The sequence below is a fragment of the Falco cherrug genome, chromosome 13 (genome assembly GCF_023634085.1).
Source record: "Falco cherrug isolate bFalChe1 chromosome 13, bFalChe1.pri, whole genome shotgun sequence".
In the NCBI taxonomy this organism is placed as follows: Eukaryota; Metazoa; Chordata; class Aves; order Falconiformes; family Falconidae; genus Falco; species Falco cherrug.
In genome coordinates this window covers 21,784,514-22,072,871 of record NC_073709.1, presented here as the reverse complement: position 1 = coordinate 22,072,871, position 288,358 = coordinate 21,784,514, and the positions used below count along the sequence as shown (strand labels likewise).

At 39.6% G+C, this 288,358-nt stretch overlaps 3 protein-coding genes across 8 annotated transcripts; 1 reads left to right on the top strand and 2 right to left on the bottom strand.

Moving 5' to 3' along the window:
• Positions 1 to 89,556: 89,556 nt before the first annotated feature.
• LOC102047792 (cytochrome c oxidase subunit 7A-related protein, mitochondrial) lies at positions 89,557 to 98,653 on the bottom strand. Of its 2 annotated transcripts, XM_055725914.1 has the most exons (3): positions 98,366 to 98,653; positions 91,318 to 91,449; positions 89,557 to 90,441 (listed from the first exon to the last, which is right to left on the bottom strand). In XM_055725914.1, exons 1-3 carry the CDS (start codon positions 98,435 to 98,437, stop codon positions 90,298 to 90,300), a joined length of 348 nt encoding a protein of 115 aa, XP_055581889.1. In that variant the 5' UTR covers positions 98,438 to 98,653; the 3' UTR covers positions 89,557 to 90,297. The 2 variants fall into 2 exon arrangements, with proteins under 2 accessions (XP_055581889.1, XP_055581890.1); XM_055725915.1 differs by lacking the exon at positions 91,318 to 91,449 and having other exon boundaries at positions 98,366 to 98,589.
• Positions 98,654 to 113,914: 15,261 nt separating this feature from the next.
• Positions 113,915 to 127,086, bottom strand: KCNG3 (potassium voltage-gated channel modifier subfamily G member 3). 2 transcript variants are annotated; one of them, XM_055726172.1, is made up of 2 exons: positions 126,134 to 127,086; positions 113,915 to 117,516 (listed from the first exon to the last, which is right to left on the bottom strand). In XM_055726172.1, the coding sequence occupies exons 1-2, from the start codon at positions 126,787 to 126,789 to the stop codon at positions 116,871 to 116,873; spliced, it is 1,302 nt and encodes a 433-aa protein (XP_055582147.1). In that variant the 5' UTR covers positions 126,790 to 127,086; the 3' UTR covers positions 113,915 to 116,870. The 2 variants fall into 2 exon arrangements, with proteins under 2 accessions (XP_055582147.1, XP_055582148.1); XM_055726173.1 differs by having other exon boundaries at positions 126,167 to 127,086.
• Positions 127,087 to 145,777: 18,691 nt separating this feature from the next.
• On the top strand, positions 145,778 to 281,680 carry MTA3 (metastasis associated 1 family member 3). 4 transcript variants are annotated; one of them, XM_055725905.1, is made up of 20 exons: positions 145,778 to 145,902; positions 148,135 to 148,202; positions 150,107 to 150,200; positions 169,506 to 169,632; positions 183,095 to 183,158; positions 184,326 to 184,443; positions 198,002 to 198,104; positions 207,647 to 207,746; positions 212,182 to 212,370; positions 217,620 to 217,694; positions 222,297 to 222,355; positions 224,956 to 225,080; positions 226,239 to 226,390; positions 226,884 to 227,106; positions 235,534 to 235,620; positions 240,740 to 240,886; positions 252,432 to 252,463; positions 259,808 to 259,962; positions 264,861 to 264,888; positions 277,322 to 281,680. In XM_055725905.1, the coding sequence occupies exons 1-20, from the start codon at positions 145,875 to 145,877 to the stop codon at positions 277,331 to 277,333; spliced, it is 1,986 nt and encodes a 661-aa protein (XP_055581880.1). In that variant the 5' UTR covers positions 145,778 to 145,874; the 3' UTR covers positions 277,334 to 281,680. The 4 variants fall into 4 exon arrangements, with proteins under 4 accessions (XP_055581880.1, XP_055581883.1, XP_055581882.1 ...); XM_055725906.1 differs by lacking the exon at positions 145,778 to 145,902 and adding an exon at positions 146,314 to 146,965; XM_055725908.1 differs by lacking the exon at positions 264,861 to 264,888.
• The last annotated feature ends 6,678 nt before the right edge of the window (positions 281,681 to 288,358 follow it).

Genomic DNA, 288,358 nt, shown 5'->3' with positions numbered 1-288,358 from the left:
ATCAATATAAGGAAAAAAAAGAATTATTTCCTGAAATTTGGCAATACCTTTTGACGCCGTTTGCCAGTAGTCAAGCAACGCTTTCTTTTATACAGCAAATTAAAAAATGCTACAGACCTTTATCTCTCAAAATCCTCAGATAACAAATTAACACAGAACTGGTTTGCATGGCAAACACCTCATACTAGTGTCATCATGCAGCACAGAATCACAGACTGGTCAGGGCTGGAAGGGACCTCTGGAGATCACCGAGTCCAAGCCCCTGCTAAAGCAGGTTCTCCTAAAGCAGGTTGCACAGAATCACATCCAGGCAGGTTTTGAATGTCTCCAGAGAAGGAGAGTCGCCAGCCGCTCTGGGCAGCCTGTCCCAGTGCTCCGTCACCCTCAAGGTAAAGAAGTTTTCCCTGATATCTAGGTGGAACTTTCTGTGCTTCAGTTTGTGCCTGTTGCTCCTTGTCCTATTGCTGGCGCTACTGAAAAGAGCCTGGCCCCGTCCTCTTGACACTCGCCCTTAAGGTGTTTGTAGCCATTGATGAGATCCCCTCTCTCAGCCTTCGCTTCTGCAGGCTAAACAGGCCCAGCGCTCTCAGCCTTTACTCACCAGGGAGATGCTCCGGTCCCCTCATCAACTTTGTAGCTCTGCACTGGCTCCTCTCCAGTAGCTCCCTGTCTCTCTTGAACTGGGGAGCCCGGCACTGCACACAGCACTCCACATGCTGCCTCATCAGAGCAGAGCAGAGGGCAGGATCACCTCCCTCGACCTGCTGCCCACGCTCCTCCCAAAGCACCCCAGGATCCCATTGGCCTTCTTGGCCACAGGGCACACTGCCGGCCCGCGGGCAACTTGCTGCCCACCAGAACCCCCAGGTCCTTCTCTGCAGAGCTGCCTTCCAGCAGGTCAAGCCCTCGCCTGTACCGGTGCAGGGGCTGTTCCTCGCCAGGTGCAGGACCTTACAGTGCCTTTATTGAACTCCATCAGGTTCCTCTCTGCCCACCTCTCCAGCCTGCCCAGGTCCCTCTGAATGGCAGCGCAGCCTCTGGTGTATCAGCCGCTCCTCCCAGCTCCGTATCGCCAGCAAACCCGCTGAGGGTACGCTCTGTCCCTCCATCCAGGGCACTGATGAGCGAGTTGAACAGGACCGGACCCAGCACTGACCCCTGGGGAACAGCACGAGCTACAGGCCCCCAGGCAGCCTCTGTGCCGCTGGTCACAGTCCTCTGAGCTCTGCCATTCAGCCACTTCTCAATCCACCTCACCGTCCACTCACCTGACCCACACTGCCTGAGCGCACCCATGAGGCTATTACAGGAGACAGTGGCAAAAGCCCTGCTGAGGTCAGGGTAGACAACATTCACTGCTCTCCCCTGGTCTACCCAGCCAGCTGTTCCATCATAGAAGGCTGTCAGATTGGTCAGGCATGATTTCCCCTTGGTGAATCCATGTTGACTACTCCTGATAACCTTCTTTTCCTCCATGTGCTTCGAGATGACCTCCAAGATGAGCTGTTCCACCACCTTTCCAGGGATGGAGATGAGGCTGAATGGCCTGTAGCTTTCTGAGTCCTCCTCACCCTTTTTGAAGGCAGGAGTGACATTGGCTTTCCTCCAGTCCTCAGGCATCACTCCTGTTCTCCATGACCATTCAAAGACGATGGAGAGTGGCTTGGCAATAACATCTGCCAGCTCCCTCATCACTCACGGGTGCATCCCATCGGGGCCCGTGGATTTGTGGGTGTTAAGTCTGCTAAAGTGATCTCTAACACGATCTTCCTCCACCAGGGGAAAGCCTTCCTTTCTCCAGACTTCCTCTCTTGCCTCCAGGGTTTGGGAAACCAGAGGGCTGGCCTTGGCAGTGAGGACTGAAGCAAAGAAGACATTCAGTAACTCTGCCTTCTCAATCTAAGAATCTAAGACAAAAGGACTTGGAAAAGATTATGATAATCTACTGGAGAATAAGAACAAGGGCAGAAAAATCTAAAGATGTTTTTTCCATCTAATTCAGGTGAGGCTAGTAATTTGTACTGATCACCTAGTATTAGCAACCATCCTAACAGCACACTACAGGAGTTCTTTCATTGTAAACCACTTGCTGCCTTGTGGAATTCAGAAATCAGGGTCAAGACAGAACAAGATATACCTTATCCCCAACATTTGCCAAAAAACCATAAAGACCAACTGGAGAAGCCTTATCTTTCAGGAGAAGCTGCTGTGACTGATCGCTGGTGTCAAAGAAGACTGGCACTCTCACTCACAAATATCAATACTTCAGCTGTCATTAACTCTTGCTAGTATTGTTAAATGGAGTTCTGCAAACAGATGAAAAGGGAGGACAGCTGCATCAAAGATGATATAATGTTCAGGAAATTCTGAACTAGACAATTAACAAGAGAAAAGAAAGCTATGTAATCCTAGATCAAAAGTAACAACTTGAGACCTCTAGATATAATTAGCTAAGTTGTGTTGGGATTTCTTTAACTGCTATGGCATCTTATATCATCAGAAAATTGCCTCCTTTTGACTCCTTTTAATATGCTTTCTCTTCTCTAGACTTGCTAATTAACAGCAAAAATGCAAGAAGTGGAGGATGAAGGCTGTTTTGCATTCAGTAACAGAAAAGTAAAATTGTCATGTACTCATTCAGCAACATAGATACACTTCTGTTTTAAATACCAGTTTAACTTCTGGACAAGGTCTTGCTGTTTCTTTCTTGGATGTGACATTATATTTGCTTATAATATATTATCACAGGTTTTACACATGGTTTTCTTTGCTCATCATCCAGAAGTCTACATAGATTTCAAAGAGATCATGGGCGTTGTATAACTCTGCTCTTTCATGCTCTTCCTTATAGAAAACATGTCTTTAATGCTAGCAGTTTTAGATGAAACCTTGGAGACACAGTTTAAGCATATGCAGCCTTGTCACATGCCACTGCAGGCAGACTTCAGATGGGCAGCAGTACCCACAGCTGAGATCACCTTGTATGGACCTTGGAGAGGTTACTTGGGATTTTTTAGGTGAGTATGAAAGCTTCATTTATATAGTAGAAGTCAGCGAATAGAGGAGACTTGCCAGGTTTCTTGGCTGTGAACAACCCTGAGCACCACCACCACAACCACCCTAACTTTCCATGTTCCCAGGTAGAAGAGAGATAGACTTTGCCTGCTTTAGACTTTTCCTAGCTGAAGTCTTGCCTCAGGGAAAGCTGTAAAGGGGGCTACCTGCTACCTAATTGCCACCCATTCCTGGCAGTGGCGAGGCACCCAGCCCTGCCTCTTTGAATGGAGATTCCCTTTCATGATTCCTAAGTACAGCTGGAGCTCAGCCTCTCTACGTGCTTTCCTACAGCAGGGTCTTTCAATCAGTACCTCTCCTTCCATTGCCTAGGAATAAGAAAGTCGTGGTGTGAAATATTCAGAGTTTACTTCCGCTATCTGTGGACACAATATGACTTAGTTTGGCATGATAAAACAGGATCTGCCCTACGCTTTGAGTGTTCACATGGGTGTTCGTAGGAAGGCGTTACTAAGCGTACCAGTCGCTTACCAGCTGAACCAGAAGGCTAGGGAGTTATCTTGGGTGCTTTACTCATGTTAACAGTGCTTCCAAGGAGATTCCAGATAGCATTTCCTACAATGAGGATTATATTGATGATATTGATGAAACAAATTACTGGGTTTCCAGGGGTCTCCAACTGTACTCAAAATGTCCCTAATTAGTGCAGCCTACAATCATCTTCTGAAATCACAAACGTATCATCCCATAATAAGTATCTTTCATCATTCTGCATGAACAATTTTAAATAGAAAATGTAATTCCACCTCCACCTTCAACTACCCCTTCTCAGCATAAGCTCTATGGAGCCAAGAATTTAGGCTACTATACTCTGTTATAGTACTATGGCTTGTTTTATGTACCTTATTCTCTGAATATATTTTTCTGCAACAAATTAGAAATACTGAAGCCTCAAGACTCTGAGCTAGAGCTGTTTTTTAAATTCATAAAAAATTAGAAAGACCCATTAATAAATCCCTTTAGTTTTGTGGCAATCGCAGCATGGACAGTTTCCATGGAAACATTTGCAGGAGCAGGAAGTGTTCATTTTACAATTACATTATAAGAGGTAGTTAAATTTTTGATCAAACACATATTAGAGCATAGAGAATGCCTAGCCAAGTGCCTCACACTGTTAAAAATAGAAGTACTGCAGTATCCATGCAGTGCTGTCTGGAATAACGTGTGGAGAGAGGGGGAATCTGCAGAAAGTGAAAGAGCATCTGCAATTTCCACCAGTGAAAGGCCCCAGTACTTGGTTCCTATATGGCAAGGATGGAGCAATGGCCTGGATTTGGCTCATGCTTGCAGTCTGACCTCAGATGTGCTATTTGGCTCTTTAGCCATCAGGACAAACGTAGGATGTGATGACTGCAGCATTTCACAATTATCAGGTAGATAATGCTATAAATCATCCCGATCCAGATGATCTGCCACTTTAATACAGGTCACGTGGATTTGGCAGTATTGTTTGCGATTCGCTAGCCCTGATATATGTTGTAGTCCAGCCACAAGGAACATCACATAGGATAATTAGGTGCCTGAAAGTTAGTTAATTTAGGCAATTATCCTACAAAGTCTACTCTATAATGCTGCAAGTAGACTGCTGATGGTACCACAGTTATATATTTTCAGTTGAAACCAGGTCCATATGTCCTAAAAGCGCATATACAAGTCCTAGTGAATTTCTGGGGGAGAAAGTGTCAAGCAGCAAGAGAAGCTGTAAGAAGCTGGGCTGAAGGGAAGAGGCTCAGCAATGGGAAAAGACCACTCCAATAAGTGGAAGGACACTATGGATATGCTGCTAAAGAGAAGCACATGTAAAGGCTCTTGGCCCAAGGTGGGAAAGGTCCAGATAGCCAAAAGGACCAAGCATAAGGTTCCTTGAGTTGGGGAAGAAGTAAGCAGAGGATGATCACCCAAGTGTAGAGAGTTTGGCCCAAGTGGTGGGAAGGACTAGTGGAGGTGGTGGCATCCTGCTGACAATATAAGAGCTAAAGGCAAGGTCCTCTTGGAGTAGAAGGTACAAAATCTGGTGACAGATTTACAGAGTTATTGCCAGAAGCATGTGTGTGTACCCACAACAGGTGTCAAGGATGCTTCTGATATTTACCTTTCAAGAAGGAGCCTGCATTCTGATTAGTGTTCGGGCCAATGTGTCCTTGTGACTGTATTTCCTGAGCTAGTTATTCATGAGAAAACAAATCACTGCCTAAACCAATGCTAGGAAGTTGGCATATTTCTGCTTTTTTTTCAAAGTAACATATGAAATATGAAATTACTGTTATTAGCTCTGGAATATCTAATTCTTATCTGGAGGTTTTAATGGTCTTCAGATTGCAAGGGATGACTTGCTGATTTTCAGAAATAATGACTCTGACTTGCCACCTTCCAAATCATAAGATTAAAAAAAAATAATGAAGCAATACAGTTTTTCTTAAAAAGCTGTTTTCTCAGGCTTTATGATCATGTTTTCCTGAAAATATGAACACTAGAATTCCTATTTCTTAAATAAAATTTGAGAATTTGGATATATTGGAGCTTTAAAGAGTGCACTAACTATCGGAAGACTCATGATAATCATGGAAGTTTAAGGCACAAATGTTAAAGTCTGCAGCTTAAAAGGATTAGAACCTAAAATCTTTTTCTTGCAGTGCTTTAGGCAACTTAAAGTCAACTTGATCCTCCAGTGGTGCAGATTCTTTGTATATATTTATGTCTCCACAACATGCTGGTCGGAAAGGACATTGGATTGAGTATGGTTTATGCACGTTGCTATATATTAGTGAGTCCATGAGCTGGGAAGTGCTGAGGAGAAATCCGTTTAGTTTGGGGGTTAAAGTGAGACTGTGATTATGCTGAGTCCAGGTACTCGGAATACCAGAAATAAGCAGTAATTGTGACTCCAAAGACTCTACCACAGCTTTAATTTCTGTTGTCTTTTTCCACTGTAGCTCTACAATTTTTGGTATCAAATGCAACAGTTTGCCCCAGCAGTAGGGCTCGGCATCACTAACTACTTTGTAAAATGATCCCCCAGCCAGCCTGTGTAAGTGAGACAAAAATCCTGTGAAAAATGTGAGTGGTCATTAGGATTGCATCTCAGAAAGCCATTTTTGTAATGGGACCTGATGAGCGTAAGCTTTGTGGTTTCCTACTGGTTCACTGGACATCAAGTGCAGAGGCTTTAAATCCACATTTATTTGCAAGGAGAAAATTGAATTAACTTACAAAATCACTGCTAATTTTTAGACAAAGTACCCCCTGTCATTGAAACAACTCTAGAAACCAGAGCCTTCTGAAGGTAGAGCTGCAAGCTTCAGGCACAGACCTTTTGCATACATGATGCCATCAGCACGGAAAGATTTCTATGCTCAGTGCAGAGCTGGCTGTAAGGATAGGACCATATTCCATGGTCCTATCTGCTCTGTCAGGCTCCTCAAGCAGCCACGCTCTCCAGGGAGTGGGAAAGCCCCTGCAGGCTAGTCATCCTTCTCCTGTTCCAGGTGCTGCTTCAGAGGAACTTTTTTTACTGGGTTAAGCTCTGATTGCTCCAGGGTGGCTCTTCAGAGACATCACTTTCCATGTGGCTGCTTTTTTTTTTTTCTTTTCCTCTTGATTTTGGAATGGTGGGTGGAAGGGAAATTGAATGGATTGTGACCTTTCCTTAGTCTTTTGCAGCTGTATAGATAACATGCTGAGAGGAAATTGTTTTGTAAATAACTATTCCAGAAAAAGAGCATTTGCCTTAACAGCTAGACATTGTGATCCCCTGAGTATATGTATGTTATTACTGCTAGTAGCTGTCTGGGGACACTGAGCAAACATTTACTACAGCCTGAAATGAATAAGACAGGGCTTATGGTAAATGAATGCCCAATTTTTCTCATTAAGAGAAAGAAATACTTCAGGAATCAAGAGTCCAGCTTAAGCAGTGTGTCATATTGCCACTATGCTGGAAAGGCATGTCAGGGAGGACAGGAAAAGTGCTGGGAAAAACAGGACGAAGTCAAAAGATCAGTTTTTCCATTTTTCCTTGCTCTTTCTGCAGATTGAATGGTGCAGAAAAAGAATTTTCCAGGTATGTAAGAGAAAAGCAGCATATGGATTTACTGACTGCAGGAGGGGAGAAACATTGGGTTTAATTTGAAAGGGGTAGCAGTGCTGAACCTCCCAGACAGAGGTTGGGGATGAGGAGCCTCTGTGCTGCAGGGTTTCACACCATGCTGCAGTCCCCAGAGCAGGGACTTGCAGGGGTCATGTAGAAGGACTTCAAATAAACATATAGGCTGCCAGGCAGGAGTCTTTCTACTTGCCTGACAGGTTTTTGGGGTGCATTGATGGGTATGTAAGGTAACTAAGTAAGACTGAACTTCCCCAGGTGCATTTCCACTTTCCAAGAGATGTTTGATATTTGTCGCAGCTTGCACATTTGATTGACAAATTAGAAGCATCAGATCACTGTCAGATACTCATAAATCATTTGATTAGGTGCTGTGCAATGCATGACAGCCACAGTGTTTCAGCAACATTTTGCTGCACAGGAAGGTTGGTGATTGAAACCAAAACAGATGACTATCCAGTGCACGTACCTAGGTGAATAGTAAAATGTAAATAATTCCAATGAGAACCTGAAGCTGAAACAGGCCCATTCCTGGAGAGTATGGAATTACATTATATTTAATATTTAATTACCCATTAACACCTCCGGCAGGGTTTGAATATTCAACTGATTTCCATAGCTCGCTTTGAAACCCCTATTGCTAATCATTTTTCATTCTATTCAACATAAGTTATGAGCATAAAATGATGAAATGGGTAGAGTTTTTAAATTATTATTATTGTTATTATTGTTTGCCTAGAATGAAACCACAAATCTTTCCTAAAGCCTGTTTACATTGTAAAAATACATTAACTGGCAAAAATTTATAGATATTTTTTAAAAAATTATGTTATCTGCAGCAATTGTCTCCTTCCTTGATAGTAAATCTGAACAGTGGCAATTTTGTAAAACAGAAAAGTTTATTCTTTAATCTATAGTGTTAAGGACTTTATTTAGCTAAGAAGAGGAAAAATGTATTTGGTGCATGAATAGGATCTTCTGCCTTTGATGAGATGTTTCTTCTTTATCTAAGATCCCTCTGATAGATTTCAAAACTTCTTCAATAAAGGTCCACACTAGCTACTGATGGGCAGGAACATACTGAATGAGCTCCTCCAATCATGTAAAACTTGAAGCATTAAACAAGCAGAGGGAAAAACTAAATTTCATGCTACGACCTAATAGAATAACTTTCTGTGAAACCTGTTTAGCACAGTTGCTTTGAATTCAGTGATGAGCACTAGGTCATCAGCCTATTTTCTGTTTCGGAGTTACCTAAGTCGTAAGAATCAGTTCAACAAAACAGCAAATTGTGTATTTTAGCATCCACAGCTGCCTTTAATATTCTGATAGTGGCTGAAAATGGAGTTTCTGCACATAATTCCCTGGAGTTTGATACCATGAACAGTAACTGAGTAACAGAACAGGCAGTGTAGGCAGCAGAAAGGCATGTAAAGGGTTACGGGAGGGTTTAAAGATGTCTCTAGTCACATTGCCTGGACAATTTAGTCTGGAAATTTCATATTTCCTGAAACTCTCTTATGTGGAATTTCTCTTCTGCAGACTGTATTTCACCCATGGTGAAGAGTTTTTAAGATTGGCTGATTTTAATTAGTAACTTACTGTTAAGCAAAACCGTGGTTCTGGCTACCTGGGGCTATGGGAACCTGTGTTTGTGAAGACCTGCTGCTTAAGCCCATAAACAATTATAATTAATTTCTAGTGGTTTCTTATTAGTGGAAGAGAGAAAACGCCTCTAAAATATAACCTGCAGAGACATTTCTACATAAGAGCAGATATTTGTGTAATGGAGTCTACCTGAAAGGTCTTCTTAGGAGAAAGATCTGGTTCTCAGGAGCACAGGTTGATGTCAAGTGCTTCTCACAAGCGTCTATGGAAGGGCTGCTCCCCTCCGTGGTTATCTTGTGGAAAAGCACAGGACAACCTAAAAGTTCTAATGGCATAGGCCAAGTTTGGTTAAATGAGAGGAGACATTGGAGGTTGCAAGATAACAATTTTGAAGAAATTGTTGGCCTCCTACAATTGTCTGTGATGGATATCTTTAAAAGCCCTCTTTTCATAGAAAGCAAACAAATGACTTATCTGGTGCCAATTTACTGTTTAGTGGGAAGAGCAAGGCTCACAATGAGCATTTAATTGAAGATCAAAAAAGTACAGAGTAGCCCAATAATTCATAGTTGTTAAAACATCTGCCCAGATGAAGTTTTATTTTCCTTCTGTTTGCATTAGTGCCATCTCTCTATATCTATAGCAGATGTCACTGTGCAGTTGCTGAAAACCTCTACCTCCATAAAGGGACTGTAGAGGCTGTTTAAGTTCCCCTAGTTTTGAAGGGAACATATATAATGTTCCTGTAGTCTAACTTACACCTTTCTCCTGGTTGCTGGAAACCCAGCAGCGAATAATTGGATTCAATCTTGCTGAGCTGCAAGACAATGTTATCACACAGAGCAAAATTATCAAATTATAAAATCAGAGAGGGAAAGGTCATGTGGTTGTGTGCATGAGGTTACCCACCAACCTGGCAGGTCCCTCCACCAGGAAAAGGGAATGGAATGTTAGGAAGAGAACAATCCTCTTGCCATGGCTGTTTGGTCATTATTTCTTGAAAAGGGTGCTGGCTGACCAACTGAACTGAGAGAAGCTGGCAAAAAGGGAACTTAAGAAAGGATGATCCAGGGTCTTCTAGTTGACGTGGTACTAGAAATTGTATACTCATCCGCCAAGCTGATGAGTTCCTCTGCTGTGGTTCTTATGCGTCTGTGGTCCTTTCACAAGCGTCCAAGTCTGCAGGGCAATCTCCAGGAACAGCCTTTCTGAAACAGAAACATTTCCTATGTCTGGCACTGACTGCACAGAAGTTAAATGTGTCTCCTGGACAATGAACTAAACGATAACATGCCAAAATTCTTTCCCATTAGGAAATGTTTAAAGATAACCAAGCCCAGAAGATGATGGAGGAAAGAGAGGAGAAAAGCAAAAATTGCAAAGGCAAGTAGAGTTTGAAGAGGAGGGCTGAGATCCAGAAGGTCCTCAGAAGACAGCCAGTTCTGCTGTGCCTTGAGCAGTAAAATTCAGGTGGAAAAATTAGAACAAATTTAGGGAAGGGAGGAGAGGATATGCATGGAAAATGAAAAGAAGGGGCTAGATGGCAATTTTAAAATCTGTAAAGAATAAACTAGCAAGGAAAACAGGATGGAAATAAGGAAGAGGATAGACCATGTGGGAGCTGAGTGGGCAGAGAGCTGGGAAGGGACAGGTGGCAGGTGGGTAGCTCTGCCGAGACAACACGTGTGCGTTTACACTAGCCTGCCTCCTCTTAAGGGAATTGAAGGAATTAATCAGATTTCTCTGAGATTTGCAGATCTTGGGTTTTGCTGAAGCTCGCAGATGCCTCCCAGAGATATTATTGAGATACCAGGTTTTCTGAAGCTCTACTTCCCTGGAATCTAGTGCAAAAAAAAGCCATTTGACTTTTTTGTTTTGCTGTCACCTTAGGGTCCTCGTGTCTGGGCTTCATATAACAAATCTGTAATATTAACGATCTGATGACAGCTCAATATACATTATTATACAGAGATTTTATTGTTGTGGCTTAGAAATATTCACATTATTCATAGGTAGCAAGGGCATAGCTGTATTGGGCAAAGAATTTTAAATAAGTGTTGATAAAGTGACATATCCTCATGAATTTTTCTACATCATATTTCAAAGACATTTGTACAACCTCAGGGAGTTATAGTCCTACCAGTAATGTGACATATAATTTTTCTTCTCTATGCAAACAATGTATTCTTGCATTATTTAATCCTGGGATTTCTTTACTAAGGGAATTTAAAATGTGTTTGGAGAATCTTTTATGTACTTGAGGTCAAATATTTAAACCATCATGTACCTCTGTACATCCCTGGACACTCATATTCTAAAGACATCAGACAGATGTTTTTGACCCAGGAAAAAGCAGGATGACTTCATACTGAGGCTATAACTGTGCTTTTATTAGCTTGTCTTCTTTAAAAAAAAAAACTTTTTTTTTTTTAAAAAAAGTATCTTGGCAAAAGGAATTAATCTGTAAGTGTGAATACTTTCTACTATTAAAAAAAATCCCAAACCAGCCAACAAAAAAACCCCCTGTCAACATAAAACTAATTGTTCTGCATGCACAGTATTTTTTCCTACAAAATCTTTGTAAAGCATGTTTAGCACATTAATGTTGGCTCTGATTTAGATCTCAGCATGGAAATTGTTCAGTGCTCCACTCATTCAAGGAGGAGCATCTTTCTAAGTAATTATGTTATTTCTTTAGGACACTTTTCATACCTCATATGCATCCAATCTATTGTAGAAATTACTTCATTGTCCCTTGGTTTTCAGTGGTGAATGATTAGAAAATCAGCTCTTATTTAAATCATGGGTAGTAGAAACAGGTCTTTAGCATGGGAAAGACTGATTCGTTCAGCCAGCACAGGGTTAACTTCAACATCACTATTTGACAGTTTAACTGGCTAGTATCCAGCCCCAGGTAATAGCTCACATTTTGTAGGACTGGCATATTTATCTTGTATTATTCACTTATTAATGAAGGCAGGAAACTGGAGTTCTTAAATGTGGTGTTTTAAGCTGAAATGCTTTAAAGTACACAACTGAATATAGCTTTTTTTTAAGGTTAGTCAACTACAGTGAATTCCACTACCAACCTTGTAACCTAACTACTTGTTAGGTTACAAGTCTCAGCTAAGCAATGATATACAATAGTCTGAAATGTGAATAAAATAACGTAGATACAGTTTTAGATTCATAACACAAAATATGACCTAAGTCTCTAAAATATGAGAATGTGGGATTAACAAAATATTCATGATTAAAAAAGCTGTAGGAATATTTTGTGATTTTTTCCCTTAGGTCTAAAAAACTTTAGTATTTACTCCAGGCTCTGGGTTCAAATGCAGGAAGAACAGAACCACAGAAAAGGGATGTTAGACCAAATTTTTGTATGCTTTTACAGTTGAGCACTATTAACCAAAACCTGTTCAATGTGTTTAATGTTGTAGTGAAAACATTGTGAATGATTCATTATGTGAAGCTTTATAAAGGGTTAAAAAACACCTTGGCTTAAACTGTGTGTTGTGCTTCAGAGGCTTAGTCAGTCATCCTTTTTCTCCAAGATAAGAGCTGTGATCAGCAAATAACTACTTCCACTGTACTTATTATAGTACCCACACATTTCAGATCGCGTCATTCTTTTTATCAAAGTGGATGTGTTCCTGAAGAGGTAAGAACGAGATAACAGATGTCTGCATCCTGCAGTGTGGAAAATCACTTCAGGCTTCATCGTCATTTCTGCAAAGGCAAATGGTGCAACATCTTCATCTCTGGGAAAGAGAAAATACTACTCTTGCATGCTGAGAAGCTTAGAGAACAAAGGTATCACTCAAGTGTCACGGTGTTTACTAGGATTCATGTCCTCACAAAACACAATAATATGATGGAATATTTTGCAAGTCCTTAAATGTGTTCCCAAAGATTTGAAGCTGCTTTCTGCTTCCCATTATTCTTGATGTTGATTGCAGTAAATATTTTATTGATGACTATCTATGCTAAGCACGAGAACCTGTCTCTGACAGAGGAGCACCACCACTAGCACAGCTTCCAGCAGCACTATTGGCTTTCCCCACGCAGGTTGATGCGGTGAGTTTTGGTGGGAACTGCTGTGCCACAAGATGGGAGTGTTTGGCCAGGCACGGGGATCTGGGTGGCGGTGATGAAGTGGCTGCCCTGGCAGGCAGCTGCTCCTCACCCTGCGCAGGCTGGCAGAGAGATGTGAGGAGGGCTGCCTGGTTTTTGTCTGAGCTATGCAGGTTATTAGCTTCTTGCTTTTACAAAGACCCAATTACAGCAGAAACTGCTTTCAAATAATTAGCACCAAATTTCCTCCTTGTAAGAAAGTAAAGAAGTTTAATCTAAGCAAGAGCCAGCAGCTTGATTTCCTCCCTCCCTGGAAGTCACTGCTGGGCTCAGACAAGATGTTCTTCTCCTCAAACGCTTACTGACACCAGAACCTTTCTTGCTGTGCTCCATAAGCAATGCTCAACGTTGCCTCCTTCACAGCGGCTTTTGTCTCACCAAATTCAAGTTGAAGATTGCGGGTTTTCTCTTTTTTTTTTTTTTTTCAGCACAAAGATAAAGCTCTTCAAAGTAACCACTGAGGGTGTGATTCTTCCTTTCAACCCACTCACTTGAAGGCCACTGTGGATGCATTTCTAAGAAATACTATGAGTGAGCACTTGCTTCTGCTCAGCCTTCAGATCTTGTGGGGTTGCAGCTGAAGCACACAGGCTTTTAGGTACAGAGGCAGAATGTGACTCTCATTCAAAGGGTGTTCTGACCGGACCAGCTTGCAACTCTTTGCACCAGTAACTTTTCCTCTATTTGCTGTACATTGCACTGCAGGTTTTCAGGTTTTCACCTATGAAAAGCGAGTCACCAGATCTGAGAGGAGCAGAGACAGAAAAGTGGAGGATAAAAGTCCCTTACCAACGCTGCAGGCAGGGATGCCTGCTGGTATCTGCAGAGGGTGCAGAGCGCTGAGAGGCTCTGCCGCGAGCTAACACCTGGATGGGTTAGGAGCCAGACTGCCCAAATGCCCTCTGCCAGCGGAGGGGAGAGTGAAGCTGCCCCTCTGGTTCCTGGGGGACCTGCTGGGGTCAGCTCCTCAGCCTGCCCTTGGCGTCTGCGTGGCGCTGGCTCTGAAGCCCCGCAGGAGGACAGGCAGGCTGAACGTACCTGGGGGGTGGCTCTGAAGCCTAGCAGTGCTCACCTAAGTAACAGCCACGTGCATATTCCATCTGTTGTTTCTTTACTCTCACAATAAGGGTTTTTCCTGAATACATCTGCATGAAGTTTGGAAATAACCTTTAGAAACTAGGAGACCTCTTTCCCTGTGTATTGGCAAAGGGAGGAAGGAGAAGGTGGCTCTCCTTGGCCTGCACTCTTCTATTCCTCATCTTTTTTTTCCCCGTTATCATTATGATGTGTGTTCAGACTATCTCAAGATTAAAATTAGTCCACCTCAGCTTTTCCAGCTAGCTTTAATTATGGATTTAATCAGTGTTTGCAACATATGCAGCCATCAAAGTCTTATTTATATGCATAGAAGCCATTCTGATTCATTACCAAGGCAGACTTGAGGTTATCATCTGTTATAGTCAGACTTAAACTTTTGACACAGGCTATTATTTTACTAAACATTTAAATTATTAAATGAAAGAATAATATGACAACATGACACATAAAGTCCCTAGAAAATTACTTTTTTCCACTTGATACAATTTTAAATAAGCAAATAACTTTTAATCAAATCTTTCATCCCAAAATTTAAGTTCAGCACTTCATCAACAGAGACATTCATACCACCTGCAGTATTTATACCACCATTTATACCACACCTAATACATGCTTTTTCTTGTTCAGGTAGGTAAGGTTTAAGACTATCAGGCTATGAATACCACGATGGTTAATCTGATGTGAAGATAAATCATGCCTGAATGTACTTTATTAGCACTATTGCTGAGTACAAGGCTCAGAAATAGGATCAATAATTGGCTAAACAGGGATTCTTAGGAGTATGAATCAGTATGCATCCTGCTGAAACTACTTCTTTCTGACAGCAAGCTTTTAGAAGATGTTTTTACTGTGAAAATGAAAAGCTAAGAGGGGCTGTGTTTAAACAGTTGTGGAAGGAAGCAGGCTTAAGGGAATTGTGAGTTATTTTTTAAAAGAAACTGGTATTATCAAGCTTTTTTTGTTTGTTTTGGTTAGTTTTGTTTTGAGTAGAGATACAATTAGACAGATGGATGTTTCCATGGTTTATGGCAGTCTACTAAATTACTTTTAATATCTTGCAGATAAACAGCAATAGCATACGCTTAAAAGTGCCTCAAGGTTAACAAATGCTTAAGAGCTTGTGCCAGTTCAGATGGTTTTATATTGGCCTTCAGAGCAAGGAATGAATTTAAGAGCGTGTCAGCTACCAAGAAATGCAAAATAGACAATTATTTGGTCTGCCAGTATTCTTTGACAGAAACCCTGCAGCTTACAGTGCAAATAATTCCATGAAAAGAAACTGCACAGTAAAAAGATCTTCTAAAAGCTTGCTGTCAGAAAGAAGTAGTTTCAGCAGGCTGCATACTGATTCCTTCACAAGGAAGAGTATTTAGTGTTCAGTTCAAACAAAGGCTTCTGCTACTTGTCTAGGTCTGTAATGGAGCTGACACTGTTATCATAATATATGTAAAGCAGCAATGTAGCATATTCAGTGTTTTCTCAATCCTCCAGGCTCCGCTAGACTTTAAAATGGTGGAGTGTCGTGATTGATAATCTGATACAGATGTTCTGGGTTTCGCTTCTCCTGTGATAAGTAGAGTAGTAGAGTTACACTGCTGAAAAAATGTTTAAACAGGCAAACAAAAAAGTGTCAAACTCCTATATCCTTCCATGAAGACAGAGGAGATACAAAGAACTGCTAATATGCTATTGGTACACTACAAATTGAGTGTCATGTTGCAATGTACTGAGCTAAAGAAGTCTATTTGAACCATTTCAATAAAGCTTTCTTATCAGAGTAATCCCTTCTTGCCACTACTCATTAAATTCAAGGTCAATTGAAGTCCTGTGGGGGAGTCTTTCACGTATTTTATGTGCTTTGGGAGAAAACCATAACACATAAACAACATCATAGCTTTCTCACAGAGCTAAGAGGTGGCTGAGAGGCCTTAAAATACAGTCAATAACAGATAGAAATACATAAATAAGAAAATAAGAATTGTACGATGGCTTGGAAATACGTATCATAGTTGATTACTGCCAGCACTATGTGCTACTGCATTGTACAGAGCACTCTGCCAGGAACGTAACAATCTGTTACCTGAACTATAAAATCAGTTTATAGTTTCAGTTAAATTAATTTAAAGCTGTAATCAATCCTGTTAATTGGTCAGCATGGAACATAACGAACAGCAACACCCCTGCACTTGAGAGTTACAATATTATAGAGGATTTAATTTTAGTGTGGCAGTAAGTACAAAATTATTCACTGACCCTGAAGATAAACTTACAACAATATCGGGTTCCTTATTCAAATAGATCTCTGAAGTGTGTTACTAATTTATCATTTTGATTGTACAGACAATGAAGCATGCAGCACACTCATGTAAATACAGCATAAACTTAGATTTGTCATTGTTCAAGTAACTTTTTTTTTCATGCCTAATATTACAATTATTTGCTTAAGCATGTAATTTTGTACCCTGATGGTACTTCCATTAGTTTATGTAGAAGCAATGTATTTAAACTACAGAGATTGAATTACTGTAATTTAGTGTAACACAAATTCTGCTGAGATTTTTGTCGAAATTATCTGAGGTACACAAATTATTTAGGAGCCTTAATTTATTTTAAGATCTACTTTGCATATCATGATATAAGCAGCATTAGATGCCCAGGTCCAGAATGGGAATAGTGACTCTTTCCACTTATTTGCCTGTTACTGGCAATAACCTTAAAATCCCCAGGTGGCTACGAGAGTGGCCCAGTTGCACCCAGCCACAACAGGGCTAAGGAAGTGCTGGCATCCCAACACACGCCTTTCCTGGAGGATGTGCGGAGGAGATCCTCTGGTCCTCTGACACCTTTCTGACAAGCCTCTCTGGGAAGCATATGACTGTCAGAGAAGTCTGGGAAGCTGCCACCCGGGCATTTGGCAGGTATGAGATGCACAGAGGGCACAGGTTTAGTTGTACAGCTTTATTGCCATAGATACACATACAAAAAAGCTGGACCATAGAGCGCTATTTTAATAAAGGAAGTTTCACGTTATTTCAAGGTTACGTACCTGTTGCTAACGGGAAACATAAAGCTCATACACTTTGTCTTGTAAACGGAAAAGTAAGTTTTAGTCATACTACAGTAAGAAAAAACACCCACACATAAAACCTTCCATGAACTCCGGAGGTTTGGCCTTGTGTCTGGATGATGCTGACAGCTCCAGTTCTGCACCCTGAGCACTTACGTCAGTTTTGAATTGACAAGAAAAGGATTAGATTAAGAAAGCAGAGAATTAAAACCAAGCTGCATTAACAGTTGATTGCCTTCACCATGTAAATCAGCTTGGGTTTATTCAGTAACATTTTTGACTGCCTTTTACCATCACTGGTACATTAATTTTGGACGTCATTACTTCCTAGAAAGTAATTATCCTGTCTACCCATTTTCTTGATTCAGTGAACAGATAAAAATCAAAACTGCTAAGAATAAATTTAGGCATCTGATGGAACAAAATGATCAAATATTGTTTTTGTATAAGAGTTTCTAAATGTTGTAGTATTAATTTATAAGCAAACAATCTGTAATAGTTTGACAGGTCTTGTGAAAAGATGTTTGTTTAAGCCATAAGCCATAATTTTGAGTAGACTGTAATTATCCCAAAGGCTGCTGTCTCTGTCATGCTTGCACAGCTACAGGTGTGTACAGCTGTAGAGATATTCAGAATAAAAATATTAATAAAGATCTATAAGTATAAAGCAAGCCCTTTTGCTATAGAGGAGCATGGACAGGTGAAATGACATGAACATAAATTTTGGCCTCAGATCAGGATATCAAAGGAATATTTCAATGTCTCTACCTATACATATTTCCCAGCATTGTTGTAGTTTGTGTTCTAAGACATACACACAGAAGGATACAACTTGCCTTTTCAGGTGTCCTGTAAATGGGAAGTGTTTGCATGTAAGATAAACACTGTACCTTCCCCACTGGAGTAAAAAAAGTGGATGGAGGTGACTTCTTGAGGTGCTGTGGCACAGCCAAACATTGAACTCATCTCAGTGCTGGCAGAAAAATGTATTCTTTAACTATTTCATGCAATTAATGCTAGGGTATGATGAGCACATGTTCCTGTTATGAGAGATCCTTGTGGGTGAGTGTGTAACCAGAACGGTACCTTACCTTCTGGGAGGAGGGAAGTGTGCAAGGAGGTGTTTTTACCAGTCAGTGTTGCAGTGTAAAAGAAAAATTATTACAGTAGGATGCAGAAGGGCAACTGGTTGAGACATAGGGAAAAGGCAAAAAAATCGGGGAATGAGAAAGAGTTTGACCGTTGATTGCATAGTCCTTAATCACAAAGAGGAGCAGCATTTCTGTTATAGCCTAGGGATGTCTTTATGATGATGGGCTGGGGTTTCTGCCAGTTCCCTTTATTCCTTATCCCTTACAGGGGTCCAAAGTTGGACCGCAGGGAGAAATATAACAGACTGCGCTCAGGTAGCTTATAAGAAAAAAATATGCCAAAATTTATAAGAGCATCCCTACATTGTCTCTCACAACCATCTTTAGAGTCTTTGCAAAAAAATCTCTAAAATAAGCATGCAATAGCTTGTGAAACCAGCACTATCCGTCACACAAATCTGAATAGAATTCCCCTTTTCTCTTCTGTTTTCTCTCTTTTTCAGAGAAAGACTCAGAAAAACCACAAATGCAGCAGATGGTGGGCATCATCTTCACCACCAGCATCTCACCTGTTTTGCTCCTCCCTAGAAGAAAACCCCAAATTACAAACAGGAGTGACCTGGCTGGCAAGGTGGGAGTACACTTGTCTTAGAAGTGGGTGGTGTGTCTTGTCTTTGGTGTCCTGCCTCCCGCTGACCAGACCTTGTTGAAATCAGCTACTGGATGTTGGCAAGAAGTGAGTAATTCTGTACAGCATAAATACAGGGGAAGTAAGGGCTCCAAGGGTTGTTCTTCAACAGTGATTGCTTGCTGGATGAGGGCGAAAAAGGGGGTTTGTTACTTTAGTCTATGTTTTGCTATCTGGAAATGGCCATTTTCAAAGTAGATTGCAATGAGAAAATTAGGCAAAAGGCAGTCTTTCACTACTGTTCACAATTAATAATGTGCTGTTTATAAATAATGCAGTATAGGGTATAGAAACACTATCAGAATTATGAATAATGTTGTGGAAATTACTGAGCAAAAGAGAGGTTTAAGCCTAGTTTCAAAAAAACCTGACAGACTGTGACGTGGCACTTCTGGGCTTTGGTCTGCCAAACTGAAAGAGTTTTTTGTCTTTTCTAATGCATTTTTCCAGGAAGTTCATGAACTGGTAAGACACCCTTGTTCTTTCTATGTACGCTGTGGGAGGAGATGTTTACTTACTTTGGCTTACTCCCTGACATACTGCCTCTTTACATAAATTGTTTTACAAAGAATGGTGATGTGGGCTTGTTCTGCCCATATTGGCATGCTCTGCTACGTCATGGAGTGCGTTTGTCTCACATGGTGGCAAGTATATTCTCACCTCTGCTTAACTGAGAAGAAACGTCTGCTTAAAAAAAAAAAAAAATATCCATCTTGAAAAGGAGCAGGACAGATAATTTATAAAAGTGCGCATACGTTGCCATTCCTGTGAGGTGTTTTAAGAAGTTTATTGCAAATATTGGCAATAGTATGACTTTGCTAATGTTGCACTCTAATACAAATTAGAGATGTTAGATACAATTCTAGAGCAAACAGAAATAAAACTGAAGCAGAAGTTTTAGAAATTAGAGTACTAAAGGTAGTATCAATATACTCTGTTACTGTGAGATAAACATTCTCAGTCTCACAATTCACACAGGGATTAGTTCTACAAGCAAATATGTTTTAAAAATTTCCTAGGATCCTCTTTCAGCATTCTGGAGAGATACTTAAACCTTGAAGGACAGTTGTTCCTGATACCTGGGGCTAGACCTCTAGTAGCGGTCCACATTTAATATCTCTGGAATGTGTCTGTCCCCTTTCTAAATGTTGTGGTTTAAAAACAGCCAAAGCCTTAAATATGTCTAAAATTACTACAGGATTACACTTACTACTGGATACCCGCACTTTATGCAGCCATTTAGGCTGAGGCTAAGGTGTAGCAGTGAGTACTCTGGAATTTTGCTTTCAAGACTGTTGTTCATTTCTCTGTTAAGAGTATGAAAATTAACAGCGGTTTGGGGCATAACCGCTGTTTTCAAAACAGAGCGTGTTTTCCTCCTAGGCTTGCATGCTGGGGGTTGCAGAATGGGTTCTGCTCAAAGGCTGGCTGTGAAATGTCTGTGCTCCTGTTTCTCTGTGATGCTGGCTATGATAAGGGGAAAGCTGTGCCTTCCTACCATCTGCAGACCGTGTCCGCACCCTGTTTGAAGTGGGGTGGGAGTGGAGGAAGGACACTGAGCCTGGCTGGCAGCAAACAGGGCAGCCACCTCCTGAGGTCTGAATTCCCACACTAATTTCTTTGAAAGTGTTTTTGGGTGCATTGGCAGGTTGATGTTTTATTTACATTTAGATTAGATTAGAGGATCATGAGTAGAGTAATACACTTCAGTGATTCAATGTCGGGCCTCTCCTTTCAGCTATGAGGATGATTTTCACGGCAAATATGTTGTAGGAGTTTGTACTTTGTATAAGAAGTACAAACTGTTTTGGTTTCCACTAGGTATAGGCAGAGCACAACTCTCCACATCAGTTTAATGGGTTTTCAAACCGGACTTCTACTGAGAGTGGAGTAAAAAAATATTTCAAACTAGCATTAAAATTGTTTGAAATTTAAAAATAAAAGAATAATTTTAAAGTGTCTTTAAAAACACTCTTTGGTCATAGCAGCGTTTGGACCACTTCAGATCATAATCAGTAAAAATATATTAATTCATACCAGTGTTAAACTTGACACTTTGAAAAATCTTATTTTCAAAGAGCTTTCTCAGCTACATGGATTCAACCTCTTTTCAAGTTAATAAATGCTAAGCATGCAGCACCTCAACTATAACAAATTACTAAGTGTAACTTCAAAGAAAATCAAATATTTCAGGACCCTGTTCTGATGAAGGTGTTAAAAAAATTTTGAAGTGTGAGCTCCATTCAAAAATTTGAATAGACTTTTGAATAAAGAAATATAGTGTATTACCAGGCCTACAGACTGATCGGTATGTTCATAAGCAATTATTTTCCAACACCATTTGATTCTTACTCTACAAATAACCAGAAAAGTATCTCAGTCACTACCTATTAAAGTTATAAGCGAAGATATATAAATAGATATATAAATAGATATGTGTTTTAAATAGTTAGTTCTCTGGAATAATTTATAATGGAAATCATCAGGCAATCCAGTGACTAATTATCACATAATTTACTATTTCTAGATTCTATGATACAGCTGTAATTTAGAAGTGATGTCTCAGGATAATTGACTTTTGATTACATGGTACAGTAATTCTCATAGACATCTTGTTATGTCACATCAAAATATCATGTGGGTATTTGGCACCTTGAAGGGGAGAGCCTGGTGACCACAATGCCCTTCCCAGCTCCTGAGCAGTGTTCTGTGGATCTGAATGTATCTGTCCTTTAAAGTCTTCTAAATTTTTGTCAATCTTGAGAATACTACTTTCACTTCTTTAATCTTCATCGGGTCTTTTACCAGAAGTCTGTATAGTGTACCCCATTTTGATTTTTTTCTCTATTTTTCTAATTAGCTATTTAAAACACTAACTACCTCTCAACAGACTCTGATCTAGTGATCGCAATTACACGTTTGTATTGGGTGGCCAGATACTTAATAATTTTAAACCTCCTTACAACTTCTGTGGTAACATAACAGCTGTTAAAGTATCTTGCTGTATTTAGGGTTTTTTTTCCTAACTATACAACTGGATATTTAAAAAACTTTCAATAGAGATACTTATTCTGTTTCTGCATTGCTCACTACTGGTAATTTTTATAGTCTTGGAATGTAGTTACATGTTTGAATATTGTTAAAATACTGTGATAATGAAGGATTTTTATGCCCTATCCAAGTGATACTGCTTTCATTTTACTATGTGTGCTTTCCATAGTGATCTAAAATTTTACATAAGAACCGCCAGTTCTAAGGCCACTGTTCATTTCTATCGTATGTGTTACATTGTCCTGTGTTGCATGTCAATATTTGGTTTACTTTAATGGTTTGGTTTAGTTTAGTTAATGTCAGTGACCAAATATTGGACCTAGAGCACTCTTCCTTATAAAACTTTTAGTTCTCTTCACCAGAAGAATGACTTCATTTGTACATGGGCAAAGGAGAAATCAAGGTTTTCTTTTATTTCCTACTCTGTTTATCAGACTGGTAACAACTCGGAGATTGTCTAATGTAATGTAAAGCAAATAGTCTTAGCCTCAGGAATACAAGGACACAAACGGATTATTCTGCAGATTGCTCCTCTATCTCATGTGCAAAGGCTGTGCTTCTTACCGCCCAGCAGAAGTAAAGCTTTAAGTGATTGTGAAACAATCCATGAACGTCAGGTATTTTTCTTTAAGCCAGCTGATACCTGTAAATTTTAGTCCTTGTGAGGTATCATCCATCGTCATATATATTCCTGTGCCTGCTAGCCTCTGGCAGATGTGTTTCTGTCCTTACTGGGAGCACTCGGCATCCAGGGGGGAGATGCTGAATGCAAGCTGTTGTGGTGGTTGCTGCAGTGGGCATAAGGACATGCTGTTAGAAGTTCCTGCTTATATGTGCATACAGTATAAATCGTAGTCTCCTGCTTAAGTTATAATTCTTCTCAATTGCTCTATGAAGTACAACTGTGATAATATCACCATATTCAAGTGATAGGGTTATGCATGATGAGGACTTGTGAAGCAGTTTGCTCTGGTTGTGTGGTGGTGGTGGTTTGGTTTTTTTCTTTGTGCTTCCAAGATAAATATCGGCCATTGAATTTGCAATGTCTTCTTTCTGTGGTATGCAGAATATTTTTTCTGACAGAGCATACATACAGCATCATAAATCAGGGAGAGATGTTAGAGATCTAATCATCATACAGACTTGGCTGTCTCAGGTTCTAAGTGTTAGAATCTCATTGGACAGAGGAAAACTTAGTACCCCTGAGTTACAGAAGGGAAGGTCAAGGTATGCTCATTTAAAACCCCTTCTCATAAAGAAGCCAGACCCACAGATCCCAGATATTTAACAGTATTTTTGTGTTCCTAGTGAAACTCTACCCTTTACATGACTTTGGCATCCTTTAACATCTGCTGTTGAACTCTACAAATGCCTGAATTCCCTGAACGCAGCACTCCTGCATTGCCTGAAGCAGGAGCTCAAAGTCACCTTCAAGTCCCTGCAGCACCAAAGTGGACTCAAAATAGAGATTGCCCCACTTTCCTTGTAGGTAGGGGTCACGTCATTTAGCTATACTGTGAGTGCATCTGCCTCTACTGTTCCTGTGTACATCTCTCTCTCTCTTTAGGAACTGCTGTCAGGCAGTCCTATTAGGACTGTTTCACTTTAACCCAGTTACTGTTTTATTAGTACAGCTGGAAACTCCGTGGCCAGTGAATGTGACAGCCGCCTGTGGCAGCCGAGCCGAGTAGCCTGGAGATGGTGCTTCTTATGGGCCATGGCTGTCGCATCCTGTCCTGAACTGCTAGTAGCGTCCGAACCCCATCAACTGCGTGTGCCACGGTACTGGGTGCCCTGGATAACATGCAGTCTCATTTTTTTCATAGGTGGGTTTGGGTCTCTAACTCCAAAAGATGAATTCCAGGGTAGGATCCCAAACTGAGGGAGATGTCTGCCTGAATGGAGAGAAAAGTCTCCCGTTGAATGATTACCCTGAAACATTCAATTTCCTTTTCTGCCCACTACAGCCTTATTCATGTCTATGAAAATGATTGTTATACCACTGAAATGTCACCTAATAAGGGTAATGAATGTTACTGAAATTAGATGTGTGTGCCTTCCATGTGCTGTGTCAAACTTGTGCCACCTGACTGTTCAAATTGCTTTTTATGAATGTGGCAGCCAGGCTAGAAAAAGTTTAGGTGGGTGGGTGGGTGGTGTGTGGATTTATTCACAAAATGCGAGTACATTCATATTCAGTAAATGTGAGTTTACTCAAAAGGAGAGAATTCAAAGTGAAAGGTGAAAATGCTTTTATATATTCTTAGGGTCAGTGTTTGGGACTCATTTTCCTGTACCATGACAGTCTTTCTTCCACTAAATAAGGACATGTGGGTTTTTTTAAATAGTAAGTGGCTAGCAGAGCCACTGACTATGTAACCAACAAGTAATTAGAGCTAGGACCTTGAGATAGGGAGTGACTTCTAGAGCTACTCGTGGAATAGCTGAGGGTGAAGTGGACTTAAGGAGATCATCTAGCCCCACCTACTCCTCAAAGCAAGACCAACATGAAAGCTGGATCATAGACTTAAATATACCAATAAGTCATTATTTTCAATGTTTACTATATGTGCTTGTGACGGATATTATATGGCATACACATATACAGCTTAATTTTATATGGCATATTAATAACACAAAATTATGTGAGTATGACTATGAAAGCATCCCATGCTTCAGTCCATTCAAAATCCATTTTTACTCTTCTTCTGCTGGCCTTTCTTCTCCCTCTTTCAGAGGAGAGAGCCCAACCTCTGCACCGCAGCCAGAGGGGGATGAAACTTTCCTGCTGACATTGCCGCAGCCTGAGCAGTCACCCAGAGACAAGCAGGCAAATCCACTCCCCATCTCGGCCAGAGCCCGCGTGGTTTTGGCATCTCTCTAAATTGTTTACAGCACAGTGTCACAGCTTCAAGATTTGTTGCTCCTCAGAGCATGAAGGAACATAAACTTGTAGTCTCACACAAACTGTGGTTGTACTTACAAGACACACACACCCCTCCCCCCCCGACTGCTCAAAGGTCTGCCACATTTTGGTTTTTTCTAAAGAGTTATGGGATAAAAATATTAAGAACTGTACTGACAGATGCACTAAGGGAGCAGGATACAGACCAATGGTTTCTGATGCATGCCTCTTTTTGGGTCATCGAGTCCAGGTGTCCCCTGTAGACAGACCATCACCATTCTGTCACAAGGCTGGCTGTGTGCCTCCCCTGAGCCCGTCCGTCCGGCAGAGGCAGGGTAGCTCACAGATGACTGGAGAGCAGAGCAGGCTGCTAATGGATGTGCAGCCGTGCTGTCCTTTGCTTGCTCCTGGTCTGTAGGAGATGCCCCAGAAAGAACCCCCTTGGTTTTAGAAAGGAAATATCCTTCTGCTCAGGGAAGGTTTTCTAACTTCTAGCGCCTGTTTTTTAAAGGTGGATATTGCTGTGTTTTGTGACTGCTTCATAGGTGGTTGCTGTTCTCTGTGAACACTGGCTGTACTGAACACTGTTTAACCCTTCATGGCTCAGAACAAGAAAGCCAGATTGAGAGACGGCTCTTTTGAAACCTCTTTTGATTATTTTTTTTTTCCATTAACTGCAAATTCTAGACTAGTACTCTCTGGTTATCATGACAATATAACTATGCACAGCTTGTGGGTGATGACAGGGAGGACTGGAAACGAGCAGAACCGATTTGGAGAGCTTCACTGTGGAAAGAAGGGCAGCACTGAAAGTTTTAGCAGCTGCAAGGCCATTGGCACTGCTCCTCCAAACACATTACACAGCTAAGTAGCCTCCCGAGTACTCAGTTCTGCAAAATGATCTGGGTGCTGACCAAAAGAGGGTCTCGGGAAGGTAGAAAACATCTGAATGCCAGCTGAGGTAGTGATTCTTGTGATGCTTAACCACAGTTGTGTAGCCTCACTTCAGAGTACCACCAGTAGCAGAGGGGTGCTCTAGGTTCTGTTCCATTCTTTTTTTTTTTTTTTTTTTCTCATGGAGGAAAAGGAAAGAATGATTTATGTCTGACAGTAAAGTCAGTTGTGTAAGGAAAATGCTTCCCTTTGGTTCTTTCATGAAAGACACTCCTATTTTTTGAAGGATGAGAGCGTTCCCTTCACAGCTGCATCTCAGTTTCACAACATGGACTTACAACACATGAATTAAGCAGGTAACACTCCATCAATCCTATCCTTATTTGTAGCACACAACCATTGCAAAGCTTGTAAAGAGGAACCGAAACAATGAAATGTTGGTTTGGTTTTATTCTGGATGCGGTACACACCAAACGGGATGGGGAATTACCACTTAATTTTTTTGATGAAGAAAGACTCATTCTGGTAAATACTCACTGCGAATGGTAATGTATTTGCAGAGTGATAAGAGTGCATTAGTGTCTGCTACATCAGCTTGACCGGTCATTTTGGCTGGTTACTCAGCTGGCACAAATAACTTGCCTGGCTCCAATGCAGTAATGTCAGCTGTGGTGATGGTGTAGCTCAGTATATGTAAATATATCCACAAATACTTAATTTGAAAGGATTGGGGGAAAGGGGTATAAATTACTCTTCTTCTCATGATACTAGCAAGATATGAGCAATATTGTGCTCCCGTGTTTCTAATTCAGGGTATGAATCTGCTTGTAGTAGTGTAAACCAGGTATAAATTGCTGTTTAAACATAATGGTCCCATTTAGTCTTTATCTTGAGCATATGAAGTGGCTGCGCAGGCGCCAGGCCATAAAGGAACATCTGACACTTTTTCATGTTTGTCTGTGGAGTGCCTAATGTGCCGTTAGAGCTACACAAATAATAAGGAAAAATAAAGACCAGAAGGTAAGTGAATCTGAGGTCAAACTGCAAGCACTGCAGATACCTCATCTCAAAGGCAGTGACATTTGGCCATAGAGGAGTAAATAGGGCTTCGAGATGCAATTCAAATACGATTTTTCTGAAAGTCACAGGAAAAGAACTTCTAGAGGATTTTATGATCACTATAAATCAAAAAAAATCATAATCTCTTTATAGTGACAACAGGCTGGAAAAATAGCTTTTAGTACAGGCATGCATCTTTTGGGTTATTTGCTGGTAAACAGAAGTAGTAGTGAGATTGCAAATGTTATAAAACACAGAAGTGATGAATGCTTCAAAAAAAAAAACCCAACCCAAACAAACAAACAAACAAACCCAACCCACTCAAAACTGTGCTGCCCGCTATGAAACTAGAGAACAGAGCTCATTTTGAGCAAGCTCAGTTTCACCTGCCTTTCCAGGGAACTGGTTGTTTAATGTGATGCTCTTACTACATGCCTTCTGTTAGGAGAGGAGAACATACCCCAGTATAAATTTGAAGGAACGTTTTTCACATCTCAGCATAACTGTTCCTTGCAGAAGGATAGCTTATGGAAACTGGGAGGATTGCAGATGTAGTGGTGTCTGAAGGGAACATCAGGATCAGGTCAGAGCAAAGTTTCACCTAGACAAATGTCCCCTCTTTGGACCTCTCCCTCCTGCTCCTTTAGCCTGCCACAGCTCTGCAGCCTCTCAAACATGCCCTGCTGTGTCCTGGGGAAGGTGTGACCTCTTCCAGCACAGCCCACTGGGACATGCTGCACTGATTAAATTCCTTCTAGCATAATAAAGACTAGAAAACATGCACAGTAAGAGGATATACTGCAGAACAGAAAATAATAGAAGAGTGTCTGGAAAGTTGTAATTCTTGTGGGACCCCACAGACGGCCTTTCTCCAGCAGTAAAGCTAACTGATAATTAGTACCTCAGGTTGCCTAACTTTTAATCAGTTATTTAGTCAAGTGGTGACCTTCTGCTTCTTCCAGCTTCATTTTTTTGAGCTTTTGATGAGGAACCAATGCCTTTTGAAAAATAAAATGAGATTGCATCAACTTCATTTCCTCTTTCTACATACCTGCTGACATCTGCAGAAAGAGATGTGTCATGACTTTTTATCCAAAAAGCTGTGTTGGCTGCTCTTCAATATACCATTTTTCATATGTCCACAAACTCTGTTCTTATAGTTCAGACCACTTAATACAAATGACCACACTGTGGGGTGGTTTGTTGTTGTTCATTGTTTTTTTGTTTTTTAATTCCATCCTATTTACCATCTGGTTTTGTACCTGGGCATTTTTAAGTAAGAAATCATACACTGCACTTACTATTTAAGCTATTTCATGCGTCAGTTCCTTCTGAGCTCTTGGATAAATATCCTCTGGCCCTGATGAACCTGTTTTATAGCCTTTTCTGAACATCAATTGAATGCAGAATCATTGAGGTATCATCCATTAAAACAAAAAAGAGTGTGTTTGTGTGTGGCAAGGGGGGGAAGCACTTTTCTGATGGGAGAATTTTCTAAACCCTTCTGCACTCGCTGTGTATACAAATTCATTTATTTTATCTGCTGTGGCCTTACCTTCTATAAATTATTCTTTTGTGCCCCTGACCATTTATTGTTGTACAGTCTTTCTAACAGACTTTTGGCTTTTGATGGTTTTGTAAAAGGATTTATTATTACGTTTTTATGCCTTTTGTAATCTGTTCCTTAAACTCTTTGGCCTGCCTGGTTGTGTTTTTATATTTAACCTGCCAGAGTTCATTCTCCTCTATTTTCCTTGTTTGAACATGACGTCTACTTTTTAAAGGTCACCTTCTCCCTTCTGAAACCTCATCCAAAACACATGTTACTGATCAAAGCAACGATGCACTAAGTTAAAGGTGAAGCCACTGCCCATCAAAGAAAGTTATGATATTAATGAGACATCCTGACAGGATGGGAGAGCTGTGAGGTGGTCAGTAATGGAGCCTCAACAGGACTTAGAAAGCACTCCAAAACCTCTTTTTTGCCTTTCTGTGTCAGCTTCTGCCTGGAAATGTGAACAAGCTGCTGTTGCTTGTTATTTCCCTGCACAAAATAAGGTAAAAAAATGAAGTTTTAAATGACCAGAATTGCATTGAAAAGTTCCCTTTTCTTCAGTTTTTCCTTCTAATGGACTGAAGACCCTCAAAACTGAGTTATTCATTTGGGTTAAAAAGGAAAATATTAAAACTCTTGAGTGATGTTAGCATCGCATTCAGAGAGATGCCATATGTTGCAACTGTAACACAACAGAGTGATGGAATGCTGATTTTGCAATACAATAATATTGTATCAAGGAGCAAATGAAAATAAAACGGTGTATGTTATATTATTGTTAATTATGTTATTATCGTTGCTCAGCCTGCTGAAAAGTTTTAAAGCAGAGCATGTGCATTAAAAAAAGTAGCACAAATAGGTTCAGTTCTGATGACTATACAGAACAATTCCTTTCTTTTTATTCCAAAATCCAGCAAGAATATTTAAAAGTAAAGTAGGGTTTATTTTATGGAACAAATTTTGGCTCATCTGCACAAAACAAATGGTTTTCTCTCTGCACAAAGTACTTGATATGAAATGACACCTGCACCTACAGTATCTACTCACACTTGACTCCACTTTAGGAATATGTGGAATAACATCAAGACTTTAATTTCAAGTACTTTGAAAACTTGGAAATACATACTCACATGCTTAGTGCAGATGGGACACTGCTTCACTTTAAAAAAAATAAATAAAATCAGAGTAACTGGCAATACCTCTCTACAAGCAGGGTTTAAGTGCTTGGTCTGTTAAAGCCAAGTATTTAAACAAATTATTTCTCTGTGAACACCAATTGGCATAAAAATATTCCATAGCTGTGCTGCATACAGGGGCTTTATTTCCCACTTCTAATTCCCTTCTCTATCATAGCTTCAGGCAGGCCTGTAAAATTCACTTCAGTGTATTGTTAGGTGTGATGGGATTTACATAATTTGAAAATCCCCTTACAATAGCACTTGGGAGATAATTAAGTTAGATGACTTTTTACCAATTGCCTTCATCTATTGTTTGAGAACTAGCACAGGCTTTTTATGGATCACAACTGAAAGTAGATAAAACTGGAATTGCAGCACTGGCGTAAGATGGTAGCTCTGCTGTCCTATAAAATGCTGTACAGTTGCATTAATTGTGCTCTTTTCCACCACTATGAAGCCATTCCTTTATGGCACTGCTCCTCACAGTCCCTTGTAGTAACATAGGCATGATAGTCTCTCAGTTTTGTTGGTTTTAATACTTTAAAAAGAATTCACGATTTATTGGTTTGGTGGTGAGAGGAACAAAACAATGAAAAATGCCACTGGGCAGCTGGTGGTGCAAAATCATGCTTTTGCTCTTGTTACAGACATTGTCAGGACCTAGTTCTCCACTAAATATGTGGTGCCAACTCCCCCATCCACGGGGGAGAAGGTGTATCAGTCATCAAGGAGCTGCAGATGCTTGCAGTGTGGGGTGGTGGTACCTCTGCTCTGCAAACCTCATGGTGCATAGTGGTGTTGGGGTTAATACTACAGGGAATTAGCCCAAGAAAATTCAGTGTGAGATGCTATGGAAGGAGAATGTGATAGTTACTTTACACAAAACTGATCTCACTCCCTGACACTCATAGATTTCACGCGCTGTCAAGGCATAGATCATGTGGTATATGCCAGGACAAGGGATGCTGGCTATGGCATCCTTACCTCTCTTGTTTCTTCTATGATTGGCAGCAATCAACTGAATTTGAATGTGTGCTTTATGTCCCCAGGGTGGTGAGGGTAGTGTCTGGATTTCCTTCATTATTTTTCTTCAGCCCTTGTGTTGGGCAAACCTTCTGCATTTCATGGTTTTATGCCTTACCTGTTCTCCAGCATCTTGTCCCCTAATCATTAGGCTGGCTTATCCTTCCTATCTGGTCATTCAAATTAGTGCTCTGTAGCAATTAATGCATATCACTGTCTCCACACTCACATTTCCATTCATGCTCTTTTTTCATACCAGTCTTGATGTTTCTATGAGAAATCCCTGCCATCTAATGCTAGGCATCACCTGTTTCTCAGAGAATAGGCAGAACTGGAGAAATGCGGGATGACTCAAGTCTTTCCAAAGAAGGGGTACAGAGGTACTAGAGATTAAAAAAAATAATTTAAGTCAGTTAAGTATTTCTACACACTCAAGCAGGAATTATTTGAAGAGCTGCTACTCTGAACCTATCTTCTCTATGTTAGTACCAATGGTTTAGCTTTTCTATCAGAAACATGTTAATATTTCTACATGCCTTCTTTCTCTTTTTATAGACATTCAGATCAGGGCTGGGATCGTTCTTCTGAGACACAGATAGTTTGCTTCTGCATTTTCTCCCCTGTGACTTCATCATCTTTCCAGCCTGTTGTAAAAATGCTGTCTCTTCCCAAATGCTGCTGTTAAATTTACATTCCTTTGAACTCCTGACTTCCTGTCTCTTACGTCATCTCTGACGAGATTGTCTCCCCTGCTTAGACCCTCGTCTCTCCTAACACAATTTGTAAAGTAACACTTTGTAGAAGCATAAGGAAATAATGTGTTGGGGTTTTTTGAAAAAAATAAATTAAATGGCACTTTAAAACGTATTTTAAACTACATAGAGCCCAAACCTGCTAGAACTAAACTTTAGAGCTTACTGGCTCCAGCTCAGTTTGCTTTATTTCATAGATCTTACCCAGATGATTTCAGAAGCCGTCAGCTTGAAGCTCCAGTTTGACCTCTCTACTGTTGGCTGGGTTCCCCTAAGATGTAAGTGATGGGTAAAGAATTAATCCAATCTTTACAGAGAAAAAAAATAATCAAGGAATCCAGAACAAAAATCAATAAAACTCTGTACAAAAAGTTCTGTGTGTAGTTCCTGAGGAATTTAGAAGCATTCAGACCCCATAATGACATATTTAATCATCAAGTAAGGTTTAAGTGTTTAAAAAAAATCAAATACTTCTATCATGCATTCTTCCTTAGCTAAACAATTCTTGTTTTGAGCAAGTCATTGCAAAACACTAAAGTCTGTTACACATTCCCAAGGCAAAGAACTAAAATCATAGCAGTTATACAGGGCAATTTCTCCTAGGATCCTATTTAATTGTTTGATTCTTTAAAGGATAAAGACACAAGACCAGCATGTGTGTGACCATGTGCATTGTTTTGGTGTGTTCTGACCAGAAAACAACCCTGCAAACAACATCTTGGGCCCGAGAATCTTAACCTGGACCTTCCTGTCACTTAATCTGAGCTTTTAAAAATATTTTTGTTTCTCTCCCAACCTTTGACAAGAGAACACACTTGGAATAGAAGGTAGCTGCTATTTTGTTTACTTTATTATACATCAGGCTTATGTGAAAGAATGATTTATACTTCTATCACCCTTCTTTAAACCTGAAATACAGTTGAGTACATCTTTATATTGCATGCAATTCTTTAATTAGGTTTTTACACTCTATTGCCAAACAGTCATGGAAGATATGAATTATCTTGATTAATGCAATTGCGATAATGGTACACAGATCCTGTCAGTTTTAGTTACACAGCTCAGCTGGGGCATTGACATATGTAGCTTTAGATCCTCAAACAGCCACAGCTTCACTATAGCCTTGCAAGGTAGGAAAACTCATGATTGTATAGTTACTACAGCTTAACAAAGGTACTCCTACACACTACCTCCTGCACTGGTCATTGGCCATGTGCCCAGTCATGATATTTCTCAGCACAGTAACCAAATATATTGATTTAACCACAGGAAAAGCTTCAGCCCTTGGCTGTGTAAGGCTCAGGCATGGCTGCATAGGAGGCTTCATAAAAGCCACATGGGGCCAACGCTCTAGGCTTCACTAAGCAAAGTATCCTAAACATTTCTACTGCTAAGATGTCAAAACTTTCTGAAAATCACCCGTGGAGCCAGCAGGGGAGTGCAGAAAACTGTCAAATTCCTGTACTCCAGAAGCTGCTAGGTTATGTTGTTCTGGGTTTACAGAATTGCATAAATCTGACAGAAGTTCATACAGCAGCCAGTGGGGTGGCTGTGCTCCCACCCCTCTCTCTAGATCACCAGAAGACAGTTTCCCACTGACTTTCTCATGCAGCAGAAATTCTGTTACAGTCAGATGGCTCTTTTCCCAAACCCAACTAAAAACTAAGGTGACAAAAAGCAGGTTCATCTACCTAAGCCAGCTTAGTAGATGGTATATAAAAGCCACCCTAGCATGAAGAGGAGCAGGGACAAGTACTTGGGGGGTTAAGCAGGCTGGGGTGTGGGGAGTCAGCTCTTTCACTAGGAAAAAAGCTGATTTTGGAGACAAGGAGCACAGCCTTAGAAAACGGTGGTGTTTGTTAATGCTTCAGTGTGGCAGTGCTGTTGAAGTATTCTTTGCTCTTCTATATATCCTTTCTGAAAAACCTGAAAACCAAACATTCATGTGTGTAATTGTTGATGAGCATTCAGATGGCATGAATGTCACAATAATGTTCCAGCCCGTTTCACCAGCCACCGGTAAGCTAGTACTTAGGACTGCAGCTTAAAAAAACACAGGCAGAAGTCTGCAATTTCTCAGCTGGCAGGATTTCATTTGGTGCCCTTCAGGTCTTTACACCTTGAGTCCCTGAAGGTGAAGCAAGGATGTCAGTAGTGCCTCCTTGCAGGCACGGTTCGGAAAGTTTCAGCTGCAAGTCAGGGGAACTTGTCTATCACAAAGCTCCAGCTCTGCCCATCCAACAAAATGCAAAAACCCATGAAACAAAATGCAAACAATTACTCAGTGTCGACAATCAGTTCATTGACGCTCTGAGCAGTAAGGAAGGTGAAGTTTGCCAAGATACTACAGACTAGTAGACTAGCGACTAGGAATCCAAATACACGGTGGAGAGTCTCAGAAAACACTACCTGAGAAAAAAACATTTAAGCATGCTGAAATTTCAAGTAGGCAAGAGAGGTGATTGCAATTAGGACAGCAGTAGTCTTGTTGCTCTTATTCTATGCTGTTCCCCCGTGCATGACATTTCTCCACATTTGGTCCTTGATTGTCTTCCCACACAAGGCAGTAAACAAAATAACAACAGGTAAACAAACTCTCTCTGACTTGCAACAACACAGCCTGTCAAGTAATAACACATCCTCTGCAACAGAGCAATGATGGCAGCACAAAACAGCAAGAATGGTACAAAATTTCATAGCAGACCTGTATCTAAATTGTTTAATGTATTTGTATAGCCAACAGAAGCAAAGGAGATTATACAGCAACATAAACTTATGCCTTATTTCACTAGCAGAATTGCTGAATCTTAACTCTTCTTGGAACCTGGGAACCTTGGGGTTAAATCTGATTTAAAGCCACTTCTCTGAAGGAGTTCAGCAAGAAGATTTTTGCTTCCAAAATACCCAGCATTCTCAGGATAATTTGGGATACGAAGATCATATTTCTCCCTCAACTATAAAGAAACATCCAAACTGCTCTCTGTAAATTGTTTTTTTTAAAAAAGAATCTAAATTCCTTTAGAATCTGGAAACCTAAGATGCTTAGTTTGTCCTCAGTGCTAACAGACCTTAGTGTCACTGAATATTTTTGGGTTACTCCATAAGATGAGAAACAGTAGTTGGAAAGAGTTCTGACGCCTGCCTTTGCTTTCCATTTGCTATCCAGTAGGCTCCAAATGGAAGAGGTTGAGCCACGAGCCCCATGATTGCTATTTCTCTCAGCCTTTTCCCCAGCATTCAGTTCTCCAGGGAAACTATTAGTTAATCATCCTGAGATCTCCTTTTTTGCGAGCCAAGAATCCTCTGAGTGGAAACCTGCACCTGGCTATTCACTTGAATGCTGGGGGAGGGAGAAGCCATTCGCCCACTTAGTTCTGTATCCTGGACACATCTTCTTTTTGTATATTCCCTGCGACAGATGTGACCATCAAAAGGCTGATTTGACTAAGCTGGCTTGCGTCTTCATCCCAGAGTTCTCAATCCACAGCTAAAGCTCCAGCTCTGCCCATCCAAGTCTGTAATACTGAACACTTTTATCTATTTCCCTAGCAATTTGACTAGCCTTCGTTAAAGAATATTCCTTCTTTTATCCTGGCTGATGTTACTGTCTGTAACTTTGAAAAATCTGTTCTCCTAGCAAAACTACCATGTTAACTCCTACTGCACATGAATAAGGGATCCAAATAGTATATAGCAAATAAAGGTATTTAAAAAAATACCATGATGGAGTATACTTGCAAAATATTAGTCCAGATAGTCTATAACTCAGTGACTGAACGCTGCAGTGATATTTGTCCTTGCATCTCAAAAGTTCTCACAAATACCTATCTAATGTTATTCCATCAAATTAACTTGGATATCACAGAGCAGCGGCTGCGTGGCTTCCTTCCCCCGGGATGCTCTTGGAAGCACCCGCCAGATGAGATAGCGAGGCTTGGCTCTGACCTGCTCTGGCGGTTTGCTGAAAAAATGGCCTTTACAATGCTGGATTGTCTCATTTATTACTTCTAGTGCAAATTCAGGGGTGTTTTGCTCTGTGTTCTGCTCTTTCTAAAATGCTAGTGTTCAAAATAAAAGTTGAGGCAGCACAGATGACGGTGGGAGGCTGTAGCGTGGAACGCTGCCCCCCAGCACTGAGATAGGAGCTGTGTCCATGCTTGGAGAGCCACGGGGCACAAACGCCTCTGGTGGAAAATGTTGCCACATTCAATCTCAACCAAGAAGCACTTCTGTAGATATTACTTTGCAGTTCTTGTTGCTTTCTCTCTTCACTCCCTGCAAAAAAATAAGCTGTCTTGTTCTAGATGATTTCTCTAGTTTGAGGGGAAGGGAAGAGATTTCTTTGATTTATTTGAAGCAAACCACCCAGCGTGCCCATGTGTTTAGGTTTCCATCTCACCATGGAGGTGAATTACCAGTCGTCAATCCAGGTGACTGACAGAAGAGAGTTTTCTGCTTTCGCTTGCATGCACTGCGCGCTCTCCCCATCCCAGAGCAGCTTAACTGCCCAGCAGAGACGTGGTTGATTTAGGGGCACTCCTCCAAAAGTAGGAGAGAATTAGGTTTCCACAGAACAGGGCTCTCAACTGTGATGTTATATTGCTGAAAGCGTCCTCCTTAACAAATGCCAGTGAAATAGCTGGAGCTCCTCTGTGTAGGGGAGGAAAATAACTTATAGCCAATAACGAACAATTGTGATTCCTTTGCTTCTCGGCGCTTCCATTATCCAAATTTACTTGCCAAATAACTGCTATGAATAATGCTTGGTCTGTAGATTTTCCAACAATTTCCAGTAATAAAAACACTCAAATTTTGAGCATTTATTAAATACAGAGGTTGCATGGCATGCACGTTCTCGGGTTACACATAACTTTTAGAAACAGGCTGCCAGTTCAAGGGTTTCTGATTACAAAATTTATCTTGCCCAGCTCTTCTGCTTTAAAGTAAATGTGTAACATTTGCTCCCTCTCTAGTTTGTCGACAGGAACATTCCCGATTTGTCACTGCCTTTGTGGGCTCTCTAAGGAGTATCGACATTGCTGAGCAAAAAACTTTAAACGTTCTGAATGATTATTCTTAAAAAGTGTTTAACTACATTTGATCATCACACTTAAAATGAAAGATGCTGTCAGCAGATGTAAGCTGGTAGATAATTGATCAAGAGGAAAAGAATGCTGAAGTGATAATTAGGTGTTTCACTTGGAGTAGAAAATCAAAATTAACATACGCTAAGCAAAATTAGAGATTCTCGATTCATGACGGTCCATCCCATTGATGCAAATACCCTTGCTTCAGCCCTTTGCTCTCAGGTATTTCCAAGTTCTCCTACAAAGCTGCAGCAGCTGCTGAAGCGGGAGCTAAAGGCAACACTGCCCTGCCATGCAGCTGGAGCTGAGCGGCTGCTGCTGTGCCGGTGGCAGGGGCTGCAGCCCCCATCCCACCAGGCACACAGGGCTGCCAGAGCAGCTCCCAGGTGGCTCTTCTCCCAGCACCTGCCTTTGCTTAAAGTCTTTGAGCAAAAGGTCTTCTCCTTATGTAAAGCTGCATAATATTGAAGTAATTTAAATTACTTTAGGCCACTTGAGGCTTAAAACCCCTAAATGGTAAAGAATTATTGCAAGCACACAATTGTAAGTCAACCTGAAATCTCAAATGCACACCAAACAGAGAACACGTTTTGTCTATAGCCTGTAGTTCTAAAAGAAAATTAAATGGGGTCTGTTCCTACATGGCTGAAGTTCTATGTGATGAGACAGGCTTTTCTTCAGTGTACAGCAAACCCTCCAGTCCGTGTATACTAGTGACTGAAATATCTACCGTATGATAAAATGTGATCTCATATCCTATTTGACTGGCCAAGTTAAATTAGAGACAATTAGGACTAAATTGGCTTCTTCCTGAGATCATAAATGTGCAGATGAAAGCTCTGATTAGAAAGTAGGGAGTGTAGCTTTATTTGATTTTTGGCTTTGAATTGCTAATGTGTTCTTACCTTTGAAGATCAGAATTACTAAACTGACAGCAAAATAATAAAAACATCAAAGTTAAAACGATTTTAAAGATTAAATGGATGAATTAAAGTGAGGAGGTACAGATTTTTTTAAGCAATTGGCAAGAACTATCGGTATTTCAAAATATCTCAATATCAAACCTTTTGTAATTATTCTCTGTGGCATAAAATTCATGAAACAGAAGGAGGTTCCTAAATTTTCAGGTCTTACTCTTGTAACCTGAGGAAGCAAAATAACTTTCCATCTCTAACAGGGATATCTGTAAATCAATGGGAAATTCCTCCTAATCCCACATCCCTGAGATGAATTATATTTTGTCTCAAGGAACACTTTCAGTCTATTTTTTCATCTCTAGACTTCGTGGCTCTAGACTTTCAAGAATTTGTTTAGCAAACAAAAGAGAGACATAACCTTCAGTCTCATTTGGAATACAATTTTGCGCTCAGGGATGGCCTATTAAAATTGTTGCTTTTCTTCTAAGGCAAATTATTCACACGTTGCTAAATATAAAATATGTGTGCATGTGTACATATATATGAGACTGTGCCTGGATTCTGTAGCCAGAACACAATGAGAGCTACTACATGTCATCTAACCAGAGACCAGAAAAAGAATGTAATATTTATAAATAAGTCTGGCTCTTCACTGTGGAAAAAGCCTGTCATAGACAAAAAACACTTTAAAAGAGTGTCATAGTGGAGCATTTGAGTTAAATGGCAGCCTTCTGCCTATTGAGCAAGAACATTGTGTAAGGTGAATACATATCTATATATTCTTTTTTTTTTTTTTTTTAAGCGAATTTACTAAAATAGCCCAGCCCCTAGGCCTCCAGGCACTTGGATGAACTGCTGATCTTTCTCAGATTGGTCTGACTTGTCTTGCAAATTTTAAATCTGTCACCTCTGCCCAAGTGAACTGATGAAGAGAGAATAAAAAAACTGGGACGGTAGTCTGGCTTCAAATGCCATTGGCATCTAGCTATAGAATGTGCCCTTGTCTGGAGAAGCTAAGAGGTAAATATAATTTATTTTCAAAAAGAAAAACGGTTTAATAGCCCAAGCACTGATTTAACAGGCGAGTAATTAGGAGGCTGTATCAGTGCAGTACTTGGAGAGGTGCCACATCTTTAGAAGGCACCAGTTTGGTCCGTGTATTCCTTTATTATGGAGACAGGGCTGAAGGTGGTCAGACTGGTGCCAGCTCTTCTAGAGAGGTTCTTTTTTGTTGCCCAGAGATCTCAGCCTAAGTAGGCTCAAACCACTTACTGAACTTTCTATTTGCATATTATCATCTCACTTGGGTTGAGAACAGTCTCCATTTTTGCCATTGAAATCAGGTCATTGTGAAGAAAAGAATGCAAGGCTGGGACTGAAAGCTAGGTTCCTAAACTAGTTATTCTACTTCTAGGTAAATCCTAAAATCCAATATTGTTAAACACAATTGTCCTAGGTCCCCCCTTTAGAAAGTGATCTAGTGTCCTTAATCCCAGTCCTCCTAGCTTTGGGAAAAGTCTTATCTTCTGATAACACAGGTTATGTCTTCATATGGTTTTATCATCTCAGTTTGGTCAAGCTTTCGCGATGCTTTATCTGGGCTGGTTCAGACTGTTTCTGCACGTGGAACCTCTAGATCTGTTATCTCAAGGGGGAGTTTGTTCTGTTTAAGAGTAAGATTTGTGTTAGCCGTATGACAGACACACATAATCGATGAGTTGTGCTTCTAGGTTGTTATTGACTGCTACTAGATTGTACCTTGATCAAGAGTTTCCCAAAGTATTCAGCCTTCAATCACAACATTTTCTGCTGTGACGGACTGGCTGGCTGGCGAGGAACACCAAAACTTTTATTACTGACCCATATTTTGGCAAGTTGCTTTTCTCAGTCGCAACACATTTATGTTATGTGAGAAATAATTCATGTGTGGCAATAGACAAATGTAATAACCAACTGAAAATATTTGTTCTCCACCCTGATCTTTCTCAAGATCCAGTATCCCCCACCTACTGGGCCTGCAGCATTTGTTCAAGTTTAGAAAGGAGTAATGAGGAATGAAAGGAAAAATCCACAGAATAGCTATGGAGGAGGTCAGTGCGATATGTGCGTACAGACAGAGCAGTAACGAGGTGCCTTTGAGAGGCTTCAGGATTTTTTCTTTTGAGGTGCAATTTAATGTGTCATGTTACCTGCATAGTAATGGGGGACTCCTAAGGGTTAAACACACGGTCAAGAAAACATTTAAGGAAGACTCAAGTTCTCTTGACATCAGTACAAGACTTAGATTGCTTTATCCTTGAATCAGATAGAAAGTAGAAATATGGGAACGTTAGAGGTCAGTTGATTCCCCTTTTTTGACCTCAAACTTACCCATTTGACACCAAAAGCACATGAGGCTGGAGTAATTTTTTTTCTTAAAAATGGACCCCGGATGGTCTTGACTGTCTTGTCTTTGCAGTGCCTTTGAGAAGCACCTACAGAAACAAGGGGTTACTTAAGATGGTTGTTGGCTTTGTTTAGCTCCAGAGAGAGCTCTACTGCAAAAACAATGTGAACACTCCTCTCCCACTGGTCTGTCGCCTGTTGTCTTCTGGGGATGTAAGAAGCTCTGTCCGTGTGTGTATGTGTACATACAGCAGATGTGTAGCCTGCTAGTGTTGAATTGTGTGTATGAATTGCAAATGTGTCTTCTGAGAGTGAGGAAACATGGAAAGAATGAGGTCATTGTGCATAATAAATCCCCCATATGCTTCTCCTCTGCCCTACAACCCACAAGAGAAGCATTTCGGAAAGAGTTACTTTATAATTTACATTCCTCTTGTCAAAACTGGGAAATGAAGCACAGATATGGTATGAGGAATGGCTTGCTCATTTTAAGTGGAAGAAAACAAAAACTGAGATATAACTACCTGGAAAACAAATCTGAGGTTCATGAAATCAACCATATTTAAAGGGGGTGAGACCAGAGGTAAGAAGAAAACTTACATATGGTGTATTTTTTTGCTGCACATCTGTGCGATATCACAGGTGCTAAATTAGCCACAGGAGGGCTCTCCTGTTCTTCACTCGAAGAAAATATATTAGTAGGAACTGGGAAAACTGCAGGGGAAAAAATAATTTTATATTCTCATAACAAGAGTGTTGGGCATACCCATACCTGCGAACCATTGCGCTGGCTCCCAGGACTGACTCTGCTTGCAGGAAAACATAATTTAAACTGTGGTGTTAGCACAGTAACTGCACGCTTCGCTTCTTCATACAAAAATAGTCATTAAAATAACATCACAAGATCAATTAGTTCTTGATCAAGCAGGAAGTGGGGAGGACTCCAAGCCAGAAAAAAAATCTCGTCTAGCTGGGGAGTGAGCACGGGCTGGTGTTTAGTCAGGAGAGAATGGTAATTACAGACGGACATTTGTACCTCTGGCCCCTTGCCCACGCAAGGATTAACCGCACGCTGACATCTGGAGTTATACAGCCTCCCAGGGCTGCGCTGTGGCTGAGCAACCGCCTGTTATAGGAAGTCTGAGGAAAAAGTCTGTGTGTTGGCAGCTCCTGCAGGATTTCTACTTACAAGAGGCAGAAGGTCCCCAGGGGTGCTGATAGCAACTTACCAAAGTATCTGATTGCCTCGCAGTCCTGCAGTTACTCTTGCAACAGCCTTAGGAAGCGGGTGAGGAATAACAGCCTCATTTAACCAGCGGAGAGCTGAGCAGCCAGATCGAAAGAGGGATTAACGCACTCAAGTCCAGAGTTCTGATCCCAATCTTTTGCCTGTTCCCTCCCGGCAGCAGCCTGGTCCTGACGCCACCTAAATTCACTGGAGGCCTCCACATTCTGCCTGCAATTCCAGACGTGCTGTAGGCTGTGCAAATATCCCTAGTGGCCTCCACCTGAAAGACTCCGTAAGCCAAACGGAGTGGCACCCCTGACTTCCCAAAGGGATTTTCAGGTCCAAGATCACCCATCCTGCTTTACTGTTAGCATTTTCCCTGTCTCAGTTTTGGCCTCCAGTAGTCTACTGCTTCTCAAACACACAGAAAAGGCATGGGGGATAGCATGTGTCAGAAACTTTTCTAACAAGCAGCTCAGAGGCTCCTAGCTTTGCACTGGGGAGAGTTCAGTGGATACAAACCAAGTTGTGAACTTGACCTTAGGGCAAGAAAAAGGTTTCAGAACTCCTCTGTTTAGCCATATAGGAATAAATATGTGGATTTCACAAAGAGTAGTTGCACATTTTCTGCTCAAGGTTTGAGTTGGAACTGTTGCGGACTACAGTTTTAATCTTTTGTGGCAGCCCAGTGACTACTAAGAACACTTGCCTGTGCATGTGGGAGAATTTAGTTCACTTCCTTCAGTCTCTCAGCTTTCTTTTCCTACAGAAATACCCTAATGCCAGGGTAAGTTTTGCTCTTGCTGATATTCATTCTTGACATAGCATTTATTCTTGAAACTGTCACTGTGTGGGCAAGACCATAAAATTAATGATTTAAAGATAAGCAAGATGGAATTTGTCTCCCTAGGCAGAGGTTAAAGCAGTCCCTTAGGGTCTGGCTTAAAGTCTCATTTGGCACAGCTTTGTTAAAGGCTTAAAAAAAAAAAAATGAGCAGTTTCTGTCTCAGCTGAATTTGAACAGGAATGATGATCACTTTCCCTAAAGAGTACTCCTAGGCTTTTCCTTGTTAGAAGTCTTGCTGGAAGCTCTTGCTCCCTGCTAGGGAAAGTAGCGCTTGGTTAGATATGACACCTCTGGAGAGGGGAAAAGCTCATACGCGGTGCCGTGTTTTGCTGTGTTGGCTGTTGGCTAGCTTCAGGGAGTTTCCAGCTCAGTGGCTTTCTTGTATCCCTATCTTTCAGAGAGTTCTGCCTTCTCTTGTCTCACACAGGAATGCTAGGTGCCCAGCGAAGGATTTAAGTTTCACTTTGAGGCACTACTCAATACAGGTAAACCTGGAAGCTTTTAGGTCATTTACTCGTTCAAGTCATTAACATATGGGTATAGCATTAACACAGTACAGATAGTGCATCTGGTTTCTAGCCATTTACCTAATCCCTGGTTTGTCCTTCCCACCCTTGGTATTCTCCTTCTTCCATGTCTTTACTCTGCTAACCAGAATGAGAATTACCTTTCCTGTAAGTCCTTTATGTTGCAGTACACTTCAACAATTTAATTCCCCAAAGATCAGAATCTCTAGCACTGTTGTCTTTTTTTAAAATGCCTTTTCCCAGAAAAGGAACTCATTTATTCTTAAGAAGCTAGTTTGTTAAATGCAGAACACCCCATTGGTTTCCAAATATTGGTGAAGAACTTTTTCTTCTGGTAGTCTTGCCATCAGAAAATGTCTGGATCAAAAAGATGCAAACTCTATATCTTTCCATTCACCCTCCTTGTCAGGTAGCATAATTTTCACTTGCCACTCAGAGGTGGATTAGTGACTCTCCTTCCTTCCTTGTCAGCGCTTGTATGTTTGAAGCATCAGCACTCCAAAGTGCTTGCTTTCCATAAATGTTTCCCTTGCACTAGACAAAGCTTTAAACCACTTTTCTTCTCTAACTTTTCAGTTTCTGGTTTGCTTTAATGAGACTTTCTATTTTATTTATTATTGAACCAATATGCAACTCCAGTTCTGTACCTTTACCAACACATTAATTTTTAGCTTGTCTTTCATGATGTTATTTTCCTACCTCCTAGTTGTTCAGCTGAGGTTCATCTGCTCCAGCAGTACCAAAGTAACCAGGCTTGGGCAATGTGAGAATAATAATGGAGACTATGAAAACAGGAAGGGGAAGGAGAAAACAGAAATGTTCCCTGTCTTATTTGAAAGGATATATATTATGTTCCCTTTGCTGCTGCTGTTCTAACTTCATGACCTAAGCAATACCATTTGCTCCTAAGTTTTCCTCTGGTGCAGTTTTAGGCGGCTGAATCACAGTAGTCATTGCCACTGCCATACTCCTCTCTGTCAATTCATGCATTTAGTGTTTCTGGCCACAGGCTTCTCTAAAATGACCTAATTACAAGTTTTAATTATGTGAGGAGGTTTGTGGATCTAAGTTATGAAGAATGGTTATTTTCTAATGTTTCATTCACTGGAGTCTGATTTTGACATTTAAGCTGGTTTTAAGAGTACTGCAATAAAAGCACCTGAATATCTTGCTTAGTTTCACATAGTCTGCTGCTTCTGTTCTTAGTGCTGTGTGATGTTCTAGCTGTCTGGATAGACCTGAGGTCCAAGAAACTGGAAGCCATTTGGTACTTAGCTCACCTGCTGTTTGTGGTGTGCTGCACAAGCATTTATTTCCTTCTACATCAGCCGTTTACGCACAAAACTGTAGAAAAATAAAGCTGAAAAAAATCTTGGCAAGTTATAAAGTCTATTTCTCTCCCACAACATTCCTGGCTGTTTCTTAAAGACTGCCGATCATGGAGATCCTGATCCTGTCAAAGCCATTTATTCCAGTTCTTTAGTATTCTTAGCATTAAAAGGTCTTGTGGAAGTTCAGTTAGCTCTTGTTTCACCTCAGGTCAATAACTTCTTGTCCCCACTGCTATAACTATGGAGACAGGGATGCCCCATTCCTTTTTGAAGACTGTTAGCATAGTCCTCCTCAGTCTTTTCTTTAGGAGAAATGATCCCACTTCTTTCTTAGGTCATGTTTTCTCATCGTCCTTGGGATATTTACCCCATACACATACTGAACCCTTGGCTGCAAGGGGCGTTACTGTTCCTGAAACAGGACACAGCAGTGGGAATACTCTCTTGGGTTAATACTCCCAGGTCTTTTCCTTGAAAACCTGATCACGTTGACCTGAATGTGGACTCGTGTTCAGCTTGTGATCCAGTGTCATCCACAGCAGACCTAAGCCTAGCTAGTTGTTTTGCGACTGACCAACTGCTTAGATCCATTTGGGGGTGAAAGGTTGCATTCATCCCAGATTTTCATTGTTATTTTGAATTATGATTTTGTCTTACAGCATCCTCTTAGTCCTTCCTGGCTTTTTCATCTACAGGTTTGTTACCCAGTTTGTATCTATTTCTTACTATTGGCCATACAGGGAAACCAGCTCAGCCATAGCTGTCCAAATTGGAGATTCCTAAAGTCAGATAAGGTAACCCTCACCTGAAAGATGGATTTAATTTTTTTAACCCACATAGGAGTAACTGAGAGCATAGTTATCACTGACCAAGTCAATGTAACAAATATATGCATAACCATCCCCTCCAAAAAACAATCAGGTAAAAAAGCAACCCGTCAAAGCCAGATGATCTCCTACTTTCTGTCAAGTGGAGGCAAACGCTTGGGTAGATCTGAGAAGATGCACTTTGTTTCTTTAGGTAAGAGCCAGCAGTCTTGCAAAGGGCTAGGAGGAGGGGGGTGGAGTGAGTAGATGTTACAAACCATTATGCAGACCACAAAGACTGCCAAGGGGGGACTTTCAGGTCCCTCAGCAATGGCAGTGCAACAGCCGCTACTCCCAGGTTCTCGTAGGTGCGCTGGTAGTACTGCATCAGATACTTCAGCCTGCACTGGTTCAGTGAAGAAGTAACCTCTTCTCCCTCTGTTTCATTTTTCCAAACATAACATGAAGTCTCAGATTTCTGGCATAAATATTATATGGACCTCATAAATTATTTATAACTAGTGCATTTGAATTCAGAACCAGCTGTAGAAATAAATGTCTAGTGCTTCAGAGGCAGTTTTACTTGTAGCAAATGTAGATTAAATATGCATTTTGCCAGTTTATCACCTCTCGAAAAACATCAGGAAAAAAGTGATAAATGAAATTGTTAAGATACACGCATGATATCAAAGCGCCTGAGGTCTGATTACTTGTAACGGTGTATAAGTAATGAAAAGGATGGGTACCAAAATGAAGATTCTCACTATGCCTCTGTTTATAAATGGTGATTTTGAATCTTATATTCATATGGGCATTTGTAAAGGTGATACCTTGAGTAATTTGGAAGGAAAGAAATAACCTACAAACTTCCTGTCTTCAAGCTGAGCCTGACATTCTTTTGACTCTATCAGTCCCTTAAAAGGGGAGGAGTAAGGAATAAGCTCAAGAAAAATAGTAAAAATATATTTGTCTGTCTATTTAAATTCACTACTGTTCTGCCAAGATCAGCAAGTAGCGTGCCAGACCAGGAACAAGCGAGCCATGGTGCTGCAGAAACTTTACATTGTCCTAAAATCACCAAGGGCATCAAAACAGGCCCTGGGGAAACTCCTTGCATAAAAGAACGTTTATTTTTCTTTCTTTCTTTCTTTCTTTTTTATTTCAGACTGTGGCAAAGTGGGTATGTTAGTGAGGAGAGCACAGGGGAGAAGGGAACAATAGGGACTGTGAGGTATTGTTTCAGGCGTTGAGGCTGTATAGAGCTATGAGAAGCGAAGTGTGATGCAGACTGCTGAAATAGTTCTAGATGGTGCCTGGAAAATACTGTATATGTTCTGTTTATCATTATTGAAATGTAGCTTTATGGGTTTTCTGAGTCTTCAGAGAAAAAGATTCAGGAACAAAACTGACAGTTTTGGCTCTTTGTTTCACATAAACAACTGCAAGGCACTGTTTGCACCATATTTTCTTGAAGAGGACTTATTGCAGGACATTTTTTAATTCTACTGGGATATGGTTGTTTACAAAAATTAAAAATAAAAAATACTGCTGTCAAAGCACTACCCATTATTTAAAGCTGCATACCCATTTCTGTTCTGTTCCAGTCAGATTCCCAGTTCATCCATCTTTGGGCACAACGTTAACGGTTGGTGCCAACCTTGAAGGTTTCCAGGGAAAAATGGTGTATTTGAAACAACCCTGGAAAAGAGCAAAAATACTCCAAGAGAGAGAAATGATCTGACAGTTAGAAGGAGAAGCACAAAAAGGTGAATTTCAGGGCAGCTCTAGTCTTTACATTTAAAGTCTTGCATGGATGAGGAAGTATACAGTGCACTCTGAGCAGCTCCAAACTGCTTACAGAATATATGTTTCAAAATACCATGCTGTGATGCTGTCCTGTGCTGTGTGATGTCTTTTAAGCAGGCATCTCAAATGAAGGTTCAGCACTTACGTAGATAGGGAGAATCTCTGTTCTGCCACCTGATGATATCTCTGGCCTCAGTCTAGAGAAATGTTCTTATCATGTCAAACCAGAGGCTCGGTGCCCTTCAGGGGAGAGGGGAGAAACCCAGAAACAGTCCAGAGGGGAGAAGTAACAATAGCTACGTCAGTGGAAAACACAGCTCCTGAAGGGAGGCTGAAGACATTGCTATTATTTAATCAGATAACAGTCTTCTGTAAAGAAAGAGAGAATTAGAGTCACAGAGTAATTCAGGTTGGGAGGTCTCTAGCACAACCTCTCCCTCAAAGCAGGGAATCCACTGCTGAATTCAGACCAGGTTGCTCACAATTTTGAACAGTCGGGTCTTAAAAACTTCGAAGGAGGGAGATGCTGCTACCTCTTCCAGTCCATAATGATCCTCATAGTGAAAACTTTGTCCTGATGTCCAGCCAGAACCTTCCTGCTTCCAATTTATGACCACTGTCTCTCTGTAATTTATGAGCACTGCCTCCTGCCATGCACCTCAGCAAAGAGCCAGCCCCACCTCCTCCATAACTTTCTCATAGGCATTCAAAGGCTGCTATTAAGCCCCTTTTAAGCCTCAGCTTGCTATTCTCCCCATCCAGGATACATAAGACAAAAAAACCCCCAAAACAATGGGTTGCCAGTGGAAGGCTTAGGTTCAACAGAAGAAGCCCCAGTAGTGAGCAGAGAGAGGCCCAAGAATGGGGATGCTGGCAACCTCCTGTGTCACTGGAGGTTGTTAACAATAAATTAGAAAAACACATGGTTATCCATCTGTGGGGCGGAAAAGCCAGGGGATGCTTGAAGATCCCGTAAGGTGCCTTCCAGCACTCTTTTCTGCTGCTTTGATTCTGTGCTAGCAAAGCATGTGAATACAAGCTCTAGTGCCGGCTTAGGGGCACAGAGCTATGTACATCACAAGACTGCACCCTAGGTGCATAATAAATTTCAGCACTTATTAATATTTCAGGAAGTTATGAATGCCTGCAAATCACCAGGGAAAGATAGTTATAATGGAAATAATGTTGTAGCCTGAATTATTGCAGTGTTAGCAGATGTCCTTTCTGCTTACGTCTAGTCACCTGAGATAAACTGAGTATGGTGCACTTTTTTTTTAAAGGTCAAGGAGCAGGTCTACAAATAACAGACCTTTAAGAAATATCTGTCACCTCTACTACCAGTTGACTTTAATTCTTTGTATTTAGTGATTTCAATTTAGTGTTATTTGCCATGCCTACATATCTAAGAGGAAGAGATCACTGATTATATTACTATAGGTACTATAGGTACTATAGGTGTGGAAACCAGGACTTAGAAATGTTAAGCATCATGTTATTAAAACAAGAAAGAGAAGTTAGATTTGTTTGGTGTCATGCTCTTCCAAAGTAGAAATTCAGGAACGCAAAGTCTCCCCTGGAAACCAATGAACCAAATTCTCAGATGTCTCTTTTCCACATAGGTTTTCTAGGCGTGTGCACAAAAGCACTTGAAGGGCTCTTACTTAGCGGCCACTCTTGGAATTTTTACCTCTCAGTTACTCTGTAGGAGTACACTTGACAAAGACAGACAAGGATTAAGGGGTAAACCAGCCCTGAGCGGTCTGACATGTCACCCATCCCGCTCCGCACTGAGTAGCCTGTGCATTTGTCTGAAGCCGTGTGAAAGCAGCGTGCAGCAAAATATGAGCCAGGCATAGCTTTGTGTGTCTTCAGACAGCAGGGACCCCTTTCCGACCTATTGGGTGTGAAACGTTGTTCTCGCGCTCTATTTTTGAAATCCTTCATTGTTCTTTTCACCATCTCCGTTGTACTCTTACAAAGAAACGCGTTTCCTTCAGCAAGGTTTTGATGCCCAGCGAAGGAACACCCACATATCCTCTGTGTTCATTTCTGCTCTACTGCCCACAACCTGCTGATTGCAGAGGGAGTATTTCACTTCCATTATAGTTTAAATAAAATGATAGGCTGGCTCCACAGGGAATCCATTAGCCTTAAGCAGCCTAGTCACCGTTAATTATAGTTTTTAGACTTCGGAAAGCTGGGTCAAAATTCTCCATTTTTCAATGGAAAGCTCTGTCATTTAAATGCTATCTTCTGTGCACCATTCATTCACAGTTCTGCTGCTCAGAACTCAGCAGCGGCTTTTCTGTGGTAAGTGAGCATCTTCTTTTTCAGTCTGTGCCCAGAACAGAACCTAAAGCAAAAAGCTCATTAAGCAGAGTTCACTCTGGAGGTGACTCATTTGTTTAACAGTTTGCTGGTGTGAAGTGGAAAACACCTTGTAAAGCTGAAGCTATAGAAGAGATGGAGCTGTGAAGGAGAAAAAGAGGTGGCAGAGGCAGTTTGGAAATAATGTTTATTTCGGTGTTTGAGGGTTTCTCCAGAGCAAAGCTTGAGTTTGGGAGGGGAGCCTGGAAGGGATGTTTATTGCAAATGTAAGCCTTTCAAATGGAAATGGAAATTGTATGTAACATTGTTTAGTCAACTGTCATTTTGTGTTAAGCTTAAAATAAAAAAATCACAGACAGCGTTTTTCTTTTTTAAAAATCATTTTTACCACACCGTAAAACTGTAAAACCCTCAATGCTGCAGGTTTGCCTTTTTATGGTTTGTTTTGAGTGCACCAGCTAAGGTACTCCTGTTTGCACGCAGGGGGTCCTGATCCCCAGAAGGGGGAGGGAATCGCAGAGTGCACGGCCTCTCCCACCCACCCTTCTTCCAGAATTGCTTTGAAGGGGGGCTGTGTTTGTGGAAAGGACGTATCCTCTCAGCTGGGTGTGTTTGGGCAGGGAAAGTCCTCCCAGCCGCTGTCCTGGTGGTGCGGGCAGCTTGGGAAGCATGGGCAGGAGGCTCTGCCGCCCCCGGGACAGGGGGCACCGGCTGCTGCTCTCACCCCGGTCCCTCCTGAGCTGTGGGGTGATCGCAAGGGCAGGAGGAGGTAATGAAGCACAGGGCAAATATAACCATATTTTCTCCTTAGGAAACCTAAAGAGAGAATTGCTAGGACAGTCTGGAAGGTTTTTTTTTCCCATTTTGCTAGTAATTCCCATGCAACCGTATCCTAAACCACAAATGATTCAATGTGCCGAGATAGGAGAAGCTGTCCTTTCCTGGCAATGTGCTAAACTGTTTTAACTGAGAGGAGCAGGAAGATTTGCTGAAGGGTATGAAGGGGTCAAATGAAACCCAGAGTACTGAAGCCGTGAGAATTTGGGTGGGCTGACTGCGTGAAACAGGCTGCGGAGCTCTGGCAGAGAAGAACCTGCTTCTGACTTGTTTAGTTTTTTCCCTTTAGAATTAAACATTAATTCTGTTATATAATAAAATGAGAATACCTGCACTCAGGAGACAGTTAAATGACAATGTTAAAGCATTTGGGTCAGACACCTGTAATGTTGTCTAAACACAAGTTGGTTCAAGATAGTGAGTTTATCTCCGTATTATACTTGTATTCCCATTAAATTCCTCTTAGACTATTATTTAATCATGAAAAATCAAAATAGTGATAGAGGAGAGTTTCAGCAAAGTCGGAGCTCGAATCTCAATCAACTTGAGTAGGGAGCCATTGCACAAGGGTTTAATATCTCAAATCTTATAAGCTGCTAAGTCTGTTGGAGGATTTTAATGATCAGTCTTCAAAGCCATTGCAGTACTACTTCTGTTGATGCATTTCTAAAATGTGCTAAAAATGGTAGGCTCTCTATCGGAGTTTAGTAAGAAAAAATAAAATGAGAATGTAATGTAGTCATACTGTATCTGTATATGACCTAGTCCTCTCATACTTAAGTTCCTAAACTTTGTGGGAAATAAAGAATTCAGGTGCTTGCACAGGGAGTATCTAGCCGAGAGCATACACTATTCAAATCTGTCAAATCTATGAAATAACTGATATGCTTAAATGTTTCCATAGATCAGTATTTCTACCTTTACTAGTTTTTCTTTAAATAGTGCCATATAAATAGCAGAACGAGAAAGGATGGGTTTACATGTGTCAATGCAGAGATAAATATAACGTTATTCAGTTATATTCAGTTAACATAAACGACTTCTCTTTATGACTCATCTTCAGAGTGACAATTGTTTGAAAGTAATTTAACATGGTTTCATGAAAGGTTAAGGGTATTTCTACTTTAAGGGAGTTGAATGCAACACAGATTTTTCTAGAAATACAAATCTAACGTTCATTTTCTTTAATTGTTCTTCTAGAGCAATTTCCTGTGAATCTATTAAGCCATAAGCAAGTTTTTATTGAACAGAGAAGTCTGCGTTAAGGTAAGCCTAACACGATTCAGTTTAAAGGGTTATTTATTACCTAATTGTCAATGTCCTTGAAAAAAGTAGTTGTTCGTTTGTTCGTTTCATTGTTACTATTAAAGTTCAAAACGAGTGTTACCTCACAATTTAGAAACACCGATTATTTCCCTTGAGCTGTACGGTCACGCATCAAATCCTGGTTACGGAGGTGCTGCCCTCTAGTGGACAAAAAGATATTTCGATTGCAGTATTTTTCAGTCCCCTTCCAAATTTGATCAGGATTTAGGGAAGAGCATGCCTTTAAAAAGGCAGGGAGCAGCAGTGGGGGTGAGCAGTCACGCCTGGTGGGGAGAACAGGATGAGGAGGTAGATGTCTGAGGGATGGCTGAGGACCGGTTCTGCTGGGCTGTGAAAGCAGGCGATCGCAGGGTGCCAGAGCTTGCGATTGCTATGGGAATTATCTCCTGATGTTGTGAAACTGTCCGAGTGACAAAACCATAGGCAGGTTTCAATACTGATAAATGCAAAGTAGTGTACCTGAGTTAAAATAAGCAGGCGCAGCAACAGGCTTTGTATTAGCACTTACCTGTCAGGGAAATATCCTGGAGTCGCTGTGATCTTGGTGTTCAGCCTCCAAAAATAGCATCAGTGCTAGAAAAGGTAAAATAAATCTTAGAAAAAATTAGAAAAAGAATTGAACTAAAAAGATACATAGTGCCTATGTATGTACACTTCTGAGATTATAGTCCCTCTGTTTTAAGGATTGAGACAAATTATAGAAATATGGAGCAGCTTCCACGTGAGAAAAGCCTAAATCAGAGAGTCAAAACCAGAAATGAAAATACAAGAGGACACGCCAGCCTGAAAAACAAGGCAGCTAGAAGAAGCTATACTGGAAGTATGTCGTATCATGAAAGGTAGGAAGAAGGCGAATAGGGATTATTATCCCTATTTCTCATATTGGAAGGAGTAAGAGGTGTTCTAATACCCTCATGATCATAAAAGGTTGAAAGTATAAATAGCCTCCAAAAAGAAATAAACAGAATTGAAAGAATACAGTTCTGCTGACATCCACTAAATACAACAGTCTCTTTGAAGCCTCTGAGAAAGCCCCTGAGATGCTGTCAGATGCTAGCTGGGTTGGCCATGGGCAAAAACACTGTCTGCCTGTTCTGGTTCTGTACACTCTTTTCATAAATATCCAACACTGTCTGGGATGGGAGACGGGCAGGCAAACAAAACACAGACAACCTCAGTCATCCTTACTATACTGCATATACCTATAGGGTTTTTTAATATCCTGTTCAAACATTCATATATCATTTGTATTCTGAGTAGATGCATTTGCCATATTACCAGTTCTTGAGATTTTTATCACGAACCTTCCTCACATTAGTTGGATGTTTTTTTTCTCTGACTGTTCTAACCACAGGAGATCTTGCAATTGAAAATATCTAAAAAAAGAAAAAAAAAAAGAAAAAAGAGCAGAGGTTAAAAAAAATTCTAACTGCAGTTTATGTAGAAAAGTTTCATAATATGTATCCATATCTTTGAAAAAGAGGGAGTAAACTTTTAAGAAAAAACAGCATCAGCTGATTCTATTTTTAAAGAAGTCAATTTTATGAGCCTTTCCTATTAATGTGTTCACTTACCTGCATACCTTTTCATAAAAGAAATTGTAGTGAAATGTTTTAGCCATATGCTATGTAAATCAACATTAAAGTCTCAGGTCCTTGTATATCTTGCAGGAATATGGTCTAAACTGGGTCTGGAAAAACAATGTAATTGGTTTCTAGGCAGCTTCTCTTAAGTATAATGTGCATGTTTAAAACTCAGTGGCATTATATAGTTCTCGATATACCATGAGAATTTATAATACTGGTAATAAATCAAACACCAGCATTTACCTTTCTCACTTGCTGGCTTAATCACCAAAGCCCAAGCTGCTTAGTATCCCCCCGATGAATTCACATTAAAAACAAGGAGTCAGTGAACATAAGAGCAGTCTGCATATGTGTGTGTTGCACATCACCCAGACACCTCGTACACAAGAAAATGCTACAACTCATTACAGGAAAAAGGAAGTGTGGCTGGAGAGCAGGAATGTTTGTGACTGCCAAAGCATGGCATTAAAAAGACCGAGGACAGATGGATGTAAGACAGTGTCCATGCAAAAATGGAATTGGAAATAGAAGTGAAAAAAAAAGAACAAACTGCAGAACCATTCACAGCTCACTTATTTCTATCTTACTGGGGTTTTAATAAATTTTATGTTTGAATACTTTAGACAGAAATTTTCAGGTTCCATTGTAAATAGTAATGATTACTCAAACACGTTCTTTTCCAATATTTTCTCTGCTCAAAATGCCAAGCAGGACATTTAACTAACAAGCTATTTCAAGGTTCACCCAGTGTTTTTTAGAGCTGTACTTGTCAGCTCGCCCTCTTCTGTAATGAAAACAGAAGGAAATTCATTATCAGATCTTTTCCCCTCTGTCTGTTCTTTCCTCTGACGCACCATTCACATCCTGGAGAAAAAGCTGGAAATGTTTGTGCTGCTCAATCTGCAGATACAGTGGTAAATAAAAAAAAAAATGGTTAAACATCCTGTCCTGGTTTCAGCTGGGATAGAGTTAATTTTGTTCTTAGTAGCTGGTGCAGTGCTGTGTTGTGGACTCGGTGTGAGAATAATGCTGATAACGCACTGATGGTTCAGTTGTGGCTGGGTGATGTTTATCCTCAGTCAAGGACTCTTCTCAGGCCCTGCCAGGGAGAGGGCTGGAGGGGCACAAGAAACTGGGAGGGGACACAGCCAGGATAACTGACCCGAATCAGCTAAAGGGACATTCCATACCATCAAACATCATGCTGAGTATATAAGATGAGGGGCAGTTGTCTGGGGCCAGCTGATGGCTGCTTGGGGACTGGCTGGGCATCTGTCAGTGCGTGGTGGGCAGTTGTACCGTGCATCACTTGGGGTGGTTTTCCCTTCCTTTTGGATTTTGTTCTTTTCCCCTTCTCTCTCCTTTTCATTACAATTGTTATTATTATTATTTTATTTTGTTTCAGTTTTTAAATTGTTCTTATCTCAGCCCTTGAATTTTGCCTTTCTCCCAGTTCTCTTCCCCGTCCCTCTGTGGCAGGACAGAGTGAGTGAGCAGCTTCACGGTACTTAGTTGCTGGCTGGGGTTAAACCAAAACAATTCCGTATGCAAGGAGTAGGTACCCCTATGTTGCTCAGGTTAGGCCTGAGTAACCTTCAATATTTGTGCTTTTATCTTTTGCTGCACCAGAGATTTTAACTTGTAGAAAAAGCCCCCTTAAACTTTCTGGCAAAAGTAGCTCAGGGCACTGATCATCACAGCCAACACAGCCATGTTATGGATGCTCTCGAAGCCTTCCTAAAATCATGACAAATTCCATGGGACTTTCAGTGAAATACTGACATTTTTTACAACCTGCCATGGCAGCAAGCAGATTCACTTTTTTCAAAACTAGGGAAAGTTATAAAGAGTGTCTGAGAACTCTAATTATCCCCAAACCTGACCTTTCCACCGTGTCGTACCTTCTTATAGCTTGTACGCATTCCCAAATAAGGATGTAAAAACTTATTATCTTTTCCATGGAAAAATCTAAAACATGTAATATTTTCTTAAATTAATCCTCTGCTGTCATCAGGTGATGGCCCATAAAAGTCAACTCCCCAATAAAAACGGTGTTGCAGGACCCTTAGAGCTTTTATATATTCCCCACTTTGCTGCATGCCAGAGAGCTTTCCTGGCTGATGCTGTTCACTGGAAGGCAGTTTGCCCCTTAGACTTGGTTCTCAGCTCAGCTGCAAGCGTTTTATTTTGTGGTGCAATGTACAGGATGACCTAGAGCCCCGATCAGAGTTCTCTATGCCCAGGCATACTGAACACCATGGCTAACCAGCTGCTTCAGAATCACGCTTCATTCAAACCAAACTAAGATATAAGGAAAGAAAAATACTTATTTCTAAAGCAGCAAACACAGATACAGAAACTTATGAAGACACAAGAAGCAGAAATTACAGATCTGCGTTCAATCTGCTTGCACGGAGATCAAATCTGAGCTGGCTCACTGTGCCGCTGGCGGGCTGTCCCTCACCCAGGTTGTTGGTGAGGACTCGGGTCCCTTGCACAGTCTGCACACTCAGTAAATGTTCTGTCAAAACACATGGTCTTTTAGCTGAAACCCCTTACTTGGAGTTCCATTCAGCTTCAGCTCTTCTTTTTTTTTTTTTTTCTCCAGAGATTATTCATCTTTAATTTCTCTGGAAGCAATTTTGCCTCTCTGCCTTCCATCATCTGCAGATGCTCATACTGTGCAAATATGCCTTCGGCAGAACAGTCCTGATCTCTTGTACATGATTCAGTTATTAGGAAATTGTTAACTTATGATTGAGAAAATGTGAAAATCTCATTGAGAATTTTTTTCCATATGAAGCTTATATTTTATATTCATATGTAAACCACAAACTGCTCTGATATAAAAATGTAAATACGGTTGATGGATGTAGCTCATTACTGTCTCGGGCTGTCATTCAAAAGCAGAAACCTGGGTGACACTATTTTGAGGTGAGAATGAGCTTGGGGCAACTGAAATCAAACAATTTGCTTTATTCCTTAACAAAAATAGTTACCTCTGTGCCTGATGGGTAGTCTTCACACCATCTTGGAATCAGCAAACATACCAGAAATTAAAAGAGTGTTGCATAATGTACCATTAACATAAGGAACAGTGTGCTTGTCAGATGTAAAAATCACAATTAAAAAGATTTCAAGAAATAACACAATTATGCTTTGGAAATGTCAGCACAGCCATTAGAGCTAGGAGCAATAAAAGCACAGTAGGATGGTTTCTGCTTTGTCTGGATTAGTTGACTAACGAAGGAAGATCTAAGTCTTTGCTCTTTTGCATCAGTAAAGGGGAGGCGGACTTTAATATTCCAGCATAATAGCCCTTACAAGGAAGACAGGCCAGGGTGCTTTTTCCATTGTTGTACTCAAATCCAAGCAATGAAATCTGCTAAATCACAAAATGTCCTTCACTTGGAACATCATCATCTTCTATGACAAGTCTAAGACAAGTTGGAAGAGAGAAGTTGAAGATGAGGTGTCAGTATGTTACTAATACTGTTCAGATCTATGAATCATTACCAACAGATGTAAAGTAAGTGAAAAGTTGTCTGTAAATTACAACAGTGAAATGCAAGAGGCACTCTAGTGGTTTTACTTTGGATTTCTATCCATGTATATGATAGAGATGTATGGTGCAAAGATGTTAAGCTTCTGAAGAAGCAATGTTTCCAAAAGAAAAACAAATAAATGAAAAACCATAGTGAAGTAAACTTAACTAAAGCTAACTCAGTCTTTTGCTTAGAGAAAACATAAGTATATCTTTGATGGGGATTTACCGGTTAATCTTTGTTCAAGACATTTGCAAGGCTCGAAACATATCAGTACTTGGGACCTAAACCCGTTCAAAGCAACAAAAATCAGCACCATTGTGCCAAGCAGAGTCTGCCTTAACAGAAACTAATGATGCACAGGAGGCAAAGAAAACTTCATTTTGAGTAGGGCACAAAGGGAAAGCGTGTGAATCACCTGCTTATCTTAATCTCTTATACTGAAAATGCTCGGGATGCATTTGAAACAAGAATTCAAAATTCAGGGTTTTCTTGAACATTGTAGTCTTTCTCCACATATTTGATTACATATATCTTACTTTTTTATGACTGGGTAATGGTGTGTACTTCCCAGAATATACCTGAAATGCACTTGCATGAATAGGCCTTAGGCTGGAGATAACATCTCTTGAGAACTGAATTGGGCATGACTGGTGGCATCGTTGTCTGGCTTGCACAAAACGCACTCTCCACCTTCTCAGACAAACACACAGCAATGCCCTTTCAGGAATATATTGAAAACAAACAGGCTATTTGAAGAGGTCTGTTAAAAAAAAAAAAAAAAAAAAAAAGCGCACACATTTTTATAACCACGCTATTTCATCTGTTTAATGAGGATGTACTCTACAAAGTATAGAAGAGGTCATTTCCCCATGGGTGTCAGAACTGATTCTTTTTAAATTTTTATCTGCCACTTATTTCTGGATCATGGGAACTTTCTAGTTTTTTTGAAGAGACAGGGCAAATTGTCTACCTTCCAGTAAATGGAAACCTTTGATAATTCAATCATTAACTGCTTTGAGTGCTCTATTCTTCCTCCAAGCTCTGCTGTGTAATACCACCTTTGCCATAAAGTCTCTCCTGTTAAAATTTCTGCTTGAGATGAAGGAAAAAAACAAAGTCAAGGAAAAGCAGACAGAGAGTTCCTGGACAAGTCCTGTCAAGTTACCTGGCAGTTTAAGGCAACATTGCCATTATAAGAACGAAGCTGTGAGAAGTATAGCACACATATATATCTAAGCTAGATATTCCTAGCTGGGGTATAGGTGGCACTCTAGTTCCAGCAGCCGAGCTGGATCTGTTGCCATGGCTTCAGGTAGCTTTCTAGTTCTGTAAACTGTATCCTGAGCTATTTAAAATATCGTGTCTTCTGTGTGCATGCTTACACGTGGCTTTTCTGCTAATGCTGCATTTCCAGGTGCAAAGAAGTAGTCAAATTCGGCAAAAGACAAGGAACAAATCCTGGATGGTCACTAAAGCCAGCAGCATCCCTGGCTCTGGAGCTGCCTAGCCTAGGCTGCAGAGTTCGGTACTGTGAATGAGAATGTGCAAAGTGTCAGGGTACTAGGACAGGTGGCAGTGCCTCCTGCCAGGCTTCAGGTGGCTGCTTTTCCTCAGCTGGAGCTAAGAACCATGGGGTCTGGCCTGACCGGTGGCTCTTATGCTTTCAGCCCTCAGAAAGTGCCAAAGAAGGGCTGAGAATACCGAGGATTCTCAACCTGGGAAATACTAAGCAGAAAAGACAAAGTATAGTCATTGCTCAACTGAACAAACGGTTCTGAGTTACTCCTGTGTATGGATTTTTAACTGAGCTTACAATGTCAGTGCACTTCCAGGCCCCAAAAATCCTTTCCTTTGATCTTTCTTCTCTTCTAGAAGTACCTTCTTGCCTGTTTTGAGTTTATAGCAATTTTATAGACTTCCTTAGAAGATAGTATTTCATCTACATGCTGTGCACATTTTCAGATATATAAGGTTTCAGATTTTGCTTTTCTAGCCTTGAATCTTTAATTTTGACATGTTTTTATGTAATTTCTTTTTGAACTTTTACAGTTAATTAAAGTGAGATGTTAAGTTCTACCACTGTATTTGAAAACAGCAATAATACTTACCATGCTTCTAAAGTAATAGTTTGGATAAATTTAGGAAAAGGGAGGGAAATTCCTTAATGATCTTCTTTAAAAAATACAAAAGTAGCAAAGGGATTTAAAACTACAAATCCTTTGACTTGAAGTAGATTTTCTACAGCTTTCTCCCTCTGGTGTGTGGCTTGGTGGTTTGTTGCCTTTTCTTTTCTTTTTTTTTTTTTTAATCTTCTGCTATGTGTTTGTTTAATACTTATTTTAAAAAATGCTTGGGAAACAGCATTAGCCACTTGATGAGGGCTTTAACAATTTACATGTCTGTGATGCTGAAAAGGTACTAGATACTTATTGGGATACCTTTGTTAATTCATTCTGCGTTAAAATGCTGAAACTGATTTGGAGTCTTACTTGGCAGTTTGGTGGGGTTCCTGTTTTACAGGTTCCATTCATTTCAAGTTTTAATATGTTTTTCAATTTAGATTTAATAAGAACAAAACCAAGGGTTAAAGGGAGACAGCATTCTGGGTAGAATATTCAAAGACCTTAACCATAGGTCTACATGCAGTCACTCAAATAACTACAGTATACGACGCAGGTATCTAGGCTGCCTATATAACGATTCATGCACAATGTTGCTTCGGTAATGCAGAAACAAAATTTAATTTTTTTTTTTAAAGATGTTGCAGTGGATAGGGACCTATCCCGGATATGACAGAATCTGTTAAAACTTGTCCCAGTTTGTCCTGAGCTGGTAGTACATTAAGAACAAACGTGCCCTAGCTGTCAAATGTTTTAATTCCACAAAAAAGGGGGTTGCAGCCACTCAATCTAGCCAAAAGTTAATATACTTGGGCAAATAGCACTGATTTCCTTGGGCTTTGAATTGGATTCCTATTCTAATTGTTTCTCCAGGAAGGAAGGAAGGCACTAAAGTTAAATGTTAACACTCGGACTAAAACACCAGGTTTGCTGGAGTTTTTCCCCTAATACGCAGGAATTGTAATTCCTTTGTATATATGCAGATGTATTCTTCATATATTTCATCAATTCCATACAAATAAGTTTCAGAACCACTGCCAGACCCCAAACCATCCTATTAGCTATGGAACATGCTCAAATACCATGATGATAGACATAGAATAGGAAACCTTGTTAGGTTTTCTCTCATATTTCCCACATACTCTCCTCAAACTACTACAGCACTGTTTTGCACAAAACTAATATATTTATCTTTGTGCAAGTGTTTTAGCATCCTACAGCAAGGGAAAGGCATATTGCTTTTATACAATAAGTTTATTGAATATTCCACACTTTCCTTGTGCAACAATCAAACATCCAGTCCATGAGAAAGAAATGTGCACAAGGTCAGAGAAATGAATTCTGTTTGTGAGATATTGCCCTCAGCCCGATGTGCAACTAGCAATTACTGTCTGTGTACATGGCACACAGAAATCTGAATTGCTTTCTCCCTGCATTTTACATTCTGCTTGATTTCCCCCCTCCCTCGTCCACTGGAAACTGCTGCCTTTCCCTTTGATTTCTGTGTTCTGCAGCATTCTTTTAGCTAGAATAAACTTCTTCTGTGATGATTATCACCTTGTTAACTTCAGAAGGTACTGGAGACCAAAAAGGTGGTTTCTCTGGCTACCTGAGAGCCAGATCCTAAAAAATTATTTGCTCTCCATGATCCACAGTAAGAAAGGACAGTGCAACATACAAAGGAGCATCAACATGCAGAGATGTCCTCCTAGGCTCAACCTCATGTTGGTACAATCTCGTGACACAGGGCAGCACTGTGTGCTGAAGCCGAGGTCATGCTGGAAGCAGTAAGACTGGATGAGCATGGTGTTACACTCCCCCTACCCCTGCCAAAGATACCTTTACCCATGTTATTTAGTGTTCTCAGTGATGAAACAACTCTGGCTTGTGTTTTGTCCCTGCCCTATTCCCCATTGTACACTGTAGATTGCCACCAAAATAATGTTTTCAAGAGTACAGTGCCAATTCTTCCGAAGATGGCTATGTCGATATTAACAAGTAGAACAGTGCAATAGCAGCAGATCTACAGAACAAGACAGTTGATGCTGTGGATGCAGCACCCACACTACATGTATTTGTGGAGGCAGGGGAGCAAGGAGGGTAGCTCAGACCAGGTCTTGCCTGGGCTGGTGGGCTGGCTGCCTCTAAGAGGTTCAATCACAGCAGAGGTGCTCCCTGGGTATGCCTTTTGGCTTTTTGTGGAATTAAAACATTTGACAGCTAGGGCACGTTTGTTCTTAATGTACTACCAGCTCAGGACAAACTGGGACAAGTTTTAACAGATTCTGTCATATCCGGGATAGGTCCCTATCCACTGCAACATCTTTAAAAAAAAAAAAATTAAATTTTGTTTCTGCATTACCGAAGCAACATTGTGCATGAATCGTTATATAGGCAGCCTAGATACCTGCGTCGTATACTGTAGTTATTTGAGTGACTGCATGTAGACCTATGGTTAAGGTCTTTGAATATTCTACCCAGAATGCTGTCTCCCTTTAACCCTTGGTTTTGTTCTTATTAAATCTAAATTGAAAAACACATTAAAACTTGAAATGAATGGAACCTGTAAAACAGGAACCCCACCAAACTGCCAAGTAAGACTCCAAATCAGTTTCAGCATTTTAACGCAGAATGAATTAACAAAGGTATCCCAATAAGTATCTAGTACCTTTTCAGCATCACAGACATGTAAATTGTTAAAGCCCTCATCAAGTAGCTAATGCTGTTTTCCAAGCATTTTTTTAAAATATGTATTAAACAAACACATAGCAGAAGATTTAAAAAAAAAAAGGCAACAAAAAAAAAAAGGAGCCAGGTTTGCGTGCTCTGAGACAGCTTCACAAGGTGAGCCACAGCACAAGAAATGGGTGCGGACTGGAGATTTACTGCCAAAGCACTCTCCCGGCATGAACCAAATATTAATATATATGCATCTGCTGTCAGCTCCCACTTCAGCACCAATACAGAGGGTATAATTTTAAAAAAAACTCAGCACATGATGTTAAAATCATCTGACGGTACGATGAGCTAGTACCAGCAGACGAGTGCTGTTAGAAATCTGGGTCTCACCTCGTAGATTAGATGGTCAGGAAATCTTAACCCTGATTGCAGGGCTATTGGCCATCCAAATATGCAGTCTGGAAATCTTAAGAATCTGGTCTGCAAAAGTTCTGTTTCAGCTGCTTATTTGTGAAATGGGGTGATGTGATTTACGGATGTTAGCTATTAGACTTTTATTGCAAATCTTGTGGTTTCAGCATCCTGTAAACTCCAGATCCAGGAGTCAGGAGACAAGCAGAACATCTCCTTCCTCATTTATGAAGCAAGTTTCAAAGCATACAATTTTAAGGATGCTTGTAAGTTAATCCCTTGAATTGAAATATGCGAACTGTAATTTTGAACATTTTATCAATGGTATTGAATATTCTCCTACCTATCATTTGTTGGTTTTTCTCTTTTGTGCATTGACTGACTCTCAGTCTGATGAAGAGCTTACTAAAGAGGGCTAAAACAGGAATACCGTTAGGAAAGGGTTGAATAATGTTGCACTTCCCCACCATTAAACAGAAAGGATGAAGCAAACGTTGTTTTTTTTCTTTTCAGGGAGCAAACCTGATGAAAGCTGAGGTTTCTTTGATAAAATCATATTTCTTTGAAAAGAATATACAGGGGTTTGTTTCCCATCGGTAGAACTGTTACTCTGACCACAACTGGCAGCCTGTTTGGTTGTGCACTCGGTCCACCCGCTCTCTGTAAGCTCGCCTTGAATCTTTCAGGGTGCTCATCTGCTTTGCTTCTGTGGTTTTCTGTCTTCAATCTGAAATTTCCAAAAGTAAGTAGAGAATGCCAACATTTATCCACTTGTTTACGTACCTACACACGTAGCACATAATGCCATGCAAACTCCTGACTGGCCTGGCATGTGCATTTATATTTAATTGTTATGTGCTACTGAGATTTGATGTAAAAAGTTGAGTTGTTTCATAAAGGAGCTTACCTCTTTCTCTTCTTTTAAACAGAAAAAAACCCCAGTTGTGCTCATTTGCTTTGATATGTTTTTCCCAGTTCACAGCCAACAAAGTGAATCTCAAAATGTGAAGGCGTCTCTTTAGGTGACTGAAAGGTAACCACCTTGTTTTGAAGGAGGTTTGTAATATGAAACAAATTTAAACAATAAGTACCAAGGCTGTGAAAATCTCAAAATGGAGTAGTTTTGGCAGAAAGTGAAAGTTGAACAGCTTTCATATAGCACAAGAAGTCCCTAACCAATACTTTTAAATGGTTTGCTAGATAGCACGTCTGCTTCACTCAGCAAAGACAGATTTTTCTTGAATAACACAGCCCCTTGAATGTTGGTGGGGTTTTATACATTCTTAAGCTTTCTTCATGCTGTGTTTCAACAAAATTGCGGTGTCCAAGGGCTTTTATTTTTTTTTATCTGTAATTTGGAAAAATGACATAGCAGATCATTTTACAAGGGAAACATCAGATGGTGCTTGAATTCTGTAAACTTCCACCCATCAAAAGCCCAGACTATTATATTGTGATACCCACACCTTGCAAGTGGATGACATTTTCTGTGCCATAGGAGCATTTTAATTATTTTATTTACTAAGATGCGGCTATTTTACTTATCAAATTAGCACCCTAACTCCAGGGTTGTCCTAAAAAATGATTAATCTTTTTACATACATGCTAATGTCTTTCATAATACATCAGTTTGGTTGTCTTCTGCACAGCCATCTTCCCCCTTGTCAAATTTGTGCCAAAACACAAAACTAATTGTAAAAACAGAAACTTTCATTTTAAAATGCTGTGTTAGAAATCTCCTGAGAATTCATGTGTCAGGGAAAAAGAGAATTTAAAACAGGGAGCTAAATTGTGGCAGGCTGAGGACTTGCCCTTTAAAGTAACGTTTGCAATTTGTAATTAACAATGGTTCAGTATAAACCAAGCAGCTCTTGCACTGTGGCACAGGTTACACAGCAGAAGGGCACGCCATTGCATTTTTTTTCTGGATGGCAACAAAAAAGGCACAAATTCCGTTTGCGTATGTTGTATATTGCTTTTAGTAGAATGAAAGGACTGCCTCTAAAAACCCACAAGAGCAAGCCGAGACTGTAGCACCGAAAGTCTTGTTATCCACAGCTAAAAAACCACAAGTGACACTCATCCAGTACCTGGATGCTACCTTCAGCAGCATGTCTGTGGATGAGGAGTGACTTCTGTCTTTAAGAGCTTTAAGCAGTACATATTGCTAATACCACTGTATGTATGGTTACGCTTTCTCTGTTACTTTTCAATCCTCTTCGTAGGTTGTGACCCTCAACATTTTTGATCTGACAGAGAGAAAAGTAATCTCGGTGGTATTTAAATTAAGTGGCAAATGTTCAAAATTAAGCCATATGAATCTTGAAAGATAAACTCTTATATAACAGTTTCCAGTAAGGAAACTCAGTACAAAAACTGAGTAAAGCTACTTCTGAACGCCCGTGGCTGATGGTATGGATCCCCCCTGGCCTCCACTGCAGTGCGGGCGAGCGCCACGGCGCAGAAACACATAGGCCACAGTGAGGCTGCCTGGCCAGGATTATTGATGCAAGATTATTGGTGATAGTTAAAAGATGGGTCTTTTTTGTTTTCAAAACATAACAGAAAGGATGAAATCCTATCCTGGCTGTGGGGAATTCCAGAGCAAATTCCTGCAGACTCCAAGCAATGCTGTTTTCACCCCAAACTGATTTTTCCTCTGTGCTTCCCTCAGTGAATTTTCTCGTATGCCACTTTTCTGAAGGGCAGTGGTTACGGGCTAAAGATTTTGTTTACTAGTGGGGTTGTGCATCTTTTATGCCTAGCATTACACATCTTAAGGGGGTTCACAGCTCTGGGTTCCACCCTGACTCTCCCCGGCACGCAGACCAGCTGTGACTGAAGCTAGCCATCGTGCCCTGCTAGGGCAAGCCCCCTGTGCCTCCTGCTGCCTGCAGAGATGCTCGGGCACTGAAGCCGGATCCCTAGGGAAGCACGGGGCCGGGGGACCAGCAGCAACAAGGGGTCCCCAGGGCAGCAGGGCAGAGCTGGGCAGCCAGGGTCTCTCCTGTGTCCCACCACCCCAGCCAGGAGCTGGGCAGCCAAGGGCACTGGGTGGCCCTGGGCATTGACCACCTCCCTAGGGATGGGGACGGGCTGAGGCTGGGCTGGGTCACAGGCAGGCACTGCCACTGGGGTCTTGGGCCATGGGCCGGCGAGGGAAGAATTGTCACAGGAGGTGACAAAGCCAAAATAAGGGCAGGATGGGAGGTACTTGAAAGCCTCCGATGACTGTGCTGCTGCAGCAACGGCTGGGCCAGGGGCGGGAGGGGACTGATGGGGAGGCAGGTACTGCCAGCGGCTGCGGGGGCTGTGAAGAGTGGGGACACCGGGGCGTAGGGGCAGCAAGGCTCGCCTCATCTCACACTGCTGGATGTGTCTCCCCTACAAACCTGTGATCAAGCTCACAAGGCAGGCAACTGTTCTTACAGAGGGAGATTTCAAGTCAAAACCCATTGCCAAGAGGAATGCTTTCAAAGCACCATGGGATTTAACTTCCGTAATCACACAGGCACTTCTGAAAATGTAACACTAAAGATTATTTTATATATAATGGAGGCCAATCAGAATTTGAGTATGCATTTTTCCATTGGCTTCAAAGGGCTATGAATCACACAGAATTATTCACATTATAATGTTTCCATCAATAAATCAAGATCCTTAAGATGTTCATATGTTCTTAGTTATTCTTTCAGAGGTGATTTTCCCCCTTCTGCAGATAATTTTTCTGTGACTGTGTTAGGTTTGCAATGACTTAGGAAATGGATAATGATCAAAACCAACAGAAAGTGAAGTTTTATTCTATGTTATAATTGCTCATTGAAAAACTCTTAAAGATAAAAAGTTACTGAGTTGGGTATTCTTTCCATTAAATGTTTCATGGCAACAGCAACGGCTGGAGATATGGTAAACGAACATTTGATCTTTTGAAGAGAGTTTTTAGACAAATCCAGCTAAAATTACAGTGAGTTCTTTCTTTTTCTTCAGCCCAGGTGGCTTGATCAAAGCAACCCACTGAGCACTTTATTCTGGACAAAGTCATGTTCAGAACACAGCTATTTTTGGACTGTACTTGCCTGAAACAGCAACATGACAATCTAAACACTGAGTTGAAAGAATGAGGTAGTATGACGTTGGTTTTGCTTTTACTAGAGAGGTTACCAGGGCCCAGTTGCAAAGATAAAGAAAATTAATTCTGGTAGCAGGCAAGAGACACCCTCAGGCAAATTTAAATTTAGTGAGTAGTATGTGCTATGCAGAGACCAAAGATGTCATTCAAGTTTCTTTGCTTCTTGGGCTGTAGACCAGCCCCAGTACTGGCAGGGGTTAATGTAAGGTCCTATCTAGTGTGCATAATGGAGAGTGCAGAGATTCCCAAGCTATTTCCAGATGGCTGCATCAGTGCCATGCAGTGTACCACTGGACAGAGAGACAGTTCAAGTTCAGGGTTTAAAGTGGCTTTGCTGCGTCTGTCTGTGCTTGAGTTCATACACCTCCCCCGATTCTTTGCTAGCTCGGATGCTCTGCCCCACACTCCAGTGCACAAGCCTAGCTATGCCTTTTGCAAAATACAGACAGGAGTGGGAGAACTGCAGGTTTCTCTGCTTTTGTTCTGATTTGACTTGGTACAGCACAACCTCTTTTCCTTAAACGGTGTTCAGCAGTGTTCTCCTGTTAGGAGCTGTGCTACCTCCCGAGTAGGTATGAAAGCAATGAGATCCTTGTTGCTACAGCTCATGCAGCACTATGGACTCTCATCCACTCCAGCAGCATCTTTATGTGGCCTCTAATTCTTGTCCTATGCTTGCCCCAATGTCTCTATCAGTGTTCTGTAGGGTGATGCATACTGTGTATAATGTGGTATAGGCTTCTTGCATAAATGATATTCACTAGAATGAGGTATACACCTGTTCTCTATGGCTCTTGGCCATGTTAGTGCGTGCAAACTGTCATATGCCTGCAATCATGTGAATATATAAGCCATGTATATTATTAACATGGATCTAAAAATGTAATGCAAACACAGTTCAGCACCTCAATGTTTTCACCTTGACAGGAATCGCCCTTTTCTTCTGAAAGCTTCAGAGACAGCTCCTATGCATGACTTTCACCGAGACAAACATGCAGCATATATTTAAACTTTGATAGATGCTTTGCTCAAAAGGTGGAGAAAAAAAAAGCAAGAGATCAAAGCAGCACACCAAATCTTATAAGTTTTAATTAAGCATAAGCAGCTGCATCCTGTCTTCTCAGAGAAGTCCTATTATTTGTGCTATGTAACATTAATGTTCACTGAATTGTAAAGCTCAAGGGAACTCCAGGCACAATTTGGAAGAGACAAACATTTGTTTTTCAGAAACAGATTCATTATTGTTTCAAGTACTGGTTTAATCTAACCAGAGATCTTATGGGAATATCTCTGAAGAGATCTGTCTCTGGAAATCAATTTAATTTGTAAGAAAAGGAAATAAAATGACCTAAAAGGACCACATTAGTATTGCAAAGAGAACATCAATGATATTTCTTCAAGGAGACAATGACATTTTACCCTTTAGAAAATAGTTAGGAAGAAAAATACACCCTAAAAAGAATTGTTAAAAATTGATTATTTTCTATGTCACAAAGTGCTGAAAAACATGGCCATGGAGAAGATTTGGGCCACAGTCTCCCAAAGGGGGATTTGAACTTTTGTCTTTTCAACAAAACAATCTCAAAGTGGCTTAGAGCAGTGCTAATAACAGTAAGATATTTCTCTAGAGGTTCTGGCAACAGCAGCAGCACAGCCTCAGTGTAGCTCTAGTAATTCAAGCATGGCTTTGGAGTACATGCTCACACCCAGGCTATGCTTGCGCTTGCAAGAGCTTTTTGATGGAATCTGTAGTGTGAAGAGGTTTTCCTTACATAAAACTATTCATATAAGATTAAATGAACCAAATGTTTATCAGACTGCTTGGGACTGATTTGATTTCTGAATCACACTTCATACCAGAAACAAAACTGATTAAGAAGATGTCTTTACACAAAAAAATTGTGCCATTGAAAAGCCTCACCAGGGCTGAAACTTTCTAGAAATACAAAGCGAAGCCAGCTCACTGTATTCAGTCAGTGAGCACTAGCAAAAAAACCCTATAATCAAGGGTAGATTTATTGCCAAATATAGCTGTTCCTGTAGTACGTAAATTTTTCATTTTTATTGTATTCATTTAATCATTTTCAGTTTATTCAAAGGAAATTGCAAGATATTCATGTTTGTTAGCACCTACCTACACAGCATCAACACCTCAGGAGAGCCATGTGGCCAGGCAGCAGCGGAGGATAACAAACAGATCTTGCTAGCTGAGCCAACCAGTCATTACTTGCATTTGAAATGTTGTATGAAGTTATTATTGATTTTTAATTCATGTTAGTATTTGTGGCTGAGAAAAGGAAGATGGGGAGTAGAGCGCCTTAAAGAGGACACAGCCTGAGCAATCTAGAGCTGCTCAGTGTGTTACTCAGAGGTCGATACTAAATACCTGCTGACTGGTTAACACACCCGACAGTGGTTATTGGGGAATACCAAACAAATTCAGACCCCGTGACCACCAATTAAACTGTCTATGCTATTCCCCAAAGCTGTCACCTTGTGCCTGAAGATACTTCACCACAGCACAATAGCTCTGAAGGTCTTTTCTTTCTTCCTAATGATCCCTGTAAACAAGACATTTCTTTTAACCTAATGAAATATTGGTGTGACTGGTGAACAAACCTTTGACCTGATGTTATCCCCTTATCAATGTTAATTTAACTGACAAAGCTGTGAGCATGCCCACAGCTAACTGACCAACTAATTGCTGTCACTAGGCAGAATTGGCTGAAGGCAAAAATCCACCTACCTGTATAGGCACAGAAGGGCAGAAAAGCAGCTGGGTGTCAGACTCCGAGGAGATAGTCTTTGTGAATTGCCTTTGAATGAGGACTTCAAAATGTGGTGCGTTTCCATAAGCACGATTTTGAAATGGCAAAAAAAATACAAAAGATGTGGGGATAAGAAAATCCTTGAAGACAAAGGCGGCCTATGAATATGGGGATTTTTAATGTTATAAAAAGAGAGCTGCTTCAGAAAGAGTTTGGGGTGTTTTTTTAAATGATTAATTTCTTTCTCTAAGAGAATTATAAGGTTATCTAAGGAGGTCAAACGTTTTTTGCAGAAATTTTCACCTGGACTAATAGTTTTTTAACTAGAAAGAAAGATGGAAAATGGTCAACTCTAATAGTTTATTTTCTTTATGGATCTCTAAGCAGAAAGAAAATCTGTGGAAAAGGAAAAAAAAAAAAAGTGTTTGAAATAAACCTAAAATTCAAACTGTGGATTGTGGGGTGGTCAGTTGCAGACCTGGCTGTTCATTTCTTTTTAATTTTATATAAAACTTAATGTTGGGTTTCTTTGGGTTTTGTTTGTTTTCTTACTTGGAAAGGTAAAGCTCTATTAATCAGACATGACAGCATGCCCTTTAACATGTGTTCTTTCCTTTTTCATAACAAAACTTTTTAATAGTTTTCTTTTACAAGGGAAGATCATTGAGTGAGCACATATGGTTGCCTCAGCCCTCAAAAGGAAAACTGGCCTTCCTTAACTTGTCCTTGCAAACACAGGTGTGCTGCGTCCCATCTTCCAGGCTGCTTTCAACAACATTGGCAATCCTCATGCCAAAACTGAGCTGAGAAGTCTAGATTTTCACAGCTTGTCTGCAGGTGAAGATCAGTCTCTGAAACAGCTTATACCTTAAGCCAACTGTTTTTGTTTCCTAATATTCAGACTTCCATCTAACCATTATTTTTACATAATTTCCTGAACATTCAGCTGTTATTATTTTAATGATGGCATTAAAGACCAGACAGGAACAAAGCCCATATATGCTAAAAATTTTGCAAAATCATAGCAGCTAGAAATGCTTACTCTTCCAAAGAGTGAAGACTTGAAAAGGGAAGGATATAAAATCATACCTAAGGTGTAGGTAAGGCAAACTGGGGCTGCAGCAGCAGTAAGCTTGTTCTTCTGATGATCACTAATCTTTTTCTCTTCCCTCAAAAAAAGGAGGATTTCACTGGTCTTTCAGAGTTTGGGGTTTTTTTTCCTAGTTCTTAGGGTAAGACTTTGAGGATTTTCTACCAGAGAGGAAGAAGAGTGGAAGGGTAGGTAAAGTAATACTGGGGTGAGGGTATTACACCAGAAGGAGCCAGACAGCAAGGCAATAAATGCCCAGCCAGAAGATGGTTGACAGTATCAGCTGGGTGTCGACCTCGCTAATTGCTTGGGGGGTTGTTTCTGCTGCTGTTGCTCCTCTCCTTGCTCCTGCAGATTTTCCCTTGTTTTGTTCCACGCTGCAAGTCCTTCCTCAGCCCAGGAACGCTAGTGTTGGAGGAGCTCAGTGGTTTTTGGAGGTAAGTGAAGGCTGCCTGGGTTGAGTTTGGTTGTTTCCATGGGGTGCTGGCGGTGACTAGCTACACCTCAGAGTCTGAAAGCAGAAAAGGAGGCCCTCATGTGGGCATGGCTGCAGTACGGGATCCCAGGACCTGGACCTGCCAGTGCTCACTCACAAAAGAGGGTTTAAAACTAGTTGTAATCCTGCTAAGGTATGGCACGGTAAGTCTGTAAAACCAAATCCAAACACTTCTGAAAGTATCACAGTGGAAGATCTCCTGTTTGCTGGTTGCCTGAAACTAGACTGGGAGAACTGAAAAGCTGAATTTTGTCTGGAGACTAAGCATAGAGAGGGAATTTCAGATGAGACAAAGTGAATTTTATATCTCTATGAGTAAAGTTATTAAAATTGTATTAGCTTTAAGATACACTGTGATGTAGTGCTGCTGGAACAAAGTTAATTGCTGACAGTTGTTCGGAGTGCATGCATTAATTAAAATCACAGTAAATTGGGGTTCTTCTTGAATTTAGTTTTTATTTTCATTAGAAGCAAAAGGTTGTTGATTTTCATTCTGAAAGAAAGTATCATGGTGTATTTTGATATTGCTTCTGTAAGATGAAAAAGCTCATGAAAACACTGGATGCTTAATTTTGATACGACAGGAGTCTGGTAATCACATGCTCTTGAAGTGTATGGTATTTTCTTTACTGAAATACATGGTGACAATAGGGGTCCTTGTACTGCAATTGTAAGTCACTGCAATTAAGGGTAGTGTAATTGTCTCCAAGCAATCTTTCTACCTCCAGACAGAGAGACCGCTGTGGTACAGCGGGTTTCTCCCCAGCAGAAGATAATTCAGTTTCTTTAACATCTTTTTATATCTTATGGAAACGAAGGTGGGGGGAGGGAGAAATGAAATTACTTTTCTTCTGAAATCTCAAGGTAATCATATCCTTCATATCTCCTTGATGTCACGCAAGGTTCTCCCCTTCATAGTTCCTGGATTTAAATTTTCTGTAACAGGCTCTGCATATTTGTTATTTTGTTGCACTATTTTAATAGTTTGTTGCAATATTTTAATAGGTGAGAATAAAACTCAATATTCTGCTAAAAGTACTTTGGGGTACCTCTAAAAATATGAGCTGGATTTCCTGGCTTAGAGGAGAAAGTGTGAACTAAATAGTTCTTAGATCCACTTTGTGAAGCAATGGTTCCTGCAGTGTGACGTTGGGGGGGAGTTCGTTTCTTTGCTGGCTTGTTCTTTATTGTTTTGTTGTGATGGTTACAGATTTTCTTATTTATTTGTATTATTATGATTATTCTGTTGGTTAGCTAGAACATGAAGGCTTTTCCTTCAGTGCTGCCAACTTACAGAAACATCCCTGTCAAGACTTTTCTTTCCAAGCTGTAATTAATCTGGTCTAGGTGCCTCGCTGAATAATTACTCATCTCTTCTGGCATTTCATGAAGCTATTTAATCTCTTATTCATTCAAACAGCAAAAGTTCCATAGTTGGCAGGTATCATTTTTAGCTTCTTTCATAGTGCAGAGATAACATTCACTTTGGGGCATGGTAATGCCACCCTGCTCACTCATGAGCTTCCCACTTATGTTCTCGCACACTCCTTCAAAGTCTTCATCTGGTTGTTTGTACTGAAGAAATTCATCTATCAAAAAAAAAGTGTTTAATACTAATTTCAGATATTTCTATGAAGCTTTCAGGCCATGGCTGTGTTTTGCACATGACCTCAGTGCTAGCTATTTATCTGGCAGTAATGTCCTAAGGCTGTAACAGAAACTGTTGTCCTGCACCCTTATACCTGCACATTGGGTGAGGCAGCCCTTCTGCTGAGCGGGATCTGCAGAGGTGGAGGGAGGTGAGTCTCGCCTCCTTATAAGCTCCTCTTGGACAGGTGAAAGTTTTTAATTACATAATGCAGCAGAAGCCATAAGCTTGCAGGACCTACTTCGTTGCCCTACACATGCTGTTCGTACCTGGCCTGATAAGCAGGACAGAAACACCTAAGTGTGACATTCTGTCTCTCCTTAGAAGTGGCCCTGAGGAAGCATTTAGATGCAAGCAATTGCTAGGCCTACATGGCATTTTCTCATAGATGTAAACATGGTGGCCTCTCTGCATTAGTCACAGCTTTTTCTGTTTGACTGGACACAGAAGTTATTATTTATAACTAGTTTCTAAGTGACAAATAATCCAAGTGTTCTTTTCTGTGCCAGTAACGAAGTTTAAAAGTAGTTACCAGTGTTGTTTCACTGGCTTGGAACCACGCTGAAGAAATGATCAGTGTGTGTGCTCTGCTGGGGCTGTGAAAACGAGTTTTGGCTTCATCTGAACAACTGGGAGGAAGACAAGGAAGGGAGGGAGCAGTTCTTGACTTCTTTTTCCCCCTTAAACAGACACTGTAGAGTGTGCGTGCACCCAATAATTGCAGTAACTCACCATTAAAAGCAAAGGAAAGCAATCTCTTCCCTCCAATTTATTATATATCACAGTGGAATAGCCAAGTGTGCACCTAGAAAGGTATGGAGAGCAAACCAGAGGGTGAGAACATGTTGCACAATCCAGCAGCGAGAGCACTCCCTGGAAGAAGGCAGGTCTCGGTCTTGGTTCCTGCTGTGTGCTCTGTGCAAAGTGGAAGTGCATCAAGAAATCAGAAGCAAGCCCCCGAGTCGCCTGTGGCAGATGCATAAAGCATTTTTCTGCTACATGAGAGAGCAGCATGAGTTTGTAGGCAGGGGATATTTGAACGTGAGTTACTGTCTTGTGAGTGTGGCCCTTCATCAATGTGTGGGCACACGCTCTTTTCAAGAAGGAGTTGATATTGCCTGTGGTGAAAGAAAGACTCGGTGGCAAGGCAGGAGAAGGATCTAAGAAAAAAGTTAGATGGAACTAAGAAAGGGGAAGATTGGAATTAAAGTAATAGAAAATGGTATGTTGGGAGGGACCTCTGGAGATCCTGTAGTCTAGCTTTGTTCTCCAAGCAGGGCTCGCTTCAGTGTTAGATAAGGTTGCTTCATATAAGTGTCCCATCTGGTATAATTGGCAAAAAAAATCTTAGGAAGTGTTGGAAAATAAATCTTCTGCATTCACATTACAGTGGTCTAGTGCAATAAAGCATCATATGCCAGTTGTAAGTGTGGCACTGAGGGAAGTTGTGGCAAGCTATGCCAAGGAGTAATAAAGAACTGCGAAACTAATCTAGGAATTGAAGGAACAAATGATGCATAATGAAGCAACAGAGGAAGGTTAACAGAGGGAGCACAACTAAAAGAAAACATCAAATAAAGCAGAAAAGCTCAGCTGTTTAATAATTTTGCAAAGTGACTTAGCAACTGCTAACATGGAACAGGAGGCACAGAACAGCTTTGCAAATCTTTCTTTCTGTGTTTGTTTCTTTTTATTTTTGATGAAAGATCAGGAGATTATGGTGTTAGAAAGGGAAAGATTAGGATATCCACAGATTGTGCCTGAAATGGTTATGTGAAGATAAAAGCTATAATAGATTATATGATTCAGAGTTTAAGAGCTGGAAAATTTTAGTATCAAAATTGGAAGTAGCATTTTAAGGCAGTTAAAATAATGGTATTTCAACTGGAAGCATACACAAGCATTCAATTTGAAGTCTATGAAGATTGAAGGAAACAGTATTTAAAATTGAGGTTTCTTCAGGCTGAAAGTGTTACAGTGTTCTCAGTGCTATTTAGCTTTCAGAAAGAAAATGTATACCCTCATAAAACGGGTTTTGGTGCCTTTCAGAGTGGTACATGGATGCATAGTGTTTTCCTGCTCACTTTCATCATCTTCTGCGAAGGGAAGATTAAATTAGCACAGCCTGAAAGGGCTCAGTTTTATTTGCTTTTGCAGGTGGCCAGGTGCCCTAGTCCAGGGGGAGCTGGGCAGGGAAGACAGCAGGGACCCGTCCTTTGTTTCATGGAGTGACTTTTTGAGAAAACTGCAGATGACAGGGTTTTGCTGAACACCAGATCTGGATACAAAATTCGGATCTTAAACTGGGTAGGATGGTGAGAAAAATGCTTGGCGAGGTAAGGTGAAGCCACAATCTGGTGTTAACTGGAAGAATCACTGGGGTAGCTGTGCGGTTCGTGCTGCATTTCATCACTGCATTTGGATTTTTGTATACCCTTGCTGTTCATATAGCGAGGGTAATATAGAGATGTTGCAAGGGAAAGTAGTGTCCAAAAACAAAGTAGTTGCTGGGTGTGAAAGGTCTGGCTAAGTCCATGTGCCTCTGCTCGCCCAGGGCTCTGGTGCAGGAACACGAGAAGTGGAGGGCACAGGGGAGAGTCGCAAACTGTTCACAAAGGGGCTGTGCAAGGTGTGTCAAAGCAGAAAGAAAAGTGGACCGAGTAAGAGAAAGCCAGGCTGACTGAAGGTCTGGATTCTGTTGATCTTGGATATGAATGTGTTTTGTACGTTTTGGGGAAGAGTTTCTTTAAATTTCACAAATTACAACTCATTTTCGTCACATAGTGAAGAGGTTTACCGCACTGAGTGTCTGTCTCTTCAGATTTCAAACCATACATGATATTTCATACTGGAATATTTTTGGACTTCGGGGTTCATTTGTGGTTTTGGTATTCTCCTGTTAGGAGAAGATGTATTTTCTTCCTTTGTCTTTACTTCTTGTCTTAACCATCTATCTAGTGCTCATGTTTCTTAAATGCAGCCTCAGACAGAAATTTGTCATGTTCCAGCTAGAAAAATAAGGATGAAAAAGTAATTAAAAAGTGAAATTAGGCTAGAAATGTTTATACAACCCTCTCCGCTGATGTTCTTACATAGTGGTACACAATACTTTTATGAATAAGACTCAGTTTTCCAAAGGTATGTGAACACCAACGTGCCTGTCTTACTGATAGGACAGACCAGGCACAGAGGGCTGAGCTGTTCAGCTGAAGTCGTTTGTGTCAACAGCCGGCAAGATCCCAGTGTTGTGAAACCCGAATAACAACACCGAGGGAGAAAATTAATGAGCAGTAATGCAGTCAGATGAGGAAGGGTTTAGAACATGCTAGTACCTGGCCTGATTGCAGATGGAAAGAGGGCTGTTCAATTTGTAGATAAATTTAGAATAATGAGTCTTAGAGTGTAGACTACAGTGAAAGAATAGCTGCTAATTGGAAAGTTGCTGCTGCATGCCGAATAGGAAGACAACTGGTGAGCTAAATTAGAAACGTCCCCAGAAGATTTCTGCTGAAGGCTCAATGACAGAAAGGAAGGGGCAGGGGGATGAGACTGGCATTGCAGGTGAGCCAGAACCTTCTTCCTCAGATGCTTTGCAAACGCAGGATTAGCCTGAATTGCACTGAGCCAGGTCAAGGTCATGGAACCAGGACCTCCCCTGGTCCCAGTGGACAGCCGTCCTCCATTTGCGGGGGAATTTATAACCCTGTAGCTTGTGCTGAGGGATTGACAGTGAACCACACAGTCTGTGGGCTCCGTGAATTCAAGCCTTTGTAAGAAAAGCTGCAAAACCAAAACCATCTCTGCTCAGTGAATACTTTTGCTACCTCAAGAAGACAAAATGCAAGTGTTAAATGTCAGAGGAAGGTTTTGTAGTGAGAAACGCTATGGTTCAGGCTGGTGAGATTCAGAACATCTCTATATACAAACAAATACCACCGGTACCATCGGTGGGATTGGATGTGCAGGGAGGGATCTGGCAGTACTGTGACATGGTATTTCAGCTACTTGATCTGTGCCAACCAGTGGGAGTTTGTGTGAATTTACCAGCCTGGCCATAAACCAGTTTGCCAGTGATTGTCCCACCTTGTCACTAGAACAGGACCATGCCCAGGTGGTGGGATGGTGGGACAGAGACTCATCATGCCCTTGCTGATCTCTAAAGGCACAACGGTTCCAAAATGGTGTGAGTTGAGGTTACCGCCTCTGCCTGTCTAACCTGAGACTTGGAGGCACCTTTATTTGCCTCATGGTGCTTGTTCAGAGTTTCGGGAGGAAGCCACAGTGCTTCCTTTTGGAGGCTGATGGACAAGAAGGGGAGTGACACAAGGCCTTCGCAGTATCAGTTCCCATTCCTTCCACATTCACTGGGAAAGAAGTATTCCACAGGACTCACAATCCTGCCATTTGATGGAATGAACTGGGAATTGTCTATTGTGTATGACTGGAATTAGGAGAAGGTCAGATTGCAGGCTCGCCTTCCCCTTCATGGTGGGCATCCCGTTGAAAGCAGTCCAGGCTCTATTTAGTAGGTGTCTTGCATATTATAGTGCACATTAAACTGCACAGCTTCTGAACATCGGCATCCTGGCTGTTAGGAAACCTCCCTTGTCCTGACTTGCTTCATTGCTTCTTATTTATAATGTGATTCAGTGCTCCCTGTTGAGATGTGAGTTAGCAGCCTTGTGGTGGGGGAACGAACATCTAACCAGCACCATGACTGAGGGCAGTGCTGCACCAGCAGAGCTGTGGCACTCGGCAGCTGGAAAGAACTTTTGGACGTTCTGTGTGTCTGAATCTGCAACCTGAATGAAGGAGGCTGCCTTGCCTCATCCCACGCTGTGTGCAGTAGCCATATCCACGAAGAGCAGTGCTCTGAGAGCAAGTCCTAAAAAGCAGGAAAGGCAATTTCTCAGCAAAACTAGTTCCTCCCAAACCTGAGCCCCTGTAAATTGACTCAGAAGTACTTTGCATAAGAGCAGAAACAGACTAATGAGGGTGAAGAGCAAAAAAAGATGCAGCAGAAGTTTCATCTAGGAGGAGAGGGACCTGGCTTGTAGCTGACCAGGAAAACACAGAGCACAAAGTGCTGGAGGTCTTCCCTTACCCTAAGTTAGTTGTGGGGTGGATGGGTGCAGTCCTCAACTGTGTGTCAAGGGATTGGAGGATTTTATTCTACAGCAACGCTTTACTTTTTTTTTACTTTTTTTACTTTTTTTTTTATTTTCATTAACTTCTTAAAAACTTCCTAGAGAATGTGTGGGTCCCATGTAGCAAATACCAGCCCAGCCACCAGCATTTCTGAGAAGAAGGCTGAGGCATCACTGTGCTGGGGAAAATGGGGAAAAATGCTTTGCTGTGCTGGGAGCTCAAAGCCTGGAGGTTAAAGGTAAAACATAAGCAGCGTGCCTGCCTTCCACCGAACCAGGCACACAGCCCACTGCAATTGCTTAGACCTTCGTTTTGCAGGCTTTGTTTCTACTTTAGGGGAAAACTTAGTGTGTACAGTTATTCCTTTTTAACTTTTCCTCAGACAAGGCTTGAACATAAACCTGAAACCACTCTGAGACTAGAAGAAGCTGACTTTGGGGGGTGGGGAGTGACAGGCCAATGTGCAACAGACTTTGCAGATCCTAAGCATATACAGAATTAATGTAATGATTTTTAATGAGACAACGTATTATGATTAAAACACCAGCTGGTGAATGAGAGCAATAAAAATATTAGAGCACTTTATCTTCTGAGTATTATGAGTTCATAGCTCACTAATAACCTTGGGACTTAAGTTGCTAATAATAATGCTTCATGTTGCTAGGGAATGGTGCTGCATGACACATGGTGAATGCTGTGTGGAGAGGATATGCCAAAGGCATGATGGCAACTTGCTAAATCTTTTTATTATTTTATTGAACACAAATATTGTTTGATGACCCACAAAGCTGGATGGGGTTTACAGTGTTTGTTAATGTAGCTTATCCCAATTAAGTGATTAGTTAATCAGCATTTTACTGCAGCATGGGTATTTCCAATATTGGTTGCTGATGATGGTACTCTAGATGTAGTAGCATGCATAAGCAGGGTTCTCCAGTGCGCTGGCTGTTGCCTGCCACTAAATTGCTATATGCCTCAGGGAACTGTACTTCCTTGTACCTTTATCTACAAAGATGAGGCTCACCAGCAAGTATTTTCGGGCAAAGCCCACTTCCTGCTCCCTGTTTATACTGCTCGGTATCTGGGACTCCCATATTCACCTGAGGCAAACGCTGATTTTCAGGTTTGTGGGTTTTCTTCCAGATATTTAATTGGTATCGTTATCAGAAATGCACATTTACACTGCAGTATAAAATTGCAGGTTGACTACAATGCCTCATTTTAAAAAAAACAACACCACAACCATAAAAGTAGACTTTGCAGTACTACTGTGCCAGAAGATACAGCTGAATTACAGTACTCTGGCATGTGAGGATAGTGATGCAGTACCTCTGACATAATGCAGTCAGAGCACCCCAAAGCAGACAGTCATGCTCACAAACCAACTTGGCCACGTTGTTCGGACCCTACAGGCTCTCACAAGTTACACTAGCTAGCACTCTCACTCCTACAGAGTATTAGTGTCTTGATGCACTGCCATCCCTCCTCTTTGCTTTGGCCTGAGGGCTCATTTGCAGCTCTATCCTACTCTAACAAGGAATAAAGTTTATTGCAACACAGTGAGTCAGTTATGCAATATGTGACTTAATCTACTGTCCTTCTGTCAGTCCCCTGCTGATAATGATTCAAACCTGTTTGTTGATCTCCTTCAAATTACAGAAAATTAATTTCCTGGAAACTGCTTAAAACTGATGCCTTGACAGATTAGAAAGCTGAGAGATTTGTGCTCCCAGTGTCAGGAAAAGCAGCAGAATTCAACTGCTGCTTGTGATTTGTTGGGGCTAATTTGCCAGCTGTTATCTTGCTAGAGTGTCAGTAGCTCCAGATTATCTCTATGTTGTCCATTACCTGACTGAAATATTAAGGGGATCTAGGAGAAGTGTTACCTTGAAGGGAAAGGAGCAAGTGTGAGAGACAAAGCATGACTGCCATGGAAGAGCAGGCACTGGCAGTTCTGCTGCACACAGAGCAGCTGGTCTCCAGTCTTACCTGCATCCTTCCACACTGCCCTATGAAGGTGGCATGCCCTTTCAGTTTGGGCTGGAAATATCCCCTCCTAAGTGGTTAGTTAATATATTTACTCAAGCATGTCTCACAGATTTGGTTTTGACACAAGAAGAACCCTGGGAAAACAAAACACCGGGCACGGTGAGATGGTAAGGCAGATAGGCACCGTCCCTACAACTGCGTGTTGAAACAAATCAGTTCTTATGGTTTGAAGATCAAAACCTTGCTGTTCACAAGTCTCTGTCTCCCACAGATGGCCCAAACTTTTGTGTTCTGCCTGTTCACAACAGGTACTCGGCTTATTTCCTCTTCCCGCCCACACCATGTTTTACAAACGAGATAAATTCCCAAGGTTGGTCTGGGGCAAAGCCATTGTTTTGGCCACCATGCTGCCACCATGCTGCCACCCTGGCCAGTGTTGAACACTTACCGCATCCTCTGCGAAGCCAAACTTCCCGTGTTCAGCAGTTTAATAGGGGCCATAGTCCTTCAATGGGATAAACAACTAAGAATCAGCTAAAGGCATTGATAGGGCACATAGTATAACAAAATATTGCAGGCTTTCCACAAAGCCTCTATTTCAACAATGAAAATGTTTGAATGGAAGAAAGCCGAGGAAACGATCTTGCCAGCCATTCATCTTTCCCTTTCATACAGCCCTATATAAAACAGACTTTCATTTCTGTTCATTCTTAATGCCTCACGTCCCCTTTGGGTGCTCAGGAATATTTTCCTGAAGCCATGTGTTCCTTTCAAAGTGGTGGTCAGTCTTGGCATAACCTTATGTTGCATTAATATCGGGTATTTATCAAATTCAAATGAAAATATTTCAAAGAGATGATTATCTTCAGTTTTCCATATTTTTGGAATGGAAAATGACAGGTCATTAACAAGGAAAAGAAACATATTTACATGAAACACTGCAACGTCAAAATTCAATAGCTGGGGTAAACCAAATTGTTTTGTTAAAAAAAGGTAAAAAGAAATTATTTTCAAATCATGTTAGTTAGAAGAAGCAGTATAGGCGCTTTAATTAATAACTGATTCTTAAGCACCAGACAGAAAACACTGCTTTATGTTGTAGTATTAAACCCTTGAGTGTTCTGCATCATCAAAGTTCCGCTAAATAGCAGAAATCACATAATTTTCAAGTGTTCTTCCACAGACCTCTTCAAGATGAAGTCTATGGTCTCAGTATATGTTTGTCTGAGAAGCACTTGTAAACAAATAACCCTCATCACCGAGATGTCTGAATACCCTTGCTGCCTTCTGAGAGAAACAAGCTTCTGCTCATGCCAAGCTCTCAATGGTCTGTAATGGAAGGTCTGCCTCCTGGCACCTGCTCCCAGACCACTGTCTCCATTGAAAATGTAATTATCTGCGTTAGCCCTAACAGAGCAGTAAGAAGTAAACCTACTTGGATGATGACTTTGCATAATAGTTTGCAAGTTTAGGGAAACGTGAGGAAATTCAGTATCATAATCTGTATAGCTTCTGTTCTTTGGATGCCACTTTCAGTTTTGCCTTTATGAAGCAGAATCTGGGTTTCAGCTCATGTACACTAGCCTAGTATTATTAAAATCCATAATAGTTCACTGTAAAACCTCACTCATTTTTTTTCCTCCATACTTCCTTCCAATCTTTGTTATGCTCAATTAGCCCCAACATTGGTCTCTGTCCTTATTCCCTATTTTTATCTGCTTTGTATGGCCTATTCTAGTGTGTGTGCTCTGGTGGTGCAGCCCTGTGAAGGGTAAAGCACTTGTTAGAACACCATCAAGCCATTTACACTGAAGCCAGATTAATTTTATTCTGTTTTCTTAAAAACCTTCTATTGAGGGACTTAGCTTCTGTGGAAGCTAAATGATAGTCAAGCTTGGGTTAAATTCAGTTAATAGTTTCATCTGCACAAGGAGGAAAAAACACTAGGAAACAGTGAATGTGTTTCTGTGTGATGGCTCCGTTCCAGAAATTCTAGTGTTCTGTGAGTTCTTTTTTTTTTTTTTTTTTTTTTTTTTTTTGTCACTTAAAGCTTCAGAAATAGTATATACTTTATTTTAAAATAAAGTTAACTTCTGAAGGTTAGATTACCAGAGATCAGTATGCTTTTGTTTCAGATTGAATGGACTGCTTTAAGATCAACTTGAAATAGAAATGCCCCAGATTTTTTCTTACCCCCAGCTGTCCATTGAATTAAAATGTCATTAGCCTAAGTTTACTTTGAACTGATATAACAATTGCAGCAGATAAAGTGAGAACCAGGCATTTCCCACCCCCACCCCAATTCCTATTGTGCAAGCCATGAAATAAATTTCAAGCCTTTTATTACCGTATTGAAATGAATATCCTGCACATTCTAGTTCATTCCGAACAAAATGCTGTTAATGAAGGATTGAGTAAATCCTATTTGATTTGCAACCAGAACGATACAAATAGCTAGAAATAGAGGTCTGCTTTGCATTTGTATATTATAAAAATGGAACTGTTGCAATTAATACTACAGCTTGTCCCAAATTCTACAAAATAATAATAAAAAATTATAGTGAAAAGATGATGCTCCATGGCCATTCAGGCTGCTGGATCTGATGGTCTCTTCTGGCTCACAGAACCCAACTGCTCACCACAAACACAACTGTGAAATTGCTTATAATTGTTAGTATCATTGCTATTTAGAAATGCTGATGTATCTTATTACAGACAACTGATTTTTAGGAGATAAAGGTGATTTCAGAGTAAACTTAGGAAAGTTAGTACATTTCAGATTAATTCCAGTGTGTCCGATAATATATTGTTCTTTGTTGCAAAAATTATAGCAAACATGCTGTTGCTTTTATATCAGATTCTGCAATACTTATTCATATCTCACTTAGGTGAAAGTCCAGCCAAATTTCACATGGACTGTAACGTTTGCCTTCAGTGACACAGCTGAGTGTCTTGTAATGAGTGCTATCAGTAAATCAAAAGGACTTTGATCAAAATAAAAAAATCATAAATTGTATTATATACAAAATATAATGCAAAGCTTCAAGGAGATTTGTATCTATAGAAATATGTTATGAAGCAACTCTAAGGAAATTTCAGCCTTAATTGTACCAGACTAGTCCTTGCTCCTCCTGCATGCTTAAACAATGATAGATTTTTCATACTGCTCTTGCACTCTTTATTTTTCCTCCAACACAGATAATCAAATCTGAAAAATAAAAGAAATTATAACAGCCAGGATTAGCCATAGCATGTTTGTCATTGCAGGGGGAGACATATCAGCATCCATTATAAATTATTTAGTACTCAGTGAAAAGTCTTGTAACTTTATATATTCTTAAATATTTTTTTTTTAAAAAAGATATCTTTGGTGGCTGCTGTAACAGTGTTTGGTAAATGGTGGACTGTGAGTTTGCCGTATGCAAACAGCACTTTTATTAAATGCTCTGGTCTCAACACAAAAGCCAAGGGGGAGATCTAAAACCCAGCCATGTCACACATCTTGCAGCCTCCAGGTTATATTGTCTCTGCAGACGGGGCAATCGGAACTGTGTGTGATTTACCAGGCAGGTATGACAGCACAGGTTTATGTGGGATATCTTGGGTGACAAAAGGACTATTCAGTGTAATTGCTTTATAGTTTGATCTATACTCTGTATCCCATTAACCTTCCAGTGCCAAAGAGCATCAAACTGGGTCACATACACTGTCACAAATTCAATTAGCACTGCCATTAACATCAGCATGAGTCCTGTGTGTGGATCTGCAGAGATGTGGCCTGTTAGAAACTGTTCCATAAGAAAGAAATTGCTCTGTGCTACTGGATCTTTCTGATCAGGAGAGATGAAATGTGAAAGGAATCTTGAGAGGGGAAAAATCTTTAGGGATTTCCTGTTGTAATCTGTAAAAATGGACAGAAACTTTGCCAGGGCATTTGGGTTTGGGGTTTTTGCTTTGGGTTGGATTGTTTGGGTTTTTTTGGTTTTGCTTTGCTTTGTTTTTTCCTAATGATCTTCACCCTAACCTTCAACGTTTGTGCAACAGATCATTGTCACAGAAACGTAAAGGACTTTCTTCTTTCCCATGTACCATTTTCACTTTGGCCTGATTTTGCCAATAGGAATTGAACATAGGGAGGTGACCTGTGCAAACCTGAACCAGCCTAAGTTCTGCTGATAAGATGGTGAAGAGCATGGAAACACAACCCCAAAATGAGCTTTGCCACAAACAAGACTTGTTCTGATTCAGCCCCAGGAGAGAGTATCCATCTGATATATGTCAACTTGGCCGGGCTCTTCTAGTTCTAGCCTAACACTCTGCATACTAGCAAAGCTGACTCTAAGAATGATAGCATATAGGATCCTTGCAAATTTTCACAGAAAAATGCATGAATAGAAAAACAGTTGTTAGAAATCTTTCATAAGCTGTGGAGTTGGAGACCATCGTGTCTCCAGCATTCACAGCTCTAGGACAGCAGTCATGCACCTCCTCAAAGTGTAAAGCAATTATTTAATGAGAAAAAGGGATAGTAGTGCATTTTTGTCTAATGTATATTAAAATTCAAAGGCAGATAGTGCAGTAATAGTTAAACTCTTAAGTTGTCTACAGTGGATTTCAACAGGTTAGATAAAAACAGATTCTCTCCTTAAACTTTGCCTTGCAAAGACAGGTTTTGCTAGGTCTTGCATAGTTTAATTTCTTTCAGACAGTGGTGCAAACCAGGCAAAATGTTTGTTACAGGTTCTAAATTCTGTCTGCTTGTTTATTGCTGCTCCTGGAAATATATTTTTCCTGAAGTGCAACTGAAAAACAGCATTAAACCTGCAAGCCTCATGCATGCATATCTGCATGTTAGTCCTGAGAAATAAATTACATAATTGCTCTTTCATGCACTGAGTTCAGCAGATTTCAGGCTCAGTTATTAGGAGCACAACTGTTCATACAAGATATACTATATAGCTCTGTCCAGCAAATATTTACTAGAAATATCTACTAAAAGCAATGGAAATTAAAAGACCAGTTTGGGCTTGATCTAGCATTTGAAGGTTCTTATGCAGCCAGTTAAAATTTGATCAGTGATCCTGATGCAATGTGTGTATCACATGGTCACTTGAGTTTACAATGTATAAAATCTAAAGGGCATATACACAGAACAAGCTGTCACCTAGCTGCTGCAAGCTGCTGTATTCTGAAAACATAGAACCCAAAACTTATAGCTGAATTAGTGTACATGTGTCTGTATCTCTCTGGGATAACCATCTGACACGTGGTCACAAGCAGTGTTCCTAGCCAACCTGCTGGCGTTCAGTGCTGCTCTTTAGAGGTGATCTCTTCCTCAGTCTTGGTGGCTTTGTTTCTAGAGACAGCAAGTATCCCTCGCCCTTTTCCCTGCTGCTTGTCCCTAAGTGGCAGCCGTGGCAGCTGCGCCTGCCATTGACCATGAAGATCTCATGAAGATCTTCCCTTCCTTAGGCCAGCCAGGCACTACAGTTTCAGAGAGAGCTGCAGAGTCTAGCTGTTTGGTTGCATGTTGCATCCACAAAGGAATGGGTGTCATGGAAACAAGTTGGTTACCCTATGGCCACCCAATCTTCCTTGTTCCAGAAGCAAGACAAATTGTCGCATGAATAGATGCGTGACTGCTTGTTGCTTCCCGCTCCCAGAAAAAGCATCAGGAAAAGCACAGGCGCTGACATCTGCTCCTGGGAAGGAGGGGCAGCAAACCAGGGAGAAGAGATGACTCTAGTTAATACTGATATTGACAGATTTTTCTATTTTTACTCGGTTCAGTTTATCCCATACAATTTAATAAAGAGCATGGGATTTGAGCCTGTAATCCAGAAAATCCATATTACATAGGTTTTTCTTGCAACCCGTTGAGCAGTGAAAGTAAAAAATATGCCACACAGATGAGAAATTTCTTGAAGGGCATGTTACCTCTCTGAGTTATTCAAACATTTTAATATCGTGACACTTGGATATTACGGTTACATTTTCTACATGTTGCAGTACACAGGGATCAAACACTGCTGCTCTGCAGGCAGAGCCGATGGGCATATTCCGTCAGGCCTTGCACAGCTGGGAGCACACCTAAACAAAAGTTCAGACCTTTTATCTAGCAAGCCGTTCTTCAGTGGCCATGGAAAGCTGTTACAGAGCTTTAGAAAGGCCTCCACGTGATCTTCTGGGAAACCAGCAAGTCTCTGAGAATGCCAGAGATCATTCTTCCAGCCTGTTTTTAAAGTATGCTTTTCTGAAAAACAGTGTAAGAAGGGCACAGTGCTACCAGCTCTTTGGTTTCTCCACATCTCGGTGAGCCTATGTGGACTCTAGCCTGCTTTATTGCAGTGTAAGGTTTTGCTGCTGCTGAAGTCTTGACTCCTGTTAATTCTGCAGGGTCATGCTGTGGAGTGTGTGTTTTGTTTTGCATATGAGCAGAGCTGCTTAGCCAGTTCCAATTAGAAGACTAATATATTTTCCTTAGGCTTATACAAGAATAAACTTTAACAAGTAGTACTCCTTGTTTATGCCAGAAAAGCTGAATTTCATTAGTTTTGCTCTCTTGGCTATGAGTCCAGATCAAGCTGGTGGAATTGACACTTCCAACCTCTCCGCTTTTCCAGACGTGTTCTCCTTGCCTTCTTCCAAAGTGCTGTTACAGTTTTAGTTTAAGGGAAGATGCAATTTGCATTTAGGCAGTGTTGTGGATTAGACAACGCTGTCTCCTCTTGAGAGTAGGTAAGTGACTAAAGATTACACAGATGATCTTCCTTACATGTAACAAGAACTATGGAAAATGTTAGGGATGGCTCCGTGTGGTTGGCAGAACATCCATTCATGGTGGCAGGCTGTACTGAACTCTGCCAACGGATGCTGTTAGCTGTCTCAGCTCTACACCTCAAGTGAAAATTGTGGAACTGACACATATTACAATTAACGCCTAAATTTCTAATTTTGGGTGCTCAGAATTAGGGCTCAGTGACAAAACCAGAAAGGGGATCCAAGATGTTCGAGGCAGCACCACACCATAAACAGATAAAGCAATTAATAGCAAGATTAACACGCGTGACTGAATTGCAAGATAGAAAAACGAGTACTATGTACATTAAAGCTAACATGGCTCGAAGCGTAAGCATGGTGCAGGGAAAAAGTATTTCCTGTAATTCTTTGAAATACAGTCAGGTGCTTGGAAGCAGCAAGCTGTGTGATGCCCGTATGTTTGCACACCTGCAGAACAGCTTCTTCAAAGACTTGCCAGTGCAGTAAGAGGTTCACCTGTGCTCCTGGAGCGGCCGAGCTGCTGGGTTTCCAACTTGTAGAGAAAAAAATATGCATGACAAAGGCGTTCCTTTGTCTGATACTGATAGGAGTATTTCAGAAGTTCTCTTGAAGCACTTATAAACAATTTCATTCCTTTTGTGGCACAGCAGATTTAAAAAAAAAACTACTGTGGAAAAAAAGGAAGTAAACTAGAAAACTTCTCATGGTCTTTAAGGATAAAAATGTGGGAGTGAGGAAGGGAGAAAAGTGATGGTGGTATGCAGCTGACATGAAGTGAGGCAAAGTACTTCCCCCTCCCGCCCACCCCCCTAGTTTTGCAGCACTGGATCACTGGGCAAAGTCATTTAGAAAAATGTTTCAGCAGGGAGTGTCATCTCTCTTTGGAGCCAGAGGATGATGAATGCCTTCTTGTAGGGCAGATACAGGCTGCCTGCAACAGACTGGGGGTGGGGGGAGACCCTTGAATTTAAATTTCTTGTATTTTGAAATAATTAATGTACAAATAAAATGGTTCCTTCTGTCTAGCGCTATACCCCAAAACAGTCTCAGATCTGTAAGCACCAGGAGATAAGATCTGGTACTAGCGAGATGCCATACCGACACCTATGGTGTATACCCTATTTCCGGACCCGCAGGCATGCTTGCGCTCCCTCTTGCAGCAAATACACTTCTGCTTCTTAGCAAGCTGTGCATCACTTGCACTACAGCTGACATTGATCCAAATTAACAACCTTTAGTAAACTAAGATGCAATTAGTACTGAATATGAAAAATACTTTAAAGGTTGTTTTTCATGCCTGTGTGCTAAAATAAATATTGAGATTATAGGCAAGTTCCCTTTCCCCACCATCCATTTTAAAGCAGAGATCAAACTTTGGCTTCCTGTGAAATTTTTCAGAGGTTAAGGGCTGGAGAGGGAAAAAAGCATACTGTATCATAAAATGCAGGTACTTCACAAATTTTTTTTAGAACAGTTTAGCATGATTTTACATGTAACTTACCCAAGACATGCACCTTTTTCTCTGTGTAAAAGCATTTGGATTTTTTAAAATTTAAGATCTGCAGGGGTAATGGTTTGTGACTGTAGTGGAAAAAACCGATCTGTGACTTTTCCGAAGCCTCTTGGAACACTTGAATTTGGAGGGAGGAGGGTAAAGACAGAATTCAGGGGTCCTCAAACTATGGCCCGCGGGCCGCATACAGCCCCCCAGGGTCCTCAATCCGGCCCCCGGTATTTACAGAACCCCTCTGCCAGGGGTTGCGGGGGGAAACCAAGCAGCCGCAGATGACTGCCTGCCGCTTCATCCGCGCACCGGCCCCCTGGTTAAAAAGGTTGAGGACCCCTGGAATAAGTACTATGTACATATGTGCACGGAAACAGCTCTTAAAACACTTTTCAGCTTTTTGATGTCTGTAAGATTAGATTCCCGTTTTCCTGGTTTCTCTGGCTTTTATTTCTTACAGCGGCTTTTAATTTGACAAGCTTTACTTTAAGGAAAGATCAATCAATTAATGTCTCAGTATTGAAGCAGTCTACTGACAATTAAAAATATTAAGGCAAAAGCCTGTTGAGATGTTATGGTCATATTCAAATACTGTGGAGGAATCCTTTCCTTAACATACTTTTATTTTTAAAGCAGCTGAAAGACATACGTGCATACTATCAATGTCTTCCCAAGTGTGTTTATTCTACTACTCCCACATGAAAAGTAGTGAGGAGATCTTATTTAAGAACCATTACAAAGATCTAACTATTGAACTCGGGTTGCCAGAGAGATCACTTAAAAAGGAAAACCACTGTCTCTCACAATAAGATAATACCATGGGGAATGGATGATTATCCTTGAGATAATTTTGCTCCCGAGTATTGTAAATCTCAGCTGCTTTCCTTTCCAAACCCAGTAGCTTGGGGTATGAGAGCTTATTATAATTTATTCTCTACTGTGCATTCAAGGCAAAACATTAGAGTATAAGCAAGCTATCACTGAAAAATGCATCGTTTTCTCAGTTCTCGGTGTTGGTAGGTTGCATAATTTCAAAGACAAAACTGAGAGGGTTTTGGAAAAAAAAAAAAAAAGAACATAACACATATAATGAAGTTGTAGTACCCAAGTCAGATTTTTACTTCTGGGGATGACAACGCAAAATACTCAAGTAGCCTTCTTGATGCTGCAATTCACTCCCGGTTCTCCTTACTTAAGATCTTATTTAACATCGGGACAGGAACAGGGACTCCTTTTAAATGTAAGGGTGTTCTTGAAGGCTTAAGAATAAGATTAGGTGTCTCTATCGTAAACAATCATTCAAAACACTTAAACCCTCCTGAATCCTCGTGGAAGTCTGGTATCAGAAATATTTCTACATAGAAATTTAACAGAACATTTTTTTTCTAGGATGACAGGATTTACAATGTTGTAATTTCTTTCTCAATTATTTTTGAGATAATTATAAAAGGGGCAAGATTTTGCTGCCACAGCCTAACCTCCTGGTTACAGCTTGCAAGCTTTCCTGTTCTTCAGGGCACTTTGCCGTGGAAATACAGAAATGCAGTCTCCTCTTTCTCACAACTGGAGCCCTGCCCAACGGCTGCAGACAAGCAATGCCTCTTTTGGGTTTTAACCTCCAACTGAACCAGGAATGTGAATCTCAAAAGCTGAAGCAGCACTCTCATCCTGCTTCAGCTGGGTCAGCTTTTTTGAGAAGGGCAAAGTGAAAATAGTATTTCAAAACCCAAACACTGAAGGGAAAAAAACCACAAACCAACAATGAATTACCTACTATCTGGTTATTTGCAAAATTTGATGGTGTTTTCTCTTCTCTTTAGCACATGTGCTTTTAGCTGCTGACAAAGACCTGGAAAAAGCTAGACTCAGGACAACAGAAAGGCAATTCTGATATCCATAGCTCCAGCCATGACCTCTATAGCAGTACATGAACCCGATCTCCTAGATGAGTTCTCTTTAAGAAGGCTACACCTGAGTGACAAGTCTCTGTTGTTATTCTTTCCAAAAGTATGTGGAAGAGTATTCCACTGGTTAATGAGCTATAGGGTAACAGTTTAGTTACTTTACCCACACCTGCCTTAGCAACAAGCAGGAAATTGTTACCCTTTATGTGAATTCTAAAGATAGTTTTCTAAAAAAAAACCCAAAACCCCAACAAACCCCAAACCACACCACAAAACTAGAAAAACAAAACAAAAAACTCACACAAGAGCATAAAAATTCTGAGTAGAACTCATCCTCATGAAAATCTACCTGTCAAGTTTGTGTGCAAAGTAACCTTTACTAGAACACTCATGTAGGCATTGCTTAATATATGTTATGCAGGGAAGGCAGACAACAATCTACCATCCTTCTCTTTTTTAAAATAGGATTTAACAGCCTACAGCACAAGATTCTTAGTGTCATAGAAGCATGGGATACTGAGGATATATTTTATCAGTAGAGGCAACACAGCTGTCAGTTCCTACAGAACTCAATTATTGTTCTTTATTTACACGGAAGGTGGTCTCTGTAGTTCTGGGAGAAACAGGTCTTTACAGCGGCCAATGAATCCATGCTTATCCAGAGCCTAGGTGACCAAGAGCGAATACTCAATGCTCATAGACAGAGGATCATCTATCAAATTAAAGGATGCTTTTTGTGAAAACTTGTGTGAAACTTGCTGTTCAAGGCTATGGTATCACAAGGGAAGGAGAATAAAGGGGTTTATTGGCTTCTCTCTCTTTCACTCACACAGCAAAGGAAATGTGTGTGTTTACATAAATAGGTGAGTGCATACACTGAAAATAGTATGCAGCTGAATTATGACAGTGATCTGTTTCACCAAAAATTATATTTAAACACCCAATGAGTTCTGAGAGAGGCTTTTAAGAGGATTACCATCTCAAAAAGATTACAGTAAGCTGAATCAGTCGCCTAGTTTAAGATCTGCAAGTTTAACTTAAACAGAAGTGTACCAATATGTTTATTTCACTACCAGGCCAGCTAAAGTGATCTGAAACTTTCAAGACTTGCCTGTTTTATCACTCATGTAGTTATCTTTATTGCACAGTAAGATACTTTGACAATTAAAAGTCCAAACACTGGTAAAACTGACACCCCGATACTGGTGCACTCTGCTGCACACAGTGATGTTAACGCTATGGAATAAATCCACCTTAAATGCTCCAAGGAGAAAAGCCCTTTGCCCTACCATCAGAGGTACAAATATCTGAGAATATTACCAGCATTTAGAAAAGTTCCACTGCCACATGCTTATGTAAAATGAGCTGTGTATGACAGAAACAGGCTTCCAGTATGTTATAATGATTAAACTATTTGCTTTTATTGTTTGGAAAACCAGCAGCATCCTCCCACTAAGGAATGTGGAGCATAGCCCACAAAGTGCTGTCCTCTCTCTAACATTGTGTAAGCTGGGGAAGGGAAGGAAGGAAAAGCTCTAACTTTCTCCAACTGTTCATACGCTCCTGCAAGACAACAGAGGCAAAGCTACAACCATATGTTAAAATGATGTCTTTAAGTCTGTTTATATTGATTTCTAGAATGCATAAGGCAACCAATTTAAAAACATTTTCTCCAAGAAATTCGATCTGAATAATGAACCCTGTATAATCACAGAATTAAAGCAAGTGCAGAGAGATATATGCAGGAGGTCCTCCAGAGAAGTCACGAGTCCCATGAGTTGTGGTTCATTCATTTTTGGTTTCTTGGTTGTGAGGCCATGTACAGCGCTACTAGACAGTAGATAGTCCCGCCTATTGTTAGAGCCATAGTGGTCCGATAAAGCAGCTTATCTGGAACTCCTCGTTTCAGGTGTACTGGCAGTCCATCTGCTTTCTGTGGGAAAAGTTTAAAAAGAAAACAAACAAAAAAAAGAAATGAACAGGCATACCAAGGTCATAAGGAACAAGCTACCTCAGGTAAATTAAGGGACTTCCATGACAAACAGGCTATCTACAATCGAGTGTATTACGTTTTTCATTTAGCAAGACAAATGCAAAAGCAAGTTAATTTTATTAGCCAAAGCTGTTAAGTGCAGACAGAAAGAATGTATCTTAAAATATTTCTAAAGAGGACCTGGATGGGAAGTGTCACTAACAAAAGAACGTGAAAAGATATGTATAAAAAATTATTCACCAAGTCAGACTGACACATTCCAAATGCAAGTGGCATGTAAGAGAGAAAAGGGAACATTATATAAAGTACATTCTTGATCATTTTTTTTAACAATGCTTAACTAATTTGCTTTACAAAAAGTCCTAGTATGCTTAGAAATCATATAGCTAACAAACTGGCTTTGAAAACTTTACTGTGCTCTTATGCTGCATAATAAGCAGCTTTAGCAATATTCAGTTATTATACACAAACCAGTAATGATCTGCTTTGCTCCTCCAGATCTGCTTCAAGGCATACACTTAGATTCCCAGACAGAAAGTGTTCCAATAGCCAAATAATACAATAAGCATCTTCTGAAGCCAGTAAACAGACAATGTTACTAGACTTTCCACTTTCTGTATTCATCTCCTATACAAGGCACATATACCTTCTAGTATAGTACAAGTATACAGGTTATACTGTACTTGATGCTTTCTTAACTAGACTTTGTGAAATTTTGGTATTGCAGAATGACAAAGGTAGTCAGCCACATTAAAATAAGGAAAGATATGTCCCGCTGTGCAGTTTTCTTTAAGTTACTCTCAAAGTTGTCATTACCTGAAAAAGTTTCTGTAGGTCTGGCACCTTGTTTTTACCCAAGAAAGAATCAGTTGCTGGTAAATCTGAAGCAAGTTTAGTTGTCCCAAAAATCAGAGCTGGGGATTCAGTGGAAACTATTGGTTTGAGTCCCTGCACAAATAAAGATTAAAATATCAAGGTATATAACACTTGCAAATGTACCAATTGTCGTGTTAGGCAGGCACACTGCCAGTCATTACAAGGATACATTACAAAGAGTATTTATCTGGTATGAAGACCTGTGACAATGAGCTAAAGACACATTGCTGGACCACTCATTTCTCAGTTATAACTTCGGGTCAGGGCTTAGGGAGGAAAAGAGAAGCTTCCTTTCTGATTTCTTCATGACATAAATTCATAGCTATTATAAGTTTCCTATGCTGGTACTTGGTCCAAATTGCTGTTTGTTTTTTCACACACAGTCAGACTACCCAGGACTCTATTTGAGCAGTAGGATTAGAAGTAGGGAATCACTGATGCTTGGGTCAGTGAGGAGACTTCAATGAACTCTTCCTTCTGAATGTTGCAAGCTGTAGCCATAAATAACTGGGCCTTATGTAATTTGGGTGTACAGTTTGAGGAGGAAAAAACCGTAAAAGGTTAAGACCAGTTGTTTCATACAAAAATAGTAACTGGTACTCAAGAACACTCCAGAACCCCTGATGTGGTGGATATTTTATGCAGGTGTAACTACACCCTATAATTCACATGCTGCTGCAACTTTCCACACCTCAATGTACCTACTCCCCATGAGCAGCCTAACAACTTCCTTTCAATTCAGACAGCTGTACTCTACATTTGCCATGACGAAAACCTACATAATCCAGTTCTATGGATAAGATTAAGTGCACAAAGTCACAGCCATCATGAAGAGGCCTCCTCGACTTTATTATTATAGTTAGATTTACCAGTTATTCCCAGACACATGGCAGTAATGTCTTACATTATGGCTCCTGAAACAGCTGTATTTATTTTCCTAAGAGAAAATAAAAAGCATTGTACAAGTAGGTTAATGCAACAGGTTTTCATTACAAACAGAAGCAGGAATTGCTCTCCGTGGGTCAAGTTAAGGCTGCACTGAAATTCTAGTTTCCGTTCAAAGGACTAGTTGATGCATTTTGTACTTAAGAGAACTGCCTGAACTGGAAGCAGACTGGTGCTGTTAGTCTCTTATGCCTGCCACAGACCAGACATGTTTTTTTCCATATGTAAATTCTCTAAATTTTCTGCTACAATAGGCACCTTCAACAGAAAGACCAGATTTCTCAACATCCCCAAACAGCCTATGGAATGGACATCAGAGCTCCATCCTGAAGACGTGGGTCCAACTTCCCACTTTTCTGGTGCCTAAATGAATGTTAGAATCCTTTTGTAACCTTACTGGTTATATTTTAAAAGACAACAGCCAAAACTGGATTCTCTGACACATTCAGCAACTAGTGCCTTCCTCTGAACAGGCTTGCACAGAAGGTAGGTACCACATTATTTAAGATTACGCAGTTCTGGTCACACCAGTAAGAAGGAAGCATCTAGGAAACCATTATTAGTCAGAGGAAGTTACTGGCTATATATTCGAGGCAAAGTACCAACTACGTCAAAATACTTGAAGAAAGCAATTTTGGACTAGTACTCTTGTCTATAAGAACTTTATTAGATTTGTCTTTAAAAGGTTGGTGATTTGTTAGAAAGAACTACAGAACAGATGTTTATACCAAATGTGCAGGTGACTTTTTCTCCAAAATGTTTCTTGCCTTCTTGATTGTTAGTATCACAACAATGTGCATCTTTCATCTTCCTTTAAGACTGCACTTCTGAATCTCACTTTTGCCTTCCTGAGGGCTCAATTTTTTGAGGAGCACTCTTTGAGATCACTTCAACATTTACTAGATAACTGCAATTCCTGCTTGTTGTGATCATGTCGACTTTATTTCATGAGCTATCTGTAGTGTATAAAAACTTCAAATACTGAGAACTGGAGTAAGCTGCAACCTACTTCAAACCGTTCTGTGACAAAGGGTACTTCTGTCATCATTCCTAAAATCACAAATAGGGGGCTCAAAAAGTGGTCAGCAACCCCTACCATTTGTTATTAATATATATTATATATAATATATTTGTTACTGGATGCAAGACACACCTGTGGATTACTACTAGAATAGTGAAATCCATCTAAGTTTTTCAGGCTTTAGAAAACATTCTTGTTCAGGTAGTTGTAAGATCCCCTTCTGTTGGAGCACTAGGAGATTCAGACCTGTCTCAAGTGACTAACTTCATCATGAAATCAAATGGAACAATTCCAGAAAACTCATATAATCATCAGTGTGCTGCTGTAAATTACTTCCAAAGCAGTGCGGTGCCAATTAATATCACATAGCAATTTAAATAAAAATCATTGATATGGTTCATTGGCTTCAGGAAAGAGTACAGAAAAACACATGCTGCAGAAGAGAGAAAGTTCAGTTTGACCAACACAGACACTGCATTAAACAGGGTTCCCCACACCAACACAAAATTCCACTTGAATTCCACCTATGAATTGTGAATCCTGTGGTCAGCTAGGTAAACTAGGGAAAAGTTCATATAGTTGTCTTCATGTGACAGCATTTGAAACTGGTACCACTGTTTGTACTTTAAAGATAAGCCAACTCTCCGAATTAAATAGCTTTTATTGTATTTGTGATGGTTACTGCAGTCATTATCCTCTTAAATAATGAGTAGTAGTCTTTAATCTATTTGACTGCTTACCTGCACTAGCTGAGAAAGCTCCCATTTATTCAAACAGGCTAAATTGTTCATTCTACTTTACATAACTTTGTTAAATGCAAAATTAAGTCTTCTAAGAATGCTAAGACTGAGATGGAAAGAACAATACAGGTTTCAAACAAAGAGGTGTTTTTTGTTAGTATAAACTGTTAGTTGTGTTACTGTCAGCAAAAGAATTTCTGAAATACATTCTGACTGGTATTTTGCAAGCCCACAGTAAGCTTAAACCTGCATCAGAACAATACTCCATTGGGAAGCATCAGAATGTAACAGTACAGAATAGAGTGAACTATATAATATACCGTATATTTGACCAAGCACAGTTTGCATTGCGGTATGTCTTCATTTTTCCAGAAACATCAAAATGATTAGAAGCATAAAAAGCAAACCATTGTACATGCAGAGCTATGGTTTTCTTAAATACAGCAATTAAATCAGTAAGAAAACATTTACTTAATTTTGGACTTAACATCTACTTACCACGTGATTTCCTTCATATTTTAATCTCTATTTATTGCAAACAATTTTAGCAGTCTGATGTGTCTGAATGTGTCACCTGGGACTAGAGTCAAACTAAAACAATTCTACCAAAAAGCCGGCCTAAGATTGTAAAAAGGGATGAAAGGGAACTTTTTAAAATGCAGCTATTCTGTTGCATAGCAGATTTGTGTGCCACAGTTGAGGACTGAGCCATGTGAATGGTGAGCCAGAAATGAAAGATAGAGTTTCTTTCATCAGTAGAAAAAATATCACATTTATAAAGTGAGACAGTATTCTTCAGGCTTTATGTGAAATGCTCCTGCTTGGATACAACCTCACCTTCTCAATTATATTCTCTCAAACATTGGGATTTAATGTTTCAGTGATGACATTGAAATAAAATACAATGCCCAATGATGACCTAAGAAGAAATCACTACAATATTCTAGAAGAAAACTATTTCTATTCTTCGACATTCTTTACTGCTTTGCAGAGCACAGAAGTGAGATCTATCTAGACTTTTTTTTATCTGCAATGATACCTATATGTGAAGCTAGTTTTGCACAGACCCTTTATGAACCAATTTAGATAAGTACAGCATTTTAATCTAGATGTCAATAATTCAGAATTTATCGTGTCTTTCTGATCTAGTGCAATATTCATAAATACCTAACGTTAACAGAACGGAATGTGGGCTAACAGAGAATTCTGCCACTTTAATCCCTAAAAAATAAAGATGTACTTAAAATGGGATGGCTGGTATAATGTAATGGAGCTTACCGAACCAAAAGGTAAGCAATATTCCACAACTTGACCTCTGGAGCCCAAGAGTGTTGTCTTTAGGACCTTACTCCAGGTGGTTATCAGAGCTTTCTGTATTTCTGTGTTAGGGCTTTTCTCTTCGGATCCTAAAAAGGGTGCATTATTTGCAGCAAAATAGTCATAATGACTTAGAGACTAATACAGTGTTCTAAGCCATACTCTTCCAGAAAGGAGGTACTTTACTGCTTGAGCTTGAAGTACCCCCACCCCCAATGGTAACCCTAGCCTTTGCTTTCCTCTACACAACTGAAGCATCAATTAATCTTTATTCTTTGAATACAACTTTGTGCAGAAGAGGTAAGAAGTGTCCCAAACACTGCAATAGCGGCAAGAGTATTTTCTAGCACAAATGCCTGTTGGACGTACTTTTAATGAACAGACATGCTTTTAGACTGGAATATATTATTTATTTCTCTCTCTTCCATGTATCCCTACCCCTCCTGTAACTATCCAGGAAGCCTTCCAAAACATGATGGGGAAAGGCGAAGATAAAAATCTTCTTGGGACAGAAATTGCTATAACAGAAAGTGTCACTGGTACCTCAATGTTTACTTAAGTTCATAGGGTAATTCAGGATCGAAGGGCCCTCTAAGTGCTTTTTAGTCCAGACTGAGGTGAGACCAGGTTGTTATGGGGTTTGTGTGGTCTAGCTTTGAAAGCCTCCAAGGATCGAGGCTGCACAATCTCTCTGGGTACCCGTTCCACTGCCTGACCTCACCATGAAAATGTCTTTCCTTACATCCAGTTTGAACCTTGCTTGTTGCAGCTTTTGCCTGGTATCTTCTGCCCTCCCACCATGCCCCATTGTGCAGAGAGCCTCGCTACATCATCTTGATAACCTCCCTGTAGGTGCTGGCTGGCTGGTCTTTGGTCTGCACCTGCCCCCCTCTCCCTCTCTTCTCCAGGTAGAACAAGCCCCATTTCCTAATGCTCTCCTCACAGGGCAAGTGCTCCAGCCCCCCTAAACATCTTGGTGACCTCAGCTGCACTTACTCCAGTTTTGATCAAGAACATTCCCATACTGGGGGGGCTTCACAATTGGATGCAGTACCTAGATGTGATCTAATGAGTGCTGAGTAGAGGGAGAGAGTCACTTTCTTTAATCTACTGGCTATGCATATAGTAATACAGCCCAGGATGCTGTTTGGCCACCTTTATGGGAAGGTCATGCTACTGGCTTACATCCAGCTTGCTGTCCGCCAGTACCTCCAGGGTCTCTACCACAGAGCTTTTCAGCTTGTATCCCTGCCAGGGGCTCTTCCTTCCCACGTGCACAACTGCCTTTTTGTCCTCATGGACATTTGTAGTGTTCCTGTCGGCCCATTCCTCAACTCTAGACAGGTCCTTGTGAATGGCAACTCTACTTCAATCATTTTTGGAGCCACTGCCTGATGTCTTCTGTGAACTTTACAAGAGTGCACTCTGTTGCCTGCTCCAGGTAATTGGCAACGTCCTGCAGTATTCCATTTCCTATGAGCATCCTGGCAGAATATGGCCCATTAACCACTATGCCATGCCTGATCATCCAGTTCTCTCAACTCTTCTGTCTATCCATCTAAACTATAACATCTTAACTTTAAAAAAAAATAGTATTTTTTTTTGGCTTTGTAGTTGTTCTGGACCCCTTGAAACAATTTGAGATTTTACAGAAGCTCAGTACAGTGTTCTTGCTTGCGGAAGACAACTGAATTTTCCAAGTAAAACTTGCATAGTCAAGGATATCCAGGAAAGCAGAACTGTAAAGTATGCTGCTAACAAATCAGGCTAAGAAAGAGTGAAATAGAATTGTTTGTGTACCACAACAATACACGTTAGTCTACAAGAATGTGGTTTCTTTCAGTTACCTTTTATTGAATTAGTCATAAAAAAACAAACCATAATCTGGATTTCACTTCTGTGTGTACACATGTATTTTCTTAAAGTGTCAAGTTACATCAGATATGTTTGCTCTTTGGAAGGCTGACTTTTAAAAACCAGTTCCTTCAATTGTTAACCTCCAGATTGTTTTGGGGTGTTTTTATTACTAAACTGTAAGAACTTCAGTTTTACAAAGTTTACCCAAAAACCTGAACACAGTATAGCAACCATGCTGCATTTGTGCCACGACAAAATTGCATTACAAGTCTTCCTAGTATTACTTAGGAATCTATGTTGAAATACATAGAAGCAAACAAGTTTTGTGTTTTCACCAATATGCAGCTCTTCAGTGTCTTGAAATGGCTGATGTAATCAGGATCCATTCCCCTCTCCTTCACCTCCCCTCTATTGCTACAGAATTAACTATGTACTTTTAACTACAGCATGGTAAGTATAAGCCTATTTAATGCAAGCGTTAATCGTGCATACACTTAGTATGTCAGCATTGCACTGAGGAAAGACTGTTCTGCATTTACACTTCCATAGATGCGCGTCCTCTCTAATATGGGGTTTAATGCTTTCAACAATTACGTTTTTTGCATGTACAGAGAAGAAAGGGGGACTAGCTGCAGAGCTGTCCGCATTTGCCAGCTACGGTTTTAAACCCCCACCAGCCACCGTTTCTAGCTCCAGGGCAGTCCCGCACGATGGAAGCGTCCTAGCTCCCTGCCACAACACCCCGTCCCTCCCCAGGCTGCCTCAAGAGGCACAACGAGGAGTCCCGTCCTGCCCAAGGTCACACGACCGGCCGGGACGCACCGTGGCTGCGCGGGGGGGGCGGGGCGCGGCAGACCCCTCCCCGGCGAAACAAACGCCGCCAGCCGCCGGAGCCCCCCCGGCGGAGGCCTGTGCCGGGGCGAGCCGGCCCCAGCGGCCTCCGCCCGGCAGCCCGCGCTCGCCCGGCCCGCCAAGCCCAGCTGCCCGCGGCCGGGGCTCCCCGAGGGGCGGCGGGCCCGGCTCACGCGGCGGCTCCGGGGGCTGAGTGGCGCAGCGCGGGGAAGGGGACGGCGAAGGTCACGGCCGCGCCGGGCGGCGGCCCCGTTACCTGGGGGTTGTAGGCGGCGGACGCTGCTGCCCCGACCAGCCGCTGCGTGAAGCCGTTGAACTTGTAATACATGGTGGGGGGCCACCGGCGCGCGCGCTCCCCACGGCCCACCGGCTGCGACGGCTGGCGCGGAAGGACCCCAACCGCCCCGCTGCGACGCCTTGACGTGCGAGGGCCCGCCGGCTCGGGCAGCCCAGGCGCGAACGCCTGCGAGCGGGGAGCGGGGTAAAACAAATATCCGCCGACACGGAGGAGTCGTTACTAGAGCAGCGGGAGCGCCCCTCTCCCTCCAGCGCCCGCCGCCCTCACGGCCAGGCTGGCGGCTGTTTTCAGTCAGGCGACGCGTTGGGCGCCCAACGGGCCGGGCCGCAGTGCGCGTGCGCGCCCTTGCCCGCCGAAGGGCAACGGTAGCGGCACGCGGGCTGGCGGCAGGGGGCGGGGCGGGGTTGCCCTCAGCCAATCAGCGCTCCGAGGCGCAGGGCGGGGCGGTATGGGGCGGCGGGGGCCGCCGGGCGCGGTGGAGGGCGGTGACGCGCGGGGCAGAAGGGGGCGGGCGGGGCGGCGCGGCCCGGCTCTCCGCTCCGGAGGGCGGGTGGCCCCGGCCCCTCTCCGGCCCGCCTTGCCGCTCCTTGCCGCCGCGGAGGTGGTCGCGGGCGGGCGGGCGGCCTGTGCGCCTTCCGCGGCTTGGCCCGGGCTAGCTAGAGCGCGAGGCAGCGCTGGCGGCTTGTTCCAGGCGTTTGTTTTCTAATAGACGCTAAAAAGGGGCAGCAGTGTTTTATGTTTTCTGAAGCTTAATCTCTGTGTCCCCAGCCTGTCAAGCGATTCCCTTCTCTCCGACTGTCTTTCGGGAAACGTATGAAATCTGTGATTTGTTTCACACGGGCATTCGCCAGACGAAGTCGGCGCCTTGAGCGGGGGGGATGCGCTATTTGCTGTGAACTGGCTCTCCCTGAGAAGCCCAGCGGCCCCGAGGCTGGATGCCCAACACTGTTACAGCTCAGGGTCCTGTAGCACCGGTGTGGCCCGGTGTGCCCTGGGGCGTGGTGGTGGGGCACAATGTGCCTTGGGGTGCAGGCAACCGCCAGCTGAGTTTGCCTTGTTAATAATCCAGAGCATCCCGCTATCACCCGCCCGACAGTGCAGTTTCATAGTTTTGAGTTCCCTGTGAATTGCCTGCTGTTGGACTGAGCCCTTGTTAGAAAAGGATTGTTTGTTGGTAATACTTAATAATTAGTGACCGCAGCACTTAAGAGCATTGCCAATCAGGAGTCTCACATATGGTTTTGCAGATATGCTTGCTATAAAAATACCTGTGGCCATGCACCAAGTGAAAACTATTAAAAAATATTTTGCTTATAAATTGAGGGAAGATCTATTCATAAGAGATGTTTTAGTAAAATACCCATATAAAAATACATATGATGATGTCTGTATCTACCTGTGTAATGCCTTCTACTTAGTTTTTAGAATTTGAGTTTTGTGGCAGCAAAATGGAGCCTTGAGTCTTCTTGGATTTACTCCCTTCTGAACAGACATGTCCTATACAGAATGACTGCTCAGTAACGAGGGAAGCCCCTGTGAGCCCTGCATGTCCATTTACTTGTGAGAGCAGGGCTATGAACCAGAAGCGTAGGTCCTTGCTACCCCAGTTCTTACCTGTGCTTGTTGCCCTGGAGGCATGTTTTCTTCTTGGTGAGACTTCAATTCCACAAACTTTGTCTCTGCTCTCCTCTCATGGAGAGAACCAGCTGGATGCTCCATACACAATACCCTGAGTTGATGTTCTGACTCTGTTAGGAACATTAACTGGGGAAGGTCTGTTATTTGCTCAGTAAGTAGGAAATTTATGGAAATATTTTGTAAATGTTACAGGAAGAATTCTGAAATCCCTGTAGCTTTCGAGATGAGGCAGCATTAATGAACTGGAACATGAGCTGCGTAATTGATGGTAGAAAAGAATTTGCTGATCAGGATTCTACATATTTCTGAGAAAACTAAACAAGAAGTTATGTTTGATTACAAATCTGCCTGTAATGGAGCAGAAGACCTTGAAGTTGGGGTCTTCTTTTAGAGTGGCATGGTGTGAATCATGGCTAGGTTTGTGTAGTAACAGTCCTGACCTACTGAAATCCATGGGATCTGGTTTGTATTATAACTGCTCAGGAACCTTCCCTGGGCATATCTGCCTGCAGATGTGCTATAGCTCCCGTCCAGCTATTTCAACATTTGCCAGAAGAAATAGGTTTGCCTGGCAACCTCACTTACTAAGGTTGTTTTCTGTCTTGCTCTTCTACCTTTTTTTTTTTCCCCAGTATTAATACAGGTTACAATCCCAGAGGAGCACAGGGTTTGTGGTAGGTTATGCATGGAGATAGCACCACCGTATAACTAGTTCTTGCTCCATTGATGCTCTTGAATTAAGTTTTTGAAAAGTCATTCAATATTGACTGAAAGCTGCAGAAAGGAAGAGTTCATGCCCTGGAGCTCCGAGGAGGCTGTGAAAAATGTACAAATTTATCCCCTTTTTCATTTAATCAATTTAAGTCATGATGCTTAGAAGTAAGCTGTGAAACTTTGGTGATGCAAGCTGTTGAAATAAAACCTAAGTGTTGTCTCTCTCTTGTTTTAGCTCACAAAATTGAAGATGGGGAATTGTTTACCTTGCAAGAGAGATGCATGGGAGGATGACATGAATAAAATTACAGTTACATATGAAGCTTCTGCTGTTGTTCTTGTAACACAAGAGCATGGGGACATTCCGCAAAAAGGAAAGTAAAGGATAGCATGAAGTCTTTCCTTTAAAGGAAGAAACTTGTTTTTGCTTTAGGCTTTTGGTCCGTCTTTTGCTTTAGTCTCTAGACTTTTGCCAAGACTGCTTTGCTTATCAGACTTTCTGACATAATGGGTAGTTAGACGGTAAAACTCACTGCCATGGGAAGTAATTTGAGCAAAATGAGGCCACTTACACTAATAGGGTTCAAAGACTGGGCATCCTTGTGGACCATGAAGCTATGTACAGTTAATTTAAACAAAGTGTCCTTGAAGGAAAAGACTTCCTGCATTGGACTTTAAGCTGAGCTCTGACTCTTAGACACTGAGACAAGTAATTTATGGGGTCTGGCAGTTCTACATCTGGCCTGTTAGGGATTTTATTATCTTCCTCAGTATTGTGGTATGGGCAGCAGCAAAAGACAATGATATCCTATAGGCTACACTGTAGTTTATTGCATTTTTTTTCTTGATTTTTAAGGTAACTAATTTCATACATGCAAGTTTGTTTATCATGGTTCGTTCCTGGAATAGCACTGAGATTATGCTTCCAAGATGAGTAGATTTCTCAAAGTGAATGAATGAAGCAGAGTATCATGAGCTTATTCTGCTTTGTTGTTGTTGTGATTTTTGTGTATTTATTTTCTTTTTGAGGATAAAATAATAAAAACCCAAGACCTTATTCTGTTGCTTAATGAACAAAACCTTAATATGCTGATCATTATTTCAGCACAGATGTCTGTAACTGAAATTCTGTCAATCTGCCCATGCAGCTCTGTTCTTGAATTGCTGAGAACAACCGTGTGGGTGGATTTAGAACATGAAATTGCTGTGTGCACTTATGTTTTGTTTATGCAGTACTCGTTTTTAAGAGTACTGGATTGGATTTGCTTAATATTTGCTTTATGTGTCTCTGTGTGTGTGTATACATAACATATACAAACCCCCAAACTAGAAGATGACCACCAAGCGTAAGCTCTATTAATGCAAGAAACTCTGACATTGTAAACATGTTCCATTTGAATCATGTTATCAGATGAAATAAAGAAATTAAGTCTGCACAGAATAAGGCAGTAGTTGCTTCTAAAAGCTGTACCTGATTTTATTGGTGCTTTATTGCCCATATGTACTGAATACAGCACAGATGACTCTTGGAAATAGGCTACTATTTTCAACTAAGAGATTTCTCTTTGATAGACAACAATACTGAAAATTAATGAAAATAGGTTTTAATTTTTAAATTGTTCATACAGTTACAATATTAATATAAATTTAACCAAAATTCTTACTGTGTCTTTTTCATAGCAAAATTCTTGGTTTTTTTTCTGAGGGAGATGGAATTAAAGAGGCAGCCATTTATGTCTTCTTTGTGAATTTAGGAATAATTCCGTATTTCACTTCTGTTTCCTGCGCACTTCTTTGTTTTGTCATAAGGCTTCTACATGTGAAATACTTGATAGTAATAGTTACTTAATAGCAATTTTGGCAATAAGGGTGTTGTGTTGACTTTAGTATGATGGGAATCAGGAATCTGTTCAAAGGTGCTGAATTTTATTTGGGGGTATCTACCTTTTGTTACATATGTACAGTATTCTTTCCTGGTTCCCAGGCAGAACTTGTCTGAGAAAGTGAATTAAGGGATTGAAAACTTAATGATATAATTATCGTAAAGCCTAGTGACTTTATAATGCTTCTGGGGCAATAAGCTTTTTGTAGACTGGTTCTCTGCAGTTACATGTTTCCTATATAAAAGCAGAATGGAAATTGTGAAAGTGATGGTTTATTTCAGGTTAGCAATGAAGTATTCTTTTATCCTCCAGTCTCCAGATGTGAAAAGCATTATAGGAACCTACAGTAAATATTGCTTTCACTACTTTTCAGCTTTGTTGTCTTTGCTTTTTTCCCCTTTCATTTTTAGAACTGCAGAAGCACAGGTGAATTTTTCATCTGATTTGAGACATCAGTGTTGGCTGTCAATAAAATAATAATAGGCTAAAAGCCCTATTTACTCCACTTTAGAGAAAGCAATCTTGAAATCTCCTGGCCCTATCTCTATGACTTATGACACTTCCCACTTTTGAAATGCTGTACTGGAAGGTTGGATACTTTGCCTCTTGCTGTTGGCTTTGATAGGGACAACCATAGCTTGAAGTTTCTGTCAGCGTGCTTTCTGCTGTGACCTACTTTTTCCTTCACAACCAGAAGGGAAATCTCATAATGGCAGTACCTTATTCTTCCTGAGTTTTTCCTTTAAACACTATACAGGTAGTCAAATAGGTTCCCAAATAAAATGAGTAGTATCTCTGGACATCAAGAGGTAACATATCTGCAAGGTTTTCTGTTTTCACACTGCTGCCAAAGTCTTCCTTCACCTCTTTATTCTCCCTCCCTAGGCTATAGATGTTTCTCTCTCAGTCAACAGTCCGCAGCAAATTTTTCTTTTTCTTAGATACGTTGTAGATACTGGGAGGATGTTGCATTATCCTTGGTTTTCTTTTCTTGTTGTCATCCTTTTCATATGCAAATCTACAGACTGGAGTCCAGAGACGTCCACATCCTTAATGCAGTATTGTAACAAACTTCCCTCAATAAGGTAAGATGTATAGACACACACAAAAAAAACCCCTCCACTGTACATGTGTTAAAAAGAAATGTTCTGTACAAATGTATACTATGAAGCACATGGATAGTAGGGTACTGTGATAGGCTGATGATGCATCCCATGGACGGTTTCTTATTATTAACAACTAAAATATAATTGTCATGGAGATTCATGGGGCAGTTTACGCCAGGTGACTTGACTTGAATACCTAAGTTGTTTGCTTTCTTGGTCCAGCACCCACTTGTTAGTCACTCATACTTAATTTTAGTTAGTATAAGTCATGTTTCAGAACATTCTATACAGCTTTGTTTGGGCTTAATTTACCCTTTCCCAACAGTGACAGTGCCTTGTATCTTAACAGTTCCTTGAAGAAGGCAGTAAGCAATGAACATCCAAGATTGCCACCACCAGCTGTTCAAAAATCATGAGCTTGGGTTTAAAAATTTGTCAGTTTGTTCCTGTTTTAGCACGTGATGATGTTCTACCACTTCTTTCACAAGTCTCAGAATGTAAGGAACATGAACAGGGGAAAGCCTTGTTTCATATGATGAGTTTTTGTAATGACTGTCATAGGTAGTAGGTTTCAAAAGTTGGCAACTTTTGGGTTGCAGTTTCCTGAACAAGATAGAAACTGTTCGTTAGAGCTCCACCCTCAACGTGATGCACATAGGTACGTGTTGAGGCAATCCTGTTTGATAGACTGCTTTGAATATATGCTGTTCAGGACAAAGAAGCAAGAACAACAGCGATTCTTCCACCAGAGGATCATTTTGCTAATAATTCTTAAGGTGCTATGCCATCAAGGAGCAGAATTTTACATCTAAGCATCCTTGTGATAGCACTAGAGGTGTCTTGCAAAATCTTTTGGTTGTGTTTTTAGCTAAGGATATGTCTAGGATGCAAAGAGTCATGTCCCCCTGGATATGGTTTTCCATGGGAAGGAAACTGCTGTAGCCTTTGGCGGAGTCTAGACTTAGTGAATAGGAAGCAGGACCACGCAGTGCACTGTGGCCACTCAGCCAAGATGTAGTGTAAGAAAAGCCTGGACCTGCAACTCCAGGGAAATGTCTTCAGTTCTATGAATCCAAAAAGGTTGAAAACAACCGATCTCCAATGTGTTACAGAGGAGAATCTGAAATATAATGAGCAAAAAGAGAAATTTCCTCCAGATGTACTCAACTGGAAGCTTTTAATCAGAAATACGCTTTTGAAGTGAGCCTCCAAGTTGTACCTGTGCTTTGGTTTGTATCGCAGAGCAGGCTTGGAGCTCACAGATGAGATATCTTTTTGGATGAAGCTGGACTTCCTGGCTAAGATGCACGTAAGGAACACACCTGGTGTGCTGCAGTTGCTAATGAGTGTACAGAAACTAGCCTGAAGTAACCTCCTCCATGTGTGTGGTGTGGGTGTCAGGTCCTCATCGTCAGCTGTTTCACTCTGCACATCACTCCTCTTGTCTCCGCGGCTTCCATAGTAGGCACAACCTGGTAAGTTGTGGAAGATGGGATGTGAGGATGCATTTTCTAGAACCTAATGCCTGCCTAGAATCCCATTCGCAGCTACTACCTCTAAGCCCTTCTTTCAAATACTGCCATGGGATAAAGCCATTCGGAGCTGGCTGAACTATCACCATACTTGGGCAGATGGTCCAGCTTTGCCCAGATTATTTGTCAGCAGGCTGCACTCTAAGGGGTTTCTAGTTGCTTAAAAAAAAAAAAAAAAAAAGCATTCTTAAATTTAGTAACACTAATGTCAATTGTCTGGTTACCAGAGAAGTATTTCTTGTAGAAAATATTTTTGTTTTATGAATCATTTAGCACATCAGAGGTAATATAATAACGAGATTTCTGCCATGATATCAGTGTCTGCTGCATTAAAAATACTGCGGTTTTGACTACATTTATTTTTGAGGATTGTATTGTACCAGCAGCAGGAACCATTACCCAGTGATACCTTTACTAACAGTTTCCTAATAATCTTTCCTGCAGCATCCTATAGTCTAACTGACATTCTATAAGCATGTAACTATTATGGTTTAGTCTCTTCTTGTGGTAGTGTAACTCAGATCTGTTTCAGGAAGTCTTGCAGGTTTTTTGATGCATTTCCCCTTTGCCTTGCCACATTATAAATGGCAGGGTTTTTTTCGTTTAAGGTAGTCTGTCAGCTGTTGTATACCTGTCTGCTTCTTTCATACTACCATCAGAACAGGGATGCTATAAAACTGGGAGTACAAGGAGATGAAAGCACTATCTACCTCCTTCTCACAGCATTTCCCTGCAAGGGAGGAAGAAGTTCAGAAGATTAGGTAACAGCAGTGTGGGAGAACAGTCATGAAGTCCGGAGTGAGGGGAAGGGGGGAGCTCAGTAGCAGCTCTGTAGAAGAGGACTGAAGCATGCTGGAGTGAGTAGAGTAACAGCAGGGAAAGCTGAAAGGAACTGTTCCTGAGCCAAGTCCTTGCACACATTAAAGGGTTGGATAGTTGCAGACATAGGGAGCCCTCCAAGTAAATGCTGCCTGCAACATCTGCCTCTGCATTGTGCAGGAACTTTTCTTTGGCAGAGCATACACAGCCTTACAGCGCCTATAGTTAGATTAGGGTTCTTCGTACTGTGCTTTGCATCTCTATTTATAGTTTTCTCCCAAGCAAGAGAATAACCTGTGTGAATGTAGGTATGTGTACGTCGATGGAAGCAGTATGGCTCAGCTGCTGACCACACCAGCACCCTCCCTCCTAAAGATTTTTCACGGGAAATTTTGCTGAACCTTATCTGGCTCCCTTGTCTTGCATAGGCTCTGTGATGCCAATTGCTAACAGAGCATTTCATTTGGCTCAATGTAGAGGAGCCTGGGCTTTTTTAATGGGAAAATCTGAGTTCTGTTTTCCCAGAGTATCAGAGCTTGCAGTACCATTGGTGGTGCAGGCATGTTCATTTAAAAGTGCGATATCCTATTCTGCATCCTGAAGGAACTAAAAAGGGGTGATGAGGGGGTGTGGAAAGGGAGATTTGGCACCATGATTTTACTTGCTTCTTACTTTGCATACTCTTGATTGTTTCCCCTTCCCCAATTTAGTTCTGGTTTTAGATTTTGCAGTCTGGAGCTGATGTGATTATGGCTCACTGAAGGATTCCCCATCTCCTTTAGACTGCAGTATTTGTTGCTCACTGTTCAAAGGCAGAGTGGGAAATTGCTTCTATGCTTCCTTAAAATTGCTGAGGTGCCGCTTTGACCCCATTAAATTGCTTGTCCCGGATCCAGTTGCCACCAAACAGACGGTGTCAGATTAATATAATTTGAACCTAAAAACTCAAGCTTCTTAGCACTGCCTAAACACTAGCCTGGTAGTGTAGAGATTACACTAAAATAAGGAACAAAATTACTGCAAGTTCCTTCTCTGCTTTCACTAGGTTATTGAACTATAGCATCATGTTTGTAGTGCTTCAGGGAGAGATGAATTAGGAGTGAGATCTACACCCTTGCCTTACGGTGAAGTTTTATAAGTAGAGACAAGGGAAAAATTCTCCAAATGCTATTAAAAAGATTTTACTTAAGGTCCCATATATTTTCAGTGTAATCTAAGAGCTGACTTTGGTTCACACATAAGCCAATTTGAACTTTGGAACAAATATTATGTGTGTTCCCTTTGCAGCCTTAAAGCTTAAAAAACTTTCTTAAAGTTGGTTACAAAAAAAAAAAAAATAATCTATGATTTGTGCATTTGATAGATGAGGAGGAAATAAAAGACCTAGTAAAGAGTTTATGGATTATTTATGACTACTGCTAAATAACTGCAGGTTTCTACAATGGACTTACCCAATTTTCCCTCTGAACTGTAACACTCCAGCAGAACATCTTTTGATTCAGGAGATCTGTATCTCTCCTTTGAGTGGTAAAAATGCCTAATCGAGTACTGTAGTGCTTATCTTCTTACCTAGTCTCCAAGACAATTTATGGTGCTTTAGCTGAGCTTTTGTTTCATACTTTTTTAAAAGGAAAGTAGTAAGTATTGTTTGTAGTATAGCCTGCTTTAAAATACTAGGAGAAGATGGATAAAGATGTCACATGGGTAGCCCAAGTTACTGGGCTGATTGCAGCAGCATGTCCTTCATATGTTATCATTAGCCTTAGAGTGTGAGGAGTTGGTTGACATGGTGCTGACCACAACTTCTGCCAGTGTAAGCAGCAAAAGGTTGTGTGTAGTGTACCAGCTATCATCGTTAAAGGCTAAGAGAGAGACCCTTCATGCCGAGATGGCACACTTCCATGGAAGTTTCCAGCCGTAATCTCTGAAAGGAAAGGATAGGATGTGACTTCTGGGGAGGTTTCAAGTCAAAACCCTCTGTTTGCTTTTGTGTGTATTTTGAGTTGTAGCCTGCAGAATCCAGTCCCTGGATCCCCTTAGTGTAATGCCTTACGCTTTTTGGTAGTCATTAGCGCTCAACAGAAAGGCAAGTGACTGCTGAGTGGCATGAGACAGTGCCAGATTCTCTTTTATTCTCCTCGTCTGAGAGACTGTGTCTGCAAGCAGACACATTCAGAAAGCATTTAGAGGGAAGTACTAAATCACAAATGTTGGCAATACAAGTTATTGTTGCAGTTTGTAGCCCAAAGAAATGGCTGAAAGCTTTTCTTTTTAGCAAAGTAGGCAGGTTCCAGTTGGGTTACACTTAACAGGGATGAGCGGACTTATTAGCACAGCTCCTTGAGGGGCAGGACGCCCAATTTACATAAGCATGTACCTATAGAAATGACAGTAGGTCAGAAAAGAATGGACAACATGGAATGGCAGACAGTGGGCTGGCACTGTGGTTTCAGAAATATTTGGTGTGCCAGTGCATAAGTCTGCCAGTGTGGCTAGTGGCAGAAAATGGGGCAGCTAGGATAAGGGTAAAAACCAAAGAGGAGATTAGTTGCATGGGAAAACCCTGGCAAAGGAGGAAAGCAGAGATGTATTTTCAAGGAGGGTGTGGCAGGACAGCAGCAGTGATGGGGAAGAGGGCTGAAAAGCACAGCAAAGTCCTATTGCGTTTAGTGTCCAAGAGTTACCTGCATTGAATGTTTCTAGTTTTTGGTGAGTCACTTAGAAAGGACTTCCTTACTGTCTCAGAGCCTTTTACATTGTTGGATTTAGTATTTTTAACCTCTCCCTATCCCTCTACCCCAATTCCTTTTTTCATTAATTAGCCTTCCACCTGCTTTTCTGCAATGCACTTTCAGTTTGCATGACAATCCTGGACTCTAAGTAGGGATACATCCACAAAGCAGGGAATATAAAAGTAATTCCTCTCATGGATCTTAAACTGGGATCTTTAATACTCGAGTGAAAGCCTGCCAGTTTCTGAGGCTGTAAATTGCTTCTAGCGTGAGTCTATTATATGCTGGTGGAAGTGGACCAGGTAGTGGAAATGTACTGTCCAAGCTTGGCCAGTTTGCCTTACAGCTTCTTAGTAGAAACAGCAATTTAGAGTACTTGACCAAAAAGTAAAGAAGTACAAATTTGTACCTCCAGCATCCCATTGGCAATTCAGCTGTCTGGTCCACTCACTTGGCAGGAGTTGATGGCCAAAGGTGGACAGGCGATCTTTACTGCAGAGTTGTGAGTGGATTTGAATAGGCTGTGGGATGTGAGGCACCAGGATGAAGGGTGGGATATGGATGATTTAGGCTATTTTGTATTGCTTTGTAAAACTTTTGCTTTGCCTGACTGTTTCTTCCCATTATATATGACATTTATTGTGGGGGAGGAGAGAGCTTCTTATCCTACACTGAGACAGAGAAGTGTATGGGTATTTATTCTCAGCTATCTAATCTGGAGTCGAACTGCATTTCTAATGTGAATAGGTTGGTTTGTATGAAGAGAAGGCAAAGGTATCAGCAGTGTCAGTCCCTTCATGTTAATGTTTATCCTTAATCTCCTTGAGTGAGGATCAAGTGAAATAAGAAAGAGAAATGTCTAAGAAAACAAGATAGAGATGCTAAGGTTGGAGTCTGCCATAAAGAGGAAAGCAGATGAGCTTCATGGTCCCAGGTCTTGTGCTGAGGGTTACCTGGCATTTACATCCAAGACTTTGTCTTCCATAACCCAGATGACAAATAGATTTTCTAAAACAAAGCAAAGTTTGTCTTAGCTAGCTTTTATTCACTGCTGGTTGCCTGACCCCCTTGAAGATTTTTCTATTCAGACATACGTGGGGTTTAAGCCTCTTGCATCAATGCAGACCAAAAAGCTCCTGTGACCTATAGGCTTAGTTTGCATCAAAGCACCCAACAGGTACAGCGTAAAGACACTGCATCCAAAGGCAGGGATACTCAAGGAGTCCATATAAATAAATAAGCAAGTAAGAATCTCTGGCAGGAATCTACACTTTTAGATTTGTATTTATTTATTTTGTATTGAAGTAATTCTGTTAGCGATGCTTTTCCTTTCAGTAGGCCTCTGAATGACTGTATTTAATGAATACACCGTTGGGATTGTTTTTCCTCTTTTATGTGGCATCTATATAGTAGCATCCTTATATAGCATCAAGGATTCAAGATGCTATTTTAATAAATGGCCCCAGTTTTACTCATTCATAGCATCCCATCAAATGACATCAAGTTCAAATATTAAACCCTAACAAAAGTCATGGTTAGAGGTTGTGCTGTCTTGGCAAGGCCTTTAGCAACGTAGAGAAGATTGTCTTCTAAATGCTGCATTCTCTGGAAGTCTCTCTAAATTGAGGGGAAAAAAAGTATTTGAACACTTAGTACTTAAAAGTATATCAGGCTCAACAGGTAAGCTACACTCGTGCTACAAAGAAATACCGTGTTGTTTGCTTGCACTGTTGTCTGCATAGAGCTTTTGATCTGTGTTTCAGGCTTGGATTATATGGGTTTTGGGAGCAGCACTGTAATTTTGAGCCATGGCTGTAGAGCACTTAGTACAACAGAAGCCTGGCCCTCACTGTAGTTCCTAGTTGCTACTTCAATATCGGTAAAAGAGCACTGAAAAGAAATACAAGAACTGAAGTGGAGGATTTCAAGGGTACAAGGGAAAGAATTCAAATTTTGATTTCCCAGAATTTGATGAACTTATTTACTGTTTTCTTTTCAAAGTTCTTATAGCAAACAAATGTATAAAATGTTCCCCAAGGCAGTAAGAATTGATCTTTCTGGGGGCATTTTATGTATTTACAGTTGCATCTTAGATTGCTAGGAGATGCAAGTGCTGAGCATATCTGTAAAACAAAAACAGTGTTATAATATTAAAAAACCCTTCTGCTTCCAAAATATTTCAGAAGATCTTTTAGAAAAACACTTCTAAAATACATGACTATGTGGACACCTGCTTCATTTCTTCACTGACTGATTTTATGTAAAACTTTTAAAACTAATAAATAAAATATGAGAAGTAAAAAACGCTCATGATTTCTAAATGAAAAGTCTGTTCATTTTCATAATAATGCAGTGGGCTGGTGCCAGAATAGTTCATAATTCAGTGATCTCTTAAAATATTCAAACTTTTTTAAAAAAGAACATTAGTTACGATTATTTTTGGAAGTACTTTTGAAATGGCTGCATTTAAAGAACCACCAGGGTCTCAGATCCATTCACGAGAACGCAAGCATTGTACTGGTGAAACTTCTGGTTGTTTTGAAATTCCAGAATGAACACCATGTTGATCCATTTTTCTAGATTTGTTCTTACAAATAATTCCTGGGGCATAATGTATGTGTTACACGGCTGCTTTTTCATTTTGTTTTGACAGTTCTGTTGTCCATAATTATAATAGATATCCAGCTGCTGAAGCATAACCCTGTGAAGATTTAACTTTATTTTTTGGCTCAGACTAACTTCTGGATCAAATATTCAAATTTTCTATTGAGCAACCCCTAGCTTCGAAATGGCAGACTTGTCAGCAGCCAAAAATTGTTAAAGGAAAAAGGTTTTTGCCCCGGTACAATACCAATATGAACAGCTATAGAATTAATTTGTTAAAAAGAAAACATTTTACAAACATTTGTGTTTTGACCAGTAGTTAATGAAATATAGCAACAAGACCAGCAAATTTTATTATGTGATTTTATGCATCTAATTCTGTATTCACATCAAAACCCACATTTATTACCTTTTCAAATTATAGTATACATTTTTCTTTACAGATAAGCACACAATATATAAAATTAATGTTCTATAAAATTATAAACCTTTGCGTTTGTAAAGAATATAGGAGTCTAAAATGTGTAGTTGCAAACATTCATATTTTATTAATTTGACCAAAGATTTATATTATTCTTCTGTGGCTCTTCAAATTTCTTGTCAAGCAGATTGTCAGTCTTTGTTGCTCACTGTGCAGCTTTCTTGATGCTTAACCTATCCTGTCATCTGCAAAAGATACTCCCAGCTTTGTGCTGCCCTTCACAGGCCATACATCATATTAGGTTTTCACTATGAAACCAGCATTTTGTTGCTTCTTCCATGTGGGCTGGGGCAGCTCTTCAGCTAGTGTAAACTGTTACAGCTCTAGCAAAGCTGGAAGACCTCTCTCACCAAGTCTACTTATTTTTAAACGGGGTTCTGTTTTATGTAGCAAGTTGAACCTGCATGTTTGGTTTTACAAACAAGTAACAGAATACGAGAGTCAATTTTCTTCTTTAAAATCTTACGTGATTTTTTTTAGAAAGCAATATAATCTTTTTTGCTGTGCACAGCTCATTTAATTTTCCAGCAAGTGTCTCCTTAGAAGCTCGTTTCAAAGGATAAATCTGAAATTTTCAAGGTACTTCAAATGATTCAAACTTTAATCAGTGGTTTTATCCTGAACCTCAGGTGGGAGAAAATTCAGGGCACATCAGACCTTGTTCCTTGTGCTGGTTCCCAGGAAACTGGCTGGTTTGGCTGCTGAATTTAGCTGGATGGCGTGTGCGTATGACCACTTGCTGCTGGCAGACATTCAGATCTGGTAAGATTTTTGTAGTTGTTACCCACAGGGAAAAAGACAAGTGTTTTGAACCCATAAGGACTTCAGTTTCATTTTGGAAACGTGAGGATGAATGCTACAAAAGCCGAAGACTGATTCCTTTATAGGCACAAATTGCATACACGATACAAAAACCCAGTTCCTTTTCCTTTAAATTCATGGGTATCAAGATAGGAACCTTACATTAACAGGATTTTTATCTTCCTCAAACTTGCTGCTATGTACACCAGGATAAGCCATTGTACGGTAAAAATGAGTATCACGTATTTAAATGGCTGACCCCTATGCTGATACTGTTTAAAATAATCAATCAATCAAAACTGGGGGTGGGGGATGTATTCATTAAGACAATATTGTTTCAAGCCTTGCATCAAGGGAGATGATAATCCTCCATTTTTTGTGATTTTGGGGATTGTGCTTCATGTAGAACTGTAGGAGGAAAATGTACCCTAGACAGCTTTCCATTCCAGTGATTTCATTAATGATCAAATGCTGTTAATTGGCACGCAGTACCTTGAAGGATTGCAGCCGATATATACTTCCCAACAGGTCAGTCCTAAGGATTGAACCTAGTATATAATGTATGATTAACCTTCACTGTCATCAAAACATACGATGGCAGTTCAAAACTCATCGGTTTTATTTTTAGATGAACAGAAAAGCTGGATCGCAATTATGTAAGTTGTCTTAATTTGTCTCCAGTTTTATTATATTTTTATTTCATCTCATTTGTTCCAACTGTGAATGTTTCAGATACTGAAAGAGGTACTGCTCATAAAGTATCACATTGTACAGGGTTCACACTGGCAGTGATCAGAAGTGAGCCAGCTTGTCTTCGCTTGGCTTTGAAATGCTGTGTTTTGAAATGGAGTGCTGCAAGCCATGCCTGCATAAACCATGGTCTCAAGTAAACGTCTAGTAGAGCAGTTTCATCTCTTTAAAAGTATGCTTAATTTTGACTACACATATAATTCAATTTTTTTTAGTTTCACCAAAGAAACACTGGTCCATTGAAAATAAGGTGACATACATTACTGGAAGTCAGGAACCCTATTTAATTACTATAAAATTCTGGTTTAAGGCTACTGTTGAGATCACATTACTTCAACTTGGTTTCTAAGGAAACTAAAGTCTACACACTGATAACCATACAACAATAAAAAAACCAAAAATACCAAAATCCCAACCACCTCAGTCTCTCTCCTTAGTGGGCCTATATAGAGCAGTTTCAAAATATTTTATTAGAACACAAATTAAAAAATACATTAGGTCATTCTGTTCACACTTTGCCATATAAAAAGTGAACATAAGCTGTTAAAAAAAAAGTACAACTTAAGATCATCTCCACAGACTTACTCCTTTACATGATTATTTTCATTAGATGATTTTTTTACACTGGGAAAGGATTCTTTAGCTGGAAAACACTTTAGAAAGGATCAAACATTTGTTTGTATACCATGTAAGAGCTTGGATCTTTGAGAACTTCCTGTCCTTAGTTGCTTATACAAAATGATTCAGGGGGCAAACTGGTATTCACAAATTACTATATGCATTAATTTATATTTTTTCCTTTTTACGAGCATCTAAAGATTAGATTTATCAATAGTGCTGAAATGCATTTTATTGTGTCTCAAAATCAAGATTGCAGCATACTTTATATTCACATTCCATATGGATTTCAAACTATTGTCATCGTGATGATGGTTTGGGTGTTTTGTGGGAGGAGGGTTTTATCTCAAGAGTACTGATTTGGTTAAATACAATACATGGACAAAAGACAAAGTAACTTTTATGGAGTTTTATGAAAAACAGTATTTTTCCCGAGCTTTAAAAACAGCATACAAAAATCTGTAGGGCTAAGTTCTTAGGTGGGTTTTTTAACCTATTGTTAATGGAAAAAAATAATCGGAGCAGAATAAAAAAAATACTAGTGATTTTCTCCTTGAAAATGCTTTTGATACTGTCAAAATAACCTTTTCATTAGAAGATGAAAATGTCATTTTCTTCAACAGCTGTGTTTGGATTAAAGTCTGAAATTTCAGTTTTGTCAAGGAGGAAATTTTTTGTGAGGAGAAAAAAAAAACCTCAAAAAACATTTCAACTGAGTATAATATATAATATATGCAGGATATATATAGGTACGCATGCAGGAATACAGAGCCAGCATCTCCGCTGGTGTAAAACTTCTAAGTGTCTCTGAAGTCACAACTTGCCTGACATCAGCTGTGAATTTCATCTAAGAAATTTTTGCTTATCTCCTATTCACATCTCTGTGGAGCCAGCCTCCGAGCGACATGATTCTGATATAAAAGGCATGAAGACAGTGGTACAGGGAACTACAGAGCAAACCTTCTGAACACCAGACAGCGTCAGTGGCAAGGAACAGAGGTATGGCTGTAACGTTACTTAATAATGTAGGAATTGAAGGAATAGTCAAGCTTGCCAGTAAGAAGATGACTAAAAATCTTTCCAGGTCTTCAGAAAAAAAATTATTTGCAATGTAATTCTTTATGACTACTTAAGACTAAGACCTCTTAAAATTATAATGAACTTTTCAGGTCTCAGGGTAGAGCCTTCAATATACTGGTTACTGACCAATGTGGTACTTTTGAGTATGCAATTTCAGAGATGCGTTTTCTAGGTGGTACTCATTTTACTTCTAAAGCTTTTAACAAATACATATATAAAAGATGCTTCTACAGCGCAGTAATAGTAAATGCGGTATTTTCAGGCAAGCACACCAAGTTCAGCGATGCTGATGACTCTGAACTTCCATGTTAATAAGAAAGCTCCCTGTTGATGTTTATTTGTACCCAAATCGGTAAAGCTGTAACTTAGTTTTATAAACTATACTAGTTTTAGCATCTAACTGCACATTTCTACAGAGCAGCCTTTCAGAATTATACTGAACAATGCTATTAAGCAGTACTACACAAGAAATGTAGTGAACAGTATTTCAGAACCTATCTTGATTCATTTTGATTTTCTAGTTACATTGGAGAATATACCATTTTGCCAAGTGCAACTCACACTTCCATATTTTACTTTCTTTGGTACGCTCTGGGCTTTTTACAGTTGTTTTTAAAACTTCCATTAGAGTGTGTCCTTCAGTAAGGACTGCAGAATTTAAAGATGATGAAGAGTCTCATCTGACAGGGAGCAGCTAATTCTTGTTTTCCACTGCTTTCTCCAGACTGTTTCAAGTGATGGAATGTTATAATTTGTCTTACAGAACTTTCATTATGATATATATGTTTAATTAAATGGGGGGCGGAGGGGAGAATCTATGCTTATGAGTATGTAACTTCAGGTGGATGGAGCTGAATTGAGCGTATGTAAAATTTGGATAGCTCCCCCACTAAGTGACCAGAAAATATATTTATCAATGACTGACTTTTTTATGCTGATCTTTGTAAAGTACAACACTTGCTTCTACTAACAATTTGGTTCCAGAGAAGAAATCAATTGTGCCTAAGAAGTCCTTGCTACAACATTCAGAGGTGAACTTCTTGCACTTCTTCGAATTATCAAATTCAGAGCAATGCCACTGACTTCACTAGTTTTAGAGACTTGTGTGCTTCATCAAAGATCAGAATCAGGCCTCAAGATTTTTTGCCCCGCAGACCTATATTCTTCATCTTTCCTGAGTTACAGAACCAGCTCTGTGCTGTCGTGAAGCTCAAAAGTAGCAGAGATTCTCCTTTAGTATCTAATTTGATTATCTGAGTTAAAAGTGGAGATATTTCAGGCAAGAAGTTATTGATGCCTCTACGGAGTATTTAGATATTGAAATCTTGGAAAAACTTCTGCTACACGTGGCTTAAAATGGTATAGGATGTAATTAGGGGAATGACGGATCTCAGTGTTAAGCCCATGTTTTTGTTCTGCTTTTTTGTGGAAAGGCAAACTGAAGACCAAACTGGTCTGGTTGAGGACTTCTGAATCCTCTTTTGTTAATTTTGTTCTCTCAAATTTGAAGCATCACTCCCTCTCCCTGCAAGGTGCCCAAGGCAGATGGCCATCCTTCCTGTCTGAATGGTGACGGGCTTTCTCCAGGCTGGTGAGAATGTTGTTCCATAGGACCATCCAGTCAAGGAGGACACACGAAGGGACCTTCCACCATTCTCTGCTAAGACAAAGCTTAGCAAGTAACTACAACAGAATGCAAGTTTGGTCAATTTAAGAATTCAGCAGAGAGGCTTCTACTGTACCTAGCGGATCGGAACTTGAGCTCATGGTAACATTGCACAAAGCTGTGATAAATGAACGTGATCGGCAAGGCTAATAAAACGATGCCACTAACCACACAAATTCCTCCAAGAATCCTTCCTGGTACAGTGATGGGACACATGTCACCATAACCAACCGTGGTCATCGAGATGATCACCCACCAACAAGCAGCAGGAATGCTGGCATAATCCTTATTCTTTGCTCCCAAGTCCAGCCCATTTTCAAGAAGCTGGGAAAGTGCACTGAAAATTGCCATAGCAACACAGATAAAGACAAGTAGCATCACCATCTCTCTGTAACAACGCTTCAGAGTCAGACCAAGTGTTTGAAGGCCAATGAAATGACGAGCCAGTTTAATCACCCAAAAGATCCTCATCATTCTTAAGACCCTCAAGGTGACTCCAGCCCTCTGAAGCTGCGAATTTTCCCCTGTGAAAACTGTCATAAGAACAGAGATGTAGTAAGGAGTAATTGCCAGTAAATCAATGATGTTGAGAGGTCTTCTGACAAACTCACACTTGTTTTTGGAGACGATGAACCTCACAATGCACTCTGCAGTGAACCAGCCTATGCAGATAGCTTCAATTATCCTGTCAAAAGAAACAAAGTACAGTATTTATGTTCTGTGCAAAAGCTCTAGTGGATGTTTGGTTTGTTCACAGGTATTACCAAATTGACATTCAGACCTTCACAAACGACAAACAGAAAGCCACGTTATTCCTATCCTACGCATGTAGCACCAGATTTCAGCAAGTAACTTGAGGATCTAGTGAGGAGTTAAACCTGATTATTGCTAAGTATTCACTCAGTGACTATTTTCTTTGAATTATAGATTGCTGCTGGTCCTAATACTGGGCATATATGCTCAGTATTAAAACCAGGACTCTACAGGAAATGGTATGCCCCTGATGCCAATGTGTAACATTATGCAGAACACTGGTTTTTGGTGTTTTTTTTAATAGGTTGGGTTTTGGGGGATTTTATTTTTTGTATGTGTTAAATCTCTGAGGCCTGATCCACTTAGGAATGCCAAGGACTGTGGATCAATGAACTGGCTGGTTATGAACGGCAATTTATAGAACCAGACTGCTAAACTGAAATGGAAGTGAAGACAGAACAGGCAGAAATCAGCTTTTGCATTTGATAATAATTCATGCAAATGGGCCTTCAGGAACCAACCTAAACCAGTCTGCCTGATTTGCATCGCAAACAGGGCCTTATGTAGAACTATATTCAGAACTTCGTAGGTATGGCCAGTAAATACAGATGGTATTTTATTTTTCATCATTGGGTACACAAAGTAATAAGCTTGTGTCCTCTCATCTACCACTATGCTCTGCATTACTGAATTTTCTCTTTTGTTTTAAATGCAACTCCACCTAAACTGCATTGCAGCAAGAACGTCAGGGTAGCCAAAGCAACAGGCAAGATCATCTTGCCAAATACAAATAATGGCCCTAAGAGAATAAATCCTGGAAGGTGATTTCAGTATGTTCTTAAATATTTTCAAGTCCCAGTACAGTGAATGAGACTTGAGAACACCTCAACAGGAAACTGGTGGAAGGTAGAAACAGGAGATAAATGTTGCTTTAGGATTATTTAATCACTGTTGTGCATGTAGTCTCAAATCTCCCATCTGAAAAAAAAAAAAAGAATTCAGACTGTGGTCACTTGTTTAATACAGAGGGAATGGCAGCTAATCTTTCCCTCTTTCCTTATCTTTTTTCACCAACAGTTTCAGCAAAGAAAAAGCTGATCGCCAACGCCTTCATACCAACAAGTCTGAAACCAAACTGATGTGAGATTGGGTATTTCAAAAAACTACATACAGCCAGAGCTCTTTTGCTACTCCAGGGATCCTAACAAGGTAGTGTCTGTTGAAAGTTTCATACACTAAAGTTTTAATTAGTTTTCATTAATTTCATTTTACTCATTCATTCACTTTAGTTTTATGCTAAAAAATGGAGGAAACTAACAGTTGGTTGATGTGAAGTCATAAGGTACACCAATTCCAGCCACAGAAAATTTAAATGAATGTAAATTAATTACTTAAAGAAATAGTTATTCATGTGAAAGCTGACCTTGTTTTTCTGGTTTCATGAATAACAATAAAAGTTCTATAGGCAAGTGGCCTTTCTTCGTAAAGGGCTTATAAAACACTTGTTCATGTTGCCACCAGTTGATGGAAAGACCTGTGAATTTCAAAAACGCTTGCTTTTAAGAATTATGTGTGCTCTTAAAAATTAAGCTTTTGAAAATACTCGTGTTTCTTTCAACAATGACAGTGAGTTGTAAGTACCTCAGACAGATTTAATTTCTTTTAAAAAATGCTCAGATCATAATGTCTTCTAAACAAAAGTCATATGCAGAATATATGAAATTTATTGTATCAGTGTGGATTACTGTTCCTTTATGCTGAAAAAAATCAAGAAAAAATGTTAATGGGCAAGTTGTCTTAAATCCTTTTTACACATAATGAGGAAATACCTAGACTTCCCCTAGTAACACCAGTCAAACAACAAGATCATGGTAATGGACACACTGATAAAGTCTGAACGTGTTTATACGTTGGCTAGTTTAGATATTACAAAATGATTAAAGAAAAATTGTATCTGGATAGAAAATTGCAGCCAGGAATATTCAACCATTCCAACAGACTGTATTTCATTACATTCTATGAGATTTCTCTGGTAGTGCTGCCTGTACCCTATGACATGGAGCACTTGAATGAAAAAGCAATTTGTAGGTATACAATTTAGAGCTTTTTCACTCAGTATTTCCTCCTGATGCCCTGATAATGTTGGAAATGTGATTCCTCCATTTTGTCTCAAATTAGGCAGGTTATCTCAGAGTTGAGCTTTAAGGAAGTTAGGTCCTGATTGCTGTGATTCAGTAGAAGTCATCTTTATGAATCAACACTGACTCAGTGGTCCGGTATAACTTTGGGGAGTAGTTGTACAAGTAAAAATCTGTGAAATGTGATCAATCCGTTGTTTGACAGTGGCAGTTCCTAGCACAATAGATACTGTAAATCAGTTATACTTCAGTAGGAAGGACTGAAGAAGCCTTTTAACGTAGAACAAACTTGAAGAGAGCTAAGGAACATCACTGATGCAAAGATGACAAAGCAAGATCAAGACAGTGGGAGATGCATTATTGCCACTGTCTTCTAAATTGCACATTTTGCATCTGTCCTTCTTTCTCATCAATTATATACATCCTGGCTAGGGAGCACATAATGGAGAATGGTGTCTCTTACTTTTTTCTTTCCTCTCCTTACTTCTTAGCCACCAGTAAAACATTTTTCATTTTTCCTCTCTTGCCAGTCCCTTTTGCCTGTGTAGATGCATTTCAGCAGTCCTGATGAATCATGTAAAAGTATGTGCTTTGGTGAGAACTAGGAACCTCTGGCCTGTTGGGAAATCTAGAGCGCTACATACTGCGTTTCCACTTCCAGATCAAGTCTGCCTCTCCTTGTAGTGACTTATCTTTATAGCTCACCCTGTTAATGGATAAATAACATCTAATAAGGACAGCAAATTTAACAGTCCTCGAGAGAACTTAACTGAGTATGATGTTAAAGCCAAATAAAATGCATGCACCTGGAAGACTAAAGTTACTGTGTCTTCTCTAATCCATTCTTAAAATATGTACTGCATATTCACAAGACTGACTGCCTCTTACTGACTATTTCTGGAATAATGCTGTATTAAAATCTATAACTGTACATTTAGATCATGAGCTTTATTTGGTAAAATGTAGTACTTATAAACTTCCATCACAGTTTTGGTTGGTGTTTTTCCCCCATCACTTCAGTTTTAAAATAGCTGGTATTCAAAAAGGAGAGAGGAAATTAAAAACAAACTCATAAAGTGTTTCCTTGAAAATTCCCCATGGAATTTGTAAACAACCAGAGGAAATACTAAAAATACTTAATTTTTATTCAGTCACAGGTTATTTCTGCTAAAACCTGCTGTTCATTGTCCCAGACCTAAGCACCTGAAATAGGGGTTTTCTCCTAAAATTTTAAGCCCCTTGGTACTTAACAGTTTTTCAAGATTGCTTTAATGAGCCTTTTGTCCATAAACAGAAAATCAAGCCTTTGTGAGCCTCATTTCTACCACAATCCCGTCACTGTTCAATTTCATGTCTGATAACTTCCTTTCAGAATAAGCTATTTTATGTACAATGAGTTAAACCACTTAAGAAATTATTTTTTCAATCACTAACAAGACTAGTTTGTTGTTACCAAAAGAGTCATACTGTGAACGTCTTAGAATATTTCAGCTTAGCGTTATTCTTTGCCCCAGTGTGCCAATTTGTACACTTTGAATATCCCCCGATAAGCTGGTTGAAATCTAGCCAAAATATTCGTTAGTGGCACTACTGCCTATTAAGCTTGTAAATAAAACATACACATTGACGGGACACATGAGGAAAACAGATGATATGATTAAAGACAGTATAGGACAGGATTAAAGATCAAAGTCTGTCAGCACTGATTTGTTAAACTGCTTCTAAAGCCTATTTCCACGTAAAGTATATAAACATGAAAAATGTCCAAGCAGTAGCCAGGATGATCAAATTCCTGCTGAGGAAGACTTCTAGTCATTTCAGCAAATGTCTTTTTCTTTATTCTTTTGAAATCAGCAGGGTTTCTGTCTCACTACAAACTGTAGTGCTGTCCCTGCTTTGGTAGCAGTAATATGTCTTGATTCATTAAATTTCAGTGACTTATGTGGGAGGTTGTAATGACCCAGCACTCTCCAGGAAAGGGGCAAATGCCTTTCACAGCTCTCAGGGGACATCTCGAGCCCTGGGATCCTCAAAGTATATGGATCTTTTCCATATACTTTGAGCATGAGTGGCACCTAGCCCTGGTGAGTTCATTAAGGTTCTCCTGTGGCCAGGCAGTGATACATGCCTGTTCTTTGTGCTACCTCTGTTTTCCAAAAAGCTTGTAAGTTCATTAGAAAAATCCACATCCATGTTTTTAACTTAGGTCTGTAGCTCCACTCTTTGCCTTCAGCCTACTGTTTTAACTTAGCAAAGGTGTGGTGTCCAGGTTAGATCTTACCCAGGAAAGAAGTTGTTTGGGTTTTTTTAACAGATGTTGGACCTGAGCATTCAGATGTTCTGAAATTCCACCACCATAAAGGAATAATGATTTTTGTGTACCTAAAATTCAAATGCAACTTTTTAAGCTGATGTTTTGCAGAGATGAGAAAAGGCCCTCTAGCACCTGTTGAGAGGTGCTGCTTGGAGAAGTTACCGTGTTTGCTTTTGCTTAAGAACACAACAATCATACAGGCTTGATGACCGGGTGATTTTCAATACAAACTTAACCAAGACTAGTAAACGGAAATGAGGCAACAGTCTCTCCCTTGTGCTAACAAGCTATTTACATTTAGCATTAGAAAAACAGTTTACAGGCAGGTAGATAGAACTGTGCTGGCAGTAAGTCAGGCAGCTCCAAATGACTTCCTATTACAGGCTTGAGCAGCTCTCCCCAAAAGATGATGCTGACAATAAGTGTATGGACGGGTCCCTAATTAGAGACTCACAGTATGCATCTGTTGGCACAGTTCAGAGGAGAGCAAAGATGATTTGAAATTGCCAGAAGCAACAGAAGTGGAGACAAGCATCCCTGCTGTCTGGTCCTAAACTGTGCAAATCTGATGGAAATCTTTAGCTTTGATAAGTGAAATGTGCCAAGGCAAGGAAGAGAGCAAAAATCTCAAAATACAAGAAAATTAATAACTCATCCCTCATCCTGAGAACAGACCTGGGGAAGGCAATCCCTCTGCAAATCAGGGAATTACACTGTCAGTGTCTGTAAGATCTGTGACATGCAGAGGTCAGATTCCCCATCCCTCTCCCCTTAAAAGAGGCTTACTGGTGGAGGTCTCTGTTGCTCTCCAAAGGGTGTTACTGCAAGGGATCAGAAACAGCCTAGGCTGGTTTACCTTTCCAGAGTGTGGTGGCCTTGAAGAGTTGTAACAATGTAATGGTTTCTGAGAAAAGTTTGGTGGCCTCAATTCCTCTTCTGGTGAAGAGGTGTTAATACAGTAAAAACAAAAACCGCTGGTATTAGCTGGCAGCTGCAGTAACCCTCACTGCAAACCTCATTAAAGAGGCTGATTTTGTAAATTACAGAGTTAGTGACTTCTGGAGTCCGCATCCAGGTAAGCTGGAGATACACTGCTGGAGCTGTTTTCACTACAGCTGCCCAAAGTGGTTCTGGGGATGCTTACCACAGTTCAGCCACAGAAATTATCCATGTGGCACCCTTCCAGGCTGTCAAATAACATCAAGGGATGTATTCGTAAGCACGTGAGAGACTTAATATCAAAGTTGCTGAATTTCATGAGGTGGTTCTCACCTCTTCTAAGCAGTGGCTTATGCTAAGGTAAATAGTCAGTTACATCCAAATTCGACAGTCTAAGGACTTCTAGATAAGCCCATTCAATTTTAATTTCTAAAACTTTTCAAAATACTTTTTTAGAAAAATGTAAAGTCTTCATACTAGTAATTACAGTGCCATGTGATTTAAAACTCACTGGCATACAGTGTCACAATTTCTCCCTTGAAAAAAAATTAATAATATTGTATTATCATGTTAAATAGAATTTCTTTATTTCTATGAGGAACTTTGGTTAATAAACAAAACACAGAATTTGGCTTCAAACTTTTAAATGCATCAGAAACTAGTAGCCAAAATTTTAAAAGCCTTCTCAGCTAAGATGGGCAGTATTAGCAGAACACACAATCCTAGACACTCCTGCGTGATTTCCATGGTCATACTTTCAAACAAACCACTTAGCTACTTACATTTTGAAAACCTAACTCACTTTAAATGAAATAACCACAAAAGAACAGAAAACGGAAACAAATAAAGGGAAAAAGAGTCAGATGACAGCTGGGCACGTTAGGTCAAATCCTAGGACGTGTAAGTAGTCATGACTAAACCGGATCACTCAAAAGCAACTGCAGCTCACACCATTTTTTCCAGATACAACAGGCTTTTTAGTCATGATGCACTGTATGCAATAAAGAAAGAAGTGGCTCCTCTAAGTGAACAAGGCCACCTCAGCAGGTGACCAGCTGTGGACAGAAGGGAACACATCTGTATCTGTTTTCCTCGTGTTTGCCAAGAAATTGCTATCGCTTCCTGTGCAGTGAGAGCACACAGGTTAAGTCACACGTGAAATGAACCTGTATCAGTGTTTATATGTGACAGACTTCTGCAAGAAGATGGTCAGAAACTGTTCAGCCACAACTTTGGCAGTTATCTCTCTGTTTTTGTTGCAATTCCACAGAGTACTACAACCGGTACTGAAGGAAGTCACCCTACAACTGACAGTGGCCCTTCTGGTTTTAAAAGCAGCCTTCTCTGCCCTGTGAAGTGCTTGGCTACAATGTACATTGCAAGTATTTAGGACCTTATACTTCAAACACTTTGTATACAAGATGCAATTGTTCAGAAGAGTAAGATTATATGTGTATGTAATACAGATGTTCTTGAAGACAAAGGCACTATGAAAGAAGAATTACACATTGTATGCCTTGTTCCTCTGCGAGTTGAATCTTTTAAGTAAGAGAAAAACTGTTGTTTACTCGCACACCATGAAGACGTGAACAAAAATATGACCGATGTTGTTAATGCTATGTGTTGCATCATCTTCCCCTTTCTATTGGGGGTATCTAAGGAATTTGCTGCCTTACAAAAAGATCACCCGGAGCATCCACCCTTTGAAATAACCTTGCAAAGCTTAAGTAAGGCTTTTTAACTGGAAGAACCTGCAAGAGCAACGTATCTGATATTGACATATCTGAATCTAAGCAGGAATCAACAGCTGATCAGGCTGTATCTGCTTTCTTTTTGTTCATACAATTAATTCTTTGGCTCTGCTACAATGAGAAATACAGGTGCAGTTTTCCATTAAGCTAATGGAAACCATGAAAATACTTTCCAAGGAATTAATCTGGCTACTAAGATATAATATATCACATTCCAATTAACTCTATAGTAAAAGATGATGATTTCATAGTGACAAGGCTGCAATTTTGCTGTAGGGCCCCCTTCAGCAGAGCAGAAGCTGAAAACTTTTTGTTGAATATCCTGTCTGTTCTAAAAGAAGGGAGAAGCTAGCAAATACAAGCAACGTTTACTTCTTTCTTTGTATCTCGGTCTTATTTGTGGGAGAAATCCTACCAGAGCAGTCTTGATTCTGTTCTCCAGGGAACAGAAGAGAGAAAGAGCAATGATACTCAAGTCAGCAGCGTTGCCTCGATGTAACCCTACTCTAAGGTCACAAAGGAGATGAGAAAGGGTTTGTTCTTACTAGGAAGGCTCGGGATTGTGCCTTATACCCCCCGCCCTGGTTTCTGCACCTGGTTTGCAGTGTTTAGTGTGCTTACACACATTTCATCTAAAGGCAGTGTAAACATCTGTTACATTCATACATCGGAGCACTTACATGATGCATTTGCAAGAGCTTAATGTGCAGTCTGATCATCTCCTCTGTTCCCCACACAGATCCGAGATGGAACGAGCAGCAGGGGTAAGGCTGTTCCCACATACAAGATATTTACAAGAGCAGAACTGTAACAGGCACTAGACCTGCTCCAGCAGAAGGACCTGTATGCTTATACGCAGAGTACATACAAGGTTGTACCTTTCCCAACAGAAAAGAGAAGGGAATTGCATTTTCTTCTTTTATTTTTTTTTATTTCCCTTTTTTCCACAATCCTTAAGGCCCAATAGGATTTTCCGAGTGCCTGAACTTCTCTGTGGGCAAGGAGTCCCGTGGCTTCTAGAAGGGGGGAAGCAAGAGCTCCGAGCCAGACGCTGCACGGAGGGAGCCCCCTCCCAGCGCAGGGCAGCCCAGTTCCGCCGGCGGCCGCTCCGCCGCCCCAGCCCGCCCGGCGGCCCCGCACCGCCGGGGGCACGGCCGCCCCCTGCCCGCCGCGGGGCTCCCGCCCGCCCCCTGCCCTCGGAGCCCGGTGGGAGCCGGAGCTGCAGATCGGCCCCGAGGGACCCCCACACCCCCTCCCCCGGCTCCCCAGCCCGGGCCCGGGGTTTTAAGGCACGGAGGCGATCTCCGCCGGCGGCGGCTACAGCTACGGACCGGCAGGACGAGGGGCAGGACACACTGGACGGGACACACGGGGACCGGACAGCGGGAAAATAAAGGATCCTCCTACCCTGAGGGCTCCCTCACTGACTCTGCTGTGTACCTGCTCTGCTCCTCCACGCTGCGGTTCTCCGGCGCCCGCCACTCGGGCAGGGTGCTGGCGCACAGCACCACCATGGACACGATGACGAAGAGGATGGAGACGGTGGCCAGGACCTGGGCGGCCACGGAAGACGTGGGCTCCTCGAAAGTCCTCCTCATCCTCTCCAGCCACTTGCCGCCCTCGGCTCCCGGCGGCCGCCGGCCCTTGCCCTCGGGGCCGCCGCCCGGCTCCCCCGGCGGCTCCTCCGCCGCGTAGTAGGTGCACGTCTCGGACATGCGGTCGTCGAGGCGGCGCTGGCAGCAGTAGTCGAGGTGGGAGCCCTCCAGCCCCCAGTAGATCATCTCGTTGTAGAAGGAGAGCTCGCACATGTGCGGCACGAAGCGCAGGTGGCCGTGCCGCACGTACAGCATGATGAAGCCGAAGGCCTCCGAGTGCCGGTCGAAGAAGTACTCGTTCCGCTCCCGGTCGTAGTCGTCGCACACCTCCAGCACGTCCTGCTCCGAGAGGCAGCCGTGCAGGCGGCTCACCCGCCGCAGCGGGAAATCCTTCAGCACCTCCCGGGAGAAGGAGTACCGGGTGCCCCCGACGTTCAACACCACCGGGGGGCCGCGGCCAAAGTTCATGGCTTGGGCGGGACGGAGGAGGGAAGGGCGGGCAGGGCAGGGCAGGGCAGGGCGGTGGCGGCTGCCCCGGCTCCGGCTCCGCTCGCACCGCTGGCAGCTCCCGCCTGGCGACGGGGCGGGCGGGGAGGCAGCGGCGGCGGGCGAGGCGGCCGCGCAGGGGGGCGGGAGCGGCGGAGGCTGCGCGACCCCCGGCGCCGCAGCTGGCAGGTGCGGCCGCGGCCTCAGCGCCGGCGGGCGGGCGCCGCCGCGGGGCCCCGCCGGGGCGGGGGCGCGGGCATGGCGGGGCCGGGGAGCTCCGCGCCCGCCGCTCCGCTCCGCTCCGCCGGTGCCGGCTCGCAGGCGGGCGGGAGGCGGCGCGGCGGGTGGGGACACGCCTCCTCCCCCGCCCGCGCACATGGCGGAGCGCAGCGCAGCGCGGGGGGCGCCCCGATCCCCCGCCCCGGGCCCGGCGCTGCGGGCAGGGGGCTTCGGCTGCAAGCGGGGCAGAGCCGGCCCCGCCGCCCGCCCCGCCGAGCGGCACTTGTGCGAAGTTGGCCACCAAACCCCAGAGACACTTTGGGGGTGTCTGTCCGCACCCCACCCCACCCCCCAAAAAAAAAAAAAAAAAAAGAAAAAGGCCGGGGGTGCGGCGCTCGGGCACGACGGCACTGGCTGCGTGTGCGGGGCCGCCGGCCGGCAGCGCCCGTCGCTCCCGTCTCGCCGGCCGGGCGGCGCCGGGGCGGCGGGGACAGCGGCCGGGCCTGGCTGCCACCGCGGGCGCCGCCCGTGTCCCCCCGGCGCGTGTGGGTGACGGGGCACTTCTCTGCTTTCCTCCTCACACGGTGTTTGGACACCGGGAAGAGTCAGGTGCCCTCGGCAGAGCCCTCTTCCCCGCGTCCGCCCACCCCAGCCTCATGCCGGCGCTCCCGCAGCCTCCTACGTTCTTGTGTCTTACACCTATGTCACAACGTTAAAACAGCCACCAGACCCTGTCTGCTCTCCAAAGCTTTGATTTCATTTGGTTGCATTATGCACGAGGAGGTTTTTAATTTCTACCGCTGATTTTTTTAATTCTTTCTTCCCCCACCCCCCCCACCCCACCCCCCGACCCCGAATATGACAGTTCTCCAGGCTGAGGTATTTTCTGGGCTTATTAACATCCAGAGCATCACGGGGTACAATCAGGCGAGATACAGCTCTCCCTTTCCGGGAGGTGCTTCCAGTTGGGAATGTGGCTCCAGCTGTCAGGAGAAAGGGCAGCTGAGTAAACCCTTTCCAAACCAGTGCCAAAGGTGTGTCGTTCAAGCGCCACGTCTGCAAAGGCCGCCCAGGTGAAGCCGCCGTTTCCCCTCCGCCGGTCGCACAGCGGTGCTTGTCCCCAGGGTTGGGGTTGGGGTTTGTTCTCGTCGCTGCCGTGTTCCCTTCTCAGCCGAGATTTGTAAGGCACGTTTAGGTGTACCAAAATACATGGATAGCCGTGTAAGTGTGGAGTAAAAATTGTTGTCTTGGAGGAGAATGCGGTTAAGCGCTGTTCTTTTTAACCCTACTTGCTAGCTCCTAAAAAGCACCTCGAGGGCGCCCCGCAAGCGCCGGCGCTGCCCGGTTGGGCTGCGGCTGTTCGGCGGCGCCTCCGCTAGAGGTCACGGTTCGGCGTTTTTCTCCGTTCGCTGACCGAGATGATCAGAAACCGACCCAAACTTGGTGGTAAAGTGTAGTGAAGTATGCACGCCAGCCTGATGTTCCGCGGTAAGGTCATTCTTGGTCTCTGTTTAGTCACGCCGGTGTCTGTTTGCACATAGCTGGAAAGGTTTTCCCTTCCAGCAGCTGCCTTAAACGTACCTTGGCTGGCTGTTAATTTTATAAGCGACAAAACACTGTTTTAAACCTCTTCACCTTTCTTTGACGTGTGTGTTTCTGTATTTCATTCTTTCAGGAACAATCACTAGAATATTCGTTAAAAAAAAAAAAAATAATAGCAAAACCTGGCTAGAACTCTGACCGTGCTAATGAGTTAGCCAGGTGCTTCAGGCTTTGCAATTTGTCCTGCTTCCCACTTCAACCCCCTTCATTCCTCACGGGCAGCTTGCGGAGGAAGAGAGGGGAGGACAAATGACACGGCCTGAAGATATGCATTCACTAAGTGTATAGAAACGTGGGGTCTGGAATATGTATGTTTTGGAAATCATTCCAGGATGAACAACACGCAGTGCTGTGAAGCCGTATGGCAGAACAGGTAGAGTGCAGGGCTGGCAGGACTTCAACGTGTGTCACCTGATGAGGCACTGTAGGTTGATCTGATGCCTGTTCCTGTTGCTGGTTTTCAGTTTCTTTTGAACACAGAATACAACAATTTCCTCCTTCAGAGTAACATTGTCAGGCATTCAGTGCAAGCATAGCTAAACCTAACAGCAATGTTTTCTTTTGCTCTGCAGCCTGACATGCTCAAGTTGAGTTATTTTAGTTATAATTACTGACTTTCAGTAGAGGAGACTTGTTCTAGCAAGCTGGTGTCAACAGCTGTAAAGAACACTTTCTCACACTGGGAGCTGCAATTTACCAGGAACAAACCCTTGGATTTTAGACTGGATTTGTAATTTTCCAGTATATATTCTGATTTTTGGTGTTTTAAGATTGGTCGCCACATTACCATCATAAAATAGCTAGATTATATTAAAATTCACATTATTTCATGGGAATTACTTAGAATTTACAAGTCTCAGTTCCATGGCTGCTGTGGTATATCTGTTTTCTTTTCTGGGGAACTTCAGTGAGTGTAAACTTTTTTGGTTGGGATTGAATTTTGTCACTGCAAGTCTTAAGAAGTTTGAAAAAATAGGATGGACAGCCTGAAAGAGACAAAACGCTTAAGATTTTGTGAGACCATAAGCAAAACAGTAATATAATAAGAAAAAGACTTTTTTAAAGGCTATTGTGGAAAAAAAAGTTCCAGCTGTCCTGATTTGAAAGGTGGTACCTAATTAGTAAAACCCAAGTGAGCCAATAAATCCATTTAAATAGGTCAATATCGGAATTAGTAAAGACTATTCAACCTATATGTTAAATGACAGACTATGGAGTGTAAAGTGAATCTTTAGAAGGACTGAGCTGGCTAATATTCTAAAATATAATAAAGACCTCTTTCAAGTAGTTGAGTTCACGTGGTCAGGGGTTTCGTTTGGGGTTTTTATGATCTGGGCATACACGCTAGGATGTTGAATCAAAGCAATTACTCTTTTCCTGGTGTTATTTTTCTTATCGTTTGCTGCCCAAGAGGAACTTCACAATTAATAGTCATTATGTAGAAATAGCTTTCTTTGTGTCAACATTTATTTTCATGGCTTGTACTGTGCTATTTTGCATCCTAGGGGTATTTAATGAACTTGAAATATTTTCTACAGTTTCCAAATCTTTCTGGCCTCATGCTGACACCATTGCTCTGTGTTTTGAGTGTAGTTCTGTGTTTGCTTTCAGAAAAGAGATTCTACACTTGCATTTTGTATGTGAAGAAAGTGGTGTATTTTGATGACAGGCATTTTTCGTAATTCAGGATGAGATTCTGTTCCTACCGAGATAGCTGCTAAGTGCTGTTGACTTCAGTGCAAGCGAAATTGGTTTTTGGTGGGGTGTCTTCTGTCAGGAATCTTGGTTATTTTTACGACCACAGCACGTAGGAACTCTAGCTGTGGAGCAGGTTGCCATGATGATAGACTTGTACCCACAGAACAAAAAGGTCTTCCTGGCCAGGGAGTATAACATATGTAAGACGTAGAAGTGTGTGTGTGTGTGTGTGAAATTCCAATGCTTTTTTGTATTAAACATACTGCATTTGGTCATATCTATCTTAATTACTTGAAGAGGCAATACATAAAGACTAGAACAAATGCTTCAAAAGGTTCTGCATGCACAGATGGACTATGGTTTGCATTTATCTTTAGTTTAGATCTTGGGGGAAAAAATGTTTGATTAGAGAAAAAAAAAAACATCTATTTGAAACCTTCTCAGCACCAAAGCTCCTCTACTTCAATGTGATTTGTAGGCTACATAGAAAACATTTCAGAAGATGAGCCTATTACCACATCTGATTACCAAACAGTCTAATGACAGATGCAGTTTGGATTGTCAGTGGCACCTGACATAAGAGTACAAGTTCCCTTGTCACTGAGGCACTTATAAAAATCTGAGTGATTTTGAATATGAATGTTTCTAAAAGTGGGTGAATGACATTTAGTAGGGAGCTGGGTAATCACATATATATACATGTGCACAGAATACAATCTGTATTTGGCATTTATAATTAGACTAACTTATTTCATGAAACATGCTAACAATTTGGGAAATCTGCCTGTGAACAATTAAGATCTGATACTGGAGACTCAATGTATTTGTCGGTCAGACTGCAAGCTTTTTTTTAATGTGAGAGAGAACTGCCTTTTCTGTCGTCCTTCGCCTCCAATATCGAGAAAATCTCAGCAAAGCTTCTTGTACCCGGTCCTGGGCTAATTATTGAAGGCTATTAAATTCCAATGTTCACTGAATCAAATGAAGCCCTCTTGGCCAGGGACGGTTACTAGTGGGAGTAAACCAGTTTGTTACAACTGAACTCCAGGCAGGCAGATGCAAAGCACAGAGACAAGGACGTTGCTTGCCTGAGGAAGGTGATTAGAAGGAGACTTGCTAATGGAGAATTCAAAGGCATGAACGTATTCTCATGGGAGAGTACAACACAGGAATGTGTTTTCACACCAGTGAGATCCTTCTTCTAAATGCCAACCACGGGGAAGGGAAACTGTCTGCAGAGAAGATGGAGAGAAATACTGGAATTTGGAGAAGCCATGTGTGTGGGTGAATTCAAAGTCTGCTCTCAGAAGAGGAAGAAAACCGGGCCAGATTAATGCATATAAACTTTATTTTGTCATGATCCTACTTTTTTTTTTTTTTTATTACCTAACATAAAGAGTTACTGTTCTGCTTTTTTGTAGGTTTATTTTTTTTCCCCTTGTATCCTCAGCAAAGGCTATGGGCTCAGTTTACTTGCCTAAACACACATGAGTTAGTGTCACTTGAGATGCCCCTCTTTTCCCTGTTCTGCACTGGCTGCTCCCACAGTGGATGAACCTTCTGTGTCCCAGCCCCAGAGGATGTTCTAAGCGCCATGCAGGGGGATGCATCATGCCTGTGTTTCGGTAATGGAATCGAGCTGTAGGCATCTGTTGTGCCTTGTTGAAGAACAGGACGAGAAACTTGGCAGTTGTATTGGTTGGGACTTGGGTCAGATGCCCTGGTGAGTCATTCGTGGCCTTTGGGAAGGGAATTCAGACAGCTGGAATGCCGAAATCCCGTACTGGGGACTTGTGCAGAGGCACTGGAGGCAGTACAGGTAGCTCTGCCTGCTCATTTAGAAGAGGTGATAAGCCTGGAGGTCTAATTAGATGAGACTTAATTGCAGTGAATTTAGTGTCCCACAAGTTGGGTTTTACCGGATTTGTAGAAAAAATATTGTAAAGAGAAGTTCTGGAAATATTGGTTAATGTCATTCTTTAGTGAGAAATTGTGTACTTTTCCATTTTAGGTATCTAAGCTCTCAGGGGAAGGAGAGGAGAGTTAGAAACTCTGTCTTGCTATTAAGCACTGCTCTAAGCTCCACACTTCAGAGGAAATAGTTAAATAAGGCATTTTTGAAAAAAACTTTCACTTGTTTCCTGATGAATAGGGGAAATACTTCCTGCTCAAATGCTGTGTTGTTAACTACTGGCTATTTCATTATACTAAACTACAATAAATCATGCAGAATCAAGTCTTACGTAACACTTGAGCATACAAAATTTGACAGTCACTTTGACCCTTGTATGCAGAATTTTATTTCTAAAAAGAATTATTGATCTTTGTAGTCTAATTCTACATGTCCTTCCAGATGTCCCAGAAACTCTTCTTGTTGACTATGCTGGCATATAAAAATGATTGAGCTTGCTACCTTAGATAAACTTTTGCATGACTATTCTTAAAAATTAGGTGATGCTCAGGTTCTTCAAATACTAAATCTGAAGTCAAATACTCGCCCAGTTAAAATTAATAAACTAGTAGTGTTTTGTGTTCTGTTTACAAAGAAATCCTCTGATTCTCGGTGAAAATGAGACTGGGCCACTCTGTAAAGAGGCTCTTTGCCTGAGCGTCTCGCAGCAGTGAGAGCCTGGTGTGCTCGCATCCTTCCTCAGGACATAGGCACAACTGGTTCCGCAGTGCAGCGAGGTGTTAAAACCTCTGCATTATCGGAGCTTTAGGAACAACTGGAGCATAGCTCCATTACAGTTACAGGGAAGCCAATAAAGCCGCTCCAGCCTGAGTTTACTGTGTAGGATGTTAAATGGCAGCTTGCCTTTTGTGGCTGTGCAGAAATAAGCTAAAGATCCCTCAGGTCTTTCTGTAAATTATCTGCAATATATTGGAAAGGGCTCTGGCTTCTAGCAAATCGGCTATATTAAACTGGGTTGCAGGTAAGCAATTGTATACAGGTCTCCCCAGGTGCCTGCATAATCACTGTCAACATCACAGCAAATTACATGGATGTTCACTGTGTACCACTGGTGCAAGTTGGTATCTGCTCCCAGGAGTGGTAACTTCTCGCCCTTTACATCAAATGATTCCTTCCTTAATCACACAAGAGGCTGGATTACGTCACAGAATTGGAAGTTAAAGTGATGTCACTATTATCTCCATTACACAGCTAGAAATGTTTCATAGCCAGTGTGAGTCTGTCTTTCTTTGCCTTCGTTTTATATAGCTATAATATTCCTCACGATGGTACAAATACTTGCACCAAAATCCACCAGAACAATCTGGTAGATTGATCACCTCTTAGACAGAAGAGAGTTAGCAAAATATCTGAGAATCTGGTTGTTGAGATTAAAACAACTGCATGAGAACATATTTCTTTCACACTTTAAAAAACATACATTTGTGTACAGTTTCTACGCTGCGTTGTTCTCTGCTATAAGTTACTACAGCTTCATTTTGTGCAAGTACTGATTTAATGATATTTCTTTTTAACACATATTTTTGCCTATTTCAACACACTCTTGTTTCTATGCTGGCAACTGCAGATCCTACCTACATGCAGACCTGCCCCCACATTTTAAGTCAAGTGTCACTAAAGTCACAGTTCCTGAGTCACTTCTTGGAAAGCTGCAATATGTTCACTAATCGTTCTTTTCCTGCTAATTACAGGAGGGGAAGATGAACTCTCCATAACAACCCTTGGGGAGGGAGGAGTGGGCTTCAGACGAAGAGTGGTTCGCCAGTAGTATCCCTCTGTAAATGTGTGCCAAATCCATCACACAACTGCAGTCACAAAAAGATGCAGTCCTTTGCCATCGTGGAATGTGTTTTAAAAGTGCTGCTGGTGCACTTTGCAGTGCTCAAAACCAGTTGTGTCGTGCTGAAATCAAACAGCGAGTGGGCCACCTGCATTGCTGTAATGGCCACTGCCTCTCTGACTCAGCTACTGATGTACCCACAGGATGTAAAGCTAATCAAACGACATTAGCAATTCAGACATCCTGAATATTTTCCCTGCTTCCCAACGTGATAAACTGTGGAAGCGATCTGCTGAGGCTGGAGTGACTTTGGCACAACTTTGCTGTCAAGTTAGGACTGACTCTAGCCTGGGTATTAGCAGAAAACAAAAATGTCATAATACTGATGGCAAACCAGATCTTTCCTGGAAATGATGGCTAAGAAACAAATTATTAATGCTGTCTGCAGAGCAATGCAAATTTATTCTGATAAAGACCTTTGGTAAATTTTCAATATGACTGGGGTTTTGCATGTGAAGATGCCTAGGCAGGCTTATAGATCTGCCTTTCAACTGCAAGAGCCAGAGTAAAATAGATAGCTCATTTCAGATTCTAAATAATGTTTTCCTTTGATCCATGGGAGTTTTTCTTGTTTTTTCTTTTTTTGTTGTGTTTTTTTTTTTTAACTACTGAACAAACAAGGCAGGAGACATCAGTAATCTTGAAATCATAGTAATAAGAAATTTGTACACATCTCTTTAGAAAAGCTTAACATCATTTAATAAGACACACTGTGAGCAGTGCACTTCAATTAATATGATACTGCCCTGGTTCTCAAAGGTGGAAAATAATAGTAACAACCACAGAAGCTTGTTTCAGAAGGCTCCTACTCTTAGCAGAAAGTCACTGCCTGTAGACTGCAGCATTCAGCTGGAGGAGCTTCTTTCTGTTTGGGGGTTTGGGCTTTTTATTTATTTAGTTAGTTATTGTGGTGGTCTTATTTTGAAGACTGCAAAACATGACCTTAAGATCATGTCGCTTCCTTAATTTTCTGAAGAGTATTGTTATCAGACCATCAACACATTTTTCCCTCGGCACGTTTAAATGTGACTCTCTTTCTTCTCTCTTTTTTAGAAATTTCATCTGCTTAAACATTTGTGCTGCCAAACAAACTTCAAACTGGGAACAGACATCTCATGTTTGCAGTGCCTTGTTTGTTTGATTTATTTCCTCCTATAGTTATATCTTTAATTCTGAGATCTGTCTTTAATTCACCGATTTATATCACTGGTTTTCTGTGTCTTCTACCTAACACTTTTTTTTATAATTCATATATTACAAATTATTTTTCTTCAAACGAGAGGAAGAATGGGGAAAGTAAGCTTTAAACAAAACCCCACAAAACAAAACCAAAAGAGCCTAAAAAAATGAACTAAGTAAACACCCCAAGCCCCAAATACCGGTTAAAACATGGGGTTAAAATCCTGTGCTTGTCTTTCCCAGGAGCCATACTGGGATCCCTTCTTCTGAGTGTCCTACTTGATAAATCATATGTTCATCCTCTCTCCTTCTCTCTTAGCTCCAAGTATCTTGTGCCTCTTTCTGAAGAGAGGATGGTGAGGAGTTCCCTGCTCAGCCTGGGCTGTGGTCACCCATTCAAAGATGCGTATGGTTCCCGTGGCCTGGGTCCCAGCAGAAATTCGGTATGTACCACAGCCTGGTGCTCTCTTACTATTTGCAGAGATTATTTGGAAAATATTCCTCACAATTTCCTCGCCTCTCAAGTTCAACATTTCAGTGACTTCACAGAATGTAAAAAATACTCAGCCATTGCCAAATGTGTAGTTGGATCGTCTACTCATACAGCTGATTATTATTATTTTTTAACAGTTTCTTACACTTCAGTTATCCCCCAAAGAGCCGTCCTTGAAAGCAGAGAGGAAGACAAGCTTGTGGTGCTGTGATTTCTAAACCATACTTCTTGGCAGCTTTGTGGGAGCGAGCCTGTTGAGGTGTACCTGTTGTCCTCCTCCCAGCCCCCCGGGAGGTCTGGCAGACCAGTTACCGACCTGCAGCTCGTGGTTTCCCATCCTGTACTGGGGGCGGAGCAGATAGATGCACAGCCTTCCTTTCATGGCGTTGGGCCTTAAAGATGAAATCTGTTGCTGAATTTTGTAATCACGTAACCAAGTTCTCTTGCCTTCCCCAAGACTGCGATTCCCATGGATTAACTCAACAGTATCAATAGTTATTCTGAATTTATGGTGGTGTGACTGAGAGTTAATTATGGCTCAGTATTTCTGAGTCACTGTAGGCAAATAATATATTTCCATTGATAATAATGATAGTCCATCTAGTATTCACTGTATTTAAGGAATTTTAGATAACAAGTTCCATTGAAGGGAATCTGCGTTGTAGAAATTGTGAACATTTTAGGTCAACTGGCTCAAGAGACAGATATTTTGAGTAATAGGAGAATTATTTCTCATAGATTAATTGCTTGGTACAACTATTTGCAGGCATTAGATTCTTTACCTATTTTGTTGACATAAAAGCAATCCTCTGTCTTCTACAACCAGAGAAGTAATTCCACAGTAAAAAAGAAAATAGCTTTTAGGTTCCTTAAACCTCACAGGACAAATTTCAGCCTAGCGTGAACTTTTACTGCTAAGTTATAAATGTTGGAACAGAGGTTGGTAATGGAAATAGCGATGGAGAAAACTTTAGAGTTATGGTGATGTGATGGATTCTCTGTGCCTCAAAGTTTTGCACTTGGAGGGGACTGCAAGACTGAAATAGCAGCATTACCCGCTGCTGTTCAGAACAGCAGACTCCAACAGAAAGTGAATACCTTGACTTAATACACAATTCCAGAAAGACTGTGAAGAACTTTGGTAGTTACTTTTGTCTTCTTCGGTGGGGAAATAATTTTGGTGTAAGTGTATTGGGATTTCCTAGTATTTTTAGGGAACAGCTCAAGCCTGAACAATGAAGTGCTTGAACTGTGCACGGCATTCAGAAATATATTTGAATTTGTTGAGGACTAATACAGCAGCAAATATTGTTTCCAGTGCTTGTGATACTTCCATCATAGAAATCCGTAGGTGAGTAAGAAAGCTGTTCAGGAGCACAATTTCTCCATAAAAAAACACAGCTTTAAAATACAAGTTGATACTTTAAGTTTTACATTTTCATGTACAAAGGAAAACTCTAAAAGGCCTTTAAAAATGACAAGTCATCTTTAAGTCATGATTGCAATTAAGCAGCATACCTCTTCAAGATTTAAAGATAGAATTAATATGCTTTATAGATTGTATTAAGTTTGCTGAAGAGTTAAAGTAAAATGTCAGATTAAGCAGTGTAAACTCTGGGGAGTCTAGATGCCATCTTATAGAAGGCAACACTACACCCTGCCCAAACACCTTTTCCTGCTTCTCCCATCACAACTGATCACTGTGCTATGTTCAATCATTTATTTTCCTTTCTAAACAGAAAATGTTGATAGCCATCACACAATGATTCATGTTCAGAAGAAAATATTCATCAAGGAATCATAAATAACCTTCCTCATCCCAAAATGCTGGGCAACTACCAAAGAGAAACCCAATCAAAACATGCAGTCTTCTTAAAATATTCATTAAAAATGTCGTATTCTGAAAGCCCTGACAGTCAACTATGGCTAAGATACTTTTATTGCTGTTTTCTCCTCCCTGCCATGGTATACTGTTTTCAACTGTTTTCATGGGGGATTCTGTCGGGAACTGATGTTATGAATAATTATTACAAGAACTTACACAATACTCTCTGGCACTGCAAGGCTGGAGGGCCTTCTACCTGCACTGTACGTTACCTGCCTCCCGGGTGGGTTCATGAAAGCAGATGGCACTCAGCACTTGATAGAACTGAGCCCTGCATGCGAGGCTTGGGCGTTGACTGCTGTTTATTTGCAGACCCAGCCAGCCCTCAAAGAGGTGGGAGTCTTCATTTGGGAAGAAGACCAGAACTTCTGGAAGCAGATCTGAGAAACATGCATGAGCAGGCCTCTTCTCTCTCAGAGAATACGTGATTTAGCAGCGTGAGCTGTGTTTATTTTCTTTCTGATGTTGTCTGGGCATTTCACATACACAAATGTTTGTACTTTGACCTGGCTGCTGGTTGCTATTCTGGTGAAATTCAGGAACTGGCTTCAGTGAAAATAGTCCTGGATAACTTCATGCCTAATTTGTTTGTTGGTTGGGTTTTTTGGTGTTTTTTTTCTTTTTTGTGTGGTGGTTTTCTTGGTTTGTTTGTTTTGTGGGGTTTTTTGTTTGGTTGGTTTTTTTAAATTGCTGTTGATGCATCTTAGTTTAAAAACATTTACAGACCCCCAAAGGTAAAGTAGCTGTAACAGTTTATAAAGGGGGGGTATCGCAGTATAGCTTATTCTTGTGTTTAGAAGAATAGGAAAACAAGCATGTTGTATGCATATGAGTCCAAGATTCCTTCCTTCTACCACGTGCTTCTTTTTCTAGGAATTTTTGAGCTCTGTCACAAAGCAGAACTTGCAGGATACACCCTGAAATCTTTTCAGAGCGGTATGGCAGAACCATTGGATCAAGGAATCTAGGTTATTTCAAAGAGCATACTGTAAAAGACACTTCTTTGGTCATATTATTCCCAAAGAGCAAGAATTTGTGTTTTCCCCTAGCAGTTCTCCTCATTGCCAATTCCCTGGTTCAGAGTAATTGGATAGCTTTGAGGAAGACGGGAATGGAAACATTCAGTTTAGGCTCTGTGTGTGTGTCAGTCTTGGCTATATGCTGTACTCTTGCCTCCCAGTGGAGCTTCGTAAGGAGCGGGCTGATGCACCCTGCTTTTTTCTTTATATTGAAAAATAAATTATAAGAGCAAGTTGCTTGTAAGCACAGAAAATATTCCTTGGTACCCTAGACAATACTGTAGAATATTAAAACTTGGATACTTGCAGACTGTTAATTTTGGGTATCCAGATTTTACAGGTTTCCATCCCTAGCTGTAACCAAGACCCAAGCTGCAAAAGGGTCTAGTTGCAGGGGTTGAAGAACAGTGAGAGGCTCATCTGATAAATGGGCCTGAAGACTGCAGAGGTGAAAATCTTCAGTCTGACAGGGAGAACAGTAAAACTTGACAGACTGAGCATGGATGTGACAGACCTATCAGATAGTAGACTTGGCATCTGCCTTCCCTACAGAGACTTCACTGCAATAGTGGGGAGCTTTTTACGGAATATGGGTGTTTCAGAGGCAGGTAATATGTTCATGTTTCTTGTTTGTGCATATTTGGTACAAATGGCCAAATCTGGCACAAATTTGCCTATTGTTGTGTCCATTTTGGTACAAACAGCCATTCTTAAAGAACTTGCAGGGTGTATCAGTTCATATGACATCCAAAGTTAGGCTTCTTGCTGTAGTCTTGTTTATGAAATACGTAAAATCTCCTGTTCCCATCCATACAGGGGGAATGCTCAAGGTATTCCAAGCACAGAAGTGTTCTCCACCAGTCTGCTATGTGCTAAGGGAAGTGAGTTTTCAAGCTGTTTATTTCTTCTTGCCACGCATAAGAAAAAAAATATCCAATCAGCAGCTATAAAACATGCCAGCTTTGCAGCTAGGGAGCTTCTCATTCTTACAATGTTTCTTGTGTCATCACCTATTGCCTGGTGTGGTAACTCTGCCTGCCTGCAGTAATCTGGCTACTTAAAGGTGTATTACTTGTTCTTTACGCTCAGCCTGAGAAAATACTTCATTCACTTCACTGACTTCAGCCAGACATGTGGGTGTCTCTAGGTAAAAGACTCGCTGAAAAGTGACCACCAGTACTTTCTAAAACAACAGTATTACTACCGCTCCGTGGAGTGCTGTTGGTTTTCCTCACTGGCACCCAGACTGATTTTTGGAAGCAAGTCAGAAGCCTGTTAATCAGGCAGGCAAACGCACCTCCTCTGTGGTACCACCTGTTTTAGAAATAAAGGTCGCTTGAATGCAAAGTTAAATTCACTGTGTATAAGCACAGCGATTTCCCTGACTTAAGAGGAAGGTGTGTGTATTACACCACTGATAAATGTGTCCCTGAAATTCATCCAGCCATTTCAGAAGTGAAATTCCTCCTACCAACGAATAATGAGTGATCGTCTCACTGCACTGACCTGGAGACCTGCTACCTGTGTAAACTGTTCTTGGTTTCAAAACGAAAGGTAAAAACAGCACCTGAGAATTTCAGGTCAGATGTGTCTGTAATGGAAACACAAGGCAGTGTTTAGAGACATGGTAAGGCACTGAGGGTACGTTTGGTCAGTAAGTTGTGCTTTGGTGTTGCTTGCCCATAATCATTCAATCCCCAGAAAAAGTGAACTGAACAGATGCTGAGTCCTTGACTTAAATTAATTCTGCTCAGGTGAATGTACTGTACTCTACTTAAATATGTGTCATTAAGCACCTTTGACAGCTTTTTAGCAGATGTTTAGCATGAAAAATAGATCAGTTGAGAGAAAGGGAGAGATAAAGAGTAAATCCAGAGTGGCATGTTTAATGTCTATCTAGTATTACTGTGCTCAAGCCCAAAATGGCTTCACTTAGGAGCACTACAGATGTGTGCAACGCTCCAGCGTGCTTCCAACTGCTCTGATTCACAACCTTGCTTACGTCAAAGATGATACAGGCACTTAATAGTCTCACCTTAACCCTACTGGAGTCAACCACAAAACTCAAATCGACTTTAACAGAAACAAGATGTGAACCTGTCTTCTCTAAAACTCGCAAACAGGATGGGGTACAAAACTGAATCCTAGAGCAGCGGGCTTTTTCTCCATTCGAATGTGAACTGCAAAATAAATCGGTAGCTAAAACAAAAGCTCTAGACTGGCAATTTTTTTTTTTTGTTTAACACTTGATTAGAAAATAAGATCTTTACTCTGTTACTGAGATCAGTATAAAAAACAAAGTTATGCATGTGGAGCGGAAGAAATGCATTTTTGCATATCTAGTCTTTAGTAGTAGATTAATAATCCCTCCTTCCCTCTCTCCAAAAGCCTATAGTATTATTGCAATAGAATGGGTTTTATTACAGCAAATTCAGTCAGAACAGGAAGAGAGGTACATACAGGTTCAAATCTGACTTATTTTGCTCAAAAAAAAGTCCTTAATTCAATTGTACGATTTATAGGAAATGAAATTATGTATGGTGTCAAAGCAGTGCCATATGGTAGGCTATAGCATCTATCTATGTAACAGCATGACACTTATTGAAAAAGCATTACCAAATATCTCTTTTCCACTGCCCACTCAAATAATAACTTCTTTCCAGCCATAAGCACCACTTTTCTCTGCACATTAATTCAGTAGTATTCTTACAACTTTAAAATTTGGATTGAACACCTAAATCTGCAAACTACTGACAATTCAGCAATTAACTTTAAGATATTGTCTAAATCATATTTAATGAAAATAGTGACATATTTAGCTAAGAGTCTCTTGAGAGATCTGACTCACAGAGTCAATAAAAAAGCCAACGTTATTTCTGATGCCAAGAGAAGATGATTGTCTCTTGTGAGAGGGTTGGGATTTTTTTTCTGGTTTATAAAGAAGTTGATATGGAAGCATCTACTACAGATTACACCTAGCTTCTGTTTCAGTAGAGGCAGCTAAAATTTTCTGTTGCTTACGATAACAAACAGTGACTTTCATATTCCTGTAAATTAAATTTAAAAATCTTACATAATGCCTGTTACAAAATGGAAGTTATCTAAGGTTTTTATAAATAATAATGAGTATTGATATGGAAAAATGTTTTTCTTCGGTGATTAAGTGACAGCAATATGAAATCTGTTTCTGTTACAAATTTATTAATGAGGTCTTGCAAGCCATGGTGTCTCTTTGCATTACTAAGAAAAAAAGTGCAGGTACTTTTAGCTGTCTGTAAGCCAGTCCAATCGGTGCACAGCTGTATTAGCTGGCATGTTTGTTCACACTAGATGAAAGTGAGTTTGTACAGACTACGTACCTTTTTTTGAGCTGCAGGACAAGTCCGCGAACTACCGATGTCCTCTATGGCAGTGAATTACTCTCAGTATAAGCAGGAGTTTAGGCTAATAAGAAATGATTATTTGTGAAGTCCTTTGTATTTTTTTAACTCTTTGTACGCGTTATGTGCATGCAGCCTGTTTATTCGTTTTAGCAGTTCTGCTAGCAAGGGAGCCGCTTTCCCTTGGTTGTGAACTCATAGAATCATTTAGGTTGGAAAAGACCATAAACCTGCACTGCTGTTTCCTATGTTTCCAGATTACCCATGCCGAAAAGAAACTCTAGGCTCAGCCAATTCGAGTTAGACAGGTCCCATAAGTACAGCCCAAGGATGGGGCCGTCTAAACGCATTTTCCTTTCAATTGCATCAGCATGAGGGTGAGCCTCTACGAAAGCTCTACAAGAGGCTGAGCACCTTTTATTAAGGTTCAAGCAGCTCTCTTCTCCAGTGCTTTTGTTGATTTCAATAAGATGTTTGTACCTGTAAGATCCTGAAGTATTCCATTCTTAAACACACCTCTACAAATAGATTTTACTATACACCCCTGAACTGTCAGTTTAATCCTTAAGCAAGTAATTGAGGAAGATTTGTCTTCAGTACTGGTGTCTTTTGTGAGCATGTTTGTGGGGTTTAGGGGAGGGTGTGCGTGTTAAGATTCAGGCTTTTACTACCTAGAGAAGATGCTGGGTTGGAACCTTTGAAAACTCAGGACACAAACCAGGATGCTGCACAACAGCTGCAAGGGTAACTCCCTTATTCTGCCACTTTCTGGGGTGATAAGGTTGTCAGAGCTTTTTGAAACTTTCCCACTATTGCAGACCCAGTAAGAAGAGAACATCAGTAGTGAGTTTTTCTGTCTGATGCAAGAATCCTATGAAGAAAAAATTAAACTTTTTTGTATTATCCTTAATCAAAAAAATGTATTTCAATATTGCATTTTTTTAAATACAGTAAGAAAATTGTATAGCTCCAGTCAGCTTAATGGGTATTTAATATATGTGATTTAAGTGCATGTGATGATGCTAAAGTGAAAGAGCCAATAAAGAGGGTGTGGCCTGGAGAAGTTGATAGACACTATTGGAAATACCATGAAAGATCTGCAGGCAGCCATCCTTCCAGCGCCTCATCTCCATCTCCTTCAGTACTGCTAAGCTAGCTCACCACAGGGGGCCATTAGTGAGCCTGGACTGGGGAACTGGTCTACCTTTTAATAGTATCCTTTACACTCCTCTTCTTGGCTACTTTTTGGAGGAATATGAGGAAGAATGATGGGCTGCTCTGGATGGTACAACAACAAAAGCTGTGAAATTAAGTTCCTGGGTAATCTGTATCTCTAACAGAAATAATCTATATTGCAACTTCAATTTAAGTAGCTACAGAAATGTGGTTTCTTTTGAACAACACAAGTAATCTGAGTCTGTAGCTGAATATAGTTCATTTACCAGGTTAAGACGAAGCTTGTATCTGAATTTTTTCTCAACAATGTTGTGGCTGAAACAAGAGTTTTCCATTATATTTAACCTTGAAAAATGAAGATGTTTACATAACTTCAATTTTTTACATTCCATGCACTGAGATAGCACAGAAAATAAACTGTATCCAGGCTTTTGTATACATTACACCAAAGTAAAATGTACTGCCAGTCCTCCAACTTGGTACGCAACCACAGCTAGCTGTACCTACTACCTCCCTCAGCTTGCAGCAGTGACTTGAAACTGCACAAATACAGCAGCATGACACCATACGGTATCACGTGATGTTATCTGTGGCTATGCAAACTGTGTTAGTGTGAATAATAAGGCCCAGTGATTTGGTACCAAGGTGTATAAAAGTCATTATTTATCTGGTCTGTGACGTGTGCCTCAGGCAGCTGTAAATAAAGGGGTTTTTTCTTGCTGTTTTCAGGCTGTCAACCTGAAAGGGCAGTCTGGGACCACGGGTTTTCCTGGGCTGCTCTCTCATGAATTTGAGAGGTGAATTCTGTGTCTTCAGGAGCAGCTTTCATTTTCCATAGGGCATGCCTTCAGATGGTGGAAGCGAGAGTCTGTTTCTATCAAAATCTACTCCTTTCTGGATGAGGGTACATTGTAAGCTTCAAAATGTGGAAAATTCCTCTAATGTCGAAGTGCAAACTTAAGCTGAGGGAAAGAGCTCGAAGGCATTTTGTTTAATTGATAATGTCTGCAACAAGCCAAATATTTGAATTAACTGTTCCCTTGTCTTGAAAGTTTAACCTGTTTCATTTACCAAGCAGTAAACCACAAGAGTAAAAATAACCCCCCGTTTAACTTCTAGCTATTTGTATTTCGTTCTCTGCTGAGGTAGCGTTATTGTGCCTCTAGAAATAACCAGCCGGACAGAGTTGTGACTTCCCAAGGAGGTCTGCAGACTTTCTTTTCAGCTGCCACAGATGTTCTTGTCAGGAGGCAAAACAGAGGAAGATTTCCAGTTTTTCCTTTCAATGCATGAACGTGTTGCTGTGTATTAGAGACGACTAAATCACTGTATCGTACACCTGCTTCATGTATTTAAGGAATTTGGTACTCAAGTTGCCTCTGACCAAAGTAGTCACTCAGGAATTTAAAAGTGCCCTGCAAGCAGAAGAAATCTTAACCTAATAGTAGTTACAGGTTCACTTAAGGGTGGAAAGGGAAGAGAGCATGCAATCATTAGAAACTCCAGGGAAGCTCATCCTCCTCCTAATCCGCAAGTTTCCCAGCAGCTCAGGATGAAGTGAGGTGTTAGTGTGGTAATGCTCCAGCTGCACGCACAAACATCCAGGACACGAAACAAATAATAAATCATCACCTTCCTTGCAAGAAAATGACAGAAAGCATTCCTCTCGCAAGGAAGCACTCCACAGCTGGATCAATGTGTTTGTAAAGCGCACGCCTCGGCAGTGGTGGCGTGAACTTTGTATATAAACTCGGGGAAATAGCTTCGTGTTACATCAATATCGACGGGTTTTGAAGCACCCCTCTCATCGGATGATATGTAAGCATCTCCTTCAACGCTTCCTGACGACGAGGCGAGCTGCTGCCTTTATCTTTGCCCCCTGGTAGCCGCTTTCTGCCGCCCGCAGCGGGCAGGGCCGCCCGGCTCGGCGCGCCTGGCCCCGGCTGCCGCCCGCTCCCCGGCCCCGGCCCGCGCCCAGGGCGGACAAAGGGGCCGCCGGACCGAGCGCCAACAGGTGCTGCGCTACAAACTTTCCCTGGGTTATTCCTCAGAGCTTCCTCAGGGGAGAGTTCCCTGGGCGGCAGAGGACAAAGCGGCGCCGGGGCAGCGGCGACCACCACAAAAAGACCAGAGGGGGCTGGAGAGGAAGGGCACAGCCGCCCGCTTCCCCCGGGCGCGGCGGCGCTCCCGAGGTGCGGCACAAAGCGGCGGGAGCCCCCCCGGCCCGGTAAGGCACCCCGCTCCGCGCCGCCGGCAGCCGCGCCCCCGCCCCCCCGCGCCCCGCTCGGGCCGTCCCACTTGCGGCCAGGCCGCCGCCCCGCGCCGCTGGCCCCTGCCTCGGACCCGCCTCGGGGCCGGTGCGCGGCGGGGAGGGAGGGGAGCGGTGGGGGGCGGTTGTTTAACCCCTTCCTCGCCGGGCGGCTCGGGAAACGGCCGAGGCGGCGGCACCGCCAGGCGCGGCGTCGCGTCCTGTGCCCGGGCGGGGAGGGGTGGCGCAGGGTGGGGGGGAGTGCGCGGCGGGGGGGCCGCGGGAGCCGCTCCCTGCTCGCCCGGCCCGGCAGAGGCGGCGGGAGGAGGAGGACGAGGGCGGCGCAGAGCGCAGACATGGCGGCCAACATGTACCGAGTGGGAGGTATGTCGGGACGCGGCAGCGCCCGCCCGGCGCCGGGGGGTCCTGCGCCCGGCGGCGGGGACGGCGCCTGGCCGGGGGTCCCCCCCGAGCCGCGGGCTGTGCGCGCCGCGCCGGGGCGACGACAGGGGCGCCGGCCCCTTCGCCCGCCGCGGCCGGTGCGACGGCCCCGAGCGGGGCGGCCAGGCCCGGGCGGGCGGCGGGAGGCGGCAGCCGGTCCCGGCAGAGGGGCCGCCGGGCCTGCCGCGGGCGGAGGGGGAGGACGCAGGTTCCTCCTCCGCCAGCCCTGTGCGCCGGGTGGGAGGCCGGCCCCCGCCGCCGAGGAGGAGAAGGGCAGCGCCGCCCTCCGCGGAGAAGGGGGGAGCGGCGCCGCCGGCTTCCTGCCCTTTCGCCGCCGCGCGGGCCGGGCACGGCTGCCCTCCGCGCCTCGCCGCCTTCCCCGGGAGCGGCGCAGGGCCGCCCGGCGGGCCTCTGCCCGGCCACCGGCCGAGCCGGCGTACGGAGGCAGGCTGGCCCGCCTGCGGGGCGAGCGGGGGGCGGCCTGCGGGGGCCGCGCGCCCCCGGCCCGGGGACCTGCCTCGACCCTGCCCCGCTGCGGCCTGGCGGGCCTGGGCGGCGTGGCGTGGGCAGCCGGCGCCCGGCCCGGGGGGCGCCCGGTAGCGCTTCCCGCCGTGCCGTGCCCCTGCCCCCGCGTCCTCCCTCCCCTTAACGGCCGAGTTACTTCGCGCCTGCCTTCATCTGCCGGGGATAAATAATAAATCCCGCAGTGTAACTGGGGGATTTCTGTCAGCTTTCCTGCTTACCGACGACGTGACCCCTGAGCAGCGCGCAGATACGCGACTGCCTGGCGCTGGGCGAAGGGGGGGCACTTCGGCGGTAACGAACACGGCGGACGCCTCTCTTCCCACCCGGTGAAAGAGACGCTGAGGACTTGGGCTGCCCTGCCTTGAGCGGGCATGGCTGGCTGCCTGGCGCCCTGCCTCAGGTGCACCGCTCCGCCTGGCTCCTCGGTGCCTGGTGCTCTAAAATGGCTTGTCTCCTTCTGCTCTCACCCCAGCAGCCTGAGGTGAGAGGGAAGACGCGAGTACATGAGAGACGACAGTAGCTGGCTTGGCTCTTTCTGCCTCTGTTTTGAGATACACATCCACAAGTCCTCCATCTGCGTACTCCTTCATTAGGGCATTTAGATTGTAATCCCATCAGCCCTTACTCATGAGAGTAATCCTCTGAGCAGCGCTGTTGAGATCTGGGTAGAGTTTGCTTCTCGGGTCATCAGTGCTCAGTTTTTTTCGTTGTAATCTTAATAGGTGATTGTGAACAACATCCTGAGATCACATTCTTTCTTTAGAGCTCAATGGGCTACCCGAGGTTCTGTTCCACTCTACTGTCGTGTCAAAGTGTTGTAGAAGAGTTTGATACACCGTTATCGTCCCCCCCCCCCCCCCCCCCAATTTTTTAAAATAAAATTTGCAAGATGCACGGTGCAGAGATCAAATATTAAATATAAAGTGTGGTTAGTATTTGATGAGAGTTTTTCATTTGACAAAAACAAGTGTTGAGAAATCTGTTGAAGGAAATGTGCTGCATGTCAATTCTGTGTATGTTACATGGGAGCAGCTTTGAGGATATGAGTAAACTTCCACATACTCCATGAAAATACTTCTTAAGTGAATTACGCTATAAGAGATTTTGTCCTGGGAGAGCCTCACTAACCTCATGACTATTACTGCTTAATATAGTTTGCATGTTGTTGAACAGAGAAGGCAAGAAAAGGAAGTATTGTAAAATGTGCGTGACTTGTTTGGATAACCATATTACTACAGCAGCTGATAATAAATGTCAGGTAGCCTATCTTACAAAATACTTATCTCCCATAATATTGAAACTCACTAAAGCACTGGCTTCTTAAATCTTCCCTAATCAATTGTGAGAAGCTGCCGCCTTTATATCAAGATTAATGGTGCGTGCAGATTACTGAATTACGCTGTAAGCTCCAACACGAGGCATATAACTTTATTTCAGCATGATTGCTAAAGCACCTGTAGTGCAGTTATGACCACAATTTAGGAATAAACTATGTTAAATCTCAGTGCAGAAATACTTTGCTGTCTGAACATTTCCTAATAAATCTCAGCTTTTTAAAGCTGCTAGGTTTAGAAAAAAAAAATTCCGCTAATGATAAGCTTTTACATATTATTTTTTGGTATTTTGATATCTTCCCTTTTTTCATTGCAGATTATGTTTATTTTGAAAACTCTTCCAGCAATCCATATCTCATTCGGAGAATTGAAGAACTTAACAAGGTATGCAGGTGTCTTAAGATTCTTGCTTAACGTTTGACAACAATCAGTGCACTTTTCAAAAAAAACAGTGAATGATTTCCATCCCATAAGGGTTCCATTGTGGTAGCCTTTTCTGTTTGGGTTTCTTTTGTTTGTTTTTTCTTTGGGTTTGTTTTTGTTTTCACTTTCTTGAAATTTGCTGTCTATGTTGTGTATATTTCAGTTACTGAAACCTTACTATGTGACATCCTGTAATTTTGCCCTGATATCTAAGGAAACACCCAGTTGATCACTCCTGGTGAACAGGGGTACTCTGCTATAAAAATTTCAAATCAAACCCCACAAATGCCTGAGGAAATGAATCAATTTAATTCTTTCTGTGGTGATGGCACTGTGAATCCATCTGGAATGATGGTGATCATGTAATGTGTCTGCTTTTGGGTGTAAGTGTAAAGAGCTAGTAGGCATCAGTGAGACTTTGCAGTGATCAGATAACAGAATATGTGACTTCTGTGGCTGTTTATTGCTCTTCTTATTGGCAGCTGTGAATGAAGGATGGGCTTTTGAATAGGAATAGAGACTGTATTCGCTCTCTTTATCCTGAGTGTATTTTTAGAAAGAATGGAGGCTTTTCACAGTGTCATTTTGGGGAGAGCATGATTATTTTCATTCACTCTTGTACTACTAAGAATGGTGTGGGATTTTTATTGATGTATTTTTTTAGCATGGCATATTTTTACTATTCTATCAAACAGTATTAAAACTTACCAATACATTATGCCAAAAGTTAATGATCAAAATGCCAATCGTGATGTAAATAATGATAAAGGGTTTTTTTTTTCCCTGCGGTTAGAAAGTAAATCAAAAAAACGGTGACTTGCAAATGGTTTTCTTCTTTTTAATGGGACATAGTATTACTCCGTAGCAGACATCAACCACATTACCTGTTAGTGCTGTCCAACACAACATCCACTGAACTTGTGCATGGCAAATCATTTTGGACTTTTATTGGAGAACAGTATTTTTTTATTTACAGTAATTGAAATGATTCCAATCATGTTCTGAATGTAATGTTTATTATCTTTAAACTGCATTGCTGTAATTTAATCTTGCTTGTGGATGGCAGAGTCGTGTATTGATTTTTTTTTTTTTTTTTTTTTAAAGAGAGTTTCAAGGATACAGTCCAGATACCTTAATTGTGATTTATGTGCTTTCATGCGTTAAAGGCATTGAGCAAACATGGAGATGTTACACAAATACGTAATGAAATGCTTTTGTTATCATTTTAGCAGAGATAAGATGTTTTGGGGTTTTATGGTAAGAAACTTAATTAAAACATGATACTTTTCAGTGCCACATCTTGAGTTTTAAATAAGTGACTCCAGGTAACTAACAAATTTTGTACTTCTTATACAGTTCCTCAAATATTAGTAGATTCTTTGCATTATCAAGCTAAAGAGCATGATCCCTATAATGAGTTGTGAAAACAACTGTGAACTAAATAGCTCTTTCGTCTTATGAGCTGCAGTGAATTCTCAATTAAACCATGTTATATTAAATATGATTAAAAAAAATGCTAGAGTACTTTGTAATATACTTTTCTGTCTAAATCTGCATGGCAAAGAAATGTTCACAAGCTTCTGATATGTCTTAAGGATTCTTATATTAACATGATACTGACTTTACGTCTCTAAACAAGTGAATAATGTATAAATTCTTAGGACTAAATAATTATAATCAATATTGTTGTCTGATCTGAAATTGATATTGACCAGTGTCAGGAAGCATTTACTTACTTGGGTAATTCTGTTCATTGCAGCCTGACTGATCATGTGAGAACTAGTAATAATGAGGGAGGGGCATTGAATTTGTGTTACTCAGTTGAGGAAGGATACATTCTGACTTGATTTATCTTTCTTTTGTAGACTGCCAATGGGAACGTGGAAGCAAAAGTGGTGTGTTTTTATAGGCGAAGAGATATTTCCAACAGCCTTATAATGCTTGCAGATAAGCATGCTAGTAAGTAGATTGTATAGGGCATTTTTTTCTTTCTATCATAGCCTATTCAGTTTCTGCAGCTGCTTAAAATTGCATTTCTTTGGCATGTGGACTATATATCAGACATTAATTAGTACCAGGTTAGGTGCTGATGCTGGCCCTGCTTGTAGTAGTTGATTACTGTATTAAAGTGATTGTAAGTCTCCATTTGGAAAAAAAGCCCAACCAAAAAAATGTTTTTTTATCTGGAAGATGCAGCTATGTTTCTTATGTCAGATCTTGCTTCTGAGTCGATTTAAGCTTAAGAGCATTCGTGAGGATTTCATTTGACTTTTTTGAGTTAGACATAAGTGCGTATTGCTTACTGTAAAGAATGAAATGTATCATTGAAGACTGAGAATCACTGGAGATAGTAAAATAGCTGTTTTGTGCATTCAGTACAGTAGTAGCCAGCATCATCTCATTGGTTTTTCAGAAAATTTGCAAGGGGTAATTGGGGAAAAACCTCTCATTTTCATCATGAACTTAGCTTTTTTTTTGGTAGCTGCCATTTGGTCTGCAACTGAAATACAGTATCTTTCGGTAACTTTATGATTATAATTCTGAAGACAAAAAGGGACTTAAAAAACTGAGATGTTTGAGAAAATACTTATTTGCAAAATATTGCACTCATGTTTGTAAGTAACTGAAGTATTAAATGTGTCAACATCTGGTAATTTTCTTGCCATATACTGTTAAATAATATTTTGATTATAAATAATACTATTATGGTATTTGAGTTCTTCCATACAAAATATATAGAAACTTAGAACTTCTAGTGAGCTTCACTAAGCTTTCCGGCACATCTTTTGTTTGTTTTTCTTTTCTAATGGAGGGGGCAGGGCAGGATGAAAAGGATAACAGTTGTACTGGAAATATTATATTTTTTTCATTTGATTTTTAAAACATGAATCTTGGAAATTTTCTTGGTTGCCTTATTTTTTAGAAAAGGATGTGTTAGTTCTGTGGGCATCATGGAAAAATGAGGAAGATTTTTCTATTTCCTTTGTGAGCTTTAGATTGCCATTTTGTCAGCACTTTGATATAAAGGACTTGTTGACGGTCTGTTGCTCTTCCACTATAGCATAGTAGGGGTTTGTTGGTGTCGGTAGAAGTACCATGGAATGTTCCATCATGTTTTCTCTGTTGAGATTCTCTTGCTGTTTTCTAGTGAGAAAATAAAAATTTAATTTCTAGCTGATTCAACAAGCATCTTTAGAATGCCTGTGTCTCTCGGGTCGTAAGTCTTCTAACCCAGCATTCTTATGGGTTAGGTTTCTCTGTGGATGTTTTCTCTGTACATAATGTTTTCTTTCTGTCCAGTCTGTGGAATCTGTATAGCTAAGTTATCTTCTGAGATATGTGTTACAGTTACAGGGTTCAGCACATAGTGAACAATTGCTCGTCTGGATCTTCGTACAGCTCATGCAGCAGATGTAGTTAAGTGTCAAATAAATTTAAATGTTTTGGTTCTGGAATACCACAGTGTTCTGTTTAAAAATATGATGCAAAAAAAATATTTGTATATTTATGAACTGAATGTTTGGGAATGTTTTATACTAATATGTTGATGCTTCAACACTTCTACCTGGTTTGTTATAAAATAAATGCTAAAAGATACGAGTTTCTTATGGAGTGGAAATTCTATTTCAGTCGCTGATGTCTCCAGTTCGTGTATCTAGAGAAGCCTTTTAATCTGCTTGATCTTTTCTAAAGACATTTTATATTGCTAGCAACTTTTTTTTTCTTTATGATGGAGAAAACTGTCCTAAGTAATGAAACTTTGAAGATTTTAGCAGGTGGGGATTAGGGGTTTTTTTAGGTGACACTTCAATTTCTAAAGGTTACGTTTTGTGATGTAGGTGCGGTTGCATTTAATAAGAGAAGAAAATTGTTTGGTAAGAAAATATTTCGGAACTTCTAAGAAAAAATTTTCAGTAACTTGAAAAAGTTTCAAAACAATTTTAAAGAATGTTTTGGAGAAATGGGATGAAGTAGATCATTGACACTATCGCTTATAAAGAGTCACTGTAGTTTTTTATGGGTTCTTTTTTGTTTGTTAATTTGTCTCCAGAAAACTTTCAGGATATAAAGAAATTGAGGAGAGAGGAATCAGGTTTTCCTTAGGCCATTCTAAAATGCTCGGGTACAGAGGAGTTCCCTTGATTTCAAAGCATCTGACACTAATGTGAGGAAATTGCATTTCCTCCATTTTTTTTTTGGTGTTAATGGTGGAAGTTAATGAGCATTTGTATTTGTCTGCCAGCAACATGTACGATGTCAGTTTAGATCTGGGAGTAGTTCTGTAAGCTGACTGTAGCCACTGAAAGCCAGGGGTTTGGTATGTTTTATGGGCCCTTGATGACATTACCTTTTTCCTCCTTTGATTTCTGTTCCTATGAAATAGAGTTTATGATAAGGCCAACTGGAAAGCCAAAACAAAATACTGACCAAGATCAGCTTCTTGATCCCATGCAGCTTCCTGAACAAAGTAGGGGAGTTCTGTCGGAGCATTAACACCCACCAGCTCTGAGGTTGTAGCTGTTACCGTGGGGTCACTGCGAGGGGGTCACTCCTTTTTTCACACAACAGAATAAGCCTTATTTTATGGGGAAAAGAAGGAAAATAGATGAATAGAAGACAGCAGGCAGCAATACAAGAGCTGTAGCAACAGATGACTGAAGTACGTAAGCAAATGAACTTGAGAGACGGGGGAAAAAACACTCAGCTCATTAAAATGGGTGAAGCAGACATAAAGGGGTAGCATAGAGATGTTTTCTAACCAAATGGTGTGATTGAATCAAAAGTTGCCAACTCTAGCTGAATCTACAAAATTTAGATGATCCTTTATCTAAAGTGGAGTTGATATAAATATCTTAGGGCAAGGTTTTAATAGCTGGGGCAGGGGGGACTATACTAGCTCTGTACCAGCACCGGGTTTAGGTTACAGTGAAGGGCTCAACTTCTTTAGTTCCTTCTTTTGTAATAGATTTATGCACTATTACTTTCTTGAAGCTGAGTAGGGTGGCTTGAGTGCATGATGCCATTTTTTTGTGTTCTATTAATTTAAAATTCTTTATATGGTCATGTGCCTGAGGTCATTCTTTTATAGGTACTGTAATAGCTTTTGCCTTGTCAATCACCTGGGGAGGGTATAAAGCAAATAAAATCCTGTTTAGAGGGGCCTTTGTCCTCTGATTTATTGACAGAGCTTGCTTTGACTTAGGTGTGCTGAGCTCCTGATTAAATGCTTAGATTATTTTTTTTGGCCTATGGTAAAGCCCATGTACTACATATTTTTTTTCTCAGTAACAAAATTGATGCTCTTGTAAATGAGACAGGAGTCAGTTAAAAAAAAAAAACAAAACACCTGTGGCATACTGGTTTCAGTGACTGAGAAATCAAAGGTAAAACTGGGATTTTTCTAGATTACAGAAGCTGTAGTCAAAAATCTCCATTTTTCAGTCTCAGTTGCTTTTTGTAGAGATTACTTACTGGCTTCTCATAGTTGCACTTTTTTTAGGGCTTTTCTTAGCCTTTGGCTCTTGAACAGTCATGTGTCATGTCACATTGTTTTGCAAAATGGTGTTTCTGTGACAAAAATTTTGCACACAATAGATTTTTATGAAGAAAGGAAGAGTCCTGCTAGTGATCTGGTGATTCCTCTTGAACAGCTGAGTCTGTACTCACTTCTGACTTTGGTATGACACTGATGTATTGTGATCAAAACCAAATAAAGTATTCTCTCTGTACTTCAGTTTCTTTAATCTATAAAGTAGTGCTGCTAGTAGTAAGTTCTGATAAGGTTGGTGAAAAATATTTAATACACCAATACATTTTTATAGCTCCCATTAAAAGATCTCAAAACACCTTATAAACAAAACCTAAGTGTTTATTTTGTATATTATCAAGAATGTTTCTGCAGTCTGGAAATAGTTTGATCTTACACAGCAGTTTTTGCTGCTGTTGAGCTCTCTTTTATGTAAAGATGCTTTGTATTTGTGGAAAAAAAACCCAAACAAAAAACCAAACCATAATTATTTTGCATATTGTCAGTCTATGTTAGCATCTATCCAGTGGAACAAAGTTGTTAATATTCCATCTGATTTTTGGGAAGCATTTTATTTCAGTAGAGCAGCAGGCTAGCAGGTAGTGTAGAAGATGGCAAGAAAATGAGCTTAACTTGAGAAATACTTTTAAATATATTTAATAGTAATTCAGATTACTCATTAATATTCCCCAAGATATACAAAAATTAAATGTGAATTCCTTTCAAATGTCATCAGTTTTTTTAATACGTTTGCTGTTGCTTAGTGGTATTTTTAATACTCAATTCCAGGAAAATCACAACAGTTGAAGAAATACAACTTAGTTTCATTTTTTGGTATTTTTCTCAAGTGTATATAGAACTAAAACAGGAATAGAGTAATTCAGATACTCAGTCTGTAAGAAAAAATTATGTGTGTGTGGAGACACTGGGGGCTTGGTGAAGAACTTGGAGTAAAATACCTAAAATGCCTTGTGTTCAATGTTCTTAGTCACATAATTTGGCTTGGTATAATTAAAAACATAGATAAATTGGTATTACTGTGTTATTTTTGTCCAGTCATTTGATACACCAGTTTTTTCACTATGGTTTTTTGTTTGTTGTTTTTTTTTTTTTTTTTGTTACGGTGCTTTTACATCCTAGTAGTTCTTGTACATCAAACTAAAATGCTGTTACTCAAAAAGGATGCAATGTTTCTTTAATCACAATCCCTTGGCTGAAAAATTAAAGATGAAAGACTTCCTGTTACTTCATTGATGTCATACTTTTTATGCTAAGATATCTTTTGACTGGAGATTTTATTTGAAACCTTAAACTGGCTTTTTTTGATTCCATTAATTCCCTTGAATACCTGTTGTCTCTACAGCCTATGTTTAGTTAGAAGCACTTTTGATCAAATGTGAGGCAAATATTAATTATTCCATTGCATATGGCATACAGTGCATTTTCTTTACCTTCATCATTTTGAATGTTGAAATAATGCATGCTACTTTTTTTTTTTTTTTTTAAAAAAAACAACCAACACATGGTGAAAGGTTATATTGTTGTATCCTACAAGCAGGGAATGAATTAAGACAGTTTATTTGCTTTACTGGTAGTGTTAGTAGAGATTGACATCCGTGCTAGAGGAAAGGATGCTCAGAGGCATAGAGAGCTCTTAGTTACTCTTTCAAGGGAATCGAAGTTTAAAGAGCTGCCTGCTTAGCAGCTGGTCCTTTGAATGAAAAGATAGTTGTATTGCATTGGTCTCAATACAAATAAAACAGAAACAAAACCTTTTGGGTCTTATGGTCACATGGTTGCAAACAAGAAAAAGTCTTCAGAGCTCGAGAGTTCAGTTGATTTGCATCTCTTACAGTAATATGCAAGTGGGTCTTCCGTGGAACTTAGTGGTTTTTGGAAGTTTTTTTGTTAGGTTGCAGTTTGTTTTTTAATTGCAGTTGGTGAAGAGAAGGCCTCTTTCCTGCTTGCTGCTAAGAAAACAGGTCTGTTGATATTACCCTGTGGTGAAGGATGCCGTTTTGCTGTATGTTAGATAGGAGGGAAAGGAGCCAAGGAGTGGAAAGGAAGAGTTGGGAATCAAAGATAGAACCTCTTGGAGCATTTACAAGGGAGGAAAAGAAGGCTTGGCTGCTAGATACGCCTGCCCAAGGAGTGGGTGAGCAGACCTGTGTAACTGGTTCAGTGAGATAGTACCTTCTTAATCCGAAGGTTTCTGTAAATATAAACCAGTGTTTGTTTGCGGCTTAGTGTCCCTGGCTCTGTCATCTGTGATCATCCATGCCCCCCCTGCCCTGGTGGATACCCAAGAATTGGGAGGAAATTATTTTTGACCTCACATGTGTATCTGTGAGCAAGCCATCAGAAGACGCTTGGGTTTGCTTTGAAGATGGGGTGATGAACAGAGACAAAACCAAGTACAGTAAGACAGGAAAGTTTAGGAGAATGAGAGTTCCAATGGCTCTTTTGCTTGAGACTGGAATTTTACATGTTATACTTATTTACAGTCAACTAATAGAGACATGTAAACTAAGCATTAGCAAATTCAAGTATGTTATGTTGCTTCTAGGGATCCTGAAATCTGTGATGTGGGTGAGACACACCCTAAGAGGACTATTTAAGGATGATACAGATTACATTCTTTAATCAGTGGCAGAGTAAGGTATTTTTATATTTACTGTAGCTATCACTTTCATTGAAAATGAGCTTGAGGAATATGTTTGGTTGTCTTTTTTTTGTGATAAAAACATGACCTTTTTGATCTCCTGGGACAAGGGAACATGAAGTTTTCCTTCATTTACACAGGAGAATGCCTTCAGTTGTAATTTATTTGGAGAGGGGGAAAAAATTCAGAACTTGCTGAAATAGAGCAAGCCTTGTCCAAAATTACATCCTTGTTGCCAAGGAGAAACTTGTCTCAAGGTGCCCAATTATCCTTTTCAAGGGCGTTTTGGGTAGTCCCATAAATTATGTGTATTGTTCATTTGATTTTTCCACAAGAACTGCATACTTGTGAAGGTTTTTTTTCCTTCCACAGTAAAAGCAATAAAGAATCAGTAATGAGGATCTTTTTGCTTCTGACAATATCAGAGTCTTCTTTTTGTGAATGACATTCTAAAATTAGTAGTTAACTGTAGTGTGTATTGTCTCATTAACAAGTTTACTGTCACGTCTAAGTGTCTTGTGGAATTATTAACTGTTTGGGCTGTTCACACTCTTCCTTGCAGAATGCCATCTTAGTTCTGAATGTTAATAATTTTCTCTTAATAGAGTGAATGGATTTCTAAGTTCATAATTCTAGTTCTTAGCTTTGATGGAGAACTTGCTTAAATGCATTTTTTTTCACCTGTATGTGGTCTGCATTTGGGTATGTAGGATTTTGCACATGTAAAAATACTGTCAACTCCATGCAGTTAGCTTATATAACTGCGTCTGAATTTTTGCACGAACTAGCAAAGTAGCTAGCAGCTGCTGGTTTCATCTTTTGACCTTTTTAAAAATAGATTTATACTTTCAGGCAGACATACCTAATTTATTTGTTTTTTAAATTAGAACATCTTATTTTCTGAACATATAATTTAAAAGGCTTGAACAAACTGCTGCCAATCTCTGTGAATGTGAAAACTAAAGGAAAAATTGGATTAGCTCCTTGAGTTTGTTGTGGAGAGTGGAAAGCTGCAAAATACTATTTCGTGTTTATGTTTAAAACTGTTCAATAGGTATCTGAAATTCAGCTTTTTGTTTGTTTGTTTGTTACTTAATTACTGGAATTATTTATTTGGTGTGTTTCCTCATTAGGGAGGGATGCAGTGGGGTACAAAAGCTGGCAAATTTTTGAGCTCTACTTACAAAATAAATTCTTCACATTTGAGCTTTTGGAAGGAGACAGCATTCACAGTAAACTGTCAAAGTATTGTGTGTTCTCTGTTTCCCTGTGTTTCGTAGGATTCATTTTGTCATGGTCAAGTTTAAGTGTCTGCGTCAGTATTACCATAGTTCTTGTTCTGGGTTTCTTTTGATTTGTGGGAAACATGTAATTGTCATCTCTCAGCTGCTGACTTTCTTGCCTCCTTAGTGTTTATTGTGCAGGTCAGTGATTCTACACTGTGTTCTTGATGACCTCCAAAATACTAGTAACATTTAAATTTATATTACTGCTCATAATTTTTTGTCTCACAAAGATAAATAGAGTGTTTTATGCTTCCTAGATTTCCATAATCTCAGATAGTTCTTTTTTTTTTTTTTTTTTTTTTTTTCTTGGCTCATAATTTTAAGTCACTCTTTCCACTCTCTCCCCAGTGCACCCACAGTGTACCAGAGCACCTGAAGCATAAATTTTAGACTACAAAAACATTTCTAGGTTATCTCTGTCTGTAAAGCTCCAGTTAGAGATGCGTTTTACATCTTCAAAGAGTATTCTGATAGTCTAATTGAATCGGTAGTTTATATCATTTACAAATTTAATGATGTAAACTCACATTTAATATGGAAAGACTTTACCCATCATGCAGCGGCAGTTGTCTGTATGAATAGGGGATCAAGCCTGATTTAAAGGCTTACAACCAGTACTTCTTGAATCTGTATGTCATGCTGTGGAATGAAGTCTGCAGTAGTTGTGGTTGGTAATAGTCATGCATGCCTGTAACTTCATGCATGATGATAGAGGTGTTGCTTATTAGCTTGGGCAAAGCACTGTGTTAGAATGAATGCCGTGTTTCCCACCCAGGCTGTTTCATGCAATGCTGAGTATATATGTGGTGTGAGGTATTATGGAAAAGGTAGAAGTAGCAGATAAGATTAATCTGTAAAGTACTTCTGTGGTTTGTCTGTAAACACTCTTTCTGTTAAATGTAGCCTGTGCAAATAACAGGGTATGGGCTCAAAAGTTACTGGGTATGTTGACTTTGATGTGCCCCGAGACCACATGGAGTATCAGAGTGGGTGGCTGGAATGGCTCTACTATTTGGCGATGTGATTTGCCCATTTGATTGATATTTTGTTTTTCACCTCAGCTACTATTTGTAACCCTATCTGAGCAAGGGAGGATTTGTAGTGTGAACCTGCATTGACTCTGTTTTTGATGTACTCCACAAATGCTCTTGCAAGCATCCTTGCAGAGAGGTGGTTTGTACTAATGTAGAATAATACATCACTCGCATAAGCACAAGCTTGTGAGTGGTAAAAAGTGCAATTTTTTTCATGAAAAGTCTGCTCTACGTTATCAAATTTCTAAAAGATGTTGGGGAGCCAAGTAGTTCATTTTGACTGTCACCCACTGTCTGAATCCAAAACTTGTTTGCAGATCTCTCACAGTATATAAGATGTCTTCTCTGTGCAGATTGCATAGTTGCTGGGCTATGTATAGAGCACTATGTATGCATACACCCAGAAGTTGTGTAAGTACATGTGTGTTTTCTACTTGTACAACAGGTTAAGCATCTATCAAAAACCAGCTCAACTAAATTAGCAGTCTTCCCATTTTTGATATGTTAAATGATAGACTTAAATTTTCATTTGTCTGTTCTTTGTGTGGAGAAATGTGACAGTGATACACAACACTGAAGAGTCGTGTTTCAGTTTCCTGTATTAAAATTGCAGTCTTGTTTTGGCTTAAACCAGTGCAGAAATTGTTGGTGTTGGCAGGGTCAGTGACCTGTAACCTAGTTCTACAGGGTACTGTGGCCCTTTGCCTTGTGACAGTCCCTTTAGGCCAGATCCTTTGACTGATGCTGCTGTCAGGAGTGAAATCGTGATGCTATTATTCTCAGTAGGGCCTCAAGGGGCCAAGGACTCAGTTGCCAAGTATACAAGAAAAAGGGCTTTATTATATGGACAGCTTTTATATTTATGTTTGCCTTCAAAGGGTATCTAGCTTCATACACTTTCATAGTGCTTTTCCTTTTTTTCCCCCTCTTTTTGCTTAATAAGAGGGAAAAAAACCAGGATTGGAATACTGAACATTCAACATGTATGAAGTGAATACATGATGGTTTTTGGTATTTTACTTGCTACTATAACAAACATGGTCTTTGAATGTGGTCTCTACAAAACAGATTACTGAGAGTAGAAGAAAAACTTCATTGGCTACTTGACCTTTATTTCCATTTATTTTTTTAAAAAAGGTGAAAACGGCATGTATATTAAACATTTGACTAGTTAATACAATGTGGTGTTTATTCTTATGCTGTTTTGGGTTCGTTCCCCACCCCCAGCATTAGAATTAATAAATTAAAAAGTTTTAATAATTTAAAGTGATACTTATATTTCTATTTCTTTATACTTTTCTTGGTTTGTGTATATAGTTCCTGTTAATTAGAATCCTAAGATCTCTGTGTATGCATTTAGGAAATAACATACCCCCGACAGATAAATCTAGCCTAGCTGAAGATGGAAAACAAAAAAAGATCTTTTAAGTCTTACGCAGACCATGTCAGTGAATGAACTCCTCTTCCTGCTTGTCTCATCAGATCTATAAACAGAAAAGCTTTCTTACAGTGCTGGCATTGAGCAGACATTATCTTGGATAACATTCTTCTCATTTTAAAACCTGCACATAGAGCTTTAATGTGTCTTGGTTAAGTTGACTCAAGAACAGGATATACAAATCCTTTTCTGTCTTTTGTTCCTACTTCTTTCCTTCCTACAAAAAAATCAAAATAAAATCCAGCCCTTCTGGAAGGAGATATTGTAGAAGATAAGCAAGTTGGTTTTTGTAAGCAGAATCATATGCTATTCTGAGCAGGGGTAGGAAAGTGCTTGAACAGTCTGTGCCTTTTCTTCTCTGCCAACAAATTCTGAAAAGCTGTTTACCTGCTATTGAGGATGTGAATTGTATGTTAGAAAAAGCAGTTTAAATCTATGAAGCTCTGTGGTTATCATTGCCACACAGTGAAAAGAAATGCCAGTGTAGATCTCAAGTGTGGACTCCGGGTTCTTACAGAAAACTCAAGAAATTTTTGGTGTTCTTAGTTCTCTACATGAGACATTTGTTTGCGCTGCATTTTGTTAAGGAGAGGCAACTATACAATTTCTTAACTAACCAGATGAGGCACACTTGTTATAAAGGAAAGACTGTGGAGTTCTAGCACAATGTTATGAGCAGGAGGTCTGCATGGAAATGGTGAAAATCCAAGTGATGGGGAAAGTTAATAGCATCAGTCTCGTGAAAAGATCATGAAAAGAAGATACAGGTCTCCCATTTCTCAAAATCAGGTCTGTTGGAAGAAGGGTTCGCTGGAGTCAAGAAGACGCTCAATATGAGTTATGCATCTTGCTCAACTTTATTAGTTTCTAACACTACTTATATAGAACCGATACACATACATATTCGTAAAGCAGAAATATAATTGGTTAGTAGTCTCTAAACACGTGCGGTTCTCACACCCCTAATTATCATGACTAAAATAAGCATTCTATCCATGTAGCTAATTGTGTTGCTGTGCTTCAGCCTTGTAGTTTGTTACTCCCTATTTTCCCATACCGGTCCCTATCTTTCTTGGCCCTGCACCTGCTTTCCCAGCAGCTGTAGCTTGTTACAGCCACGGCCTGTTGGCACAACATAATTACTTGGTCTCAGGATTCAAGAATAGCTCAAGGCTACCTTTCTTGTTAACTTCAGCACAGCAACTTCAGTACAATTCTGATTACAGGCCTGTTCTAATACCAGGGTTGGATTGTGCAGATCTTCAGAGATTCTGAGGCCATGCTTCTGCAGCCATTCTTCTACACAGGTCTAGTAATTATTCATGGAGGTTGCATGGCATTGTTGCAGATAGCCTTTGTATTTCTTGAGCCAGATGATAGATTTAAAAAATTATTTCCTGGGTAGTGTCAGATTTTCTGTGTGTGCTTCTGCTCTGTGGGTCATTTGCCAGCCTGCATTTGAGGGTAGAACTAAAACTTCCCACTTTCTTTCCCACCACAGCACTAAACATATCTACACTTAGGAAAAAAATACTAATTGGCTTCTGATTCAGCTGATGAGCTGGGTACCAGTAGTTGGACATTGAAAATATTCACCATACTGCAAATAGCTGTGTTCACGGCACAATTCTGCATCTGCTCCTTGCTGCTACTAATGAGATGCTTGAAGAAACACTGTGCCATTGCTTCACACATCCTGCAACAGGTTGCTACAGTTCATAGAGGTGTGTGTGTGTATATATACACACACCCACCCCCCCCCCCCCACCCACCCCCAAACACATTTTGAGCCCTGAATTGGGATGATTACTTTTTGGGAGAGTTTGCATTTGAATAGATGAGACTGAAACCAGGTAGGGGGGAGAGAGGGGAAATCCTACTAGATCTGTGAATTGCCAGCTCTTTCACGATTGCCTGCGCGTCATTGTTTTCATGCTTCCACGGAACCCTTGTGTTCTGTAGTGTTGTCATAAAGTGGTTGGCAGTGCTGAATAATAGGGTTAAAAACCTATTGTGCTTACCCTTGCATTTATTCATGGTGCATTTAAGTTATTAGATATATTTATTGATGTAGCATGTCATGATTCATGCTATTTACGAAGGTAATCCTTCCCTGTCTTTTACCCACAAACTTCTTGCTCTCAAAAATCTCCAAAACCAGTTATCCAAAAAACCCATCCATCAATTTTTGGAAGGTGGAGTTTTCTGGTAATTAAAACTGTGATAATTCTTGTTACATAATTTTGCTACAGGCCTGTGATAAACATGAGGTTGTTACCCAGTTGCTTACAACTGACTGTTGTCCTGGGAATTGCTATTATTGTAACATGCTACTTGAAAGCGCTCAGAACTTTTGCATGATTTTAGAAAGATCTTTTATTATTGGAGAGTAAGTGTGGCATATTAGTTCTTAGGGGTTGTACAGTGTAATGATTTCTTTGTTTTATGACCTCCTTTAGAAAAATGATGAGGTAGTGTGGGAGGAACTCGATGTACAGTTGGACTTGATCTTAAAGGTTTTTCCAACCCAAAATGATCCTGTGGTCACCTGGATAATTGTGTAAGAAAACTGGATATCCCATTAAAGGCCACATACATCTATGCTATCCAACAGGAATTAAAATTACACTCATTCCTGGTAAACACAACTGATCATTTTTTTTTTTTCTATCTGCAGAATTGCTCAGATTCACACTTCAGAAAGTAATATACTATCTAAATGACTCATAATCCATGAAAATTGTGCTTTAGATTTCTAATCCTTTCTGGCAGTAACAGCAAATACCAAATTGATGTCATATATTCTAACAACCATCTGAACATTGTACTAACAGACGCAGTGTAAGTAAAGCTAATTAATTCAGCTTTGGTAAACACTTTCTCAGTCAACTTGACAGTATAACCATGCATAGTTGAGCTCATGAAGTTGATTAAACTTTTCTACTACAGCACTAGGGGGTTAAATATCACAACTATGTATAACACAACACGTGGCAAAAAGCCTCACAAAGACGAGCAAATGGGCCAGCTTCCCACCTAAGAGAGCTTTTCATTCACAGTCTGAGTAGAGTTGTTCAGATGGTTAGACTTAGTGTTTATCTTTTGTACTCAATTTGGCAATAAACAGATTTACTCTCTCTGCTCCAGAATCTGTAATTCTGACTGCTATAGCATCTAACTGCCAAATGCACGCTTGATGTTTTTGCTACAACCAACTAAGTTTAAGAGAGACTTAATGCACAGCTGTCTTTCCTTTGATGTGTGTGGTAAACTTGCTGCTGTAGAGCATTCTTGGCTTTTTATCTGTAGGTTTTAAAATATATTGGTGATACTTACATACAGTTTTGGGTCTGAGTATAGAACAAAAAGGTATACAGGAAAGGAAAAAAAAGTTTAGAAACTGTTTTGAAAGTAAGGCTTGGTGGCATTCTTTGAACTGAAATTTACACTGATCCGATATAATTGTAAAGGTATTTTAACAAACTTAGTGAAACTACTGTAACTCTGCAAATTGTGGTAGTGATTTAAATCTCTCCGTCTAAGGTTGCATAAGCCGGATGTAGCTAAGCTAAGCTACGGTTTCAAAATTGGAAGCAATTAAGTTTAAGAGGTAGGATGTTAATGCACCTCAGTTTTTGGTTACACTGCTGATTCAATTCGGCATCATTCTGTGCTGCTGTTAAAAGGGCAGTATTGGTTTTTCCCATGGTGTCTTCCCAGTTTGTCTCTTATTCCTGCTGCTTTGCTTTTTTTTTTTTTTTTGGTGCCAACACTAGCATTTTTGATAGGCACACTAGGCCAAAGGATTGAAACTGATTGGGATTAAGGGACAACTAGGTGAATAAAAAACCTAATTGCATGGTTCTGAGTCAGAGGGTGGTGGTGAAGGTTCCATACCATCTATACAGGGACCTATACTGGGACCTGTCTTTTATCAGTGACTGGAGCAGGCAGTGTGGTGCACTGTCATGCTTGCAGTTGACACCACGCTGCGGGGGGTGGGTGACCTGGTGATATGCTTGAGGGAAGGGCTGGTAGGTAGGGCTTCCTAGAAAGCAGGAGGAATGGTCTGTGGAGAACCTGAAGATACTCATCTGGGACAAATGCCAGGTTTTGCACCTGGGAAGGGAGAGCCCCTGGCAGGGATACAGGCTGAGGACAGAGGGGCTTGGGGGAGCAGCTCTGCAGAAAAGGCCCTCGGGGTGCTGGCAGACAGCAACTCCCTGGCAACAAAGTTGGCCACCAGCATCCTGGACTGTATCACCAGGCAGGTAGCCAGTAGATGGAGACAAGTGATTATCCTCCCTGATTATTCAGTACTTGTTGCATCATATCTAGGTACTGCATCCAGTTCTAGGCCTCTGATACAGGCAAGGTGCTGATACATTGGAGCAAATACAGCAGAGGCCACCGTGATGGGCACTTGCCCTGCTAGGAAGTGGCTATGGGGATTGAGCCTGTTCAGCTTGGGGAAGAGGTGGACTCCCAGTACTTATGGGGAGGTTGTAGAGAAGGTGGGGTTGGACTCTTTGCGGTGAATAAATTGAAACAGGATTGATTCAGATTAGATGTAAGGAACAGCTTTTTCGCTATGTTTGGGTTGCCGGAGAGATTGTGGTCTCTGTCCTTTGAGATTTTCAATACCCAACTGAATAAGATGCTGAGTAACCTGGCTTGATCTCGCAGCTGAGCCTACTTTGAGGAGGGATTTGTACTAGAGACCTCCCGAGGCCCTTTCCAGCCTGGCTTACTGTGCGTTTCCATGTTTCTGTGATCCAGCCAACGTCTAGCTGAAAGTTATGCTGTCAGCAGTTTGGTAGCGGCAGCAGGAGAGCTTTCTTCTTCCCTTTGAAACTGAAGATTTACTCCTCCCTGAAGACAGCCTTCAGTGTTTAAACTAATCTCTCTTACTTTCTGTTGCAGTAGACAAGGGGAGCGCATAGTTGACCAAGTCAACTATTTTGACTTAATTAAGGAAGAGTAATATATTAGAGGAATTTAACTTGTTTGCTAGCTGATGGTTAACTATAGAGTAGTTTGAGTCACATTTAAACCTTTAAGTGTCTTTCAGGATTTTTTTTTACAGTTATTTAAAAACCATTTTATATTAAATGGGAGTATTGTGTTTCTAGAGACTTGCCCGCAGTTTATTTTTATCTTAGTTGTAAAAACAAACAGTTCTTCCTAGTGGAAAGCTTGAGTTGTTATGTTATATACTTTTGTTTTTGTTTATATTTAAGTAAAGTTTATATATATAAACAAAGTTTGGGTGGCAGGGATAGCTGCCTCTTCTCATACGAACATCACCATTTTCTAACAGTGAATCCCACAAATTAAATGGAAGAGTGAAAAAAACCAAAAAGAGTTCACCATGTTTTTAAAAGTGGTGATGCATATGTAAAATGAGTGAGGATTATATTTTCTTCCTGGTATCCATGGCTTGATTGAGTCAGTTAAACGTTACTTACATCAGAGGGGAAAAAAGGGAAAGGGTAGATCTGCAGCACTGCCGGTGAAAGTATCACCAGATCACCATGGTTTTCAGGATCAAAGTATTTACAATTGCTGATTAGAAAGCCCATGTATAATAAATAGACCTAAAGCTTTAAAAGCTCACTGGAGATGCCTGCTTCTGCTCTCCAGGATTTTTCCTGTAAATAATTAAATATTTCTTGTAAACCAGAAAAAGTACTACAAAGCAGTGTTATCGTAAACTTTGCCCAAGGTCTAAAGGGGATTGTGGCATTTTCAAAAACTGATTGTATTCATATTTGTAGTCATACCTAAGGCTTTCAAAATACTCTTAAGCTAAACAATTTAAAATTGAATTTTGTTTCCTCTAATCTTGGAACAATGAGGCCTGTGTATGATATCACCATATTGCTCCATTAAAATACTTGCTCACTCTGAGCCGTTGCTTTATTTCTCTTCATGAGTGCTGAAAAAGTGCTTTGCTTAGTGCTACTTCATGATTTCCTGTAGATACCTTCCATTTAACTTCATTTGACAGGAATAATCTCTCCTTGGATGGCAAATCAGATTTCACATGTGATGCAAATCTGAGTCAAAACGGTGAAGAGATCTCTAAAAGTACTGGAAGGTCATCACCACTTTTCTTCTAATAGGTGTTAGGGTCTTATCTGTGCAAAGACCTGATTTGAAAGCAGCTATCTAGAAGTTTGTTCAGGGGCAGAATTCTTTATATTGCCATCAATGAAATTGGTTTTGTATTTTTATTTGCCATCAAGCAAATTTAGTTTTCTCACTTCTTTATGCTCTCCAGTGTTTCCTTCCCTGGTACAGGTTTGTGTTACTGCTGGGGCAAGCTGTTACTTGTTTTACTAAATGCTAATCATGCTCTTAGCCCTGTTTTTATATTATAACGCTGAAGAAGGAAATTGTAAAATTATCTTGGTGATGAATTATATTGTGTTAAGAGTGGAACTGTTCTGTGTCTGGCCATGGTTTGGTCTACTTGTTAGACCATCATGAGTAAAACATGCATGTCTCGGGAAATGTTACTTTATTTCATGTTTAGTTTTGTAGTGGTTTAAGAGAGCTGTGTAAGAGACATTTGATTTCAGTTTCAGGCTCTTAGATCAACACTTTCTTGGCTTATGTAGGATTAGTACAATAAATATATGATTGAAATTTTGAGGGTTTAAAAAATTACTTCTTAATTTAAATTCTTACTCTGAGCTATTAAGGTACTTGAACATCTCTGGAATACAGTCTCAGCTCCCTGCAGCCTCTGTAAAATGGCATATATTCTCCTGTGTTTAGTGCCACATCTGCAGTCAGATGTTTTGCATGTGTCAAACTAAAATGGTCCCAGACACCTGTGTTTGGATACCTAAACTGCTTTGTTATAATACTTTCAGGAAGGAGAGAGGAAATGAATAGCCAGATGAGAACTTCGGACCTGTAGAATACCTCAAGCAATATACTTGTTTTAAAATAAATCCTCAAATCAATAAAGCAACTACTGGCATGTCTTAGTATTTTAAGAAGAAATATTAATGTTTGAACTTTGAAACACAAACGTAGCTTGTAATAGTCACTTACTGTAATAAAAAGTGATCAATCGCTTGAAACATAAACCTTTTAACAATTAATTTATATTTTTTCTTTAATTACTTAATTTAAAAAATGCTTTGTGCTTGCACATTTTTTTTAAGCTTTATTTATTGTTAGTGTTATAGATGGCAGAATAATTCTGAACTGAGTTGTGGTCTGACTTGAACTTGTACATGTGTCAGGTGAGGCTGTGGGGTGTCCGATGAGACTGGGGAGAGTCTTGTTTTCATTTTTGTTTTTCTTGTTCTGCTTCCCACAAAACATGCTGAAACAAAGAAGGTGACTGATGGGAATCCACATTGAGATAGGCTTAAAGTTTATATCAGAGCGTAATTTTTAATCACTTTTGTGGAAAGAACTATTAGAAGCTGGCAACTAAGTACCGTGCAGCCACTCATTCCCTCCCTCAGTGCTCAACGGGATGGGGAGGAGAACTGGAAAAAGGTAAAACTTGTGGGTTGAGATAAGAACAATTTAATAGTTGAAATAAAGTAAAATATAATAACAACAATTGTAATGAAAATGAGAGAGAGAGAGAGGAATAAAACCCAAGGGGGAAAAAAACCCCAAGTGATGTACAATACATTCGCTCCCCACCTGCTAACCAGTGCCCAGCCAGTCCCTGAGCAGCAACCGGTGGCCCCATGCCAACTCCCCCCAGTTCTGCATGATGTTCTGCAGTATGGAATATCACTTTGGCTAGTTTGGGTCAGCCATCCTGGCTCTGCGCTCTCGCAGCTTACTGTGCACCTGCTCACTGGCAGAGCATGGGAAACTGAAAAGTCCTTGACTGAGAGTAAGCACTAATTAGCAACAACTAAAACATCAGTGCGTTATCAACATCATTCTAGTACTGAATCCAAAACACAGCATTGTATCGGCTACTAAGAAGAAAATTAACTCTGTCCCAGCTGAAACCAGGACAGAAACAGACATGGGTTAAAAAAAAAAAAAAAAAAAAAAGTTGAATTTGGAGAGAACTGTGGTTGCCATGAGGATGCAGGCAGGCTTCATTTTGAAATAGTGTCTGTAGGTTGTTTGTAAAAATATTTATTGTTGGAAGACTGGATGGTGTGATCTGTTGTAGGTAGTTACATGAAATAAGTACCTAATGCTGAGTTTTCAGTGTTTAATTTGTGACATATTTTATAAAGCACGCTTGGTTTTGTAGCTGATGGGTAATTTAGCTGGTAGAAAATTGTGAAATCTTACAGAAGTTATTAAATTCTCTGTATTTTTGCATGCGGTATTCACAAAGATTTTTTGTCCTTTCTGGGATGCTAGAGGATGTGTAGATTCAAGTTCCACACGTCCCAGGAATCCACTAGGAAGGCAGATTTCAGCCATGAAGATCCCAGGGTAGCCATTTTGGAGAGCCTGTCATCGTATGACATGTTAGCAACCACTATGAGCATTGCTGTTTAACTCTGTGATGGTCTCTAGTATCTGCTTTTATTTGTTCCTTTATGTGCCTAGTTTACAGCTAGTTGAAATCTTTAGATTTCCTTGGTTTTTTATATACGAGGTAATACTAGAGAATTTCAGATCAGATTGGCTGTAAAACATAGCTTTCAACTGAAAATATCCTTCAAAAAGAACTACATAATTTGCGTTTTGCTGTTACAGATGCTATCTTATAAATAGTGCTGTCTTGCTTAAAATAGAAGTAACTTAAAATCTTACTTAAATATGAAAATGAACTGTATTTGTTGTCAGTTTCTAATAAGCTTACCCTTATGGAAGGCAGTAGGCTTTTCCAGTTTTCTTAGACTGCCATTTGTCAGGCTTAGACTGCAATTGTGCTTAGTAAATTTCTGATCACGGAAAGTACTCTTTTTCCCCAGGACTTGTGTAAAAGTTTTAGTAGTACCAATGTCAACAGCAGAAAACCTAAACCAGAACTGGTCAGCAAGCAGGAGGCACCGCTGGGGAAAAAACAGGAGGAGGAAGATGAAAAAAGATCGACTGATGTTGTCAGGATTGTTCGTGCGGCTGTGTGAAAGACAACATGTAGTACAGTAGGAGAGGAGTATAATTATTTTTAAAGAGTTTAAATGGAAGATACAGAATTTGAAATACTTAATATTCTGTCAAGTTACATCAACTGTAGTGGTGTTGAACTCGTGCTTTCTTTGAAATCCGAAGTGAGGTTGCTAAGGGGTGGGGGGATGTCAAGTGAAATGGCTGCAGTGGTGTTATGCAACAGAGTTAATTTCGACCTACGCTCTGCTTCTCTGCAGAAGAAGTTGAAGAAGAGTCTGAAACTACAATTGAGGTTGATTTGACTGATAAACAGAAACATCAGTTGAAGCACAGAGAGCTCTTCCTTTCTCGCCAGTATGAGTCCCTTCCGGCAACGCATATCAGGTAAGAAACAGTAAATATCATTTATCTCTGTGTCTGTTGAAGTGGTTTGCCTGCCAGTAAGCCCACCTGCTTGAACACTTCAACTTTCGTCTTGGAAGAGGGTGTGATTTATCACAGCTGAGTTGTGCCAGGTTGTCTCATGAACTGCTTTGGAACCACCTTTGGTTTTTCCCTCTGTTACTTCATCTTTGAGCCTTGGAAAGGACAAGAGTCTCAGAGCTCTGACTTGCCAATTAGAGCATCAGCTGATAATGTGGTATAAAGTCAGTCTGTTCCTACTTTGGAAGAATTGTTTTTTTAATTACTCTGCTGCTGGCCAGAGGAACTTTGACTGTTTTGTCTGCCAAGGGAAACCACAGATGGATTTGGAAAGGAGGAGGTGATGGTCAGATCTGCAATTTAAGGCTGTGTGTATTGAAAAATAAAATTACCCAAACTTATTTCAGTAAATGTGAAGAAGGCACGATTGAGTTTGGCTAGATGTTGCAAAAGCATTTCAAGTATTGTTTTAAATTGCCCTAATGCTAATGTAGGAAGAGGCTTGCTAAAGCTCAAAAAGGGTTTGTTGATTTCTTTCTGTAAATTAGGTAAGTGCTCATGTCATCTCCTATTCAGCAGTCAAGCAAAATATTTTTGTGTTGGGGCAGGGAGGATTATGTACCTAGAAATGGAAAATAGCGAGCACAGTAAGTGTGAAACAAGGGCTCTTATATTGCATTCTGAAGGAATTTTCTTTTTCTCATTACATCCAGTGCCTCTCAGCTGTTTTGGACCATAAATGACTAGAAGCTACCAAAAAAAATAAATGAAGCGTATATGCTCCAATATGAAAAACACTTTGTATGTACATATGTATTTTCTCTCTCATTGGCAAACATGTGGCTTACCTTTCTCACTGCCAACACAAAAACTGGAAGTTGGAAATTTTTGTATTCATTTATTGGGCTTGATTCAGCTACTTTCTCTGACTTTGAGAAAGTCATTTAACTGTCAAATCTCTGCTTCTCCAGCTATAGCATAGAGATAATAATCCTGCAGTTTCTTTTACTTACTTTGACATTTAGATACCGAAATAAGGTGTTCTCTTCACAGAGAGAAGATTACATAGAAGTATTGCAAATGTCTTCTTGCCTCACAACTCAGGGAGCAAATACAATAGAGGTTCTCCAGTACATACTTCAGAAAGAAGCCAGAAAAACATGTTAATTCATAGTACATGCAGCGCGGCACAGCAGGCAAATGCAGAGTGATGACTTGCACCTACTTTTCAGAACAGATGAATGCTGTGGGGCTGTGCTGTCACGTGTTACTAAGACCTTTACCAGATGAAATCTGGAACAAACTTTACATAGTCTAATATCTTAACTTTTAATTTAAACAAAATACTCCTTAGTTAGCTTTTTAACTTACTAATGTTCAATTCTGTGATTCTTAGTAGTTTTCATAACTTCTATGAATTAGCTTGTCCTGTAAAAGAGGATAGAATGTTGTGAAGGTGGTACGTCTCCCATCAGTACTCCAGAATATTCAAGGATGGAGATTTCACAGCTGCTCACGATGTCTCTTTCAGTGTTTGACCACTATTGTGAAAATATTTTTTTCCATCATCTAATGGGGATTTCCATTGTTGAAACTTAGTGACCACTGCCTCTTGTCCTGTCCACCGTGCCTCTCTGAAAGAAGCCCAGTTATGTATCTTTTCGTTAAGTAATTTCTCCCTTTAGTTGTCATACCTTGAGAGTGAATCTTAAGTTTAGCATCATCTGCAGACTTGCTGAGTGTATTCAGTTAACTTGTTCACATTGTTAGATGTTAAACTGTTGGCCCCAGTATCAGCACCTGGGGGATGCCACCAGCAACCAGCTTCCAGCTGGACTTTGTACCAGTCATTACAATCTTTTTAGCCTGGTGGTCCAGCTGATTTTTTCCCAACCGTACCGTTTACTTTCCTAGGCCATATGTTACCGATCTAGTTAAAGGACACTATGGAACACACTGCAGGCTTTGCTGAGGTCAGGGTAGATGATGTTCACTGCTGTCATCTCTGTAGAGAAAGCTAGCAGGTACTCATGCAATAAAAGCCTTGAGTAGCTCCATTCTGTGGGCCTTTGGTCTTACCACCTGCAATTTTAGCCCCTGGATAGGAACAATTTGATTTACAGGAGAAAATAAGTGGTGCAATGGAATAGAGCAGAGAATGGAGATCAGATCTCTCAGGGGTAAGAATACAAAAGCTCAGTCCCTTTGGAAGGAAGAGGAGAAAGCTAAAAATGATTTTAAGAGAATGTAGGAGGCTGAACCATCTATGGTTACTTTTGGCAGCTATAGATCTTGAACTTTTACTGACATCTGCAGCCAAGAAAAGAAACTGAGTTTGGTTGCCTTTCTGCTTGTAATTTAAGGGAATAAAATAATTTTATCTGGTGTGGTATATTTTTATTCAATTTTTCCTAATATACTTTCACTGCTTCTGTTTTGTCTTTTGTCTTTACTTCAATCTTTTTATGTTTTTAAACTAAATGTCAGAGAAGATTACATCATCCCCCCCCAACCCCTATGACTCAGATTACTGTATTTGTAATTGTGAATTAGAATAAAAGTAATGTCTCTATATCTGGTGCCATTACTTTACAGTTGAGATGCCTTGCAGTTATTTTAGCAGGTTAGATCTCTTTCATGTGCACATCTAATTCTGAAGCTCTTTGGTCTGTAATGTTGAGTTTTGCATAATTCTGGTGTAATTTGTTTGCTTTTGAATTGCAGAAATACAGTTCAATTACTTTTATACTTTTTATTTTGCTATATACATTATATGTAATTCTCTTGAGATGTAATTTGTTTTCTTATCAATACTAGTAATTTTTTAGACTTTAGGTGTCACTATGCCATTTTGGTAGCTTTAGAAATTGGTATAAGTTTTGGCACCAAAAAAAGCCAGATTTAGAAAAGAATTAGAAGCAGGTAGTGTAGTACTAATTAAACATGGCAACGCTGCCTTGTGGACACTGTGTTCCTGCAGTGGAATATATTTAAGAAGGTGAATTGCCTAGCTCAATGCAGCACCATTCTGGAGTGATGGCACGTGGTACAGTACAAACTGATGTTCTAGTTTGGATCTCAAAGAGAAGGCTTGTTGTCTCAGTGCCTACTTGTCAAGTCGCAAGTGAAATGGTTCTTTCCCTTACCTGCTCAAATGTGTAAGGTTAGTAGCACCCCTCCAGTGAATTAGCTCCTTCCTTCCTAACCCTGCATGTCACAGGTGCAGTTTTGCCAGGCACTGTAATCCCCAGATGTCCTCGTAACAGTTACACTGCCAGCCAGACTCACTGAACGCTCTCCTTCGATAGTGTCACACAATGAAGGCACCCAGAATTCATGCAGATGGCTCCTGTAGGTGATGCCAGTCCCAGAGAGGAGCTGAGTTCAGCTGAAGTGTTGTGTACTTCAGCTTGGGTTTCCAGAGATGTGAGCGTTACCAAATGCAGCATTTTAGAAGGGCATGAGAAGGCACAGGGGAAAAAAAAGGAAGTTGTTATAAAGGTGAAATTGTTTGCCAGTGTTATAAAATTCACTGTGAAATTTAGCACGTGGTTATCTTGTAGGAGAGGTGCACTGGGTTATCTGACCTGGACGTTAAATTTATTTTTCATTCTTAAGGTGTCAAGAGTTAATAGGTGATAAACGTGTTTAGATTGCTGTAAAAGATTGCATTAACTTCTAAGATCATTTGTAATGGCTTTCAAGTTTAATAACTTCATATGAGTTGTGTAGAAGAATTTATCCATCAGGGTGCATCTTGCCATTTCATTATCTTAGTTCTTGCATCTTAGTCTTGGGGTTGTGCTTTTTGTGTTTATTATTAATGATTATTTTATTTTAAGGGTTTGGAGAACATACATAAGCCAAGCATCGTCAGCTGTCATAATAAAATAAGGTGTGAATCTTTTGGGCTGCTCTATACTGCAGTAACACCCCTGCTTTAAAAAACAGACAAAACTCATTTATGCAAAGTAAAAAGAAGCTTGTATGCAAACTATTTGACTAAAGTCAAAATAGCTTAAGCATGGAGAAGAGTTTCAAAGAGTGGCGTCCGTTTGTGAAGGGGAAGGAGGGTTTCAAATGCATGATTCTCTTTGGTTGATACCATGTTGGTGAATTAATTGGTTGATAGAGTTCTATGGGGTTTTGTTAGGGTTAAAGAATAAACTACTACTTTGTCAAAATTCTTTCTTAGGTACAGCAGGGTGACAGATATTTTAGGTAAATAAAAATGAAATTTGGTACGTTACTTCTGCTCAACAATCCTTCTCTGGACCCAAAGAAGAATGGTATGGGATAGTCCTGACTTTAGTTGCTCTTTTACCTGATTCACGCCACATGAATTTATGCAGTGACTTTTGACATGATCCCAACTGTTTGTGCTTGAATTAAATTGTATGTTTCAGTGAGACATCCATGCTTGGTTGAAAAATTTTTGAAGTGATGGATAACTTAATATATTCTTGAGAGTTTTATCAGTTCCTAATTACATGTGTTTGTACTACTCTGCTTTTTTGTAAGTGCAGGGGTTCTGGTACCATAGTATTTTTGTACTTTTTTATTTTTTTCTTCCTGGATGCTGTGTTTTCAGTGAGTACTTTTTGCTTTTCTTGGACACAATTTCAAGATGCTGAAATTCTTGCTGAGCTTTATTTTTGGACTCAACATAGCTGTGTAAATTACGTACATGTTTGTCATTATGGAGATTATTCAAATAACTAATCTATGCCCTAATCTTTAATGGGAAGTACTTATTTAACCTGTCATTGGATGAACCAAGTGTTTCTTACATTTGTTAGAGGATTAAATTTGTGGCTTGGCATAAGCAACAAATTCAAGCTTTCTGTTTACCTGTGACCTTAATTCAGAAAAGTTTTATGAACTCTGATTCTGAAATCTTCAGGTCTTTCCAACTAATGAATCCTTCTCATACATACCCTTTATTTAAAAAAACAAAACCAAGAAAACAGACAAACTATAAAAACAAACTGCAGACTATCTTATGATGCTCTTGGCCTAGTTTATTACTCCTGTTCCCACACACAAAGAACTTCATGAGCCTTTTAAAGGCAATGATTACATAAGATCATTTTATTAAAAGCTGATTAATATGATAGGGGAGAGGGTGAATATTTTTGCAGAACGCCTGTGCATGTGTGACATTAAAGGGCTTCCAAATAGTCTGATCATGAGAAGAGTTCTTTAACTTTTAACAAGAAATTTGGAGCCTCTGCCTAATTTTACATGTAAGCATACAAAAATTTGTATTTAAACTTCTAAAGTGTTAAGCTCTAAGAATCTTGGTTTACCTTGGTTGTGAAATTGTTACCTGTATGAGTTTAATACATATTTACTCCTTTTTTTTTCCCTTTATCTTTTGACGTCATTCTGATCAGCAATGCAGTCCAGAATGCCATGTCTTTCTGTTTTGTTTTGTGTCTTCTGGTTTTATTTGTTTGGTGTTTGGGTTTTATTTTGTTTTTAGGGTTCTTTTGGACAAGTTTGGGTTTGGGGGGCTATTTTTTTAGTTTGCTTGGTTTTTGTATTTGGGGTTTTTTAAATTATCCCCTCGCTCCTGGGTAGACTCAAGTAACTTTGGTTGGTACCAGTTTGTAGACATATCAGAGCAATCAGCAGAAATAGGGAAATACGTGCAGTTAATGAAAACATGCTGTGCTTACAAATTGCCTGTAGGAATTTATTGCTTATTACATGCCTAATGACTCAGTTTTATTGTACAGCTTGCTTTATGCAGTGATTTCTTCTTCACGATCTCATCAGGACTCACTAGTGTTGCTATTTCAAACAACTAAGGTATAGAGAAATGTTTCTTTCTGATTGTGGGATTCCTTCATTTAAAACACACCAAATGGTCTGAAGCTCAGGACAGATAGGGAGGGTCAATTTTATAGAAGAAATGTGACTTTCTAAGGCATGGCACCTTAGGATTTAGAGGTATTACCTCAGGATTTCTAGTTCTGGCATTCTTGGTAAACCAAAAGTTTCTGGCATACAGGGTGTGTGTGTATGCATTTACGTACCTCATATATATATACACACACACATATACATAAATGATACAAATTTTAGCTACTTTTAAAAGGCTTATGTTGAGCCTTATAAGCCTGATTTATTTTCTGGCATAAATCAGACTGGATAAGGAGTGAATCTACTTTGCATAGGCATGTGCTTACCTGATGATTTGGATTGTTCAGAAAGTTATATTTTCCTTTCTGGCCTGAGTTCATTTAGAGCAAAGGGACTTTTGAATCATGCTGCTGCTTTTTTATTTTTTTTATTTTTTTTACTTTTCCAGTAGAATTTGGAGAATTCTTACACAAATTCAGATGAAAATTTAATTCACAGACCACAGTCCTGTTTTCAGATGTGATCAATAACCAATACTAGTAACAGTATAAGAGAAAGTATATTTGTTAGTAGAAGTTTGTCACTTAAGTACCTGAAAATTGGTACTAATTTCCCTGTAATGACGTCCTTACTAAGTAGGAGTCTTTCATATGGTGCAAGTAAGTTCAATTGGAGTAATGTGCATTGCTTCTGAGCTGGGCAACCCTGTAATGGACTCGATCTTAAAAGTCTTTTCCAACCTAAATGATTTATGAAAAATCATTCCTAACCAGCCTCCTGTGTTTCTGTTCAATACATATGCGTTGCTGCTGTGCTAAAAGGTAACTTTTTTTTTTTGTAACTTGCCAGCATTAGTCCCTAGAGGAAAAATATCAATGACTTGTTTTTCTTACAGTAGTTCATAGAAGGTGTATCTATACGGTTATGCTTATTTTGAGATACTAAAACATGCAGTTTTACTGTGCCTAGACCAAGAAAACATTTACCTCTCTCCGTGCCATTCAGTGCACTGTTCTTTCTGTGCAGTGTTTTCTTGCAGACCCTTTTCAGCGACCAAACACTAGATTCAGTCAGTAATGTTGATTGGAACAACACCAGTGTAAATCCAGATTTAAGTGATAATGTGTTAAAGCCTGTTTAAAATATGTGTAAGTTCATAGGTCCTCACGTTTACCTCTTAATATTTTCTACAACTGTTAAGGTAGTATCTGGTAGTTGAATGCTTTGGCTCTTCAGCTAACAATGTAGTAGTTCAAACATATAAACTGTGTAAATTGTTACTGAATGCAAAGTCTCCTTTAATTTTGTCTTTTTAAAATTTGTTTCACATTGGGAATGCTTTGTCCTCTTTAGATTGTGACTAGACAGCAGTGAGAATTATATAAAAGGTGGAAACAAGAATATGCAAAAAAAATTTGAATATTATCTACTAATTACTTTTAAAGCCGTGACAGTTGTGCATGGTGGCTTCAAGAGACTGTCTTTAAATCTTACCAATTTGGAGTGCTCAGAATCAGCACTCCAGCTCTAATTAAGATAAAAACTCTGAATTTTTTTACTAAAAGCCACATGCAGCATAAAAAGCCTGGGCCATCCATATGATCTATGCATATGTTTAGATGGCAGGCATTTACTGGTTCATTTAGATGTACATAAATGAATTTGCTGTGCATTCTGTCTTTTATTTTGTTTGGGCAAGAGTGTGTTATATAGTACCAAGTTTATTGATCTGTCTTTTGGCCACAGATACAGTCTTGTACTGTTTGGAAGATTTGAGACACAGATCCCGGTATTCTTTTGTTTGGGACTGCTGTGTAAATGAGCACAGCCAAACTCGAGCCAGTTAATAATGAATCAGTACAATGCAGATCTTTCTTCTGTCAATTCTAAGTATTGAGTGAATATTGGAGAAGTCAGGCTCTAGTTAGGGGTCTTTTGCAGACTGAAATCACTAGGATGATGCTTTTATTTTCTTGTTTTTAGTGTTGTACGATAGCTTGCTCTCCCGTTGTAAATATCTTTGCAGTCTGGAGAACTTGAAATTTGCTATGAAGACATTGCTATGTTTCTGTCAGCATCATCCTGTGCCCCTTAAACTGCCCTTAAAATTAAAATACACTAGTAGTCTTAGTATTGGCTTCCCATAGCCAGGGAATCAATTTCATATAATTAGCAGCAGCTTTTTGGACTCCATGGTTCCTACTCTGTGGTTTGGTGATCGTTTCAATGATCAAGACTTGCCTCAGAGTGGTTGTTTGATTGGGGATCTTCAAAACACTTCTACATTTAAGGCAGTTCAGGAAAGCTTTTTTATTTAAGGTAGCTCTGTCCTCCTCTGTTCAGTATCTGCTCAGTATTTTTTCCCCCTTCTTTCCCTTTATGCCGAATACAGGAAAGGTTACTCCTGAGTTCTACTCCTGCACAAAACCTCTCCATTATGCACCTACTTTTCAGTTTAATCTGTGGTTGTCATTGAAGTAACAGCATATGTTAAAATCAAATCAGATTTTCCTCACAAGCATATTTCCTAAAACTGTCTCCTGTTATTTTATTCTCAGACCGTCTAGCTAATGATTCACGCTTCTGTGTTCCTAATCTCTACTGAGAGATGAACATTTCTTGAAGGTCAGCAAGAGACAATTGGTGTATCTATACAGGATTACCCAGCGTCATTCTGCCATATACAGGGGAGCAATTGGTAATTGTTGATAGCAGAATTTCCAAGTCTGTGGATTCATGCCTGCATATATTATTTTCTTTCTTCAACTTGTATCTGAATGACCAATGCGTATGATGTTGCATTGACTTGATGGGAACCGCTATCAGTGAGTTCTGAGAGTTCTTGCACTGCATCAGTCTCACCCAGGCTGCATCCGTATTCCAATAGAAAACTTAACATGGCATGATACAATACCCGTGAGGTTGCCTTTTCCACTCCTGTGGTTTGTCCTGGTTTACAGGCGCTAAGTGTTTTGTTTCTTTTGTAATTTCTTTCTGTAATTTTTGTTTCCCTACCTCCTGTCCCAGGAAATCGTTACTTTAATAAAGATTTGTATCTTGTGGGCTGTCTTACTCATCTGGTAAAAACATGAAGGAATAGCAGAACAGGAATTGTAGAACTTTCCACTGGTTCAAAGGTAGGGAGTATGCTGAAACAAAGAAGGACTTTAAAAAATCAGCAGTTGCTGTTGATTTTGATTCATTGTGGTAGTTTTAAAAGATCAGTGTTGGCATCTGTTTTTTAAATTTTGTAAAGTTTTGAAACTATATTGTAGATTTCTTAAAGAAAAAACATTATTAAAGAACACTTACTCAGACAGAAGACAGAAGTCTGATTTCCCTCCCCCTCAATATGCATTAAGTGCATCTTCTGGAGAATTTGGTGTTTTGCTCTGGGTTGTTTAACCAGGCTATATTGAAATCTTTTCATAATGTTGTCTTATATAATAGCCGTGGTACAACTTTTTTCATACAGCTTCGCTTCTTGAGCCGGTTATCATTGTGTGTCTTCACTGGAAGTAAGGGCAGTCTTACTGTACTTCTCTGTTCCTAAATACTGATCGTCGTCGTGGTCTTGTCTGAATTATGTTCCCACATGTTTTTCATTCCTCCATTGGATCAAACTCAAAAAAAGGCTTTTTTGCCTTTAGTTTTTAAGGCCAAATAGATCCAACCTCTGCTTACTCTTTGAAATCTCACGTTCAGGACTTGCATACTACCTGAGCTCTCATATAGAGTATTAATTTTCATGAGCTCCTTATTAAGTTGTCCAAGACAGTCTTATCTGTGATTGTCTTACAAAGCTGCCATTTGTTTTCTGGTCCTTTTTGTTCTCCTTTTCTTTGTTCCACAGTGAAAAACCTAACTAACAAACAAAGAACCCTTGTTAAACATCCCTTAGCTTAAGGCAATCAGGAATTGTCAACCTGCTGATGGAGTCACCTGAAACATAGAAAAATTTACAAGCAGACAAGAGCTTCTAACAAATGGGGGTGAAGGAAGGTGTAAGATGTGAAAACTGCTTTCACATGGTTAATACTTCAAAGAACAAAGAAAGTTATTAGCTGTAGCCCTGGTTCCTAGGACAGGGGAATCAGTTGAATCCTGGGTGGTTTATGTGGTAAGAGGCTGGTAATACTGCAGGCATGTATGTCGGCAGGCTTTGTTTGCGAGACCTCTAAATTACTTTTTATTACTGACTGATAATAGGTTTTGTTAGTATTCTTGTCAGCTCAATTGAAGAACTTTCTATTTGTGACCAGTTTAAATACAAAGTACATGTAAGGGCAGAAAGGATTCTGAAGGGACAGTTTAGTCTCATTAGAATTAAATTATGAAGACATAAAAGATAACTTTTATTTTGTTTGCTGTTATATCTTAAACTTTTGCTTTCTTTTAACATTCATACAAGATAAATTTTGCCTCATTCTGTAGGAATTAAAATAATTTTTGTAAAATATTTTTTATTTGAGAAAAAGGTCGAAACCAGGTATGTAATCTTAACACCGTCGAGGCTTTCTGAGTATATTTACTACTAATTCTCACTGTTGATACCAGTTAAGTCAGGAATGCTGTGTGGTGGAGGAACAGAGCTTAAATCAGAGTCAGATAGAGGAAGAACATTTCATATCTGAATACATACTAGACAACTCTCCATTTTTTTAAATTATGGGTTTTTTTTCATTTCACAAAAGCTATGTAGTTCTTTGTAATTGTTATCTTAGTTTGCTTAGGTTCTGTGGCACCTTACAGGCAGGAGACTACCAATAGAACAATGAAACTACGGCATTATGCTCTACTAGTCTAAATAATACTCAAAACTTTTAGAAATCCTAGTGTCCTGCAAAGAGAGTATAATTTTATTTCGGTGTGTAACTGATTTTACAATCTGGTAAATATAATGTATATTCTCTTTCACTTGACTTGTCTCTGTAGGTAGCTAGCTCCCCCCCTTTTTTTTTTTTTCCTCTGTCCAGGTTAAAATAGTCAGAATTCTATCCTGTTACCTTTATTTGATACAGCATCTGTCCTAATTATCTGAAGTTTTAAAAAAAGACATTAATGAATGAAACTGCAGAACACTGTGAGGAGGAGAATATTGTATTTAAATCCAGAGAAACTGGGGTTTTGGATACATGCCTCTGAGAAAGAGCTTGCAAGTCTTGCCATAATGTTGTTTAAACCACATTAACTTTCTCTCCAAGGCATTTTAACCATTAGTATTGGAAGAAAGGGTAAAAAGTGGTAGCTGGAGAATCTGTGTTCACTTATTTTCTAGGCATCCATGATTGAGAGATGCCGGAGATGATATAATGGAGCTAGGTGCCTGGTTCAGCCCAGTAGACCATTTGCCATAGGCTGAGAGGATTTTCCTCTGGTGGAAAAAAGAAAAAGAGGAAATATATAAACAGTAGGCTTTTATGTGTTTGGTAAAGATTATAAATAATTTATAATAAGTATTGCAGGTTTCTAGACTACAGATACTGATAACTGTAAGACAGATAATGTTTTCAAATTTTAACTATGTAATTTACCTGTTTTAAATGTTTTGTGGTGGTTTGTTTCTTTTGGGGCTTTTTTGGTGTTCTTTTTTTGGTTTTGTTTTGTTTTCATTTTAGTCTGGTATCTACTACTGTATGTCTAGTATTGTCTTTTTTTGAGACTCAAGTCCATGCATGTGAAGATATTATATATGCATATAAAATGCTACCTGTCAGCCATTAGATGGTTAAAATGCTGTACAAAGAAATGTTACATCCAGTAGAAATTCACTTGCTTAGACATGGTGGGGGAAATAATCTTGTCACTTAATGAAATAAAATGAAACTTCTTAAGTTACCAGCAATAAGGTATAAATTCAGGTAGTAAAATACTCTTGCAGTTGCAATGACAGTGAAGAAGTGCTTCTGCAAAAAATAAAGTTGAATAAAGGTAGGCTGTAGTGGAGAGAGAGCAGACTAGAGGTATATGGAATAGAAGTAAACTGGAAAGGCAAACCCCTGTTTGGCCTTTAACATCAAAAAAAGTAATAATCCGTTAAAATAAAGTTGACAAACTGACTTCATGGTACAACATATAATTAATTTTTAGAAGGGAATGTTCTGGAATTATCAAGGCCAAAAGCTTGAAAAAAACTTACAAAGATATGGTTGGGTATAGAGAATGTTTCCTACTTCTCTGCTGCTGGAGTCTTTTCCTCTATGGGTGTGTATTGTACTCAGGTTTTTCTCACTCACCTTCCCACCATTTCTCTTTGGTGGTGTGGTTCTCCTGACAGATACTGAGAGGAAGAGAAATTCAGGACGTTTCTACGCTGCAGAGTTAATGCGCAGTGGTTATGTTTCCTTAAGGATCAGTCATTAACAGTTGGCATCTAATGCTTATGGTTGAGCTTAACAGTCTCAGTATTCACTGAAGAATGACACTTTTTACGATAACTTCTTCGGGGTTATCTTTAAGTCAAGGACATCACTACAAACAGTTATCTTTTCTGTATTTGTGTGCTGTCTGTTCCATGGGAAAAGAAGGGAGAAGGCTGTTGTGGGCAGAGGTCCTATAGCCGTGTGTGTAAGGGCACTGGAACCTCCTGGTAAACACCAACTAAACGGATAGAACTGAATGAAACTCAGGCGTATGAAATACAAGGTAATGCGTGTAAGGGGTAATAAATATATATTACTATGAAATGGTAGTTCACTTGAGAACGTTAGCATAAAAGTGACAGTTCCTAGCAAGATGATCCAGCACACTTAACATGTTTCATCCACATCTATGTATGTTTCTTTAAAATACCATTTCTTGAAAATAATTCTGCAGATTATTTGCAGAAAACTTGGAGGCAGAGGATTTTCAGGCCAAAGGAATGTTGGGGGAGAAGGTCTTGAGGAAGAGGGGAGAGAAGGGGGTTGGAGCAGTGGGGTCAAACTCCCGTTGCATTACCTGCGTGTTACACATGGGCAGGTCTGTACCACTGCTGAGTAACGGGAAGCTTTCTACCGGCTACCTGCACAAAAATATGATAAATAGCATTTTAATATAGCCATAGGAGAGATGAATAAAATTCTGTGATTAATTATTAGGAATCATTCCATTCAAAAAAGTAAAGTATTTTTACAGGGCATTGGTAAAACCTTACATTGTTTCTAGTTTGGGTTACATGCTTTCAAATTAGGCACTGAACTTACTGGTCACTCAGAGGTGACATTTCATTTATCCAGGCCTTTTTATTAGTTCTGTGTGTATTTATTGTTTACCATAGAACCTCTTGTTCCTTCATTGCTTCTCTGTTTATGAAACTATTTCCCAAGTCATCAGAATTCCTATATACTGGAGTGCTTGGGTTAGTGCAGCTATTAATTTTGTTGCTTTGGTGGTAATTTTGTATCCTAAAAGTATGGCAACATGCAGTTTCTATTATTTTTATATTTTATAATATTTTTACATTTCTAATGTAAAGTTTTGAAGTATGTCTGGATCATTTTCTTGCAAATAACTTTTTGACTTAATAAAATCTGTACTTTTTACAAACCAACAGTTCTTCCTTATGTTTGTGTAGGGGAAAATGCAGTGTTGCACTTCTGAATGAGACAGAATCTGTGCTGTCCTATCTGGAGAAAGAGGTAATACGTGATTTCTATTTTAGTAGATATTGGGATGGGTTTATGTTTTTGCACGGATGTATTTTTAATAAATGGTTAAGCAATACTTGAAAAATCTTTTTTGAATGATAAGTTAGAAAAAATAATGTTGAAAACACTGATATTAAAAATGTTATTGGATAAAAACTTAATTGACACTCTTAAATAATGTTTTTATTGTGAATGTGGTTGTATTTAGAAAGTAATTAATTTGAAGTAATTCATACGGTGTCTTACAAAAGAAAAATACATGAACTTTTTCCTGTAGTGGATACTTAAGGGGGAAATTCACACGGCTCCCCTTTCCCCCCTTAGATCCTTCTTTTTTTATTTTTTTTCCATAGAGCTGTTCTAGAAAGAAGGATCTTCTGTAGCCAGTGGACAGGGAGAGATAGAGAGGATTCTTTAGAGGGCAGCTTAGCATAGGAGTTTAATTTTAAGGGCTCTGTACAGAAAATATCTCTCTCCTGTACAGAAAGTATCACCTCACCTTTCCCATGAAAGGAACTTTGGGTGCTGGGCTTTACCAGAGGGGAACAAAGTCCTCCAAGTATTTGATAGATAATTGTGTTGAAAAAAGCCCCTTCAAAATAAACATTTTTATTTGAAGTGTCTTAACATAACATCAGACAGACAGTGGTTTTTAGCTGAAATCTGCATGTCATATTTAAAAGTAAAAATGTTTCTGAAAACAGGACTTGCCCTGTACTTCAGGTGGCTGTACCAGGTAATGCCAATACTGGTTTTGTGTAAGACCTTTTCAGACCCTGACAGTGGTTTATGCTTTTTTGAGACTAATTTAAGAATGCAAGGTCAGTATGATAGAGCTAGTTATGAGAGAAAACATGTTAAATTCAGAAAGCAGTTAACATTACTTTTTTTCAAGTCCATTGATACATTTTTGAGTATGATTCTTTTCATTATTCTCTGTTCTGAAACAACTCCTAGCAATTAGAGAAGCTTCAATTAGCGGTTTAAAAGAGGAACATCTATATTATTTAAAATAAGGATTAATGTACCAATCCTGTGCTCTGTAAAAGTGTGCAAGGGGGGTTACTGTAATAATTTTCAAATGGAAGGTGATAAAAAGGTTTACAAACCTAATTTTAAAAATCGTTATGCTGTTGCAAATATGTCTTCTTTTCTTAGGATACTTTTTTTTATTCATTGGTGTATGATCCATCACTGAAAACACTTTTAGCAGACAAGGGAGAAATCAGAGTGGGGCCTAGATACCAAGCAGATGTACCGGACATGCTTGCAGAAGGTAAATATACGATCTTTGATTAGTAAAAAAAAAATAATAATCCTCATCTTTTATTATTACTTATGGCGACTTTCTGAACTAAACTAATCAGCATAGAGGCAGAGAAAGTAAGATAGTAGGTCTTAGAAAATTGACAAATAGCAGTAGATACTATGAGGAAAGAAAATATACTTGAATAGCTATTGCAAAGACATTGTCCATTTCCAGTTTGTGCATAACACAAGTTAGGCATTTAATGTTTGCTTATTTAATTGTACCCTTGGTTAGTTCTTTGATATAGACCTCATGGAAATAAGATGTTGAGGACCAACTTGTTTGTAGAATAATAACATAATAACAAAAGAAATGAAAAATATATTCTTTTTTGCCCTTTTAAAACAGGCTCTGCATAGAGAATGTGTATCTTTGTGTCATCTTGTTTGGAAATATTGGCTTCCATCAAAGCATCTTCTCTGTTTTGTAGCAGGACTGAAACAAATATTTCAAGCCTTGATATATCTTTAAAAATCACTGGTATTATTTAAATTTTATTTATAATCTAGCACAACTACCTGTGCCTTAGTCTTTTGCTGCGTAGGAACTTTATTCTTTTAAACAGAATTTCAAATACAATATTTATTTATTGCTTGGATGTTATTTAGGAAGCATGAGCAGCTATGTCTTGTTACATTTGCGATTGTGTTTATTTAGTAAATTTCAAAATAAGCTGGTTTTGTCAGGGAAATGTGCACTTTACATTGAGTGCTAACAAAACAGTTTCCTGAGGAATATCTAAACATAGATACAATTTTCAAGACTCTTGGTATTTATTCCTTAATAAGAAAAGGTTGTGTGACAGGAATATTACTTGCAATAAGTCAAAAGGATTCTGAATGCCCCAAATACGGATCTGTAATCTTAAATGGTGTGTTTTCTGTTGTCGTAGGCTGCTTTTTTTCCTACTGTACTTTGTTTCATACAAAATGAATGTTATTTCTACCAAGCTTATTAAATAAACTATAAAACAAGAATGATTTGATTTCTAGCAAGTGGCAGATTGTTTTATAATGGATGATATTTTGCAGCTTATCTGCATTATTATTCTGACTTTTCTTTTAATAACCAGAAATAAACTCTAGGAAATCTTTTCCAGATTTGTTTACAAGGTGTGCAGACTTATTTCAGAACAAGTTTGTGTCTAGAACATGATACGCTGAGATTCTTGCTGTAAAATGTGCCTGTCACAGAGGAACAAATAATTATGTAGATGTTCATATGCTCAAGAGCAAAGCTTCCCAGTGGACTAAGAGAAAATGACTGTGTCAATGTGTTTATCAGGTAGCCGGGAAGTACTGATGTGCTTCTGAAGTAGTTGGTTGAATTGCTGAGTTTTCAGAATGAGCTGGGTTTGTCTGCTATGCAGCAAGTCTTTTCCTACCGAGTTCTGCTATTTAAATTACTAAAGACAGAGCCTAAGTATGGAATAGTGAATACTACATATAAATTAAATGTTTTACCCATGGAAGTTTTACTTACTTCATTTTTTTCTAAGATTAAATTCCGTGTGTATTAAAAGTTGGCAAGGTTTTCTGGAGCTGAACTTTCTGAGTTAAATCCTTGATTCAGTTGAGAGATCTTTCTCTTATGTCATGAAGACAAGATTTCACTGTGTGTTGCTGTCTTGTTTTTCTCACGCCCCAATAATCCCCAAAGTGCGGTAAGTGGTGTAGTCTTCTTGCTGTCCTTGGTAGGCGTTAGTAGTATGTTAGTTATTAAGGTTCAGAAACACCAAGTTGCCCACAAACCAAAGATACGTTGATATGCAGAGCGTTCCGTGGCAGTTCAGTTGGATTAATCTGCACTTATTTCCAGTGGCTGGTGGGAAAAAAAAAGTTTGGTTTAGGAGGATAAAAATACCTGAATTACTGTAGTTTTGACTGATAGTTATCTGAATGTTTCTGTAGCCTTCTGACCTCCAAGGAAAAGAAAAAAATGATTCAGCTGTTACTGTGTCTTTATGTAAGCTGACAGTGGGGAAGTTAATTCATTCACTGTCAAGCCTTTTCATTCACTCAAACAAATCTAAACAATGTTTAAAATCAATGGAATAAATCAGATATGCTTGGAAAATACGGAATTCTGTGAAGATTTCTGAATCTTAAAATTAAGTTTAAAACCAGCTAACAATCTCTGTCCAAATTATTGTGCCACAATGTATGACGACATAAAGCTAAAAACCTAGAGCAACCACCTTAAATTAAAAGAATTTAGACAACTTTGAGTCAGTTAGTCATCACTTGAGGAAAAACTAGGTTTTAGGACGTGTAATATTACTACGTAATAGAAAGTGTTGCGAACTTTTATTACCACATAAAATTTGTCCTTTAATGTAAAGGAAGTATACCTTTTTGAAGGTTGTAGTAGGTGTATTTTATATTTACAGAAAATCCCCAAAGCATTTTTTAAAAAAAAAAAAAAGATTTAGAAAAATCACAGATTTACACACCATCATTTATTTTATTTTAAAAGTTACTGGCATATAAATCCAATTCAAATGGCTGAAGACATGTCAGTTCAGATTAGCTTTCAGAAGACCAGTCACAAAGTGGCTGAAAAATGAAAAAAGTTCATTGAACTGTGAAAGCCCTTCCATATCTTTTATAAACATTAAATTATTTTGATGTAGACACTCTGATTTATTCTAGTAGATTACAAATTCAAATTGCTTGCATTTTCTCTATACTGTGGTAATTTATGTTCTGTCTGTCTGGATTACTGTCTTTTTTTTGTTGTTAGTTTATTGGAGAACTATATGCAATTTTTATGGGTTTTTTTTGGTCAAATAATAGATTTATATTTTTTTTTCCTTGCATTGATATTATCATTTTTCTGTCCTTGGCTAAAACATACTCCAAAATCCGAAATGGGTGTGTAAGCCAAACTTTGGATAATACAGCATACCTTGTGTGTCTGTCCCCCACCTTGTCTCATGGCATGGGTGAACTGGGTAACTTCATATTTCTCTTTAGTCTTTGAAATGAAAATAATTTTTACTTTTTAAAAGACTAAAAGGTTTATTAAAATCAAGATACATAATGAAGTGTCCTAGATCCAGCTGTTTTTCCACTTTGAGATACGTGGAATCATAAATCCTTTACAGAATTGCAGTAACCGAATATAAAAAAAGATTAACTTTTTGAAAATGCCCAAGTCTTGTTTATTTATCTGCTTTTGTTTGTAGTGGTTTAGCTAAATTGCTTAGATTACACAGTTATTGAAGACTGTAACTTTGGAGAAAGACCAAACCAGGTTTTTCAGCAGTCTTCTGTGACTTTTGTTATGAACATCTTTGGGAATAAAACTGTGATCAAGGTTGTCAGATTTGAATGATATTATTGTGTGAAAACCTCCCTTCTCCCCCCAGTGCCAAGTGCTCCAGTCTTCCTAGACTCTAGTTTAAAGACTTTGAGCGTCTTTTTAGTTGCTTGTGCTACACTGGAGAACAGGAGACTGATTCTACAGCATTGTCTCTAATTCTGGCTAGTATGATACTAAAGAAGGTCCTTTCTCTGCTTTTAACAATCCATTCTCCAGCTGCTTATTCTGTGAATACAGCAGTTGTTTATTTTCAACTCTGTTTCCAGTGTGGGTTAACATTTTGATCTTCAGTACAAAGCAATAATAAAAAGGTTTATCTCAGAGGATGAAAGTGTGCATTTGGACAGAGTATCTTGTTTCAAGCATCCCTACTCTGCAAGTCCAGGAGCAAGGTACCTGATTCTCAGCATATGATGGCCAGAAGCTGCTGTCTGGTGCATCCACCTACTGTACTTGGTCAACTTACAAAATATTCAAAAAACAAAATTAAAACCCCCAAACCACAAAAAAACCCTTCATAGTTTCGCTTTGAGCAAGTCGTTATTATCATTTTATCTGTACAGAAAGAGTTGGGACTGGCAGTTTGCCTCTTATTAAACAGCCATGTGAGTGGACAGGTTTTTAATCAAAACACTATGCTTCAAAGATGGTCTTAAGGCACATCTTTTATTCTGTGCCTACCTACAGTCATATTTAAGAGAAGTTGCAAGAGAAACCTCAAACTGCTACTCAGTCACCTTCCCTCCGGTGATGGTGCTGCGTAGTAGGTAACTTCTTTGTATGTGTTCAGACGTTGCCATTGGCATGTTCCGTTTCAGCTGACTTTTCCATAAAGGCTTGAGACAATATGTTGAGCTTTTAGCAAATCTCAGTCTAAAAATAAAAGGAACACCCAGAGATTAGGAAGTGCAAACATCAATGTTAAGCTAACAGCATTAATACCTACCAGAAACTCTTGAGTATAATTAGATTATGGTACTGCAGTATAAGAAAAAGTGTAACATATGCACAATGTGGTTCAGTTAACAGTGCAACTATTAACCTTTAAAATTTTTGTTTTTCTTGTAAAAACATGGCGTAATTTCTGAGATTTAGCCCAAAACCACCAGCTTGAAAGTATATAGTAGAGGGAGTTAACTTCTGAACTTTTCCTACCTGTCTTAAGTTGTTCAGGTGTTTGAAGGGTGTCTTTGAGCACGCAGAGATTCCCACCCTGTGTTATCCTGGGCAGCGTCAGGAGTGGCAGCTATTCACAAATACCAGTGTGCACACACTTACCTGAACAGTGGAAAGTGCCTGGGAAGAATGTTTTATTGCTAATTAATTGCCTCTACGTGGCAGAAGCTTCTGTCAGCTCACCTGGCTCTGCTCATAGTGCCTGCTGTAAGGATTCTGAGTGCTGAGGAAGTCATATGGACCTCAAGATCACTGGGCAAAACAGGCATGTCAGAGTGGGAAATGTGATGATGGATGCATGAAGGGTTAGGGTTGGTTTGCAGTTAGTGGGAAATGAGATTTTTGTCTCCATGCAGAGGTATACGGAAGGAGACAAGCATCAGGAGGCTGACAGGTGTTGCGGGGATTGATTACATTTAAAGGTTTGTCTAGAGAGCTGGTTGCTAGTCCTGACTGAGTCCTGCTACCAGAAATGGCAAACTGTTTGCAAAGCCCTGTTTTAATTAGCCTGGAGGGCTAATTAAAATCTTAAATTAAATTACATTTTAGAGGGGCTGTTACAGGGATGGCTGTGTACTGCTGCATGGAATTTTTCTCGTGCAAATGGTCCCCTCCCAGCTGCAGTCCTGTTGCTAGTGCAGAGTGCTTATCTCTTTTTATCTGGATTTAAAAGAAGGGCACTATGTTCTGGGGAGTTCTTTATGGAGCAGAGATCTGACACAATTAGGTACTCTGTGGTCATTTAAAGAAGTACAGAGTTTGGAATTGGCAAGGAAGAGGACTACCCTCTTACTAAGACATAGTGAGGAAGAGGAACTAGAGTTTCTGAAATGGACGAAGCAGCAGCCCGTAGGAAAAATGTTCTGTTCAAAGCTTGCTTTTTTTTTTTTTTTACTTTTTAATAAATAAAATTACAAGCTATATTCAAAGTATCTGTATAAAAACCCAGAGTCCCTCCTGCACACCTGAAAATACCCAGAGAGCACCTAGAAGTAGCACTTGCTGTGCATTCAGTTCCATTTCTGTAAATTTTGGATGATGTACACAGAACAAAGCTTTTTTTTTCTTTAGAAGAAAACTTCTAAAACTTTTCTCTGCTTTGAAAAAGAAAGAATTCCTTTAGAGATGTTTCCTAATGTCTTCTCTGTTTTTGTGCTTCTTACTGCAACTCAGTTGTAAGAGCCTTTGTTTTAGTAGACGTGACACATCAGATGGAAACTATTAAACTTGAAGTTCAAGCCTGTTAATGTTTGGGAATATTGGAATTGCCAGATTTTAGCTTAAGTGCGGTTACAAGTAAAGAGACAGATAAGAAACTCATCTACATACTGTTTGGATTTTTAACATTATAAAAGTTTTGGATGCTTAGATTTACTGTATTGTATTTTCTGGTTCATTAAATGCTTCCCTTATACGCTAAATTTTTATTTTCATTTAATGTATGAAAAATATGTTTTAGAATAGTGAAACCCAACTGTAATCTCATGAGGAGGCATCTGTTCTGTTACTTTATGGTACGCAATACTCCCATATTTATTGGAAGCTTTGCATTATAAACATAGTGTTTTATGAATTCTTTTCAGTAATGTTATTTAAAAATATTTGCTGCCTTTTCATACAAATAATTGAGATAATAAGTGCATGTATAATTTTGATCGAGCAAGCAGTTACGTAGATTAAGCTGGTTCTTTTATTCCTTATATACTTACTATACTTAGAATATACTAATATTACGTGGTAATGGAAATTTCAGAGCTTCAAGTCTTATTTCATTCACAACTTCTATCTTAACAGTTCGATGGCAAGTTGGAAGAGTTAGGCAATTAGAGCTTATAAAAACTGTCTCAGCAGTTGAGGTATGTGGGTTGTTCTGCTTGGGGATTGTTGGAGTGGTTTGTTTGCTTTTTCCCCTTGTCCCTGCCCCAGATTGTGGAGGCAGGTTTAGCTTTCTCAGGTTTGCTTTATGCTTGAAGAGAAGTCAGTTGGAGATTTATAGTTCTTATAACAAAAGAGACATGATTTCCTGCTGTCTTCAGGTTCTTGAGGAGGCTTAGGCATCTGTTCTCATTCCTGTGTTTGTGAACCTCCTATTTTTCAACAACTCGAAGGAAATGGTTAAAGTGGCTGTCTCCTCTTCTGCCTTCTGATTGCACTGCAGCATGAATCGTTCATGCTGCATTGTTGGTGTGGAAGGTTTTTCATGGTTGCTGTATGTATATAATCGGAAAGATTTTGTTAATAATAGCCATAGAGCCTTGGCTGAGGTTGCTCAAATACTAAATGAGTTCTGTCGGGTAGCCAGTCTTATGAAGGATCCAGCTATTTATTGTGAGCCGTGTATATACTTATTATCCCAAATAATGTATCGCAGTGAGCACTTCAGTCACTTTTTAAGCAGCAACATCTTAGTGTTTAATTGACCTCACTGTTTTTTTCCTGTCTCAGTGACTTTGCCTAAACGGGCTTACTGTAAGTTCAGTTTTTTGTTTTCTTTGCTGTTTTACCTTAAGTCTGAGTTTTCTTTGAAATTTATTCTGTAGAATATGAAAAACAGGTGTCAGATGCAGATGAAATGTGGCTTTTGTACTTCAGTAAGTCAAAATACATTTCACCCTGAAGAAAAAGTTCTTCTCCACATGGTGTTTTGTTTAAATTTATGCAGATGAATAGTCCTATTTATCTTTTGAATACTATAGTCCCAGGGAATTTGCATATTGATAACATGAAGCTTTATTTTGTTTTTTAAATTGCAGGACCAGAAATTTCATTTTAATTTAGTGGGGTCTTTTTGAAGAACGCAGTGTCTCTGCATTGTGGTATCCCCCTTTCTAAAACAAGGGTTCTAAATACTGCTAATATTCACATGTAATGTGGTACTGTTAATTATTTATACAGAGTCGTTTACACTGTGCTTTCCTGAAAACTCTGTTACCTCATGTGTTGTTATTTCAAGAAATAAGAAACACTGTTGCAGTCTGTCTGTATTCAGATTGGAATAGGAGTTGACTACTGCACAGTGTCTAACAACCAAAACATCATCTAAAGCTGGAGGTGAGGGGATGGAGTATCTTGGTGCAGGTCGCATTGTTCAGATTTATTCACAGATACCAAAGGAGTACAATAAGATAATTCCAAAATAAAAGTGAATTTTCAGGTACCTTTTCAATAGTTGAATACTTACCCTTGCCTTTGAACTGCAGGTGACCTTGTAGTTTTATACAGTATATTAATTTACGTCATTGCCTTTAGATTTGCCATAAAAAGGTAAAATGAAAGGGCTGACTTTTTATTATTTTATTTCTGTGACAGTGGGGATTCTACCTAAATGTGACTTAATGTAAGGGCTATAAAGTGAGGAATGGTGTGATTTTAGGGCATTACGCCTCTGTGTTCTCCAGTTTGTGGAAGTACATTTTATCTACTGTTCTGCAGGGTTTTAAGAAAGAGGCAACCTAGTTTGTTCCTTTCTTCCAGCGAAGGACATTCCCATAAGGCAGCCATTCTTGATGAAGCATAATGGAGAAGTTGGTTACTGCGTGGTTATGATTTAGTTTATTTTGAGCCCAATTGTAATTCTTTTTATTTCTAGGAATTTAATACATAATGAATTTAAAGCTCTTTTGAGTGCTTTGTGAGGTCTTGTCTTTTGATCACTACTGATTGATTTATAAGCACTGTAAGGCAGAGCACTGAGACAGCTCTAAGGTCATTGGAGTTTGAGGCAGTTTTAATTCAAAAGGGATTTTTCAAGTGAAGAATGAATTTTTTTTTTTATAGACTAGAGCTGCAGAGGATAAGAGGCAATTGGACTGTGCATGTTTTATTGGCTTAGAAAATGCTCAGTAGCAGTTTAAATTGCTGTAGACATGATGGGTTTGTATCACCTGTTACCTTTCATTTGTAGTGTCTATACATGTAGTCTTTATGTAGTCTTTCATTTCTAGTCTTCATAAATGCATTGTGTTCATAAATGCAGTTTTACCATAAGATTTGTTTAAACATACACTCCTTATCTGAATGACTAATTGAAATCTTGAATATACAGCTGTCAGGCAAGCTAAGGGTGGGAATTTTCTGCAGTTGAAAGGTAAACATAATTTTCCTTTTGCCTACACTTTTGAAATAATCTAAACTTTCTCATGTTAATTGAATCAGAGAAGTTATTTGCACATAACTCAGTTTTATTTTTTGTAGAGTTGAGTGTAAGTTCTTGAACTTTTTTTCTGGATGATTTTTGATTATCAGTACTGGTGGGAATCAAAAATCATTAAAAAAATAAATAAAAATTGAGTTATAAGAATTCTATGTCTGCAGAGCTTTTATGGTGAGAGAGTTGTAATTTCTGTTAGTTAAGACCAGCAGTCAGCTCCCAGTTTACCACAATTTCAATTATGCAGAATTGAACTCATTAAGTGCCATTAGATAAAGTTTGTACATCCACCTGAAAGATGTTTTTCCTCCTATACCTAATGTAAAACTTATTTTCCCAGTGGCAATTCAATGTTTTGTAACCTGCTTTCTCAGTTAAGATGTACATTCCTCCACAATTGGTTGTTTGCCAAAAGCTTGTGATAATTAAGCTCTCTGTATAAACGTATAATTCATTTTATGCGGTATGAATATGCTGACTGTTTTAGCTGTTTTAGAGGGCAACTAATGAACTTTGCATTGAAGGAGAAAGCTGAGATTTTACTTCAGACAGACAAACTTAGTATCTGGAACTTTATTCATCCCTAGACAGTATGAGAAAATCCAATGTGGTGCTATTTTTCTCATCTGTAAGTTAGAGGAAACAGTTGAAATAGCAGCATGAGAAGGTGGTTCATGGTTTGAAACCTCATTTTCAGTGATTAGTTGCCTATTTTTACAGTGTTATCTAGCATATGAAGCTGTGTTAGAAAGACATTAAAGATTACCTGCAGTTAGTATTCTATTGCCAAAGAGTTCTGGCAAAAACCTGCTGAATGCTATATCCACTAAATCTGGTCGTGTATTTCGGTAACAGAAATTTCACTGTGTTGCATGCTGAACTGGGCTAAGGGAAGATAAAAACTGACAAGTACCTCTCTTCCCCATCCTTGCAATGTAGCTAAGGGGTACTGTTTCACAGGCACAAAACTGAAACACAGAGATGAAGACACTGAATTTACTTCTTAGATACATGCAGAGTATTAAGAATATAAGCATCTGCAAATGCCTTCATGTTTATGTGCTTAGTTATCTAGTGAGTGGGTAATTGATGCATGAGTCAAAACTGCTAGCTGATTGCAAGAGATTGTATCAAGCTGTGAATGAATTTTCATGGTAGGAGGAACTCTGCAGTACAAAGTATTGGTGTGGTGTCCATCTGCTGTCCATGGATATGTCTGCCGCCTTGCTGTGACCAAAAAATCACAACTACAGATTTTCTGTCCCATGTGATTAAGGATCCAGCAGCTGATACCTCTGTTTTGCATTTATGAGTTTGGATTGAAGTGACTGCTAAATTACTTTTTGAAAAAGAGAATAAAAAGATATTTTGTAAAATAGTGTTCATTGTGCAAAATATAAAAATAAAGACATTGTACCTGACAAAAGTGGCATCTCTAAAAACTGTTCTCCTGGCTATTTTTCAGTCAGGTACCTTATCAATTGTTTGTCATTAAAAGCAGAGTTGGCATTGTCTACCTGAAAACCATATTTTAAAAATCCAGCTCTTACAGATTTCATATTTCAGTTTCTTAAATGGATACTATATTGCTACACTGTTACATACCTGTAAAATTAAAACAGCTGCACTCTCAGAAAAATGTTAATAGTTCATATTGCAAGGTTTTTTTTTCTAGTTGGATATAAGGAGAACATAGAATTATGCTGAATCTAATGTACTAATTACCTTGGGTATATTTATCTGGAGGAAGTCAAGTCTGAAAGACTAAGTAGGGCTTTCGTTTCTTGTAGTTCATCTTAATTACATTCAGTTAAAAATTGCATTTGGTTTCTTACACTTTTCTGGGGGCTTTATCATGCTTTCCTTTGTTTAGAATAACTAACTGAAATGCAAAACTTAATTCTTTATTTTTTTTTTAAGAAAAGAAATATTTTACTTTTTATTAGAAGATAACTATGAGAAGTAAGGTATTGAATGATTGATAAGGAGAAAACCAGGCATATTTCCGGCCATCTACTAATATTTTCCAGTAAAATTAATCTTCAGGATTATATTGGCTATAATAAAATCACAAGCAGCACTCAAAATAAATTGGATACACTGGTGTGTTGTACCATTCAAAAAAATAATCTAGCGCTTCTCAGAAGCTGTAATTGGTATGTTGTTGGTGGTGAGGGAAGGTAACACTTGTAAAACCAGGACCTGAGAACCTTTCCAGATGCACCACTGAAAATGTTGAAAGTTCAGTTTATTTCCTGGTATTTGCAATATAAAGAATTAATAATGTGGCAACTTTGATACCTGTTCATTTTGAATGTCTTACAGTTCTGTGTCACATTCAACGATATAAAAAATAATTGTGGTGTTAGCAGAGAAATTGCATCCTAGTCTTAAGGGGTTTGCTATGTTAAAAATCCTATAGTTAAGGTACAGGCATAACTAAGGACAGACAGCTCAAGGAAAACGGGGTGGGGTGGGGTTTAGGATTACTATTTTGAAAGGAGACCTCTGTAAAAAATATCAGTTTATCTTGTGTGATCCTCTTATACTGATTCTTTCAGCACATTCAAAGGAAGTAAACAGAATTTTTATCCCTGAAATCAACTTTTCAAAGATCTCTACAGCACCACTTGACTGCCTCCATGATTTGATCTGTTTAGGTTACTTTTCTTCCTGTTTAAGTGATAATATCCTGCCATTTAAGTGGAAAATTAAGAATGAAGCGTTTTTTTAAAGTGCGGTTTGGCAGATACCACATATCTTCTGGAAACCTCTCTGTCTACCATTGTTGCAGTAATATTTAATATTGCAAATATTACATTATATGTATTTGGATTCTTTTAGTATTCCGTTGCTCATATGGTATTTATGTCTACTACCATTAAAATACTGTTTGGCAATATTTCAGATTTACCTTTATCAAGTTTTACAACGTTTTCTAGTAGCAAAATTTACCTCTAATTGAAGTAAGATGTGTAGTATTGCAATTTTTGTAATATTTTTGCAAACTTGATTCAGGAGAGTGACATGTTTTGGCTGAATACCTGTGTTGTGGTTTTATGACGTTCTGTCTTTGTGAGAAGTATACCCTGCCTGAGTATTGTTATGATCTCCAGGATATGATGTCTGAAACAGTTAACTAACATTAAAGATATTTAAAAACTATATATTAACAAATTGAAATTAAGTGCTCGGAGATGGATTGTAAAATGTAGAACATGACCCACAATGTGTCTGTCACAGATAGAAAAAATGAATGTATTGACAGTTGTGTAGTCCATTAAATAAGTTTACAGACCTAAAGTCATCCTCAAGGCTGCCAGAAATTAACAGTTTGTCTCTAGTACTGGATTTGAATTAGCTTAAGTAGAAGTCCCATTAGGCAGGGAATTCTTTATTGCCTGTGTATCAGAAGAAAGTAGCTTACTGGGTTTTTCTGAGAATGTGACTGTGAAATTTGTTCCTAAAACATTAGCCAGGCAGCATGGTGCAGTTCTAACTTGTGTATTTGGTAAGGATAAATATATGCCACATTCTCATTTCCTTCCAGAATGAATGTGCTAGAGAGACTCACCATATATGATCAGATTTTGGAAGAGCCAGTGTTTGGTTTGCAGTCTGCTTCCAGACTCTTTCAAGTGTACAGGTTATTTCATGCCTTGATGATAATTGTGCATGTTTATAGACTTGCTGTTTTCACGAAGTTTTAACAAGTACAGATAAAATGATCTTCTGTGTGCTCAGAGAGTTACCTACACAGTCTAGATTTTCAAAGGAAACGGAATGGCTGTATTTGAGAACAGATTTGTATTCTTGTAGTAGCTCATAAAAGTCAGAGACAAGTACCGGCAGCCAACTAAATGCTGGAATTTTTCACGTATTCACTGAAGGAAGAACATGCTTATATTCTAAAATACCAAGGAACGACAATGAGTTTAACTTTGCTGTTGCCATACATTGTTGCCACAAATGTGTTGGCCACATTCCACAGGTAAATCTTCTCTACTAGTAGAATATGTGGTGCCTTTGTAATGTTTCTCATTTTGCAGTAGAAGTTACTGGTGTAGTAAAGACAAGATTTAGGCTTCTGTATAAACATGAATCATTGTAGTGTCTTCACACTTCACTGTTCTTCCAAACAGTACAAATGCCATACTCATGTAGTAATGAACACAGAACAATTTAAATTTTGGAAACCGCCACCATTGTTTCAGCCAGGTGCATGTACACAAATTGTTCCGTTCAGACAAATGAAGTTGGGAAATGATGATGTAGTATATAGTAACTTTCTTGTGCTGTAGCCTTATATATTATTTTATAAGAGGATATAACTAGTCAACATACATACCAATTTTAATAGTATGATTTGTGTTAACAATACAGATAATGTAGTGGCTAAGAGCAAGAGGTGAAAAAATAATTAAATGTAGTAGGCAGTATTTTTTTTATATTTTTTGTTTTGAGGGCATAGAATACAAATTGGATAGAATTTAATTGCTAAAGCTGGTTAAGTGTAAAATTAATTTTAGTATGGCTTAAGTGAAATGGTAACTTTGATACAGTTGAGAAGCAATTTAAAGAAACCACTGGTTGCTTAGGTTATGGTTTCAAGTTTAAAATCACATTTTATTAAAGTTCTTTAATACTGCGCCTCCTAAGAATGCCTCCTTAACTTGAAATGCTGTTGTCAAGGGAAGATAATGTATTTTACTGATGCTGTATTTTGGAATTTAAATGGATAACTGCTGATTGTTAAGTACTCTGTGTCTGTGTGTTTTTAAAAATGTACAATGTCTCTCTTAAACATAGTACAAGAAATACACAGAGAAAAACATTGTGAGTAATAAGTGTTTTGTCCCATCTACCTTTTGACAGGAGAATTAGATGACAGAGAACAGGCAAAGCTGGAAGTAAAAGTATGGGATCCAGATAGCCCCCTTACTGACCGTCAGATTGACCAGTTTTTAGTTGTAGCACGGTAAGATTAAAATCCTCTAATAAAAAAAAATTCCTTTTCCTTTTCCTACTGACTATTTATTCCCCTATATTGCGTTACTCGTTTGCCATTTTGTGAGCCCTTCTCTTTCTCACAGTTAGCTAAAAGAGAAAATCAGACCATAGCCGCCTGCATATTTCTTGAAGGTAACATTACAGAAGAGAGAAAAAGAGTTTTGGAATAATGTCACATTCCCTATATTTCAGGTTATAGTAGAATTGGATACTTTAAATGTAGACATCCGTCTGTTGTCCCTTCACAGTCAATGAAACAGGATTTCAGTGCTAATATTTCAGTCTTGTATTATAGTACTTGGAATTTTATAGTGTAAAATAAAAGTTAAGAGTAGAAGTAAAATGTTAACAAATGAAACAGATGCAGAACTTGGCCAATTTGCATATAAGCTGAATAATATACAGTGCAATTATTTTGGATGAATGTTGAAATAAAAGTTTTGAAGTGATGCATTTCATTAGTGGAAAAAAACCTGGTCAGTTCAATTTTATAAATTAACATATGATTATGCAGATTTATGAGGAACATCAAAGCCCTTGATATTCATAAATACCTTTAAAAATCATTTCTCTACGTAAAAAAAACCCAAACCAACACCACGAGCTTTCAAAACTCTATACTTACTAAAGGACACGTTTATACTCATAAGATACGGTCTGTTTCACCTGTCCTGTGATTCATACTTCCAGATATAATACAAAGGTACTGTTCTATTGATGCAGAGAACTGTTAATCACAGCTAATGTAGGGATTTTATCCTGATTCACTCCATCTCCTGTACTTCTTGTAACCTGGTTGCAAAGCGCAGTCTCAAATCTTCTCAGGCGTATAATCCTTTTACATTGTTTCCAGTTTTGTTTTTTATTCTTTCTCCCTTTGAACAAAGCATTTCAGGAAGGAAATAGAGAAGTTGCTTTACGTTTTCTAGCTTTATATGTATGGTGAAATAGGTTGCCAATTTATTGTTTTACAATTCAGGTGCTGATCCACCTGGGTTTCTTCTTTCTCCCCTATCTTGAGTGCTGTATCCTTTCTGTACAGTAGCAAAAATTGCCTGCCCCTGTTGAATTTCCACACAAGCCAGAGGTTGTTAATGTGCATCTGTTCAGAAGATCACAATGCCTGGTGCGTGCTCTGTAGAACAGAGCCCAGAAAATAGAACTACTTCTATCACCAGCAATATAATACCTGGACATGTATGGGCAGACATCATCATTTGGTTATGGGGTACCCTAAAAAACTATCTGCATGAAGATTGCATGCATTTTTGAAGAGTCCATTCTTTGCCTTTGCATCCCTCCACTCCCCATTTTGCAGCCACTCTGGGGAGCTGAAGTAGTATACTGCAAAGCCGAAAATGTTCCCAGAGGAGTGTGCCAGTAAGTGGTCTACTGGGAAGTGACAGAAAAAAAATGAAATTTGTAGAGAAAAAAAATTCTTCTCCCTTGTTCACATTAAAACATCCTTTGCAGTGCTGTACCCTGACCAAGACTGCATTTGTCTACAAGTTGATGAATGCCTGTAGAGGAGGTTTCTGTTGTGGTGGGAATGGGTCTTGGTTATAGTTGACTAACTGTAACTCTCCAACGTCCTGTGGGAGGCAATCACTAATGACTAGCTGTATAATCAAGTGTTGCTCAGGTACCACTTTATTGATGTTTTTCCACAAAACTCCATCTTTTAAGCCACTTTTGAACTGACAGAAACTATTTCCAGCTTCCTATGTACTTGTATTTGCAGGCTGCAAGGTAACGTTTCTGTTGCATTAAGTGCTTTTGAAAGAGATTTTTCACGAATTTGTGGAGAAAGTTCTCCAGCGATGATTGTGGCAGCTTTAAACTTAGTACGTTGTCTGCTTGCAGGTGAAGGCTGTCATTGTATTGGACCTGTAAATGCTGCTTGAGTAACAGTGGAGTTGGTATTATGGTCTGGTACACTGTGCTTACAGACACAGAAGATAGCTCTGCTGTGGCCTAACTGCAGTTCACTGGGCATTGGCTGTGCCTGCTGGGTTTCTAGTGAGAATGGTATTGCTCTGGTTATGTTCAGTTTTGCAAATTTGAAATTCTGACAATAAGAACTTTTTCCTAAATGCTTTCCTGTATGTGATTCTTGGTTAAGTGTGTGTATGCTATCTTTGTTTGAAATTGTAAAAGCATTTTCATGTGGTCCTTTTCACACGCTGCATCAAAGGCATCGAGTATTCCTTCTCAGTTTTTTCAGTCTGCTCTGGTTGAAGGAAAAATTGCTTTTTTCCTTCTAGGCTCTAGCTTTTTCAATCACACAGGTGCTCTCTGTTGGTTTTTTAGAAGGTGTTTAAATACTCTCTTTTTCTGTTTGTGTTGTCTGTTTGCAAGAACATTTATATTTGTCCTCGGGCATGTAGGTTTCCCAGTCTTACAAGGTTTGTTTACTGTCTCAGGAACGAGGGGCCTTTTTTCTAGGTTTATATATGTTTGCTTGGGCAGTCCGGGCCTGTCACTAAGCCCTAGTATGCAGTAATTTGCTAGATATAAATTAGTAGAGTACGCCTGTCCAGTCCAGAAACTGGAGGTAGCAATGCCAGAAAAAACTATGAAGATCTTGGGGGAAAAAACTGTAACAGTACCTGAGTGGAAGGATCCTTAACCTTGAGCTCCCTAAGTAGTCTTGCTTGACTCTGTGGAATTACAAGTTTTTAAAGTACTTCGTTGCTACTACTGAAGCATACTTTTGGGCAAGGGCTTTTGCTTGAATTAGCAAAAGCATCTGTTAGGAAAGCTTGAGGCATCAGACTAATGTATTCTGGTTTTGAGTTGTTCTTTTGGGTACTTCGCTGTCACTCACCAGCAATTCCAACACCATTTTCTACTCCACTCAAAACAGCTTAATCAACCAGTTTTTGTTCTCTTGTGTATATTGGCAACAGTTCTGTGTCTACTAGCTTCAAAGAACAGGACTCTGAGAAGCTGCAACATCAGTTTTGGATCTCCCCATGTCAGCAAATAGTACAGTATTTGTAGAATTGCAGTGTGTGGTGCTGGGGACCTAGCATCCACAGCGTGCACATTTTGAGCAGTTCTGGTTTCAGGCTAACTTTATTCTGGTCCTGTGGACTAAATACCTATGAGTATGTGGAACTACTGTTGAACTTAACAGAAGTCCAGTTTGTATGCTACAAGATGCCGTTTGATGTTGGTTAAAGTGCAGTAGATAAAGATGCTGGGGACCATTGTTTTGAAGCTCCATTCCTAATTTGAACTAAAACACTGATACTGATGCACCCTGTTTTCTCCAGTCTTCAGTCTCTGTCATTCCTAATATACAAGGAGCATTTCATTTCCTTGTGAGATCTCATGTTCTCTTTCTAACTATTCCAAGTTGCATAGTATTAGGAAATAGAAGCTTTCCTATTGTGTGTATAACAGACATAATAGGTGTGTCTTTTTTTTTTTTTTTTTTTTTTTTTTTTTAAGTTTGTTAAGGAGTTGAAAAGAGTCCTGACCAGACTGAGATGTGGTTAGGAGTTGCGGGCACCAGTGTGGACAGGTGCTGAAAGCTTTAGACCTTTTAGACCTGAGCCCCTCCCTGCCCCCACCTCCCCCCCCCTTCCCCCCCCCCCCCTTTTTTTTTTTTTTTTTTTTATTCCCCCCTACTTCTGTTTTCTTTCTATCTGCTAATTCATTACATGATACATTTTTTGTACGTTGTAGTTCTGTTTCTGCACTGTATGATGCAGTGAAACAGTTAACAACTTAGTTCTTTTATTCTGCTGCATCTAACTACATTATCAACATAGTCTTCTGGAAGGAATATCTCTCTAAATCATGCTGTTTTCCAGACATTTGTGGTCTCAACTTATTTCCAGCTAAACCGGCATTTGAAAGCCTAATTAAAATAGCCTTAAAGCATTGCATCTCTACCTTAAAATTTTGTTCTTTCATTTCTTTGATATTAAAATGGCATTGCATACCTCTGGCTAATATAACTTCTTTTCGTTTGAATGCGTTCTTATTTTTTGATGTAAAATCACAGGAGAATGGAAAATTGCATGTTAGTCATTTTGAATTAGAGCTTGATCCTTCCTGTGTTGTTCCCAGTTTATCATTTTCTCTAAGACAGTGGTTATATTCGTTTTCTGTTGGTTACTATTGATTTAGTTATAAGTGCTTATGGTATATTGGTATATCTGGAGATGTATTTGTTACACAAATTTATTCTAGAGCGAGGAAAGGAACACGATGCATCTTCAACAGGCAATGTGTCTTTTATTATACCGAGGAAAAGAATACTCATCAACTGAGAACAATAAGTAAAAACACTTAAAAGTGTGCTCAAATAGTAATACTCCATTCTTGCCAGATAATTCAGTGTAGTCAGTGACAGGAGACAGGACTCCCAAAGCTCATCAATGAAATAAATACATAAATGTCACTGGTTTGAAAGCTTCAGTAGTACTGTGCTTCTGGATCTCTTTGGGTGGTGAGAAGTAAGAGGAATGTGAGTCATTAAAAAGGTAGTGAAACTTTACGGCAGAATTGCATCATAAAATTATGCAGTAAAGATTGTGAAAAATCTTGATGCTAATGCTGCACTTGCAAAATTAGATGTTTGCTGGCAAGGTGAAATACAGCATCTAATAGTAGGCAGATGGTTTGGCAGTAAAAAGGAAAAATATGTTCACATCAAGTTTACTAGGAATATCAAAAATACTACATTTCTGCCTGTCTGTCATGCTTGGCCAATACATGTTTATTCCTTTGTGCATTTTGTGATGCTGTATTTCTTCTTCAGCAAATTAATTTGAAAAGAAGTAATTCAGACTTGGAGCTGAATTTCTTTTTTGCATAGTTTTTTATGAATTGTGATCTATTGTATTATAAAGAAAAATTTTATGCAGGAGCGTTTTCATGGACCTGCTTTTTGGGGGCTATAAATCTCCTCTGTGACTGTGAAATTGCAGGATGGTATACAGATGATCGCTTAAATCATATCCTGTGAATTAATTACTTGTATGTATCAGATTCTATTTCTGTTGAATAATAAAGATTTCATATATTTTCCATGTCATTTAGTAATGAAACTGAAGGTTAGTTGTGGTGTGTGGGGAACATTGTGTGTAATGCCACTCCCTACCCTAACCTTGAGAGTCTGTCAGAGAAAAAGTCATGGCAGGTGACTTTTTGTGTTTATCATGTCATCTCCCTTTGCACTGTAAATATCTGAAGTGATAATAACGGAGCATAGCACTGTACAGGCAGTTGCTTAGGAATGCAAGGAAAATGTGTCTTCTGGAACTGCATCATTTTATTTTGAATATGTTCTTCATGTCAGATTTTGCATTATCCAGTAGTAAAAATCTCAGGGGTATTTTCCAAATTGAATTAATAATGTGCTGGTGACATATCTCCACTGAAGAAGATTTTTTTTTCTTCTTCTTTCCAAGATTTTAAGTATTATGAATTTTTTAAGGAGCAATCAGGTCTTAATTGGCTCTTTGTAAAATGCTGTTACTGATAGTCTAAGAGGTCGTCTTTCAGGACCATTCCCAACTCACAGTAAAGGGGAACATTGATGTAATAAGGGAAACAAAGAGCTTTCCTAATAAACAGGAAACCGCCAAAGATCCACTTAATTATTTCCCTCGGAAACGTTAACTCTGAGGTGAGGTGTAGGTCTCATTCATTAGTTTGCAAATACGTGAGGAAAATTGTGTATTTGCAGATTTGTATATATGCAGAGGTGGCTCACTTTGAACAGATTTGTCCAAAGTATACCCACTACAGTTATCACTGAAACAGAATGCATAAAAGTGAACAATTTTAAAATATACATCCTCGGATTAAAAAGGATCTCTGTCTCAGCTGGATTTTTGAGAATGCAGGGGAGAAGAAAATTGAGTTACTGGTCTGGATCCAGAACTTTCCAGCCCTGATTTGATGCTGGACTGCTGTTGCTACTGGGGAAACCAGTGGCTGTTTTCATCCTGATGCATAGTTGCTGTGGTTCCGTATTTTCTTTGGTAAATAACGTCCCGTTTCAGAACTAGTTTCTGATGAGCAGTTGGATCTTTAGAAATGTGTTGTGACAGTCTCTTGCTTTTACTGCTTCGTAATTTCATTGGCTACCACTAATACTAACCTTACGCAAAAATTCAAATAGTTACTTCCTTTAATGTCTTAGACCTGAGCTATAAGAAATGTGGAACAATGTATTTTCTGCATTCAGTACTTAATCTGAAGTTTTGCCCAAATGTAGGGTGTACAGGCACAGCAAAAGGATGATGAGCTGCTTCATCCCTGGAGAGCTCACTGTCAGGGTTTTTTGGACGCAGATGTTGTTGAGTTTTACTGAATTTGTAGATTTATTCCATTGTCTTCAGTCCTGGCACTGAATTATCTTGATTTATGTTTCTACTATTGTCAGCTGAAATCTATTATAAGTCTTTGAGAGAATATTTTTGGTTCTGGTCTTTTAAGAAAATTAAAACAAGGAGAACCTGACTAAGGTAACACTGGATCATTTGGTCTAACCCTTAAAGCTTTTATACCTGCTTGCTAATACAGCCTGTGCAGAGGGTGATCTCTCTGCTGATAATGCCAATTGTTTATCTTGTCCATCTCTCTGCCACCTGTGTAATTCACTGTCTGTGTGCCTTTGCCTTTTGGCTGTAGCTTATTTTGGCAGGTGTGGGGAGTGGTGGTTTGTGTTTGAAGTCTCGGTACTTTAATTACTCATTGAATGACTAATTTGTGATTAGCTTACTAAGTACATTTTTTTAATGTGTTTATTATTATTGAATTAAATACAGTTTCAGTTAAATATTTACAGTTATTCTTAGGGTTCTGCCAACTTAATGGGAAATTCACCTTAAAGATGTCTGTTTAAAAAGAAAAAATGGGTAACTAGAGTCTGACTTTAGCCTGTGTTGGCTTACAGTGTCTTATTTTGGTAGCAGGTAGGTGCAGACGTTAGTGTGTCTTCTGGAAACAGGCATTGGTTAGTTTTTTCTTCATAATATTTTAAAAATAATTCTTTGGTATTATTAGCAAAATAATCATGCAAGGAAAAATGACAAAGGAAATCTTTGACCTTTGTATAAATATTTTCCTCATGGCTGTATTTTAAATGGAAAAACATAAAATTTAAGGTATTTTAATGATTCTGAAATTAATATTGAATTTTGATTTGGATTACATGGCTAGATTATACAGGGCACTGTATATCACTCTCAAGTTTTGATACTATTTACTACTTAACAGCCAAATGCTTTAGCATTCCTACACGTATTTGGATTCTCTGAAAAAATCACTATTTTTCAAAAGTTTCCAGGAAAAGGTGAACTGGAAATTATGTTCATCTCAAGTACAGCTGTAGACACACATGCCCCTGTTCTGGCCCCCCTGCAAAAAAAAAAAAAAAAAAAAAAAAGGGGGGGGGGGGGAGGCACACTGCCTGCATTTTATAGTAATTCTTATTTGTTTTGCACTCACGTATCCTGCACTTCCACACAGCATTTCTCTGATGGTTGTGATCCTCTCCTACTCTGTACAGAACTGCAATCAATACCAACTAGTGTATCAATTCTTTCCTGTTTACCACTTACGCTATACAGCTAAGCTTATTTCAAGTGTCTTAATTTTGACTTTACATGCTAGGCAACATAATTCACATACTCTTGGGCTCTTGAAGTCAGCCTAAAAAGTTTGATGTGTGAGAGTGTGACTGTGAGAACATACTCTGTAATTTTCATAGCATACAGTCAAAAGAAAATAGTGTTAATTATGCAAGAGGAAGATAAGAAGCCAGTAGGTAGCAGCAGAAGGGAAATTCAGTCATGCCGCATGCTGCTTTGCTGGTTTGAACAGTAGTGACAGAAGGATCACAGGAAAGACTGTTTAGCTACACCCCTTATCAATGCCAACATGTTTGAAGGGGTTGACTGACTATCAGGAAATGTGTTCACAATAGAGCCTTATTCTTGGGACTGATTTGTGGACAAATACTGTTTTATGTACTGCCAAACCTTTTTTTTAAAAAAGAAAATAGAATATTTGTGTGTGTTCTTGGTACATATTTGCCATCTCTGCAAAGAGGGAGCAAAGGATGTGTAACAATGTTTGAGTATAACATTTATTCCACAGCCTTTATAAATTTAAGTAGTTAGTATCTGGCACGTGTGAATCACTGCTGTTGAATCTTAGCTGTGTCTTTTAAGTTTTTGGCAGCAAGTACTGAAACTTGCATTCAGTATTAAATGTTTTGAGATTCAAGATAAAATTGCAGTAACATGTTACTACCAGTTTCTCCATGATCAATAATACAACTTAGTGAGTTAAACCCTTGATCCGCATTACATTATGGTTGAATATTGGGTTTATAGTACACAGTAATGTGACACTTCCAGTGTGTTGGTCTCTGTCAATGACATTCCTCATTGGTGTAATTCTGCACTTAAAAGTTGTTTGGAGTGTAGTTGCTGAGTGAGGCTCCAGCCTTTAGTCCAGAGGCCTACACCGTATTAAAAATGTTAGGTGAATAATTGAGTCTTTGAATTTAGAAGGACTTACATCATGTCATAACTGCAACAAACAATTTTTTTTCTAATGTCATGGTGACATAATGTACCTCAAGGGTCATTATGCAACTCCAGGTACTGGAGCAACTTCTGTTCTATTAATTAATAATCTTTCTCACGTGTTGCTGCATCTTTGCTCATTTCCTGTGTGGTATGTTGAGCCCAGTCAATGTTTCTTACACATCTTTCCCTTCACTGTGCATGGTATATGGATATGCTTCCAAGAAAAGTTTGCAGTTTAAAGCAGTCACTATCATGCTAATTTTCCATCTCTATTCCCTTTTGTTGCTCCGGTGAGTATAGTAATTGCCATGTATAATTCATCAACAAAAGTGGGGGGGAAAAACAGGTAAAGATTTGGAGAGAAACATGCCCATTTCAATAATGCTGGAATGCTTTTATTAAGTAGGGTGAGAAATCCATTTTTTTCATTATTACTTAAAACCTGTGACAAAAATATGATTTTGGAGGTACCTTAGACTAAGCTAATGTGCTTTCTTTGCCTCACTAATGGAAGTGCATGCAGTATTGAGGTAAATAAAATGTTATTAATTTCCTCATGGGAACGTGGTGAACCCCATCTTTTATTTGTATTGTAATCTGTTAAACGGTGTTGCGGATTCTTAATAATAGTCGCAGCTGTAAAACCCAAACTGAGTAGGATCTTTGATTTCATAATTAATAAAAAATCGATACATGAAAAAGTTGGTACGTTAGAATTCTCTGAGTATCTTTTGTTTCTGTGCTGTTGTTCTTTTTGGTTGTTACTTTTGTGGGAGAAGATCAAAGTTTTTACTGCAGTGTGTTGTGATTTGTCTTTATCAATTTTTCCCTTGTTAGTAAAGATCTGAAATCTTAAGAGTAACAGTTTGTGACTTTTATAGGTAGTCTGATAATAAAAAAGAGGTTATATCTTCCTGTGTATTTATTGTCTGCTGTTGCTCTGTTGTAGTGCGGTTGGCACGTTTGCTCGAGCATTGGACTGCAGCAGTTCTGTCAGGCAACCTAGTCTACACATGAGTGCAGCTGCTGCTTCCCGAGACATCACACTGGTAGGTGGCTTTTTAAAAACCCTACAACTTTTTTTGTACCTGTGAATTCAACAGTACCTGTTACTCGGGAGTCCCTGTCCTCCGGATAGCCGTTTTCCTTTGGATACCTGTGTGCGAGGTGCATGTGTGTATTGGTAGATAATCCCGTGTTTTCCATAAGTTTATTGGCGCTGCCCTTGTAATGGTTATGTAAATCGCTTGACTTTAGCTGAAATCTGTTTAAATACAGTATCTTCGTATGTAACAATTTGCACAGCAGAGTAGATAATACACACTGTATAAGGATGCATTCTGTATAGTTGATGAATATTGTGATGTAAAGTGTGTGGTAATAAAGCTGATTGAAAACTGTTTAGGTAATATTTTGTACTTACTAGATGTGTGTGTCAGTCAGTTTTCTAAAGGATAAGCAGCCTGACTCTGTAAGCAACTTTTTGAAGAATATTATACCAAGGATATCCTTAAGATCTTTCCTTAGTTTGTTAAAGTATTCACTGTAACGTAAGCAGCTGCATCTTTTAGAGAAAGTTAAAAAAATACCAGTTACAGACCAGAGGTTTGTCTCTGGACATTCGTATTGGCTGAGATGATGAGATATACTACAGTAATAAAAGTGTGCCAGGAATACCATAAGAGCAAAAAAAAAAAATCTTACTGTTTTGTAGAATCAAGTTTGACTTAGTTTTCCAAAGACATCAGCAGTTTCTGTGTATTAAGTATTTGTGTACAGGATCATGAAGGCGATAGTTAAAGCTAAAACAGATCTGCTATTCATTGGATACTTGAGTATTTGAACTAGAGAACACTTGATGAAACGAACAGATCAGTTTCAAATAGCTAAGGTACTGCCTTATAAAGTGGCTAGAGAGCCCCTGGAATTGTCACACAAAATTTTGTGGGAACAGACAGAATCAACAGGTTGAAAAAAAGGGGTTAGAGAAATTACGGACCATGGGTCCATAAATGGGTACTGAGGAGTATGGAGAGAGGTGTGCCATCTAGCATTCTTGATTCCCAGGGTTTGTAGATGCTGATGAATGAAATGGGAATTGAATTCCGATTCTGGTTAGGTTTACCTGCATATTTTCTCCGAGTAACATCCCTTGGTGCTGCTGTCAGAGAATGCTTGGCTAGATGGCTGCCTGGTGTGATTCAGCAGGGCAGCTTTTGTAGTCCAGATAAAATATATTCATTAGTATGATGGTAAAAATATTTTATTTCTTACGTTTTGCACTGTACTCAAAGGCTATTAAATAGGAAACTAATGTAGCTTGGCCTACAGTAGTATAGTAAAGGCAGTGGCAAGATACAGTGTTTTCAGTAATCCTCAAAATGAGCCTTCTGTTTCACTCTTGCTGATAATGACCTTAACATGATTCTGTTCACATGAAATGCTTTACTTTTTGCATCAAAATAATTCTTTAACATTTTTGATTTTATTAAGATTTCATTGGATTAATGATTTCTAACAAGTCCCACACACTACACATCCTTCTTACTGTATTCAGTGATTAATACATTCATCCTTATAGCAATTTCTTCTTGTTTGGAAGTGTATGTGCAGTGCTGCTAATAAAGGGATACATTTAGTGTTTGAGTGCTGTATAAATGTTTCTCCATTGCAAATGATCCATTAAGTTCCATTACACTTAATGAAAGGCATATCTTACAATGAGGCACCAGGGGAGCCACCCCAGTTTAATTACTGTGTCTGCCTGTTCTCATTTTCCTACCCCCTCAGCTTTTTAAAACCCTTCTCTTTTGGTCTTTGGCAATATGCTTCCTTCTAAGTTAAGAAAAGACATATTTGTCATTATAGTAGTTACTCTTTCAGACGTTCCCATGTTAATTGGGAGCATATTTTGAGCAGCAGTTAAAGTTAGTACAGACGTTTGTAGAATTTGTGGTGTGTATCATTTATGCTTTGGGATGGATGTAGGTGCGTAGCACTAAGAAAATAATACTGTTGGTATTGTTAATGCAAGGCAGATAACCCTTGCACCTGAAGTGCTACTAATGGGCTTTCTGTACACCACACCTGTGGCTTTCCAGTATTTCTAAGTAGTTGTTTCAATTAGAGATGACAATAGACAGACTGATAATAATAATAAAAAAAAAAATACCCGCAAAAAACCCAAACCCCAACAATAAATGCAGAGGTTATAAACATGACTTAAATTCAGGGTGGATGTACACATCAGGGAGATCTTGCACCTTAACAGTGAGAGGCTGCTTTCAGGCTTCCTTATTTCGGAAACATGGGGAAGGTAATGAGACAAGGCAAGAAACTACCAACCCTACTGAAAGACATGAAACAATGTGTGTTTACCTTCTTATGTGACAGTAAACGTTGTTTTCTTACAGCGATAAAGACTTGTGAGACAACCAACCAACTGAAACTTGCATTTCTGACCTTCTCAGAGGCAGTGGTTTATTTCATAATGAAAATTGATCTCTGAGAAGAGAAAGAAACTGGGAAGACTTTCCTTGTGTTCAGATTCCTAAACATTGCTTAGTGCATGCGCTGATGATGGGAGCCATTAAAGAAAAACAGGTTGATGGAATCGCTGGCTCCTTTTGGTGGGCTTGTTTGGGAGAGCCCGTGCTACTTTACTGTAAGGATGTAAATCTGGTGTTGGATGTCTCTTCAAAATGAAAAGTATGAACAGGTTTTTCCTTTGCATTTTGAATGATGTCATTTTAATGATTTTTATTAGACTTCCATATATGTGGCTCCTAAGATAAACATGCTTAAAATATTACTGAATTACAGAATCTGTACTGATTCCAGTTTGAGTGCTTTGCTGGGAGGCGGTTCAGTATAGTTAATTTAACTGACTATTGAAATTGCAGCTGATTTGGGAACTGTATGTTGCAGCTTGTTTGCAGCATGCCCTGTCATTCTCTTTCTTCCCAGCTCCATGCAACCTTTCCTTAGCTTTTGGTGGATAGTTTCTTCCTTTTTCTGCTTCATTTTGGCCTTGAAGTTCCCTCTATCTGTGTGGCTAATACATTTCCTCTGGTGGCACGCCTTGTCTGTGCTGGACAGTAAGCTCAGGGCAAGAGTTCTTACAGAAGGGTGGTTCTTCCTCTGTTCTTCAAGCTCCTGTTTGGGAAAGGCAATGCCAGGTCTTCCCAGCCTCTTGCTCCTTAGGTATCAGGTATGCACTAGTTGATTCTTGCAGTCCTGTCATCCTTGGGTGAAGCAGATAAAAAGGAGGTTCTCAGGAGTGAGTTTAACAAGCCTACGGAAAGCAAAGAGTTGTTATCATGGGAACTTGTTAGTGGTCTGCAGTCACAGAACAGCTCAGTGAAGACAGTATTTATCCACAGAGTTCGTTACGTTATCTTTTCTTCAGTAATATCAAATACTGCTTTTTGGAATCTGTTTATTACAGATGGAAAAATAAACATAAGGTAAAAGCAAGATCCAGATTTATTAATTTATTTTGTCTTTCTTAAAAAAGTTTGTACCAGTGAATAGATCCGGATTTAGCACCTGGTCAGAAAATATATCTGCTTCTCCACAAGGGCTGCAATTTCAACAAAAAGTTAAGCCTTGGTAGCACATAAACAATAAGAGTTCGGTCTCTAGGCCTGGTTCCCTCATTGCCTGAATGATAAACAGTGACAATGGTTTCATTGGACATTCTCTGATCTAGAGATTGTGGATTTAGACATTATGTTACATGTTTCCGTATCAGAATACTTCATTTTAACCGTGGCTTTTTCTCACAGCTGGTGAATTTGACTTGAAACAGAAGTAAAATGACATCATGCGTGATAATAGTGACATTACTTCTTGCAGATGAAACAGTTCAAGAATCTTGTGCTTGATAGCTTTCAAAGAGTTATACAGAAAGCTGGAGAAAGACTTGAGCCGCTCATAGGAGGTGGGAAAAGACAAGGAGGTTTCATTATTTGCAGTACATTTGTGTATGGGAGCTCAACTGCAATTGCTCTGCAAGTGCTACACTGACACATAATGCAAGAGTGTTCTTTCCTTGAAAGGTTTCAGGTGTCCCCTTCATAAAGATGAGTTTAGGGCTGTCTGAGAGATTGAGTGCTACAGTTACAGCTCATCACTGTGGTGGGACGGATGGGTAGGAGACTGATGTTACACGGTCACATGCATTATTGCACTTTATACCTCTTAATACCTCCTTCAGCACAACAATTTATGATTGTGATGATGGGGTCTTTTGGGATGCTGAATCAGAAAGGCTTCTTGTATGTTTCTCATTCCCAAATTAAGTAAGAAACAATTTATTTTCCTGATGTTCCACAGCAGAAAACCTATGATATCAATATAGATTATAAATTTAGCATTAGTTGAGGCTTCTTGAATAGCTTATAGAAAATACTACATTGAATTTGCATTAACTGAAATGGACTACTGTCTATTTAAACATGGTTTTTATTTTCTCCTCACTAGTTTCATGCAATGGATACACTGCATAAGCACAACTACGATTTGAGCAGTGCCATCAGTGTTCTAGTGCCACTTGGAGGGCCTGTCTTGTGTAGAGATGAAATGGAAGAGTGGTCAGCATCAGAGGCTAGTTTATTTGAAGAGGCATTGGAAAAGTATGGCAAGGACTTCAATGACATTCGACAAGACTTTGTAAGTACAAAAGTAGCACACTTCTGCATTACTGTGTTTTCACATGGGTAGACATAACTGCTTTCTGTAGGTTTGGAAGATTAGCTAGAGGGGGAAGTGTGTGTAGCTGATACATCTAATTAACATACATATACATTTTACCTGGCTGAAAGTCACTATGCTTTCTTGTTCGGTGCCATTCTTTGGAAAGATATTGACAGAAGAGAATCTTTCTTGGTCTAATACCAGGTAGGATTTCTCATGCCAATGTGTTTTGAAAAGGATTTTACAAGCATCTGGGGAAGTTGCGACAACTTTTCAGAACTTTTCCACAATTTCTGGTGAAATTCATTAGCAGCTATGTGGCTGATTCCCCTGAGAATTTTTGGAAAGCTGGGGTTTGCTTCTATGGTGAGCAGTGTGAAGTCTATGTTCTCATAGCTTTTAAAGTGCACTACTGGGAGTTATTTTGACATATTAGGTATTTTGGCACTTCTGAAAAGTAAAGGAAATGTTTTCCAATATGTTCTAACTACACTGATTTTGGTACTGAAGTATCAGACTATGGGGCGGCAAAGCTGTAATTTGCTGATTTCTAATGCAGGGTAATGAAATGAAATTGATTCTAACACTGATTGCTAGTTCTGCAGGTTTGGAAATTTTTTTGCACGTTTCTTGGAGAGCTTCTTTCAAGGAAAAAGATTTCCTCTTGTACTAAGTTAAAGTTGGGCTTTGTGAAAAGGTTAGGGTTTGAGCCAAAGGAATTCCCTTATTTAAGACTGAAGTTGATTGAAACATTTTCACAGCAATCTCATTCTGCTTGACTCTGAGAGCTCAGATTTATTTTCTTTTCTTTGCTGAAGTTCATTAATAATCTTTGTGAAGGGAAAATGGCACTGTATGGTAAAGGTAGAAGTCCTTCTAAATAAGAGTGTAGGATAGTGGGAGCAGGCTTGGCACTGAGCTAAGCTGTCTTTCCCTCACTTTCACAGTTCTGAAATGAAACACATAATTGAATGAAGGTGGGAAGGGAGGGCTATTGTTTTTCTGAAGAGCTGACATTTTAACAGGTGTATTATATCTGTGTGCTTAATTTTGCAATTCCTAAGGGAGAAAATGTTCATGGCAGTCATCACAAAGGTTGAAAATTACATCATGGATGAAATATCTTGTTAAATTCAAGAAAATAGGATTGGGAAAAAAGATTTTATGGTGTTTTAGAACTGAAAATCCTATTGTAAACTAACTCCTTATTATTTCTCATATAGATAAATGCCTCTCAGCTGCAATTGGACAATAGTTTAGTAGCTATGTCTTTTAAGTAAATGTTTCCTAAAACATAGTATTTGGCTTTACAAAATGCCTTAAGGCATGTAAACAGATTTTATTGGCTGTTTACAATATGAGTCCCAACACAATTTGTGACCAAGTATACCTAAGTCTTGTCTTTGTTATTTATATAATAGTTATCTTTTCTGTATAATTGCTCTGTTATGTAACACGTAATTCTGTTGATACGCACACATTAAAGTGATACAGTGGAATAATGTGTTGCAGGAGTCGCTTCTGAATTTGTAATGTTCAGATGCTAGATAATTGAGTGAGTCTAGCAGAAGCTGTTTAAAATGTTCAGATTTATCAGGTAGAGTCCTGATACCTTCCCTCTTTCACAGAATCTTCCTTCCCAAATCACAGGTATTTTCATTTACCCTCCTCCCAAAGTGAGAGAGACACACACAGATCTAGGGGTATGGTTTCGTAGCCTACTCAGGGCACGTTGATGATGAGTCAGTGCTGCAGAAATGGATGTGGGGTCCTAATTAATTATTATCTTAAAATTATTTATTATTAATAATCCCATTTAGTTAAAGCAGGGATGTTCTCTATCCTAAGTCACTTTTTTTACCTTTGGAAAAGCAGCATGTCATTTTTAAAGCATCATTAGAAGAACATCTATTTCACATATAAATTTATATGACGTTGGTAACTTAGTGCACAGAATCTTGATCTAACTCAATGTAATTTGCAATCTTTCAATTATATTAATCATTGTATAATCTTGGGATATCTTAATTTCTCTAGAGTAAAACTTATGTGTTCTCACTTGCTGTGTAGCATTCTTAAAAGTACAGGGATTTGAAACAAACATTTGGTTTTAAGTAATCATCTAAAATAGTCCCTCAAGATTTGCATTGTTGATGTGTGAAAAGTTTCTTGCAAGGTAAGGTAGGTATAAATGTGTAGCACTTAAGCAGTGATTTTCCATGAGAATGCATTTATCTGTTATCATCCCTCTATTCAGTGGCGAGTCATAGAAAAGTAAGGACTCTCGTATGCCTTGTATAAGCACTGACATAGAAGCTAATGAACTGGTAGCACAGATGCAAACTCGTTCAAGTTTCCACATCGGATCTGATTATAAAATTAAATCCCTTGGTGCCTGAGACGGAACCTAAGCAGTCACACAGCACAGGCAACACTGTCATGTTGCATGGCAGAAGGTGTTGGTAGCAGTGTCCTGAAGCAGAAGGGTTATGTGGTAGTACCTGCTTGAGTCGTTAGATGCCAGAGGAGTTGGCTTTTTGAGTCAGCCTGGATTTGCAAGACACGGCAGCTGTGATTGAAGCCCTTACGTGATAGTTTGTAAAGGGCAGGCTCATTTACTTTTCCAGCGATTAACAAGAACTGGCATTATTTGACTTTCCGTATACAGCTCCAGCATTAAGCTATAAACATTTAATATTAGCAAGCAAGAAAATTGTTACAAATTAAATGGTATAAAGGAGTTCCCCTTTTTTTTTAATAGACGGGAGAAGCTCATTTGTTACCAAATTACCAGTGTAACCTTTGAATAATCATTTTCATCAGCTTATAGGAGCTCATTTGTTGAGATGCTGCTGTCTTTTAAGAACCTGTATGAATCCTAATTAAGCTAAACTTTTTAAGTTAATTGAATTTACTTGATGTACTTGAATTGCTTCACATCCCAGGATAGTAGAATAGAAGACAACTGACTATTTATGTTTTCCAGCTATTAACTATTTTCCTTATGGTAAGAGAGGGCTGTTACGCTTGTTAATTCTTAGCTTTCCATTATCCACAGTTTTCACAAATTTATAACTGTTATATCTCAAATATGGCATGAAAGGCCTTGGGAATCAGACTTGAACAGTTTATGGAAAACAGAAGCAGCATTTTTCCAACTGCAGGAAATTGTGCAAACATGCCTGTAATTTAACGTGTTCATTTCAAAATACTTTATAATCCTAAGTTTTTCTTGCTGCTCTGATCTGAGTGGTCCATTTTTACCCTGAAGAAACTAAAGAAACCAAAAATGCCCTTGTCCCTGTTATTGTACTGCTGACATCTCTTTGCTGATTTCTCCTACAAAAATGTCACTCAGATGGTCATTTTTACTTCTCTCAATTAGCATTTAATAGAATTTGGTAATGACAGTACATTATCCTGTGGCTGTGCACAGCTTCTCTGGCAGTTCAGAGCAACCTCTGGAAAATTCACATGCCTCTACAGTGTTTTGTCATTTAAGTGCATACAAGGTATTCATACTCTGTCTGTCAAACTGGTTATCTGGGTTATGAATCAAAGTGTAAAAGGCTTATGGTTATCCAGTCCAAGCCCCTTAATTGTCTGACTTTAATTGTAGATGCCTACTGAGTGAATGAACATACTGGTGTCACAATCATAGTTAAAAGAGATTATTTTCTAGAGAAATGGCAAACATGATCTGTAGCATGAATGTGTTAATAAGTGTTTGGGAGGGGAAAATAAATACAGAGATGCTAAAATGTAGTTCTTGACAACAGCAGGTAGTTGGGGTGACTGTTTCATCTGGATGCCAGGACGAATATGAACCTAGAGACTGAGAAGCAGCTCATCTGTCACCTCACACCAAACACATGTTCCCATCACTGGCCTTTTCCTGGGCAGATTTCTCTTAAGCCATAATTTACCTAAGGAAGTGAAAGGATTTTAGTAAAGTGAATTGTGTTATTGCGTTGCTGGTTATCAGAACGTCAGCTTACGCATTTGTTACACTGCTACTTTTTAATTAAATGCAAATGGACAGGGATTTACACACTGTGCTGCACTGCCTGAGGAAGAATTCACAGCTGAGTCTGGACCTGAATCCCAGCTCCTGAAAGGCAGAGGTGGGAGCCAGGCGCAGTTCCCCTGGGTCTGTAAGCAAGCAGCACGAAAAACTGGCTGTGAGCTCCTGCATGCAGGGAGAGGCAGCTTGGTAAGGCGTTCCTCTGTTGTTCTGGGAGTGTAATTAAAGGTTCAGGAACTTCTTTGTTTGGCTTAAGACATGCAGAAAGCCCCAAAGTGGAGTGAGTAAGGTTGGAAAGATAAGTTTCACATCTGTATTTTCCGGGACTTCCTAAAAATCATCCTCATTTCTGGAAAGCAGAGAATTACTTGCGTTAATGCATACCTCTAGAGAATACCACGCACAAAATAGTAGCATGTTTCCAGGTTATCAATAAAAAATGCATGAATTCTGAAAGAAATTATAGAAAGAATATATGGAGTTAAATAAATTACTTGGTAGTAATTAAAAATGTCTGCTGTATGCTTAATTTTCTCCCCTAAACTTAAGCCAATACATTTTTATTTTACTAATGAACACGTGCACCCAAAATAATTATCATCGTCATCACTTCCCCTGAGTTTGTACAGAGATTTTGGTGAAATATTCATTGTCAGTGTCACTCTTGTTGCTCAGGGTAGCACTTGTCCCTAGCATCCTTTTGTTTCTTGTTTAATGGTCAAGAGTGTGTGGAGGTTTATGCAAAACTAGTGGCGTTGTATGAGCGGCTGAGTTGCTACAGGACTTGAAAAAAATGTGAACTAAGTACAGTAACCATTGTATTTTTTAAGAGTAAAATTTTTGTGACATTTTGAACAAAGTCTTGGCAAGTTAATTTATTTCAGTCCTGATGTTTTTCTCCATCTGATATGCTTTACAATAGAGATATTACCTTTTGTGTTTCCTGATGGAAATCTGGATTCGGTTTAATCATATGGCAGAATAAATTACATTTGGGCTTGGATGTGTAATATTGTTGTAATTCTGCATCCTTGTTAACTATAAGGAGAGGTTGTGTATTATTAATAATAATTTGCAGATGGATTTTAGTATTCACATTTTAGTATTTGTGTATCAGCTGTACTTGATTTTAACATGTTTAATAAGATGTGGACATTGCAATTTCTTGGCACCGCTTTAATGTGTAACAAATGTTTTTCAGCTCCCTTGGAAGTCATTGACTAGCATCGTTGAGTATTATTACATGTGGAAAACTACTGACAGATATGTGCAGCAGGTAATTTAATGATATTTCAGCATGAATCAGTCCATGATGTTCTTAAAGTGCCTGAAGTGTTAAAGCATAAAAAGCTGTTGGTGTTCTTTAAATATGGTGGGAGGCCTGTGGTAATATCTTGGCCTGTAGACCGATGTTTTTGGGCTGGTCACAGGGTGCATTGTCAGATCATCTGATGCCTACTGTACATCACCTGGCTGTGAAGAACTGTTTAAGCTCTTGCATTCTGTGCCGGGGTTTAGCACACTTATTCCTGGTTCCTACTGCAGTGTGGGATAAGAAGGGAATGGGCTGCAGGGCAGATGCTTTAGGCTGTGAAGCGGTGCATGGGACTGAAAGAAAAGGAAGAATTACGTTATGTTAAAAGAGGCTGCTAATGTTACGATCTTTTCATTGATACTCCATGATAAAACATGACTTTGGCATTACCAGGATTTAAAAACAAAATTGGCAACATTCTGCATACAGTGGGCATGTTAATCCTTCTGTTTGAATATCCAATTGTTTGGGTTGCCCTGGAGCAGAAACATGGCAAGATGATAATTGGGTACCAATGTGGGATATTTTAAGCGGATTTAGGCAAAATTTCAGTGTTGGTGTTTCTTATATATTGCACTCTTTATATATTTGCTTCTTGGGATATATAAAATATTTTAAAATAATCCATTTTAATTTATGATTTAACATTTAAGTTTGTAGCTCCTTTACTTGCTGCATAATTAGTGGTGATGTTACGTACAGCAGGTTGAAAATAAGTTTTATGCTGTAGTGATTTCAGCTGTATTGTTAGCGGGATCTTTGGAACCGTTCCAGATTTTGTTAGCATGTGTCAGAAGGATGATGGCTTCAGGTTGTTGTGGTTTATTTGAAAGTTTTTCTACATCATATTGTTAGTGTATGTATGTTATGTATGATGTTGAAAGCTTTTCTACATCATCTTGTTAGGGTATGGAAAGTAAGGGAAGCGTCTTTTACCATGAAGTAGCATCTTGAACTATCACTAGAACCCTTTAGTTCTATGGGTTCTATGGATAATACAAATAGAAAATAATATGCAGTGTATAAAGGCATGGTTTTTTTGGAGTCGTCGCCATTGATTTCACTTTTAACACTTTCCTTGCACTGTAATCTTGTTCCTAGACAGGTATTGCCAACAGAGATTTGCTGTGCTGTTTGTCAGCTCTTAATGATTGGGCAATGGATGATCTTGAAGAATCAGATAAAAAGATCTTATTGATACTGAAAGCCATGGAGTTTTGAAACGGAATTTAAGTTTTTGAAATTGAAACAGAAATTGACTTTTGTCAACACTTTTAGGTTGCTCAGAGACTGATTTTGTTGCCTGTGACATTTTTTTAAAATAACTTGCTCTGGAGAGGTTGGCAAAAGACTAAGACTCCCTTTCTAAAGTTGTCTAGGGCTTTGTTATGATTCTTTGCTACAGTGATGAAGGTGTACGGTGGTGTGTTGAGTTTGGGTGTTGCAGGATTAGCTTTTTAGCCTCATATACAAGAAAAACACATAGGCCTTATGGTTACTTACAACTTGAATGCCTGTGTTTTACTTGTAAGTAAGTAAACTTAAAACATCCAAACCCAGAACACGGCAGTACACGACAGGATTGAATGCTTTAGATGTGTTCTTTCAGGGTCATGCATACGGTCGTCAACGACAAAACCAGGGTAGGCCAGATACCTCATTGTTATCCTGGTTAACCCTTCTTTAATCCTTCCTAACGAGATCGGAACTTCATCCTGCCCTTGTTTAGTTTGTTCTGGAAGAGTGGAAATCATACAGTTTGGTAAAAATGATACTTGTAGGGCTTTTTTTCCCCACCAGAACAAGCTGTGATAACTGAATGCATTTCAGGGAGAAAATAAGTTCAATAAGAAAGTGGGAATTTGAGTCGTTCTTCTCTAGATACCATGCCTGAGGGATAGGGCAGTTTGGGGGAATGGGAAGACAAAAGAGTCAATGTACAAACTTGAATCTTACGCAGAAAATACAGTCTCTGAATTCTAGATTGGTGTAATTTAATACGCAGATTTGCTCTTTAATTATCTTTATTTCTTTGTGTGAATTGGCTGCATTGTGTGAGATATAAGAAAGATTTCCTTGTCATAATTGCCACTGAAGGTGGTTCTTGCTTGGTAGCTAGAGGTGGTGACTTAATGGCAGTGGAGAGATTGCTGCCACCTCGCCTTCAGAGTGTGTTCCCTTCAAGTCAAGGTGAAGGAGAATAGATACGCTAAAGCTCCTGGTCTGTGCTGAACCTGCCTAGCAAAACTGGCTCAGGCCTTGGGTAATCAATCCTTCTTGGTGATGTGGCACTTCTCGTGAGCACTACATTATGTAGTGTTTGAGGAAGGCCAGGTGGCTGATTCCGCACAATGAAATGTGTTCTCATCATTTGTAGCGTTCGCCTTAAAATCTGATTCAATGAAAAACACTTTTACTGAGTCTTTGCAACAGAAAAAGGGAGAACATCTGTAAGGATGGCTAAATTACTATACTACAACAATGTATTACACTTCCCTCTCATTTATGTTCTTCCACTGTGGAAAACAGTACTGATGTAGGGAAATGGTCATTTCTTGGGATATTTGTCAATTTATATTCATAACAAAAGTTCTTAAAAACAAGTAACATTCAGTTTCAGGGGTGGCTGATTAAAAGTAGTGGAGCCCAGGTGAAAAGCTGGGTTAGTGTAGCTTGACCTCCCTACAATGCAGTCTGTAAGACTTGTTTGAAATAGTTAGTTTAAGATCAATGTAAGTTTTTCTTCAGGAAAAACGTCAGCTCTCTTTTTACATTCCTTCAGTGATTTATTACCCTTATTGTTAACTGGTGCTTTGTCTAAATGGTTTCAATTTTGACTTCCAACCTTTACAGTTTACCAGTTTTCATCCTCTAAATTTCAAGAGGCAGAGGTTTCATCTCGGAAATTGCAGCTATTTATTGACAGTTTTGTTTCTGCATCCTTTCTTCTTTCTCAGTACTTGAAAGTTGACAGGTCAGTGTGAATTCAAGCTGTGACATTTTCTGTTGCTTTTAGAGAGCAACGTTAACCACAGTTTTAGTGCATAAAAATATAGTTTATACTGAAATGGCATTGAGTGATTATTTTGGAGGGGGCACTAAATCATTCACTTCAGCATTTCAGGAGGAAAGCAATTGCTAAAATTGCATTCCTTACAACCCCCGTGCCAGTACTAAAAGTATGCTAGAATTTAATTAATGTGTATAGTCACTTCTTGCTGACACTGCCATCGGGGCTTAATACAACTTCCTACAAATGCCTCTACGTTTTGACAGTGCTTCAAGGCTACTTTCCTAATTTTTTTCCCCTTTGTTGAGATTTTCTCCTGCTCCGATGATCTTGCTAGGTGTGCAGTGAGATTTGTTCATACTTCTTGTGGAATGGGACTGGCTTGTTATGAACCTCTGTGGAACACGTTACCTGCTGACCTGCAGTCTCACATGCATTTTCAGTTTGAAAACAAATTCTGTGTTGTTGGGTATAATATGAAAAGGAAAATGACACAGTTGTGGAAAGCTTGTGGCCTGAGGCTGTTACGCAGAAAGGACTGAATTTTGAACACCTGTTGAAGAAAGGGGGGGATCTTGAGAAGTAGGCAGGTAGTGTGGATTTATTATTGCTGGATATCAATGCCCTGCCCTTATTTTTTTCTTCTCTGTAATAATTATTGATCTTGTTTCAACTCCCTTTTCTCCCCAACTCTTCCCCACTCTCCCCAGGTGAACAGAAGTGGTCTTGAGTGGAGGAAGAGTGGGGAAATAATCTTTTTGCCTTACCTTTTCTGTATAGGCAAAACGTTTCAGATAACCAGGAGATATTTTAATTCTGTATTTCTTGTGCTGTTGCTGAAAAAATGCCGACTTAGTTACTTGTATAATACATGGCAATAACTAAAACTTCTCGGCATTTTGCAAGTTAGTAATACTACCTTGAGTGCAACATGTTTTGAGTTTGTTGCAAGTGTGAAGAAAGTAATCATTTAGTAAGTTTATAATCATCGTAGTAGTGTAGCTGTCCTGCTACTGCTGTGTTCCTGGGCTGCGGTTTAGTGGCACTTAATGGAAGTAAATGTTCAGTTATTTCTAACAGTCAGTTAGAAAGTCAGTAAAATCAGTGGACTTTACTGTTCCACTTCCTGATACTGCTAATAAAATACTAGCCTCAGGCTTGACAGAGCACACAAGAAGTATTGAGTTACATGACTGATGAGGAACTCATTGTGTGCAATTTCATTCATTATTTTCTAGTTATTTCACAATGAGGGTTAGCCACAATGCTGACATATTTATGTAGATGTAATTTATGTAAATTGTAATTGTCATTTTTAGTTTTGTTGTTAGTTGTGAGGCCTGTGAGTTTTACTGGGAAGGACAATATACTATAACTTGAAATTAATGATAAAAATAGAGAACTCGTTTTTCATGGTTTTCATCTTGTAGATTTCGGCATTTGTTTTGCAGGCTCTGGTGGAATCACAAAATAGAAATAGAGATGGATTGTGTGCAGTTTTATGAAATCTTGTACTTTAATAAAATATTTTAATGTGTTGATTTTTCATCTAGAAACGTCTGAAAGCGGCTGAAGCAGAAAGTAAATTGAAACAAGTATACATCCCCACCTAGTGAGTATAACAGTAAAGTCTTTTTCTTTAAATAATGTAAAGGTGAAAGTGAAACCGTAACGTGCAGTTACATGCAGTAATGCACACTGGATTTCCTTTTTAATAGTTACTTTCTTAGTATTTGTTTTATAGAAACAGAATATACAGAGATAGAACCAGAAAATGCCACAAACTCATGTTGTAAGCAAAACCTTTGTACTTAACACAGCCCTTTGACCTGCAAAGTGCCTGTTCTGGAATGGTGAGAAGTTTTACAGAAGGTGGTCAAGTGCTACATGGGCTGCTCACAGACAAGAAGGGCCTTCTCATTTAAAAAGCAAATTTTCCAGAGTAATTGCTTCTGAATCCCTGTAGCACAACACTTCATATTTGTGTAAATGCAAATTGTCTATTTCAAAATAGAAGCAGTTGTTAATGTAGTTACATAAAATAAGAACAGATACTTTCCCATTAGTTTTATCTTGCTGATAGTCTGCTCTTCATCTAGAGATGAGAGATTCTGGCTGTAAATCAAAGATAGCACACAGCCCAAAATATTTTATCCTTCAGCAAGCTTTATTAATGAAATCTGCTTTCTTCTGAGAGGTTTTTAATCTGGGTTTGGTTGGGTTTTTTTACATTTAAACTCAATGCTGTATCTGCTTTTGTTAACACGTAGTTTACAGGAACAAGATATAATCTGTCTCATTCATAATTTCCTCAAGATTGAGAAGAGAAAGGGTTACAGATGACTTTCTTCTAAGCTTTCTGTGGGCATACTCAGTTCACATGTATGTGAATTTCCCATTGTTATGAGTGTTTGTATAACAGAAGACTAGAATAGCAAATGAAATACTTTGAAAATCCATTGTTGTCTTTCTGATGACTTGTATAAATTGCATACAATAGAGCTTCATTTCCATATTTCATACAGACTTTCCTCTCTTAAAACAGATTTAATAATACAAATAGCAGACTATTAAATTCATTCTGTTAATCTCATCTGAAGAAATGCGAGTTTTTAAGCTCAACTCTTAATAAATGGCACCTTTTTAAAAAAGCTGAAAACTCTATTATGAGTGTTCCCTCTCTGGGAAGTGGATGCTTTAGGAAAACCGTAAGATACTTGGTTTTTACTTAATGTTTTTTCAATTTAATCTCCTTGGTCCATAGTGACAATTGGGGAATTTGTCAGTATGTTCACAGTAGGGACTAGTTGTATTGGATGACAAAACCTGTTTTGAAATGTAGGATTTGTGCAATTTTACATTTCTTCCGGTCTGTGTTTTGCTTCAGTGTCAAGATAAAAATCCATAGTCAATGGTAAGAGGTGGTAGGGCTTCTCAGGTATTTGACAACTGCAATTTGGGGCACTTGTGGGCAAATGGATTGCTAACGCTCTGTTTCAAGACAGATTTCTTGTTGGAAATCTGTTTAGAATTGATTCTTAGAGCCGAATACCTTGTTGAACTTGATCATAAGGTATTTCCCGTAAAGGCGAGGTTCTGTCCTCAGTACCATAGAGTCCCTTCCAATTCGTGGCTTCTCTGGAAGGTAACGAAGCAACAGACCATAATGTGGGATTGTCTCTCAATCCCTTCTCTTGCACCTTGAGCCAAGATACTTTCAAGAGTTATCTGGAAATTGTGAAAGTGTCTCTCACTGGATATAGTGAAAAAGGAGAAGGCAGGAGACAGACTTGCTGGCATTTGGAGCAGAGACTTGATACAGCGAAGGTTTCTTTAATTAGTCATTTTAACTAATCTTGAGCATTTTTTGTGCTACCTAAAATAACAAATAATCAATGTGTCCAGTTTTACATTGTATTGAGAGTATAGCTTGTCAAAGGGATAATTAACATGAACAAAGTTGGGAGCTTTGGCATTATTATACTTTACCCAGTGAAGAATAATTCTCTCTGAATTAACTGACCTCCATAAAGTCCTAATTCACTGAAATATTAGTAGGTAAAATATTCACAATAATAATAATAATAATAATAATGTTGATGATGTAATAATATAACAAAAAAAAAAATCCAAAACCAGTTCTTCAGCCTTCTCGGAGAGAAAAAGTAGTTTAGGACAGTACCCAGACAGAACAGCCTGATATATGGACAAGCTTTGCCAGGCTTGTAGGACATTCAGGTTTACTGCATTTGGTGAGAAGGTGTGTACTGCTTGAGACAGGAGTCAGCAGACCCTCTTCTTGGGTGGACAGCCCTGTAGTATTATAGGCAGTGTTGCTATTCTTAGTTGCTACACTTTACCCAAAGTCCAGCCTCACCTTATCTGGCACTGGAACCCCCTTAAATTCTGTGCTGTGTCAAGCTTTTGTTAATGCTTGACCCTGAGACTTGGGCTTTTACTGGCTTGTCAAGTATTGTAGACCATAGGAGAGCATTTTACAAAGATCTGTAAATTTGAGTATCAAAGCAACTGTTTACACAACAAGTCTCCTAGATGCTGAAAATACTAGGAGTATAAAAATTCGTCTTGTAGTTTAGAGCAGATTTTATGGATGTTGTCAGCACACATTGGAATTCCAGAAATAGATTGTTTGTTTCCATATTGACTAACCAGTTAGTAAAGTCACTTTATTTTATTTTATTTTATTCAAAGCAATAAACCAAATCCCAATCAAATATCCAGCAACAATGGGAAACCTGCTGCAGTCAATGGAGCAATGGGAGCCTCTTACCAGGCACAGGCCTCACTAATAGGGCGGGCTTGTGAAAGCTGCTATAGTAAGTAAATGTATTATTATTAGTAATGCAGAAGTTATGGCTAATCTTAACCTGCACTGCTTTTTTAAAAAATATGTACGTACTTTTGTTTGCATGCTGTAGAGGATAGTTTTCAACCATTTGTGTGGCAGAAACAACTTCTAAGTTAGAGGCTGCCTTCAATATATTGATTAAACATCAATATTCAAATCCGCTTTATGATTTTTATTTTCAACAATTGAGAAAGTACAGCAAGATAAAATAGTATAATGTGATGACACATATGTTATTCCTTTACCTTCAGAGTACTAATTAAAATTTATTTTTGGTTCTTCTGTAGGGCTGCAGTGTTTTTGAAGTGGTTTGGTTGGGTTGTTTTTGTTTTTTTTTCCACGTACCTCTGTTGTTGTAGTAGGGTGGCAGGGGGAGAGTGTGTTATTTTTTTTTCTAGTATTTTTTGTTTCTTGTGGTCCTTGTTGGACCTGAGGTAGCAGCCTTCAACATAGGTGCTATGAGAGTAGATATCATAAAATTCAGAAATGGAAGTAATAGAAAAGACCTACCATATGAGAGTTCTTTACTTATTATTGCTGTAGTTGCCTGTCTCTTAAACACTAATTAAACTAAAACCATATTTTCTATGTAGAATGTTCCAGTTATATACTTTGTTGTTTTTCAAATCCCATTTTTTAAAGAATAGTTTTCTTGTGAAAGACTACAAAAAGAAAAGAAAAAGGTTAGTATTTTGTCTGAGTCTCCACACGCACAAGATAAAGGTACATACACATCGTCAAGGTCAATAAGAGATGTGCTTGTCCTTTTTTTAATATGAATCTTGATTTATAAGTACTGGCTTTGCATGACTTGAGCAAAAAAACCCAGATCTTAAATAGTTCTAATAGGTAACAGGCAACTTAATAAGCCTGTCTTCCAGGGTAAGATTAGAAATATTGGAGGATTTATAGGTGTTTCCTTTTGTTTTTGGTACTCCCCTGGAAGAACATATTTTCTAGGAAATACAAAATCTTTTGTTTGAAATTTAAATTGGGAAGCATTTTGGAAATTTCTATTTGGGATTGACATCTGGGGTGCTTTTGTAAAAAATAAATCAACTGAAAATTCAAATTTTTTTTCTCCGTCCATATAATGCTTTTACTTGTGCTGTTTTTTCCTCCTTAGCTTCACAGTCACACCAGTGGTATTCTTGGGGTCCTCCCAATATGCAATGTAGATTGTGTGCATCTTGCTGGATTTATTGGAAGAAATACGGTGGCCTGAAAATGCCCACACAGACAGATGAAGATAAACTGTCTTCCAGCCAACCTACAGAGGTAGGACTGCATAGATAAACTTCCCTAAAAGGAAAAGTGGTGCTTTCACAAGACTGCTGTGATTAGAACATGTAATAGAATGATCTTTTATTTATGTGTTCAGCTTTGGTATTACAAAACTCGATTTATTAATCCTTTTCCCGTCATAAGTAGAACTGAACAGTGGCAGGTGCTGCCATGTCTTTACTGGACTAATAAATAAACAAACATCCACTTCATGCATTGTTGGTGGACAAATGTCATGTCAGTCAAATGGTGTGTTATCAGCAAAATGTTAATATGACTGTATGATATCTCATCTTGAATGGCATTATACATCCACTCTCAATAGAGTGCTCTGCTCTGTTTTACAGCTTCATACACAAGCCCCAGTTTTTTGTATAGTGCTTGTACATATTATTTGATTAGCCTTGTGAATTTATCCAAACTGTGGATTTTTTTTTAATGCTGTAATTCAGATGTATGTGTTATGATTTTTTGTTTGTTTTTGTAGGAATCTCATGTTAGAACTCACATGTCCCGGCAGGCCACACAGGGAACTCCAGTTCGTAACACTGGAAGTCCAAAGTCAGCAGTGAAAACACGTCAAGCTTTCTTTCTTCACACAACGTGTTGGACAAAACTGGCCCGCCAGGTCTGCAAAAATACTCTCCGGCTGCGGCAGGCAGCAAGACGTCCCTTTGTCCCTATTAACTGTGCTGCCATTAAGGCAGAATGTAAGATGTTTTTTTAATTCTTAGTTCTGTGTGCTGTGCTTCCACCCATTTTTGTCTTTTAATTTTATTTTCTTTTTCAATAAACATTTCTTGTCTATACACTTTTGATTTTCATTTTTTTCATTTGTCCAGCGTATCACCAACACATTGGATGAAGTCTGGCTGTCTTGAACAGATTTCAGGCTGGGGAAACATTTCAAATGATTTAAAAAGGGTATAACAATTATCTCATTCACCTACAGGAAAAAAAAGTCATACAAAAACCCATGGGGAGCAGGGAGGGGAAATCAATGCTGTGACAAAAAACTTGCTTCTTACTAGGCAGCGTGAAATAAATTCACTTTTATATTATTTGTTTATTCTTTTGCTGAGCAGAAAGTATAGATCTGTACATGTTTTACTTTTTCTCAGTGGGGTTGGTCAAGGAATAAGGAGCTGGGGATGCATAAGAATTTAAATCCGGCCTAATAGCCATGTTTATTATTACATCATAGTTACCTCTTTGTTTGTTTGTTCCAGCTCTGAGTAAAAGTCTATATTATGCTTGGCGTTTTTATAGCCAAAATATAAAGGACTGATAAATTCACTAGTAGTATGACAGAAGGTTACGAGCTGTTGTAGATAGCGACAGTAAGTCTCTATCTGCATATGTGTGCAAGTTCTGGTGCAGAGTCACTGAATCTATCAGCAGGTTTTGTATCTGTACTGAGGGCCTTGGTTTACTGCTCACGCTGTTTGGTTATGTTTCCCAGTCTTCCACAGATGCAATTTTTGAAGCAGACACTTGGCATTCCGAGATGAGCCATGCTGTCTCATCGTACTGTCAATTGTATTAGAATTGAAGAGACTTTTGTAGAATGTTAGATGTTGGTTTCATAACCGTGTTTACTAGATTAATGCTAAATGTTTTCCCAGCATATTTAGCTGGGGTGCCAATGATGTCAGTGTTGGTTATGAGAAATCCACTCCGTGGAGGCTTAAAATCTGGTTTTGAGCAATTGTTTTCCCCTTAGGTACTTTAACACCAGCCATTTTTCACATGAAAACTCTGCATCTGCTTCTGCAGTCATCCAGAACTTGGTCCATATTTCTGTTCGTTGTCCTTGTCTTATTGTCTTGTTCGCCTTTTTTTTTTTTCTTCTTTCAAAGCTATGCAAGTTAGGAGCAGCTTTCAGATTTAGGGAAAACCGTATGTCAGCTGTGTGAATAAAATGGGTTGTACTTTATGGAAGAAGCGTATCTAAGGCTGGACTAGGATTATATTTTTACTCCTTAATACAAAATAAGAATTATTTTCTGAGAGGAAAGCATTGTACCTTTTAATTTATGTAATTGGCACTGATTTCTGCTGAGTCATGGAGGAAAACGAATTTTAGAAGTGCACTTGAACCTTGAATCTTTTTATCCGTGTCCCTGTTTCTTCTTAGTCGCTGCAGTAACTCAATCTGAAAGAAGATGAAGCTTTTGTTTAAGAAAGAGAAAAAACAGAAGGAAAAAAAAAGCTTAATTCAAGTGTTAATCATCATACTAGAACAAGTGTTATATGCACAGTTCAACTTTAAAACAAAGGAGTGACAAACAGCTTTTCAGCAGGAAACAGTCATTCTTGCATCAGACTGGCAGTGCTATGAGTGCTTCCTCATTGTTCCTTTGAATGAAAAAGTGACACATCAGATTAAGGTCAAGAGCAGAAAGGTATTTTTTTTCTGTAGTCTCTGACTTCCATTATTATTTTTGCTTAAAGCAAAATTTGGACCTTGTATTTTGTCTTTTTGAATACTGATGCTTCCTGATTAGACCATAGATTGAAAAACGAAGTCACAGTTCTCAGTGGTTTTTGAACGCAACATTCAAATAGTTTTATAATAGCGGAAACCAGATTATACCTTATTTAATTAATTAAACTTGTGTTTCTCTGTACACACACAAACACATATATACAGACATACACGCACATACTCTGTTTCTGGCAATGTCTCTCTCTGTGGATTCATACAATGCTCTTAGTGCATTGTCATTGTCATACTCTTGCTCTAGTAAAGCCTAGTAAGTAAGTAAATAAAATTTGTTCCTGTACTTCCGTCTGGTGACCTGTGTTCAGTGCACTCTGTAGATTTTAATGTTATAACTAAATAGGCTGTCCCTGAGAATGCCTTGAATACTCTCTTAAGGATAGCTTGAAGCAAGTAATTTTAATTTTTTATTATTTTTTTTTTAGTTTTTAAATGAGATATTAATTAACAGCAATGTTTTCATGTGTTGAATACCACTGAGTAGTGACAATATTAAAAGAATGTCTGTGCTGGTTTTACAAAAGTTACAGTTGTGCTTAGATAATAACCTGGCCAGAGTAGCAGGTTACCCATGATACGATATGGCGTGAGATGGTTAGGACCTCCGAGAACTGCTCTGGAATATATTTTTCATATTGGTGTGCTGAAACTTGAATCTAATGATTGCTTAGATGATTTGTCACTTGACTCTGTGTGTGCCAAACCAGTGCTTGAAAACAACTGCATTTCACAACTGTGTTGCAGTAGGCACCAACACTGAGAAACCATGAAATCTAAGGACAGAAGGGTGGTAGGGCACTCTGCCCGAGCAGCCTATCGGGTTTTATGCCTTCTTAGTCTTACGCAATTTGTTGAAGTGCCAGGTTGTAAATGAAATTAATTCCCAGTTCTGAGAAAGTCTGAACAAGCCAGTCAGAGCTTGTCTGTAAAATAAATTGATTTTTGTATTCCACCTGAACTCATCTGCAGATACTTCTTTTGTTATGGAGGAGCATGGAAGCCTCTGAGAATGCTAACCCTCAGGCCCAACCATCTTTTAGGTGAAACTGGATTTCAGACAGCATTATCATTATTGTAATTCCACCCACATCATCTCCCTTGGCTCATTACATCCACTGGCAGAAAACAAGGTCCTATTCTATGTTCTTTATCCTTTCAGTTAGTGCAGAGAATTAGATTTTTCTCATTAGTGAACCATACAGCATGACCCCTGCTCAGCTGCCGGCAGGAGGTAGTGGAGACGATGCATTTACATCCCAGTTCAGTCTAGGGATGGTCACCAGGAGGTTGAGAAGGCATGGCATCTCCTGCTAGGAGCACAGCCCATCGTGGAAATCTCAAACTTTGTTCTGCCCGAAGATAATAGACGCACTGTAGTTGCTGACAATAAACTTTTCTGATGGCTTTTCAGGAATAATTAGAATTGGTGAACTGTTTCAGTGAGAGGAATTTCCCATGCTCGAAATTAGGCAAAATACCTTCTTTTTATTTTAATATATTGCATGTTTTTTAGAGAGTTAAGCAAAACTATCCTGTCTGTGGAAGGCCTCTTAATTAGAGGAGACCAAAGTGGGCATGCTTCTCCAGACGCTGGCCAGGTTGGATCTGTTTCCAGCTTACAAACATGTTGGTACATGCACAGCAGCGAGCCATGCATCTGTGTGCCTCATTACTTCAGCACAGGAAGATCTTAGAGGGATTTTATTTTTCCTGCTCAGATACATTTTTATCAATATAACTATATGTATTAATTACAGTAATTTAAATTTGGGTAATTACACTTGTCTATTTAGATATTATCAAAATGTTTTCTGTGGGTAGTAGTGTATTATCTGCATCATACATATATGTAGTTATCTGGAAATGGGTATACTGTTCATGATCAAACCTTTAACATACCTTTAAATTTGCAGATTAAATAACAAGTTTGGTACACAGTACTTGCCTGTGACAATCTGGTTTGATAAAGAGGATTGAAAATTAAGTAGAATACGTAAAATTTTGCTGATTTGTCTTTGTAAGCTTACAGCCTGTTTTACTGACATAAAACTACCCATTCATCTCAAGTGAGTAACATTTATTGGTTCATCAGTGTTTTACATCCTAGATTTTTGTAGCTGCAGAAGATATTTTGGTTGCTTCTAGCATGAAAATATTTTCTCTGCTGTTTCCTTTGAATACAATTTGTGCCAGATTTTAGTAGCCAGTAAAATAATTGAAAGGCACACAATTTCTTTCTCAAAGTTTCCAAGAATTACCACAATTTAAGGAATACATAGAGTACAGTACATTCATTAGGTGATCTGATTTTAGTAAGAGATATGATGGAATGTCAAAAGACAAATAACTCGCCAATGAGAGTCTCTCTAAGCTATGAGAGACCTACAAATTAGTTTTTAAAAAAGGATATAATTTAAAAACTCATTCAAATCTAAAACCTTTTAAAAACTTTTTTCAATCGTTATTTGCTGTCATATTCTCCGTAGCATTCCTGATTTTGTTGGCCTCTCATCTCCAGAACAGTCGTCACTTTTCTAGGTTAAGAACTTCGTCTGTTTAAAACCTCCTGAAGAATCACTTTCACACTGTGGTTTGTAATGTTGTTCCCTGGAGTTCTTCAAATTGTACTGTATCTTCTTTAGGGTTATGGTGCCCCAAATTACATGTGCTTCAAGATACAGGTTTCCCATTATTTTAGTCACGTTTTCTGTTTTCCTATCATAATTTCTAGTATTGTGATCTTAATTTGTTTTTAAGTGACCACTCTTTAGTATTGTCCAGATATTTTTAGAAAATTGTTGACACTGACTCCATGAATTCTTTCCTGTGTGATGATGTAGAAACCTATCGTTGTATCTGTATGTTACAGTCCCTTACAGTTACCTCTTAAGAATTTACATTTACTGCTTGATGCTACTGCTATCCTTTGCAAGCAGTTTTAGCTTTGATTATGATCAGTAATTTCTTACCAGGAAACTTCAACTCTAATCACCTCTTTTCCTGATCTTTTGTGTGTTGAATAGCACAGATCCTTTGGGAGTTACGTAGTCAGTTAATTTTAATCAGGTGCTAATCCCTGAAAATACTTCTCTTTTTACCATGTAACAGCTGGACAGCAACAGTCTTTGGTGACACGGGTGATGCGGCTTGTTAAAAGCCAGTTGAAATGCCACGTCAGGTGCCAGGTCAGCTGCGTGTGTGCACATCGTGATTCCTTGTGCTTGACACACATGTGCACACGTGACATGTGCAGTCGCTGGTTTACAGGACATGCAGGTGAGAAGGGACCTCTGGAGGTCTGTAATTGCACCCCCTGCATAAAGTTCACGTGTGCATGGGCCTTTTGTCCAGGTGTGGTTTGTCTGTCTCCAGGGCTTCTCTGGGCACCTGTGCCAGTGTTTGGTCACCCTCACAGTAAATAACCTTTTCCTTACATCTGACAAGAATTTCCCATCCCCTAGCTCGTGTCCTTTGCCCCAGACAGCAATGGTATGTTGTCCTGTTCCTGTGTAGCCTCAAGAAGGGTCTGTCTTGGTCTTCTCTGTGCTCTGCTGCTAGGTGGTTACGGGTGGCAGTCAGGTCTTCTCATCTCAAGGCTGTCCAGACTCGGTCCCCTCAGGCTGTCTGTGTGTGGCCTGTGCTCCAGCCCCCGGCCAGCTTGATGACCCTCCGGTAGCTGCCCGTGCTTCGGAACGTCCGTGCCCTTGTAGAGGGGATCCCAGCACTCGTCACGGGGTCCGGTCAGGGTGTCGCAGGGCCCAGGGGGAAGGGTTGCCTCCCTCGCCCCGCTGCCTGTGCCTGTGGAGAGCAGCCTGCAGGCGTGCTGCTCGTGGCAAGGACGCACCGCTGAATGATGTGAACGCGTTAAACGTGTTTTCCCTTGACGAGGTCTTGATGTTTCTGTATTTAACTTGGATCCTCTATTAATAGTTCAACCCCTTTGCCAGTCTGCAGACCTGCTTACTGAGGAATGTTACCATGTTTGCAGTGGGTTTGTTCTCTTGAGCCCAGACCCATTTAAGTATTAGTTAAACACCAGTAGTGTACGTGCTCGACAGTTCGTTTGGATGAATTCCACCTGGCCCTGGCAACTTGTTTTTATTCATTAGCCAGTTTGTTCTGGATTTTCCTGTGGATGCTTTGATGTGACACAATTGTCATACTTCCCTTGTAAAAGGATTTTTGGAAGTGAGCTTCTTTAAGTTCTTCCCTAGTGAACACTGATGCAAAGAATGCATTCAGCTTTTCTGCCATGCCTTTATTTTTTTTGTTTATTTTCCTCACACCTTGATCCTGTTGCTGCAGGCACTAGCACACTTTCTGCTTTTGATACATTAGAAAAAGTACACTACAAAACATAATAATTTTTCTTTTTTAAGATTATTTTTTTCTCATAGCTTCCACTATTTCAGTGATCTGCCTGACATTTTTGTTGTTCATGTGGAAGCCCGGATTTGATTTTAGGACTTGTTTTTAATTTTTGAGAATTTCTTTCCTAAATTCTATTCTACAGTTTTACACTGGAGAGTGATGCACAATAATTTCTGTGTTTTCTGTATGTAGTGTGTAAAGATTATAAACTCTATTCTAAAGTTTTATGGGAGTACCATATTGTGATTTAAAGTTTGCTGCTGTTACATGTACCTAATTGTTATAATAAATAGGTGTGCTTTGGATTACCAACCCAGTACCTTTGGTGAACGTGCTTTGCCTTAAGCATGGAAATTGTGCTCTCTTTGCACTCTGTATTCTCCGTCAGCATATGAATACCTCACCATGATTCAATGTAATTTATTTTTTTTACAGTGAAGACATGTAGATGGAAAATTTTCTTGCTAATTACTTTTTAGGCAATGCTTTGCTGTTCCCAAAGTAACTATAAAATACTTAATGTGGTCTGTGCTTATTTCGCTGAAGGAGATAGTGGAGGCACATCATTCTACTCTGTCACTTAAAATATTTCAGGTGTTGTGGAATATTAAAAATATTCCAGTCACCAGGTTCAGCGTGTTGTTGTTGGTTTTCTTTTTTCCACTGAGAACAGTGTATTTTGTTACTAAGATAAAATAGTAAAGCACTTTGTGTACTCAGCATTAGGGCTGTAACCTTTGGGCTGCCCGGATACCAGCTAGCATTTCCAGAATTTCAAGTAGATTCCTTAATATATTGAAATAAGTTGTGTGTTGTCTGCTGTGTTGAAAACATCTGTGAACGTACTGAAATACTTACGTCAGTCATTTCCGTGATTGCATGACCTATATGGGTTTTGCACAGAGGTAGATAGAATATGATAGAATATATGAAGATACTGTAAATTATTCTTTGTAGTGTCTTACCGTCTTTGTGTGACTATGTACTCTACCTCGTGTTGGAATGAAGCAAATGGGAACATTCTGGTAAAACACAAGGTGTAGACAAAGCAGAGTTACAAGTATTATAAGCTATTTGTAGTATCTAGCTCCTGTGAAGCTTGTTAGAAAATGCAGATCTGTATGTGCATATGTGAAAACTATGTGAAGAAACGTGTACATGTAGGTATGTGTACGTGGGGAGTAATTCCATTTGAGAGAATTCTAGATCTATGCAATCAACGTGTGGATGCAGTTTTGTACAAAACGGAATACCTGTGTTCCAGGGATACTGAAAGCCCTATATGGGGATTACTATGTGCTTGTAAAAGACAAATAACTTCATCATTCTGAGTAGTTAATAAAAAAAACCAAAAGAAAAAAACAAAAAAAGGTAGCATAGTTCTAGTAGGCTTGAAATGATTTACTGAAACCTAGTGTCTTGGAAATTCCTGCCTTAGGTTGATTGACTCTGTTGTCTGTGCGTGAAACTTTTCATAGTAACGCTTCTATGTTTGGGGCATTTAGACAGATTCTCTGCTTGTGTATTTTCAGTGCCTTTGAGTTCATAGTTGTAGCATGAAATTAAGGTAGTTACTGAATTACTTATTTTCCTTTACTCTGCAGGAAGTTATGCTCTTTGAGGCCTTTGAGCTCTGTCATACTTGGTTACAAATGACCACTTTGTTCAAAATTTTATAGTAAAAGGGTTTCTTTGGTGGATGTGTTTTGTTTTGTTTTGTTTTTTAAGCTTCATCTTGCCATGATAGCCCCTGTGTTCTGTTTTGCTTATTAAGAGTTGTACGAATCACTGTACTATCAGAGGAAGACGTGACAGAAATCAGTAGTCCCAGCTTTAAATCCTTCTTACCTTTGTATTACCCCATTTAGAGCTAGACAAACTTGTAGAAAGTAATGAAGAATTCAGTGTAAATTATTTTTAATAGCCAGAACTGGTTTTATTTCAGTATTCATATTTTCATCTGTTTTATTTCCCTAGCTGACTGTCTCCAGAAAGGATTTGTTAGCAAAACATGTAATCAAATTTGTGTTAGAACTTACATGAACTTAAAAAAAAATAATCATAACGTCACTTGCATGAATGAGAACATGGCCTGCCTTTAAGTATCCATTATTAGTAGTAATGATGACCAAAAGAAGAACATGTGCTAAAAAGAAAAAAGAAATTTCTGGTAAAAATGCAAGTCAGAAGCTGGTTGGTGTGTCCTAATTATATTTGTAATGGTAAAATATTTAAACTGAGTTTTATTCTTTAAAATTCTCAGATGCAGATCGACATTGTGAACTTGCTGGAAATCCTCTGAAGATAAAAAGCACCAGAAAACCACTGTCATGTATCATTGGGTATTTAGGTGCGTATCTGCCTCCAGAGAATAACAAACCAAATAAATGAACATTCAGTGTGTACTGATACTTTAAAAACCTGTATGCATAGAGTAAGAGACTTACGCTTTTAGTAACAAGAAAATTGTAAAGTGAATAATGTAATTAGAATTCTGGTCCACTATCGGTTGCAAAACTGCATGATTGAGCTTACAGGATATAGGCAGAAAGCCTTCTGATGCTGGTTTAAAATGGCAGAGTGAAACCTGATGTAATTTAGAATGTGAAAAATAGTCTGACAGCCTAAATAAAAAAATAAGCACTCAGAGAGGAGGTACTTGGTATGCTCAGTGCTGCTCTACTGTACCCCTTGAATCCACTTGTAATGTTCCTGTGTGCTTAAAAGGAGGAGACCTCAACCATATTGAGACACTGATCTTTTAGTTTAATGCCATAATTTTAAAAGATGTGATGAAATTTGTACTGAGATCATGGCCAGGAGGACAGTGAACTCACATAAAATAATGGGGAAAGGATAAATCCTAGTAATTGTGATTCCATATTAGAAAAAATGAAAATTGTCCTCTTTGCAAGGAACCACCACTGTTGAATATTTACGCAGTCATATATGAGTTGAGATACCCCAGAGGCTTTCTATTAATCCTCAGGTGAATATAGAAATCAATTCATTGATGAGAGCATCAGTCAATAATTCTGCAGTGTATTAATCCCAGTCTACAGAAGGGAAGCTGAGGGTGAAGCCCAGTCTAGATGTTTTGCTCAGAATTTCAATCAGTAGGAGGTTTTTTTTGTGCTGGAGCAAAGTAAACAGTAACAGTCTGACTTAGTGAAACAGAAATCAGCTATTAATGTAGTTATAACTGTTCTTCCAGAACATCAATTTTAACAAAATCCAAACTTCCGGAAGCACGCTAATAAATAATTAATGCCCACTCTCACTGAATTTTGATTCTTCCTGCCCTGGAGTTTAAGAAAAGAGCTGGTGATAACTTCCTACAGGCATCCCAGCTGTGTGTATGACATATGTTGTCATTAGAGTGAATGAGGAAAGCACTGCTTTGATGAACTTGGTGGAGCTGTGCTTGTAGGAGGGGGGGGGGCAAGTCGGGCAGGAGGTGGTTTGTCTGCCTGAGCTGTCTGTGCAGTCAAAAGAAGAAATGGCAGTGTCTGTAATCGTAGAAGATATTGCATGTGTTTAGTGCCATGTTAGTTAGTTAGTGAGGGGCTGGTTTGGTACCTCTGAGAGCGTTACATCTGTAGGTTTAATGGCAGTAAAGGGCTGAACAGTGTCAGCATGATGTGTAGGTAGGTGAAGGCTTTGTAGAAGATTAACTGCACTAAAATACAGGTCTCTGTAGAGTCTGCTTAGCGTTTGATTGCATGGAAAGTGAAGGTATCACAGCTGAAGGCATCTCGCTACAATTGAAAGCAAATATATGTTACAGAGATATGAAGTGTAACCGGTATAGTTAAATACATGCATCTGAATTAGCTGTATAAGGATGGCTAGAAACTGGCTTTTTGCTTGCCATTTGCCTTGGTGTTTGTTTTTTTGGTTTTTTTTTCCGTTCAGTTTGGTTGTGATTTTTTTTCTTTGTTTATTTGGGATTTTTGCATGTTCCAGTGAGTAAGTAACGCCTGCATTATTTTCCCCATAAAATTTAGTATTAAATATTTTGTGATACCTTATACAGGAGTCAGTCATGCCATTCCCACAGACATTTATTGGCATGCAGTTCACTGTGTGTCTCAGGGCACTACTGTTTTCAGCCCTGCTGGTGAGGCAGAGAGGATTTCAGTGCCCTGCAGGTGCTGGGTCATCGCTCCCCTTTATCCCAGCTCTGTTTCTTGGCTGCCAGTTCCACAGGTGAGGCAGGTTAAGTATTAAAGTAGGTCCTGTCCTCCAGGGAGCTGGGGCTAATCCCCTGCAATCCCTTCAGTCATCGCTGTGCTTACTAAACAAACCCCCTAAGGTGAGCCCCTGGCTAATTAAATGTCCTATATTACCTCCTAATTATGAGGAAACCAGGCTAATGTTTCCAGCTGGGATGCATGTTGAGGGGATGAGATGAGAGAGGTGCAGCTGCTTAAGCACCCGTGGAATCCAGGATGCTTACTTAAGTGACTCAGTAGGAAACTTCAAATTTTCTTTGTTTACCCTAGTGACGTTAGTGGAAACAGGAAAAGTTTTTAGAAAAGGATTCCTAAATACATCATTCAATTATTGTTTCTTACTCCTGTTTTATTTCAGAAATGATCATATAGTCTGATTCTGGCCAACTGGTTACTTGTTGTGTGGGTGAAGGGAGAATTTGGGTTGTTTGGATGTTATAATTCTCTGAGTTAGCAGAAGGTGCAGGTGACAGGAGATTTTCAGTGAAGTAGTAGGCAATAGAACAAGGATGAGAGCAGCAGGTATTAAAATACCCCTAATTACTATTATTCCAGAACACAATAATACAATGGGATAATGTAATTCAGGCAGAAACCCTGCAATGCCTCATTACCCCTCTCAGGTGTGATGAAGCAGCTAGTTAGAAAGTGCTGATCTAAATCACGCAAATATTTGAAGCAAGTCTAAACACAGAGGATGGGTGAATGTAAGGTGTTAAGACCTCACAGGAAGGACACAGTCCATTGCAAAGTGGTCCTGGCTAATAAGATTGTTTCTACAACTTAAAGGAAGAGCTTGGTCTTGCTGCCTTCCTCCCTCTACTGCAGGAAGGACAGCCTTTGTGGTAGACTAATGGAACATTAGTGACTTCCAAATGGAATAAAAGTCAAAGGAAGCAAATGCTTCCTTCTTCAGCTTGCTTACCCTGAAAATACAAAATTATATCTCCTATACACTGTAGACAGAAGGAATTTATGAGTTCTCATATGTTGAATGCAGCTGCTGGAGCTCTATGGGAAATAATCTTTTAGTGGTGTTCGCCCTAAAATTTAAGCATTTCCTTCAGAGAATTGGAAAAGATTGCCAAATGAGCATTTTTAGAATCCAAATTCCAGTTGTCTTCAGCAGACAGCACAAACCTTCCTGTTTCGGTTAAAAGTTTTGCTTTAGCAGTCAGTAAAGTTCATAACATTAAGCGTGCCTCTGTTCCCATTTTAGTTAAAAAGCAAAATAGATGCTTGTTCTCTACAGCATGACAAATGGGACATGCCCTGAAATGTGCTGGATACTTGGTGTTCCTAAACTCTTTTATATGAAAAATGGGTGAGTACTGCAGTGAATGGCAGTAGAAAGCTCTTGTCTAAGTAAATTCTGCAAAGATTGGTGACATCAAGCTAGCCTTTACACCCCACCCCCCCAAATCTACAGGAGTGCCCTGAAGCAATTCCCTGTACCCTGGCTCTGTGCTATCCTAACACCTGCCTGTGCATTACCCTGCTTTACTCTTTCTTATCTGACCCTCTTGAAGTGTCTTGGAAGAGGGTGTTCATGCTTTAAGAGTGTGATTGGAAGCTCTGACTAAACCAGTAGTTAACAAAGTGAAGTCTTTTGAAATGTGAAGGTTGTTGGCGGTGTCTCCTCCTGGCATGCTGTTCCCGGTGCAGCGTGGCCAAGTCATTGTGGTCATCGTGCTCTTTTCTACCTGGTAGGGTACTGATGAAACTGTTTGGCTGTCCCAACTTTATGGGTCTGCCTTTGAGAGGTTATCGTGGCAAGCACACCGTGATCTCGCGGCACAGGGCCAGCTGCCTGCAGCCACCGCCGGTCGCTGGCCGGGGCGGGTGGGCTGGGTGCCTGCCGGCTGCAGGGGGGGCTTTCCATGGGAGCCAGGGCATGGAGCTGGGCGGGTGGGCGCGTGGCATCGTGCTTCCTTGGCATTTCTGAAGGCGGAAGAATCTGCTGTTGCAGTGGGCTTTGACTTGGTGCAATGGTTTCTGTTTCTCCTGCATGACAGCTGAGAGCGGCAGAGGCTGGAGGGCCTCACCCGTGGATACCTGGCCTTACTTCAGATACTGCATATTCCCAGCTTCTATGCTTTATAAACAGAAGAGCAGAAAGAAGCGCGCTTCAGGCGGTGCAAACCTGGGCTACAGATGGGGAAGTACTTAATTTTTGCCTTCCGATCTCGCTCCCGGGGGGCAGTTGACTCTCCTGATGCCACCTGCCAGCCCGTCCACCCCCAGGCCCCTCCGCTGGGTGGGCAAGCCAGGTGGCTGGTGGTGCCGGCAGCTGGTACTCGGTGCCGGCGTCAGCAGGACGGGGACCTGCCCCCGGGCACGCTGGTGTCCCTCGCACATCTGGGGCTGTCTGAGGATGTACGCAGCGGTGGCATTTTGAACCCAAGTGTGTGGTGGGAATAGGTTAATTGGTTCAGCAAACTCCTGATGAAGGACAAGCGGACTCTGCTGGGGCTTCCTTCTGCCGCTGTTATCTGGCGGGTGACTGCGAAATTTCCATACGGCTGTGTCAGCTTTTGGCAAACACAGCCGCTGCCACCCTGAAGCGTGCTGGCCAGATGCATCTCCCTGCCTCTTACCCGACCTGCTTCCTCCTTATCCAAAATAATCATGCTCCGAGAACCGCATTGGGAGCTCCAGGATGGCTGAAGCTCCCCAGCAGTGTCTGTGGGGCTCTGGCGGTACCTGGGGGACCCGGTACGGTCAATAGCTTCAGAGCCCTGCTGTGGCTGGGCTGCACCTGCTGTCTCGTGTTTGGGAAGATCCTCTAAAGCTTGTTGTTGTGACAGAAAATAATGAGTAGCTTGAGGTACTGAGGTGATTTCACTGTAGTAAAATGCTTTTATTTGCTTGCAAAAAAATCCGTAGGTGTATCGCTCCAATACAGGCCTCAGAAGGGCAGGAAAATGTAAATGCAGAACTGTTTCAGGTTGATTTGTATTACCCTTCAACCTCTGAAATCCTTACACACCTACACCATAGTATTGAACTTGGGCAATCTAAAGTGAAATAAATTTTTCCTGCTTGGAGGAACTGTAGGTAATAAGACTTGCGTTTGAATTGTTATTCAAGGTCCTGTAAAGACACTCATGCAGAATAAACTTTCTTTTCTTCCACTTGAAATGTAAATGTAAATTAAATATGTTGAATAGACTATTTTTTAGATCAAGTATGTATAATTTCTGTCTCTCTTTCTCTTTCTCTCATCTCAAACAGAGATTCACCCTGCAGTGAAACCCAATGTAATCAGGTCAACACCAAGCCTGCAAAGTCCAAGTGCAAAACGACTGCTTGCACCCTCCAATCACTCTTCATTAAGTATTTTGGGGAAAAGAAACTACAGCCATCATAACGGTCTTGATGGTATGTGAAGGAATATAAAGAAATATTTTTTAAGTCTCTGAATTACAAAACTTTCTGTGGACCTGAGATGATGTTAAATAAGGGGGTGCAGACCAGCAGGTGTGTAAGGTGTGGGTAGCATGTTTATAGCATTGATTCTTAATGCAGTGAACGGTGGTGCTTATTCACTGAACTTGGATATATTAATGCCGTTTCTTACAAAACCCCTTTTACCATTTTTCTTACGAATCTTGATATAAAAGGACAAGAAGAGAATAAAACAAATTTGATGAAGGTAGAGATGCAACCTCTGGGGGTTTTTTTGCTTATTGCATTGCATTTTTATTTGAAGAAATACTTTGCGGAGATATACAAGACCTTTTGAATTATTCTGGACGAAATTACTTGATACATACTGGACCTGTTTACAGCCAATCTCTTTGCTAATATGTGAATTCTAAACATGGCTTAGTCTGGATTCTGAACAGTGAGATTGATAGTAGAGGGAAAATAGCTTCTGTCATCTTGCCTTCCAAGACCAATGTCACAGAGTCAGTTAAAACAAGAGGTAGCCCTGGCAACAAGGGCTGGTGGAAGGTAGGAGCTCCTTAGAAAGCGACTATCACTTGCAGAGGAGGAGGCAGAAGGGGTGTCACAGAGGTGCAGGAGAGGCTTTTTGTGTACACTGAGCAGCACCAGAGGTGATGTCCACTTCATTTCAGTATGGTGCAAATGGAGAGCAGGTATGAAGCTGTGCAAAAAAAAAAAAAAAGAAATCTGTGGGTAAGACTAACTTTTCTCAAATATTCTTTATTTTTTATTCGGGAAAGTGAATGTATGTTACTGATTTTATTTTTTTTTAATCACCTGGAACTGTGAACAGTTTAATCTCTTGTCCAAATAAGAGAAGAATCCAGCAGGATAGAATTTGTTTGCACTGAAAACAAATGTATCCATTCCTGAGCTCTCTTTCTGTGAGATGTAACTTCTGTAAGCCATTGGCTTATTTGTTCTGTAATTGAATAAGGTTGTTGAGATTAGAAAGCTGAAAGAAGTTAGGCTCCGAAACAAGACTGTTCAGAACATGATCTGCACAAGAGGTGACTCTTCATGCTTCACAGAATAGGTCAAGGTAGAAATGAGAGGGACTTTCCTTTTAGATGAGCTACTAGAAATAGTATTCCAAATACAGGAAGAAAAACTTGATCCGTTTTCCATCATCTTCCCATAATGATCGTGTTTTTCTGTCATCGCCAATGCTATTTGTATCTTCCAGTGAAAATGCCTACAGTACTTTTTATAATACCTAGATAGAAATCACTACATATTTCAACAAAAGTGGTTATTTAGTATACACAGAAGAGGCTTGCTTGGGCCTCTGCGTAGTGTGCAGCCCGCCGTTACACAACAGGCAAGTAACATGCGTGGCAACACAAGCTATCGGTGGACCAAGATGACAACCACGTGACTTGGACTTGGAAGAAAAGATGATGACATTAGTAGGTGTAGCTTTAAATGCTGAATTTCCACTGTGATCCTTGAGTGTGAAATTCTGCAGGGATGGTCTGGTAGTTGCTGCATGGGAATGTGAACGAAGGCTGCTTCCCCCTGCCGCCAGTGCTGGCCGTTAGACGGGACTGTCTATATGAGCTTTGAGTGATGAATGACTCTCACCTGGAAATAAAGATGATGTTACGTTTCTGCTGTAGAGAAGGCTGTAGCAATAAGTTCAAGATAAACTTTGTCCCTCGTTGTGTCCCTATAAGGAGGCATGCTTGGAAGTCTTTAAAATTTTTCTTCTACTTAGTACAGATGTTCTCTTCAAAGTAAAACTTGTGTAAAACCAGTCATTGGCCACAGAGATTTGTTCTTACCAGTCAGTCAGTTGTGTTGAGCCAGTTTGCACAGAATAACATCTAACTGGAAAAATTAGTATTGAGAACTGTAAGTCATTGCTTTAGGAGGTTACTACTTCTGCTTACTTGTTTTCTGTGAAAAAGTAACTTACTGGAAGGCTATATCCTAAATAACTGAAATCTGTATTTTGTTTGCGTAAAAGTGGCTATTTTGGTCTTTAAAAATGGCTATTTCAGTTCTTATCCTAGCCACTCTCTTTAATTAAAAGCCTGCAAAGTGTAAATAAAATGCAAAGAAAGAGCAACAAACCAGTATAGTAATACTCAACAGGACAGGTCCTTGGTTGCTTTCAACTTAAAAATGATTAACATTTGCCATTTAACTCCCTCTCTGCTTATTGGTAAAATACAAAATACACTTTTTTTTTGCCATAATTTATCCACTTTCTCTTCAGTATACAGCAAAACCTCAGTGACCAGATAAACTAGGGAAATGGTGGTTTCTGTGTAATTGCACTGACCACGGTGCACTATTTGTGTAATGAAAGGTTTTGTCAACCTCCAGAGTTTTTGTTTCCATAAATACACTAAAAAGCTTTTTTGGTTCCAAAACGTTATTGATTGTTGCAGGGTTTATTGCATTGTAACAATTAACAGTATCCAGAAAGCCTGCTATGGAGATGATGATATATTCTGTCTTTCAATGCATGCTTTAATGAAATTAGCAAACAAAAAGGAGCACAGTGGGCTTATATTTAGTCTTCTCTCGTGTTATTTTCATAATCTTAGTGTTATTGACATATAAATGTCTGCATGTTCAGGTTTGCTTTTTTCCAACATTGTTAGAAATTTGTTGTGAAGAAACAATATAAATACGTGTACTTGAGGTACACATAATTTACAATACTGAAGTAAATGTCACTGAGGCTTGTGCAAATATCTATTTAGATATGCATATTTGAAGTCAGTCTTACTGGCCAGGTGAGTTGAGTGCTGTATTTTGACAGAATTGGTTATTAACAGATTAATAATTATTGGCTCAGAAATAAGGCAGTGTAATATGGAAATGGTAATTCTTTCTGCCTGTATGGAGGAGTGGGGGAAGGTTATGAGAAACATCATTCATATTTGGTTTAATGCTTTTAAGAGTAATAAAGAACAACATTATTAGCATTTCTTACAGGAGTCTTATGTCGGTTTGAGTCTTGATTTTGCCCAATGTGGCACAAGTTTCCCTTTAATTTTTCCATGGATGCACCTCCAGCAAGAGTCTGGTGCAACCAGTAGAGGTGAGGGAGTCTGTCATTTCTGACTACTATTGCTCAATCTTTATCAAGAATGAGGGAGCTCATTCATCTCTTCATAAATGGTGGGTTTGTGCCCTGGGATCTTGCTATTAACCGATCTGCGTGTCAGTCACTGGTGAGTGGGAGATGTAGTTGTATGCGTGAACCCATGTATAAGGCACAGACATAAGTAAAATTGCACTGCTTAAGCACTGTGTATTGTGACTAGATAGGCAGAAGATCTTGTAGTTGTTTGTGTCCTTTATTGTAGGAGGAAGAGTTTTTCTGGATGGTCTTAGAAAAGTGTTTTCCCTTTTATTTTCAAACAACAGCAAATCTCATGTGAAAAATGCCAGAAAGTTTTTTTCCATTCTGGAAAAAAAAAAATCACAGTACTTTGGGGAGTTTTCATGTCATACGCATGCTGGTGCTTGTAACTGCTCTGAGATGCAGTATTTCTATTGCTGCTGAGAATAAAGTCAATGCAAAATATTTTAAGTGGTTCTCAGCAGTGAAGGCAGTCTCTTGCAAATGGGAAAATTCCATCTTCAGAAAATCACAGTGTTGCAGAACATTACGTGTATCCAATTTTATGACTGGAGTTGATGGGAAGATTCAGGTGTGACTGTAAAGTGCTTTGTGGATGTTTTGAATCTGATCTTTAAATTAGTGTCTGGAATTATTCCGAGCAATTACTTTCACCCACAAGCTGCTTAACTGTGAGCGTCCAAGTAGTCAAGTTTCACATCAGGCTATTGTTTTGGCAGGGTGAGTAATGATAATTTTTCTTGTAATATTAAGAAACGTCAGGTGGAGGTATTTTACATGCATATAATCTCAGTTAGCTGGCAGGCATTTCCTTACTGTTACCTGTATCAGAATCAGAATATCCACAGGATTTCCAAGATACTAACTTTGGTAGTGAGTTATACAAGTCGGTCTGTGTCCGTTGATACCATTTTTGTGACTTGTTCCTGGCTGAGGAGACTCTGATCAACAGCCCTGATCCTCCTCCTCTCTTCCCCTGCCCAGACCTTTAATGCTGTATTTCAGGCTGAGATGTCCTGATGCCTTCAAGAGGATTCTTTCAACAGTCAAATTTCTGTTCCTGAATGTACTGAAGTATGTAGCTGTATCTAAGAAAGAGACAGCAGTTTTGGGGTCTGTTTTCCTAGGAACCTGCACATTCTGGCACAGCAAGATGAGAAGGTGACATGAGCAATTGGCAAAGGGAGAATGACCTAAAAAAAAAAGTCTCTTCTCTCTTAGATGCTATTTTGGTCAGTCCTTCTGTCTCTGCTTATGACTAATAGTATTGGCTATCGAGGAGGTAAGCAAGGAAGGAGGGCTTGTATTTCACTCCTATTTTTCCATGGGGAAGATGAGGCTCTCCTTTGACAAACACATGAAAAATATAAGCAGCCAAACTGACAAGCAGGGAGACCGGAGCCTTTCCTGCCCCAAATTTTCTTGAAACAGAAAACAGTTCTAACATGTGCTTCATCATAATTAGCTTCACGTAACCCTATATGAAAGTACATTACAGAGAAGGTGTTTTCACTGTAGGACGGAATTTCATAGCAGAGAGTTGATTTTTCTCAAAGGTGTCTGATCGTTATCACAATACTATTTTTTGGTAGAGATGGAGACGTTCTACTGTGGTGGCAGGCTAGCAGCATGAAATGCATACCAAAAAACATCTGGCACTCCATTACTTCAAAAAATAAGATCTTAGATTTTCCTTTACATATTAATAAACTGTAAACCTACCTAAATTGATATAAACCTTACCTACCAGTGATTCTCAACTGAAGGAGAAGAAATGAGATGTGATAAACAAGCTATTCTGTAAATTCACTTCGGCCATTTCTTCTGTGCTGGAACACAAAGTGTGATTAATGTTGAATTGTGTATACCCACTCTTCCCAGTAATGAGAAACAAAAGTTATATACTGTTCCACAATCACTTTTTTTCTCTGAAATTTACTTTGGACATGTGCATTCTAGCTTTGGTCCTTGGTGTAACCAACAAATATTTAGAAATACTTGGCTACAGACCTCTTATTGAAATGTGTGTGCTCATACTGATGGAAATGTGAGCATGGAAAGCAGATCTCCCTGGAAAAACCAATGCTGTGTGAACTGTCATTTACTGGAGAAGCAAAGGACTATGAAAAGGGTGTTTATGACTCCTGGTTATTTCCCAATATACATTATTTGGAGTGTTTATTTATGTCATGGTATGAAATGCTTTATGGTAAGAGCCTTGTCATGACTTCCTACGCGAAGTCATTGAAGCCATCTTTGACCCTCAGACAACCTTTTTACCTTTGATTTTTGCAGCTTACACAAGAGTAGCCAGTTTCTATTTTCACTGTCCAGTTGGAAGCAATCATTTTAAATAATTGGTAGAAAACTACAATGTTCTAAAGCTTGCATTTTTGTGGTCAGTATATTCACTTGGGTTTGCAGAGGTACAAATGACAATACTGGAGATGATGAACTAGTGACAACTTCCAGAGCCAAATAATGTACCTGGAAAATGACACAGGCTGTAATTACCCCAGGGTGTTACTGCTGACATTGTCAGTCATTTGTAGAACTAAGCTACTACATCTCATACATTTCATATTTGCATGTCTCAAGCCTTTTTTTTTTTCCTATTTAAAAGTTTTTATTATAAAACGTTTTTCCTTCAGTTCCTTTACAATGAGTTGATGACTCCCCCGTCCCCACTATAGTCTTCATTCCTCCAGCCCCAGCAATGCAAATGACATTGTGACTTAACACGCAGAATAATCGACTAGGAAGAAAGTATTTTTGTCTGAAAAACAGAAATCTTTCCCCCCTCCCCCAAATTTCTTTAAGTTGAGAAAACAATATATTGTCTTGCAGTGATAAGTGTTCAGTCATCATTTGCCTGCAATGAATTCACTTTACAATTATCTCCCAAGCATTTGAGGTTCTTTGATTACAAATAAAGGAACAGTCTTCCATTCTGTGTCTGAAAACTGCTCAAACTGCAGAGTATTTGTTCAGTCGGTAAATGTAAGCAGTGTGACTTACTTATGTTGAATTTGGTCGCAGGAGGTCTTGGGAGGAGCAGAAGCATTCCTGCACACCAGTGTTTCCTTGAATTTCCTCTGAGGAGGAGCTATTCCTAAGCATTAGCGTAGCATAGCACTGTGTTGTGCGTTTTTTAAATATGGACGGCGATTGCTTTTGTTTGCCAAAGTCAAAAGACAATTTCCATTCATCTGTTGTTCTCAGGTTTACTGTATATTGTGAAATGTAAGTTATTTCCAAGGGTGTACCTACACTAGGAACTTAATAGGGGATTTTTTTTTTTTTCGTTTATTTCCTTTCTTTCAAAAATGTGCCTTTGGATTTGTGAAGCTTCTTTGCCTGCATTTGTTTCACAAAAAGCGCAAAACTAGAATTGCATTCATGCTTTGATGCAGCACTTTGAGTGTGCCATACATCGCTCATTCTGTTGTGCTGAGGAAATGAATGCTTAGGAGAAGATAAGCATTGTATCTCTGCGTTCAGGGTGTAACACGTGCTTCTGATAACTCGGGCAACAGCAGGGGTTAGAAGGAGCAAGCTGTGTGGAATCAGAGGTGGAGGAAAGGGCACTTGATGCTGAACTACCCCATTCCTGCTGCTGAATCAGTGTTTTTTTTATATACAGGTAATGTACAGGCATGAAATTGCATTAACACTGGCTTTTCTAATTGGCAGAATAAATCAGCTCATAAACCAGCAAACAATAAGAACAACACTGTAATTAAGTTAATGTTAAAAACGCAATGCAGATAACCAGAACCTAATTCCTGGAATCACTACTTTCCCCTAGTATTATTTTAAAGAATTAAAGTTGCAGAAAGAGAGTCCTGTCTGCTGGATAACAGGGTTAGCAGCGTATTACCTCATGAATTACGTGTTCTGGATTCAAGATCTGCAGTTCGTACTTAAAGTGCTTCTGTGTATGATTACTGTCAAGTAGGTTGATTATTTTTTGTAACCTGTGATTGCAGAGCAATAGTTCTTAATTTTAGTACATAATGCAGTAGGAAAGACACATTCAGAAAATGCTTAGGCAGTTAACTGCAAAGACCCTGCGCCTGAGGATAATGCTTTGTGATAATTTTGAATGTTTTTGTGGATTTTGCTTTTCTTGTCTGTATATTTTTTCTCCAGTGTTACAAACTTCTGTCTCGGTAAACTAAAGGTCTTCCTCAAGTTAAGTCGAGCTCATTTTTAGTGTGATTATAAGATTATTTTTTTGTTGTTGTAATAATAATACTTTTGAAGTAACACTTAATGGTACTTGTTCCATTGCTGCAAACTGGTAAGAAAAAAACAATTACGTTTGGTTACTTAAAATGTTCATAACCCAAGTGGAGAAGAAATAATGAAACTGTCTCACTTTCTCAGCTTATTTCATAAGGTGGTCTAGTCTGGGTGAAAAAGTTCTTTCCTGTAGTCTTATGCACCGTAATAATCTCGGAGTGTTACCAGGATTAAACACTGCTGCTGTTGCCTGTCTGACTTGTTCATATGCTTAAATGACATTATCTTCAAGCATATTTATTCTGGAAGGTTTAGACAAAGGGCACCTTTCACCCACTGGTATTGCTGATGACCCCATTAATATAAAAGGGAAAGGTGAAGATCAGAGAACTAAGTTCCCTATCAGCAGAACTAAAGGATACCATATATAAACATAAGTGAACAGCTGGAAAAGGACCGGAGCGTTATTAAGGATGTGATTTCTATCCTGGCTTGAAGAACTGTTAAGGGAAAAAAAAATAACATGTTGCTAGGGAACAATGTGTAAACTTGTAATAATTCTGCGGCTGGCACCATCCTTTAGCAGTGGACTTGTTCTGATTTAGTCTTAAATGGTTTTACAGTGGAAACTTTTATAGTGCCTGTATGTCCTGGTGCCTGTAAAAAGGGAGAAACACTTGATTGGTCATTAAGTTTGGTAAAGCAACTTCTGATGTGAGGGAATTTCTCTTCGCAACTTATTTCTGTTTGAGTTCAAATATGTTGTGGAAAGAGCATATGAGCATCTTGGGGAGTTTCTGCCTTTATTTCTGCCAAATTCTCCACAATAATAAGCTTCTAAACATCTTCTCGGTACTGAAGTTGCTCTGTGATTTACTTGCATCACATCACCAAAACCCCTTGCTAGTGATTTTGTCTGACATTTCTGCTTAAAGTGGAGTAATTCACTTCATCGGCCATCAGGGGAGAACCATTCTGTATCCTGGAGTTTCCTTTCTACTGAAGAAGTACAAGTGCAGATTATTGCCTTGCACAAAATCATTTGCTGTAAGAATTCATTTATAAACCGTGTCCACTGATGGCAGTTTCAGTGTTGTTTGAGCCCAATTATTTAAATTCCCTTAGGCATTCTAAAACTTGGCAGATAAAACTGAAAATCCATGCGTTGGTTTCTGTTGTGTTGAACACCAAGGCATTTGTGTTTTTTAAAGAAGCTCTGTTGTGCTCGAGCTGCATTGGAGGTTGCATTGGCGTGCAGACCTTTTGTAAAACACGCCTCTGAGTGCTGCATGAGTGCCTTTTTAATTGGAAGCAAGGGCTTTCTTCCTTAGTTGCCCTAATTGAAAGCAAAGTTTTCCACAGAATTTGCTGGTGCATGTTCATGCATAAACATTGGTCAGAGTCCTGCCAAATCAGGGTGTAATTATTTTCTGAAAGAAACCGCTGTCGTCTCAGTCCTGAAATCTGAATATTTGGGTATCAGAGTATGTAAGAGTTTAAACTGTGTAGCAATGGCACCTTAATTGGTGTTGTCTGCTAGAATTTTTTTGACTGTCTACTTATTAAACAGTTCTTTTCCCAGCGCTCTATTTATGCTTGAGTTTTTCTAAAAGGTGTTTGGCGACTTTGATAATAATTCAGTGTCTACAGCAGTAAAAGCTAAGAAAATGATGTGCAAAACCCAGAATTTTTTTATTGTATGATATAGCACAGGGATATTACTCTACAAATATAACAGATCTTTCTTCACTTCTTTGCTCGGTTTTATTAATAGATTTTATCAATATCCTGGAGTTAACAGAGTGCATTGCATTAAGAATGTCTGTGAAGTATTCTTCAAAAATATGCTGCTTAACAGCCTCCAGGTACATTCAGCTGTTCCTCAGTTCCCTTTAGGGAGATATTCTTTCTCTGTTGTCTGTGGAACTGAGAGGGTGACTGAGTATTTTGGGACAACTGTGGCTAAGCATAGTTTTTGTAGATTTGGCATGTAAAACTACGCCAAAAGCATAGCACCTCTGGGTAAGAGCGAAGCTTTTGTTATGGTAATGTATGAGTAGAAAAAGTATGGATTTTTGGTTTTCACTTGGATCTTTTTGGAGGTGACTGGAAGTGCTGTGTAATGCATCTTCTCTATATTTCAAGAGAGAGGAAGCCTCATCCTTTTTGTTTAATCTGATAATTCTGCTTAAATTGAGGATTCCTCGGGATTGGGGATAGTTTGGCTTGTTTTCTTTCTGGGTAGTTGGGCTTATGAACGGTGTGAGTCCTTGTGTCAGGAGTTATTCAGGTGGTTATACCTCCGTGAATGCAGCCTCTGCGTTTTCTCAGGAACATTCAGATCCTGAAATGTTATTTCACTGGGATGTCAAAAAAATAAATACACTTGTAATAACAAAAATAGCCTTACTGTGAAGATAAGAATTGAACAGGGTTTAGAGTTCTTCACTCTACTGTTATCTTCTCTTACTTTATAACAGTGCCAAATGTATTCAGTTATCAGGAAACAGTAGACTGTCACAGCATTTAATTTTTATACTACCAGTTTAAAACTTGCCTGGAGGACTGATGGCCTAAATGTATTTTTATGCATGATAATTCTTGTGCAAAAAAAAAAAGAGAGGAAAAAGGGGCTGGGAGGGGAGGTCACAACTGAAATATCAGTAGCTTTAGGTGGGTTTTCACATCACAGAACCTTTATCAATGGGAAGTTATTGACAGCTGTATTGAGAGAGATACATTATTTTTTAAATTAGAGTCGATTAAGAATGAAGACTTGTACAAATGTAAACTAGATACAGGGATTACTGCTGAATATTGGATTAAAGTTTCTAAACAGTTTAAGATGTTTAAAATGGTTTGTGTTTGTATCAGTGACTGAACTATGCCTTCAGACTGGTGAAGGTGACTGTTCAAAGTAAAAGAGAAACACCCATTTGAGCATGTAATTATCGTTTTTTTAGAAAGAGATGTGCAGCTGTTCTTTCTCATGTCCTTTTAATCTCTTTAATACTATTTTTAACTATAACTAAACCCATGGAGAATTCTTTGTGTAAGTGGTGCCAGTTGGGACCCCCATAAGAATTGCAATTTGGAACCAGGGCAAGAATAATTAACCCACTGTAATTGTATGACTATCTCACTTGCAGAATTGAGACTCTGCTGAGTCAATTCGTGCAGAATTGCATACATTTTACCCAGAATTCCATGTAGCGTTGTTAAATGTCTCTTCCAAAAGAAATCTGTGCTCTTATCACCAATGTGATATCTTACCCAAATTTTTGAGCAAGCCTGTGAGATCGCTGGTAGCATCATCTTGCATCTTATAGATCAGCAGTGAATTTTCCTGCAGTTTTTGTTAACTAATTAGGAGGATGTTTAGTTGCTGAAGTTACACTTTTTTGAAAAAAAAATGTGGCTGCAATGTGACAACTGTAGCATTTTAAAGCCAAAGAGGGCGAGATACCTTTCCTTAGGGGAAGAAAAAAGCAATTTAATTTGAAGAACAAAGTGAAGTCTATGTTAGCTATTGGCCTAATAGTGATTCCTCATCATTTTTATATAAATATAACTGTGAGTTCAGTTGACTGACTCCCGATTTATCATATAGGAAAGAATAATTAAAATTTCTGGATGTTACACTATGCAGTATACCTTATCAATTTCAAACTGAGAATCCATCTCAAAATTCACAGAAAAATGATTGTCTGGTTTTATAAGCTTTTTCAGATGGAATTAGTAATGGAACTATGCTGATACAGTTTGCAATTTTTTCTGCAGAGCTAATCCTCTATGTTCAACGATGTCGTATGTTAAAAGCACACTGAAAAAAACCCCACTTTTTGAAACATGAGTTATGAATTAGTTCCATTTTTGTAGTTGCTTGCAGAAGAGGTTAATTAGGCAAAGAGAATGAGTGCAGTTAACAGCACACTATAGTGTGCCATATATTTTCAGGACCAGTGATGATTCTCAAGCTCGTTTCATGAGAAATCTTTCCAATCTGCATTTCTGATATGTTCATTGTTGTAGCTGAACAGTAGCATCTTAGCCGTCAGGATGAGATCAGAGAACAGGGCTTTTCTGGGTAAAGACAGTACTCTAACATGCTGTACTACTTTTGTTTTCCAGAATCGTCCAGCCATACAACAAGAACAATAATGGTAAGTATGGAGAAGATTACAGGTATCAATCTATCTATAGATAGGACTTTTCCTTTTGAAAACAAAGTGGATATGGTAGTATCCTAAGCCACTGGCATGTTGTTTTATAAAGTCCAGTAACACTGTACAGATAAAATGAGTTAGCCTGCTACAGCATTTCATGGGAAATCTTGGCAAAAAATGGGAGGTACCAGTGCTGTCAGTTTGAATAGGTGAAAAATCCAGTTACGATTCTTTGTGTTACATGTTTAAGTGTTTTTTGATTGTCAAATTAATGATGATAAAATCTCTTGTATTCTATATATATCACATGTTAGAGCATGTTTAAAATTCAAAACAATAGCTGAGTGATTTCTTGCATCACTTCCTCTGAGTCTGCTTTCTGACTTTACCTTGAGTCTGATTTGTTTGGGTTCCAGAAATAGAGAAATATTTAAACGGGTAGATACGTCTTCAGAAGTGAGATTTAAAAGTTTTATGTGTAAAAATGTTGCGGACTTCGTGTCTATCTTGGGTTTTTATAGGTGAGAAATTTTATCAGTCTCTTTCTGTTTCAAACTCCTCATAAGTCAGAGAAGGACTGAACAAAAATTCACCTAAAGAAAACTTATCTCTGGCTGGGAATGTTTCATGCCTGTCCTGTAGAAATCTGGGGAGAGGGTTATCCACTTCTGGAAAAAGACCAATTTTTGAGGCAAGTTTTGAAATTTTAGAATAAAACGCAACAAAACTTGATGTGAGCTTGCCTGTTTTCATCCCTACAGTTTTCAGGATGTCACTTCAAGTTTATTACCTCTTCTGAGTGTATAGCATTTGTGGGATGTATACATTCCCACACAGATACTTGAGTCAACAGGGGACAAAGGATAAATACAGTTCGTTGCCTTTATCATAAATAGTCATTAATAATCCAGGGCAACTGGATAATAAATAGGTAAGGACTACAGATCACAAAATTTCAAAATAGTAGAGATATGTCTGGAAAAAGCGATGTTTCTGTTTTCTACTGGATGTGATACAGTTGTTTGTTTAGATAGACCCATTTCAAAATAAGATGCTCAGTTATTCAGGTGTATTCCTCTGCTATAAAATTCTGGAAGGGATTGAAAATTTTTTCAATATTTTTCCAATTCTGCATTGATTTCAAAAAGAGGTAGAGGTTAATGCTGAAGCTGGTAAAAAAGTCAGTCTTTGTTTCCCTTTATTTTTTTCCTATCAGTTTTACTCTGAATGTATCACATTTTGTCAGTCTCTCTTTTCCATTAATGCATCAAAACTGCTCTGAAAACTGACCCAAAGAAACAGGGATTTTGCCTATAAAATTTCTCCTTGCACCAAAACATGGCCAAACTTTAAAGAGAAAAGTTTCAAAATAACTTGAGTTTTTGAGGTTCCTGTGTTGTGAACCTCTCCAGACCTCTCTGCTGACAACACAAGCTAATGGTCTGCAGTCAGTGTGTAGTAATTGCCTATTGCACTTAATTAAATAAAAGTACAAGTAAAAATAAATATTGTTTAGTGTGAAAAGGTTATAACAATATGTCCACTCTTCTCTGCAATTAAAGCATAACTGTGTAACGGAATGAGTAATGCGTAATGGAAAATTTCTTACTCTCCAATGAGTAGGTAGAATATGTCAGTAAAGCCAGAAAATGTGCTACTCCTTGCATTAGAAACAATATGAGATTATCTGTTCGATACAGACATAGTAAAGTAATGGTGTTGAGATCCATTTTTGAATGACTACTGCAATAAATAATTACCCTGAAATAAAGTCCCCTTTTTCTGACTGATTATGGTTAATATTGTAACAGATAAAAAGTTAAAGCATGATCTTCAGTCAATGAGAATGTGAGAGGAATAACAGCAAATCTGTATACTGCCTCGGATGCTTTGATGTAAAAAGGCTTCTGTTTTACCAAGTTGAAGTATTTGAACTCCTTTTAAGTTGTATTTATAGGTGGTGAAATAACATAAGTAAGGCATTAAATCTGATCTTGTCTCTGAAGATTCAGATTTATGTTAAAATTGAAGCCAATGAGCAAGGAATAGACGTACTTTGCTAAGGAAAAAGAAATGCAGTTTCTCTAAAGAGCATTACAAGAAATCTTCTTCTGTATTGAAATACAGTGATGTCTCCCTAGTTTTCATTTCAGATTCTTTTTGTAAAAATAAAAGGCCAGAAAAAAATTTAAGGGTCTGCATAAGGGGAGGGAGAAGGAGGGGGCCTTCTGTGTTTTAACTAGAAAATTAATTCCCTTTTATTCTGTGGATAGATGCCTAAGTTAGTGTTTCATTACTAATTTACTGATTTATATAAATAAATACATCAAAGTGCTGCTGTTAGAGACATGGTTTATTCAGAAGTTACATAGCTTTTTTGTAACTTCCATGAAATACAGAGGCTACGAACATTGTAGTATTTTAGCCCAGATGCTTTGGGAAAGTATTGGGAGTGAGGAGCTGGGTGTTCTTTTGGTTTTCCCTTGCACAGAAAAATTACTGACTTGGATTTTCAGCATTACATCTATTCTAGGTGTTTTGTGAAAGGCTTGATAGCCAATCAGGAGATTCTAAAGTAATATTTGTGTTGACTATTTGGTTGATTCCGTGATTGTGAGCTGTAGTTTGAAAATCTTTTTTTTAATAGCCTTCATGTTTCTTAAATTAAATTCTATACCTAAGATGAATGCATGCCTGCATGCTAGAATTAACGTTTGCGACTCCAAGCTGTGTGAAGACTGTGTTTTTTAATTTTTGCATTCATCTGAAATCTCTATGAATAAGTAAACTAAACCAGCCCCAAACCTTGATGCATATTAGAAGTACAACGCTAATGCCTTTGCAAAGAAAACCACTTCAGGCATGGCAAAACAGAGTCGATACCCAGTTTAAACTTGACATAATTCTACACTTGTTTTACACTGTATCCTGAATGGTTGGATCAATAGAAAATATATTGAGCCAGTTAATATGGATTATTACAATCATCTCAGCATGTCTGATTTCATCTAGTAATTTTCTTTCTCTCAGTGTAGTGAGCTTCTGCTGCTGTGCTTGATTTGACTTGATTTTTTGTTTAAAGATGTGACAAAAAAAATTAAAATGCTAATTTAAGCCAGTTTTTTGTTCTTTGAAAGGATGGGGCAAAACGTTAGCAATCATAAATTCAAGTTCATTTAGAAATTTATGACAATCCAATTAAATGTTCTTTCAGCCACAGCATAAACATTCACCATTACTTTTGACATTATAGTGCCTGTTGATGTTATGTATTTATTTTAAAGCTGGATGTCTTCAGAATCTTCAGTGGCTTTTAATGAAGAAATGGTTGGCCACTTATATGCCAGTAAATGTTGAGAAACTTACAGACAGAAACCTTGACTGTGATTTGGGATCTGAGTCTGGTTTTTGAATTGGTACAAGTTGGCTTTCTGATGTGCATCTTAATACCCTTGTGCTTGAAGTTCCTCTGGAGCTAGTGAGGATAGGAGATTTACCCTCCATAATAAAAATGCTGTATTAAGTTGCCCCTTTAATATAAGGTGTGCGTGGAGTATCTTTGTAGGTGTCTTTGAAATAGTATCCAAACTTTGCTGGGCCGGTGGCTGCCACTACAGCACCTGTCATGTGTAGAGTGATACTACACAGGTAACTCCCAGGCGCAGCAAAGCCTTTTGCTAGTGCACCTTGTGTTGAGAGGCCTGGATTTACAGTTAAGCAACTCATTGCATTAGTAACTTTGTGCTGCTGCTTCCAGAAAATTTGACAGAGGGAAACACAGTTCTTATGCCGCTTCTTTCTTCGTGAAAGGGACAGTTGCATTCGTCTCAGTGGCCCACTGGGAAAGGAATGTTTGTGTATGCAGCTGGGCAATCCGTGCCCCTGCCAGGGGAGTTTGATGAGCAGCACTTGCAAGCAGCTCTCAAAAATGAAGCTGTGCACCAGTCTGTGAGAGAAGTACCCAAGAACGGTTCCCCCAGAGAAATGTTGTAGCAGGGGACAGGTGGAGCTGAGAAGACATTATAACAAATGGTTCTCGCATAAACTCCTCCTTGTTGAAGACCTTGAAAAGATTGCTTTTGGTCCCAGGGCTCGCTGAGGATGTGTCTGTCTGCAGCATGGAGACCTCCTGTTCAGTAAGTGAAACTCTTCCCAGAGATAACTCTCTGCTGACTTTTTTGTATTTTGTGTTCTTTATTGGATGTAACATTGCCTGAGCCAGAGCTCCCTTAGCCTTGCGAAGTTTTTAAAGTGCATTCAAAGACAGGTTTTCTCGTTACATCTTTTGGGCATGGAAAGATTTTGTCCTGGATGTACAAGAGAGCTCAGTGATCGTACCCAGACTGAGATGAGGGAAAACTTGGCGGAAAGGAGTCACTGGGCACAGAGGAGGGTTTGTCCAGCATGCAGTTAGCAAACTCTGGGTAAAGTCCTGCTACTCAGGTGCTGCTCTGTGATCTGGCCCTGGTATGCGGACTCGTAATACCGGTGGTTTTGTTGCAAAATCACAACACAGCTTATTGGTGATGTACATGTCAAAATCAAAATGCCAGCTGCTAACGGCATGTGGTAATGTTAGGGTGAAATCATTGGAGCTTTCTGCATGCAGCGTTCTTGAATGAATAGAGTTTCTGTGGTAGTACAGGTGGTATTCCTGAGGCTTTCATAACCTTTCTAGTGTAACTGCTAGAGGGGGAAAAATTAAAATCATCATAATAAAAAAAAAAAAAAAAAAGGCATTTCAGAAGTACCGTGTGTGAAGGTTCATTTTGCTCTTGGTGTTGATGTTAGTATGACAGTGGCACTGAATGCTCATTTTTATACACAGCAGTAAATACTTTTGTGAGAGGAGCTAATGAACTGATTTTCTACTTAAGAACTTCAATTGTTTTGGTTAACTAAAAATTAAAGATAGTGTGCTAGCACAGACTGGAGAACAATGATCTTATTTTCTCTTGTCCTTAAGTGAAATGTAATTAATTTCTTGAAATATTTTGAAAGGACCAGGGGACAAGGGAAATAAAAAATTCCAGCCATGTAACAGAAAAGAGATTATATTGTAACTGTTGCACCATTTTCTCTAATATTATCTCTTGCCTGGAATAAGACTTAGGGTCTAATAAAAGTAGACAAAACAGAAGTTCAGAACTAGTAATGACATCTGTCTCTGCTGGGTGAAAGAGTATTATGAAAAAACACATACTTTTTCCATCAGGCTTAACTGTTCTTCAGAGTTTATGCCCTAGGAAATACATTTTTTTTGTACCTTGTACGTGTCCTGAACATTTTTTGCCCGTGTGTGTTGCCTTGAGTAAAGGAAATATTCAATGGTGTATTAGAAAGGAGCCTGGGAAAACATATAAAAGATTATATTTGATAACTTAAACCCATTTCTGACTGGGGAAGCACAGCAAAATATTGCCATTTGGGCCCTTGAATGTTCTTTATAATGCATGCCACTGGCAATTGCCAGATAAAAATAATTAATGTAAGATCTCATGTATGGCAGTGTTTTCCGTGCATGAATTCTTAGTCGCTTTTTGAGCACTATCCACTTAGTACACTAAGAGATCATCAGTGAAATACCTTTATGAATTTCTGATTTAATCCAAACTATGTATTTTATCCTGAATTTATTCTAAATAACGGCTGAATTACTTCTAGTAGCATGTCCTTTAGTTCTTCCTCCCCACCAAAGCCCATATAAAAAAATATGTCGAAACTAAACTGCAGTTTAGAGATGGAATGAAAAAACAGAAAAAAATAGGCAAATATTTAGAGGGACTACAAAGATAGATTTACAGCCCCATGTGCAGCAACAGCTAAATTCACCATAAATCCTATTAGTCTTGAAGAAAGAGTTATATGTGACTCACTCCTCAAAATTGATGTCTTGTTGCTTTTTGTTGTTGTTTGGGTTTGTTACATCAGATCTTGAGGAACCATACAGGAGATTATTCAGTTATTTGCACTAAAATAATGAACACTGGAATATTTTGCCAAATGCATAAAGTTTGTGCTTCTGGAGGTAGCAAATGGTATGGATTGGGGCATGTTGAAAGTTTTGGCATAATGTGAATATAATGAATTGAATAAGAGTGTAAGAATTGTGCAGAAGAAATGACAACCTTGTTTATTCTTTTTGGCTGTTATGTTTTAATGGCGTGATTTAAGAGATTAGTTTTGTATTCTGTTCTGCTAGTCTCTGTGGATGCTACCAGCCCCTTCCTTACTCAGTGACTGTGGAACTGGTCCTCTAATTAGAGGGTACTCCCATGAGCGTGCAGCTTTGTGCACGTTTTAGGAATACTACAAAAAATGCCAGCAGTAATGTGGAATACTGGTATTATTTCGCCAAGAAAACAGTAGTACTTCTTCCTAAGAAAACATGGTGTTGAATCCATGTGAGAGAAAGTAAGCAAACTTTCATCTTTGTATAATGTCTTCTATGATACCTGTCTAATCAAATAATGTTGTTTGTTAGTCCTGCTGATAATCAATTTTGTGGGAAACAAGGCTTGAATTTCCAAGACTGATACGTTTGTCATGGGATATTCTTGTAAAATGTTACCTATAGACAATACGGAAAACATTATTTTCACTCTCTCCTTTTCATGTATCAAAAGACAGCTTCTCTGGTTAGATTTGTGTACTTGCTCTTGTTGCACAATTATAAAAAAGGTTTAGTGGAAAATTATTGTATCATTTTATGTTTAATGTCATCTGTATTAAAATGAATGCAGACATATTGCAGTCAGCTCTAGTATATAATGACTGGTGAGTAAACCTAAGAACCATGACACCAGCAAGGTGATACAAACCTTTGTTATCCTGCTCCCATTTAGGTTAGCAGCAGGACCAAACCACTTGTCTTACTTGGTGGCATTTATTTTAAAAGAAAGACAGGCAGAGTAAGGGCCTATAAAGTGAGAAGTATGGATTTTTTTAAACTTAGATTAATGCCATACTTGAATAAAAAAAAAAGTCTTATATCGGATTGGCTGGAATGCTGGCTTTTTGCTCAGAAAACGGGAATTCTCTGCTAAAATCAACTGGTTTCTGTTGTGGAACTGCTTTGTTCATGGCGTTGACTCATGCCTCAATTTCTCTTTGTATAAAATGGCATTAGCGATAATTAATTTAGCTTCTAAAGAGCTCTAAGACCTGTGGATAAAACATGTCGGTGCACACAGGGTGTTACCTGACTGCAGGTACTGGCTGAGGAAGACTAGCTGGTTTTTGAGAAGGGTGCTGTGCGTAGGCTGCCCTTTACAGCAGAATTAGTTAACAGGATTATGATTCTTCTCAGGCAAACATCTTTCCCTTTTATTATGATTTCAGCATGCTGCTCCCCATGTTCATATGACTAATGGTAAGGTCTTGCAAGCCAGTGCAAGTGCCATTAAGACAAGCACCATTCCAGTGATCAAGAGACAGAGGCAAAATTGGCTTGATGCTTCAGATGATGGTTTCTTTATAGCTACAGAAGAGACCAGGTAAGAGAAATGAAATCTAAGCAGGGAACGAGGCTTCACTGCATACATATTATTGATCTCCTATTTGATTAACAGTTTTTGACCTTATTGCTTGAGGTTGTGTTACAGTGAAGAGCAATGTTACATGAAAACATACACCCAGCTTTGCACTCTGGCATACTGATATTATCAGTATTTCACTAGTAGAAGTTACTCAGTCAGGGCTACTTCTTTACAGAAAAGATTAGAACTTTTCCATGTTGCTAATTGTAGTTCATATACAATGAAATTTAAGGCACCTCTGATCATTCAGCAAAATGTAGATGCATCCACAATGTAGGTTATACTCTAAAATTTTCAGAACTTGAGAAATACATAGCAAAGCATAAATACATAGCAGATAGCATCTTCTCCAGGCTAGAAATTGATTTCCTTTAAAAGCAGCTGAGATTATCATCTTTTCCAGTCTTTCATTTACAGAGTAATTGATAAAATTTAACAAGCTTTTGCTTTTCCCAGTAGAGCTTGATGTCACGGAAGAGTCACTAGTTTTCTGGGGGCTTCTCTGTTCTTTTCTTCCCCTGTTAAGATCTGGCCATTCCCTGATTTAATTCAGGCTAAGACAAGAAATTACAGTCTAATTTTGTAAGCTGTGGTTGCTGGGCCTGTTATTTAGAAACCTTTAAAATCTTGCTTAAGCAAGGGAATTGTTACGGCAAGTAACATCAGACTGCTCCTCACTTCTGTGATTATTTCACAAGCCTAGAAAAACTGGTAGTTGAACAAAAATGTAAATAATAAAATGAAGGAAGAAAAAGAGCATATGTAAATACAGAGCTAACCAAGGAAAATGTGCATATTTAGTCCCATTTGTGGTAGATTCAGCTAGGGAAGTCAAAATACTAGTATGTGACAATTTGGTGGTTATTTCAAGATCAATTAGCTATGGCACTTCAGTTTTCTTGTGTATGAGGAATGCAACAATTCCGAGAGAGTGGTAGGAGGATGATGGGCTCTTGGGCTTCTAATATCTAGCCCAAATCGATAGCATTCACTATTCCTGAGAGTTGCTTGATGCAAAGAGCTTAGTACTATCAGACTAATCCCTAGTGATTATACCCTCAAAGTGAGACTGGTAACCTTTTGAATTTTCATTTTTTTTTTCCAGTTATTATAGAGCAGTCCCTGTCAAAGGATGAGATGAGTCCTGCACTGACAGTGTTTGTCTCTCCCTGCTGATCTCAGAGGTAGCCCAGGCAACTGACCTGCACTAGATGTTTAAATTCTAGGTGATTGAAGTATGGTGAGATAAGTCCTGCCTTTGCTATCACTCATCTGTGATAGCCCAGCCTATTCCCATCCTAGGAAATCCCCCTCCCCACTCCCATGGCTGCGGGCACCGTACCTGGGCCAGGCAGCAAAGCAGAACTTGCACCGTCTCCCCCTGGCACCCACGGTGGTGGGTAGACAAGGGGCTTCATCCTCAGGACATCTGCTGCACTATTCCAAATCGTGAAACATGTAGAGAGTAACGTTTCAAATCTCCTGGTGTGGGGAACACAGTGCAGTTAGGCCTCATTGATACTCCCTAAACCAGAGGTGCCTGAACATGCGGTGCTGCATCGCTGTGGCCATGCTGAAGCAGCACAGCAGGGAGTGCTCAGGGGCTGGCGTGGGGTGCGTCCCGGTGCAGCCGTGCCCTGCCTGACGAGGGCTAACCCCAAAAGTTCGATGCCAGTACTTACCGCATGCACCTTCCTTCTGTGATAGCAGCACACAAGGAATATTAGTGCCTCACTAATGCTAATCTTCAAAAGGCTAAGTGGTGGGAGACAGCAACTTTTTATCTTTTGAAACTCTGTTTCACATGAGATCTGTTCCTTCTCTCTCACAGGCCTTTTCCTTTTTTTTTTTTTTTTTAATTATTTTTTTCCCCTGTCCCCATCCCCATCGATTCCTTCCCTACCTCAGGCGTGCTTTCTCTTTTCTTTTTCCTTTGATCCTTTGATTCCCTCCACCTGTACTCCATGATTATTTAGAAGAGACGGTGGAGATGGTGTATCTTGTTCTCTCTGGGCTCTCACTTGCCTCCAGCCTTTACAGCTTGAAGTGGAAGGCACTGCCTGGTTCTGCTGCTAGGAATGCGCTGATGCCCAAGATGACAATTAAAGCTCTGCTCTTTGGAGGAAGAGGGAATAGACACTAGTCCCTGACAGGCAGCCTGTCCGGTGACAGGAGTTCATGTAGCTGAGCATGGCCGTGACAGACTTGAATGCCACATAATTGCAATGGGAAGCAATATCTAGGGAGGAGATGTTTGTGAAACAGCCAGTACTGCCAAAAAATGGAAAAAAAAAAATAATCAGTTGCCAGTTTGCAGCCATTAGGTGTTTAAATATTTTCTGAATGCTCAGGTCAGAAATAATCTCCCCATTTGAGTCAAGGTAACAACTCATTCTTTAGGGCACTTGTTTCAAGTTGCATCAGGATCCAGTCTGCTTTATCATGTGCATTTGTTCATTAAAAATACACATTCTAATTACAGCAAAAGGAAAAACATCTTTCAGTACAATTACAGCCTGTAAAAGGGAAAATATTGGTCAGTATAATGTTTTGTTTGCAGCAGTCCATAACAATTTTTATTTTTCCATCCTAAACCATTTTTTTTTGTGTGTAGTGAATTAATGTTTAAGATACATATTTCTATAGAACATTAAGTAGGGAGTCTAGAGGGTAATTTTTCTCAGATATTTAGCTAAAAAAATAATATCAACCAACTATTGTCATATAATCTGAGAAAAAAGTGTAACATTGCTGCTAAACAAAACGAGGTGCCAGTCTTTTTCATGCTAACCAAGTCAAAGATGCACTTGAGCACTGTAAATTTTATTATCCATCCACAGATGAGATTAATATATGTATTTACACTTATAGCTCCATTTAAGAAGGTAGTTTAAAAGAAGTTATCATCCTTCCGCCTCTGAATTTAAGCAGCAATCATATTTCTGAAAAGTTAAGTGTATCTCATTGCTCACAGATTTGAAATACTTGTGGCAATGGATGAGTAGGGAGCTATATATTCAGAGCAGTGAAAAGAATTGTGGGAATTATACATCATCTAAGCTTTCCAAGGGAACCCTTGGAGTTACCCTAGAATTTTAGGGCAATGCCCTTCACTCTTCATTCAGGCCACAGTTCAACAGTGCCTGCAGGTATGCTTAAAATTTAGTGTGAGCATATGTGTCATTGAAACAGAAAGACTGGTGTTTACATCTGAAGTTCAATATATTTTAGCCCTTCAGAGGAGAACAGGAATTACTGTATATCTGTTGTAATGTGCATCCTCATTTCAGCTTTTTTTTTTTTTTTTTTTAAGTTGTAGCTTTTGGATGCAGTTTCCTCACCTATTCCGTGTCAGTATCTATGTCACTGGGGAAAAATGCCAGCATAATTCCCTTCGTATGCCCCTCTCTCCAAGCCCAAAGGCCTCTGCAAAGCTGGACTGCACATTAGCACTGTGCTGAGCCCCAGGTCTTACAGCCCCTGGACAGTTTGAGGAAGGGAAAGAGTGAGTTTGCGTCTGCCTTACGTATTAGTGCCATGAAAGAACTACTATATATATATTCTATTATAGGCCCAGTTAGAGGTTAATGCAGTAAATTACTGTATTGTGTGAAATGAATTCTTTATACTGAATTTCCATTCTGGGAGTTAAATAATAATTGAAAAAATGGGTTGATCTATATCTATATATGTAGATCCCCTTCCTGAATATATCAGCATGCTCAGTGCATTTTGCCAAGAAATACAGAGGTCCCCAGTTTTGCTATCTCATCTGTGGAGAGCTGCATTCTCTGTTCAAAAACCTTTGTGATGCCTGTGTGAGTCCAGCTCACTCGGGGTTTCCATGCCTCTGTTCAGTCACAGGCTTACAGCAGGGATTAATCTAGGCAGAAAACCAGGTGACAGTTCAAGAACACTTACCTTGACATTACATCCTAGTTTTGGGTTGACCTTTGCTGGATTTAACTTTTTTGTGTTTCTTTATTCTTACCCTTTTTGAATGAAAAAGGAATTCTCATTCCGTACTACGAAAGAACTTGCTCAAGATACTATTCTAAAGTGCAATCTGTTTACACAATTCATTGAAAAATCACTCTTTAAAGAGACTTACATTTATCACTGCTCACCAAGGGATGCTCCTTATTTCTTTTTAATATACTTAGATATTAGCTGCTAGGATTCTCCTAGCACTAAGCGCATGCTTTCAGATCCACCAAAAGTCTCGTAACTATAAAAGAATTTTATTCAGGACAGTGTACTAAATCACCTTTGCTACAAGGAAGCCTTTTAGGTTTTATTTCCCTTCTGTTGACTAGCTGTGATGAGGATTCTATTATAGGCCCTGTTAGAGGTTAATGCAGAGAATTACTATATTGTGTGAAATGAATTCTTTATACTGAATTTCCATTCTGGGAGTTAAATAATAATTGAAAAAATGGGAAAGTTCATTTTAGTAAATTTGTAATATCACCTTAATATCTGTTGAGTTATACAAGACATAATCATGATCTATGAATGAAATTAGTAATACAGCCATTGGATGTCAAGGGAAATGAATCTGTTGATTAAAACTTTTCTTACCTGTTCTAGGTATGCAGTGTGCATACAGTTCCTATACACATGCTCTGTTGGTAACAGAACGCACGTGCATGCTAATCATCATACTTGTATAGGGACAGCTAGAACACTGTGGAAAATGAAAAATTTTTTTCAGCATTTGCATTATAAGAAATGTGTGGAAATGTTTGGCTGAATGGGTTATAGCAGCAGATTCCATATGCTTTCCCTTCATGGGCCAAAAAGCATATTTGCATATAGAACTGCAGTTGAATGACTCGATGCTTGTTTCCTTTCAGTGCTGAAGCAGTTAGAAACCTTCTCACGGTAAGTGCAACTCCATTGGGAATGAGTTAACTGCAACTGCTAAAATTAGAACGTAATCTGTAGCTGTTAGCAGCAGACATTGCTTCCTTTTTGCTGATAAATGATTTGAGAGGCATCCCTGTGGCAGCATTATGTAGGCAATTTTCATATTCTTCACTTCATGTTCTGTCTCCAAAAGGAAAAGCTTCCCTTGATTTGTTGAGGTGCTATGTAAGGATATCACAGTCGCTGTGATAATTACCTGATACCACTCATTTTTGTTTATGCATGTCTCATAGCACACACACAAAGCTTAAAAAGCAAAGTTGCATGTTGAGAAAGAAGAGAACGTGAGGCTGACAACCACCTTCAGCAAAATGTTGAGTCTTGTCTTGCCACCAGTGGTCTGGTTCCCTTGCAGAAGTGGGGGAGTCACGCTAGCACTCAGCCCTTCGTGTGCCTGCACACGCTGCCAGCACTCTGCCTTGCAGCTTTGTCACTGCAAACCCTCACCTGTACCTCTGAAAGCAAACTGAAAACCTGCGTGAACCAAATCCAGTATTAAGACTTAGGAATGACCTGCCCTTGACCCTTCTCCCTCCCACGTGTGTTTTAATCAATGCTTAGACAAGGTCAGGCACCGTGTTTGAGTTACGACATGTAACACGTTGCTGGGAGAAAAGGGAAAAGTAGAGGGGTGGGTCTTCAGCACCTGGGGTCTGATACATGGTGCATAGCTGCAGGCCTACATCAAAGTCAGAGTTCTAGTGCTAACTGCTCCTTCGTCCTCTTCACGTGTGCAATTTGTATCACAGGATTCTTCATAGGTATGTTTATTCTTTCTTTTTTCAGTTGTCCCCAACTGTGCACCAAAAAAAAGTGGGTTTAATATATGCTCAGGGATGACCTCTGCTTTTCATGCAGATGAGGCAGTTTGATTTGAATGGGGATCCTGGTTTTGAACATCACCATGCTTGGATCCAGGGCACAGTGCATTTTCGTTTCTTACCTGCATGGCACTGTGGCTGTTAGACCTCAGCCCCGTAACTGACTGCATGAAGATGTCTGGCTGCACCCTTGGAAGCATCAGCTGCAGGCTCAGAATGATGCACCAGCTACTACCCTCTAATCAAAAAATCAGCCTCTACAGATGTAATTTTCTGGTTCCTTTACTTCTGCTGTATTATATAGTTGTCATACATCTTGAAAAGCAGGAATTACAGGATATATCCCTTAGAATTATGTCTAATCCTGGCTGATAGGATTGAAAACATCTTACTGATTGGTTACAACCGAGCACAGGTGAGCTGACAACCATATCCAGTCACTGTGAAAATACCATCTATGGGGAATTTGGGGAGGAACTGTCCTTGCTACAATTTAGGAGCTGTCCTACTTGGCTAGCTACTGTTCAAAGTCATTATACACTGATGAGAGTGAATAACAGTTTCTGTGAGCTGTTATTTTGACCTTATTTAGTGTGGACTATTCATGAATGCTGCACACTGTTCACACCTTATAAATCACACTTCTGTGAGCTGTAGCTGAGGTGCTGTGATACAGAATCGCAGCCAGTGGTATAGAAACTAGATCATGATCTCTTGCCATTTGTTTCTCGTTGAGCAGCTTGCATGGGTCTACAGATACGTTCTTTCACTCCACATGATTTTTTTCCTCTGGCTCCTTTTACACTACCTACTAAGTCAAAGTAACACTACCGTGATAATGCAAAAGTTTGTTTTTAAAAGCAGGATCATTCCATGAAGTTAAATCAACTCCTTTGAAGAATGTGAATTATACCATTTTTTTAACTTATAAAAGGAATAATAGATATATACGTGGAAAACATGTACGTAACAAAACTCAATATTCAGTGTAAGTTGTGCCGTTAGTTAGAGCTGGTGTGTTTGAAGAGCATACAGTATTAAAGAGTTTTGTTTTGTCAGTCTTCAGAACAAATTAAATACATTCTGGTTTGGAGCTATGTATTCATCTTCTTACAGTTTAAGATGAAGTTTTAGTGACATTATAGAAATCTACTTGCCCTGTTTAAAGCTACATGGTAAGGGAAAGATGTTGCAGTGGTTGGAGTGCTTACAAAAATGTGATTTGGTTCCCTGCTCCCTCACTGACTTCCCGTGAGACCTCAAGCAGGTCTTTTAAGTCCCTATCTCCAAGCATTTAGATGTCTGACTCCTCGTATCAAAATTAACAAGGTGCTTAAATGCTTTGTTGAAAATTTGGAGGCAGTTGTCCATGTGCCCTCTGTTCTTTGCCTGAAGAAATAGATGAAGGGTACTTTATTTGTTCACCGGGGTGTTGTACCCAGAGCAGGTCAGAAGCCTTACAGGGGATCTTTCAGAGAAAACTTCCCACCTTTTTTGGTAATAAAACCTCACAGAAGTGGCACCCACAGGAGTCCAGAAGCTGTTGACTGAAACCAGATGATTTGTTAGTTTCAGAGGTGTCTCCACTGATTAGCAGGTGAAAATTAATTAGCGTACAGCTTCAGTGATGACTGCAGGGAGACTGAGGCTAAGAACAGATGGCTGTAAATGACCTAGTTACTGCTGCCTGAAAAGTCACACCGTTGGATCTTGTAAAATGATCCTGTCTGATCCTACCCTGCTGTGAGCAGCAATTCAGATGTGCTGCCTCTCTACGGTGGCTTAGATACCAAAGTATGTTTTGCAATTCCATCTTGGGTAGGAGCTTGAATGTGGTTAATTGAGATGACTCAGCTAAAGAGCAGCGGCACATTTAAAAGGTGTTACTCATCCACTTTCAGTCTTCTCCACTCCCTTTGATGGAAGTCATTTCACATTTAGACAGTAGCTGCAGAAATAGCCAGAGCACTGTATCTTGGGAAAGGGAAAGACAATTTCTGAAATGAGGCTTTTTGCAAAATTTTACTGTCTTAGGAAGCTTGGGGGGGAACTTAAATGAAACATGGGGATGATAATAAGTGATTAAGGATTATCTTAGACACAGATGTTGGCGGAACTTTTCCAAAAACCTCATTCACTTTGTTGGACCTAGAGACAATTCAGCAAAGCTCTTAGATGCATGGCTGACTCCCACTGAGTGCAGTCCGTCAGACAGTACCTCTTGTAGTCAGTAACTTTATGTGTCATGCAGTTCTTTTAACCTGTTTTCTTATGGTTCTTGGCAAACTTTGAATTTTTTGCAGTGTGGTTGGCCAATTCAGAAGGCTTTCCTTCAGAAGCTGTCTGTTGTGTTTGTGCAGAGGATTTGATGTAGCTGAACCCAATCCTCTTTATAGGATGTTTTAACTGAAGGTCTTAGGGCTTAGCTTTTTGTTAGCTCGCTGCTCAGCTTTTTCCTAAATCCACATCCTCAGTGGGAATGTGTCATCTTGTAATGTTTTGTTGTGTTCTATTGTGGGAGTTAAAACCAATTTGGTTTTGAACAATACCTTCTTCTATAAAGAAGCATCATTGTATGGGAAGCCAGTTTCTCTTTTGAAGCCTTGGGAAACGTACAAAATAACAATAACAATGCTAACTTACCAGACCAACATAGTCTTCTGCATATTTAAGCATCAAATAAAGGATAAATATACAATTGTTACCTATAGCAAAGCTGGAGTAACACTAGTTCAGAGCTAAAATTAGTTTACTCTCACCATTCCTATGCCTAAACCACAGTGGTTTATCACATTCGCTGTGGTAAACACACTGTTGCTACAGATAAATCACAAAGAAGATGATAAAACTGTACTGTGGTGAATATGTTAAAAAATACGTCAGTGATCCTCACACTCTTAAAATGCGCACAGAACTGCCCGCTAGCTTTTGTTTATAAGTATTGGGTTCTTCATTTCAAATTATAGATAGAGGACTTAATACTGAGCTAGTCTGTATTACAGTTGTATGTATTTAATCATTTATTCTTACTATTTTCCTCTGATAGTTTAAGGGATTTTAACTCATCAAGATCTTTCAAATGCATGCCCCTTTGGCATTAATGTAAGTAAGGCTGTGGAAAAACAGATGTTAATTGGTCTCTTTTTGAGGAAAAGCTTGCATAAGTAACTGCATAGGCATTTTAAATGTGAAGTACTGAAGAGAACATAATGACTGTAACTGTGAAAGCCAATCACAGAGATAACCGTCAGTTCTTCTCAAACATCTAAGGAAACCGGGCTGGCTGTCTTCCTTACGTGTGCTATGGATGGAGGCTAAAACATTTACCTGACAAAATATAACAGAAGTGTTGTTTTAGTGGAAAAAGTGTGGATCTGCACTATAAATTCCTCTGTTGCTTGATGTGAGACACCAGACAAGTAAGTTAACCTCTGAGTAGCTCCACCTTTTCATCTGTAAACTTGAAAAATGTTGATGTATACCTCCTGTTACAGATGCTTTGCAGTTTTTAATTAAGCAGTCCAGCAAGCAGTATGAGATACTGGTGTGAAAAGTGCTCGCCATAAGACCGGAGAGCAAGTATGGGTGGCAGAAAATGAACTCAAGTAGGCCTTTGGTTACATGAATATTAAAAAGAAAGAATTAAAAATCTAGTCTTTGAAATGAAGCTGACCTGAGAGATTAGCATCAAATCATTGTGACAAAGCTTTCCTCTGGTGATGCCACAGTACAGATTTCTAATCCGTATTCTGCATTGGAGCTGCATGTGTAGAGTCAGGGCTGGTTATGCCAGAGACTGGTGGTGTGGAGCAGAACCCCAGGGGACAGTTTTGTGAGGGAACTTTCGCTCTCCAACTGTTTCTGGTAAGACCGGTTAGTTTTGATTTTCAGCCCTTGCTCAATAGCAAGTCTCCAGAATGCCAAGAAGCTCCTCCAAATATACTCTGTTGATACATACATTATTCCAGGAAAAGTATATGCATAATTGATAAAGAGGAAAAATACTGTCAATTTTTTTGAGCCTCAGGTAGTATTACAAGCTCCAATCCTGTAAACACACGGTGTCTAGGTCAAAAACCTCAGATGAAACCTACCCTGAAGTAATCAAACAAGGTAGGGAAAGAAAGAAAGAAAAATACTAATAAGAACCCATACAAAGTTTTTGTGTTGAAACAGTTCTCCTAATAAATAAAACACAAAGTCATTAAGATGGGGTGTTTAAAGCATCTCAGAGGTAGAAACAGCAAAAGAAGTAAACAGTCTTTTTTTACCTCCTATGAAGTATGCAATAGAAAGTTTTCTGTTATCTTGGACTGAAATAAGCATATTTAGTTAAGATAATATTTTTGAAAATACTCAACACAGTATTTAATGTTGCTGGGGAAATGGCACTTAATGCTTGTAGCCCAAGGCCAGAAACAGAAGTTGTGTATTCTGAAAATTTTTGTCATCTTAATGTCTGGGATAACACTGGAGTTATGAATTCATGTACCAAATGTTTGTGGAGTTGGTGAAAGCAACATTGCATTCCACTCTTAGCCAGCTCTGATGCATCTTCTCTGTGATTTCTTGCCTGTCTCAGGAACAAATACGTGCTGCCACGTGGGTAATGTTTTCATCTAATAGCGAGTGATGTTTAATCAATATACAGAGTGCCATCCTTCTGCAGAATTACTCGATGGTAATGAAAATTCCTGTTGGCAGAGTGTAAAGTTTTGTAGTGTGGGAATTCACCCACACCCTGCGGACGTAGTTAGGAAGAATAAAGGAGCTGCTTTGAGACCTTCTGGCGTGTGTGCCTGTGAGCTGTAGAAGGCTTTCTGCCTCCTTGAATTCCCAGGGTGCCTACGTATTGACACATCTGCAGTGATCTTGTGTGTGGCTGCACAGGGAGGTTAAGCAACTCTTTAACAGAGCAGGCTTCGTGCCTTACAGCCTCTGAAGTGGATGGTAACTAAGGAGAGGCTAATGATTTTTCGATAAGGTGCAGAGCAGCTGTCCCATAGCTCAGGTTGCAAGTCTGTTGAAGCCTGAGCCATTGCTTTGTTTTAAGGAATATGAATAATTTACTTTTTACCCAATTCCGTGGAGCTACCTTTGCTAGGATTTACCAGTTCTAATCCGCTCTGCAAAGCTGGCCACTGTGGTGAAGCACCATGGATCCAAAGACAGGCATCATCCTGTCTTCAAGGGGAAAACTGAGGATGGTGGCTCTGTGCATGCACCTGCCAGTCACTGCGGTGTGGTGTGACAGGGGAGATACTGTCCCTGCTGCCTTAACAAAGCTCCACCCAAGCCACAGGGCAGCTCCTGGGCTGCTTATTCCATGTTGAGCTCCTCGTTGTCCTCATTCCTACCAACTAATCGGGGGGGTGGGGGGGTTTAAACTGTGCCTATGACAAATCAGTCTGTCAGGGCTTCTGTGCTGCTGGCTTCTCCAGCGCTGCACCAAAACTGATGTGTAATCGTTTTTGTCCTGGCCATCTGCAGTGAGTAACTTTAGTCTCCTTTGGTGGTAAGTATCAAGCTCACAAATGAACCGGGAGGGTAATTTCACTGCTGATTGTAAAGATTTATATTTAGTCATCATCTCATGACTGCTGTATGACAGCATCTATGTATAATGTTTCTTAGGGCTTAAAAGTTTTTCTCAGTTCTAGCATTCAACTGAAAAATCAATAGCAATGCTGAGAATAAGACTTTGCACTCTAATTCTTCTCTCCTAGCATCCTAAACCACTTTAAAATATTAATGAAATATACCATTTTTAGGGCAAATGAAAGCATAGAAAAATCTGTCAAACAAGGTGATATTTTTCCAAAAGCCATGCCAGTCGTTTGCAGTAAAACTAGGTGTAAGTCATTTCAGTAATGGGTAAGGTTCCTGTTGTTCTAGTTGTGCACTCTAAAAATGCACACAAAGAGATATTTTCTGCTCTGAGGAGGTTTTCATCCAAGTAGATTTGAAATCAGCAGCAGGTAGAAAGAGGCAGAGCGGTGGCTTGTGCCATGCAACAGCTCAGGTATGACACAGTCATCGAAGTCTGTGCTTTAAATGCTAGATGTGGATTTTTCCTCCCAGTCAACACTCAAAAAAACATCATTCTTTGCTCTGTGTGTGTATATATATACACACATAGTAGCTATAGGCTATTGCTCTGAACATCAGAGAAGCCTTCAAGGTGGTGCAATGCTTGAAAATGCTGTGTTAAGATCTTAGGAAGCTCTGACACTGTAATTTGTAACTAGTGTGTCTGTAAGTTATGGTTCATGGAGAACAGTTTTGCTCCATAAATATTGATACCAAATTGGAAGATAAACACCAGCAAAGGAAAACATTTCCTTGCTATGAGTAGAAAAGTAAGACAAGCTCTTAAAACATTTAAATGAGGTTGGCATGCCTATAGCAGCACCTGTTTACTTTTATAAAGGTTGTACCACTCTGCCATCTGTATGAGTTTTATAATGCAACTAAGTGGCTCATGGCAACTGCTTTCCAGTAGCCTGGAAAACACTTCCAATTTGTTTTATAAACAAACATGTCACAAAGGAGCTTATTTTTAAAAGGTGTATCAGTGTCAACCTACTTCTGCCTTCCAAATTTATTTCTCTTACTTTCCGTCATTTTGAGGTTAGATGGCAACTTTAATATGGGTAAGCTTTACCCTTAAGATGCTGAGGGGGAATTTTTTTTTTTAAAAAAATGTCTAAACCAGCAAGTCAAATAGTTAAATAAAATGCTTCTCATTTCCACATAGTTAGAAATGTAGCAAGTGCTATGAGTCATTCAGTCTCTCTGTAACCTGTCAAGTTTCTAAGAATCTGTGCCTACAGCTTCATCCCAGTTAAATTCTCTTTGAGCAGACAGCATTGCATACATTTTGGTCTTTTACTTCGTTTAAAAGTGTGCTTGCATTAATAGAAAGCCTATCGGCCTCCTAAGATAGTGCCCTCTCTTGTAGTTTAATCCACTGAATAGTTATAGTGTAACTCTGGGTACAAGGAGCCTTCAGAGGAATGAGTGACAATTGGGTCTCATAACCCCCAAGGAATTACGGTTATTTTTTAAATAGCTTTGTTGTTTTTTTTTTGCTAACTGGCCTTGAGCTTACACTGAAAATTTACATTGCACAAAATTTACATTGCCCTGGAACAGCAGAAACTTGACAGATCTTTACCTAGAAGACTTTATTTTTTTTTGTTTGGTTTTTCTCTCTGAGTGTCTCAATGGTTACACTGACTGTAAGTTTAATGTGAAACGTGCCAGAATGCCAAATCCTGCCTTGCTGTAATTAATGTCTAAAATTCCACCTCCTTCCAGGGTTGGCAGTATTTTGTGTGCCTGGCACATGTAAGTTGCTGTTTACAATTGGCAAGTCATACCAGAATACTTCACCCCAATCTAGAGATTAGGTGGAATTTCAGCTACGATTGTCCAGGGAATGGGTTCTCTTATGCCTGCTGCTGACCTGTGCATATTTCTTGCGCTACCAGCAACAGCTGGTAATAATACGATTCTGCATCACTAGGTCTTAGCATATGAGGGTGTTGCTCAAATGGCATCAGTCTAAGAAAGACTCAGGCAAAAATATAAAACTAATTTATGGAAAGCATGAAACGTAATACTATGCCCTTAATGTATTTTTAGTGGAAACAGAGCATCCAAAGCACTTCTGGACCTCGGTATTGAAGAAGGGTTGTGGACCTCTCAAAAGTGTGTTTGTGTGTTGGGGGCAATCCCCCTTCATAGGAAAATGTTTGTTTCTTTCAAAACAAGGTTTGTCATCTGCTGCAATGTCAGTAGGCCTTTACATGCAATTAATTTCTCTTACAGTAAAAACTTCTGCAATAAGTTGAATTTATTTAGTGTTACTTTTTAAGTACTGTTGGTTTGAGTGAATAGACCAAAGTCATTACTGTAGTCATCACAACTCTGAGACTAATGCAGAGGAAGCGAGACTGATGCACAACAGTTTATATATAGAAGCAGAAACAGACAGATATGCCTGATATCAACAGAGCTAAAGCAAGTAATGCCTTTAACTCCTATCAGAAAAGGCTTGAAAACCAGATTTTTGACTAACATCAACTGAAGATCACCTTTATTTTATTCAAGTTTAAAAATCCCTGCAATTTTAATGTGTGGCATAATTAGAGCAGGGAACTTTGAGTCAGCTTTTAGAACTGAGGAATTTGGTTACCAGTTATCCTATTCCTGAGAAATCTGGACATAACAGATTATATAGGATTGCGCTTAACTTCACCAGATGGTTAGTTACATGGAATTCACGTAGAGCCTGAGAAAGGGTAGGTTAATTGAAATGGTTTGCCTGATTAAATTTAAGCATCCCATAAATACCACATACAGCTTAACTATTATTTCTACCCAGTAGGTTCCGGTATGTGTATGAAACTTGCAATAGAAGGTAGGTCTTAATAGTGTGTGGTACATGTGTACATTTCCATATTTCCCTGAATAGGTGCCAGGGGTCTTGCGTACCTTTATCTGCAGTTAATAATTGAAGTATCATGCAGATATGAAGAATTTGTCTTATGCCTACATTAGCAGTAGTGCATCACATTTGACATAAAAATGAGCACAGTGGGCTTTATATACCGATCACCTATTAAAAGTCTGATTCATTCTCATGCCTTAGGTCTCAGGAGGGCTAGAAATACAGTGCGAAGGCTTTAAAATACTTTTTAATTCACATTTCTCGTCAAGTCTGTAACACGTCATACTTCGAGGACTAGTTTCAAAAGTCAAAGGGGAAAGCAGGGGAAAATGGCAATTACTCTTTCATAACAACTGCAAAGGATGTTACCAATGCTACAGATGTTAAAGCCATTTTCTTGCCATCACCAAATAAAAGCTTTATGTAATGAAAACATATGGCTGGTATTAACTGAAAAAGGGGCAGGAAATTGAACATTAAAGGTGCCTCTGCCCTTAATTCACAGTATTGCTGGGGGAGGGGAGGAGAAGTGCCTGAAGTGAAAGGGTGACGACAAGCTTATCTTTGAATTTCCTGCCTTTCATCAGCTACTATTACAACCTGCATATTTAAGTATTAAAAATAAACCTCTACAGAATTATAAAACCTGATCAGTGCCTCTCAAAAAGGTTGACTGTGTTTAGTTGCTAAATTCTTAATTGCAAAGAATCAGTTCCCTCACCCTCTGTATTTTTTGCAGTAAAAAGAACAGCTCTGGCTTTTAGTGAAATGGTTGTTTAAATATTACATTTAATGAAGTCAGTGGAAAGTTTCATTCTTCCAGTTTTATTTCTGAAAGGCTATATCCCAGAAAGCTAATTTCTGGAAGCATTTTCACAATCCTGTTTAAATAGAACTACTGGATTGTCTTTTTAGAGTGCATACCAGATTGGTTCATCTGACAGTCTATATAAAGCTGCTTTCATTTAGACTGAGGAGCTGACTCTTTCTGTGGTTTGCTTGATGTAATCATGTGATGACTTCCCCTTTTTTTGTGCTGCCTTTTTTCATGCTAGTTTTGAACCAGTATTTAATGAGAATAACTACATCTTTTGACTTGGCTGTCCTTAGAAAATAATCACAAATTTTAATCACAAATACTTTACTATCCTTACATTTAGTGTCAGCTGCAAATTGCTTTCGTTAGTAGGAACCCCTTGGCAGTTCATGAAGTTGCCATATTGAAAATTCAGAAGGGCAACCAATTATCTAATATTTTTGTAAACCATGGGCTTCTCAAGTGATTATTGACCACATCTGTTCTCTAAATAAATACAACGTTTTACAAATTAATACATCAAAAGGGATCTGGTTCTGTAAGCTTTTGCTGGAATTATCCCCATTAATAATCAGTGTGGGTGATGGCTGTTGTCTGTTCACATGAATTTATAAACCTAGTTGTCTCGTTATTTTAGAAATACACGTTTCTACCGGCCTCAGGTTGCATTTCTATGGTCTTACCATTCTGGAAGGTCTGCAATAACTTGTCAATCAGTTGAATATCTTCTTAGGCCTAATTTAAGATGACTATGTAGAGACAGTACTCAAACAGTAAGTTTGCGTCTGTGTGGGATTACATGAAAAACCTCAAATTAACTTTCTGGTGATTCCTTTCCTTTTCTTTTGTTCTACATATTACTGAATGATGTTAAATCCCAATTTGGTATTCCAGGCCATGAGATGCCCGTGACATCCATCTTTCAGGCAGCTAAAATGAATGCTTCTCTGCACCTTTTAAATACATTAACCAAAATAAATGTATTTTTCAGGCTCCCTTTAACCTCTAAGAGCACAGTATATTCTCCTGATTTTTGACTTTTTGTTTTGCTTTCAATTATGTTCTCTTCTGTGACCTGGTTACTTGTCTGGAGCTTGCATTCCTGGGGAATACTCAACCAGTAACTAAATATGTGTTTGAAACGTAACATGCAAATTATTATTTTAGTATTCAATAGAATTTATTTTAAGCGGATCCTGTATTTTCAGTGTCACGTGCCACCATTTTTCAGTTTCAGAGTTAACAGTCCACTAAGATGAAAGGGGCAAATTACTTCTTGAGTTACCATCTCAGATCCCTGATGCAGGTAGGCACATCAGCACCCTCTGGTTTGTAGTCAGGTCATATTTTCAACTTGAAAAGTTTGAATTAGAAAGCTTGGTATCATTTCGTGTTAGAGGCCCCTGTTTGCTTTAATTCATTTCCATAAGCTCAAAATCTCTGTAATTTATAAAACTACCTAAACAAAACCTGGGATTCTGGACTTGAGTGAATTCAGAAAGTAGGTAATTTTCCAGTAACATCTGATATTCAGGACTCTGCCAATGAAGGTGGTTGTTGACATACTCTGTGTGTCTCATTTCTGTGTTTTCTGATACTCTACCATGGATACACTCAGCATCGTGGTTATTGATTAATAATAGTGGAGAGACAGTCTAGTTGGAACATAACAAAGCTTTTTGCTTCAGAGTTATCTATCCTTGGATGTATAAGATTACAATACAAACAGCATGGCCACCTGTAATGAATGTTTCACCTGTCATCTAAGAGTCTAAAATTAAAGTGAATTTACTGAATCTGAAAAGCACTCATACCAAAAGCACAAGAGATTCGGGTCATGCATTATCTGCAGGCTTGATACAGTGCAAATAACAATTGCTCCCAGTCCATCACTTTTACAGAGGCAACACATGTACTTGGGTGCTAGTGAGGTACTTTCCTCTGTGGTTCTTCATTCCTGTATTGATACGAAATGTGAGGGTGCACCATTTGAGCATTCTGGCCCAAGATTTTATGTAATTTAATGTTATTGTCCAAATATTGTCTAACACCAACTCACTTTTCACTAAGCAATTATCAGTTACTAGTTGGAGACAACTGTGAGTCATCAGTTGATGGACAGGGTTCACTCTTGTTGACTGCAAGTCACTTTTCCATGAACTAGCCTTCCTGCTCTGGTAAGAGTATTTGTTATGTTTGTTATTGGCTCTTGAGCAGTCTTCTGTTAAAGACTGAGATTTATCTCTTCTGTTGTCTCTTTCTTCTTTCCCTCCTTTCCTCCTTCCCTCCTTACAGAAAAATCCGTAAGAAGTTCACCAGATCACAGCTGAAAAGAGCTTCCAGAACACCTTGTTCTCCGATCATTGCAAAGGCAAAGTCTCTCATGAACAATAGGCAGGCACGAACACAGCCAGGAACTATCATGCACTGAAGATATAACAGCATCAGCACCATAATCATGTCAGAATCATGTATAATTGTGAATACAACAGGACCTTCCACATCTTCAAGACAAAAATGCTGTACGGACAGATTGTGGCTGGGTTCTGTGTTCTGGGCAGGATCCAACAGCAGCCCTTGTTCTCCCTCATCTCTGCAAGGGCTACTTCTGGTTCACTGTGCAGGCCTATCCCAGATTGTCCTGCTATTCCCTCCATTCCCAGTCATCAGCGTTGGCTGGTCAGGGAGGGAGTGTTTGCACTGACCGCACTGAAGGGGTGTAGATGCAGAGTCCACCCACCTTTACTTGTCTATGCCTTCTAGTGGCTTGATACAAAAATACACAGCTTTCAAAACTATTGCAGTGTCTTTAAAGTGGGATTTAGCCTTAAGGGGCTTGCATTTTGAAAAACAGCTGCAAATGCTGGGTGTTCATATTTTCCAGTATTGGCTTGAGTCACTTTGGATTTGTTTTTGTGAACTGTTGAGCATCGAGACCCTGAAATGAGGACAAGAAGTAGTTGAGCAGTTCTGAAACTTACACTGAATTAGGAAGTGCCCATAATTAGTGGCCAGTGTTCAAAAAGCTGGCCGTATTAGCTTTGGGTAAAATCCTGGAAAGTATTATGTGTGGCAGTGAACATCCAGCTGGACTAGTTGCATGTGTAGGAACTGGTCCCATTGTCTGTATATTTGCAAGCATCGACCGATTTTTTTGGGTATTTTTTGCATTTCTTGAAGCCTATTCTGAACAGTGAAAACCAGCAGAACGCCATTCCTAGGAAAACATGAAGAAATAGAGTATTTCCTAACAGAAATGTCTCTCCACAAAATAATTTCTACATTTTGATACATCTGGATAAAAAGGTGTCTTGCAGAATGCTTTGAAGTCCATAATTGTAAGGCTACAGGTGGATACTTACCCTGGAGAGATGATGTGCCTTTTGAAACTACTTGTAGGAAACTGTCCATCTCCCTGAAAGTGGGAATGGCAACAGAGGCAGGTCTTTTTTCTACTCAGGTACTTACAGGTGAACAATCTCTGTCCCACTTTGAAATCAAGAGGCAACCAGTGTGTAGCACTGCTGTGTAAACCTCGTTGGGACATGTTGATTATCTGAGGCGAGTTGTGTCCTTCAATAGGTTTGGTTTCCGTATGGCTTTGTAAGAGGTAGTCAGACACTGAACACATCATAGTCAGCTGAGATGAGCTTCAAGACTTTTTTTCCCCCCCCCGTCTCTTTATTAGGTAGCTCTAACGGTGTCATATAGATGTCAGGTTTTCATCCAACTGTGGATGTGCCCTCAGCTCTGTCATCAGACAAAGATCTAAGTGGTGTCTCATACCTCTGAGTGATTCCCCCAAAATTATTTCCCTCCCCATGCGATTTATGGTTTCAGCCTGAAAGAGCATCTGTGATCTTGGTCTGTAACTAGCCATACTCTCCATGTAGGAATTTGAGCTCTTGAGACAGTGACTCAGATGCTTCTTCAAAGAAGAAAGCGACTTGACCTCCTGAAGGGACTTACTGATGATTTTCTGGAGTGATGGATCCAGGTCTTGTTCAGTGTTCTTCACCAGTATGAAAAGGGTGAATATGAAGGAGAGATTATGACATGAAGTGCTTCTAGTACCCTGAGCACCCTAGTGAATGTCACTGATTTGAAGTCAATTGGAGAAGGCCTGGGATTCATCTGCTTACAGTTCTTTCCAGTAGCTGATGAAGTGTGCAGCCCTAGGAGTCTCTTCTAGCCACAGGATCTGCTTTTTCCTCACACCAGGAGGGCTTTTCATCAGATAACTGAGTGGAGACAACCTATTCTTATTAGTAAGAATTGCCTTTATTAACTATGACATATGGGAACACCTTTTCTATAATTGCTTCTTCACCCATTAAAATAAAGAAAACATGATTATTCAGCAATCTGTTTGACTGAAAGTATGAAAACCGTGAACAGAAAGAGGTTTGTCTCCCTCAGGCATCAGTGAAATCGCACACAGCAGACTCATTTTCAAAGTGTCATTAGCTGTAAGGTGGTGGATTTTTTACCATGCCTTATTAAGCTTGTACTCAGATCATTTCTTTTAGTCAGTGTGCTACAGTGTCTAGCCAGTATTTTGTAAAATCTCTCTGTGTTTCAGCTTTTGACAAAAGTATTAGTATCCGTAATAGTCTGATGTGAAGTCATTTTTTCTTCTTTCCCTCTGAGGAGAGAGACTGGTAACATGGCCCTGTTAACGCAGCCAGCTGCCTGATACCGTTATCTTTTGCATCAAATAGCTAAGGTAAGGAAGAATCCTTTGCAGCTTCAAGGTGAGGTGCTTCATCTGAATACACTGGAAGTAATGCTGTGCCCCTGCCTGGCAGCCGTTTCACAGGTTGCAGCGTCACCCCTTGGGGCGGTAAGGCACGGAGACTGATCGCTGGAATAACTTCTGCGCTGTCTTTAAACTGTTTTGCATGCAGCTGCACAGAGACTTTCCCTCCCCTAAAATGCACACAGTGCAGAGAAACTGCATGCCATGTATCGCACCTTTGTCTTTACCTGCTCTCTCTCCATGTTACCTTTCCTGCAAGATGTTCTCCAGAGATGGATACAGGATTTACCTGTGAATGTCGACTGGAAGTGATGATGGAAGATCAGCTGAAGACATGTTCCTGCTGGGTTTGGGCATAAAGATTTAATTTTTTGTAGAAATTGTGACACTCCTTACCACAATGTGTAATACCATGCTTTCTGTCAAGTTAAAAGATTTTTCCACTGGCTGTAAGCAAAGATGACACATTCCTATATAAACCATGAGAGTATATCCACAGCAAATCAGAGCTCAGTACTGTTTTTATTAAGCTTCCCAAGATAATTATTTTATAACTAGCTAACATAGATCATCAACAATGACAAAGAGTATAAATATAAACCTCAGAAGCAAGGACAAGAAGTTTGGTACTTAGCGTGGATGTGAGCAAGAGAATCTAGGCAGCATCAGCACTGCATTTGCAATATGATTTGTTTTCCTGATAGCTAAATAAGAAATTTGTCTGAAAATCAGCCTCTCCTCTTGCAAATACAGGGCTAGAAAAACATGCAAAATGCACCATCTTTTTGTGTCCAGAGGTCTCATATAAATAGTAGGCAGATTGTTTTAATGTTTAAAATGTCTGTGTTGCTGATTTCAATTATACAGCTATTCTGCTCTCTTGAAATAATTAGTATATTGTTTTCAGATTAATTTTAAAGGCCCCTAATTAGCAATGAAAGTTTTGTTTCTGTAGGATGGAAAAAGGAGATTTGAGATACTTGAGACTGCTTGAAATGTGTTGGTGATATAAACCAGTATCTTTTAAACTGGTGTTTTGATTAAGGGCAAATATAGCCTTCATTTCTGCAGTCCAAACTTCCCAGCATGTTATGAAAAACTGGGTATTGAAACTGAAAAGAGAAACAAACAAGCAGTAAATGGTGAACTGGAACGTGCACTTTTTATTAATCTAAAGTAAGATATTTTTTTTTAATAAATATAATTTCAACACAGGTACTTTCCTAAGTATGAAGGCTTAAATAAAATGGAATGGCTGCGTAGTAGTGTCTGATATATTCACAGCATAACAAGCCACAGCCTTTTGCAGAGAAAATTATAGTCCTTCAGAAATACTATATATTGCGTAGTATGGTATAGTGGACACAGTGTCTTCATATATGTGTACTGCTATAGTAATGGAAGTGTTAGAATCCTCTGGAAATATCAGCAAAATAATACTAATTTTTCATTTTCTTTTGAAGGTCCTTTATATAAACCTGTGTCTTCATAGGCCAGAGTGGGTGTCGAGAGATCTGAGTTTATATAACTTGCACAGTGGGATTTTTTGGACTAAGTCAGGACTTTTTTATTCAAAAGTTGCATGTTGAGGGAGGAAATGTAATTTTGGAATACATGGGTTTTGGATAAGAGTTTCGAGGTTGTACTATACAATGATCAACAAATTTGCAGAATATGCTCCTGTTACTTATAAAGTTTAACAGCTGGTATTGAAATACAGTACTGATTAAATAAAAAAGAGAAGCATTAAAGACCTGTCTTAAAAATTCTATTGTTTAGACTAAACGTGAATTTCTCAATGGAACGGTAAAACTGGGAAGCTCAATGTTGAGTGTTCAAGAATGTGGAGCACCTTAGAATGGAACATAGTACTATTTGATTTGCATTAAAGTGTCTTTGTGTACAAACTTTGTGACTCGGCCCTTTTTGCAGGAAACTATATTTCTGCATTGACACTGTCATCCTGTTTTACAGTAGCTATTGAATAATCAAAAGACTGAAAAATTATGAACTTTTGAAACTGCAGTATAGTTAAAGGCACAAGTAGATGAAATGGGGATGAGGAAAGAAGACTCAAAAGCCATGGACAGACAGACATGAGGTATTGGTCATTGCAGTGGAACACTAGAAAACTACTTAGGATTGAACTGAAATCTAGGTGAAAGGACTCAAAGGCCACAAAAAATACTAGAAGTTACAGTGCATTGCAGTCTCCAGTGCACTGGCCCATCTAAACTTTGTGGGTTGGTATTAATATCAAAACCAAATGTTCTTAATTTGGTAGCACCTAGAACTGGTGGCCCCTATGTGAATATGGGACATAATCGGAATTCTCTTCCTTACTAACATCTGAAGTAATTTCCCCAAATAAGCTGGATGTTTTTTGCACAGAAGGAGAATCATACAAAGGGCTTCTGAACAGAAGTAATGGCTGCTGCTTCACAGGTTTGTTCAGTGCAACTGTTTCTATCTCCTAATTTCCCTCATATGTCTTGGGGAAGGCAGAATTTATGTGGATCCATGCTTCTTGGTCCACACACTAGTTTTTGTTTCAAGTGTGTGCATTAGAATGGATTATCTTTTTCTTCCCACCCCCCTACCTTTCCCTAAAGAGACCTGTGCAGATTCCAAGTAACAAAACTCAAGTTCTTCTGTGGTGTTTAGACTTACTTGGCGACGAGTTAAATTTACTGGTCCTTCTGGGTGAGTTGCATTGGTATCAAGGAGGGGATGCTCTCTGGAAGCAGTCCTTTGCTGGGGGAACTGAGGAAGCAAGCATCTTTAATCAGGCTCACAAGAAATCTCAGTCAAAAAAGGAGGAGGTCCAAGATACACATCAGTTCCAACATACCACTGTAAAGCCTTTCCCTTGTCTAACTGAAATACATATTTGAGAGCCCACTTTAGTTTCTCAATTCTTTAGTTCACCGTAAAGGTATTGATCGCACATACAAAGCCTCAGCTATGAAAGGACATAAAGTGTTTTTCTTAGCTTTGCACTAGCAGTCAGAAAAAAAAGGGAAAAAAAAAGATTTAAAAATAAAAAGGCTGTGCTGTCTACTTGAAAACAGAAATTATGGGAGAGGGCATTTTACTAGGAGCTGAGTTCTGTTTTGATCCCTGCAGACCATATGCAAAACTTTCATGAAACACTGTAAATGCAGAATGCATTTTCTGGGAGATTAGTGTGACACCATGACACTTTTCCATGAAGGCAGACGTGCTTACAGCTGTTTCATACAATAGGAGATGAGCAGATGAGTGGCTGTTACCGTTTCAACTTAACATAAAAGACCTACATGGGCTTTAGGACCCTGTTACGTTACAGCCACTTGTTACCAATGTGTCAAGACCAAAGGTTTTTCAAATATACATTATTTGTGTATATATATTGTGTGTTCCTTATAAGCTAAACAGAGGGATCTTTATGGAAATTAAAACTCTTTATTAATTTAATTGATGATAAAACTTAGATACCAGGTCAAAGCACTGTCTGTGGCCAGTGGTTTGTAAGATACATGCTCAAATCAGAGTCTGCTTTGTGTAGCTGGGGTGTTCCTTAAGTACTAGAATTGGCACAGGTATTATGTGATGAGGACATTTGGCTTTAAGTGGCTTAATAGAGTCTTGTAAGGAACAAAATCTCCTGCAGGAAATAAATCTTAGTTTGTACTGCTTTGGGCAATAGAATGGGAGGAAAAGGATTAGGGCCTGATTTTGGGGCTTGATTGTCTTCCTACCGAGTTAGCAATTCACAGCTCCAGAATTTCATCCCTAGGGCCAAAGCCCAGTGAACCTGGAGGAGTATCATGACTCCTTGATTTGTTTGTAGGGTTTTTTTTCCCCCTGCTTGCTAGCTGTGTTATTGCTTTGGAGATTTGCTCTGCAGTAATCTCAATCAATAGTTTCATTAATGTGGAGGAAGTGGTTCATATAACCTTTGGGATGAAACTGGCTCTTTCCCTAGTTTCTTCTGCTTAGGCACATAAAAGAACATTCTGTATAATACTAGTAAAAAAAGAAATTTCACAAGAATTTCTGTGAAGCTAAGAAGTAAAGAGTGCCCAACCTTAAATTAGCAGGATATAGCAGAATAGGACACTGAACATGATTTTATTTTGTTAGCTGGGTACAACTGTCCATTACTGAGGGATCACTCATCCTTTTGAGCAGTCCTTTCTGTTCCAGTTCTCTGGACACTGCATTTGCTTGTATTATATTGATCAAACTCTTTCGTTTGTGACGTTTGCTCTGCCCAGTAGTCACATATTGGAAGAACAAACTACTCGTACTTCACCTTTTCAATAAGGTAAGTTACTGGGGCAGATGCAGTGAAAATTTATAGGCTACGATATTGATGAATGGCTCCATATTTGTTTTATTTCTTTCAATCTAGATTTTTATTAGAATTTTAATCTCTTTTTAGACAGTGAATCTAAGAAAAGTTACACTGAATGCCTTTGATCCTTAGGGTATGCATTTAATCCAAAATCCATAAGGTGGTTATGTGGCATGTTCTGCTTGCAGGGGCCTGATGTTAATCCTGCCCCATTGTTTATTTTCCCTGTTAGTAAGCACAGGATTTATTGGCCTTTTCAAGTGGACTAGACTCCATCCTGCAATTTGTAAGGGTACAGTTAAGGCGCGGTTAAATATTTTCTCTTTTATGGTCTCTCCTTGCTCTCCTCTTCTTGTACATGTTTGGAAGGAAGGAGAGCCTGGACGTGGCTCCCCTTCCCACTGTGTTTGGGTTTGGTTCAGTCGCTGCTGAATGCCTGGGAGAAGGAAAGGCTGGATCACTGCTGACTGTCCGTTTGTGCAGGCTGTGTACTGGGCACTACAAACCACTCCGACACCTCTAGAGCATTCTGAAATTGTAAGTATGGGGACAGCCTGTCTGGCTGGTGCTGCTGTCACCCATAGCACCACAGTCTTGTTCTGTGGCTAAAGCAGGCTCCATGGCACTGCTGCAGTTTGGAGTGTTAAGAAACGGTTCAGAGTGGCTGAGCCCTCTGGAGATGCTCCCGTTCTGCTGCTGGATAACAAACACACTGACAGCCCTCTCATTTAATGGCATATTTGGATCCACTCCCCTTCTAAGCTGCTTCACCAACACTCGGGCACCCTAATCCTGCCGTGTTATGTTTACTTTGCTTCCTTGAACTCTAATCTCTATGAACTTTAACTCACTTTTCAGACTGATGTCAAGGAAGATTATACTTAAGATGCTATAAGCATCTAGAAGTTTTTGCTCCCTCAGCCCTTCTTCATTTTCCGGTTTAAGGTCATTTTTATTCCATTACTCTCTCCTTTTCACCTTCCTTTCTGCTGGTCTTTCCTTTACTGATAAAGTTCCATCTGATATGCTCAGATCTTACTTAAAATATGACACAGTTGTCAAACCCACAAATTTCTACCTATAGGGGTGAGGTCAGTGAGCATTTGAAGTGGGCTTACAGCTCAATAAGCCTGGATAGCATATTGGCCAAATCGTCAGAATTCAAGTCCAGATTAATATTTTAAACCTTCTCACTTTCTCAGGTATTTGGAGCCAGTGGTTTTGTACTGTGCCTTCCAAAGACTGGAGCTTGCTGCAGTGTTGCAATCTCAACATTTCTGGCTTTTCTACCCTTCCTTAAGGCTTAGAGGAGTTTGGCTCGACTGTTCCTATTGCACATGCCTTGCCAGCCTGTAATTAGACCTCCCACTTGAATGCTGAGTAGCTTTCTCCTGTTTACTGCTTGTGTGGATTAAATTTGAAAGATTTCAGTGGAAGAATATAAATGAAGTGACTGCCTAGCTCTGGATTTTCTCCATCTTCCCTTGATGCACTAATGAGAATCAATTGCAGTTGCTTATTATTTTTAAATAGCAGTTAATTTGAGAAAATCTGATTCACTAGCTCTTTTCATTTTGCTGATTTGATTTCAGCCTTCTGCCCATCTGGGCCAACCTACGTATACTGTTCTAAACCCAGTGTGTAAACTCATTGGTGCACATAACCAAAGACAAAGACACTCAGCCTGACAACCCAGCAAAGTGCTGTCTGCAACAGTGTACTCTGACCCTCTGTTTCCTTATGGGTAAAATCCTCCGTGAAAGAGGGGGCTTTACTCTGCAATTAGTTCTCTCTTGTGCCTTGGAGAGAACCAAAGGCTATTCCAAAACCTCCCATTTAACCATCCATTCTCTGGATGTTCAAATCTGGTGACAGTATATAAGACTGTGGAGTTGCATAGGCAGAGAAATTACTTCCTGACTGGATCAGTTTATCCTGTCTGGGCGTGTTCTGAAAAAAATCTCATGTTCACTGTAATAACTGTAGAATTAATCTTTGTAAAGTTGCATAACGCCTCTAGAAATGGCCTTCTGGTCAAACTCCTGCATCTGTGCAAATCCTCTTGAAGGCAACAAAGAATCCTGAAGTAGGATTGCAGGCTAAGCTGTAAGCTCTTTAGGTTAGGGCTAATATCCTCCTGTAATTATTAAAAAATACTTTTTAGATTTATAGCTTTGTGGCAGTGTCTGTGATAAAAAAGAGAGAGATTCAAGATCTGGTAGTAGATGCAGGATTTCTAGCACAGGAGAGAATGTCACTAGTTTCTACAAAGTGTGCTGTTGTCTGATGTGAGGAAGAAAAAGATGTATTCTTCTCCGAATCAAGGGGTTGGTGAGGGTTACCAGCTGCTAATGGTCTCCCCACGTTTAAATCTATGGTGTTTCTGTTCACAACTTTTTAAATGCTTTTCACTTCATGGCAAAAAAAAAAAAAAAAAGATAGGGTAATACACTGAAAGCTACAGGATGGTTGTATGTGATGAAACATTGCTTTTTTCATTATACACACAGAGGGAAGTTGAAATGTTATTTGTACAGGATAAAGGTGAACTTTGCTCATGATTTTATGAACTACTTTATTGCACAGCTCTCTTTGTGCAAACAGCACTTGACACTCTCTTGCCTTTTGTTATTTCCAGCAGATTGGAGTCATTTGTTTTTTAATGCTGAACAGTGACAGAGCAGCAGGTGTTGGATAAAAAGAATCAAGATCACTTTCAGGTTTTGTGCAAATATTTAGGGGGATTTGTGAAGTACTGTAAAATTCAATTAGATTTGCTTCCTACCTCCTTTTCCCTAGACCATTGATTTGCAGCTCTGGAATAATTTGTCATCATTTCTCCAAAACTGGAACTGGTAGCTGTACTGGACTAAGGCTGTGGGGTCGGTGTTCACTTTGCAAACAGCCATGCTGACTGAAGATGTCACACTGAAACAGCTACTTGCTACTAATCCTCTGCGGGGGGGGGGTAGGGGGGGTGGGGGGGTGTCTGCCCTCTCTCAGCAGAGAGAATAGCATGGATTCTGCTCTTTTCTGCTTCAAAGTTTGCCTGAAAACTGGGGTTAACTGTGTGGTATTTTCTAAAATGAAAGGAAGAGGATTCATGTGAATCCATTAACAAGGTGGGAGGGGAGTAGAGAAGAACCTCTGATCACCATGGAAGACAAATAGTTCAGGTCAGTAGCATCCTCAGCTGCACAGCGAGATCTGGAAAAGGCCATCTGTCTACAGCCCAGGTTAGCCTCTGGATTTAACTTAGGGACTGTTATCCTTGCAGAAATAAATAACTTTTGATGAGGAGCTACTAAGGTGAAAAAATAGAAAAGATCTTAAATTAATCAATGCAGTAGCAGCCAGATTCAAGCATCTGTATAGTTTTGACTAATTTAATGTCTGTATTTATCTCTGCATGTGACCAATCCAGCGCTGCTGTCAGTGTCTGCTCCTCATCAGTTTTGTGTCCTCATCTGTGTCTGATCGTGACCACTTGTGTTCAATCACTGCCAGTTCAGGAGGGTCTATCAGTCTTCAGCCAGGACTGGATGCCTATTCGTGTCAGACTCTGATGCTTAGACCTTTCTGTCTGTGCTGCTTGAAAAGACCGTGATTTGCTCAAAACTCAGACTACAGCTAGGATAAAGGTCAGTGACATGCTTGGTACAGTTTATCTGTTTGAAATGTCAAGTAAGTTTTCCATAAACTAATAGGTTAATCCAATATGATCACTGAGGAAGAAAGAAATCTATTTTCAAATGTTTCCACTAGCCAGTATTGTCATGAACAGAGATACTGAATTTCTGATGGCTGGTGAAATGTATTTCCATGTTGTTTGTAGCTGTGTGCTTACATTCATGTAATTGATTCAGCTGTTAATAATGCAGGATGCTAGAAGTGACTGCAAAAATTTCATAAATATGCAACTAAAAATCAGTAGTGATTACGAACAAAGCCAGTGAAATACAATTTTAGTAAAATGTATGTTGATCGGCAGTCAGGAGGAGACTCACGTAAACAGGCAGTTTTGCCTGATTTCTTGTTATAAGTACTGCAAAGGAAGAACGTGTATTTTGTATTTTGCTAGTCTCCTGAAAAGTTTATCAAAGTTGCAATTCATTTTTTAACTTGAGCACCATCTAGCGTGCATGATAATAATTTAAAAAAATAAATAGAAGGCCAGTTCATTATGGCACTTAGCAGTGTAAGTGTTGGCATGTTTTCACTGTCAAAAGAAAAC

Excerpts from the sequence above, each read along its gene's own strand:
- LOC102047792 (XM_055725914.1), bottom strand. The coding sequence starts at position 98,437 with ATGTATTACAAGTTCAACGGCTTCACGCAGCGGCTGGTCGGGGCAGCA. Across the intron at positions 91,450-98,365 it reads CCGCCGCCTACAACCCCCAG|GGACTCAAACCAATAGTTTC; the intron begins GTAACGGGGCCG and ends TTATTTGTGCAG. Across the intron at positions 90,442-91,317 it reads ACCTACAGAAACTTTTTCAG|AAAGCAGATGGACTGCCAGT; the intron begins GTAATGACAACT and ends CTTTTCCCACAG.
- KCNG3 (XM_055726172.1), bottom strand. The coding sequence starts at position 126,789 with ATGAACTTTGGCCGCGGCCCCCCGGTGGTGTTGAACGTCGGGGGCACC. Across the intron at positions 117,517-126,133 it reads TCAGTGAGGGAGCCCTCAGG|GATAATTGAAGCTATCTGCA; the intron begins GTAGGAGGATCC and ends TTCTTTTGACAG.
- MTA3 (XM_055725908.1), top strand. The coding sequence starts at position 145,875 with ATGGCGGCCAACATGTACCGAGTGGGAG. Across the intron at positions 150,201-169,505 it reads GCTTGCAGATAAGCATGCTA|AAGAAGTTGAAGAAGAGTCT; the intron begins GTAAGTAGATTG and ends GCTTCTCTGCAG. Across the intron at positions 184,444-198,001 it reads ACCGGACATGCTTGCAGAAG|GAGAATTAGATGACAGAGAA; the intron begins GTAAATATACGA and ends ACCTTTTGACAG.